Source organism: Lissotriton helveticus, chromosome 6, assembly GCF_964261635.1.
Source record: "Lissotriton helveticus chromosome 6, aLisHel1.1, whole genome shotgun sequence".
Lineage (NCBI taxonomy): Eukaryota > Metazoa > Chordata > Amphibia > Caudata > Salamandridae > Lissotriton > Lissotriton helveticus.
The window spans coordinates 2,058,608,818-2,058,852,610 of record NC_136067.1 but is presented as its reverse complement, the minus strand read 5'-3'; the positions used below and the strand labels follow the sequence as shown (position 1 = coordinate 2,058,852,610).

General features: G+C 44.0%; 1 protein-coding gene across 1 annotated transcript; it reads right to left on the bottom strand.

The window, feature by feature from the left end:
* Window positions 1-534: 534 nt before the first annotated feature.
* Window positions 535-175,714, bottom strand: LOC144762984 (extracellular calcium-sensing receptor-like). The gene is made up of 7 exons (XM_078648297.1): window positions 175,581-175,714; window positions 113,186-113,431; window positions 110,207-110,498; window positions 87,105-87,944; window positions 55,952-56,176; window positions 47,294-47,417; window positions 535-1,953 (listed from the first exon to the last, which is right to left on the bottom strand). Exons 1-7 carry the CDS (start codon window positions 175,712-175,714, stop codon window positions 1,028-1,030), a joined length of 2,787 nt encoding a protein of 928 aa, XP_078504423.1. The 3' UTR covers window positions 535-1,027.
* Window positions 175,715-243,793: the final 68,079 nt, after the last annotated feature.

Sequence of the window (243,793 nt, the reverse complement as noted above, 5' to 3'; positions counted from 1 at the left end):
AATAATTATCAACATCATTTTTTGCAGTGAAATTTATCTTCCGTATAGAATGGTCAAGGCTCTAATAATGTGTCTATGAAGATGTTTACATGTATGCAAAGTTTTTTCATGGAACATTAGCTATACAAGCATGCAAGCAAAAGGTGTATCAAGTGTCAACATTCAAGAAAAGATGTCAAGTTTAAACACAAGCATGTAAAATTAAGACTAAACGACAACATAATTTATAAATTACATACATAAATTACAAATTAATTTGTATTAATTTGCAATAAAACCGCATGAACGTTCTGGACAAGGTTCGTACCCATATGCATGACACAAAGGAAACCATACTTAAAAGCAATGGAACAGCTTGAGGTATCATCTTAGCAATATTTTAATATTCTATTCTAATTGTCAGGTCTTTCAAATAAACATTTTTCTTTTTTTTATGTAGAATTTTCAAATGAAAAATAAAACATCTTATTGAAAATTAACATTTGAGAAATATTTTAATATATTTAGATACTAATGCACATCATACTTGAAGGAAACATCCAGTCATCATGCAGAATGAGTTGCTTTCAGTGTTGATAGCCTTCATTTCAAGATGGCTTCTTTGTTCACCCAATAATACCTGTGAGATGCTGCAAACAGTGGAACTTATTCACTGCTACTGAAACTCTTCTTAGAAAGCTTATTAAGGAAATAGAGGCAATAGCATGGATAGATCCATAGTGTGACTGACACTGCCTCAAAACAATGACTGACCCAAATCCTTTTGTCTATGCAATTATTTTTTTTAAAAAGGCGGTATGAAAGACTTAAAAACTGGACATTGACATTCTGTGGTGGTGTTATATACATATACACCCTTACCACCTGATACAAATTGCATCTGAAGCCTTTATATTTAAAAAACGTTCACCTTTATTATATTTAGTTACACAACCAAAACACTTGTGCAAACCAGTGATTTAGCCCAGCCCATGAAATGTGATTACTGAAAACATTTCAAGACCATAAAGGAAACTCTCAATCATTTTCAAGGTTTTATCATTGTATTGCCATCATTTGCTTTCTCTTTTAAATGTTCTCGAGTGTTGAGCTTGGGTTTTAGCAGGATAATGAAACATTTAGGAAAGAAAATGCAGCCGAGTAGCCCGGCACTGGAGGACTGGATAGTAAACACCTCCACAGCCACCATGTACTTGCCTTTGGTACTGGTGTATGCTGGGATAAAAGACAACCATACACTGACAAACACCAGCATGCTAAAAGTAATTAGCTTTGTCTCATTGAAACTGGCAGGCAAAGTTCTTGCTAGGAAGGCCACAATAAAGCTCACCATGGCAAGAAGTGCCATGTATCCCATCATGTAGTAGAAGAAAAAGGAGTGCCCTTCGTTGCACTGGAAGATGATCCTCCCCGCATTAACTTCTGTGTTCATTTCTGGGAATGGAGGGGACTTCAGTATCCAAACAGTACATATGATGACCTGGAGCACTGAGCAGAGAAAGACGACTCCGTTGGCGGTATTGGGCCCCAGCCACCTTCTCCAAGGGCTGTGGTGGCTGGTAGCCTTGAAGGCCATGACCACCAGAATGGTTTTGGCTAGGACAGATGAGATACTAACAGAGCATACGACCCCAAAGAAGGTTTGTCGGACCAAGCAGCTGAGGCTGGTGGGCTGGCCGATAAAAACCAAGGAGCAGAGGAAGCAGAGCATGAGGGCCAGGAGTAGGAGGTAGCTGAGCCCACGGTTGTTGGCTCTGACGATGGGCGTCTCGCGGTACCAGAGGAAGGTGCACAAAACAGCAGTAGTGAGGAGTGTGAGGAAAGTGGCTGTAATGGCCAACACCAGGCCCAGCGGCTCTTCGTAGGAGAGGAATTCAATTATTCTGGGAACACACATATCCCGCCTCTCATTGGGCCATTGATCGTCCGGGCATCCCTGACACTCAGCTGCATCTAAACAAGCGAAATAAATTATATCATTAGTATCTATGAAATGGTGACTCCTTTAGTGTAGGATGGAAATCTAACACATTGCTAGTACATTGCTCAGAGGCCTGAAATATGTCTCTTCTTCCACATCCCTTGAACTAATTCCTGGTATAAATCTTTACATTCAGATGTAGTACTCTTTGCAGCTTTTTACAAGTGTCCCAAGGAAGCATCACAGGGTTATTAAGATAGTAAATTCTCTAAGCTTCTCTGTTTTGAGGGTGAAATGTGTAATCAACAGGGTGGGTAGATGAAGAAATTGTTTCCCACAAAGGAGGATCTTGTACTTTAGAATGAGACTGCTCCACATAAGGTGTACTTTGAGTTGGTTAACCACGTTGCCTCGGACTGCTAGGGTACGAATGCACCTAGTGCTGTTATTTGAGAGCATGAAGACTCACCTATTTCATGTTTCCTGTTTACATTATAAGCCTCTTTCATGCTACCGGTGGTATCCTTCAAATAAATTGCATACAATAATAATTTCCTACAAGTTTGGAGTTTTGTTGAGCTTTTTTTTCTTCTTCTCAAACTGTTATTGCCACATGCATGTTATACATTATAATCTTCACTGTGGCCAGTTATGCTCTGAATTAATGTTTTCATTCAATGGTTTTATACAGTGCTCTTTCCACAATATTGATATTAAGGAGCATTATAGTGAACAATGGGGGATACCTTTTTAAGTATAAAAATGCAACAGGTCATATGTCACTTTACCAGGAGATATGAGGCAAAAACACATAACAGAATAGTGAAATGACTGGGTGTATAATGAGGGGAAAGGGAGTGCAGTAGGAGAAATATGTGGGAGGGCAGGTGAAAGAGGATGCAGGAAGAAGGTAAAGCATACTGCTATATACCAAAAACATAAGAGGAGCTTGTATATAGTCCTAGATCTCCATATTACTGACTTCTAGAACATTCCCTGGATCACATTAGTGATTATGGGCATCTTCTATAATTGACGGATGGGATATGCCAAGCAATTGGGGGGTGGGGGGGGTCGTGGGGCTTGGACCTTCAAGATAAAATTTAAATAGTTGAGCCTTAAGTCCTTCTCTGAAAGTCAAGATGTCTGCGCTGTTCTCAGGTGAAGATTTGGAGAGTTCCAGAAGCTACAGGTGGAACACAGAACGGATTGCTCAGGGCTCAGAGCAAGAGAGAGTTTGAATTTTGCACATTCCAAGATGAGAGAGCTCTCACTTCTTCATTCTCTTGGACCTCCTGAGACGAGAAAGCTCGTACTCCTTCATTCCCATGGGCCTCCTGAAATGAAAGAGTTTGTACTCCTTTATTCTCCTTGGGCCTCCTGAGATGAGAGATTTATACTCCTTCATTCCCTTGGGCCTCCTGAGTTGAGAGAGCTCTTACTCCTTCATTCTTTGGCACCTCCTGAGAAGAGAGAGATTGACTCCCTCATTCCCTTGGGGCTCCTGAGATGAGAGAGCTTGCTCTCCTTCATTACCTTGCACCTCCTCGTTTAAGAGAGCTCGTACTCCTTCATTCTCTTGGGCCTCCCCGGCCTCCTGAGATAAGTTAGCTCCTACTCCTTCTTTCCCTTGAGCTTCCTGAGATGAGAAAGCTCTTACTCCCTCATTCCCTTGGGCCTCCTTCCTGAGCCTCCTGAGATGGGAGAGCTCGTACTCCCTCATTCCCTTGCACCTCCTGAGATGAGGGAGCCGGTACTCCTTAATTCTCTGAGATGAGAGATCTCATACTCCCTCATTCCCATAGGCCTTCTGAGATGAGAGAGCTCGTACGCCTTCCTTCTCTTGGGCCTCACGGGCCTCTTGAGATGAGAGAGCTCCTACTCCTTCATTCTCTTGTGCATCCTTAGATGAGAGGGCTCATACTCCTTCATTCCTGAGGGCCTCCTGAGATGAGAGAGCTCATACTCCCTTATTCCCTTGAACCACCTGAGATGAGATAGCTTTACTCCTTAATTCCCTTGGATCTCCTGATAAGGGAGAGCTCGTACTCCTTCATTCCCTTGGACCTCCTGAGAAGAGAGAGCTCGTACTCCTTCATTCCCTTGGACCTCCTGAGAAGAGAGAGCTCATACTCCTTCATTCCCTTAGACCTCCTGAAAAGAGAGTGCTTGTACTCCTTTGGTCCCTTAGGCCTCCTAGGAGGGGCAAGGGGTCTACTAGGCAGCCGGGCGTATTATGCTGTAGCGTTTTGTGGGTTACAAAACAGATTTTGAACTGGACTGCTGCTCCTTGTGGGAGCCAATGGAGCTCTTTCGATATTGGAGAGATGTGGCGTACTGTGGAGTGAATAATAGCTTTCAAATGGGGTAGCATGAAGCCGGTAGCCCACGTGGTAAGGGGTTTCAAGAGATTAGCCTGTACAGCAGGAGAGCATGGGCAGCAGTTCTTAGTTATTTGCAGGGGAGGACATGTTTATTTTCTTTAACTGATGTAGGTGGACCTCAGTGGATTACACTAAAGTGTTTACGTGGTGAGACATAGTGAGTGACGGTAGGGATGGTGAATGCTAGGGATTTGTGGCTTGTGTGTGTTGCTGGGACAAATCCAAATTCTACTTGTTTTAAGTTCAGGGAGGGGGCGATAAATATATACTTGGACACTCAAAAACAGCTAGCAGTACACCTAACGGCCTTACCAGCAGCGTGTGGTTGCAGAAATGTCAGGTTTCCAGGTTTTCAAATGTTTGCTTTTCTCAGAACCCTGAATGTATCAAAACAAGCATTGACAACGAATTTCTCAGCTTCTTGTATTTGTGACCAAGTAAGGGATGAATGTGTAAGTGGATGGATGGGTGAGTAATGGTATGGATGAATCAGCAAGTGAGTGCTTGGATGGATGAATGGGTGAGGCTTGGTAAACGTGTGGGTAAATGGGTTAATGGATGATTTGATGGATGGATAGATGCATGGTTGAGTGCATGACTAGGTGACTGACTGAACAGATTGGTGGGTAGATATTTTAATTGATGATTGCATAAACAGATAAGCGAATGAGCAAGTGAGTGTATGAATGGGTGAGTGAGTGCGTGGATTGATGAATCGTTGGATGACTGCATGTTCTTGAGGATCCTTCCCCCTGCTGGAGCCCATAGTGCCACAGGATTCCCGGCTCCCTCAGACTTTCACCCAACATGGCTCCACAGGTAACCATACACTCTTAGACCACCTCTCCCCTCCCAGCACCAGCCTGGCCTAAAGCATCAACAGCGTTCTTTAGCATCTGACCACAGTTCATGGAGGTTGAAGTGCTGTGATCCATGGCCTCTCACTTGTCCTAGCCCCCCACATCTCTCCTGTGCTCCCTGACTAAAAGCCGGTGAAAAACAAGCACCTCCCAACAGTGGCATGATAGCTCACGAGCTGCTGGCAAGACCACTGACTCACTGCCAGTGAAACTACTCTCCCACCCTCGCAGCTCCACCATTAAGTAAGGCCCTCTTGAGCCCCTGCACTCCGGTAGTGTTGGTGTTCGAGGCCCTCCTCTACCTGCAGGTTATACCTGCGCCTCATCCCTGGTGGTCCAGCGGACCTCTGACTCCTTCTCTTGCTCTGCTTTCTGCCCCCTTCATCCTTTCCTTTCTGGTCCGTTTCACCCTTTAGCTTTTTCACCCTTCACTCTTTATATCACTTTTCTTCTGCTTTCTGCTCAGTTTCACACCTTTATTCTTTTCACCCTTTTACTCTCTATATCTTTTTCCTCTTCTTTTTTGCTTCATTTCTCCCATTTTTCCTGCCGCTGCTGACCCGCGGCACCTCCCCCCAGCGTGACCAACCCGAGCCAGTTCCCCTCCCCGCCTCCCAGCTGTCCAGCCCTCCATGACCCCTACTTAATGGCAGCTGCTGTGGGGACAGGCGAGCAAGACCACTGACTCACTGTCAGTGAAACTGCTCTCTCACCCTTGCAGCTCCACCATTAAGTGAGGCCCTCTTGAGCCCCTGCACTCCCGCATTGTTGGTGTTCAAGGACGTCCTCCACCCGCAGGTTATACCTGCGCCTCATCCCTGGGGTCCAGTGGACCTCTGACTCCTTCTCTTGCTCTGCTTTCTGTCCCCTTCATCCTCTCCTTTCTGCTCCATTTCACCCATTAGCTTTTTCACTCTGCACTCCTTATATCACTTTTCTTCTGCTTTCTTCTCAGTTTCACACCTTTATTCTTTTCACCCTTTTACTCTTTATATCTTTTTTCTCTTCTATTTTGTTTCCTTTGCCCAATTTTTTCTGCCGCTGCTGACCCCGTGGCCCCTCCCCCCAACGCGACCAGCCGAGCCAGTTCCCCTCCCAGCTGTCCAGCCCTCCCCGACCCCTACTTAATGGTGGGCACTGTGTTGACATATAATCTGCATCGACGTTTCGACCCAAAGTACTGCACAAAGTGTAATGAGCGTCTGGGTGGGTCTTCTTCAGGACAGGGGAGGGGGTTCTAGGTATACAGCCAAACCGCAGAACGCATACATTTTTCTGCGATGGGCATCTTATTCAGAGCATGGTAGGTGCGCATCAGTCACACTTGGCCTTAATTAATTACTTTTAAAGGACTTGAGACTTCCACCGTTCGGTTGGAGTCTGTTGCCAGTCAAATGATTTACGTGATCAGGCAGCTGCACGGGTCCTTCGACTCTCGTTCAAGGTGATCCCTGTATACCTAGAACCCCTCTCCTGTCCTGAAGCAGACCCACCCAGACGCTCATTACACTATGCGCAGTACTTTGGGTCGAAACGTCGACGCAGATTATATGTCAACACAGTGCCCAGGCTCACAGTGTAACCATTAAATGGACCTTGGGGCATATGTGTAGAAATTGTGAAGACAAACCAAAATTAATTTTTTCCTGTTTACTGCACCTTCAATTTTTGTCATGTACATAGCATTTCTTCGTATAACTTATCATCACATGTCACCACAGTCACTTGCTTTTCACTTTTTGTATAATTGATATGTATACTGCTACAGCCTCTTTTATTTGATTTAACCTTAAATATACAATTTAAATCTAACCCCAGTGTGTGCTACCCTTTTCTTTTTCAAAAATATTTGATATTGTTACAAGCAAATTGTCTCTTGAACTTTGAAAAGAGATCGTATTACTCAACAGAACCGTTTGTTTTGTCAGAAAAAAACACAGCGCAGAAACCGCCCTCCACGCCGCAACAGACGACATCTGCTCCCTCATGGACAGAGGAGGAAATGTAGCCCTTGTCCTCTTCGAACTCTCTGCAGCCTTTGACACAGTCTCTCACCGCACCATAACACACAGACTCCACAATGCAGGGATCCGGGACAAGGCCCTTGACTGGATCCACTCTTTCCTCTCCAGCAGAACACAGTGGGTCAGAATCCCTCCTTTCCTCTTGGATCCTACACCAACCACTTGTGGAGTCCCTAGGGATCCTCTCTCAGTCCCACGCTCTTCAACGTCTACATGGCTCCCCTCGCCCCCATCGTCAGAACCCACAGACTCAACATTGTTTCATATTCAGATGACACCCAACTCATCCTCTCCCTATCCAATGAACCCAACGCAGCCAAACACAACGTTCAAGAAGGCATGGAAGCTGTAGCCGAATGGATGAAAAGCAGCTGCCTACAATGCAACACTGACAAAACAGAAGTACTCATCATGGACCCACACCCCGATTCCTGGAACGAAAGCTGGTGGCCTCCCGCCCTCGGAAGCCCACCCATCCCCATGGAGCACGCACCCAACCTTGGAATCTGGACTTCGAGCTCAAAATGGACCGACAGTTCAACTCTGTTGCATCCTCCTGCTTCCACCTCCTACGTAAGACCTTCAAATGGATCCCCCTCGAGGTCAGACAGATCGTCACTCACGCCCTCGTCAACAGTAGACTTGACTATGGCAATGCACTCGACGCCGGAATAAACAAATACCTCAGTCGCAAGCTACAAAACATCCAGAACTCCGCCGCAAGACTGATCCTCAACCTGCCAAGACACTGCCATATCGCCCAGCACCTGCGCACACTCCATTGGCTCCCCTTCAAGATTCTCACCCAGGTACACAAAACCCTCTTCACCACCAGACCAGTGTACCTGAACAGCCGATTCTAATTCCACGCACCGCAAAGGACCCTACGATCAGCCCAGTTCTCCTATTCAGTGGTCCCCCGTGCCAGAAAGAACAGATCGGGAGGCCCCTCCTTCCTCGCGGCCAGAGCCTGGAATTCCCTACCGCTCCACCTCCGACAGACATCATCACTCCCCATCTTCACGAGAAACCTCAAAACTTGGGTCTTCGATAAACCTCCTACTTGATGGACTGGAACCTGTAGCTCCCCTCTTCCCCAGCGCCTTGAGACACTTACGGGTGAGTAGTCGCGCTTAACAAACACATGATTGATTGATTGACTGGTGGGCCATAGACCAAAAGCACGACAAAGAGAGGCTGCCCCATTACATCCAGTTCCTACCAGACTCATCTCAATAATAATATTAATAATAATAATAATAATAATAATAATACCTATTATTATTATTTTTGTTGTTATCATTATTATCATTATCATCAGTGTTGTTATTATTGTTATTATTATTATCACTAACTGTACCCGGACACGCGTTGCTGTGGCTCAGACTGGTTAAATAGAAGAGAAAGAAAAGAGTAAGTGCACGTTTCTAATATGTTTCATTTCACAATGCTTGTGGGTACACAATATGTTTTTTTTTGCTATTGTCTCTATGCATCTCTTGTAGTTTTTGAACATCAAGCAAATCAATAGGGTCTGTTCGGCCTTTCGATTAAAAACACGCGCATATTGTACACACGCGTATTCGAATCCAACATTGTGTATCTATAAACACGCGCTAATGTTAAAAGTGAACCAACTCCTCCCCCCTCCCTCCACCCACTTCCCGGCCCGCCATCCTGACACCAACTGTTCATGTTAATATATGTAGACTATTGTCTCTATGCGTCCTTTCTTAATGTTGCAAAGTAAACAAACTCCTCCCCCCTCCCTCCACCCACTTCATGGTCTGCCATCCTGACACCTACTGTCCATCCTAATATAAGTAGACTATTTTCTCTATGCGTCCCTTGTAGTTTTTGAGCAGCAAGCAAATCGATCGTGTCTGTTCGGCCTTTCGATTAAAAACACGCGCGTATTGGACGCGTGTATTCAAATCCAATGTTGTTTATATATAAACATGCGCTAATGTTGCAAAGTGAACCAACTCCTCCCCCCTCCCTCCACCCACTTCCCAGTCTGCCATCCTGACACCAACTGTCCATCCTAATATATGTAGACTATTGTCTCTATGCATCCTTTCTTAATGTTGCAAAGTGAACCAACTCCTCCCCCCACTTCCCAGTCTGCCATCCTGAGACCAACTGTCCATCCTAATATATGTAGACTATTTTCAACTATGTAATTATTGCTCAGCAACCAAATTGATAGGGTCTGTTTGGCCTTTTGATTAAAAACATGTGCGTATTGGACACGCGCGTATTTGAATTCAATGTTGTGTATATAAAAACACGCGCGTATTCGAATCCAACATTGTGTGAAAATTTCAAAGTAATCTGTGAAGAACTTTCGGAGATTGAAGATTTTGAACAAACGAACGTTGACATTTTTATGTGTCTGTTCGGGCTTTCGATTAAAAACATGCGAGTATTCGACAAGTGCCTATTGGAATCCAACGTTGTGTATATAAAAACATGCGCGTATTCGAATCCAACGTTGTGTGAAAATTTCAAAGCAATCGGTGAAGTACTTGGGAGATTTAGGATTTTGAACAAACGAACATTCACATTTTTATTTATATAGATTATCATCACTGTTATTATTATTGCTGTTATTGTTATTATTATTATCATTATTATAATCATTAGCATCATTATTGTTATTATTATTATCATTATCATTATCATCATTATTGTTATTATTGTTGTTGTTGTTATGCATATTGATACATCAGTGCAGCCAGTTGCCTATCGCCACAGGTACATAGCGTTTCACCTACGGCCTTTGGTTGAGAAGGAGTTTGCCAAGCTTGAGACCACTGGCATCATTGAGAACGTAACAGGGCGCACCCCTTGGGTCTCTCTGATTGTCGTCACTAGAAACCCCAAACAACCTGGGGAAGTGAGAATATGTGTGGACAACACCTCACACCTACAATTGATGACTTGATTGGAGAATTGAGTGGAGTGTGCTGGTTTTTCAAACTTGATCTGCAATCAGGATATTACCCGTTAGTTTTGGATGAAGAGTCAAGACAACCTTCTCAACCCATGTAGGCCTGCGGTGCTACAAACGGTTAAGCTTCAGCATCTCCAGTACGGCTGAGGTGTTTAAGAACACCATTCAGGAACTATTGGCAGTCATCCCTAGGGTTGTAAATGCCAGCGATGACATCCTTATCCATGCGAAAATCATTCCAGAACACAATGTGATGCCAAAAAGGGTACTCATGAGAATCCAAGAATCCGGTCTGACGCTTCACCGCAGCAAATGCAAATTCCTACACCAGAAATTGTACTTCTTTTGGTACATCTTCTCATCAGCAGAACTAACGCAGACAAGGTTCAAGACATTAAGGAAGCGCCTGCTCATACCATGTAACAGAGGTGAGAAGTTTCTCAAGGATGATCAACTATTGTGGTTGATTTATTAGGGACCTTACCACACTGAAACAGCAGCTACATGAGCTCAACAGAGGGTCAGTTCCATGGTCCTGAACAAGAAGCTGCTTTTCAAGACACCAAAGATGCCCTTTCGTCTAAAACCACATTGGCCTATTCTGACCCCTGAGAGAACACCATGCTCGCAGTGGATGCTGGCCTGAAAGGATTGGGTGCTGTCCCGATGCTGTGAGGCTCTGAGAAGGAGTACTGGGCTCCTGTGGCGTTTGCCAGTCGCTCACTAACGAACACTGAGCACAGACATTCTCAAATCCAGAAGGAAGCAATTGCTATTCACTGGGGATGCTGACATTTCCACCTGTACGTCTATGGTCACTCGTTCACAGTAGCTACTGATCACAAGCAACTTCTTCCTTTCTTCCCGGGCATGGCTGCTCAACCGCCGCTGCGGATAGAGAAGTGGATGCTTCATCTGCAGAAGTACAACTGTCAGGTGGAGTACCATCCAGGATCTCACAACCCAGCTGATTATCTGTCTTGCCATGCTCGAGTGGCTACGCCTGAAGAGGAGGCTGATGCTGATGAGACAGAGGAGGAGTACATTCAATATGTGACTGCCCAATCCTGTCCCATTCCACTGTCCACTGTAGTACTGAGCGAATAGACCAGTTGAGATGAGTGTCTCCAAAGAGCGTTGGAAACTATGAAGAGCAACCAGTGGCAGAAGCTCAAGAAGGAGTGGGGTTTACTTACCCAGGAAGAGAGTCAGATCATGGAGAGCTTGTATCATGTCCACCAAGAACTGAGGGGGACTCTACAAGGTGCCTGTTCAGAGGACATTGCCTTGTCATACTTACTGCCCTCCCGGATTGAGTCATTCAACTAGCCCATGCGGGACATCAAGGCATGGTTAAATCAAGAATCGATTGTGAACCAAGGTGTGGTTCCTTTTAACGGATGAGAAAATGGAGTAAGTAGTCAGGTCTTGTCCCTCGTGCTAAGCAGCTGGTGAGGTAAATCTGCCCTCCCCTATAATAACTGAGACCGGGCCACAATGGATCTGCACCAGTCTTGATTGTGGGAGTCTACCGGATAGAAGACATACGTTCGTACTGATTGATGGTTATTTTAAGTATCCTGAGGTGGAGGTTATACCATCGCTGAGGGCTAGTGTGGTGGTACCCAAATTGGAGAAGGTGATGGCTGAACAAGGTTTGATAAAGGAGCTGAAAACAAACAACGGCCCTCCCTTTTACAAACAGGAGGTAGCGGTCTATCTCTCATCCCTCAGTAACACTCACAAGAAGATTACACCGCTGATGGAGCAGGTGTTTTTGCAAAAGTACATTTCCGTGTAATTAATAAATACATACGTTTCATTCTCCATAGTGAGATGAATGGGCCTGAAAATGCGTTAAGTGGGCATGACAGTTGAGCTGGAGAGAAAGCTTGAAATAATAAAGAAAATAGACAGCAAAGGCTGAGCACAGCAGAAGAGGTGCAAAGGTTAAAGACCGATATGATGAGGAAGACATTGTCTGCCTGCCAAAAGGATGTGACTAGCCATGGGACTCAAGACTTCTTTCGCTGACGTAGCTGAGAGACATGAGAAAAATAATGAAATAGAAACATGTATTAAATGTATGAACGAATCAGAAATTACATTATGTGAACAACGAATAAACAATGGGCTGTATAAAATGTGAATGGGAACCTGGTGGTGTGATGAACCACCTACCGGCTTAACAAATGAAAAGTACAATTTTATAAATGTTTCAACTGATGTGGGACGGGCATGTAGGTTTTAGAGCATAACTGGGGTGCCTTTAGTGGTGTGGTTAGAGCAGTCGTCATCGGGGAGAAAACACGTCGGTAGCAGAGAGAGAAAATAGGGGTGATGCGTTGCTGTCCTTCAGTTTTCAGAGAGGCTTAGTTGTTCCTGTCCCAAACCTGGGTTCTAAAGTCTGTGTTACCTGACTCTATTTCAGGGGACCCCCACTACCGCCCAGGCCAGGTTCTTTGAGTTAGTATTATCCTTCTGACTCATGCATTGCATAATCATTTGCATTTGTATTTTAGTCTCTGAAACATATGTCTCTTCATCTATCCCCTCCATTATATGTATATTGTTTCACATATTTTTGCTGAAACTTATGTCTCTTCATCTATCCCCTCCGTCATATGTAAACTGTTTCACATTATTTTGCTGAAACTGATGTCTCCTAATCTATCCACTCCTTCATGAGCATATCGTAAATTGATGATGAGTATGACACTGTTTGCATATGCTGATGTTTTTCTCTCCCTCTTGTGAGTTTTATTGTTTACATTTGTAACCATATGCAATGAGCATTTATACTGACACATTATTTGAGATAATCTTACCGAGAGTTTGCGATTATTTAGCTGACTAAATAGTTATTTAGATAGTACTATTATTATCATCAACTACTCAACCAATTGGCCCATTGACCAGAGGAAAGAGAGTGGATATACAGGTTTAGTTATATATTTAGAATTGTCAAACGTGAACCTGTGAAAAAACCTAATTATTAACGTCATTAAAACTTGACCCCCAGCGCATCAGGGATTTGAGTGAATGTGTATGGGCCAGCATATGTGATGTTATCGAGTATTGATCCCTGACTAATTGTTAGTGCTGGATCCGTTTTCTGGTGGCAGATGACAGTTTAATTATTGATTAGTTTGGTAATAATTATTGATGATATGTTCTTATCATGAAACGTTAGTGTCCTGTACTGTGTTGTCTAGAAGTACAGGTAGTAGTTACCTGAGGGAACCTGGGGATAGAATTTAGCCTGACGTATGCAGAAGAAGAGTGTGGATAAAGAAATCACACTGCAGGAGTACTTTGTCTGTTGTTATAATACCAAAGCAACAGAGGGCGGTAGGTGTTATAGTTAGGGACAATTTCGTATTTAGGTAGAGTGCCTGAAATAGCAAAGGGTCCACTTCCGAAACTCTAGCCTTATCCCTAGAGGAGCAACAGGTCCTCCCAGAGCTTGTTTGAAAGTTAAAATATCGCTGGTCGTTATTCTCACTTGAAGTAAAAGAATTCTCTTTGAAAAGGTGAAAACTATTTCTTTATTTAGTGGAACAGACAAGGTAGCATTGTTTTGTGTTGTTACTAACAGAAATTTTGATTAAGAAAACCGAGAAAAATATTGCTGTATTATTTTGTAAAGGGAGGGTCAGTAGAATGAGTAATACTGACGTCACAAAAAGGCCGCGCTGGCATTGGTCAGGCAGCGGGCATGTACTGAGCTCTGATTGGTTGATTAGTGTAAGCCGCGCTAATATTGGTTGAGATAACAGATACGTAGAGAGCCGTGATTGAACGGTTGGTGTGAGTCACGCTGGTATAGGACGAGAACTGACAAATAGAATAAGTAGAAATACGGAAAGGTTTCCTTGTTTGTTTGCTGAGATACATTGGCGTAAAAGAGTCAGAAAATGAAGTTGCTTAAGAAAATAAAGAATTTCTTTAACAAGGATAAACCAATTGTGACTAGAAAGGTAATTCCTATTCCGCCTCCAAGAAGGCCTGCTCATCTTACAATGTTGGAGTAAGGATAGCATATGTGTACATGGTTAGAGAATTGGGTGGAATATACAAAGGATGATGGTGATATTGCTTTTCCACCGCATGGTTTTGTTTAATGTAAGGATATTTCAGAATTTGAGAGAGCAAATGAGTTCACTAGAACCAAATCCTTGACATACAATGTATGAAGCATTAGAGGAATGGGAAGTTGAGGCATTCTAGAGAGAGAAATTTAGAGGTAACAGAAGATACAGAAATATGATGTTTGGCTATCCTTTTGAGAGGAGGGAAGATAAGCTGAAAAGATGGAGAAGAGCTGTGAAAACAGGTTTATACCCAGTTTTAGTTCCAGAAGAACAGACAGGAGGCAAATGTAAAGAGAAAACGAACAATATAGGACATTATGACTAAAAGACCTCCACCAGTCTCTGTCTCTGCCGCATGGTCGAGGAAAACAACGGTTGTAGGAAATTCTTCAAAATCATTTTTGTTTTTGTGAAACAAAGGTCTGCGGGTGGTTCGGACCCATAAGGTACTCTGTTACTTCATTTCTTTTGACGTGTGTGACATTTTGAAGTAAAGAAAGGAGTCAGCCACACGCAATGCCCATGCGGCGTTAATTTAACATTTATATATTTTGCGCATATAATGGCATGTGTAAAGAAACTCTAGGAAGTGCGTGATCACTGTGAAGTAACACGGGTGTGTGAGACAAAAAAGAAATCCTGTTAATCACTTTCACAGTTCCACCCTCTCCAGCGGCTGTATTATTAGATGAGAAGGCTGTTTTTACGCTTCTCCTGCAGTTGTCCATACTTACATACCCTCATAATAAAGTGGTGAGGCGGTCGGCATGAGGGGCTGCTGGCTGTCTGCTTTAATTGGCACGTCTCTGCTGGGAAGTTGTTCTGGCATTGCAAGTTGCGTAAGTGAAGCGGTTTCCTGTAACAAACGCTCAGAGAGATTCGTAGACACCGGAGCTCCTTCCTCTTGGGTGGCCTGCAGTGACTGATGATGCATTCGAATCCTGCTGAGGGATTTGGTGATGAACACGCGTCATCATTCTTGTGAACTCCTGTTTAAGTGACGTGCTGGAACTTGATTGGAGGCTGTTCAGCATTGAGTTTGCAAGGCCTCGGGAAAGATTATATGCATGCAATGTTTTATTGACGTTGACAGGAAAACTTTATGTGCTTCTTCTCTGCTGAGGGACATTTCAACTGTTGAACATAGTGCTTCCACCAAATCTGTTCATAAAATTCTCGTAAAGATAGAACTAATTTATAGATAACACCTTTAAGTGTTTTGTGCTATTTTTATTAAGTATAAATAGTAATTTTGTGTTTCATGAAGTGTAAAACATTCATGTGGGGTTTTCTGTTTCATTGAGAAGTATTATCTCCTGTCGAATTACATGTATTTAGCCTATCATTCTTACATTTAAAAAAAAAAGAAGGTCAAGGTGGATTTATCTTAGTACATTTAGCCATATTTCACAAGCATTAACCTAAGGGGATATTTCTTTAAAAATCAGTTTTAGAATAAGTTTTTTTTACATACATTTTTCGTGCTCACACTTTAACATTAATATAGTGAGTTATGCAAAATGTAACTGCGCCACCATTTTTTTTAAGTTCGCCAGGGGAGCCTCCGGTTAAATGGAGCAAATGGAAAAAGATCCTTTCGCACAATGCACATGTTTGTGGAACGAATCTTAGTGCAGTAAGAAGACATTCATTACTTTTACACTGTTTAGGAGGTGAAGGTCAAGAGGTGCTAGAAAAGTTGCCAGATTTATCTGCAGAGTAACAAAGGTGGCTAAATGAATATGAGATATGTATACTTCAGTTGGATAAGCACTATTTGCCCAGGGTCAGCAGCATCATAGAAAAATACCATTTTGGCTTCAGAGAACAAGGAAAGGAAGAAACGGTAGAGGATGTTTTAACTGGTTTAAGGAAGTTAGTTTCAAGTTGCAAGTTTGGGACTGCAAATGAAGAAAGAATTCGGGACCAATTTGTGTTAAAATGTAGGGAAGATAAAATCAGGGAGGAGTTATTGCTCAAGGACGATCCACCTTTAGAGGAAGTAGTTATAATAGAAAAAAGGGTTGAACACATCTTAAAATGTGTTAACGAATTAAAGGGTGAGAAAAATAAATGTCTACCCACTGTGGAAGAAGTATAAGAAAGTGTATGTCTTTTCAAGTATGTAAAATCTGGTACCAAGGAGTTAGCTAAAGAGGAATCTGCGAAAGATACCTTTGAATGTTTTAGTTGCGGAAGGTCTGGTCACAAGGCCAATTCAAAATCCTGCCCTGCTTTGTCTTTCGTATGTCATGGTTGTGGCAAGAAAGGTCATTTTATATAATTTTGTAGATCTAAACAGAGGAAATTTCAAAATAGGGATATAAAATAAATAATTTGCCAAGTTGGTGATAGTGATTGTAACAATCATCCCATTGAATGTGTTAAGGTTGATGGTATCAATCTTGAGATGAAATTTGACTCATGCTCACATCTGACCATAATTTCAAAAGATGTTTTCTACAAATGGTTCCAACACAAAAATAATCTAAGTAAGATAGATGTAAATCCAGGAGGGTATGGTGGTCAACCCATTAGTATGTTGGGGTATTTTAATGCTTGTATAGAAATGGAAAGAAAATTAACTGTAGGGAAAATTTATGTTTTAAAAATAGGAGATAGTTTACTTGGCTGGCCACATCAACGGTTGTTGGGGGTTACTTTGAATCCCAATGCAGAACCGCAAGTTCAGATTCAGAAGATTGAAAGTAAAACAAATCACTATGAGTCTGAATTTCCGTGTTTGTTCAAGGATGAGTTAGGGTGCTTAAAGGGTTATGAGCATCGCATCAAACTAAAGAATGGAGCTGTACCATCAGCAGCCAAGGTGAGAAGGATTCCCATGGCTCTACAGGAAAAGGTGGAACAGGAGTTAGATAAGTTGCTCAAAAAAGGAATCATCTCTCCAGTGGAAGCTTCTGATTGGCTCGCACCAGTCATTGTCGTGACCAAACCTAATGAAGACATAAGACTTTGTGTGGGCTTGAGGTCCCTTAATAAGGACGTGTTCTTTGACAAGTGTCCTTTGCCTAATATAGACAAAATAATGTCCACTTTGAGTGGTGCAAAGCTTTTTACAATGTTGGATCTCACTCAGGCTGATCATCAAATAGAACTGACTCAGGACTCACAGGACTTAACGGCATTCATCACTCCCATGGGTGCTTTTAAATATAACTGAATGCCGTTTGGTCTTCTGTCTGCTGCGTCAGTATTTCAAAGGGCCATGTCCACAATTTTAAAAGGGGCAAAAAATGTTAAATGCTATCAAGATGATCTTTTGGTATTTGGTTCGACTCAGCAGGAGCAAGCATGATATGAAATTGGTTCTCGAAAAACTTGAGAAAGCAGGTCTAACGTTAAGATTTGAGAAATGTAAATTTTCTGTCTAACAGGTTAACTATTTAGGCCATTGCATCACCGCCTCAGGGATTACTCCAAAGAAAGAGTTGGTTGATACCATTTTCAACTTAGCAACTCCAAAATCAAAAGAGGAAGTTGTTTCATTCTTGGGAATTATAGAATATTATGGGGAATTTGTGAACAATTTATCAAGCAAATCAAGTAACATGCGACAGTTGCTTGGAAAAAAAAGAGTTTATTTAGACGAATGACTGTCAAAAGGAATTTTTGGAATTGAAAGATGATTTAAGAAATTCCCCCGGTTTACAAGCATTCATTCCAGGTGAGGAAACTGCTGTGGTGACTGATGAAAGCTCGAAGTGCCATTTTAAAACAAACTAGAGACGGGAAAGAACAGTTAATTGCATGTGCTTCAAGAAGTTTACGTGGTCCAGAATTAAGTTACTCTGTAATTGAAAAAGAGGCATTAGCTATCTTCTGGGCTCTCAATAAGTTTAGAAATTTTGTTTGGGGAATGTATTTTAAAGCATGTTCAGATCACAAACTGTTAAAGGAAGTTTTTACTAAGGAGGGACTCAATTTAATTTCCTCTTGTATAAGACGATGGGTTGTGGGTCTGCAGGACTTTAATTTTTGTGTGGAACATCTCCCTGGTGTGGATAATGTTTCAGCTGATTGTCTGTCTTGTTTGGTTTGTGATGTAGGAGAAGAACAGGTTGTGGATGATTTTTTTGAAGAGGAAGTTAGTGTTTGTGAAATAACCTCAGGTGTTATGAAGGAGAATGAGTGGAAAGAAGAAGTACAAAAAGATAGTGAGTTGTTGAAAGTTATGAGCATGATTCAAAAAAAAGTTTTACATGATGATTCCTTGCCAAAGATTTGGTGAACAGTAGTTGATTAGTTATATGTAGACAAAGAAATTTTGCTGAGAGGGACTAAACTGATTCCTCCTTCCTCTCTAAGGAAAAAAATAATGGAGGAGGCTCATCAGGGTCACTTAGGTCTTGTGAACACAAAGGAAACATTAGGAGCTTGTTTCTGGTGGCCCGCCATGGATTTGGAAATTGAGCGTTGGGTTAGAGAGTGTTTGCAGTGTTAAATCAGTGATATGGTTCTTACCCCTCACACTGCACCCATGGTTTGTCAAAGACTTCCCAATGGTCCTTGGGAAGATATTGCTATTGATATCGTTGGTCCTCTCAATGGTGAACATCGTACACCTTTTTTAATTGTAGTTATTGACCTTTTTTCCAGATGGGTTGATATTTTGTGTGTATCAGATGTCACCTCTAGTTGTGTCATTTCTTTTTTACAAGATGTCTTTAAGAGAGAAGGCTTTCCAAAAACTCTCTTATAAGGCAAAGGCCCTCAGTTCTGCTCTGGACAAATGAATGATTTTCTTTTATCATGTGGCATTATTCATAAAAAATGTTCTGTATATCATCCAGAAGGAAATGGAGCAGTTGCAAGATTCAATAGGGTTATAAAAGAAAACAATCAACTATCCAGAATCAATAGCTTGAATTGGGAGGATGAGTTGCAAAAATGTATTTTGGCCCATCGGTTCACTCCTCACACCTCTACAGGCAAATTGCCTTTTGAGTTATTTAAAGGCTGAACTGCTAACACGAGTCTGTGTCCAGGTTGGATGACTTGGGGTAAAGGTGTGAAAGACAATAGTATTGGTGTTTGGAGGAAAATAGAAGAACATTTACAGCTTAAAAACAAATTTTATTTTGATGAAAGGAAAAAGTGAAACAAGTTCTAGTAAAGGTGGGTTATCTGGTACATGTGAAGGCTTCTGTAGGAGCATTGTCTTGGTCAAAATGTACTGCTCCTATACTAGTAACAAAATGTTTAAGAAATGCTGTTAAGTTGGAAAATGGAAAAATTTAGAACTTAATTCGAGTTGTATTTGTCAAATCCAATCCTGAAATGAATAAGTTATGCATCAATTTGCCCAGTGATTCAGATGAGTTATCGAAGTTCAATTTGAGATGTAGTGGTCGGAAGACTTCAGTACCTGTTTATATGAAAGACTATGTTAAATAGAGGTTATGTTGATCCATGAATTTCCTTTATAATATTTTGCCTGTATCTCATTTTGTAAGTTATTTTAATCTCATTATTGGAGTGGAGGTGTGTGATGTCATCCTTTTCCTTTTCCCTGGTATCTAAGTTCTACAGAACATAGAAACTGGAATGTGGTTCATGTCTCATGTGTCAGTTACTCCTGGGTGGCTGATGGATGAGATTTTAAGAAATAAACCTCTATGCTGACTTTTACCATTGTGTCCCTTGTAATTAAGAACATTACACCATAAATCACTTGATTAATGAATAACACAACATATAAGCACCACAGTTTTTAAATATGAGGATACATTAAGAACAAAGACAAATAATTTTCAAGTAAAATACTTTAACACAACATAATATAGCAATGGACTATTCTTAACAAAGTAACATAATCCAGTTGAATACACACTAAGGGGTTGATTTCAATGTCGTTCAGAAGGGCTCCAAATCGGATTCGGGTTTGCCCAATCGAATCCGGAACCCTTGTTGCTGACTGATTCGTGCACACTTCCCAACGACTGATTACGATGCCTGGAAACCGGTAGGGCTGTCCAAATCTGTTCCAAAAGGCATTTCGAAAAGTTGCGATTTTCGGAGCCGAATCGTATAGCTCCATGCACTCAGTTTCCGAGCGAGCGAATACGATGACCGATTCAGGCAGCTGTTCCAATTTGGTTTCTCAGGAAAGAATCGGCTGCCCGAATCTGTTTTTTGGGACCCATGGCAGGCCCCCCTTCACCCGGTGCCTTCCAAATCAGGCCCGTTGGGGTACCCAAGGGACCCCCCTTTCCAACCATGCACAGTGTGGCGGACACCCCACTGTGGCAGGCACTATGGGGTGTCCGCCACAGGGTGCAAGGTTTTCCCCAGCCACCCCTTTCTTCAATGGGAGCCTGTGTTCGGAACACAGGTTCCCATTAAAGTCAATGGGAGTCCGGCCAAATCGTATCCGGAAGCATCCGGATACATCCTAATCCCTCAGTCCGACTCCCCCGAGCCAAGTCATCCGGAAAGCATTCTGGAACTGATTTGTTAGGAATGCTTTCCGAACGACATTGGAATCGACCGCTATATCTAAAAGTGCAGTTAGTGCCCATGGGTGTTCAGAACATTAATTAGACCAGTAAAGCGGATAAAGACAGAGCAGCAATTAGAAGGACCTTGAACCAAAGTGCCAGAATTAACTAGTTTGCTTGTTCAAGTAAAGATCCCAGCAGAAGAAAAAGGAAGGAGGGAAACAACTCAGTGGTTTAAAGGTTGGGACCATCAGTACTGATGTTTGAAGAAATAGAGATTTCACTGTCTTTGCGCATCTGATGGAGATACAGTGCTTCCAGGAGAACCAACATGATGAAAACGGGCCTACAGGCAATCACTAAGAGGGTGCTCACTGTCTCTTATGCGAGTTGGAATGTAGTGTGATGAGTGCATTCTGTCAGTTATACAAGTTTGATCTGTAGTGTCTAGAGCATGCATGCAACCTCTTATGCAAGTGGGAATGTAGTGTGATGAGGGCCTTGATTATATGATTAAATCACTACTTCCTTTACAACTAATTCCTAAACCACGAATTCTAAACCACAAGCAATGCTAAACCACTACCTTCCTGAACAACGACTTCCTGAACCACGATCATTTTTCAATTAGCTCATTTTCCGATACCAATCACTGCTTTACAAAACGCATTTTTTAAACATCATGAAAATCGAAGAATTCATTATTTTTTCTTTTTTGCAATTCCTTTTTAAGTACAAAGCGACAGTACTAAATAGTTAGAAACAATAAAATAACTGTTATCTTGGGATAAAATAATTCTGAATTTTTCAGCCCTGTTAGAGACTTTGATCATGATGACTACCGTAGGCCCGCAGCAAACCTGTAGGAACTGGCTAAGAGGTCACTTGTGACCCAACTACGGGTCAGTCGGTAGAGAAATCACAGCACTATGTGGTGGAATCTAGCACAAAAAGCCCTCCTTCCAACATTATTAAAACACTCTTTTGTTAGTTATTCAAATGCACGTTCTGTGCACAACTTGTTTATTATTTTTTTTTTAATCTACTCTCTCGTTAAAAACTCACGAGTGAAAAGGCTAATCCCTAGTATAGTAAATGGTTTGCCTTCGGGCACGATTTGTAAATGAAACAAAAGCAGGGGCTCATTGTCTGTCACTTTACCTCGAAATATGCACGCACCGTGGGTAGATGGGCCTTTTTCCTGGTCCCTGGCCTGGAACAGTTTATCTACCAGGCCTGCACCGCACATGTCCGGGACAGGAAGCTTCAATATCGCAGGCTGATCTTCTTCTCTCGCCCCAGTGAACGAGCAAAATTAAATTAAATCAAAACCAGCCACAAGTTTCCCAAAGTTTTGGAAAATTAGCTAAAAGAAAGAAATCCACGGAAAACATATCTGAGCTGATATGAGGTGATACAAGACATCGCAACTTTGAAGCTGTTTGCCCATGCTGCGAACCACTTCCACACTACCAAGATCGTACCTGGTAAGTATTTTAAGTTTATTTTTATTTCGTTGTTCATGAAGTCGTTGTTCATGTAAACCGTAGTTTAATCGAGTCGTTGTTCAGGTAAGGTCGTTGTTAAAATTCGTTGTTTAGTACAGTCGTTGCTAAAGATTCGTAATTAAGGCCGTTTCCCGAGTGCCTTCTGTCAGTTATGCAAAGTGAAACTGTAGTGTTGTGTACATGCATGCAACCTCTTATGTGAGTTAGAATGTAGTCTGATGAGTGCATTCTATCAGTTTTACATGTTTGGAATGCAGTGTCAAGGGTGTGTATGCAACTTCTTATGCAAATTGCAATGTAGTGTGATGAGTGCGTTCTGTCAGTTATACAAGTTTGAACTGCAGTGTCAAGGGTGTGTATGCAACCTCTTATGCGAGTTGGAATGTAGTGTGATGCGTGCATTCTGTCAGTTATACAAGTTTGAACTGTAGTGTCATGGGTGTGTATGCAACCTTTTATGCCAGTTGGAATGTAGTGTGATGCGTGCATTCTGTCAGTTATACAAGTTTGAACTGCAGTGCCAAGGGTGTGCATGCAACTTCTTATGCAAATTGGAATGTAGTGTGATGAGTGCGTTCTGTCAGTTATACAAGTTTGAACTGCAGTGTCATGGGTGTGTATGCAACCTCTTATGAGAGTTGGAATGTAGTGTGATGCGCGCATTCTGTCAGTTATACAAGTTTGAACTGCAGTGTCATGGGTGTGTATGCAACCTCTTATGCGAGTTGGAATGTAGTGTGATGCGTGCCTTCTGTCAGTTATACAAGTTTGAACTGTAGTGCCAAGGGTGTGCATGCAACTTCTTATGCAAATTGGAATGTAGTGTGATGAGTGCGTTCTGTCAGTTATACAAGTTTGAACTGCAGTGTCATGGGTGTGTATGCAACCTCTTATGCGAGTTGGAATGTAGTGTGATGCGTGCATTCTGTCAGTTATACAAGTTTGAACTGTAGTGTCATGGGTGTATATGCAGCCTCTTATGCGAGTTGGACTGTAGTGTGATGAGTGCCTTCTGTCATTTACGCAAAGTGAAACTGTAGTGTTGTGGACATGCATGCAACCTCTTATGCGAGTTAGAATGTAGTCTGGTGAGTGCCTTCTGTCAGTTCTACAAGTTTAAATTGTAGTGGCAAGGGCGTGCATGCGACCTTTTATGCCAGTTGGAATATAGTGTGATATGTGCTTTCTGTCAGGTATGTACGTTTGAACTGTAGTGTCAAGGGTATGTATGCAGCCTCTTATGCAATTTGGAGAGTTTGAAATAAATGTAATAGACCCCAGCTTTCATTAGAGGGGTGAAGATAAGGTCGAAATTGAACACTATGCCCAAGTTTCTTATTTGCTTGGCAGATGGTGGATGGGAGCCCAGTTTGAAAGTCCAGTCGCAAGGTGTCTAAGCCCACCCATCTATGATTAGCACTTCCATCTTTGATCTGTTAAAACATAGGTAAGTTTCCTTCATTCAGTAACAGACAGTGTCTATGCTCTTTCCAATGCTTGTGTGGTCCTCAGCATTGATCTGTAAACAGCTGTGATTCTGAACATCACTGAGGAGCATATTTCATTTGACCTGATGTGGCCAATGGAAGCAGGATATACTGAAGAGGAGGGGAGCACAGAAGATCCACGATGGACTCTGCTGGAGGATAAGGGGGAACCTATATGAATTTGTTGAATCTGGTTGCGGTGAAACGGGTGAATCCAATCAAGGGCTTTGCATGAGACTCCTGCGCACACCTTAAGCCTGCACTGTAGTAACATGTGATCAACCGGGTCATAAACAGCTAAAGGTGGTCAGAGCTGCTTTCTGTCCACCATCAAAGGAGAGGAGACGTTCTTCTGTGATGTTTGTCAACACGATCTCTCTAAAAGGTCTTGTTAGACCTGGCACCATTGGGGTGGGTCTCCCTTCCATTTTTGCTGTTGCCTCATGTATTTTTGCTGGTGTTAGATGCTTTGGGTACTGTGCCACTGCTGTCCAGTGCCACAGTGCAAGTGCTCCCTACTGTAAATTGATGTATTAATCAGGGGTTCCATTTTTGGCTATTTGGTTTACTTGTCAGACCCTAGTCTAGTGCACCAAGTGTGCCCAGGGCATGAAAATCCAAATGCTGCTGGTGGCCTGCAGCACTGGTTGTGCCACCCACAGAAGCAGCCTTGAGAAATGTGTCTCAGGTCTGCCATTGCAGAGCCTGCATGCATTCCGGTACTGTCACGCTGACTGGGCAAGTGCACCCACTTGCCAGTCCCTAAAACTTCCATTTTCTTCATATCAGTCACGCCTATGGTAGGCCCAAGGTCAGAGTGCATTGTAAGTAAAAGGTAGGTCAAGCCCTGATGTGTGTGGCATGTCCTAATAATGAATTACAGCCATTTCCGTTTTTCACTATTGCAAGGCTACCTGTTCTCCATAGGCCAGAATGGGGTGTTAGAAATAATATATTTTATAATCCTAACTGACTCAGAGAACACTGTAGAAATTCGATTTTAGTATGCCTGAACTCAGAATGATAAAATACATCTTTTAGTGAAGTTGTTTTTTTCATTCTGTTTGCAAATACCACTTTTAGAAATTAGGTATTTGCTTGCCTAACCTTTCAAGCCTGCCTCTGCTAGGTTGTGTATTCCTTTGTCTGGAGTTTGTGAGTGACAGGGCTGGGGGTTCCAAGAGACAGGATGAGTTAGCCCAGTGGTAAATAGAGAGATATGCATCTAGATGGGAGGGAGGAGTTGCACCTGAACCTTGAATAGGGCTGTGCCTGCCTTCCACAATGCTGGCTCCACCTCCTGTGGGACGTCTGATGGTTCAGCCCTGCACAGTGAAAGGAAAGAATGAGTCAGGTAAACAGAGTGCTTCAGAACTGGTTTGGACTGGGCACCGGCCCCTCTCCCCTCAGAGAACAAAGGATTTTGGGGTATAAGTATTGGGACCCTGATCCCAGGAATTTAGATCACTTTTGGACTACAAGAAGAAATCTTTACTCAGGAGAGGAAACTGAATAAACTGAGGAGAGACTATTCCCAAGCTGAAGTGCTGCTTGGGGGATTGGCCTGCAGTGGTTGCCTTACTGCCAAAGGAAGGGGAAAGGAACTTTGTGTACTTTGCTTTCAACTTGTGAAGGATCTCCAAAGGCTTGGAAAAGAGCTTGCCTCCTGCTGAAGTCTCAGGGACAACAGACTTCAACCCCTAGCTCCCCAGAGTTCATTTGAAAGTGCCGGCTGCTGTTTTGGGCCTTCTGAGGAACTGCGTGTCGCAAGGAGCTGGAAGCGCGACTCAAAGAGAATGAAGCGTGTCGCCGTCACTGCTGCTGCCGTCGCACTTCTGAACAAGGGTGTCGCCACTGGAGTTGTCGCACTGCACCGCATCGAGAGAAGCGTCTCGCAACGAGGTCGGAGCGTGTCGCCGTCGCTGTGCCTGCCGTCGCACTTCTGAACAAGGGTGTCGCCGCTGGAACTGTTGCATTGCACCACATCGAGGAAAGAGCCTCACATCCCTGAGAAGCACGCCGCCGTCGGAGCTGCTGCCGTCGCATTTCTGAACAAGGATGTCGCCGCTGTAGTTGTTGCATCGTGCGGAAGCTTCACGCATCATGGGAGAAGAGTGTCACAGCTGAAGCTGTTGCCGTCGCACTTCTGAACAAGGGTGTCACTGCTGCAGTCCACCAATTGAACAGAGAACTTCTCGCATCCCCGGAGAAGCGTGCCGCATCTGGAAGATCTTCACGTCTTTTTTTTTTCTTTGCACCTGAACTTTGCCGCATTTCCCTCGTAGCGACATTGCTTGTCGTGGAAGCGCAACGCATCGTAATGTACATTGACGCAAAGTGTTGCATCTTAAGAACTGAACTAAACTAAGCTAAATCTACCATCTTAAAGTAACAGTATTGTGTATTTTTGTCGTTTATGGTCTTGTGGTAAATCTCTATAAAGTATACTTATTTTTTATATAAAACCTTGTGTGGTGTCCATCTGTATGTTGTCACTGGGTTACTGTATGTGGTCACCAAATGCTTTACACACAGCCTCTGAGATAAGCCTGTCTGCTCGTGCCAAGCTACCAAGGGCGTGAGCAGGGGTTATTTAGGAGTGTAATCCCCTTATCCTGACTAGAGGTAAGGTTCCCTATTTGTCACAAGTACCTACCTGTGCCAACTAGAGACCCCCAAATCTAAAAGGTCTGAAACCAGATTGCCGATCATTACAAATGTGGTTCCACATCCTGTTGTAACTGCGCATATGTAAAATGGTAAATATCTTTTGTGTGTGGTTCAGAGGCTTGTTTATATGAATTGTGAGACAGGCTAGATTTACTCACTTTACCACATTGCGATAACCCCTCCTCCGTTGGCAAGTTTTTCAGATTCAGAAAAAGAGATGTACAATTTGGAGTCAAGGTTCTGGCATTTTCATTCCAGCCAAGTTATTGGTGTGCACATCGAAATTTAGTTCAAGTGATAGACTTGCAATCTTTTACACAGGGCTAAATGATATTCTCAAGGGTATGCATGCAATCTCTTATATATGTTGGAAAGCAGTGAGACATGCCAAGGGTATAGGTTCAATTTGCAATGTAAGGTGACTCTTCAGTACTATTAAAATATAATCACAACAGTATGCATGTTGTGGGTGCTCTGTACCCCTAAAATATTACACCTCAAAAGCACAGCCACACAGTGAGTGCATTGGGAATTGTGTTAACCTCAATTTCATGAGACAGTGGTTCCCAAAATAAGGTACAAATCAGCACATAAAAAACAACAGTCAATTAAGGAAGGACTGACTGAATAAGTGAGTTCTAGGATGGAAATAGAAAAACTATCAAGTTTTATTACAAAACTTCTCCAGGGTACAATACAAGAATAATAAAATATAAATGCAGAAAATCTCTTAAAGACACATAGTTTTATTGCCATGAAGGCTCTCTGTGATAGAACAAGGAAAATAATGGGCACATAACTAATAGGCTAAATCTCAAATGTGCAGCAAAATCAGTAAGAAATTGGGCAGCATCCCTAGAGGATCAGGAAAGTCATCAAAAAAGTTCTGTCTCGCCTCCAAATTCAAGGTTTAATATACAGTTTTCTTGCATAGGAAAGTACCATTTCTGCAGTCACTGGGGTATGATTATTGTTCAAAAAATCATTTTACTGCTTATAAGATGTCACATAGCCCAGATTCTAATCCCACAACATGATTATAGATTTGGGAATTCTGACCTAATGTCATCAAAAGGTGTCCGAACAAACCAGTGGAAGAACCTTGGGAATATATTACATTAGTGAGTGCACTCTAGAGACATATTCTTTGAGGACAGTGTTATTCGGAAATAAACAAATGCATTTTGATTGGCTACATGCATTAGAGAAATAGGCAGAGAATAATAATTATTTTATGGAGACCATTTTCAGCAAGATAGTTTCGACGTGTAACTGAAGGCCAGTTAACAGAAGTCATAGAAACGCTCTTTAGAACACCATAACAAGAGGGGGCGTGGCTTAGGTGCCGAGCGCGATGGCCGCCTAGAGTGTTTCCTCTGCTGCACCAGGACGGTTTTTCTACTTCAAATGCGCCCTCCGGCATTATTCCCGACTTCTGCCTCCTGTGCTATGTGTCGAAAAGCCTAGAGCATCTGGTGAGCCCTTTTAATCTCAGTGACCATCTGCCTGCTTGCAGTTCTTCGCTTCGGTTCGTTCCCTTCATGACGAGCGCCGCCGCCGCCATTTCAGACGCGCACTTCAGACGTGCGCATCTGACTCTTCTGATTTATGGACCCTCATTAAGCCATCTTTCATCATGCTAGGTAATCCCAAGGCTGCTGTTTAATCATGATTGTAGCGTTCTAGTTTATGCACGTCACGCAGACGTGACGTGCGGCGGCCATGTTGGCGGTGATGCGCGCGCATTGCATTGCGCGCCGAGAATTGCAACGTGAGCAGCGCCGGCCGGCGCTCCTCGGATGAGTTAGATACACATCTTTATTAAACGAAGTTATACTACAACCACTGGCTCCCTGTGGTCATTGAGCAACTTTACAGTGGCGACGAGGTCGGGAGGCATTTCTGGACGACCACAACACGAAAAAAAAAACGGACCCTCCACGTGGGCAACCTCAAAGGATATTACAAATCCAGACACAGCTATTGGGCTCATCCAGACCCGGGCAAGGTTCCCTGTACAGCCCTGCTGACGAGATTGTTCACCAGGCCACAGCAGGACACGCATGAGGTACGGCAAATCCGAGGAGCGTGGCAGAGCCACAGCTAACCACAGAGGCGGCGAATAGGCCAGAGCGGTGGTGCGAACACCCCACAGCTGCAGAGACACGTTCGACACTCCTGAATAACCACGCCAGGGCGGAACAGCACTGGCTACCAAAGGGGAAGAGGTGGGGACCGACACCAAGAGTCCCCAGGGAGAAACGAGCACAGGGTTCAAGGACAGCACCCCAGGTAGCCCCTTCGGCAAAGACGCCAACACAAAAGCCACCAGGGAGGTGAAAATGAGCGCACCGGGGGGGTATGCAATAGCACCTGTGCAATTTCTACTGAAACCCGGAGAACCACTGATGAAGTGGGAGGACTGGAAAGAATATATTGATAATTTCATAGGGGTCCTGGAGGACGAAAATGAAGAAAAATTCACCCCCCAAAGAAAGAAACGTATCCTGTTATTGAACCTGGGACCGGAGGGACTCAGAATCTACAAGAGTCTGGTGCCCAAAAAGAGAGAGGACACCGATGACGACGTGTATGCCCATGCAGTGGAAGACCTAGATGAACGTTATCGTCCCACTATCTGCGTGTCAGTGGATAGATTTAACTTCCAGCAGAGAAAACAACGGGCTGGGGAAACCATAGGAGAATACGTAGCGGCTTTGAGGAAGTTGGCGGCCCCGTGTAAATATGCACTGTGGGAGGACGAATTCATCAAGGATCAAATCGTGATGCACACTACGAGCACAAATGTTCAAGACAAGTTATGGGCAAGTGGCGACACCACACTCAAAGACGTGATGGTCATCGTAAAGAGGGCGGAACTCGCACGGAGGTGCGCTGACGCAACCAAGAAAGACGTTGCCACCCCAACCATGGTGAACAGGATACAAGAGGGAGACCACCGCAAAGACCAGAGAGGCAAGACTCCAGTGACCAAAGGAACCAACAGATGGCAAGGGAAGCAGACGGGCAATGACGGCAAGAAAACGTGCTACAGATGTGGAAGTTGGTCCCACGAAGCACATGATCGAAGATGTCCGGCGTTTCGAGCCAAGTGCCTACACTGTGGCATCTTAGGCCACTATGAGAAAGTGTGCAGGAAGAAACAACCCAAGGGCATGGTGAGATGTGTCGACCAAGGCAAAGAAGATCAGGAGGAGATTGCAGAGGAAGAGGTGGTCACCGTCTTATGCATATATGACCAGGTATTGAGCGTGGAAGGCAAGAGGTCAACGAAACCCGTCCTGGACATGTCAATGGGCGGGATCACCATCACGGTGGTGGCAGACACCGGATCTCCATTCACCATTGTACAACGGACAGTGTGGGAAGAAGCGTTCAGACCCACGTTGGGCCCAGAGTTGGAGAAACTAGACATTCGGCCGGTCACCTACAATGGCGACCGCATTCCAATGGTAGGGTTCCGACGCATGTTGTTTGAATTTAGGGGCCGATCAGCATGGTGCAAGCTGTACATTGCAGAGAGAGGACCCTCCGTCCTAGGATGGCTAGACCAGGGCGACCTAGGAATAAAGCTGGATCCAGGAGGGAAGGAGCAAATACTACTCCCAGAACAAGAGGAATGGCCGGGCCTGAACAAATGGAAGGAGAACTACCCAAAAGTGTTTGGAGGCACAGTGGGAAAAATGGAGAAATTCCAACACAAGATCGGTGTCAAGGAAGGAGCCATCCCGGTAGCTCACAAAGTGAGGAACGTACCAATTGCGGTAAGAGAGGCAGTCCAGATGGAACTCCAAGAATTGGAAAAGAAGGGTATAATAGAACCGATCACCTGCGCCGAATGGCTGGCGCCCTTAGTGGTTGTAATGAAGCCCAATGGGAAGGTCCGGCACTGTGTGGACCTGAGAGAACTGAATAAAAACATTGTAGTGGAGAAATTTCCCCTCCCCAGAATCGAGGAGATGTTGGCCAAGACCAGAGGAGTAAGGTGGTACTCCACCATCGACTTGACCTCGGCCTACCACCAAATAGCACTTCATCTGGACAGCAAAAGCCTTACATCCTTCATCACTCCGTTTGGGTGCTACCAGTTCTGTCGCATGCCGTTTGGGCTGGCCTCGGCGGCTGCAGTCTTTCAGAAAATGATGCACCAACTGTTCAGAGACTGCAAAGGCGTCCAGTATTTCCAGGACGACATCCTGGTGATGGGGTGTGACAGGCTGGATCACGATCAGAAGCTGGAAAAAGTGCTACAAACATTGGAAAACAAAGGCCTCACAGCGGAGTGGACAAAGTGCCGATTGGGCTTACAATCGGTAACGTACCTAGGCCATGAAATCGGACAACAGGGCGTCACACCTAAGGTGGAAAACGTAAAGGCCATCGCTGAAGCACCGCCCCCCAAGAACAAGGAAGAGGTCAGGTCGTTCTTGGGGATGGCGGAGTACTACAGCAAGTTCGTGGTACACTTTGCTTCAAAGACCCACAACATGAGGCTGCTGACCAGGGAGAGCACTGCGTTCCAGTGGACACCGGAAGCTCAAGCAGAGTTCGAAACCATCAAAAGGGACGTCATAGGAGCCGTACCTCTCAAAGGTTACGATCCACAAGGCTTCACTGTGCTCACGACTGACGCCAGCGACAAGGGCCTGGGCGCTGTGCTCATGCAAGACCGAGGAAGAGGGGAAATGGAGACAATCAGTTTTGCATCCAGAGCATTGACGGATACAGAGAGCAAATACAGCGTGATTGAGAAGGAGATGCTGGCGGTGGTATGGGCCATGACGAGATTCCGGCAATTCCTTTGGGGTACCCGATTTCTACTCAAAACAGATCACAAGCCGTTGGTAAAGGTACTAACATCGAGCGGACACGCCAGTGCCACACCCAGGATATCCAAAATGTCTCTAAAGTTACTCGAGTTCAGGTATGATGTGGAGTACATCCCTGGGAACCGGAACCGAGTAGCGGATTACCTGAGTAGAGCAGCCGCCATGGAGCCTGGAGAGGAAGACCCTGCAGGCAGAGGGGAGCTGGTAGCTCTCATAGAAGACCAGGAGAAGTTAATCAGCCAACAAGAATGGGCTGAGGCATACGAGGAGGACACCGACATGAAGGAAGTGAAGATGCACATCATACAAGGATGGCCAGACAAAAGAAATGTGAGGGTGAGCCTCAGGCCATACTACGAAGTGCGGGAAGAACTGTCGGTAGGAGACAAGGGGGTATTCATTTACAGAGGAGACAAGGTGATCCCCCCAAGGAACCTCACCACAAAACTCTTGGACCTGCTACACGAGGGCCACCTAGGCATAGGGAAACTCAAGGCAAGAGCTAAACTAAACTACTGGTGGCCAGGCATGGACATAAGGGCCGAAAGGCACGTCAGGGAGTGTCCACAATGTCAAGGAGCAGACAAGACCCTAAAACCTTTGAGGCCAGCGCTAGGGAAGTTTGACCCTCCCTTAAATCCGTGGGAAGAACTATCTGTAGACATTTTGGGACCCGTCCTAGATGACCAGGGCACACAGAAATACATGTGTGTACTCATGGATCGATATTCCAAGTGGCCGGAGTTAAAAGTGGACGAGTCCATGGACACAGAGAACATCTTAAAGTTTCTGTCAGAAACCTTCACAAGGGAAGGAATCCCCAAATCCATCCTGAGTGACAATGGCCCCCAGTTCACGTCGGAGAGGTGGAACAAGTTTATGCAAAGAAATGGCATCACTATCAAACATACGGCCATCTACCATCCAGCCGGAAATGGCCTAGTGGAGCGATTTAACAGGGTAGTGATGGGAACCATACAAGCCGCCATATCCAGCGAAAAAAACTGGGAGAAAGCGCTAGAGAACATGGTGTGGGCCTACAGAATAACCCCCACTGGCACGGGGTACAGCCCATTTCAAATATTGAGGGGGCGAGAACCATTCACGCATGACAACAGGATTTGGAAGGAAAAGGTCGTCACCAGCGAATGGTCCCCTGCAGTGGTACGGGCCAATCTGGAAAGAGCACAGACAATCTACACCAACCACTACAACAAACGCAGGAATGTGAAAGGGACAGGCCTGGAAAAGGGAGAGTGGGTGAGAGTAAAGCTAGCCACCCTACAGAAGAAAGGAGACAGCAAGTATAGCAAGCCTATGCAAGTCAAGGAAGTGTATGATCGAGCGGCCCTGCTGAGCGACGGAAACGTGTGGTCCCAGGACCGCATGGCCCGGTGCAACAAGGTATTGAGATGGGAACGACCTGAAATGGAATGGGAAGAAGTGGACGAATTGAATATAGAAAGGGGACAAGAAGGAAGTGAACAATGCGACGGAGCAAGTACAGAGAAGGTGAGAGAAAGTGAAGAGGTGAGCGAGAGTCAAGGAGCTGAGATGGACCGGCCAGGGAGAAGCGTGAACGATGATGGAGCGGTGAGTGAAGAAATGGAAGGAACTGGTATGCAGTACCAAGGGACTCTGGGGAACCCCGTCAGGGTTACCAGGAGCGGAAGGCAGGTGGTGAGGCCTTCCAGATTTCGAGACTTCGAATTGGACAATGATTGTAAGTGACTGCTTAAAGTTCAGTAAAAGGGGGAGATATGTAGCGTTCTAGTTTATGCACGTCACGCAGACGTGACGTGCGGCGGCCATGTTGGCGGTGATGCGCGCGCATTGCATTGCGCGCCGAGAATTGCAACGAGAGCAGCGCCGGCCGGCGCTCCTCGGATGAGTTAGATACACATCTTTATTAAACAAAGTTATACTACAACCACTGGCTCCCTGTGGTCATTGAGCAACTTTACAATGATTTCGGTGATTTACTGCAGAGGAGTTGTCCTTTTTCACCACTGCCCTTCTTGTCTTCACAGAAGAATGATGCAAGTTACCTCACAGTCCCGCCATTTTCGAGGTACTGGTTTTCAGCTTCATAATTAATGGCCTCTACAGACTTGTTCTTCAACTTTATGAGCCTACTTTTTGTGACGACCAATAAGATTGCTGCGCTTTAAATATACATTTTTCTGGATTTCTTTGGAACCATTTCTTACTATCTCATGCAATAGGCTGTATGCTGTTTGGTTCTGGCCTATTTTTTTGTAACAATTACTGGTTCCTACAGTCCTGCTCTCCTATCATATTTGTAATGACCAACATGGATGCTGCGCTTTAAATATACTTTCTTCTGGAGTCTTTTATGGGATCATTTCCTATTATAATATGCAAGAGTCTATATGATGTTATTCAGCGCTTCTTACCTTCACCTTATGTTGCCTTGCCAGGATTGTATTGGTTTGGATGTGCTCTGCTTCTGAACTACATCTTTGCATATTGATTTGTCAAATTTGCTCTGAGTGTCTGCAACTTTGTAATATTACGCTTACATGAGGTAGTTGTTCTTTGCTCTAATTTGCTGCATATCAACGTCTTGGAAGCAATTTCTCTCCTATGGTTGGTTGCGCAAGCCAAAATTAATTTTTGTACCTTCTACAGAGATCCGGGTAACTTCCTCCTCATCTTTACATTCCTCTACTGCTGTAATATCAATGGATGGCGCTGCACCTAATCGCTCTTCTGCTTCCCAAGCTACTTCTAACAAATCTTCTCCTCCTGCTACGACCAAATGACTGAAGCACGATCCTCCTTCTCCTGATAAGTCTTCCTCTCCTATCTCTATGGAGCTCATATTGGAGGAAATACGCGCATTGCGTCGATTTATAGAGGAAACTAACAAAGACATGCAACTTTTGAAAGGAAAATGGTTGTCTATGGATACCCGGATTATCTCTGTGGAGCAGCAGGTGTTGGAGATACAAACCAATTCTCAGCGCATCTCCTCTCTGGAAAAGTCAGTTCTCTCTCTTCAACAGCAGACAGAGGACTTAGAAAATAGAAATATAATAAATAATCTCCGTATTTATGGCCTGCCGGAATCCCTGGAAGGTGATGATCCTGTGACTTTTTTCACATCCTTCCTCCCAAAGCTTTTGCAAATGCCATCTACTACTTCTCTCAGTATTCAAAGAGCCCATAGACTTGGTCCTCGCTCAACCACCTCAACGAAGCCCCGCGGAGTCATCATTCTCTTTTTGAAATTTACAGATTTGCTCTCAGTTCTCTCAGCGGCTAGATCTAAGCGGCAAGTTTCCTGGCTTGGTCAGAGAGTCTTCCTCTCTCAGGATGTTTCAAATGCCACTGCATTAAGAAGAAAAGAATTTCTATCTCTCCGCCCTTCTTTGCGTTACCTTGGAGCTTGCTATAGTTTGTTCCATCCATGCATCTTCAAGGTCACCCACCAAAATCGCACATGGACTTTTCAGGATCCTGGAAAACTTAGGAATTTTATTCACATTCAATCTAATGCTGGCAAGGATACCTCTACTCCTCCTACTGGCTGAATGATTCGCCGTTAATGTTTTGTACTTAAATGTATTCTCTACATTTTCTTATTTGATGTTATGTTTTCTGTGTTTGTTGCATACCTGCTACCATATTCCTCCTGTTTCTTTTATGTTAACATGTGTTCTTTTCCTTCCCTCATATAGATTCATTTTGTTTACCCTCTTTTTGATGTGGCTTCTTCACCGTGGTCTTTGAAGTCCTGGTGTAGTTGGAATTCCACTCTTCGCACGGTCCTTCTCGTTAAGTGCCACCACTACCCCGTTTTTCCTTTTGTATCTTCCCTTCAGGTATGTTTTTTACAGTCGTCCCCTTGGTTATGTACTGTCTCTACTTTTTCCTCTTATTCTATATCCTTGCAATCTTCTTTCTCTCCCCACTCTTTCAACAATATCCTTTTTTTGAAATTGTTATATGCTCTTCTTTTCTTTTCTTACTTTTCTCTTCTCTCGGCAATATGATTTATACATATTGTTTTGCATTTTTTGATATTATCAACCTCACCTTATTTAATGTTTAGAGTTGTTTCTTGGCATGTAAAAGGTTTTATTAATCCTATTAAACGGCAGAGAGTTCTCTCTCATTTAGCTTCTTATGCACCTGATATAGTCCTTCTACAAGAAACTCACCTTAATGAACTTGAATCCCTTAAATTAAAAAGAAGTTGGGTTGGTGCAGTCTTATTTTCCCCTTCTAATAGCAAGAAAAATGGAGTTGCCATTTTATTTCATAAAAAATTGAAACGTAAGGATTTCTCAGAAGAAAAAGATACTGATGGTTGATGGATCCTAGCTAAATTACTAATTAATTCAATACCTTTAACTGTTTTAAATGTCTATGGTCCTACCCAACCTGATTGTTCTTTTTGGCCCTTAATTACAAGCAAATGCATTCAACATAAAGATGATTTATTCCTATTAGGTGGTGATTGTAATCAGATTATGGACCCATTTCTTGACCGCAAATCCACTGTTCGCTTTATTCCTCACAAATCCCACAAACATTTTCTAGATACCATTTTACAATCACATCTTATTGAATCTTGGAGACTCTTACATCCAGCTACTTTAGACTATTCTTTCTTTTCTTCTCCTCATGCTTCTTTCTTTCGACTAGACTATATTTTTCTTTCTCAATCATTATCTCAAAATTTACTATCTTCCTCAATTGAACCTATAGTTATTTCTGACCATGCTCCCGTTGTAACAGACCTTGATCTACTTCCGCCTCATCCCAAACCATCTCATTGGGGTTTCAATTGTTCTCTTCTCTTTGACCCCAACTTTTCTTCCTCTTTTCGCTCCTTTACTAAGGAGCTCTTTCAAGTTAACTCTGATCCTACCATCTCTCCTTAAATCCTCTGGGATTCTTTTAAATCTACTGCAAGGGGATTCATTATTGATTTTGTTTCCCAAAAAAAGAGGCAGCTTCTTCAGAAACGTAAACTTTCTCTTGCACATGTAAAACAATTGGAACATCAATTTTATACATCTTCCGATAAATGTATGTCACCGAAGCTTCTATGAGCAAAAATGTATTTTAATAAACTCACCACTGATAATGCATCTTCAATTCTTCTCCGAAGTACCGCGCGCTACTATGGTGGTTGCAACAAATCTGGTAAACTCTTGGCTAACTATCTTAAATCTCGTAAAGAACGCACCTTTCTAGACTCCATTTATTCTTCTGACGATATCCTTTTGCATAAAGATACTGATATACTAGATCAATTACAATTGTTTTACCAGCAGTTATACACTCCAGAATCTCCTCCTACATCCTCCCTTATTCAGTCTTATTTTTACTACCCAAACATACTACTTCCCATCTCAATTTTCCTGATCTTGAAATTGATCTCTCATTACATGAACTTTCTACAGGTCTTTCTTCCCTTACTAAAGGTAAAACACCTGTTCCTGATGGTTTTCCTGTTGAATTTTAATTACACTTCTCTGACCTCTTATTAACCAAGCTCCTGTCACTTTTTCAATCCTTTCATTCCTCTGGCAAAGCTGAAGGCTCCTTTCAGGATGCTACCATTTGCCTGATTCCTAAAGAAGGCCGTGACCCCAAATTCTGTAAAAACTGCCGTCCAATCTCATTAGTTAATGTAGATTATATAAACTATTTGCTAAATTAATTGCCATACATTTAGATCCCTTTATGCCTCATCTTATTGGTAAGGTGCAGTGCGGTTTTGTTAAGGGTAGACTCACCTCCGATAATTCCCGGCTCTTTCGTAATGTTTTGAATAAGGCCTCTTCTTTCTCCGTTCCTTTAGCTGCTATTTCTGTTGATGCGGAAAAGGCCTTTGATAGAGTGGATTGGTCCTTTTTGTTTGCCTCATTACGATGGCATGGTTTTGGCCCCAAATTTATTTCTCTCATATCTCTGTTATACTCTGCACCCAGAGCTTCGGTTCTTGTGAATGGTCAACTTTCCTCATCTTTTCACCTTCAAAGAGGTGTACGTCTAGGTTGCCCTCTTTCCCCGCTTCTTTTTATTCTAGCTCTTGAACCGCTTCTGTCTTCCATTGTGAATAATAATTCCATCTTTGGTTTTCCCTATGGTGATGATCAATTAAAGCTTTCTGCATATGCGGATAATATCATTTATTTCCAACCCAGAATCGTCTGTCCCCCCGTTACTTTCCGATTTTGAAGCTTTTTCCCGAGTCTCGGGTTATAAGATTAACTCCGATAAGACGGAAATTCTCCCTTTGACCAAAACTTGTCTTTCCCATATGTTCTCCTTGACTGGCTTGGTACAGCACAAAGATCACATTTCTTGGTATTTGGTTTTCCAATTCTATTTCCTCTTCCATCAAACTAACTATGTCCGCAGTTTTATCCCGTATTGATCAATTGTTTTCCTCTTGGAATCCTCTGTTCCTTTCCTGGTGGGGTCGACTTGATTCTATCAAAATGATGGTTGCCCCTATCCCTATTTATATATTTTCCATGTTACCTGTTCATATCCCTGCTCTCTATTTCAAACAAATCGATCCCTCTCTTTCAAAATTCCTTTGGAAAAATAAAAAAGCTAGAATTTCTCTTGTTGCTCTCCGCAAATCCAAATCGAATGGTGGCGTTAATTTTCCAGATTTTCGTCTTTACCATAAATCCTTCTCTCTGCGACAAGCTTCCCGATGGCTTTCTTCAGATCCTTCCCCCTTTTTTCCTCTTTGGCTTAATATTGAACGGACCTTTCTTTTGCGGAAATACTGGGATTCTCTACCAAAACTCCTTATACTTCACTTCCTCTGTTTAAATATACTTCTTCTCTTCTCAAACCTCTGATCTTTTCGCATGTCATCTCGCGAGAATCATTTCTAAATACCCCCATTTGGTATAACTCTCTTATACTTTTTACTAATAGACCCATTTGTTGGACATCTTGGAGATTAGGAGGTATCATGTGGGTCAATCATCTCTTTGACGGTGCTTCACCTCGATCTTTTCCCCAATTTCAACTTCTGTTCCGATGTCCTCACTCTTTTCTACTTAAATTTACTATTTTTATGGAGCTAATTCTTGATCGATATTATTCTCGTCCTTCCTTGAGTTCGCCAACTCCTCAATCCCCTCTTCTTGTTTTTCTTTCTACCCTTCCTAAAGCATCTCTAATGTATAAATTATTTTCCTCTCCTAACCCAGACCATACCAAAACTAAAGTGGAACTTTCTTGGGAAAAGGATTTGGAGTGTACCTGGTCTGTTGCTCTTTGGGACAAACTCTGGTCCAGATCTTTGAAAATCTCTCGTTCTGCATCTCTCACTCAATCTTTATTTTTTCTATATCACAGACTTTATCTTTTCCCTATCCCATTTTACTTCCTCCTCCAATTCTAAATGCTGGACCTGTGGCTCTTTAAATGCTGATCTCCTTCATCTATTCTTCCTTTGTCCTGTTGTATATGTTTTTGGAAAAGAGTTTGGTCTTATCTTTCTCGCATTTTCACACTTTCTATTCCTTTTTCAATCATTCATCTTTTTCTGGGCAGTCTTTCAGAATCTTTAGATCTTCCTCTACACTCACATGGTCTTTATGATCTTATGCTTGCACTTGCGTTCCAACACATTTCTTCGAATTTGAAATCACTTACAAACATTTAAATACAGAATTAGTGGAACTCCTTATGTCATTTTCACAGGCTGGATGTTGCCTTTGCTTCTTCCTGCACGCCAAAACACAATGTGGATCTTTATTGGTTGCCGCTCACCACATACTTAGACCAATTAGCTCGTACAAAACCCACTCATACTACCTTGGAGAACTTTAAACCCCCTTGAAGGACTTATACTCTCTCCTTTTTGTTAATTTTTTGCTAATTTGATGCAACTTTCCTATATAGTAACATTTTCTATATAATGTGTACTCGGGCGGTAAGGGACGACGGTGGCAGCTTCTCCCGACCCCGCTTGGCGCCTACCTCATTGCTAAAGCGGTAACACTGCTGATGCTGAAGAGTGACTGAAATTGATTGAGAATTAAATTGTCACCGCATTTACCCCGCACTCGTTATTTTAAAATTGACTGTTTTAAAATTGATTTCCGAATTTTAAAATACCCTGCACCTACCCTGATGGAATGTTTTTAAGTTGATTTAGTAATTTAGAAACATACGTGGGGAACTTACTGAATTAACAGCGCCTGACAGGGCTACCGCGTCCTGCTCACTATTCAAGTCTGCCCGCCCCGGTCCGACTCGGTAACCTATACCGTTGAGCGGAGGGCGGGGCAGAAAAGAGCAGGACACACCCAGGGAGGTGAGCGGTTAGCGCTCCAGCTCTCCACTTGACAGGGGTATATAGCCCTCGTCGGCCTAGCGCGCAGCGGTTGCGCGCAGTGGGGGCGCCGAAGACCAGCCAAAGACCTGCCCGTCTGCGCCCGTCCGCGACAGGACGTGGCCGGGGGCCGGTAGCTATGACGATTCCTCCAGTCCCCCGATTAAGGTACACACCTCAAGAACTACTGATTATATGTCATCATTCGGCGGGGGAGTGCCCCAATAAGATGGAGGACAATATAGAGGGATCATTTACCTGTCGCCATTGCAAAATGCAATTTGACAAACTCACAGGTCCAATATACACCCCACGTCAGGCTCTCAAAATTACCCACCGGAAAAAACTACACCTGATGTATCTACTGCTGCTATAAATAAGACTAATAGGAAAAGCGTCCTTAACAATATAAACCTGCTTTGCAACATCAGGTCATTATCAAAACATGCCGTTGAAGTATGGGATCTGATTTCTGATAAAGAACCGGACCTATGCTTCCTAACGGAAACCTGGCTTAAACCCCATTTAATTCCCGTTATAACGCTGGGAATTCCAATGGGCTACAAAATCGCCAGGGTGGACCGTCCCTTGAAAATAGGAGGAGGTATAGCGATAGTACATAAGCAGGACATTAATGTCAAAATATTGGACGAAATATGCACCCCTAAGTTGGAACTTATGATCTTCAATCTCCAATTCTCAAATAAAACTAGCAGAAAGGGAGCGCTAATATACCGCCCCCCTGGCCCATGTTCTAACACATCTGTAGTATTGATGGAAGCATTGGCACCTCATATATACGAAAATTCAGATTTTCTCCTATTAGGTGATTTTAACATTCATAGTGAGTTAGATAATAATTCTGAGACGAAGACTTTTATTGCAGACCTTAACTCACTGGGTTTAAGGCAGGTCAATAACGGGCCCACCCACAAGGCAGGACATACGTTAGACCTAATTTTTACAAACTCTCTTCAAATTGAATGCTCTCTCCCTTACCAAGTAGAATGGACAGACCATTATGTTTTAGAATTTCTAACTCCCCCTCCTATCCTGCATGGCCAAAGATATCCCGCTTTACCCAGTAAAAGAAGACCCTGGCATAGACTAACCCAAGAAAATTTTCGCAAAGTATATGCATCACCCAATTTGATTGGGAGCGAGAACATTGATAAAGCCCTACATGACTATGAAGAAACGCTGCTTAACACAATAGATACGATCATTCCTTTAAAAAGTTTTAAACCCAAACCTGCTGCTAAACAAGAGATCTGGTTTTCTGAAAATCTAAGACTCTCTAAACAAGCTACACGGAAGCTTGAAAAGAAATGGAGGGCTTCACGTCTAGACAGAGACAAACTACTATACAAAGAGTCACTGAGAGCATATCATAAGGACATCCGCTTAGCACGGAAAAATCATATAGCATCTCAGCTATTGGAGGCCGGTAACAATTCTAAGACACTATATCAAATCCTACTGACCTTCACTAAACCCATAGCCTGTGAGAGTCAAGAAGTGGCCTCACAACAATTATGTGACGACATCTCCCACTTCTTTACTCAAAAAATCGAAGCCATATATGATAACATTTTACTCTCCAACTCCACATGTAGAAAGGACCATGAACCCACTGTAAACTCTGATATACCACTCTCTCTAGAGTACTCCCTCTCTGCATTTCCCCCCATCCAGATTGAGGAAATAATGGCATTTACGTCCCAAATAAAGAGTGGCTCCCCCGCAGATATCATCCCTGCATGGGTTATGCCTACTCTAGCTACAGAGCTGGGTCCTACCATCCAGAGACTAATAAACATCTCATTAAGCACGGGGCATGTCCCACGTGGATGGAAAAAGGCATTGGTCAAACCGCTCCGGAAAAATACCACCATTTCCTGGAACGAGCTAAGTAATCTTAGACCAATATCCCTACTCCCCTTTCTGGGTAAAATCACAGAAAAACATGTAAATAAATACCTGTCGAGATATATTGAATCCGCAGGAGTGTTGGACCTTTCACAATCCGGCTTCAGGCCCAAACATAGTACGGAAACCACGCTAATGTCAGTCGCAGACGATCTACGTTTGTACTAGGACAGAGGCTTCTCCGTTGTCCTGGTGCTGCTGGATCTGTCTGCGGCGTTTGACACCGTATCCCACTCCATCCTCATGGCCAGGCTAAAGAACATCGGCCTGAAACAGGAAGCCCTTGCATGGTTGCGTAGTTTTCTAACGAACCGGACCCAGCAAGTAACTATGGGGAGTTTTCGGTCAGAGGAAGTTGAGATCTCCAAGGGGGTGCCACAGGGCTCATGCCTGAGCCCAACTCTGTTCAACATATATGTGGCACCCCTGGCTAACATCTTGAGAGCATATGGATTTATTCCAATATCCTATGCGGATGATACTCAACTCCTCTTTCCTTTCAAAACCCTTACTCCCGAGGTTAAGAACTCCTTTTCCCTGGGGATGAAAGCAGTGGCTTGCTGGATGTCTTCCAACTTCTTACAATGTAACGTTGGAAAGACGGAAGTCATGTTGTTTGGGGAGGTAAAACGACTCTGGACTCCGGACTGGTGGCCACAAGATCTTGGCCCAGTACCGGAGCCGAAACTTACTGTTAAAAATCTGGGGGTCCGTCTAGACCAGGAACTCAACCTCAAACAACATGCCAACCAGGTGGTGGGATCCTGCTTCCATATAATTGGCATGTTACGTAAAATCTTCCCCCTCCTACCAGACGGGAGTAAAAGGATGCTAGTACAGGCCTTAGTGATGAGTCGTTTAGATTATTGCAACGGTCTGCTGCTGTCTGCCAATGAGGAAGTCATGACAAGACTACAGGTGGTCCAGAACACGGCTGCCCGTTTGGTCTTGAATGCTCCACCACGCACACCTTCAAAGCCCCTACTGACAAAACTTCATTGGCTACCGGTTAGACAGAGGGCCAAATTCAAGGTATGCTGTACCATACATAAGAGTCTGAATGGTATGGGACCTGCATATCTGGCAAACAAATGTGTCCCTTATAAACCCTCCCGCCAACTTAGGTCGAGCGAACAAGGCCTTCTACAGGTGCCTAGAGCCAAGAAGGCAAGACAGGGTAGTAAAGCCCTCTCAATAGCTGGCCCGTCCCTCTGGAACAGTCTCCCTAACACCCTTAGGCTCTGTAAGGACCATCTTCCTTTTAGGAAAATGTTAAAAACACTCTTATTCAGCTTCTAGACAGCTAGTGTGCTCCTGATCTCAATGGGGTAGAAGCCAAATGCGCGGAGATACTCCTCCGGGAGTCGAGGCCAGCGCGATACAAGCCCGTAAAATAAATAAATTGTATGGCCGATTGTTTCTACTCAGAGCTCTATTTGCCATTGTTCATTATCACATTATTCTGTTATAGCATTACTCTCTTGTCCCTTCCCTCCTCCTCTCCTCTCGCCTTAAAATCCCATAAAATGCTTTTGTTTCTCAGCTATGACATTAGCAATGACATTATTTAGACTTTGTTTTTGAATCTTCTCTCCTTGCTGATGTCTATTGTTGTTTATCATTTTTAATGTTCAATAAAGCTTTCAAACATAAAAAAGAACACCATAACAAGCCGATTTCAATTTAAACAGCCTCTTGTCAGTATACACTTGTGAAATCAAATTTGGATTATTATTCTGCACACTTATAATAAATGCACGTACTTGTTTAGTGCACAGAAGCGCCCACAATGTGATCTTTCATGTAAATCTGAAATGTGGTGTGAAGATTATGCATGCAGACCTTTATACAAGACTGAACTGTAGTGTCAACAGTATGATAGCTATTTTTACTGTAATAGTGACATTTAGGGCCTGTTTATAACAAGGTAAGTGGAGTATTATCCGTCGGCATGGCAGAGCACTTTATGACCGGCTTGCCACCAGTACTCAACCAGTAGTATTTAGATATGTCAGTCTGGCAAGAAGACATATCTGGCATTTCCAGGAACCGGGCTCATGGTGGTTTATAGAAATACATCAAAAGTTTGACAGACAGCTCCATCAACCAGACAGGGCCTTCTGTCAAGCTTTCAAGTTTTTCTTTTTTCAAAAACAACTCTCCAAAGCGGGATTTTGTTTGTGAAATAAAAATAAAAAACAATGCCCCCCTTCATTGTAGTTAACTTTCATAGTCAGGGGGTCATGTTTTCAGCTTTATATACTACCAATTACCACCAGGGTTTGCTAGCAGTTACTGGGAGTAAAAAATGTCTATATGTCTGCCTCAGAACCTGGGTATACAGTTATAAGCTACGAGGAGTTCTGTCAGGTGACACAAGTCTTCACCAAGAATTGTAAAAAAAAAGAAAGTTTTTGTTTTTTGATAATCAGCTGTCTATAACAAATACAATACATACAATAAATCACAAAAACATACATAGTGAAAATGAAATAATCCCATTGTTCACAAACAAAAGACTTGAGACAATGTAAACATATAATGTATGATGTCCAAAGTTTAAAGTTCAGGTTATCCTTATTTCTTCGTTTTGTATCATAGGATAGCTGACATAGGGCATAAAACTATGCCGTTGAACTTTTGACCCTATGATCATGTGTTACTAACTACTCATTATTCCAGGTCTTCCTTAGGCCTAAAATTGCAACAAACCCAGAGACAGCCTTCAAACAATGTAGTCAGGTACACACAGCTTATGCCCTGTTAAGTATCAACATTGATATGAGTTTCATACTACTATGGACCCCAGCCGGGGGTGGCTTAGTGTGTAGGGGGTATGCATCATCCGCTAAATCCTCCTGTATAATTCCCTTTAAATAATAAAACTCCTAAATTGGATTTGTTACTCTCCGTAGAAAGGATTCCTCACAGTGGAACATCTACTGGCTTGCTCGCGTGTGCCTCTAAATTAGGTGGCCGGACATATAGCCAATTCTGGGATGCCCCTTACTCTGTCGAGTCATCTGAGAAGTTTGGCCACCGCAGAGACAGAGTAGTTTTTGCCATGGTCCAAATATATTGCACTGCATTTAAATTTAATTTGTGATGGAGTATCCCTACACCACTCAGAGTTGAGGGTGTGCATGCAATGAATTATGCATGACTGACTGAAATGCAGTGTCAGAAGTATGCCCACAACAACATATGCAAAAATGAAATGTTACTTTAAGACTCTCCATGCAAAGTCTTATAAATAATTACATTGCACTATCACAGATATGCCTGTAGTCTTATACTCAATCAATCAATCAAAGCAAGCTTTATTCGGTTAGTAAACAACCATATAAGCATTCTTTAAAACATCAAGTATAGAAACGTTAAAACATTTATCATAAATCATCACAGTGGGATATAAATAATTTATCACGGTGGGAAATAATAACAATTCATGTAAAGTTCAATTACAAGCTAGGTTATCATTATACATAAAGTGCTAAGTGCATTTTGAGAAGAAGACCATATTTATCTTTGAAGCCAAAAAAAGAAAAAATTTGCATGGGAATTTAAAACACTAATTATGCTAAGAACATTATAATTTCCATAGACTAAAATCATTTCATTTCCCTGCCCGATTCAACTACTACATTTCATATTGTCTCCTAATACCCAGTGCTACTTTAATTAAACTCAGCATTGCAGAATAAACAGAATTTTCCAATAGTTGCAAACACTCATATCCCACTAGGTATGTACATGGAGAGATATGTTTTAGTATTGGTCTCAAAAATCTCCTTCTCGGATCATCATAGAGTGTGCAAAAGAGTGTAAGATGCATAGTGCTCTGGGGAGTACTGTTATCACAGGGACAGAAACAAAGGGTTTCCACCCACCCGGTTTGTCTAGGAAAAGCAAGCAAAAAGTGTGATGTCCAAGGCGAAATCCGGTTAAATAAAAACACATCTGACAATTTGTAGAAAAGGATAGATAATACTGCTGGTGAGACAAAAAGCACATTTCGGGCCAAGCGACTCTTACTGAAAATGTTTCACATGTGCCCAGTCCTGTATTGCTTCTTGATAATTCCTTTGGCATTTACGGGGATATTTGTCAGGTTTTCTTAAAACTCACCTAGCCCAATATCATAAAATCTCTCCTTCACGAACCGAAACCAGGGAATAGTCATCACCTTATCAAGGTGAAGGCAGTCTTCCATTATTTCCCTAGTAAATTGTAGTTCTTCTTTCATCCAAATTTTAGACCATAAAAGCAAAGGTGCAGAGCTAATACGATCCTCCAGGTAATCCAACCCTATCTCTCGATGAGAGAAAGAGGTGGCCGTACTGATTGGGATCATCAATAAGCGTTTCATGAATTTATTTTATCCACTTGTAACAAGCGGCTTTTTTGATAACCCTAAACCCCTGCCCCGTATGATGCCACCGATGCACATTTTGCATTATATGGAGTAACAAGATGTGGCACCGGCCTATGACCTAGCTTACGAGCAAACCTAAAAAGCCCCTACACTACTCTATTAGTTTGTTGGGCCCTCATTGTAATTAAAAAATCTCATTTAAGATCCCTGCTGAACGTATTACCTAAATATGTAAAGTTTTCCACCCTTTCGACCGGTTTGCCCCTGACATTAAAGCTCCTGGATTTTGCATGTTTTGCACCACAGACCATTATATAAGACTTTGAAAAGTTAACCTTTAAGTCTAACGTTGCCATATAATTTGTAAAGGCGTCCAGGGAAATTTATAAGCCGTTCGCTGTCAGTGACATAAGAACCTTGTCGTCTGCGTACGAAAGTAACGCAACCGGTAGTCTTATACTCAATACGCTAGACTGACAAGTAGTACCAAGGGTAAGTTTACTACCACTTATGCTATGGTAGAAACGGTCATGTGAAGGATATAGTGCAATTCCTTGTGCGTGATTGATATATAGTTTCACAGTTTTCCTGCAAACCCTGATGGAAGATGAATTGATCTGCAGTGTCAGTGACATGCAATCAATCCCGTATGCACTGATGCTTCACGGGTAGTCAGCACACCCTATGCACAATTACACTGAAAAAAAAACAATAGTGTACATGCAAATTGTCATACAAGACAGACATTTAGTGCACCTTGTCCACATTAGATCAGTTCTACAAAGTAAACATGCGCAGTTAAATCCATGCAAACTCTAAGGGAACACCAGAATGTGCTGTCAATAGTGCTATGCAATCTCTCATTTATGTCTGAAATGCAGTGTCAAGACTGAAATGTAGTTTAATTGGTGTTCATGCAGTACCTAGTGCTGGGGTGGAATGGAATATGTTTCCAATCTTTTTCATGTGATCTGAATATATTATCAAGAGGAACTATTCACCTCATATTAAGAATATTGAATGTTAGTTGCAAGGGGATGCATAAAAACCACCTCTGTCGAATCAGACTGTAGTGTCATGGTATGCATGCACTCTTTTACACAAGATTAAAATGTGATGCCAATGGTATGTGTGTAATCATTTATAAAGTATCAGATTGTAGTGTGAAGTATGTGCACAGTAAAGGTATACACATTATCCTTTGTGCAGGACTTTGTCTGGACTTATGAAGTCCTGGAGGGTGAAACCCCAGTTACCCAAGAAATGATTTTGTTTGTGTTATTTCATATAAAATGGTCTGGCTTAGAGTTCCCTTTTGTTATCATAGGATGCAGGACACCAATCTTCTCTCTGCCGTGGACATATAAGCCAATCAGAAACAGTAGTTAGGTGAAGCCAAGCTTCCTTCGTGCCATTTGCTTTGTGCCACCCACCGCTCTCATTGGTGAATTCTCCTAAGGAACATGGGAGACAATCATAGCAGCAGACTGGCTGTCCCGCTCGAGGTGCTTTTCGGTACCCAGGCTGGCAGTGCTCATTGCAGATTGCACGCGGGACCTGAATGCAAGGGGGACACAGAAAGCATTGTTAAACAGTATGAAGCCGCTGTAGCGCATGTGAAACAGAACATAATGCTGCTTTATGCATAGAGACCAACATCGTCCATTATTAAACTGTTCTAAAGTGTTTTATTTGTAAAACAAATAAATAAATAATAAGTGCCAGGGTCCTCGTTAGGAGGCCATTACAGCTTGGACCGCCCATTGCCCCCACCAGCGCAGCCAGTGCCAGTAACAACACACCTATTAACCATCACACTCCTATAAGAGTGACTATTCAGGCCCCCAAAGCTATATGATCCGCTTGGGTGGCATGTATTAGTCCTTTTGAATGTATATTAAACTAACTGTTGTGCTAATTTCCAGATTACACAAACAGCGCCACCATGTGGCAGGCTGTCATAAGTGCCAATGTTGACAATAAAGTGGTGGTGCTGAGCACTGGAAACCACCGGCTCATATTAAGCTCTGTAAATACCTGTCTGACGATTACTCCAGGTTGAGGAGACAAGAAGTGAACATCTCATAAGCTGATTGCCCAAACCCAGCCACATGAACTGAATTGTGCAGACATGACTTTTTATTTGCAGTCCTTAATGTCTATCAGTTGTGCAGTGTGCAATATATGGTTAGATATTAACTAATAGCAGGGAAATTATTCAGTAACACAGTTGCCATTTCATCAATAGCTTGTAGCCATCAAGGATGAACGCAAAGTTCAGGTCACTTCTAGCTATGATTTGTTTGTCTTTTCCCACATCATTTTCCACAATTTAGTTTTCACCCTAGCTACCCAGAGGAACAAATCAATGGAGCAGGGTAGAGAAAATGGACATAGATGGAAACAAAGATTTCCAACTGGAGCCTGTTGAGCAGATGTGTCTATAACAAATGCTTCCCCTTCAGTAGTTTGGATATAGAGGACCGCATGAAGCCATACAATGAGAATAAAGCATATAATGTCAGGCAAAGAGGTCTAAGCCCCTCCCATCCTAAAGAAGTCTCAGCAAACTGTGTGTTGAAAGCCACAGAACACTGCCTAGCTATACCTTCAAAGACCCTCCTAAATTATTGTCATGGACCTAATTAAAGACCGGTGGTGAGTGTCTGAAAAGTTTCAGCGCTCCGTCCATCATCTCCTTGTGTTTCCCAATTAAAGACCAACTTTAAACAATACTCTCTCTGGCAAAACACTCTGATAATTCCTTCTTTTTTGATGTATGTTTCGAAAACACATCTCTAATTCGTTCTTCTTTGATTCACATATCCTGAGATGACCTTGATTGCATGCCTTCATTCCACACAGACAGTAAGCCTCCCCTCTGGCCAAAATTTATTTTGCCCTTGACTCCCCTCTAGCTTCCATATCTGTGGGAGAGGTGTGGCGCCGCGGCCAGGGCGACTGACGCTGGAATCTGGGGATCAGGGTTCGATCCCCGGCTCCGGCGGCAGGTTAGCCCAGCACCATGTGACTCTGGGCAATAGCTCGCTTAATCTTCCCGACGGCCCCCAGCGCCTAGAGACCCTTACGGGTGATTGTGCGCTTTACAAATGTGGACTTTTCACACAAAGAGCCCTGTTTCGATTCATTGGGTCATCATACCAGGAACCTGGAGAGAGAAGAAAGATACTCCATCCAAGAAAACATTCACATTGAAAGTTAGACATTGAGAAACACAAATGCTTAAGGCCTTTGGTCAAGTTAACAAATTCAAGGCTTCAGCACGTTATAACTAAATGAATGCTAATACATGAACAGTCACTTTATAAAAGTACAATTCTCAGTGGTAACAGTTAGTATGAGCGCTCAGCACAGTAAAGGTACAAGTGAAATCTAGAATCAAAGTAAATGTGGTGCTCAAAGAATGAGGGGGCTGGTTACCACAACCCCAAAGATAACCACAAGGGTACAAGCTGTAAATTGTCCATCCGAGCACTCGTTCAGTATCACAAAAGTCTTTTACGGTTTTCACCAGTCCATTTAATATCCAATTTCTTCAGTTGTATCACAAATCATAAGTCCCAGTCGTATTCCAAATCATAAATCCAACATATGAAACGATGCAGCCAACACGTGTTTCGTCTGGTCAGTAAGACCATTGACTTCCTCAGGGCTGCAACCCAAAATATCCACAATAAGTAACATTCTCTATATACATTATTTACAATTTAACCAAAGAATTTCCTACTCTCTAATAGATTTCCTAGAGAGAGAGAAAGAGATACATCCACAAACCGTAAGATACTTTATAGTGCGTGCGGAAAGAGAGGACATGTAAACCAAAGTCGTGTTTTCATCAGTAATGCCTTGTGTTCAGACATAAAGTAAAATTAATTTAGACAACTAACGTTTGTCATGATCAAAGTATCCTAAATTAGGGTCCCTGGTGATGCCACAGATGCCAGGTCCACGCCCAATGAGACTGAATGTTACAAATAATAAGTCCTCGCCCTAACTTAGCGCAACAACATGGCAATCCGAACTTCATCTAAAACCATGAATTTGAGGACTCTCACCTCCAAACTTTAGTATCCAGCACCGTATTCCAAACTGTGTTTCCGATATCTATTCACGTAACATCCTGCAAGTATTTCCAAAAATATATATGTATATGTCTCAAATGTACGTGCTGTAATACTCTCACATAACACAATATTATATTTATATGCAAAGTTGATTATGACTTCATTGGTCTCTGTTAGACCACATAACCTTACAGAAACTTTAATTCTTACCTCCTAGTCTCGATTCAATATACTCCTTGTATTCCAATCCTATCTTTAATCACCACACGTGTACGTGTCTGTAAGTGAAATACACCATAATGAGATATATACTCTTCTGTCCTTAATAACGTGAGAGCAACCCCTTCCTTCGGCTTACCGTTTGTATTAGTTCTCTCGCGTGTCAAATGGCGTTCTGCGCCAGCGCCATCTTGTAATGGCTTTTTATACTACGTCGCTCCTCACGTCCTATCTCGCTGTTCACACTTATTATTCCTGTAATTACTATCCGTGTTTATTTAGACCGTATTTGAACACAAATACTAGTAAATTCAGTTCAAAGTGAATCTCAGTAACTGAGCCGTGTTACTATACTCGAAATTCAAAAATCAACTCCGCACTCGTAATTTCAAAATCATACATCTAATGCCTTTAGAGTGTTTGAAGTCCGCATCGTAATACACCCCATTAGTTGGTTATGCCATATTGATTTAGTATTGTATTAATATTCGATTAAACACCAGGTATACAGTTATACTGCTATGTCGCAAACAGACGCCATCTTAGGTCAGGCATAGTATGTCACCTACTATATTAATTCTCGTTCTTATCACAAATGTGTAATATGTACTCGTAGAGAGTCTACATAGAATTATAATGTTCCAATTGTATATTATCCTTATCTCATCTTCCCATAGTAACAAGACGTCAGTGCTCATTGTTCGTGTATCCCGGGCATCCGCAGTACCCTCAGCCCCCCATTTCTTATGCAGTTGTTGAGCAAACAATTTGCACAACGGAGAAAAAGGCTCGGAGAGGTAGTTTAGAGTAGTAATTGATAAAAGCTATATACATCATCATATTTTCACGGTATATAATAAAGCTTTACAAGTAATCAAATGTAAATCATTTCTTAACACGAGCTGTTATTGTAGTGAGACAAGATAGTTAAAGTGTTACTACATCATTCTGTTAATGACTGAGATGATTGCGGTAAGTGTTATAGGTGGGGATCATGGTACTCATACATCAGTATTATCAAAAGTATATACAAATTGATAACTAGTTGTTATTTCAGTCCTGTCTGACATATGCATATACCTACTGTCCCAGATAAAACTCAAATTCATGATCGACATTGAGCCCGCATTCTACAGCTTTCAATTTAATCAGCCATAGAACCTCCCTTCTTCTCAGTGTTAGAAGTCTGTTACCCCCACGGGGATCAGGCTTGATGTGATCAATTCCATGGTATGAGAAGTTGTGTTGATCTCGATTGTCATAATTCTGTACTATGTGTGATGCGATCGGATAACGTGTATCTCCGTTTTTTAGGGCTCTAAAGTGCTCAGCCATTCGATCTCTCAGCCTCCTGATCGTACTCCCCACATATATCTTCCCGCAAGTACAAGTAATAACATAAACCACGAATGTAGTATCACAGTTGATAAACATACCAATCGTGTAATCACCTGAGTCATTATAGTTAAATTTCTGAACTTTCTTTTTTGCCCATCTGCATGAAACACATCTCCCACATTTATAAAAACCTTTGAAGCTGTTTAGCCAATCAGTTTTGTTTGTTTTGTCAGGGTAGCTGGGACTTAACATATTCCTCAGAGTATTTCCCCTCTTAAAGGTCAGGCTTGGTCTTTCATAAATATATGGTCTCAGGTCCTGATCCATAAATAGAAGGTGCCAATGTTTATTAAGAATAGAAAAAAGTCTAGAGCTACCTAGACCATAGTTAGTTATTAGTCTGACCTTCTGATCTTTTGCTCTTGATTCTTTGCTCTGTCTAATTAGTGTGGATCTCCTTTTGACTTTCTTTACTCTGGATACTGCAGTCTTAACTACATCCTGTTTGTACCCACGATTCAAAAATCTATCTGTCATATCTGATAGATTCCTCTCAAAATCCAAATCAAGAGCACAATTTCGTCGAGCCCTGACCAGTTCACCATAAGGTATGGCATTCTTCTGGCTGCTGGGGTGGCAACTCCCAGCATGCAGAATCGCATTACAACTGGTTGGCTTCCTGTACATCCTACTCTTGATCTTGTCTCCTTCTATAAACAGCTCCACATCCAAAAAAGTAATACTATGTCTGTCATGAGCCGTAATAAATCTCAAATTATATGCATTGTCGTTCAAATAATCAAAGAAACCCTTCAGTCTCTCCACTGAGCCTGTCCAAATTAACAGGCAGTCGTCTATAAATCGACCCCAATAGTGGATATACTGTATCCACTGACTCCCATCTTGGAGTATAACAGCTCGTGTTAAGAAATGATTTACATTTGATTACTTGTAAAGCTTTATTATATACCGTGAAAATATGATGATGTATATAGCTTTTATCAATTACTACTCTAAACTACCTCTCCGAGCCTTTTTCTCCGTTGTGCAAATTGTTTGCTCAACAACTGCATAAGAAATGGGGGGCTGAGGGTACTGCGGATGCCCGGGATACACGAACAATGAGCACTGACGTCTTGTTACTATGGGAAGATGAGATAAGGATAATATACAATTGGAACATTATAATTCTATGTAGACTCTCTACGAGTACATATTACACATTTGTGATAAGAACGAGAATTAATATAGTAGGTGACATACTATGCCTGACCTAAGATGGCGTCTGTTTGCGACATAGCAGTATAACTGTATACCTGGTGTTTAATCGAATATTAATACAATACTAAATCAATATGGCATAACCAACTAATGGGGTGTATTACGATGCGGACTTCAAACACTCTAAAGGCATTAGATGTATGATTTTGAAATTACGAGTGCGGAGTTGATTTTTGAATTTCGAGTATAGTAACACGGCTCAGTTACTGAGATTCACTTTGAACTGAATTTACTAGTATTTGTGTTCAAATACGGTCTAAATAAACACGGATAGTAATTACAGGAATAATAAGTGTGAACAGCGAGATAGGACGTGAGGAGCGACGTAGTATAAAAAGCCATTACAAGATGGCGCTGGCGCAGAACGCCATTTGACACGCGAGAGAACTAATACAAACGGTAAGCCGAAGGAAGGGGTTGCTCTCACGTTATTAAGGATAGAAGAGTATATATCTCATTATGGTGTATTTCACTTACAGACACGTACACGTGTGGTGATTAAAGATAGGATTGGAATACAAGGAGTATATTGAATCGAGACTAGGAGGTAAGAATTAAAGTTTCTGTAAGGTTATGTGGTCTAACAGAGACCAATGAAGTCATAATCAACTTTGCATATAAATATAATATTGTGTTATGTGAGAGTATTACAGCACGTACATTTGAGACATATACATATATATTTTTGGAAATACTTGCAGGATGTTACGTGAATAGATATCGGAAACACAGTTTGGAATACGGTGCTGGATACTAAAGTTTGGAGGTGAGAGTCCTCAAATTCATGGTTTTAGATGAAGTTCGGATTGCCATGTTGTTGCGCTAAGTTAGGGCGAGGACTTATTATTTGTAACATTCAGTCTCATTGGGCGTGGACCTGGCATCTGTGGCATCACCAGGGACCCTAATTTAGGATACTTTGATCATGACAAACGTTAGTTGTCTAAATTAATTTTACTTTATGTCTGAACACAAGGCATTACTGATGAAAACACGACTTTGGTTTACATGTCCTCTCTTTCCGCACGCACTATAAAGTATCTTACGGTTTGTGGATGTATCTCTTTCTCTCTCTCTAGGAAATCTATTAGAGAGTAGGAAATTCTTTGGTTAAATTGTAAATAATGTATATAGAGAATGTTACTTATTGTGGATATTTTGGGTTGCAGCCCTGAGGAAGTCAATGGTCTTACTGACCAGACGAAACACGTGTTGGCTGCATCGTTTCATATGTTGGATTTATGATTTGGAATACGACTGGGACTTATGATTTGTGATACAACTGAAGAAATTGGATATTAAATGGACTGGTGAAAACCGTAAAAGACTTTTGTGATACTGAACGAGTGCTCGGATGGACAATTTACAACTTTATAAAAGTAAATGCATTTCTCATGAATACATATTCTATTATATAATGAAAGAAAAACATCTGTGCATAAATGCATAAAACTGCAACTCGTTATAACTGAAAACAAAGCATTAGCAAACACATGCATTTATAAAGCACTGACAATGAAATGGACTGTCTTAACACATGGCAAAGTCCGGAACATTGAGTCAGTCCTCTCAAAACTCAAGGCCAAAATGATTCTGCATCCGCCCACAATTACTAATGGCCTCAATGAAATCAATGAGATAACACAATGCCTTTAAAGATCTATTATGTGAAATAAGTATGTCCGGCTACAACACAGGGTCAGCCAGAATAATATCTGATGAGAACAACATACTAGGGATAAATCACATTTAAATTTTGAATTTAATTATAATTTTAATTACATTTATAAAGCGTTAATCACCAAAGGTCTCTAAGTGCTTCGCATAATAATAATTTTCTGAAGCTAAGGAGTTAGGTCCTAAAACATTGGGGTGGGCTGGACCTTATCAATCAAATACAACAACAGTGCCCACACCAACGCTGGTATGAGGACACTTTCAGTGACCGCATGGCATTAATTCCCATAGATCTCCACAGGCTACGTGTGGAACGGGACCCCGGCCCAGGGATCTTTCACAATCTGAGCCCGTCTCCTTCAATACAAAGGTATGAGTACCCTCGCCACTAAAAATGTCACCTTAACTGGTTTTTCAGTTTAAGTAAGAAAAATCCCTTGCTAAAACTCCCCCTTGTATTACAGGCATCATTGACACAACTAAGGAGCCAGTAAAAGCTAATCCGAGTCCCAAGAAGAGATAATTGGCTCAATCTCTGCAGGTAGATATATAGAACTGCTCTGGTTTCAAAGATGTAGGCTTTGAAGAGAGGCACTTTGCAATCAACTTTAAAAACTCTATTGTTGTTTACACCTATTGCAGATAAGCGACAAAGCCCTGATGAGAATCCAGGAAGTATTGTACTTGGATTCGAAACGCGTCGGCAAAAACTTAAGGAGCAATTAATATCATTAGTTGGATGAACTAGCGGCTGCTAGTTTTAGAAAATTGGTCACCATTTGTTGACTTTGCCTCCTGTTCTTGACTTTGTCTATAATCAATTTTTGAATGCTGATTGTTTGAACATAAATGTATGAATATATATTGTTTGTATTGCACGTAGGATGTATGGATTGTATTAATTTTGTTTATTAAGTAATGTTATGTAGTTGGTATATGTGTTATATATGTGCCCCCCCTGTGTGCATGCACCCCAGTACCTGCACGGCATGGACTGTAACAGTCCATGCCATGCAGGTACGGATTTTGACATTGACTATGAAATAGGCACTGCAGTGGGAATGCCAAAGAACACCCCGCCAGACAGGGGAAAACTCCTAATCTGGCAGGGGGTTCCCCCAGGGGTTTGGCACTGCAGGAGCAGGGCGGTCCTACTCTCGCACTGCCAAACTTGTCATAAGACCCTCTGTCCTTTGCAAAACTATTACTAGTTTACAAAACACTTTACATTTAAAATTTCACTACACGTACATTTATATTAAAGTACCCAGTGACCATGTACTTGGTCCTGAGTCCACTCCCAACACCCTGCATCTGTACTATTGAGGTGTTTCATTTTATTCCATAGATTTGTCTATTATCATCATATTACCTGAAAACCCTTGTACCGGGCTGTGAGTATCTCATCAGCAAGAACATCAAGATGCAGGTAAAGTAACATAAACTAAAATATATAAACTACAATAAAGACATTTAATTTGTGGGCCTGACCTGGGAGTCTCTTGTGTTCCACACAATGGCGCTAGCATTGACGACAATTTTTTGACCTTCTGGAGCCCTATCGTCAAAGCTGCCCACGTTTATGAAGCCAAAGGTGTCTTTCTGCACCTGCACGTTTATAATGCTGTATGCAGCAGGGACATCTCCGTTCTCATTAAATGATACATTGTCACCAGTTTTTGTTGTAAAGTGGACGCTTTTCACATAATGAAGAATCTGTATGTGTGCAGAGACAGAAGGGCAACATGAAACAATTACCATCATGGACAGCAATTCACCAAAATGTCAGTGGTAGGAGAAGTGACATAGCACGCAATTTGACCTTCACTTTGACTCACACACACATGCTTACATAAACACACACATTCACACTTAAACAAACCCTCTCTCATATAAACACACTCTCAACCACAAGCACGAACACAAAATACATTTATACACATTTTTTTTTTACTTACTACAGAATCCAGAGAAGGTCTGTTGAAAAATGGCCCTCTAGGAATGGTCATCCCAAACTATTTGCCTACTTACCTTACATTTTTGTTCATTCTTTTATCTGGCATTTGGACAGTTACCACTGCTGAACAGTTCTAGAGTGCATGTGCTTCTCCCTTAAACATGGTTACATTGGTTTATCCTTAATTGCGATAGTTAATCGAACTGTAAGTAGTAGAGTGCACTTCCTGTGCCCAGGGCCTGTAAATTGAATGCTAATAGTGCGCCTGCAGCACTGATTGTGCCACCCACACAAGTGGCCCTTTAAACATGTCTCAGGACTGCCACGGCAGAGCCGGTGTGTGCAGTTTTACTGCCACATCAACTTGGCATTTAAAAACCCTAGCCAAGCCTTAAAATACACTTTTATTGCACATATGTAACGCATAAAGTAGGCCCTAGGTAGCCCATAGGGCAGGGTGCTGTGTAAGTCAATGTGAAATATCCAGATTCATTTTGAACTACTATGAAGCCCACTCCTCTCATAGGTTAACATTGGGAATTCCTTATTACACTTTTAAGTGGTAATGCCTAGTTGGAAAGGAGCAGCTCTATCAAGTTGTATATCTCTGAATGGTACTGATAAATCCTCTTTACAGGTAAAGTTGGATTTAGCCTTACTATTTTAGAAATGCCACTTTTAGAAAGTGGGCATTTCTCTGCTCTTAAAGCTCTGTTTGATTGCAGCCTGCCTCCAATGCACATCTGGGGTGGATGACTGCCCAACTTTGTGCATTCGCCATAGACAGCCATAAACCAGGGAAAGTTAGGTGTGTGTGAGTGCTCATCTGCATCCTGGTGACTCATCCTGGGCAGGATGGGAGGGAGAAGCTGACACTTATCCCTGAATAGGCAATGTCCTGTCCTCACACAAAGGGTTGATTACCCCCACTATAGTAGGCCTGGAGCCAGGGCCTGGGGGAAAGGACCTCTGTGCAGTCACCCCCTCTTCAAAGGCATAACTGGGTATAAGTGACGGTTCTCTGACACCAACAAATCAGACACTTCCGGAGCTGAAAGAACTTCCGTCAGAAGATCTGCTGTGCTGGGATATATGACGTTAAAACGCATATTTTTACAACGCATACCGTTACAACGGGACTTTTACAACGCAAATACTATTACAACGCATGTATTTACAACGCATTTTTTTACAACGCAGGTACCTTTACAACGCATACCATTACAACGTAAGTATTGGTAAGTATATATAATTTTTTTAATTGTATATTATTTAAAATTATTTTTATTTAATGTAATTGTATTTAATTTAATTTAATTTAATTTAATTTTATTTAATTAATTTAATTTAGATTTATTTTTATTTTATTTTTTTCTTGTACCCCTTTATCTAAAATTCCCAAAACTGACCCTGAACCCTAAAAATACCCCTTTATCCAAAAACCCAAAACTGACCATAAACCCTAAAAATACCCTTTTACCCAAAAACCCAAAACTGACCCTGAACCCAAAAAATACCCCTTTACCCAAAAACTGAAAACTGACCCTAAACCCTAAAAATACCCCTTTACCCAAAAACTGAAAACTGACCCTGAACCCTAAAAATACCCCTTTACCCAAAAACTGAAAACTGACCCTAAACCCTAAAAATACCCCTTTACCCAAAAACTGAAAACTGACCCTGAACCCTAAAAGTACCCTTTACCCAAAAACTGAAAACTGACCCTAAACCCTAAAAATACCCCTTTACCCAAAAACTGAAAACTGACCCTGAACCCTAAAAATACCCCTTTACCCAAAAACTGAAAACTGACCCTAAACCCTAAAAATACCCCTTTACCCAAAAACTGAAAACTGACCCTGAACCCTAAAAGTACCCTTTACCCAAAAACTGAAAACTGACCCTAAACCCTAAAAATACCCCTTTACCCAAAAACTGAAAACTGACCCTGAACCCTAAAAATACCCCTTCACCCAAAAACTGAAAACTGACCCTAAACCCTAAAAATACCCCTTTACCCAAAAACCCAAAACTGACCCTGAACCCTAAAAATACCCCTTTACCCAAAAACCCAAAACTGACCCTGAACCCTAAAAATACCCTTTTACCCAAAAACCCAAAACTGACCCTGAACCCTAAAAATACCCCTTTACCCAAAAACCCAAAACTGACCCTAAACCCTAAAAATACCCCTTTACCCATAAACCCAAAAATAACCCTGAACCCTAAAAATACCCCTTTAAAAAAAACCTAACATATAACATTTTAAATATAATTATATACTTACCTATACTTACGTTGTAATGGTATGCGTTGTAAAAGTACCTGCGTTGTAAAAACATGCGTTGTAAATAAATGCGTTGTAATAGTATTTGCGTTGTAAAAGTTCCGTTGTAATGGTAGTGCGTTGTAAAAAATGCGTTGTAATGTGTGTTTACCGCTGTGCTGCTACAAGGACTGTCACTCTGCTATACTGCTTCTCTGGAAGAACTGTTTTTCTGTTTTGATGCCCTGCTGCCTGCTGCTCTCTGACCCTACTGAGGGAGAACTGGGCTCTGCCTTGACCTAAGGGTGATACCCAAGGTCTTATTGGCTTACCTCCTGTTGCTGAGATTCAGGGATAACAAAGTATATCCACCTGCTCCTGTGCCTGGTCAATTGGAAGTGGACCCAGATACTTGTTCCAGAAAAATAAACGGATCTCCGGTCTGCGTGCAGCAGAACTGGCGCATTGACTGTGGGAGCAGAATCAGCCCATCGCAGTCGGAAGCAGCCAATCGCCTAAAGAACTGACAGATCAGAACCAACGCATCACTGCTGCTGCAGTGTGGGAAAATCAACGCATTGCCTCAACTACGTGGTGAACCAGGCACATCGTTTTCGTAACCAATGCTTCTCAGCTGGTCACATCTTCCACTGTATGAAGAAAATCAATCCATCACCTTGACTGCAGGATTGACTTCAATGCATTGCTCATCTGCACTCTTAGTCTCGCATTTGTGACCAAGAATAATGCACTGTGTTCATCTGGCCTGGTTGTATGCCATTACAATGCACGCTTTTACCCCGCATGCCGTTGCAAAGCAGTTATTTACCCCGACTTGCTGCTGGGGTGCCATGGATGTTGGAATAGTATAATTTACTATTCCAGCTCCAGTCGGTTCAACAGTAGGGAAGGTGTTGGAGTTAAATCCAAAACACCTTCTACTCCCTACAGCAGGCCATTTTTGTTGTAACGGCATGCGGTGTAACTGTTGTTTCCCATCTGCCCCGCACTCCATGGTGGTTGGCCTGAACACTTGACTTTGCCCCGGCCCAGCGTTACCAGCTAAAATTGAAATTGCGATTATCGCTTGTAAGCGCTTCAGACATTCTTATTCTTTAAAAATTGATATCTCGACTTCTAGTTATTAGATTTTTGTCGTTTTGGTCATTTATTTATTTTTCTAACCCAGTCTGGAGTCTTTTTGTGGTGTTTTCATTATGTAACTGTGTGTTGTGTCGCACAAATACTTTACACATTGCCTCCTAAATCAGGCCTGTATGCTCAGTGCCAAGTTAACGGAGGGTGAGCACTGGATAATTTATGGTGTGTGACTGACTTACCCTGAAAAGGATTGTGGTCCCTACTTGGACAGGGTGCACCTCTGCCAACTAGAGACCCAATTTCTAACAAGGTCATGTTCTAGCTAATTAAACTTCATTTGTATTAAAATAGTAGTGTACATAATCAGCCCCAATGCTAATAGACACATGAAATCAGCAGCATAAAGAAGGATAAATGTAAGGTTATCAGATTACTTCAGTGCATTCGTAAACCTTTTTTCCCCCACCTTACCTACATCCAGGTACGTTCCTCTTGTCTCTCTTTGTGTCCCTCTCAACTCCTGTACATTTCTTTTTTCTGTTGGTCATACAAAAGCTATCTTGGATGTAATTGACTCACAAAGTCCCGTTGGGTTCCACACATGCATTTCCTAAATTATCTGAGGGAGGCATTTAATATCTTGAGAAGACACCATATCATTCAACTTACTTTTCATCATGTTCACATATTCACAAATGATTGTAAGTTTCTACCTTGTAACTAACACGTGTTTCATTATTATTTCTAGGTTGTTTCTTCGGGGCTGTAAAATGGCCGCTGGGAGGGAGCTCCTCAACAAAGCTCCCGGGCGCTAGGATCACCAACAAGGTGCAAATCCCTGCTTGCCCCCCCCTGCACACCCCCTGTTGCCGTTCTCCCACCGGACTATGCATAAGGAGGTATGAAGCTGGATTCAACGCTGCCGCCATCCACGACAAAAATCAACAAAGTAGCCGGAAGACCGAAGCTCTGAAACCGAAACTAGAAGTCCCTGGGGCCCGGAAACTAGAATCACCAATACTCGGTTGAAATCCCTGCCTGTCCCACCCCCTACACTCCACGTCTGCAGCTCCCACACCACCGGACTACACAAGAAGGAGGACGGAAGCTACACCTACTTCTGTTGCCACCAGCTAAAAAAGAGACATGGTTACTGGATGGAGAAGCGAAGCCCCGGAACGAAACTGAAAGTTCCTAGGGCTCGCAGGCTACCACCGCCCTGATGATGGGCTGAGGACACCCTGGCAACTCAAGAACACCGGAAGAAAGAAGAAAAAACGGCAGGGGGACCACAAGAGTGCTCCGACCCCCACTGCCCACAGAAGAAGGATCGGAGACCAGCAAAATGGACACAGAATCGTGCTCCGGACCCCTAGTGATGCTCTCCTGGGGAAAAGAAGAAAAATAAAAAGCTCTGATGCACTCACCTGTTGGCAAATCCCTCATTGGCCCCACTTTGAGGCAGGAGCAGCAAAGGAGAGAAGTGGTGCAGAGACTCCTGGACAGCACCGATCTCGGTTGCCTGACACGAAAATGGCCGCCCCGGCCAGACTCCAGAAGCCGGATCCACGACATCGCTGAGCCAGTTAGTGAGAAACAGTACTGTGGCTCTCAGATCCCCTGCAAGACAGCCTTCCTTACGCTCCTAGTGGGGAGCGACCCCCCCCTGCTAATTAAAAATCTGCGCTCTCACCACTCGCCTGTGCCTGTCCCCAATATGGCCGCCATGCCCGAAAATCGGCAGAAAAATGGAAAAAAATGCCCCACTAAGAATTAGGATGTTGCATTAGTTTTCAACATAGACCTGCCCCAATTGCAGAGCGACCCCCCCACAGCCGCAACCTGTGACCTTCCCCTCCTCTACTTCTGAGGTGCCAACCACAAGATAGCCGCCTAAAATCACCTACCCAACCTGACAACCACTAAACCACCCCCACTGAATTGCACTTTTACACCTCAGACAAGAGCTCTACGCCGCTCACTGTTTGATCCTGTTTACTTCTGTCTGACTCTTCCCCCATCTCAACTGGTAAATTATGACCTCCTTTGAGTAAAAATCACCACAGACTTGAGCTCTATGCTGCTCCAAACCCATCATCAACAGGAAGGTAGAGAGACAGAACGTGCCCGTGACTACCATATATTCACGCTTTACTTCCTAAGGGACGCCCAGGTACACTAACTCTCGACTGAGGTGGCCCAGCAATCTACACCGCCAGCATCCCAATCCACCACACCCCTGAGTTTGCCCTCTTCTACTAGCCCTAGTAACCTCCCAAATCTCTCCAAACTTGAATATCTCCTTCTCTCTCCTACTACTTTCTGAAGACCCGCCGGACACTAACCCCCGCCCTCCAGTACGGAGCCTGTCCCCCCGCCCCATCCACATACAATGCCTCCCAACATGATAGCCCACACCGCCCCCTCCTCTACGAACCTCGTAATTCCGCACGGCCCGAACTCCTTCGTGATCAGCTTCCCACCTGACCTCTCACCCAAAGCGAAGAAGAACTTTAAACAGAAACTGATCAGACAGCACCCACTTTTCGCAGACACCTACCACTGCCACTCAAAAGGAAAGGTAAAAACAGACCTTATCTTCCACACTGAGAGACACGAAGCATGGAAATCCATGATCAGATCGCAGCTCGGCATTACAAAAACCAACACCTCACACAGCTGCAAACTAACAATATCACTCCCTTACCGATCAAAGCGTACTGGTAATACCATGGTAATACCATCTATTCCAACAGCACTGTCCTGAAACAAGCCAATAGCGACAATCTAGATTTCTTTGACACCCTCTTCCCCTCCCTCCGGACTGCACCCTCTCACTCCTCCCTTTCCCTCCCGCCCCTACTCACCCCCTGGAGGAACCGGACCAGCCGTCTGAACTCAGTTACCGCGTCGGCACTCGCTAACAACAGCACACACCCCTCACCACGCTGCATCTCCCCCACCACCCCCAGAGAGAACATTTCCCCTCCACTACCCCTGTCCGGCCCTCAACCCCAATTGACACCCACATCTCTGGCACTCCCTAGCTACCCCACATGCCCACCTCCCCTCAACACCCACCGCGCCTCCCCCAAGGTGAACAGGAACCCTCTACCCCCCTTCAGCTCTCACAGCCACCCGCCATCCACCGCTCCGAGATTACCTAGCAACCCCACACGCCCCCGCCACAGGACATCCCTCTCACCACCCCCAGGAATAACAGGACCCCCCTACTTCTCACTCCCACCCGTCACTTGCTGGCTCTCACCCCCAGCCACCGCCCGCCCACCCACCCCAACCCACTGTGAAAAACTTGAGCACCCCCCTCCCCACACCCACAGGCAACAAAGCAACGACACCCCAACAAGACCCCTCACCACATGACATGCCCCTCACCACCCCCATAGAGAACAGGACCCCTTATGCTCTCATCCCCAGCGATCCCCTGGTGGCTCTCACCCCCACCCTCCACGTGCTCTCCACTCGCTCCAACTCACTCTGAACATCCTAAACACCCATCCCGTGTGACGCGGCGGATCTCGCCTCCTTGTACGACAATCCTATTGTTGTCATCCTCCAATCCAAAATTCAAGTGATCACCGGACTAGGAAGAGACCAAGCTCCCCTAAACTCACCTAGGCCACCGACCACCCGCACTAACATCCCCACGGTTCCCCTAACGAGGAAACCCAAAACAGTGATAACCCCCACTAACTGCATGCTCAGAAACTGCAGATCAGCCACCAAACATACCACTGAACTAGCAGAATCCATCCTCACGCACGACATAGACATAGCATTCATCACCGAAACCTGGCTTAATGATTCCTCCCTTCCACTCCTGGACACTCTCGTCCCCCCAGGCTTTACAATCACCAACAAAGGCAGAAAAGACCAAAGAGGAGGAGGCTTAGCAATCATCCACAGAGACAATATTTCCGTGACTGAAACCGACTCCTCCAACTACAGCACCTTTGATTGCCTATCGGTCAACATCAATACTTGCAACACAAAACCACTTACCTGCCACCTCATTTACCACCCCCAGGCAACTCCACCACTTTCACCGAACACCTGTCTGACCTGATAGCCCACTGCTCACTACGAGATGCGAATAACCTTATTCTGGGTGACCTCAACCTACACTGGAACGAAGATAACAACCCGTTAATCCAAAACCTGAGTGAGATACTATGCAACAACAACCTCACGCAACACTGCACAGAAACAACTCACAAAAAAGGTACAACCCTAGATGCCATCATAGCCAACCGTGATGCGGTGACGATAAACCACAACCTTCCCATTGATTGGTCCGACCACCACTTAATCCTCTTCCACCTCACACAACCAGCCACTATACAACCCCCCACCCAAGAACAGCCCAAATGGACCAGAATTCTCACTCAGATCAACATTACTGACCTGGAGGAAAAAGTCAACTCCCTCCTCACTGCCTCCTTGGACGATCTATCCACGACAGAACTCACCGACTACTACAACACATCCCTGACATCTATTCTAGACCAGATAGCCCCTTTGAAACAAAAAAAATCAGGAACATCCCATCCAGATCCTGGTTCAATACGGACATCAACATCGAAAGGAGACAACTTAGAGCGATAGAAAGAGAAACAACCCCTCCGCAAGCCTCCTAGAACAACACAAAGCAGCTCGGAGAAAATACAAAAAACACATCCGTAACTAAAAAAACTACTTCTTCTGCTCTGCCCTGGACAATGCAAAAAACAGGGCAAATTAACTTTTTAAAATCATCAAGCAGCAAACCACCAAGCCCCCGTATCCCCCACCCAGGCCTCCAAGGAACTGTGCGAAAACTTCGCCATCTTCTTGGAAGAAAAAATCTCCAAGATTGAACACTCGCTAGACACCAGCACCAACCCTTCCTGCGAAAGCCTGTCCCCAGCTCTAATAGAAAGCACATGCCTATACCGCACAAATACATGGAAGTCCTTCAATCCCATCACGGAAGCCGAGATTATCAAGCTAATCTCCACCTCCAAACCCGCCTCTCACGTCCTGGACCCTATACCCACTCAACTGACCAAAAAACTCAAACTCTCCATAGCCCTGCTCTGGTGCAGAATCATCAACAGCTCCCTGAGATCCGGCATCATACCTGAATGCCTTAAAGTCGGACAAGTAACGCCACTACTAAAAAAAAACAGGCCTTGACTACATGGACCTGAGCAACTTCAGACCCGTCTCTAATCTCCCCCTCCTATCCAAAATCCTCGAGAAATGTGCCCTTTCACAACTGACTCAACACATGGACAACATCAACCTTCTTGACCCCCACCAATCAGGATTCAGAAAAGGTTACAGCACTGAGACGGCGATCCTCAATATCACAAATGGCGTCCACAAGTCACAGGACTCCGATCCCTGCTGCCTCCTCATTCTCCTCGACCTATCGGCAACTTTTGACACGGTAGATCACCAACTTCTCATCAAGGCCCTACAAGAAAGGGTAGGTGGCGATGAGTAGGTCCTCCACTGGTTCACCACCTTCCTCCAGAATTGCTCGCAAAGGATAAAAATAAAAAACTTCACCTCTGACCTCCACCCCGTCAGCAGAGGTGTGCCCCAAGGCTCAGTGCTCTCACCACAACTGTTCAACATATACATGGAACCCCTCACCACCATACTCAAAAAGGCAAATATCCCCTTCCACCTATACGCCGATGACACCCAGATCTATCGGGAAACTTCCTCCCCAGACGACATCCTCAGACTAAACAACACCCTAAAAGAAATTCAACACTGGCTCACCCTACATCACCTTAAACTCAACCAAGACAAAACGGAGATCCTCCTCATCTCCAACAAAGAAGAGGACCCACAAATCGCAGACTGGCTTGAAGCTATGGATGCTCTAAACGGCAATCTCACCCTGGCTAACGCCATAAAATCCCTAGGAATAACCCTAGACCCTAAACTGGACATGACCGAACACATCAAAAACTCTGCAAAGAGTGCCTTCCTCAACCTAAAGCTTCTCTACAAAATTAAACCATTCATCCCTACTAAAGACCTCAAACAAGCCACCCAATCACTGGTGCTAGCCATACTCGACTATGGCAACGCAACCTTAACTGGCACCACAAAATCCCACCTCGCCCCCCTCAAAACAACCATCAACGCAGCAGCCAGAATGGTCACCGGAATCAGAAAATACGACCACATTTCTCCAGCACTAAAAGAACTAAAATGGCTTCCAGTCGAACAGCGAGCTAACTTCAGAACGGCCTGCCTCACGCACAAAGCCCTTCACACTGGAAAACCGGATTATCTGGCCGCCACTCAAGAAGGCAGGGCAGACAAGAAACCTCAGGAGCTCGAACTCCCTCCTCCTCATCCCTTTGAGAACACGCAAACACAAAACCACCGCAAGGTCATTTGCTGGAAACGCACCAAAAATCTGGAACTCCATCCCAACAGATATCAGATTTATCCCATCCTTCACAAAATTTAAAAAACACCTAAAAGCACTCCTCCTCAACCATTCCCTCCCGATTGCATAGCTGCCGCCGGCACGCTATCCCTGATGCCGATGCTCTCTGACTCTACATCGCTCAGATCCACCTCAGCCCGCTTCTAGGCAAATGTGCAAACAATTAAGCTGCCTCAAGACCTCGGACTACCTCAATAAAGCATTCAATGAAGCTACGTCAGGACTCAATCACTACCTCAAGAAACCTATGCCTCAAGAAGACTCTGCACTTTGGACTGCTTATCTTTATACTTTTAAGACTGCTCTACTATGTAACTTTTATGAAACGATGTTGTAAAGCGCTCTGATACCCCCAGGACGGGTCAGCGCTATATAAAACTCCACAAATAAAAATAAATAAAAAATAACCACCATGTTATTTTTGACATTTTAGAAAGTATTCTTTTTGTAAAGCTTGAATTTAAGAATAATAAATTCATCTGCAATAGATGTGCACAAAATTAATGAAGGGAGTGCTTCTTTAGTTGCAGCTGAACAGGAAATGTATTACTTCTTTCATTGGGGTTTCTTGTACTGCATGCCATACTGTAGTAGGCTCAAATAGTGTTGTTTGGATAAAATATCGATTGAAAAATATCAGGGGACACAAATATTGTAATACAGAAATATCATTGACAAGAATTTCGTTTTTTGAGGTTAGTGATATTGTTGTAAATATTAGCAATATTTCAATATTGTTTTCACTAATAAAGTTAAAAATAGAGTTATTTTCAAACTTATTTAAATGGGTTTGATTTGATATATTAAGTGTTACTATTGTTTATATAAATGTTATTAATTGTTTTTGAAACATACCTTGTATTTTTAAGTAAGTTAAAATATTTATTTTAAATGTTATTAGTAATTTATAGTGTCACTGGGGGGTATTGGGTTTGTAGGGGGATAGGGTGGGAAGTTAATTAGGTAATAAATAATTAATAATTATTAAATACATTTTATTTAATGAAATGTTTGATATTTATTACGTACTTTATGTAATTTTGGTTTATTTTCATTATATGTATTTTGTGGACTGTTAAGTTTTAATTGAGTAATAATTAAATACCAATTAATTATTAATTGTTAGTTAATATTTGATTGATGTTTTATTAAGTAATGTATAGAATACTTATTTATTTTACTCATATTTTAGTTGTGGGCTGCTAGGCATGTAGGGGGTAAAGGTTGGAAATGTATTAAGTAATAATTTATTGTTTTTATTTAGCAATGGCTTTAGGGTGTACAGTTCTAAATTACATAAACTTATATTTACTGTTCGCCTGAGAGTTGTTTGAATCTAGACACACACATAAGAAATGAATGTCTGACATAATATCGACAGACAGAATATCTACATACAAAAATATCGACACAAAAATATCGAAATCAAAAATATCGAAATTATATCTACATAATGGTAAGTACAAAAATATCGAAAAAATAATATCGTAGTGCAAAAATATCGAAATTAAAAATATCGTTTTTTTAAATGTATTAATAATAATGTAAAAATAATTTTAAAATACATATAATTTAACAAATATTAAATAAAAACATTAAAACATAATTAAAAAATTAAAAGTAATACATATACATTTAAAATAAATTAAAAACTTAATAATTTAATGTAATTTTATTTTTTTTAATTTCATTTAATTGATTTAAAATAAATTTAAATTTATTTTATTTTTACCCTGTACGCCTGTACCCCAAAAACCCAAAACTGACCCTGAACCCTAAAAATACCCCTATACCCCAAAAACCCAAAACTGACCCTGAACCCTAAAAATACCCCTTTACCCAAGAACTGAAAACTGACCCTGAACCCTAAAAATACCCCTTTACCCAAAACTGAAAACTGACCCTGAACCCTAAAAATACCCATTTACCCAAAAACTGAAAACTGACCCTGAACCCTAAAAATACCCCTTTACCCAAAAACTGAAAACTGACCCTGAACCCTAAAAATACACCTTTACCCAAAAACTGAAAACTGACCCTGAACCCTAAAAATACCCCTTTACCCAAAAACTGAAAACTGACCCTGAACCCAAAAAATACCCCTTTACCCAAGAACTGAGAACTGAAAATATCGACACATACAAAAATATCGACACGATATTCTGTCTGTCGATATTATGGCACATCGATATACTATACCATCGATATTAAAACATCGATATTATTGTATTTCTATATTTTAATTTCGATATTTTGTCTGCCTACCATAAGAAATAGCTACAAGGGCTTAAAAATAACAGGTGGGCATATTGGCAAGGGAAGGGGTACACAGTGGCTCGGTGTGTTTTTATTGGGGTGGGGGGTTGATTTAACACCAAGAGTATCTTATTATCCATGAGCCATCTGCCTTCGTTGATTGCTGGAGCCCCAGCTTCTGGCCTCTAGTGCAGTGCAGCCAGCTGCCTGCAGAAGGCCTAAGGGGCACCGGGGTTACCAACAAAGGGTAGGACTCTTGTGAGTAGTGGGTAGTATTCAGGCACAGAACAAGAGATTACCCCTGCTTGTAATGTGTAGGACTGGCAAGAGGGTGCAGCTGGTTTAGGGGTAGCAGTAATGAGGATTACTGTAGTGCTGATTTTATGATAATAGTACATGAAAATCTAACTATTATGCGTCAAGACCAAAATAAAGGCAGAATACGCACAATATCATTACATCTAATATCACACATCTAATATCACATACAGTGCAAATAAATTGGCAAACACAGCTACACCTTCAGCCTGCAAACTTGCATTATATTTAGAAAGGATAAGGAACAGACTTAAACCCACTGCTACACCCATTGCACGTTAGGAACATCTATATCGAGTGCTTCTGTGGGTTTGACGTTAACAATGTTAACAATGAACATGTATCCAATCATTTTATATGGGGTAATTGTACATAATAAACAAGTCATGGAGGTTGTAACACAGTTTTTATTCAAAATTTAAAGAAATCTTTAACCTACGGTATTCAGACTCTCATGCAACGATTAGAATAAAATTTGGCCTCATTCAGCCTACTATTTTAAATTATATAAATATAGTTAATTATTTATTTGCCTGTCAAAATGCATCACTGCACCTTTTAAAGGATCTAATCACTAAAGATCTTGAATCATACCCAGTAGACCAATTGATTGCAATGGATATTGAGTAAAATTTCCTACCTGGAAATCACTAGCTTCCGACAAGAAAAACCTTTACAGCGATTCCCAAGATGACCCAGAAAATTCTCATCCAAAAAGAGGATGAAAGCATTAACATCTGAAAGTGATCTACTCGCCGTAAAAAATTTCATTATAAATTGCAACCTAAATTAATAAGAGACAATTTATTTAGGCTCTAATTTAAATATATGAGCAAAAAAAGGCTTTTTACGTTTCAGACTTCTACATGTTCCACTATTGGAGTTCGAGGGATCTTGGAACAAGTCTAAGAACAATATTAGACAATGTCTTTTGTGTAATTTGTTTCCAGAAACAGTAGAAATTATTCTTTGTCCATGCTCTCAGTACTGGAAAACATTTCTGAAACTACTATTTCTTCAAGCGGGCATAAGGACATTCAAAGATGCTATTTAGTGGGAATTCCGGTAAATGTTTTGGGTGTCTAACCAAATTTCTCTGACAGATGGAGCTGTGCCTTAAAGCCTAACTTAAATAAACTGTTGTAGGAGCTGTGTAAATAATGTTATGTCTAGACATTTTGTATGAGTGATCGGTAACATAATTTTACTTCTAGGATTATTTAAGCTGTTGATATTGTATTATTTTTTAATATAAATTATGCAATATAATCTTACTTACCTGCCTGTTTTGCAGTAAGCTGGAAACACCTGGGTTCTTGGATGTTTGGAGACATGCTGGCGGACTTGTTAATCTCATAGACCAGTTCTATTTCCCTGTCACCTCTAACACCCAATCAAACCAAGTCCATGGAGGCCATTGTGGAGCCTCATCAGTTAGATCCCGGAATTCGACCCTGGACTATCAACAACACCAGGCCATATGTTATGCAGCTGTGGTGGAAGGGGAAAGACTGAGGACCATCAGCATTCATTCACCATCTGGACATCCAGAGAGCAACATCAATTAGGTGGACACTCTCTACTTACCCTGAGACATATCTGCCTTCAAGGAGAGCATGTGGAGTGAGTTTCAAGTTGTTGTGGCTCTTACAGTGCTAAGCAAAGATGTGTTGAGTTGGAGTCTAATGGATGTGCCAACATAACTAACCACTCTGGGACTCTTGGTACCTGGCAGGCCGGTGTCCAACATGTCTACCCTGCAACCTCTGAGAAAGGAGGAGGAGGAGTGCAGTATAATGGGGCATGATACCACTGGGCATGTGAGTGCACTATATTGAAAGGCAAGACCTGGCAGACAGAAATATAAAGCAGAATCCTGATGACTATAGGATTGTAAGACCCAATTCACAAAGGTAAACTTAGACCTGAAGTCTAACTTTACTAGTTGTAAAGTTAAACTTTTGGTCCATGTTTAGACCAAAAGTCTAACTTAAGTCTAACTGTACTACTAGTAAAGTTGGACTTTAGGTCTAAACTTAGACTTCAGGTCCGAACTGGTAGCCACTGCCGGCCTGGCGGGGGCAATCCGCCCGCCATCCTAACAAGAATGACCCTCTGCCATATTAGCATGGCTGGGGGATCCGCAGCGGACAGAAAGACCATCCGCCGCTTGCGACCGGGGCGGAAAAGGTTTAATATGGTGGCGGTGTCTTTCAGACACCACCAGCCATATTACAATGTGCTGCAACAGATGCTTTTCCGTAGCGGTGATGTCGCCACGGAAAGGCATTATATACAATAAACAGTATCCCAACTGGTATTATTTGCTAGACAATTATGAAGGATATCTATACAGCATTATCCATCAAGGAACAAAACCAGGAGACTCAATTTGATTTTCATATGTGCTCAAGGCATCATTATATCAACATTTCAAGGAATAAAGGGCAGTAGTAATTACAGTTAGTATCAGCACTGCAATTAATCAATATCAGGTGACAGCCCAAAGTCGTGCAAGGTGCACGAGTGCAAGAGTGAGTGGCACTACGGCGACACAAGTGACAGTGAGAGCAGCGTGAACGGCGCAAGATGTGTTGTGAATAATTATATACAGTGAGTAAACACAGAGTGGTTTTCAAACAGTTCAGTTTTTGTTTTCCATTTTTATGAGAATCACTTCGTGAGGGGCGCCTAGTATCTTGCTGGGAAGTCGACCGCGTTTCGATCCATGTGAGTTAGGATCATCATCAGGACTAAGGGGCTGGATGCAGTGCGCCTAGCTGGTAGATGGCAAGGGAGGCGTTCCATGGGTAGGGAATCAGTAGGGAAGTCTCGGGGTACGTCCCAGTGCAGGGTGATGGTGGTGTCCGAAATCAATTCTTCGGTATCACAATTGCCTGAGAGCAGGGGTTAGGAGTCAAAGCAGGAATAGTCCGGATCCATGTGGTCCGTGGAAAGGCAAGAGCTGATCTCGGCGGGATTAGTAGGGCAGGGCGAATCGATCTTGCCTTGCGGTGTGGGCGAACGAGTGAAGCGCTGTCCGGGGTTGCTAGGAAAAGGCAGACGGTCTTCACTTCGGGGGCCCCTGTGGGCCCCCGGAGTGAAGGCGAGGTGGGGGGTGCACACGGGGGTACCTGTGGTACCCCCCAGCATTTGCATACACAAAGCGGCAGGCACCGCGCGGTGCCTGCCGCTTTGTGCATGCAAATGCATGCATGCATTTTTAGCATTGTGGCGGGCGGTGCTGAGAGCACCGCCCGCCACAATGTTAAAAATGCAGGATGCGCCCACCACTGTGGCGGGCACATCCTAATACCCCCCACAGGCCCCCCGCCCTTATGGCGGGCGGTCCCAAGTACCGTGAGGATGGCGGCCGGGCAAAGTCTGCCCGCCATCCTAATGGCCCCCATAGACGTTTGGTCTAAGTTTACCTTTGTGATACGGGCCCATAGTGAGGATTAAACTGGATGCTTAGCACAAAGGTTATTTGACACCAAGAGCAGGCAGACATCAAGGACTGCCGAGGTAGGGTGACCCCAGGGAATGTGTATCAAGTACTAGGTAGATGATTGCCAGCTGATGGTATTATCATATTCCAAACGGGTCCACATTGTTGACATGAGCTCACAAGACACATGCCTACAGTGCAGATATCCATGATGCACCAATCTCAGTTCTCATGAAGATAAGGAAGGGCAGATTTAAGAAAAAGTAGTGCATACACACCGCAGCAAGCAATGTTGCTGTGATGCCTGAGGGTGAAAAAGCACACATATATACTAAATACTGCCTGCTGCTGCTCACAGGCTGCCTAGCGCAATATTACATTTTTGTACCATTATGCAAAGAAGTGTGTGCTCTGTCTAGCATAGGTTTTATTCGGGAATGTTAATCTTCTAGTGCAAACTATTCTTAGGAATTTTAAACATTTCTTACTTTATATGTAAGCTGTACAGTACAGTACAGCCACAATGTTTGAAATGTTAGAAAAAATGTAAACATTTCTCCACATTTGTGCCAGCCTCTAGGAGGCATTATGTTTCGAAGCAAAGCAGGTTGGACAATCTTTGCAGATCTGGCTTTGTGTCAAAAACCATGGGTGATAGCAATGGAATACCCATGTACCATTCCTGGAAAGTTATCTTGATGCAATGTAGTGTCAAGCAGCACCAATCTCTATTTGTACTACAAAAAAGGGCAACTTTGCAGTGCATTGGAAGTTTTTTTGCTAGACAGGTAATACCATATGTAGATTTTGCCTTCACTTTGCATCACTGTACATTCATTTGCAGCAGTGCAAAGTCTGGATAAATCTTCCCCAACACTCCTGCCTCCCACTTTTTATTTGCTACTTTGGTTTGCTATTGTGTGACAATCTTTAACACTGAATGTTTGCATTCTCATTTCAAATATGAATATTTACTACATTATAATCTAGTTATTACTATTATCAGTGTCAACCAGGTACTGACCCTGCAGTGAACAAAAAACACATAAAAGTTTAAAAATGTCATGTTCTGATTCCCTTTTCTATTTGGGTTCTGTGATGAGCTCTAGGTTTTTTGGGGATTTCAGAGAGGTGATATGAGTGGATAAAACCGACCTATAAAATGTGTTGTGGAGATTATGTGTGGGTTTGTGGAGAGTGAACACACAAAGATAGGCTTTACCCACTCACATAGGATTGCCATGGAACCAGCTGAGTTGAAGGAGGACCCAATTGTGGCAGTGACTAGTGCAGATGCCCCACAAGATAGGGAGTTGCCAAAGGGCTCGGGCCAATGACTCCCAAGCAGTTTACCTGGCAGATTCCACAAGACTGCAGTCAAAACTAGAATTCCCAGGTAAATATAGTTTGAGAGGTCAGTGGGGTGTGGGTCCAATGCTAGGGTAATAATGCATGGGATGTTTCTTGAATATCCACAACTGGATAGATGTGCGGTTAGGAACTGAGGAGGTCATCATAAGACTGCACATACAGGAATGTGTAGTGTGTGACAGGTGTCTGTATGAGTACTTCCTCAGATGGACACTATATAAGAACCACTAACAGCAAACAATGTCTCAGTTGGATTCTATTCTCTTTCTGTATCTATTTCACACTTAGGGCCAGATTACAATGTTGGTCGGAATGCGACACGCCGCAGTGAGATTCCGACCGACTCAACCGCAAGCCTTTCAACTACCATATTATGATGTATACCAGGTAAATTTCCTACTGCGTCAGTCAGAAAGGACTCCGACACAACCGCATTGGTTGGAAATTAGTCAAATCCGACTGCGTCCTTTGGAAAGGCTGTTCTATAGAGATCTGACTCCGCAAATCTATCAGTTGCACTGCTGAACCGATTATGATGCATCCAACACGGTTCCATGGTGGCCACCTTGCAAGTGTAAATCACCAAAACTAATGATAACTAACACAAAAATAACGATAACTAACAGACCAACAACCATAGCATGCCCTCAAAAATTTACACAGCTGATGACAATTCTAGGAGTAGCCACACCTATCAATGCACCTATAAAAGAAAAAAATACCAGACCATGATACTTTGCTATCGCAAATCATCTGAGCCTGACAGAGCACATTGCTGTCCCTACTTACATACACTGCAGCCATCCCTTCAGACATTCACACACCTCAATTGCATCACTCAGTGCACTTTTCACATGTTTTTGGTTCCTTCTTGTGCACACTTCTTCGATTTCACACTCCCACTCACTAACTCATAATGGTCTAAAAGAGGCAGCCACATTTCTCTGATGAGGAGTTGACAGTGCTTGTAGATGAAATCCTCAGAGTAGAGCAGAGCCACGGTTATTTGGGACCCAAGTCCAACAGGCTTCCATCACCCAGAAAATCCTGATGTGGAACAGGATAGTCAACAAAGTAGCCAACACCCCACATACAAAGGAGGGTATCAGGTAGAGGTGGTACAATGTCAAAATGAGGGTCAAGATCATAGTCGCCAGAAACCACTGGGTCACAGAGGAGACTGGTGGTCGCCCTCCCGTGCCACCTGAGCCTTTTACTGCCTGGGAGGAGAAGGTGCATGCCATCATGCCGTCAGAAAGCTTTTTCAGAATACCAGAAGGACTGGAGTATGGTGAGTGACCCCCAAAACAGAAGCCACAAGTCAGCCATGACACCTTACCACACTGAACTGCAATTATCCAAGTCTTGTAATTATGCATTTTTGGAAATGAAGCAGTAATCAAAGTATTGTAGATGTGTACCTAATGCAGACAATCAGAATGCCTGCAATGAACATTCAAATGTACCCAAACAATCACATTTCAAAATGTCTACATGTAGGCAGTCAGTGTATGACCATGTAACTCATCATGGCACCAACAACATCTGTCAATATTTCGCAAAAATCTCCCTCAACTGGAGTAAGTAGTTCCCAGGTATATAATGCAAACTGCTTCATCAAGTAATTAGGTCTCCCTAAAGGGAAGAACTATACCTACCATCAGCCACTCACACTCCACTTAAGAACAAAAGACTCCTGTAAGCAAGCTCTCCTAGCAACTTCCCCTCGCCAGTAGTGAGTAAAAGGCCCAGGTGGGATGGCTGGGCTGGCTGCCTGGGAGGAAGACTCACTGTACCGACCATAGATCCCAGCAGGCCTGTCACTCCAAACTCCATCTGTCAGCCACCTTGCTACTACAAACACCATTACTGGCAGGAAGCAATAGGCCCAGGTGGGCTGGCTTGGAGGAGGGCTCACTGCACTGACCACACATCCCAGCAGGCTCTCCACTCCAAACTCTGTTCCCTCTGTCAGCCATCTTGCTACTACACACACCCATACTATCATGAAGTCATTGGTCAATTGGAGGGAGGAGGGGGGTTAGTCAAGACCACAAATCCCAGCAAGCCTTCTAATACAAGCTCACAGAAACAGTCACCTGTGATGTATCTCTAAAACCTATTTTCTCACATCTCACTATGGAGTGGAATTAAAAATTCAGTGAGTTGTATATACACAATGCTATGCACATACATGGATGCCAACTTAGGCTGAGGTACCACAGTCTTGAGTAGAAAAGAATGAGACCATCACTCACAGCATAACTACATTATATGGGAATATACACAAACTGCTCAGGGTTAGGCTGTTACTTAAATGTGTCTGCTGAGACATCGACCATGCACAGCACACACAAATAACAACTAACATTAACAATAGATGAGTATGCATGTCAGTCAATCCATGTAGATTTTGAGCTTACAAATCCTCATGTGTCATCTACAGAGTGTCAGGTATAAGGCAATGTCAGTAAACATGTTACAATCCAATTTGAGAACATTACCAGCACAGATGTGGAGCAAGACCATTATCCACATCATGGTTCGGTTGCATTGTCACTCAATGAGATGTATGCTGCATATATATTTGATGTGTGCAAAGTGAATCTTCTCGTCAATACACTTGGAGGCATTGTGAGTCTACATACATGATAGTTAGTTTAGCCATACATGTACACAAAGCAATGTGTAAACTGCTAAATGTGACGTAATCGATATGGGCCAATTGCTTTGCCTTCAGTGGATCTTGTTAAGTACTTCCAATTACAAATGTGCCACTTGTGCCAAAAGCCATTAGCCCCAGTTGAGATAGATTCTCAAAGTCCTGTCGACGTGGGAAGTGTGAGAAAAATACAAATCAGACTATGTCCTGGCCATGTTGTCTTCCAGGACTTTCCTTAAATTCAAGATCCGTTGTATGCAGGGTTTCTATGCACTGTGGCCTCCTGTGTAGTGGAATTTGAACGGTTCTAATGTCATTCACATTTTTTGCCTCTTTCATGTGGCTGGTGTGTGTGGGTCCATGACAATGCTTAGTAAGTTAGACAGTGTTTCTGTACTTAGTAGTTCACTACCAATGTAGTTGCCGGAGGAGCTGGCTCATGGTACAGGAATGGTGTCACAGGAGTTGATAGCTAGGTATAATATGGTGTGATTGTTGAGTTGGGCACTGCGTTGCGTGTTCATGTACATCAGCTTCAGGGCTTAATGCACAGATAGAGTACGTGAGTCTGTGCATGTACATTATTAGTAAACTGAACATAGGTCCCATCATGCGGACGTGATGTGCCTTTATATTCTGTCTTGATGCACACATGGCCCCACATTTGAACTTCCACCCAGAGATATCATGCACCATACTTGACCATGGTTACCTGCCTGATACGGGATATATGTGCTATATGAGGGACATGTTTGTTGTTAGGTGTGGGTTTGTATTGTTAAGGAGTGTTTGTGTCTCAAGTGATGTGTGTATATGTCCAGCAATGATGTGTCACGTGCAAACATTGGCACAGCCACAAGCATTAAAACTTCATGGATGTGGTAAAGTATATCATTATAGTGATCTTTGCATTGAGACTCCTTTATCTTGTTTGTCACAACAAGAGTTTGAGTAGCTTCATTTAAGAAGGAAAATGGGGTGGATACTCATAGGGATGTGTATGGTGACTATGTGGCCAGCTTTGACAGCCAAGTGAGCCACATGAGCCACATGATTGTGGTTTTCACATGTTGTTGTACATGTGATATGTCAATACTTCAGGAATATGACAGGATCTAGATAAGTGAATGGACACCTTATATTGCACATAAGATGACTGAGTGTTTGATTGTCAAAGACTGTATTTGTCAATTCAACTTGTTGACAAGAAGGTGACTTCCCTGCTTTGGGATTTGTAGTTGGGTCAGTGTAGACAGTAGGAGAATGTGGTTGTAATGTTACAGATATCTCAGCTAACAGTTGTGGGGAACTGGTAGGTAAGGCAGCTGTAAAGTTGACACTGGGGATACCTGATGCTGACATTCCCTCATTCTTGCTGCACAACATGGTACAGGCTACTTTCAGGTTACTGCACCTTTGCTTTGTGGACACTTTTATGTGTAGGACAGAGGTCTTACAAAATGGGGGGGAGGCCTTAAATAATATCACGGGGGCGCCAGTCTATTGCCAAGAGAGTCATCATGTTTTGTTTTTAGTGTTAGGAGTATGAGCAGCAGTAAGCCAGCCTTGTAGTTGACTGTCACTGACAACTTTTCTAATTTATTTCCTGACTGGGAGCATGTGTGAAAAGGGGTAACACAGCTCAAATAATTAATATGAATCCTCCTGTATTGAATGAAATGATGTGCTCTTTGGCGTGCTAGAAAAACATTAACAGAGACAAAGGAACCCAATGAGTAGCCAAGGACCCTGGGTATCAATTATTTTTTAGAACAATGATCCTTGAGTAAGTTGTTTAAGGGGAAAGATTACATATAGACCTTAATGGGTACTATAGATTTTCTGTGTCCAGCCGGACAGAGAATTTTAATAAGTTAAATATTGAACGATTCATGTACAGATACAAAACAACACATGTAATGGAAAAGGACACAATCCTGCATCCGGCATGGGGGAAAAAAGGTTACAAAGAAAACATAACATATACAAAACATAAAGGGTTTTAGCAGGCAACAAAGGAGCAATGGTTGCTTGGTGTGGTCATGGGGTCAAGGAAGCTAACCAACAACAGTAGCCACAACTTAAATAAAATGCAAACAGAAGTGGTACTGATAAATGTCGACGACATTTTGATCCCAGGCTCCTATGACAGGGGGATCATCATCAGGACTAAGGAAGTACAGTGCCTGGTACTTAACACAATGCCTCTGAGGACAGAATTAGTTCGGAGGATGCGGGAAGTTTGGTGAATGGCGCTGAAGGTCAAAATTCTTTTGACTCGATGTTTTATCCCAATTTGGGGCATCTGGTATCTTCTCCATGGTTAGGAGGAGACTCTGCGAGCGAGTGCGAGGTCCGTCTACCTGCTCGAGGGGGCTTAATCAGTCTTTACGCTGGATCGCGTCTTGTTCACCGAAGATGAACCTGTTGTATGTCAGGTTGATAATCTTAATGGGGATGGACCTGTGGAGAAGGTTCTAATTAACGACTGTCTTGTAGACATGTTATTTGACTCAGGTGCCAAAATCACACTGATACCTAGGACTTTCTTTGAGAAAAACCTATTAAACAGGGTCAAATTACTCAAACCCGACATAATTCTCAGGGGTTATGGTGGTCAGATAATACATCTTTTAGGTTGTTTTATCTGGACTATTGACTTCAAAGCTAGGATCACGGCAGGGAAGATTTATGCTTCGATGAAAGGGGACTCACTGATCAGTTGGGCACATCAACAAGATCCCAATGAAGTACCTCCTGTGCGCCTCAGAGATCTTCCCAAGGTTTCTGTAGTTTCTGAGCATGGTGATTGGGTTAAAAAGTTTCCCAATGTTTTTGACAAAAAACTTGGTTGTCTTAAGAAATACCTGCACCTAATTAAATTGAAGAAGGAGTGATCACCTAAGATAGCTAAAGTTAGAAATGTTTCGCTTTTGGTCAGGGACAAAATGAAAGAAGAGTTAAACAAATTGATTACTAATGGTGTGATAGAAGAGGTTGAAGCCACGGAATGGGTTTCTCCGGTGGTGATGGCCCGTAAGGCCAACGGTGAGGCAAGATTGTGCATCGATATGAGGGAACTAAATAAAGCCGTTGTGGTAGATCATTACCCACTTCCCAACATCACTGAGATGTTATCCTCTTTCGATGGAGCTACACACTTCTCCACATTAGATCTTTCCTCGGCCTATCATTAGGTCAGGCTTCACCCCTCTTGTCAAGACTTTACCACGTTCATCACTCCCTTTGGTACTTATACATTTTTAAGAATGCCTTTCAGTTTGATTTTAGCTGCCTCTGTGTTCCAAAGGGTGATGGAGAACATCTTAGCTGGTCTTCACGGGGTCAAAGTCTATCAGGATGATGTTCTGGTGTATGGTGAGTCTCGCAGTGAACATGATGAAAGAGTGTCTGAGGTGTTGGGTAGGCTACAAGATGCGGGCCTCACTCTTAGGTTGGACAAATGCAAATTCGATGTGGAAGCCATAGAATATCTTGGTCATTTGGTTTCTGGGTCTGGCATTAAGCCCAAGCCGTCTCTGGTGGAAGCAATCAATAACCTCAAATATCCAGAGAATAAAGATGAATTAGTTAAATTTCTTGGCATGGCTGGGTTTTATAATAAGTTTGTTCCAGGGTTTGCACAGAAAACCGAACATATGAGAACATTATTGAAAAAGGGACAAGAATTTGTCTGGGACAAACATTGTAGTGCCGAGTATGATTTGATCAAGAACAGTCTCAATCATGCTCAAAATCTTGCTAGATTTGATCCAACTAGAGACACGTATGTTATGACTGATGCTAGTTGCAAGGGTATTGGTGCGGTTCTTTTACAGAAAGGAGAAAAGGTTGACAAAACCATCTTGTTTATTTCTAGGCCTTTAAGGGGAGCTGAGTGTAATTACTCAGTTGTCGAAAAAGAGGCTCTGGCTGTGTATTGGGCCGCTCGCAAACGTAAAAAGTTTTTATGGGGAAGAAAGTTTGCGGTCATTTCAGACCACAAACCGCTTAAAGAAGTGTTTGAGAAAAAAGGAACTGACTGTGTTTCTCACAGAATAAGGAAGTGGTTAGTTGCTCTACAGGACTTTGAGTTTAGTGTTTCTTATTTGCCTGGTTCTAGCAACATCTTGGCAGATTGTTTGTCCAGGCTTAGTGGTGACTCGATTTCTGAGCATGATGAGGATGATTCTCTTCTTGATGAGGATTCTTCATAGGATTTTAAAGTATGTATTGTTACGGAAGGCGTAATTACAGAGGAAGAATGGATGTCAGAATTGAGGATTGATTCTGATTTGCAGCGTGTGATGGGTTTTGTACGTGATGGTTGGTGTGAAAAGAAGGACTGTGATGAAGGGATTAAAGGATATTGGTGTGTTAGATAACAGTTGTCTTGCCTCAATGGATTATTGGTTAGAGGAAGCAGACTTTTTCCTCCCATGAAGTTGAGATCTAAAATAATTGAAAATGCTCACTCTAGCCACATGGGCATTGCCAAAACAAAAGAAAGGGTCAGAGAGGTATATTGGTGGCCTGCTATGGATACTCAAATTGAGAGATCTGTGCAGGATTGTTCCCAGTGTTCTTTGAGTGATAAGATACTCAAATGTAGGACTCAACCGATGGTCCTCAGGAACCAGTCCACAGGGCCTTGGGTGGATATTTGTTTGGATATCCTAGGACCTGTTAAGGTTAAAAGTCAAGATAGGTATGTGTTGGTGTGTGTTGATATGTTCTCCAGGTGGCCTTTCATCTAGATTGTCAATTGGGTGGACTCCTCTTCTGTAATCTCCTTTCTGGATGACTTATTTGGGAGTGAAGGTTTGCCGAGCTCTGTGCTGACTGATAACGGTGCACAATTCACTTCTGGTATAGTAGAAATGTTTCTGAGTGAAAGAGGCATTGTACACAAGCGTGCATCTTTGTATCATCCAGAGAGCAATGGAGTTGTCGAGAGGTTCATCAGAGTATTAAAAGAGGCCATGCAATTGGCTTTTGTGTCTAGCATTGACTGGGAAGATGCAGTAAATAAAAAGGTCTGCGAGTATGGATTCACTGCACACTCCTCTACTGGAGTAACTCCGTTTAGCTTATTTAAGGGTAGGTCGTCTTGTACCCATCTCAAACCTCCTTGGTTTTCTGCAAAACTATCTGATGTAGCAGGTTTTGGTGATAACACAGCCGGTTGGAGAGAAAGAGAGTTGGAAAAGATGGATAGGAGGAAGAGTGCGTATGATGTGAGGAAAGCTGTAAAAAAAACTGTGGTGAGTGTTGGTGATTTAGTGAGAATAAAATTGCCAGAGAGAAAATTTGGTATTTCTAAATATAGTAAACCAATTAAGGTTATCAAACTTTTAGGTAATGCTGTTAGGACTCAAGATCACAAGGTTTGGAACCTCAATAGAATTGCCAAATGTTGTCCAAATGATGCTGAACTGGATATTTCTCTTCCTTCCACTTCTGCAGATGATTTCTCTGTAAGGATGTCTGACAGAGTAATATCCATTCCTTCTCGCTTTAACCCCTTCCATGCTCATGACGAGCTCAGCTCGTCATGAACAATGGGAATCCAGGTCCTGCAGCACAGAAGAGGAATTGCCTTAGCACTAATGTGGTCAAAGAGTTTGTTTAGTATGTTTTATTTTCCTGTGTTTTTCTTATTTTGTTTTATTGATGATATGAGGGAGGTGTTGTAGTATTCTTATCTTGAGCCAACCTTTTTTGTGATGTTCCATGGCTCATGCTCCTCTCAGTTGTTCCAACATAGAATGTTATTTAGATAGAATGTTTTGCCTCAAACTACAAGTTAGTTGTTTGCTGGACTTTGTAGGATGAGGTCTCTTACTTTGAGGATATAAATAAAACCTCAATCATTGTATTCCTGCCTTTCTGCTATTTATTTCTGCGGCAACACTTCACAGTGGCCCAGCTGTTCAACAAGTCAGAGATAAAAAATAGCGGTCTAATTACACTAAGGTTAAGGCTTTTTGGCTCACATGCAGGATCGCATGCATACGATATATTATAGATCTATTTTTTCTCTAAAAAAAAAAAAAAAGGTAAATTGGACATTATGGTTAAGTTAAAAATGTCAGCTTAAAATTATCATTTTAAACTAACACAACCACTGAAATGTCCCTGTTATATTTATCTCAAGTAGCTTAGTTTAAAATAGTATGTTTTAATTGACATGTTGACCATATTATAGCATCACTTCAAATCTTGTTTTTTTCCAGAGAATTTCTTTGTTTTTTTTTAATGAAAGGCAGTTGCCATGTGCTTGATGGGATTGGGCACCCAACCTTCCTTTAAAAAAAAATATATATATAAAAGTATATATTTATAATAAACTCTCCTTCCTTTCTTGCAGATCCTTCTTCTCAGAAGGAGATGCGGGCAGGTCCACCAATAGTACAGCAGGACAAAATAGCCTTAGCCACTATACAAAAGATGATTGAGAATGCAGTGGAAGCAGCATTTGTTTGCCAGAGAAGGGGTTCTTGCTCCAAAAATGTCCAAAGTATCTACAGACACTAATGTGGATGCTCAAGACCTCAATGACAACGATGAGGTCAAAGAGCGTTATGTTCCGGGACAGGAGCTTTCAGATGTACTTCATCTTCATTGCCAGAAGCCCAGAGTTGTTCAATGTCACTCTCAACGGCGAGATCTAGAATCATTGCGTGCTCATGCAACAATAAGAAAGAGGTTGTCAACACAGTGGAAGGACATTTATCATCAGTCATCTCCCAGATTCTTGGTGCGCAGCTATCCCTTATAGAACTTTGCGGAAGAGTTCTTACCCACAGTAAAAGTGGACTCCCTCATGGCAGGTCTCTTCTCCCAAGGGATTATAATTTGAGAGGAGGTAATACTCCCTTAGATGGTACATAAGAAGCTGGAAGCAGCAATAAAAAAGTCACATGTGGCTTCAAACTTTGTGGTAAGAACAAGCATGTTCACAAGCTAGATGATACAGTCTTTGCTAAAAGTTATTCATGGGTTAGTGAACCAATGAAAAATAGGATTTATTTGTCATCAATACTTTTGCCATCATAGAGCAACAAATAAGCTTTCTCTCAGATGTTTCTTTTGACCTGTTGAGTGCAGCAGCATTATCTTCTGGAGCAGTAATATTCAACAGAAGGTACTTATGGATGTGTGCGGCCACCACCCAGAAAGCATTGTTGAGTCATCTACCCTTTACCAGAATCAGGCTTCTTGGCTCTCAATTTAAGGAACCCATCAGCAGAGATACATAAATTGTTGCAGCCTGTGCGTTCAGCCTTCGTGGCAACTGAATACTTTACAAGAGGGCTTTTAAACCTGCTTTAACATTCAGAGAGATTTAACAGCCCTTTCAAGGAAGGAGTTGCAGCCAAGGGAGCCCTGTCTCAGATAAATATCAGTCCCAGTTGACCCAGCCTGCGTTTCCTTTAGCTTAGCCTGACTATGCCAAGGAAGACCACAGACCAGTTGGGGGTTAGAGCAGCTGGGAACAACACATTTCAGACAAAAGGTCCTTGGAGATTGTCTCTTCACTCTGTAAGATGATCAGCATTATTAAAAGGACTTCACACCCTGTTGAGTAAGGCAGAGAGAATAACAATATCAGAAATCTGAACTGAACTAGTTGTTATTCAATAATCATTCTGGTACAGAAGCTGTCAGGGGGTTTAGACCAGTTGTAGAGTTGGACAATGTGAATACATTTATTTCATCTTAGACATTCTAAATGATAACTTCGACAAGCATCTTTCAATTCCTGAGGAAATCAGAATGTATGGCATCAATAGACCTGCTAGAGGCCTATCTGCATGTGTCAATGCACAAATCATATCAGAAGTTCCTCAGATTCTCAATTCAAGACAGCCATTACCAATTACAGGTCCTTCCATTTGGTTTGGTAACAGCACAAAGAATATTTACAAAACTTTTGGCGTCAGTGTAAGGTAGATTACATTCTTTAGGAATGTCACGCTTCCCTTACCTCAACGATTAGTTGATTGCCTCCTTCTTTTTTCTAAGACATTGGAAGATGTGGCAATACTGATCAAGATCCTGGAGAAACACAGATTTCTGATAAGCAGCCCAAATCACATCTCATCTTGGTACAAAAAAATCCAGTTAATTGGAGCTATATTCAATTCAGAGGTGAGTAGAGTGTCCTTACCAGAGTACAGAAGGATAAAACTTCTTTCCAATCTGCAGGGTCTCCTATCTAGGCAAGGGTTGACAGCCAGTGAACGGTAGCAGTCCAGGGGAATTTGGCTTCCATAGTATTCTTGGTCCTGTGGGCTTGTTTTCATATGTATCCCTTGGTAGGACGCCTGCATGAGCATTAAAACTCCTTATCATAGGCGAGTATCTGGTTCCAGCAACTCATCAAATTTCACCCTCTCTACAGTGGTGGCCCAATGCAGAGAATCTGACTAGAGGTTGTCCCTTTCAGCCTCTTCTCCCCAAGATAGTAACTACGGATGCAAGTGGAACGGGTTAGGAAGCAATCTTAGAGTAATGAGGGGTCCAGGATAAATGGAGCTCATGAGATATCCAGGCCTTCAAACAGGAAATAATTAAGGGCAGTACAATTAGCTCTGACTCATTTCTCACAGATCTTAATGGCGCATATATTCCAGGTCAGAACGGACCATAGGGTAGCCAGATCTTGGATAAATCAACAAGAGACAACAGGATCCCTGGATTGGTACTGCTTGAAACAGGAGCTAGAAAGCTGTACAGAGGGCAATCTGCCTCTTCTCAGCGCAATCTACCTTCCAGGGAAACAGAACTCTTGGACAGATGAGCTCAGCCATTCTGTCTCAAACTCAAATTTCTAGTGTTTTCATCAGAGGTTTTCAATTTGATGACTCAGAAATTTTAAGTACCTTGGTTAGTCCTTTTTGTGCAGGAAGCGTATTCTCTCCTCTCACTATTCTGTTCCCTCCCAATTAAGCTTAGACATTGGATGCTGTATCAGTAGTATGGCCTTGTGGAATGTTGCATGCCTTCTGTCTTATTCTTCACATACCAAGAGTCATTCAGAAGATTCAGGGTGATCTTGTATGGGTGTTGATAGTAACTCCGTGTTGGCCTTGCAGGAATTGGTTCTCTCATCTCGGCAGGCTATTGACACCCCTCCTTGGTTGTTTCAACTTAGTCCTCTACATTGGGAGTTCCATCATTAGATCAAGCAACATTGAAAAGACTCAGCACTCAAGGCATCCATCAATTTTAAAGGTTTGCAACCGGCATTGTATGTCCTTCTTGAAATGGTGCAATCTTAGAGGTCTTCTTCCTGTCTCTTGTGATCCACCAAAAGTGCTAGACATTTTGAGGGATGGCTTCCTCCTGTGTTTAGCGGTGTCCACATTTAGGAGTCAATGGGTGGCAATCTGAGACTTTAGAGGTAGAAAATGGATAGATATGGACAATTTATTAGAAAGTTTACTTAAAAGATATTCATTAAACACACCTGTTTCTCATTCTCCTGTAACCTCTTGGTTTGTCCCCTTAGTTTTAAGAGTTCTTTATTTTCATTCTTTTGAACCCCTAGAACAGAGGATCTTAAGATGGTGTTCAATAAGACATTATTTCTGTGATCTTTCTGTTTGGAGCATAGGATTGGAGAGTTAGGTGCCTTATTACACACTGATCCTTTTTTGAATTTCATTCCAGATAAAATGATTCTAAGACATGATATGTCTTTCGTTTACACCAAATCCTGTCTTTATTTCATGCGTATCAGGATCTAGGGCTCACTTCTTTTATTCCTCCTCTGCAGGAGATAAAAATGTGGACACTGAGTGTACATCACACACTCTCCTTTTAAGTTGAGCAAACAGCTTCATTCATGAAAATTTGCTACCTTCGGGCTGACTGGGCAAGGTTTATAGCATCTACTTATAAGCTGAGTAAATGGTTTAAAGCAACCATTAACTTTGCTTATGAGTCAGAAGTTAAAGATCTGTCAGGAGTGAAACAAGGAAGATCCACTTGTGGAGTTTCTAATTCATGGGGCCTTTGAAATGAAAGATATTTGTGCAGGGTCGGACTTCGACAAAAAATATGCCCGGGCATCAAAATAAAAATGGCCCCCATTAGTGAACCTACAAACCTAAAAAGTGAACCTAAAAAGCTGGCCCATATTTGCAAACCAGGCCAGTTTTAAGCTTTTAAAGACACACTGTATGGTTAATTTTCAATGTACGGGAGGGTGCATGCATTTTGCTGCAGGTAATGTTTGTGGTATAAAATAGGCACACAACCTACCAACAAATGGCTCTCACACTGACAGACAAACCTATCGAGCACTGCCCAATTACCATATAGGTCAGTTCAACCATGCATTTGTATAGTAGCCCCGTTTTTCTACCTCCACACATTTATGACTCACTACAGATTTCTGGTGGAAGGCAATTCCTCCTAAGACTTTGGGGTAAAGGTACTGGAGTTAGTAATCTCAGTGTAACTTCACCTCATATTGAAACAATAAATTCACTAGATTACATTTTTGTGTCTTGGGTGTTTGATTGCTGCTTGGTTATGTGCTCCTCCACGGGACAAGGTAATGACCTGTTTACTTAATCTTCATTACCCTGACTCATTGCCTTCATCTTCACACTCCTCCTTCCCCCACCACCCTCCCTTCCAAGAGCTCTAGGGTTAACATAGTAGCATTGTGTTGGTTTCCTGGAGCCAGAGTAATGGAAATTACTGGTAAGTAACTGAATAATTTCAAAGAGTTTTGTTGAATAACATCATGTTTCAGGAAGCAGTTCCACACTTACCTGCCATGGCTGAATGTCACTGGAGTTGGCACATGTTCCATTCACAAAGGGCCCATTGCCTGGCTTGCATAAAATAAGTTCATTCAGTGCATGTGCATAGACATAAACTGCAAGGTATGCATGCTGAGTATAACTCAGATCATTTAGTTCAAATAGATCTCTAGCCACCTTTTCTAATGCCTCTTTACCGGAGCAAGCTCCTACATTAGGACGTAAATCCCCTGGTGCTGTGTAATTTTCTTGGGACTGCACCCATTTGCAACTAAACGCCTTTTCCCAAAAGAGCTTTAGATATGTTTCTCCTGTAGATGTGGATGGGTGAAGGTGGCTGAGGAAGTCCCAGAAACCTGGCATTTGGCCTGTGATCTGCACCAGGCCTACTGTCCCATTCAACACTTCCCATGCTTGTCTGGTGAACAGTCCTGGAGTGATCCCAAATGAAGCAGAAGCAACAAACACCTTCCCTGTGACGTGTTGTTCGTAAAGAGCATCCATTAAAGCTATGACATGCATCTCCGGACTGTGCAGGATGATTACGTTGACCGAATGCTGCTTGATTACTTCCACCACCTTGAGGACCTTATTCTTGGTGTAACTCAAGTGGATCTTAGCCACAAACGTCACACAACCCCCATTCTTCTCGATTCCTTGCTGTATTGAATGACCACCTTTCTCTCCCACATCATTGTCCACCACCACCATCCCTACCCAGAACCATTCGAAACGCCTGATCAGCTGGGGCAGAGCAATGTCTTGGAAAAAGTTGCTTGGTACTGTGCGTACAAATGAGGGAAACTGAACCTTGTCGCTCAGAGCTGAAAGTGTGGATCCATGACTAATCTATAGAACAGAAGGCAAAATAGGACACTTCTTGAGAAAACATTAATTTTGCCAAGGAAGCCAACAGTGTTAATCATTTTGCAGTTGCGGGTTTGCACATGTTTTCAAACCTTGACAGCCCATAGAGGTCACATGAGCTTCATTATCATCAAAACACACAAGCCATAACTTGAACGTTTGGATAAAACAACCTCCAGCAGAGATAACACTTTTTGAATCCTTTCTTCATTTTTCAATTTATCGAAACCTCTCATTCTAGTACCATTTACCCATTTTCACATTCAATTTTCACCTTTCAATTTTTATATTTTTGTTCAATGTTTAATGTATTTATGTGACAGATACTGAGGATTTGTGGCTATAATTTATATATAAAAATGTTAATCATTTTTAATATGATATGCTATTGGATGCTTTCATCAAGTTTACCAAAGCTGACGATTGTAAAGAAAGTCCTGTGTACACTTTCTTAAGAAATTCCTACATTGTACAAGCTTATGTATTGCTATAAAGAATTTAGCTTTCACTGACATGTGTCTATTCAGATCCCTTGGATGCACTATATCAATAATTTGGAAATACAGCAAATATTTTATGAACCATACATAAAAATAAAAATCAGTTCCACACAGCACAAATATATAATGAACTTGAAAATATACAAAATACTAAAAGGAAAATGAAATAATCAAGTGCTGCAAATGCAAATTGCGAATAAAAATTACAAATCTCAATATTGTTCTAATGCATAGATGATCTGCTTGAGCAGAGGCATGCAGGTTGGCATTTGTCATGCCAAACAATAGTAAAAAAAAAGAGATAGCTAAGAGAAACATAAATCCTTAAGAAAGTTAAAGAAGTAGTAACTGAAGGAAACAATCCTTGGCTCTTCCATCCCCAGTAATCATTATTTTATATTTTATTACTTTGATATTTTAACATAGAATTAATACATGAATCAATACATGAATCAGTAAGTCCATCTAAATTTTGGGAAGATAGCAGACACATTTGTTTAGTTTATGTTGTACCTGTGTCTCTATGTCTTATACAATTGGGAGCTTTCATGTTATTTTTCAGAATGTGGGATGCAAATGTTTGGGATCAGTCTACATTTGGTGGAGCTTCATCTTTTCTACATAAAAGCTTTTTATGGATGCTTGGTATAATATCGTCTTTTGTTATATTTCCGGGTTAGGCCCATGTAGTTAAGTGGCTTATTTGTTACAGTATCCTATTTTTCAGTTGTGAACTTTTGCACATATTTGCATACACAACAATGTTGGATTTGTTTCTCTGAAATTACCTTGTACTAGGCCTCTACGCACTGTGTGCAAATGTCGTCTGATCTTCATCTACCGGGCGACAGAGCGATCTACATATCCATAACATCACTAATCTGTTTCTGTATACTGATTGTCGCAGCACATGTATTCTTTGCAAAAATTACGCTAGCTCAATAAATATATTGAAAAACGTACCACAGTGTATTCTCTGTATATTTCACTGAGAATAAGTAAGCACGAGTGACTGAGCGAAAGGTACTGATCTGTTTCCATGATCCCTCAAGGGTCAGGGTTGTCATGTGCGGTATTTTCCAGAAACCATTAGCTCCAATGTAAGTTATGAGGGGTTTACAGTGGCACTGTGAGCTAGCTGGTCTCTAGGCCAACATATCCTGCAAGGGTGTCCTGAATCAATCTAGGCACCAAGCCCCTAGTTTATGTTGTCCAAACAAATGAGCAAATTCTACGTATTATTAGGAACTACACAACATGGTGCTCCAACGTTGGTTGGGCTCTTATTTATCAGTCATGGCTTTTCAGAGACCCCTACTCACCTCCAAACCGGAGACGTCTGTGGTAGGAAGGGATAGATGCCTCAGCTGAGTATGTATACCCTATGTATTGGCTGCATGTTATTCAAGCTTGTAGGATCGAAATTCTACCACATTGTGCTAACCCTGTCTCCATAAATTAATTTAATTAATTACCTTTTTCTTTAACAATGACCGAAAAAGCTGAGGACATTGAAGAACAAGGAGTTAGACTTTAGTCACCGATTACGATGAGTGTTAGAAAGCCTCAGAAAGTTTCACTTCCGACCGCCTAATTACAATCTGGGCGGTTGAAATTGAAACCAGCTGGTCATTCCGGCTGGCTTCCAACGGGCGACAGTCGGAGACCGGCCCGTAATCCCAATCGACGGCATTTCCGCCGTTAGGATTACACTGCTCGTTTTCCGACAGGCTTTCCATACCAGGCTTTCTGACATGGAAAGCCCGTCGGAAAGCGAGTTTGGGGCCCCATAACAGGGCCTCTTCTCCTTGCGGCCTCTGGTTGGGGGCCGAGGGGGCACCTATGGTGCACCCCTGTTGATCCCTGCACCGTGTGACAGGCACCTTGAGGTGTCTGTCACGCAGTGCAGGGATGAACACAATCTCTCATTTCTCCATGGGAGCTTGTGCTACGGCCTGTTTACTGCTGTAGCACAAGCACCCATAGAGAAATGGGAGTATGTTGCGGTTTAATAGGGCCCTAAATATTACAGGACATTGCAGACATCAGTTACTATGAAATTAGTACATTACGGCCTCCCGGCAACGGGTGGAGATGTTACCCTCGTGGTTGAGACAGACAAAACATTCAGAACAGAGGTATTCTATTCTTGGGTTACATTCCCGCCTGTGGCTGCTCGCACAAAATTGTTTCACACTTACATTGAAGATGAAACACCAGAGAAATTCTTTCCATACGTTGACAAAGAAATTCTGTTAACTAACCAAGAACATATAATTTTGTTTAACTGGTGCCCTCCTCCATCAGAGCAAATGTGAGATTCAACCCGCTCAGTAAAGAAGGAGCAACAAGGCCGGTCTTAGCTGCTTATACACCACATTCTAATCTTGCTAATTTAAATGCAGCAGAAATAGGAATACTATACAAAGATCTAGTAAATAATTTACAGAAACCTCACGCAGTACTTTATGCAAACACTCACAGTTAACCCTGCGCGGACATATCAGGCTGCACAACCACAATTTCCTGAGACGGGTATCAGCCGTTGAATGCCATTATGGAAAAAGTTCCCACCAGTCAAAGGCAAATGCCAATCTGGAAAGCTCAGAAAATTTGGCAGCTTGAAGCAGTTTTTCCCCATAAGGGCCCGCAGGAAAAACTGAGAATATTAACAGTTTGCTTGCCGATGGGGATGGCTCCAGTGGTGGAAGATTGTGCCACTTGGGGTACAGTCTTCACTAACTTTTATACCAGAACACATGGTACCCCTTCAATATCAGTTCTACCTGAAGTACTGAAACAATTACAGAATGAGTACGGGGCAGCACCTTCCCTGGACTTATGGATGAAAATGGTTGGGAACTTCAACACAGTATCCTCTATATTGTCAAGTAACATAAAAGGGGAGGCAGCAGCACTGGCTATACACCAACGCATAAAGGAACACACTCCTGCACTGCAGGAGCAGGAATTACCTAAAATTATTGAAGAAACCTATGCTACGCGGGGTAGTGATAATTTGGGAGCAAGACCTCAGAAGCCAACAGTTAAGGGTAATTCTGAAAAGGATAGCTCCAAGCAGGCAGCCGATTCTTCGAAGAAGAAGTGTAATAATAAACAAAAGAATAAACTAAATAAAACACAATCCCGGGTTGGGTCTCCTCAACTTGAACCCACTGATAAAATATGTAATCTGAGAAACCATGATAATATAAGAAAGCCTAGGTATCAGGATACTAATACACATTCCTCTCATTCATTTCAAGATTCATCCGATACATGTTTGGAGAAAGGCAGACGGTCAGAGCACGGATCTGAAGGGCATGTGAAACCGAAAAGAGAGACCCATCGCAAATCAGACTACATAATACACCTTCATACCAGGTACCTCACCCCCTGCCCCAGTCTCCCCTGCTGCCCTCAGTGTGGGGCCATTGACATCCGGAGGCAGATCTCTATGGGGCAGACAGCAGTGCTGAATGTTCTCCAGGTACATACAAATCACCTCACACAAATTGTATAATTCCTGCAGAGCATACACTTGGACATGTCTTCCCTTCAGAGATCCAATCAGGCCCTAGCCTCCACACTGACAGCAGCATTGTCCCAGATTCAGCTGTCCCACCCACCCTCCTGCCTCTTCCCCATCCACAGTCCCTCCCTGACCCAAGCACACGTAAACATAAACATGCATCCACCTCAACATCCACATGCAGCACACAGACATAAGGGCAAGCAAACACACATGCACACTCACAAGACAGACGCCACAATCACCACAAAATATATGCCAACAGACACCACACCAGCATCCACAGACATGCAGCAGACCACACAACCCTCTGCCTCCACAGCCCCTAACCTTGCCTCTCCTCATACTCACTCTGCCCACAAAGTCCACCTCATTGCCCATGACCTCTTCCCTACTCGAACCTCCCAGCCCCCTCCCAAAAAGAAGAAAATGATCCTGGCGACCCTGCCATTCACTTCAGCCCCCCACCCACCACAATAAAAGTACCCCCACAAATTCACCCAACAGAGAATTCCCCTGGTTCAAAAAGTCCCAACCCCCTCCTGAAACCTCCAAACCCAAGAAATCCCACCCCAAAAAATCACCTGCCCTCCCTATTCCCTTGCAGACCCTTACCCATTACCGGATCCCCGAACTTGTGAAGCCAAGCCCATCCCCCCCTCCATCTAGCCCGCCCACTGCAGTTGAGCAACCCCCTCCATCTGACTCTCCCACTATATTTGACCCATCCCCATCTGACCCTCCCACTGCAGTTGTCCCACACACCTTCCATCTGACCCAACCACTGCAGTTGACCAACCCCCCCTCCTGATTCCATCCCTCTCAAAACCCAACCCAGTTCTCCTTAGTCTTGTCCCTTGGCGTCTGGCCAGCCACTAGATGCCCCTTCCGTGGGAGGTGTCCCTTTGCGTGACTAGTGAAGGCAAGTGATAAAGGGCATGCTTCATGTGGCCCATAAAAAGGATAAGCTGCATTGCACTGGTCATTGGCCTTTTTTGTATTAAGAGAATCATACTACTTTGCTGAATAAAGCATGTTATGATTTTATGTTCAGATTTGTATCTCCAAAATGTATTTGTTGTTAACTCTTATTCATGTGTGAATTGTGATGTATGTGTACAATGATGTTAGTATGACATGGATTGCATATGGTCCATGGAGTACAAGCACTTGGTTAGTATGTATCCTAGATTTTTGTGCCTACTTTGGCTAGATGTCAATGTCAACATTGGTTTTGTCTATGAGTGCGACCTGAAGTCATAAAGCTCTGTTTAGACAAACACACTTCAACATAGTTTATGCTTTCAGATGTCAACATAGTGCAAGTGTGGCAAAGTACAAAGGTTTAGGAGAAGCATGCTGCATATGTTTGTAATGTTCTGAAAGACAACTGTCTCATCAATATACCTGGATACATATGGACTTTGACTACATGGTAGTGACTTTGGGCACACCAATGTAGAAAAAGTAATGGTACAATTGTTGCTTGTGACTTGATAGTGTTGGACCCATGTCTGTGCCTTCTATTGATCCGGTACACTAGTGGCGATGACAACCTTGCCACAGGTGACATGCTAATACCCTTCAAGGTTGTGGACCCATATTATACATTTCCTGTGCCCATGGTGTGTGTAAGGTAGGCATGTTTCTGACATTGTCCTGACCCTGTGGCCTTCCAGGACTCCACTTTCTGCAGATATTCCTGTTAGGCAAGGGGTCTGTGATCTGTATTGTATAGTGCCTTTAAAATAAGATGTCATTATTGACATCCTGATTTTGTTTGGGTACATCATCAGGACATGTCTTTGTAAGTCACAGTGAGTTACTGTCTTTACAGGGACACAGCTGTTGTATGTGTTAGTTGAATGTGTACACAACATATGGTACATGAATGGTTGTCACACAATTAGAAGGCTAGTGATGACAGGCTGTAAATATAGAGTCGTACACTACCTAGCATTGTACTGTACCTCTCATCCTGGCCTTATGCCACAGTTAGAGTGTGAGAGTCTGGCCATTTCCCAATTCTAGGAACTGGACATAGGCCACATCATGTTCATGTGATGTTCCTTTGGATTCTGTATTGGGGCACACATGGCCCTGCATTTGCTCATACACCCAGAACAACATTTAACTGTGCTTGGTCATCCAATGCTCCTTCTAGCCCCCTCATGTGACACCGCTGAAGGTATACCTTTTCAGCATGAAAATGCACAGCAACAATCTCCTTCTTGTCTCAGTTCATGCAAGCAGTCTGAACCTCAGTTGTTGGCAACAGGAGTGGATTTAGTTCAGGGTAAATGCTGTGTGCCAGTCCGGGCTGGCACTGCCTGTGGACAGCTGCCCATGGCCTCACAAATGCTAATGACTACAGAGCCCAGCAACAGAGCAATGCCTTTAGTGAGCTGTCACTGTTACAAGCTACAGGTGGACAGACCCCTCCATTGGGTTTTCAGCCATTGTCCATCAGGGTAATGCACAATCAACACACCTGGGACTCTTAGAAATGAGCTGAGATTTCAATGTGTTTGGCACAAACAGTCCTTCAGTTTATATACTGGAATGAGAATTGCTTAATCTGAGTGTCTTTTCATGCCACACTTGATTTGCTCTCAACCCTCACTCGGCGTACACAATGTATGGTCATCATTACAGCATGTGGTCACATCACTTGAGGGTGCTATGGATGATGTGACCACAACCTACCCCTTCCTGGATGAACATCGAGGAATCATATGGTACGCCCCCACAAATGAAGTCTGACAGCCATAATGGCACTGTAGCACATTGGGCACTGCTCAACAGGGATGAGGGCAGAGTGTGAAAAGTGGAGAATGGATCAGATTTGGGATTTTTGCACACTTTTCCACTGACAATTGTTTTGTCTGTACCGGCTAGGACTATACATTTTTACACACACATCATTTGTAGTTGAGCATATGATATGTGTGTATCTTGTCATTTGTGTATAGATGACAATGAAATACTTTTGAGCTATCCTTGATGCTGGCAAAGATCACACAGAGATTAACTTGGAGTGCTGTTATGTCTAGTGGATTGCCCTGTGCTACATGTGGTAAGCCGAGTGGACTGTGAGTGCACAGAAGTGTTGTGGGCCCATATGCTGTGCAGGGGCTACCGGGGCCTGTGTTACACCCATTCACTAAATTGACAGACAGGGGAGGAGGTGGATGTTGGGATGTGAGGCCTAGCTGAACATGTGGTTTGCAAGGTTGATGTTTTATTGTCTGAGCTAGCTAAACAAGGGTAGAGGTGAGAGAGGCAGGTGTTTCCATTTTAGAAATGGAGTAGAGACTCAGATGTAATAGAGTCAGAGCAATTTAGAATGTTATGAGAGTGGGTGGGAGGAGTTAAGGTTAAAGGCAGTTCTTGGATAGGATACATGAAGTATCCTCATTGTTACAATGTGAATTGTTTTAAATGCTGGGGTGTGGGAATCAGAGAGTGGGATCTTTTAAGACTGGTTGAAGCCTGGGCGCAGTATGATAGGAATAGGTATATCTGATTGAGGTAGAACCAGCTACACAAGGTTAGAGACTGGCAGGACAGGAGAGCTGTAGTCTGTGGCACTCCAGTGAGAGAAGACTATGATAGGGCAGTGTCATTGAGAAAGGTAGTTGTTAATGTGCGGAAGTCAATAGAAGTATGGAGCATGGATGAAATGTGAATTTGAGAGAGCCACCGTGAGACAAGGTTAAAGTTTTCATTTGAAACAAAGTTGATAGGTGTATGTCAAGGGTATACACCAGTTGTTTAACTTAGGGTGCTGGATGGGGAGATGTGAGGTGTTGGCCAGTAGATGTATGTTTTGTTTGAATCTGTGGATGCACTTGTTTGTCAAATGACTATTAGTAGTCGATAAGTAGAGTAGGGTGAGTGAACGGTGAGAGGCGAATGAATGAGGACACATTCATTAAGCAATTTAAGTGTCTAGATTAGAGATGTGTTGAGGTGTTAAGTGTGAATGTCAGGGTTGGATATAATGCTGCACCTTCTGTAAAAAAGTGTGGTCCAAGCCATTAGTGAGGGGCAAAATGGGGATGAGAGGTGTATCTTTGACTTGATACAGTTAATGTCTGCTGAGGAGGTGATGATTACAGTCTATTGTGTACATAGCATGAATGGGAGCAGTGCTATGTACATAGTGATGAAGAGAGGATGCTGGGAATATAGGTGTGGGTCTAAGAGGTGCAGCACAGAATGTGCATGTGAGAGTCTGGGTGGAAGAGTTAGAATACATGGGTGGAGGGCAGAAATGGATTTAAGGATGGCAGCAGCAGAGGGTGATTGTGAAGAGTTTGCGTATGATGGATAGGTTGGGAGACGAGCATGTACTTTGAGGTGGATGTGAGAGAGGTGAGACCAGCACAAGTAGAGATTATGCAGGCCAGGAGGTCATGTTGAAATGTACACATGGAAATGATAGGTGGATATAAGTATGCACAAACAGTTGCCAGATGAAAATTTAGGATGTAGTATGTGTTAGCTGCAGCTTGCGGAATGCCACTGATTGTTCATGACAGATTGCTGACATGGCCGCTAGGATAACACTAGCATATGCTAGGCCGCTAGGAGAACACTAGCATATGCAAAACCTATTGGCATCACAGGACATGTTCCTTCCACCTAGCCTTGCCTTGGCTGAGTTGTGTGTGGGCATAACTGCCAAGTTACCCTTTGTAGGTAGATGTTGTCACTGATTGCTCAGTCTTCCCCTTGGATCCTGCCATGGGATTTGAATACTGTAACTCCAGGTGAGACATTTTGATACCATGTCCTGACTGTACAGGTATGTATCCTAGCTCATACCCCGCAGGCTAGCCTCAGTGAACAGTGGTGAAGGAATGGCACATGTCCACCAGGGGTGTGTAAAACTGGCCTGGCAAAGCATATGGAGCCCCAAGATAGTTGTGTCCCAATGTATTTGAGTGAGGTGTGTGTGCAAGCAGACCTGGGTGCATGCTAGGGATTGTATTTAGGGATCATCTGTCTGAGTCCTGCTCTGCATCTGTGCTGGATCCTTCACATGTTGTTATTCCTGACACATCCAACATCCCATGCTGGTTGTGATTCCCTATGATGACCTGGCTACCTGCCCCGCAGTGAGGCTGAGATAATGGAGAGCGGAGACTTTGGTGGATGCCTGCTCAGACACTGCTGTAAAGATAAGGACACAGGATGTGGGACTAAATGATTGAGTCTATGGGGAAGTGGCAGACCAGGTTGGACTGCATTAGTCAATTTTGTGTTTATAGTCATGTACTGATCTGTCAACAATTGGTGTACCAGGTTAAGTGAGGTGTGTGATTCTAAACAAGCTAGGCCAAGCTTTTCCATTTGATTGGGTGGATGTATTATATTGCATATGCTACTTGGTAGATCAGCCATATATTTTGACATCATTTTCATGTGGGGTTTATACATGGTGTTGGTTAATTTCAAACTATACAGACTAGATAAGGTGCTTCTTGCTATGGTGTTTGAAAAATGGCAATGTGGTTATGGTAAATGATGTCACTTCCTGCAATGTGAAATTCTATGACATGAGATCTTGTGGTATTTATATGCATTTCAGATAGTTAGGGTCTGCCCAGGGAAATGATGAATGTAGGTGCGGTCCTGGTGCCAGTGTATATGTTTCTGTGGACATACTTTTGTGAGTGCATTGATGTTCTGTTGCCCTGTAATGTTTTGTTGTGTGCTGTGGTGTACTCATCCATTCATTTCGGTATACAGACATATATCTAGCTATGGGCATTCTTGTTCAAACATAAAATTTGTGTTTCTCCCAGTAGTATTTGCCGGTCAGACTGTAGATACCTGATGATAACATTCCCTCATTTGCCATAATAAATATGCAACTGAACACTTTCTAATCTATTGACTTTCGCTGGGTAGTTACGTTAATCTGTAATGGTAGATGCCTTACTTACCGCCGGCGACGACTGCATGGGTTCGGGTTGTAATGTTCATCGTAGAGGTATAGTAGAGCAATGACATGAACGATGGACTCCATAGCTGCAAAGCAGAGGTCACAGGAAGCATGTTGTGACGACATTCGCAGTTGAAATACTCCGCTTCCACATGCTCTGATGAGGTGGTTGGTCCGACAGTTTCAGCGTGTAGGAAATACACATTCTTAATTGGGCGGGCGGTTCCGGGGTCGGAGTCACTCAGAACGGCTCTGACCGGCGTTTCCGATGGCTTCGCAGTCGGAATTTCCATTCACAATTGGAGAAACTGAGTCGGCCGGTAAGCAATGGATTTTGGGCATCAGATTGTACAATGGGCCGACCGCCTCCGGCAGGACTGTGGAGGCACTTCCGACCCACATCGTAATCAGCCCCCTAGATATCTCAAACTGATTTTTTTGCCAAAATATAGCACCTAGAAGCGGGTATTTGACAGCATTTTCACAGGCAAATTTTGTTGTTTACCATAGTATTATAAGAATAGCCCCTGGCTGTATTCAGCTACAGTAACAGAGTGACTTCAAAATTTTGATTAGGAGGCATTGTCATATGTAAATGATATTTATCTTAAGGACGATGAGTTAATGGAAGTTGATGAGACAAAATATTGAGTTGTAAATATAGACTTGCACAAATATTGAGTCAAAAATATTCTGACATGGAAATATCATCAGCAAGAATGTCGTTGTCAAGAATGTCGATTTTAAGGTAAGTAAAATCGATTTTTAAAATATCGAGGTTATTAATATCGATTACAATATTATATTTGTTTATAATATCGATTTTAAAGCATTGTTATGTATATTGGCATATATTTTAAATGTATTTGATGTAATGTTTTTATATAATTTTTGTTTATGTTTTTTAATGTATTTGTAAATTATTTAGTAGTTATTAAATTGAATGTAAGTAACTTAATACCATAATTATTGTTTTACAATTTAAATTTAATCTGTGGGTTGTGGGGTTTATAGGGGTTTAGGTTGAAAAGTAATTTAATTTTAATTTATTGATAATTAATATTCATTACTTAATTTATAATTAATTATGTTAATAGTGTCAATTATTTTTTCAAAATATGTTTTCTATGTGGGTTTTGTGGTTTATTGAAGTACAGGTTGGGAAGTAATTTCATTTTAATTAAATAATAAATAATTGCTTCCTAATATTAATTATTTAATTGATAATTAATTGTGTTAATTGTGCAAGTAATTTTGTTTAATTGTAGGTGTGGGTTGTGGGGTTTAAAGGGGTGCAGGGTGGTAAGTAAATGTAAATAATTAATATTTATATATTTTTTAATAATTATTATTTAATTTATAATTAATATGTTAATTTTGTAATGACTTTTTAAATACATTTTACGATTGTGTTGTATATTGTGTGTGGATATGTTGTGGAAAGTTAAATAAATTCATTTAAATAATAATACATTTTTAATTATTGATAATTAGTTTGTTGATAAATATTTATGTTAATAGTGTAAATATTTAGCTTTTTAAAGTTGCATTTTAACTGTTAGTTGTAAGTTTTGTAGGGCTCTATGGTGAGAGGTAACGAAAATAAAATCTATGTTATAAATTCTTTTTTGTTAATAAAATATTTTTAAATAAAACAATTTTTTAATGACAATTATTTTTGGATTTAATTTGTAATAATGTTTGTAATTATGTATGCTGTGTATTTACAATTATAATATGCATCTATTTTAAAAAGGTTTATAATAAAAATATTTTGCTTTTTTATTATTTATATTTTAATTTGTTATTTTGTTTTTGAATTTATTTTATTGCTTTGTAGATAATGTATTTGTTTCTAATGTAGTAATATCTGCAGTAGGAATATTATTTTTTTCCTTAACAATCGAACACTTTACCTACTGTTTCACTGACTGGAGCGGGAATAGTACATTTTGCCTTTCTACAATCCAACACTTTTCCTAACGTTGCATTGACTGGAGTGGGAATATTAATTATTGCCCCTCTACAATTCAACACTTTCCCTCCTGTTGTACTCATCAGGGTGGTAATAGTAAATGGTACCCCTCAGCAATCCAACACTTTCCATACTGTTGCACTCATTGGCATGGGAATAGTAAATTTTACCCCTCCGCAATCCAACACTTTTCCTAATGTTGCACTGACTGGAGTGGGAATATAAAATGTTACCCCTCTGCAATCCAACACTTTCCCTACTGTTGCACTGACTGGAGTGGGAATAGCAAATTGTACTCCTTTGGAGTGGGATTATTACATTTTATTTCTCTGCAGTCAAACTTTTTACTAGTGTTGTAATAATTGCATTGGAAAAAGTAAATTTTTATACTCTGCAATTTAATATTTTATCTGATTTTGTATTTATTGTAGTGTGAGTAGCAGATTTTACTTTTATGTGATGTAACAAGGTTATTACTGTTGTGTTGTGTGAGTGGGGAGTAGTACATTTTATATATTATTAGTATAAGAATGTGTTTACTTTTGTTTCAATTATAGTGGGAAATGTATATGTATTAATTTTAATTGCTTATAATGTATTTTATTTTATTTTAATTTTAATAATTATGCTTTTGTTTATTTAGAAAATTAACCATAATCAAATTTAAAAATAATAGTTAAATGATATTTTTAAATAGAAATATGTTAATATATATGTATAAATGTGTGTGTATAACTTTTTGAAAGTTTATTTGTTATGTTTGTTAAAATGTATATATTAAATGTATTTTTTATTAAATTAGTATTAGTATGTAATATATTTTATTTTTAATATTTTAATCTGTATATACTTAAAAATGAATATTTAATACAACTATATTATTGTAAACAATATTTTTTTCGATATTTTTGAGTATAGGCAGTCGATATGTTTGTAGTCAATATTTCTTGCCATATTTTTGTAGGTCGATGTTTAGCTAGTCAATATTTTGTCATGGCTTGGAACGCAAGAACGGATTTTATACAAATTACAATCTGTGCAAAATGCAGCGGCCAGAATTCTGCTTGGCATCCCTAGCCGCCGCCCCACCTCTCTGGCCATACGTCACCTGCATTGGCTAAGAGTCAAGAGTCGGATAAAATTTAAGGCACTTTGTATTGCCTATAAGGCCATCCATGACTCTGGACTCAGGTTCCTCAAAGAGGCTTTTCGGATCTATGCTCCGCAAAGAGCTCTTTGTTCGGCTGGTACCCACCTCCTTTCTGTCCCACGCACCAGAACCACCAGCTGGGGAGACAGACGTTTTTTAGTAGCCACCCCTAGGCGGTGGAACTCTCTCCCTTTGCCCATCAAAACCAGTCCCACCCTTACCATCTTCCGTAAACTCTTGAAAACCTGGTTATTCAATCAATGAGTCTTCTGGTAGCTATCTGTCCCAGGCAGTCCGATATGCGCCGAGACACCTTCGGGTATTTGTGCGCAATAAAAATCTCAAAAACATAAACATAAACATAAACCTTAATGGAACACTTGGCAAGAGTAAACCACATAATTCTAGGGTTAACTGACCTGGGTTACAAATTTAATTTAAGAAAATAAAAAAATGCCCACCCCAATGTCCTATTTCTGGGATACGTATTGTCAAGTGAAGGCAAAAGCCTGGCAGCCCATCTTTTAGAAAAATGCTCACTACTACTCCAACCTCCAACAACTCTGAAAAGACTTCAAACCATTTTAGGAATCCTTAGCAGGACATACATTGTGGATTATGAAGAGTGAATAAAACTGTTCTACCGCTTAATCAGACCTGCTTTTATCAATCAACCATTAGACATAGAAACGTACAAACATTTTATGTTCCATACAAGCTGACATTATAGCTTCCAAACATTTACACATGGTGACCCGTGTAGTTGCTAGACCAACCGGGTATACCTATATCAGTTTCAATGAGGGTGATACGGTACCTATTGCATACAAATCACATTTGTACACAAACACTGAAATGCGTATTGCACCCACTAAAAAAATGGTCACAGCGGTACAGACTTCTGTAGTGAGAAAGAGAGCACTGGCTCAGGGGAAGTAAATTATTGTATTTACCCCAGTACCAGCCTTAGAGGCCACTACCAAAGCAAGTGTTCCAAACGCTAAAGCCTTGCATCCAAGTTGGATTCAATGAGCTAACTCTCTCACTGCAAAAGATGTGGACTTCCGATACGACTCTACACTTCACACACAAGCATTCCTGCAGTATGAACAAGAATATCCCCTGCCGAATGAAATAATGCCACTAGATTGATAAAAATACATCATTTATATCAATGGCTCTGCTCAACCTGCCGTAGGAACGTGCCAAAAATATTCTGCGGCATGCGCAATCGTAAGGGGGCGCATGCATGACGGTATGTTCTGTCCCAAAAAAACACACACTCAGTCCCTAAGGGACTGTACAGCGCAACTGGCAGAACTAAAAGCCCAGATAATGGCACTACAAAGTATGGATCCCGAATTTGCCACACTCATAGTGTGCGATTCATACTACTGTGTCCTGTCATATAACAAATATCTTCACTACTGGGATCAAAATTGATTTTGAGATTCAAAGGGTTGCACAATCAAGCACAAGATGTTTTGGGAAAAAGTAGCAAAGCTGAAAGAATGCATGCCAAGGGCTCATATTATCCATACATTAAGCCATCAATGTGTTAGCGGTCACGTGGAAGGGAATTCAATGACTGTGGAAAGCCACTAAGGCAACAGTCCGTACTACTGCCGTTGCTGTAATCACTTGTTCAGGTACGAGGTTAGACAGAGACATCATGGTGGCTATAAATACGGCCCGCAAAGACACCCACCTGCCAAAAGGCTTTCCACTCAAGTACTCCTACAAGTTAGATGCACAAAACATACCTTATGGTCAGATTCCAGGAGTGGGGGATAGAGTTATACCAAACACTGATCGCAGGTTCGGACTGATACTAGTTGCACTTGAGGGTCTGGGTTCAGCTCGAGCAGGGATTTCAGCTACAGTATCATTACTGAAGCATCGCTACTCGTGGCCAGGTCTTACCCAACAAACCAAGGTCTCTGCTAATAGATGATATGTTCCACTGTAGCATGTTCAGCGCATATACCTCTATTGATCTCAGACAAGCCTCTGGCTTGTGCTTATTTGGACCACTGTGTCCCCTTACACTCAGATGGGGCTTACAAGTATATCTTGGTGGCAGTGGACTCATGCTCCAGATTCCTGTGGGTTTGGCCGCAGTACTCGGCTTACACCTGGACTGTTAGACACAATTTGCACATCTTTATCGGGACATATGCAATTGGCACACTACATTCTGACCAGAGACCGGCGTTTAGCTCTTGGGCTTACAAAGAAGCAATAGGAAGTTTGGGTGTGGCCTTGTAGTACTCATCTGCCTACCATCCCAAGGGAAATTAGGTAGTTGAGAGGAAAAAACATGACTTAAAGCAGTCCTTTACCAGCAGGGGTATTCGGCTCAGGTGACAGAGGCCAGCATGCAAGGAAAAGCCCTAGACTGGATCCGCTCGTTCCTCATAGGAAGAAGCCAAAGGATCAGACTACCACCCTTCATCGCCCCCACCGACATCACCTGCGGAGTACCATAGGGGTCATCTCTGAGCCCGACCCTCTTCAACATCTACATGGCCCCCCTTGCAGACATCGCCCGACAACACAGCCTCAAAATCATATCCTACGCCGACAACACCCAGCTCATCCTCTCCCTCACCAAATACTCCACCATCGCCAAACTCAACTTCCAGAGAGGAATGCAAGAAGTGGCTGACCAACAGTGCCTAAAACTCAACGCTGAGAAAAAAAAAGTCCTCGTCCTTGGAACCACCCCATCAGCATGGGACAACACCTGGTGGCCCACCGCCCTCGGAAGCCCACCCACCCCCTCAGACCACGCAAGAACCTCGGCATCATACTCAACGCATCACTCTCCATGAACGGACTGGTCAACGCCGTCACCTCCAGCTGGTTCAACACCCTCTTCATCCTCTGAATGACCTTCAAATGGATCCCCCCTGAATCAAGAAAAACAGTCACCCACGAACTGATCACCAGCAAACTCGACTATGGCAATGCACTCTACGCCGGCATCAACAAGTCCCTACTCCGCAAACTGCAAACAATACAGAAAACCGCAGCCAGACTTGTCCTCGACATCCCCCGACGCAAACACATCAGTCAACATCTGCGGCGCCTCCACTTGCTCCTCGTGGAGAAAAGGGTCGCCTTCAAAATCCTCACTCACACCTACAAGTGCTTGCACAACTACGGACCCAAATACCTACACAACAGAGTATACTTCCACATACCCGAAAGAAACCTGAGATGATCCAACCTTGCACTGGTCAATACCCCGCGGATCGACAGAGACAGATCAGGCGGAAGATCGTTCTCCCACATCGCGGCAAAGACCTGGAATGAGCTACCAGCAGACATCAGGCGTGCCTCCTCCATGTACACCTTCAGGAAGACCATCATGACCTGGCTCTTCGACTGAACAGAGCAGCGTTCACCCTCCCTTCCCCCCAGTGCCTTTAGATCCTCACGGGGAAGTAGTGTGCTTTATAAACCCTCTAATTGATTGATTGACTGTGTTAGGTAATATGCTGTTATCATTGATCTTTTGTACAAATCCGCCATTATGATGTATAAGATCATGTCTCTTCGTTAATTAGAAAATTTCAATACAAATTATTTAAAAAGAAAATACCTAAGCGGTTGTGCTCCATACGAAGTCCTGTTTGGGGTAAAATGTGGTTGCCAGACCTTGATAGTGTCTGCGCAGTGGTGGCGGAAACACCATTTGACATCAATGAACGTTCAGCTGTTTTACAGGAGCTCAATGAATTCCGGGCTTTACAAAGCAACGTCCAAGTAAAACGTACCGCCACAGAGGAAGTGAAGCTAGTTCCAGAACTAGCTGGGTCCCGAAGATTTGGGACTTGGTCAGGGAAAAAATTGTGGATAAAAAAAGAATTTGGGCCATCTTACCTGTCCTGGCAGTCGCAAGGTATCAAACTGTACTTCTTCTGCCTCTTGACGGCAGCCGAGACAAAAGGTTTGTCTCCATTGATCTCATCAAATCACACTATGTGGCCAATTTTCAACAGTAGGCTCCTGGGCTCCTGGATAGCCGTCAAACTCCTCTAGCTACCATACAGGAAGTTCAGATGGAAGCTTTAATAACAACAGAAGATTCCAAACTCCAATGAGAAATATTAGACTCCAATGAAGTGCTACTTCTCCCTGTTTAAACAACTACAACAGTACAATCAACAAGTACAGAAATCTAATTTTGAAATATTGACGACGTTTATGTGAATATGCCACAGATCGAGTCATCTCCTGCTTCTACAAAACCTGCTGAGCTGTCAAAAATAGACCGGACGGCATCTGGCTACTTTGTACATTATGACCACTTTTCATCGGATTCCAGTGAACCTGAGCTATCACCACCACACTCCCTATCAAGTTATAAGTGTATGCTCTCTATCTTTGGCTGAAAATTACATACTTTGTTGTTACATTAATACATCTCTGGATTACAATTGTATTACTTTTCTTGATCCTCTGGATTGGTTTGCTAACTGTCTTTTCCCTACTTTTGAACAACCACTACCTCCCAGAACGCTCTCCAATACAATATGTGAACTTGGTTCAATGACTACATGCATCATCACACCGTAAACTAAGGGACTTGTCCCTGGTGAACTTTATAGCAGTTCCAGAAGGTATAATGTGGGACAAGGTATCGTATGATGTGTATGGTCCTACTGAACATTTGCAAATTCCATATTTGTTTAAAATTCTTTAAATGATTTCATCACTTCTGGTACATACTCTGATGATTGGGACATTGAAACTGTGCACAATTTCCTTGCAGACCTAGAGCAATCGGCAACATTTTCTAATGATAAATTGCATGATGGTACATCTAATTTTGGCGACATGTTCTGTTATCATCATTATGGTCACTACTCCTTAAATAAAGCTAGTATCCCTCACGCTGTTTATAATTACACTCAATAGGAAAACTGCCTAACACCGCTGAAAGGTAATTCAAAGACAATTGAATAAAGATTTGCTTATTTTTTTGGTTTTCACACATGAGACCCAGCCTCTTATTTTTATAGGCTTGAACCTACACCTGCAAAGAAAAATATGCTAACAAACATCAAGATGATATACTCTGCCCTTTATTTCCTAACTGTACTGGGTTTCAACTTTTGGAAAGACACCATAGATGCAAAATATGTCTGTGGGATGAAAGATTGGCAGGTTCAGGGAACTGAGGCCTTAATTAGGGCATGCCTCATACCTCATCAAATGTTTTTCCTGAATAAAACAGTGCAACAAACTTCCAGTCATGGGATAGCCAAAATGAAGGATTTGTACACACCTCGTATTCCTGCACTCTCACGCTTCGAGAATTGGCAGCACTTAACACACTTCACTGAGGATATACTAGACAGCATGATGCGTAATGGTTCTTACAATTCATCAGAACCAAATTGGAAGGGATGGTTGGTTTGGCCTGTGATCACTAATGGATGTCAATCTAGAGTCCTGGGCAACACCGAAGGGTTTAAGATCAATAGGCCTGATCAGCGATATGTACAATCAGAACACTCGGGGTGGTAACATTATATAGTGTTGGGAAGTTGTGCTTTGATTGGCTAAAGACCTCAACACTCTCCCAGGAGAAGCAACACTTATCCCTTCTTTCTGATGACATGGATCTCAAGAATTTTATATTAGGTCCCCGGATCCCAAGTCAAAAGCACTTATTGTATGGAATATACAATGAGTTGTGGAAAATTTCTCAACAGGAAGTTACTGAGAGACTGAGCAAGATTGATAAGGCTAATTTAGAACAGGCTTTGGCTTTGGTTGCCAATGGTATGACCACATTATCAGCTAGAATGTATTCACTGGGCAACCAAGTATTGTCTGCAATTGATATAATACAGCAAGATATGTCTATATTACAGCATGGACAGTCACAACTACAGTCCATTGTGATGCTAAGCTGGATGTTGCAAACTCTACGTTTAGGCCACGTCTTCAACTGGTACTAGTCTGTTTTATAAATATGATCTAACAGATAGATAGATAGTAATGGCACAGAGAGATGCAAAATATACCATGTTGCACATTGAGAAATTTGACCAAATACCTTTCATCGTGGCTGAGACACCATCCAAAAACTGGATAATCCATGGTTACATCACCCTACCGGTCTCCAATACCGACAGGTAGGCAGATATGAAGTGCTAGGGGAAGGTTATGTGCATGATTTCTAGGAATTACCATTCGTATTAAGATACAGGAATGGAGACACAGATGTTTTCCTTAGTGGTTCCGGCTGTGAGGATGCTTTAAACGGGTCCTTAATTTACAAAGACATTTCTCTTCATGGAGCATGCAATGTTTCGGTAGCGAACTTGTCCTGTTATCTGTAGGGTTCTCCAGCTGCTGTGATTAATCCAGTTTTCAAGTTGCTTTCGAATTGGAAGTATTTGGTGCTGAATGATCAAGGTTGCTGCATATTGGAACAAAGCGGTACAAAAGGGGATGGTGATGGACGGAGCATCTGAACCAATCAAACACTCACACCCAGTCAACAGATCTGGGTTTAATCCATCACCGTTCTTTAGCCCACTCTGCCACCCCAGTTCAGACATGGCCATATGCAGATCAGTCTGACCCTGTGCCTCATGGGAACAGTCCAGCCTGAACTGCCAAGCCATGCCTTCCCTGGACCGGAAACAAGCTTCCTAGACCGGTTTCTGGCATACAGCCGTCTTGAGCCAGGCTTGAATCCAGTGGCAAAGTGAGCAAGGGACTCACGTCTGAGCATACCCTGCCAACTTATGGTGAACAAAGCGGTACAAAAAGGGGTGGTGATGGACGGAGCATCTGAACCAATCAAACACTCAAACCCAGTCAACAGATCTGGGTTTAATCCATCACTGTTCTTTAGCCCACTCTGCCACCCCAGTTCAGACATGGCCATATGCAAATCAGTCTGACCCTGTGCCTCATGACAACAGTCCAGCCTGAACTGCCAAGCCATGCCTTCCCTGGACCAGAAATAAGCTTCCTAGACCAGTTTCTGGCATTACAGCTGTCTTCAGCCAGCCTTGCTTGAATCCAGTGGCAAAGTGGGCAAAGGACTCACGTCTGAGCATCCCTGCCAACTTATGGCGAACAAAGTGGTACCAAAGGGGGTTGTGACGGACGGAGCATCTGAACCAATCAAACACTCACACCTAGTCAACAGATCTGGGTTTAATCCATCACCGTTCTTTAGCCCGCTCTCCCACCCCAGTTCAGACATGGCCATATGCAAATCAGTCTGAGCCTGTGCCTCATGGGAACAGTCCAGCTCGAACTGCCAAGCCATGCCTTCCCTGGACCGGAAACACGCTTCCTAGACCGGTTTCTGGCATTACAGCCGTCTTCAGCTAGGCTTGCTTGAATCCAGTGGCAAAGTGAGCAAAGGACTCACGTCTGTGCATACCCTGCCAACTTATGGCGAACAAAGCGGTACAAAAGGGGGTGGTGATGAACGGAGCATCTGAACCAATCAAACACTCGCACCCAGTCAACAGATCTGGGTTTAATCCATCACCGTTCTTTAGCCCACTCTCCCACTCCAGTTCAGACATGGCCATATGCAAATCAGTCTGACCCTGTGCCTCATGGGAACAGTCCAGCCCGAACTGCCAAGCCATGCCTTCCCTGGACCGGAAACAAGCTTCCTAGACCGGTTTCTGGCATTACAGCCGTCTTCAGCCAAACTTGCATGAATCCAGTGGCAAAGTGATCAAGGGACTCACGTCTGAGCATACCCTGCCAACTTATGGCGAACAAAGCGGTACAAAAGGGGGTGGTGATGGACGGAGCATCTGAACCAATCAAACACTCACACCCAGTCAACAGATCTAGGTTTAATCCATCACCGTTCTTTAGCTCACTCTGCCACCCCAGTTCAGACATGGCCATATGCAAATCAGTCTGAGCCTGCGCCTCATGGGAACAGTCCAACCAGAACTGCCAAGCCATGCCTTCCCTGGACCGGAAACAAGCTTCCTAGACCGGTTTCTGGCATTACAGCCGTCTTCAGCCAGGCTTGCTTGAATCCAGTGGCAAAGTGAGCAAGGGACTCATGTCTGAACATACCCTGCCAACTTATGGCGAACAAAGCGGTACAGAAACGGGTGGTGATGGACCTAGCATCTGAACCAATCAAACACTCACACCCAGTCAACAGATCTGGGTTTAATCCATCACAGTTCTTTAGCCCACTCTGCCACACCAGTTCAGACATGGCCATATGCAAATCAGTCTGACCCTTTGCCTCATAGGAACAGTCCAGCCCGAACTGCCAAGCCATGCCTTCCCTGGACCGGAAACAAGCTTCCTAGACCGGTTTCTGGCATTACAGCCGTCTTCAGCCAGGCTTGCTTGAATCCAGTGGCAAAGTGAGCAAGGGACTTGCATAATCCCATACAAATTTGGATTACTACTCCACAGACCCAGACAAACCTGAAGCTAATTCTGGTCTTCTAGCTCGCAGGCTTTCTTTACAGTCTTTGCAAGATAAATGTTTGTATTGAATCTATACATTCCTAATGACATCACAAAAGAAGTCAGTTATTTCTCACTAATCTCCACCTGATTATTTTTAAAGGAAAAACAAAATTCATATTAGCCTTCCCCTGACTGGACACAATATCTGTGATGTTTGGGAGAGTATGCCTGTCAGTTTAGAGTTTCTGGCTGAGATATCTCCGGTTTACACACATGCAGAGCATCTCTGCCGTCTTTATGCCTACAAACTCTGGAGGTGGTCAATCCAAGGACTAACAACATCAATAACCCCCTCTGATACCAACCTGTCCAATTCCTATTGAAAGGGTTTCTTCAACAATTGAGCACATCACACCACCTTGTATACCAATTGCCCCACCCGTTTTTAGAGATATTTACACATAAACAATCCAGAACAGTGTTAATTGCAGATATATTTGTAATATATAAAGATAGCCCCTATGTTTTTTAAAGCAAAGCATTCCCAAACTAGGCCCATGCATAAGGTGATCAATGAGAGGGTTAATTCAGAAACTGATGAGGCAGCATTTTGGATGATAAGCATAGTTAAATGAGGGAAACTATTAGTTGGCATTACATGTAATACTGTAAACTAGAGTAAACAAACTGTATACAGTTACCTGAGGTATATGAAAAATTCCGAGCATCCGGGCCATGGGAATAGATAAAGCTGATACCAGATCCCCCATAATCCCAGCCAGTAACTGATGAGGCCAGCAGTCGTAAGCAGGCACTGTGCTTTCCACCCCTGAGAGCAAATCCAATGTTCCCATGATGGCTCTGGCCTCTGACATGCAGGAATCATATACTCTGAAGCCAAGAGTCACATTGGGTAGTATGTTTGGATTCCGATTAATTTCTTCTACTGCAAACATCATGCCTAATACATCCCGGTAGTACCTGATTTGGAACCTGTATAAACAGTGAAATGTGTAAAACATATCATATGGCCATGTGTAACAATGCACTGTAACAATATATACCTCATCTCAATATATCCATCATCTCTAGCCGACTGGACTTTGGCAACACTCTCTACACAGGGTTCGCAGCTCATCTGCTCCGTCGACTGCAGACCATACAGAATGCTGCAGCCAGACTCATCCTGGATCTCCATAGACAAACCTCCACTGGCTCCCTGTTCAGAAAATATTCCAGTTCAAGCTCCTGACCCATGCGTACAAGGCCCTACACACCTGCGGACCCGCCTACCTGAACTACCACCTGACCTTCCAACCGCCCACCAGACACCTCTGCTCTTTGTCCCTTTCTCTAACCCTCACCGCCCACATCTGACGCAGCATATGTGTAGGTCACTCTTTCCCCTATCTAGCAGCGAAGAGGTGGAATAAGCTACTCATTTCATCCACACACCTCCCCATCTCTTCCAGAGTTCCACAAAATCCCTGAAGCCCTGGCTAATCAGCTAATCAACTAGACCTGCCAGTGCCTGGACCATGGGGGACATGTAGTGCTGTACAAACCTACTGATTGATTGATTATGCACAGAAAGCTTCATTCAATGTGAAGACCCTAGACCGTAATTTACATGCCCGTGAGGCACAATAGGCATTAGCGCCCGCTTTGTGGGCTTCGAGTAAAATGTGGTATTACTGAAGGTGCCACAAATGCTTGTGCGGACCCTTCTTTAATACTGATAGCAGTGCCGCACAAAGAAGTGGCACACTGTTAGTACAGCCCCTGAGGGCAGCCATTTGAAGGGACTGCACCGGCCTGCAGACGGGTTCCCAGATCCCTCTTGAAGTGCATGAAGGTTAACACCTGCAAAGTGAAAAACTGCGCAGATTTGAACCAGCCTTTCTGCATTTCGGACAGTTGTGGCTGACCTGAGGGCCATGCATTCATTATAATAAATAACACTGTCCTTGTTTGTGCACAGCATACTTGTTTAAATGTGTGCTACGGTCCAACCAGGGAAAGCGTGCATGTTGCTATGAGAATGGTTGAATAATTGCACATATTACCCTGGAGAATCTTTGAAAGTATTGATTTGAAGGCAAGTAATGTAGGAAGAGGAGGGATGATTTGTATTTAAAAGGAGAAATCAGTACAACTTAATGTCCTTATGTAGGTTTCAAGTACACATGAACAAGCCAGTCCTGGGTGGGTTAAATTCAAGTTTATTGATGAAGCAGCCAAGGGGCTGCTCTCCTGAGGCCAGTCAGATCCAAGTGGCACTCTGGGGAGTTGACTGGGTTAAGGAAATAGAACTTGGAACACGGGAGCACATGGTTCCAGAGCTGCTGCAACTCCCACAGTACAACACCCCAATCTTATGAAGGAGGAATCCTGACAAATTAAGCAATGTAAGTAATGCCCTCCAAAAATTGGGACACATGACAACCCACATTCAGCATGAATCACAAGAGAAAATGCAAGAATAGGGAAACTGTTCCTCTGGAACAACCCTCTGTAGTCCAGGCAGGCTAGAGATTTATTGGAGATTCTAACTGGGATGATCACTTGAAGGGCTTGATGGCAGAAAATGTAGACGGCTCACTCATGGATAGGGGAAGGAGCATGAAACCCTTTCCCAACAACGAGCCCCGCTCTGTTCCGATAAAGACCCTACCACCGCCTCACTACTCAGTAAAAAAAACTTGCTTTGATGACTGTCTTTGTTAGAGCATCAGAGCATACTATATAAGGCGATACATTGCAGGTAGGATCACTGGGTGTGTCACTCAGGGTAAAGTGCTGCAATTAAAATGAAAAGCCTTGGACATATCACAAGGCACTCTAACTCACCCACTGGGAGAATCTTGTGGTGCTTGAGATTTAGTAAACCACGATACTCGGCTAGGTGTAGCCTTGTCAATGAACACTGCTAAATCCCATGGAACAATGTGCATGCCCTCACTCTCAAGCACTGCTGTGTTCTCATTGGCTAAAAATAACAAGGTAATGGATGGAATACTTGAATTAATCTTAGTCTTAGACAATCACTCGGGTGCACATCCCAATCCATTCTTTTTTGCTCACCATGCCACCTCAGTTTTGACCCAGCCATATGCAAATCAGTCTTGACCCTGCTTCTCAAGGGAACAGTCCAACCTGAACTGCCAGGCCAGGTCTACCCTGAACCGAAATACAAACAACCCAGGAGCGTGTTTGCCCTAGTTAGGGCTCTTCAGCTGACCACAGCCTGGTTCGAGTGGTACAGTAACCCCAGGACCCACGTCTGGCTGGCATGGTGGGCAAAAATAGATGGATTAGGATGCGGCCCGAGCATTTGCGAATGGCTGAGATTCATTGAAGCATTCCATCCATCACCTTGTTGTTTTTGCATTTGACACTAAAGTGCACCAGGTATACCCAGATCTGGGTCCCAGGCTCACTTGCTTTTCAACCTCCTCAACAGAAATAACAGTCCAGTGTAAAATGTTAATTGTCACTTTAGATCCACGACATAGATCATAGATTTAATAAATTCTGTCTTACCTTTCTCAGGAGAGCAGTTTTTTCTCTTCCTAAGTCATTTAATAGTGCAGAGAACCTGGCCTCTACATGCTTAGCATTAGACACTAATGGTTTTCTACCCCTGAATACACTTTACAGCATGTAGAACTGTTTCTCACCCCTCACAGGAGATCCTTTCTGGGACATCTTGGAAGGAAGGTTGAAGAAAGCGAAAGTTGGAGTGAACGACAAATGAACCTCCGATAATAATGTTTCCGTCCCTAGAGAGCCCTTCCAAGGTCCTGCTGTGCAGGGCACACCCAGGGTGAAGTGATGCCTCTCTGACCACTGAGATAAGGAGAAGAATGACAGGGCAGGCCAGGCTCATCCTTAGACATGGAATGTCAATCCCTTCTACTGGCCACCTGTGGATGAAAGAGAAGGACATATGGGGGTAGCTTATCAATGTACACAAGTCAACTGCTCACTCTACAGAAGCCAGCTTATCCCTGTTTCAAAGCCAACACGATTGTACAGGGGCCAGACTCTCCCTTTAAAGAAGCCAGCATCTCACTGTTTAGAAGACAGACCTTAACGGTGCAGATGTTGACCTGTCAGTACACCACTGCACAGGAGATATATCTGGATGGGGAGCCTCACCCTGTGAGATGCTGAGTGGAGTAGCCACCCAGCATCTACAACCAAAAGCAGAAATAGGCTAAAGGCCTGATTTAGACGTTGGCGGATCTGGTCCTGCCACCACTTTTTCAGTGGTTTCTCAACCCGCCTACTTGGCGACCCGCCCACTCTATTTAGATCTGAGCGGGTCAATAGACAAAAGACCACATGAGTCCCACCAACACTGCCAGGATTATTCTTCAGCCCTAACAGTTTCAGAGGCAGAAGCAGCTAGAGTCCAGCTAGGATTCCTGCCGACCTAAATATGATGTGCCTTTCTGTCAAGCAAACTGTGGTAAGAAAACCTCCCACTACAAGTCGGCAGAATTGAAGGAACTAAGGTTTTTCCTGTTTCCATTTCCATCTTGAACCCCATCGTCCAGGCCTCTCCTTTGCTGCTTTGGCTCCACCACGAAGCTAAATGATGCCCTTGTCGCTGGGATCTAAGGTAAGTTACTTTTACAAATGTCTTACTATAAATCATGTGTTGACAATTGCTGTAGCCTAAAGTATTTTTACATTGCTCTTACATGCATTTTTTTAATATATAATGCAGTAGTGTTCATATTACAACTTATCAAAGTAAACTTAATTCACCTGGAGGAGTGTGGCTCACTGATTAGAGCGGCAGACCCTGATGCAGAGGTCTGGCCCGGGACCAGGGTTCAATTCCTGACGCGGCAGGGTCCTGAGCCCAAAATGTCCACGGACTCGATAATTCTCGCCTCGGTGCCTATTCTAATCATGGGGTCCCACGCTGCAACTCTGGGCAATAGTTGCTTAATCTCCACTACGGTGGCCCACCCGCTGCGGGATGCCTGGCTTTCACCCTGGGGATACCCAGTAGGAGTTATCTCACAGGGAAAAGCCAGGACGGGTTCCCAAGGCAAGCGCCTTGATGCGTTCGGGTGATACGTGCGCTATATAAGTCGCAATACATTTACATACATTTACCTGTACTGGCACGTAAAAACAAATATTGTTATTGTGGTGCTTGTGAATGTTGTGCTTGTAGTCCCTGTGGGTGTGTATATTATGGTGTGTCTATATTGTTTGTGTAGCGTGCAATATGTATCAAAAAAGGGCATTACACATTACCAACATATGTTTATTGTTGAAAACACGCAATAGAAAATAACTTTCCCATGCAATCTTAAGTATACACAATGTAGGAAATGAGTTCAATAAAAAACAAAAGTTAAAAAACTATACATTTTAATTATTTTTGCGAATACATTTATATTTTAAAATCATCATCATGACTATTTGGATACATATCATTAATTTCTTAGTTAAAAAATACAGGACAATTATGGGTGGTAAAGATGGTGTCTTCGACGCGCGTTTCGGCACTAGGGGGTGCCTTCGTCAGGAATTTACCATCAAATAATTTGTGTTTAAAACTGTAAAGGTGGAGATGGATCATCACATTCAGGTAGATAAAAGCATGAACTGCGCAATAATATTCTTTGGGGCGTTATCGCATCCAATAGCTAGGAGAGCTCGATGAGTGAATGCCACTTGCACGATATGTGGCATGGAGATCTGTCACAGTGAGAACGAGAACGATGTCCGGCTGTGGAGCGTGATTGCCTCCAATTACGGGGTGCGCGCAATAGGTGTTTGTGATTTATTACGACTACACGTTTAGCTTTCTGTACATGTAAATAGCGGCTCGCGGTAGGGCGTGTTTTGATTTAGTAAATCTTGCAATTTTGGTAACACTGCTAGGTAGGAGCGCTCATAGAATCTCCAGGGATCAGTACTATTCTCAAGTATTATTGTTTGGTGCTGCTAGGTGAGAAGAGGGTGGTTACCAAAAAAAACCCTAACAACCTGTTGGACTTGGCCCTTAGGGCAGGTTCACCCCTAATCTTTTTGCTTTTATTTGTGACCCTGTGTTAGTGATTTTTGGGTCTCTGCGCACTTTTTTCCTGTGTCCCAGGGTAAAGTGCGTGCGTGTAGTATGGCTGGCCTGCCCTCCCATAGGAATGCATGGGGAATGTGTGTGTCCATGTTAGTTCCTGATGCGTGGGGAGTGCAGGCTCGAGTTTGGTATGTGTGAACTCGTGAGAATGAATGCTGTGCGATGGTATGTGCGGCTTGTATGTGTCTAGAAGGGAAGTGCTACTTCTGGACATTGATGTATGTGTGCAGTGAGGGTGCTGGAGCGTGATTGGGTGGAGCTGGCTGGCATGCCAGGCTCCAGGAAGTCTGGATGGGTCTGCCCGGTGGTGAGTGTGAGATTAACATGCGTGATGTGTGGGAGGAGTGCACCTGTGTCCTGAATGGGGCTGGGTTTTTCCCAACACAATGCTGGCTCCGCCCCCTGTGGTGTGTCTAACGACCCTAGCCTCCCCAGTGAATGAAAGGGGTGGTTGGGCCATCAAGGGTACTCCCAAGCCAGCTGCAACTGGTTTTCCCCCCACCCTGCACCCTGAAACAAAGGATTTCACAGTATAAGAAGGGGCTGTGTCCCCATGAATGTTGTTCTGCTTTTGGATCCTGCCAGAGGGGCTGTTGCTGTTGCTGGGGCCAGGAGGACCGCCACTTGGACTGTCTCCCTGCCTGGAGACCCAGTGTGCTGGCTCTGGTCCCAGCCTTGCCCCCTGCCTGCCTCCAGACCTTGCTGGAGCTTTACTTTTGCCCCTAGCGCTGAAGAGCGCTTCCTTCGTGCTGCCTAGCGCTGGGAGCGCTTTATCTTTACTGCCTAGCGCTTGGGAGCGCTTATTTGCCTGCTAGCGCTTTGAGCGTTTTTATTCTGAGAGTGCTGCTCTCTTGTCCTTGGCGCTTGAGAGCGCTGCATTTGCCCGTTTTACTTTGCCATTTTAATTGGAAGCCGGAGCCCACCCGGCATTGCCCCGTGGTTTCACCGCCACAGCCCCGGGACCGAGAGAGTGCAGCCGCTGACGTCACCCGGAGAGCCGCGCTGTGATTGGTTACAGCTGCCGAAGGCTCGCCGGGCGACTCGCGCTGTGATTGGCCGCCTGCCTGAGAGGCAGGAAGCACCCGAGGAACCAGCGTCGTCGTTCTCCCCCCCCCCCCCGGGCTCCGAGGAGCGAGAGGAGATCCCCGGAGCAGAGCGAGGAGGTGAGTGGGGCCAGGAGACCGAGTGCAGGGAGGAGGGCGTCGGGGCACATTGCCGGTGCCTAACCCTCCCCTGCAGTCCACGGGCCTGAGAGAGGCCAATAGTGTTCGAGCCCTGAGAGGCTCGTGGGGCCTTCCCTTTTGTTCCGAGTCCCCCGTGAGGGACTCCAACGTTGCGCCCACATCCGTGACGAGCCCCGAGAGGCTCAGGGCATTTCCTTGTGTTTCGAGCCCCGAGGCTCCCGCCCACAGGTAATTTACGAGGCTCGAGGAGGGCATTCCTTTGTTCTTCAGCCCCGAGAGGCTCCACCGCCCAGTGGGGCGGCCGTCCTTCATTCTGCGAGCCCAGAGAGGCTCAGGGTGTCAGTTCGTGCTCAGAGCCCAGAAAGGCTCATCGCCCGCAATTGTTCTAGAGCCCAGAGAGGCTCAGCAGTGCCACAGTGGTGGTTCTTGAGCCCACGAGGCTCCAACGTTGGCAATCTGTATTTACAACTGTCCAGCACTTAGTGGACAGTTGCTACGTTTAGGCTTTGTGTTCTGGCTGCCAGCGCAGCCTTCCCTGACATTGAGACTCAGGGCATTTCAGCCCTTGCGAGGCCAGTTGGCCTGGGGGACAGTTCTAGTGTTGTGCTTCATGCACCCTGCGCAATTTATGATTTACTTACTGATGTGATTTCTGCGCAAATGTTCTACCTGCACCTCTGAATGTGTTTTAATACCTCATGTGCCATGTTCTTTAGGTTTTTATTCCCCTTTGCTAAAAGTGACCTGCTTAGAGGATTGTTTGTTATTACCTTTGCTAAAAGTGACCTGCTTAGGTAATTGTTTATGGTTTATTCCCCTTTGCTAAATGTGACTTGCTTAGGTGATTATTTTAGGTTTCCTTCCCTTTGCTAAATGTGACTTGCTTACGTGATGGTTTTCCTTCCATAGGTCCTGATGATAAGGTCCTAGTTCCCTGCGTGATTTTCTTACAGTGTTTAGGGTGGCGTAGGAGGTATTTACCCTTTACCAGGAAATCCTGGTTGTGTGCTACATGTAACTATTTTGTGTGCTACATTCATATGTTTCTGTGCTAAGTGTTATACCTACAAGTATTATTTCTAAAAAGTGCATACCCCTGACAGTGGTCCAGGTGGCCCTGTCCTGTATATAATCCCTTGTAAATCTTGCCCGTGCCTGTTGGCACATTGTAAAGTGTGTGTCTTATCTAATGTGTTTTTATTATAATACAAAGGCTATTTTTGATATAACCTTGTGTGGAGTTTCCTTTGTGGTGGGCCTAGGGTGTTGTCGCTGGGGTGTGCGCGCAAACGCTTTACACATCGCCTCCGAGATTAGCCTTGCTGCTCGCGTCACGTTACCTAGAGGGTGAGCAGGGGTTATCTTGGTGTGTAACTCCCTTGCCCTGACCTTAGAAATGGCGATCCCTGACTGACCTTGGCGTGAGCCTTGGCCGGCCGGAGGTCCCGTTTCTAACACAACCACACTTAAGTGTGGTATTGAACATAGAAGACAAAGTGATCTCACTGGCGCTCCTAAATATTAAATCAAGTCTGTATCTAGTATCCTAAGTACAACCAACTTTTACCACAAATATTTATAGTACAATTCTAACACAAAGAGTAACCAACGTCCATGGTTACAGAAGTGCACAATTACTATTCCTCAAATCCTGGTCCAAAATATCAACAATCATCCAGAATATAGGAAATTGTCCAAAATTACAGTCCACAAAGTATGCTGATAAGCGTAGAAATCTTCTTTATTCACTGGAAATCTTGAAATGATGTATCAAACTTCATTCAGTCAACAGCCAACACGTGTTTCGTCTGGCTTATCACATTAGCCAATGACTTCATCAGGGCTGTTATATAAACATCAAATGAATAACAATCAATAAACTGTCCTGCTACACTTTATTTACTAAAAGCAGTAAAAAAAAAGAAAGAAAAAAGGTGAAAATAGAAAGCGCTAAGACACCTTTATTATATCCCAGTGATTTTATGAGGAATAAAGCATAAAAGAAAGTTTCTCAACGCCACCGAGGCCATAAGGTCACCTTTATGCACACCCATTTAGTACAATAAAATGTTTATTAGTCATAATCACCTTACTATACAAGTAGGGTCACCTTACTATACAAGTAGGGTTAATCTCCGATTAACCCTACTTGTATAGTAAGGTGATTATGGCCAAGATCTAAATCTGGCCCTAAATTACCATGTGACAAGAGATTTTGGACAGGAGTATCTTTATTAACTTATGGGAGCCACTGGGACCATATTATATAGAGCAAGCTGTCCTACTCTGGGCCTCAGGCATCACCTAATTGGGTGAACTGTATGGAGACGAGAACAGTGCATCCTTATGTTCAAAGCACTGTTCACAGTGCAGACACCCACTTGTGCATGCACTGTGAATAGTGCATTAGAAAAAGATTGCTTAGCTCTCTGTTGCTTATGGTCTGCCTTTTTTTCTTCTGGCAGAGACTCAGCCTTACATTTAAAAGGGGGGCAGCGATCCCCAAGCAGGCGGGTGCAGTGAGTGCCTAGGATTCTCTTTACCACTGACAAATAGGCGCCCTGTGAGGGTCCATAAACTATGCACCATCTCTATATTGTGCGCATCAGTGTGCCTCCTGGTGTATCCTTTGTCCTTTTGCACGTCTCTGTAATGGGGTACATGCACAATGACAGAGAGCTTTTGTAAGAAGGTGCAGTATTAGTTGAGAAGGTGAGAATCAACCTAAAATAATAATCGCAGTCCTTGTTAGAGTGAACCACAAAAGTCATTAAATAAACCTGTGCTTAACCCTCTAGCAGCTTGCCACAAAGCAGTCAGGCTTAACTTAGAGACAATGTGTGAAGTATTTATGCAGCACCCAAACAGTAACAATGTGAAGCCACACATAAGAAAAATCCCAAAACTTATTTAGGAAAATAAAGAATATTTTAATACATAAAATAACACCAAAACAACAATATACCAATCAGTAGAACCTGATATTTTAATTTTTAAAGTTTGAAGTGAAAATTAGTGCCAAAACGAACAGAGCTCCAACCCTGGTTATTTGGTCAAACAGACTGGATGAAAGTCAAAAGTTAAGACCGACCATGATGGAGCACGGGTCAGTTACAGGGATCAGGTGTCACATGGTTCTGGTGTAACTGGAGCTCCTGTGGAAAGGATGGCAGGTGGCTGGTAATCCTTCAGAGAAGGGTCCTCAAGTTCCAGTGGCAGGGAATAATCCATCAGTCAGGATAGGACCTCTGCAATTAGAACACAATCACTTCAGATAAACATACATGAATGTTTTACAACCAGCCTGAGGTGGGAGTCCTTAATGAAACATATCAAACAAGAATTACTATAGGAAATTCCAGTCGATGTGAAAGACCCTTGAGCAAATACCCTTGCACTGAATCCTGAGTGCATATCCTTTAGTCTCAGCTCAGATGATTCCAAAATAATTATCTGTCCTTGTTGCGGTGATACTTCACACTACAAGTCATTTTCCTTCAGCCAAGGTTTTCATAATCATAGGGGTCCTTGACCCCCTTTTTACTTTTTGAATTAAAAAGGGATATCAAATCTAGAAGTGCAGGTTAGTGCATTAACCTGCTATCTGTTTATTGGTCCAGAATAGCTAGAGCGTAAAGCTGCAAAAAGATGGTCACAGTCAAGGCGATGTGGGACCAGCGGCGTGGACTGAGCAACCAGGATCCAGGGTTCAAGATTGTTGGAAGCTGTCTTGAAGGGCTGGAGTTGCAAGAGAGGTTTCAGGCTCCCAGCTTCCAGGCAAAGATTTCCAAGTTACTCTTACCACAAGCAGCCAGGCTCGGAACCTAAGGACAGTGCTGGTGGGAGTCACAGCTCCCACTCAAGAAGGATCAATGTGTTGAAGCCATTTTGTTTTTGGCCTCCATCTGTGACACTTATTTTGAAGGCTGTGCTGAGCTTGCAGTAGCTACAAGGCATTGACAAATGATATAAATCATACAGTATATGTGTCATTCTGCTTCTTGCTACAGTTGCACTATTATAATTGTATGCTCAAATATAGTTTTATGTCTGTAGTCAATTAATGATTGAACCCTCATCACCTTATCTGGAGTGTGCCCCATGATGGCTCCTGAGACTTGTGATACTGCAGGTCATTTACTCACAGAGACTGTCCTTATGTTGCTGTGTTATTATTGAGAATAACCAGGGCACCATAGATAGTGTCCTTGTCCTGCAACTGTCTTCTTTCATGATTCTCCTTAGACCAGCATTCTATTCAGCCCACTCATCAGCATTGTACATTATATTGGGCATAGAACATATTAATAAGTCAAAGGGGAGAGGGAGGACAAGGAGAGGAATATACCATATGAACAGCACATCTTAATCAAGGAAAATTTACAATAGATACAGATTCAATACAGTTTGTATTCTTTTAGCCATATAGGAGATTTACGCTTCCTGTTAAATTTATGTTTGTTATTAGCGATTGGTTCATGGCTATAGATAGGTGGAATTCCTCTTTCCGGAATTGAGGATTCTGGGCATTTTGCAAATCTGTCCATACTCCAGGTGTGGTCACCTTTCACAATGACCACATTTTGTGTCACACTTTTAATCCATCAGGTTCATTGAAGGACTTAAATTTGTTTTGTTTAGAAGCTGGTTTCTTTATGACTATCCACTGTCCAACTTGCAATTTTCACGCTCCCATTCTGCACTTGTTGTCATATCATTGTATGTATGTGTTCTGATGTTGCTACTTTTTTCCAATAACCTCACCTCTATCAACCCATACATGATTACCCTTGTTAAGCCAATTAGGAGTCATCTTGGAACAAGGTTTCTTATCCTTGAGCGAAACAAAGGGGAAGACACCTGAAATCGCATTAAGTATAATATGATATCACCACAACATATAACTTCCAGCTTTGTCTATGGAATTTCAAACATTGTGTACTAGTTGAATAGTATTTTTGATCATTATATTGATCCTCTCTACCAAACCGTTTGCTTTGGGGCTGTACAGGGGGGCATTGATATGACTTATAGATAAATATTTTAGAAGTTGAGTAATTTAATCCGAGACAAATTGAACTCCATTATCAGTGACTATGGGGCTAGGTATTCCTACTCTGAAAAATGTATCTGACAGAAACTCTTATAATTAGAGTTTATGTTATTAAATGACTTTTGGGTGACTCAATGGGAATGGCAATCTACAATAACAAAGATGTATGAATTCAATTCAGTTTATATTGGATGCAACAGCCTAAAAAACACACACCTATATATAATATTTAAATCATAACATGCAAATCACAAATAATTTAGACTCAACTAAAATTTATAAAACCAGCAATTCATCTTATCATTGTCAGATTTAATGGATAAACCGAAAAAATTGTACATGGAAAAAATTCAAAAGTGCTATCAATGTATTAGAAAATATAATCTAGAATATTAGATTTAAAGATTTCAATGATAAATGCTAGCAGGACATTATGCATCATGGAAAATGCTTTACATTACACAATAAAAAAAAATGTTGTATAGCCTAAACAGAGTACAAAAATGTTGCAACACTGGCAGTGATTACATCATTAGTGCTAGTTCTCAAAATTCTCAGCACAGTTTTGTATTGTCTAAACCCTAGAAGGTAGCAAAGACAAAAAGATGATGACGGAGTTTTGAAACTTTTCAGACACTCACCCCATCACAGATCAGGGTTTAATCTATCATTGTTCTTCTGCTCACTAAGCCATCCCAGTTTGGACAAAGCCATATGCAAATCAGTCTTGACCCTGTTTCTCATGGGAACAGACAAGCCAGAACGGTCAGGCCAGGTCCTCCCTGGACCAGAAACAAGCAGCCTGGGACCGGTTTTGGCGTTTCACCCCCCATCATTCAGGCTAGCTTGAATCCAGATGCAAAGTAAGCAAGGAACCGACATCTCAGCATACCCTGTCCACTTAGGGCAAACATAGCAAACAAAAAAATCGATGGACAGAGTGCTGAAACTTTTCAGACACTCATCCCCAGTCACAGATCTGGGTTTAATCCATCATCGTTCTTCTGCTCACTAAGCCACCCCAGTTTGGACCCAACCTATGCGAATCAGTCTTGACCCTGTTCCTCATGGTAACAGTCCAGCCTAAACTGCCAGGCCAGGTCCTCCCTGGATCGGAAATAAGCATCCTGGGACCGGTTTTGGGGTTTCATCCTATATCAGCCAGGCTAGCTATGCCTCTTTTCTAACACGGCTAGTCCGCTTACCCTAGCTACCACATCTTACTCAAGCATAATTTCTTTAATTTAGTCTTATAGATATATAAGCTGAAACCACCTTAGCACCTAAAACACCCCAGCGCGTTTGTGACGAGGAATTAGGTCAAAAGCTGATTTAAGGTCAACAAATTCCACATGCAAGTGGCCCTTCTCTAAAGTAACAGTTTTCCAATGAATTTCGTATAATCGAAATACTTGGTCATTTGAAAACAAATTCCTATGCACACATAATTCAATTCAAACACTGGGTGATACAGTTTTTGGTCAGGTGAGTATAACAATAAGTTATTATCCACTTCTTCTGGTATGAGCAATTTTTTCTTTATTGCTCGAGCTACAACGCGCCAGACACGTGTTTCGTCAGAGTTTAAATCGCTCTGACTCTTCAGGGCTGGAATTGAAACAAAATATATACAGTACTAAGTATTTGGTCCAAAATGTTGAGTGCATCATCCCTCTATACATGGTGGAATGATGCTACACAAAATACACAAATGTAAATTTTTTGCAATTCCAAATCTCTAGGCTAAGAAAATCTCTGCCCCAAACAAAGGCTTGAGGAACACGAGTACCGTCAAAATCTCTCATGAGAAAGATTATACTTTCCATTGTTTTTGTTCTTTAATAAACATACAAAATGCTCTAAGCGTAATGCTGCTAGATACTTCACTTGTGTCTATTGCATGCACATGCATGGGAAAGGTGGCCGTAAAATCTCCTATGCGGTAACGGCGAGCTCTCAAATGTAGCAAATATAATTGAATAAAAACAAAGTCGTTCTCTACACATTTACAGAAAGGAAAAACCTATTTCACTGAGAGTCATTCATGCACAAGGGTAAACCATATTTATGTGTCGAAATATTGTGCCCAACAAAAAGGGGGGTGACGGAAAGCCACTGAGTTCACGAGCTTGTCACGTTGGGGGTTGAGAAAAATCAAGAAAAGACCCTTCACCTGTGTTTCAAGTGTTGGTGAGTGCTTCTATCTTAAAACACAAAGGGGGCATGCTAGCACATACCTATCTTCCGTTCTAGGCGTATGTTGTAGTTCCTATTTAAAATAATGAATTAAAATAATGTCATAATGAAACTGTGGCCCGTAGTGTGATTAGCTATTCAATGCTAAAAAGAAAGGTCAATTTTATTTGCCCACTTACCGCTTGACCGGTGATAATTCCAACCCGGTAAGGGTATCAATAAGTGCCGAGATGCTTGCGATTTGTGCTTGTGTCTTGATTGAAGTGGCACGTAGCCCGAAGGGATATATGCAATAAAAATTATCCACAAAAGGCCCAGTAAGCAGATGTCTATTTACTTGTCTATGGTACATATTAAACGTGCTGCAAACCCTTTATTAAGCTCAAAACCGGAACCCCGACCGGGATTTACCACAACCCAATTATTAAAGGCCTTGTCTCTGAAATATCACTAATAAATAGATACGTTTCCGCCCGAAATCACTTATACGTCTGATGTCTCTCTAGTCGATAACCCCAACTCTGTGTCAAGTTATACCTCCTTGAATTAAACATCAATGTCTCTCATAGTTAGACTCGGTGCACAATACAGTCTTCTGGCTAGTACTATACGTATCCCGCTCCCATAATGTGGTGCCCTATATGTTAAAAAGGCTCACCTGTAGAGAAAATTAAAACATGTGTCTGAGCCGTATAGGTGAGCTCGGCGAAACTTTAGTTTCAATGACTAGTTCCTGGAGAAACGTATAAAAACATTATGTCGTTCCTAACACAACTCCATCAATTTAGTGTTAATGTTAAAAAACCCATTAGGGCTCATGTGCTTACTGTTATGCTTCACACTCTGTTTCGTAAAAGCCGCCTTGTGGAGTGGTGTGGCTCACTGGTTAGAGGCGGCAGACCCGTAAGCAGAGAACGGCCCGGGACCAGGGTTCAATTCCCGATGCGGCAGGGTCGTGGACCAGGGTCAAAACGGACTCGATAATTCTCACCTCGGTGCCTACTCTAACCAGGGAACACACTTGGCAACTCTGGGCATTAAGCTTGCCTCATCTCTACAACGGCCCCCCACAGACGCCGGGGATGCCTGGTTTCACCTTGGAGATACCCAGAAAAGGACCATCTCACAGGGAAAACCAGGACGGGTTCCCCAGCGGTCTTCAGCGCCAGGATACTCCATGGAGTCGCAGTGCGCTTTACAAGTACACCCACACATTTAATCTGAGTGTTCTCGTCAAAATCGTCCGAAAATTCCTGGACCTGAAATAACCCAACATTCGTCTAAGTACCGAATACCTAATTGTTAATCTAGAATCCTGTTTGATCCTTAGTGCAGTAATGTACCGTTTATTCCGCCTGGCCGTGAATCCGGCAACCCCCAGCACTGGTGTTTCTAAATGCGGAAATACGTGTGCCGTGCTTGTAAAAGGGAGACCCCTCCCATATTGACTGATCAACTAGACCGTTTGCAACCACTTCCGCTCTGATAAAAATGGTCAAACGGAAATTAGTCACCCGGGTATCTGATCCCATATTAAAGTACCCGTCGTCCGTGATAAAAAGTTGCAGAGACAATCTCTCAAATGTATGTTCATCGATATAGAGTAATTCCCGATAACACACAAAGGGGGCAAATTCCTGAAACTCCGCCTTTAGGCATATACCTAGCTATTTAGCTCTCCCGATGTCGACCTATTTAAATTACGTGTGTATGTGCCAGTAGTGACTGTTGTATGGATATATGGTGCTTCTTACAATTTACAGATGATTGCAGTCAGTCCTGATCCTCCCTTTGTAATTTACTTCTAGTAACATTAGATGTAGTGTCCTTGTACACTAGTATAGAGATAGACAAGGGGTTGGCAGCTATTACTCGCTTACTAGGCAACAGACCTGCCCCACAGTGGTTGCATAACAAAATGCTTATTGAAATGATGGAGCTAATCCTAAACAATAACTTCTTTCTGTTTGAAAGTAAATAGTACAAACAAAACAGGGGGGTGGCGATGGGATCAAAATTCTCGCCTTCATTTGCCAATCTATACATGGGCTGCCTTGAAACTGAATACATCTGGGGAAGTGAGGGTGCGGGCTGGATCGATCGAATTATATCTTGGGGGCGTTACATTGACGATTGTTTACTCATTTGGTCGGGCTCGACCAACGAATTAAATGAGTTCAAGGAGTATCTTAACAAAAACAGATATGGTATGCAGTTTACAATGGAACAGAGTGCTGAGAAGATAAGTTTCCTAGACATAGAACTGTATGTGGAGAACGACAAACTGAACAGCAGACTGTTTAGGAAAGACACTTCATGTAATTCAATACTGCACGCCTCTAGTAGTCATCCAGGACATCAAATCAGATCCATACCGTATGGCGAGTACTTACGAGCCAGACGGACCTGTAGTAATGACCATGATTTTAAAAATTGCATCAAAGAAATGGAACAGAGATTCAAAAACCGTGGCTATGACAACACCACATTGACAAAAGCAGCTAAAAAAGTAGCAAGAGTAACAAGAACAGAGACTCTACTAGGTAGTGCAGTAAACAAACCCACAAAAACCACGGTACGCATGATCACTGAATACAATGGAATGAATCAAAAACTAAGGAAAACTCTGAATAAACACTGGGGGATCCTGAAGCGAGACAATATTCTGTCACAAGAAATACCAGCACATCCTTTGATTACATTCAGAAAAGGGAGAACTTTACGCACTAGGCTTAGTCCGTCACTTCCTAAAAAACCGCAAATTAACACATGGCTAACTCCACACACTAGGGGTTTCCACAAATGCGGGTTCTGTAATATGTGCAAATGGGCCCAACACAAAGTCAAAGGTTTCAAGGGACCAGACAACCAATGGTATGAAATCAGGCAAAATATAAACTGTACCACTAGATATGTTGTATATTTACTGGTGTGTAAGTGTAACAAGCAGTACGTGGGAAGCACTATCAGACCCTTAAAAGAGCGTATTACAGAACATATAAGAGCCCTGAAAAATGGTGACCCGAGATATCCTGCAGCGATCCATGCTTTACAATGCCCTGCCCAAAACACATTCAAGGAGATCTCTTTCTTCGGCATTCAAATGATTGATCAGAACCCAAGAGGAGGTAATAGGGAACTAAGACTACGTAGAGCAGAGGGCACATGGATAATGCGTCTGGAATCGGTCAAGCAGGGTTTAAATTGTGATTCCGAAATGCAATTTTTCCTGGGATAAATGTGCCAATATGGAGGAGTGAAACCCAGACAATATTACCGCAATGTATGCTTGTCACTAGGAAATGTTCCACGTGATAAATGTAATGACACTGTATTTCCATTAAGGTATCAATATAAATAGAGAGAGAAGCATGCATTTATGTCACTTAAGCTGTCACATGGATTGCACTACGGGTTGACTTGAACATCAAATACAGATATAAGGTGAGACACTATATTCGCAGTACAAATTACTTTGCATATTGTCAGAATGCAATTTTCATTACATAGGGAGCAACAAAATGGAGAGTAGGACTAACTGTATTTTCCTGTAATTGGAAATAAGATAACGCTATGATAGAGAGAGAAGTATGCATTTATGTCACTTAAGCCGTCACAATGACTGCAAAATCGGTTGACATGAACATCAACATACAGAAATAAGGTTAGACACTATTTCACACTACAATTCACCTTACATATTGTCTGAGTGTAACTTTCATTAAAAGGGAATTAACAAAGGGAGGATCAGGACTGACTGCAATCATCTGTAAATTGTAAGAAGCACCATATATCCATACAACAGTCACTACCGGCACATACACACGTAATTTAAATAGGTCGACATCGGGAGAGCTAAATAGCTAGGTATATGCCTAAAGGCGGAGTTTCAGGAATTTGCCCCCTTTGTGTGTCATCGGGAATTACTCTATATCGATGAACATACATTTGAGAGATTGTCTCTACAACTTTCTATCACGGACGACGGGTACTTTAATATGGGATCAGATAACCGGGTGACTAATTTCCGTTTGACCATTTTTATCAGAGCGGAAGTGGTTGCAGACGGTCCAGTTGATCAGTCAATATGGGAGGTGTCTCCCTTTTACAAGCACGGCACACGTATTTACGCATTTAGAAACAGCAGTGCTGGGGGTCGCCGGATTCACGGCCAGGCGGAATAAACAGTACGTTACTGCACTAAGGGTCGAACAGGATTCTAGATTAACAATTAGGTAGTCGGTACTTAGACGAATGTTGGGTTATTTCAGGTCCAGGAATTTTCGGACGATTTTGACGAGAACACAGAGAACAGTCAGATTAAAGGCGGCTTTTACGAAACAGAGTGTGGAGCATAACAGTAAGCACATGAGCCCTAATGGGTTTTTTAACATTAACACTAAATTGATGGAGTTGTGTTAGGAACGACATAATGTTTTTACACGTTTCTCCAGGAACAAGTCATTGAAACTAAAGGGAGTTTCCTGTTCCGCCGAGCTCACCTCTACGGCTCAGACACATGTTTTAATTTTCTCTTACAGGTGAGCCTTTTTAACATATATGGCACCACATTATGGGAGCGGGATACGTATAGTACTAGCCAGAAGACTGTATCGTGCACCGAGTCTAACTATGAGAGACATTGATGTTTAATTCAAGGAGGTCTAACTTGACACAGAGTTGGGGTTATCGACTAGAGAGACATCAGACGTATAAGTGATTTCGGGCGGAAACATATCTATTTAATAGTGATATTTCAGAGACAAGGCCTTTAATAATTGGGTTGTGGTAAATACCGGTCAGGGTTCGGGTTTTGAGCTTAATAAAGGGTTTGCAGCACGTTTAATATGTACCATAGACACGTAAATAGACATCTGCTTACTGGGCCTTTTGTGTATAATTTTTATTGCATATATCCCTTCGGGCTACGTGCCACTTCAATCAAGACACAAGCACAAATCGCAAGCATCTCGGCACTTATTGATACCCTTACCGGGTTGGAATTATCACCGGTCAAGCGGTAAGTGGGCAAATAAAATTGACCTTTCTTTTTAGCATTGAATAGCTAATCACACTACGGCCACAGTTTCATTATGACATTATTTTAATTCATTATTTTAAATAGGAACTACAACATACACCTAGAACGGAAGATAGGTATGTGATAGCATGCCCCCTTCGTGTTTTAAGATAGAAGCACTCACCAACACTTGAAACACAGGTGAAGGGTCTTTTCTTGATTTTTCTCCCCCACAACGTGACAAGCTCGTGAACTCAGTGGCTTTCCGTCACCCCCCTTTTTGTTGGGCACAATATTTCGGCACATAAAGATGGTTTACCCTTGTGCATGAATGACTCTCAGTGAAATAGGTTTTTCCTTTCTATAAATGTGTAGAGAACGACTTTGTTTTTATTTAATTATATTTGCTACATTTGAGAGCTCGCCGATACCGCATAGGAGATTTTACAGCCACCTTTCCCATGCATGTGCATGCAATAGACACGAGTGAGGTATCTAGCAGCATTACGCTTAGAGCATTTTGTATGTTTATTAAACAACAAAAACAATGGAAAGTATAATCTTTCTTATGAGAGATTTTGACGGTACTCGTGTTCCTCAAGCCTTCGTAGGGGTGACTTATAGGTTTTAAGTGCAGTGACCTTAGATATAGGAACATCTATATATTTTGTATGTGGTGCTAGCACCAGCTTACACAGGCTGCAATGGAAGACCTGTAGTCGCAAATTGAACATGTGCCTGTGCCCTGGGTACCTTAGAGGCATATACTAGGGACTGATAGGCTGCACCAGGGTCCAATCTGGGATGTACCTAAGTACTTAGCATACCAATTTAGGGGAGAAAGCACAGAGACTTGGGTCCTGATTAGCAGGATCCCAGTCAGACTAGTCATAAACCGCATAGCACCAGGCAAAAAGTGGGGGTAACCATAAAAGCAGATCCTACTTTCCTACACTGTTGCAAACTCATCAAATTATACAGGGATTAGGATGCATTAGTAACCAAAAATTCACAATGGGATGACAACGGTCCCATTGTTAAAGGGCCATTCCTACTCTATGGCAAAGAAAAAAAGAAATATTGGAAAAAAATCAAATACGACCCAATTTGTCTCATTTCAAGGTGTTTAGTAATACGTTTTACATGCAGAGAATGCAAGTGATAAAAGCACGGAGGCTGTGCAATAAGAAAAACATAGGCCACGGTGATACTGTTTCAAATAAAATCTAGAAAGTAAAAATAATATTATATTCAGTACCATGAATGCAAACCATACCTCAATTGTTGCGTGTGTAAAAATAATTCTGCTGTCACAGTCTGGAGCTTTTTTGAAGAACAGTTGCTGAGACGTATTTCTCAGTGCTGAGGCTCGGTGTAGAGCTGAGGTGTCTGTACCCTAGAGAAAGGATCTGACAGGAGTTCTGGTGAGTGGCAGATTCCCGACTTCAACCAGGGGACCCGCGTATGGATATTTATTTGAAAGGAATCGAGTAATGCTGCTTGCAAACTCGCCAAAATACATTAAACACTATATTTCGATGCAAAATTATCCAACTCCAATATAGCGTGAGTGTTAAGTGCCAAACGAGGGAACGCTTAGAAGCAGGGCCAATGCCAGGCTTAAGTGCTATAAAAAACAGAACTTGTGTATCTTTGATGATCCACCATAGTAGTCACAGTGCTCCAGTAATACAGGTTCGCTTCAGTTGCTATAATAAGCCTCCCGTTTGGCAGTTAACAGTTAATGGTGACTTTGCTAAAGTGAGTTTAACATAACGACACCCAAGGTATGTAATAAAAAACATACTCTATAGGTATTTTGTTTTTTATTATATACTTTCGGGGACCAGACAACATTAAGGGGGTGTTGTTATGTTAAACTTACTTTAGCAAAGTCACTGTTGACTGTTTAGGTTCATTTGTCACAACTAGACTCACAAGGAACAAGCATGCCTTAACTTCGGACCAGTTTATTTTATTTAAGAGTGTCATTATAAATTTTCTTAAAATACACTAGTTTGTCACTAAGGGGCACATGCATCAAAGGAAATTGCATTCGCAAATGGTGTGAATCGCAAAATACGTCCGTTTGCGAATGCAATTCCCATTTTTGGGATGCATTAACATTTTTGTAATTTTCGCAGTTTAAGATATTGCAAAATTGCGATTTTAAATTGCGATTGCAGTTAAGGAGTCTCAAATTGAGATTCCTTAAATGCAATGCATCAAACTCTAAAAATTTGCGAATTCGCAAATAAGGGGAGCAAATTACCATGAAGTTGACCTTCATGGTAATTTGCGAAAACTTTGAAAAATGCACTAAAGTGCATTTTTCAAAGTTCCATTTTACACACACACATGCCCTTGGGGCACGTGAGTGTGCAAAATGAACTTCTAAGCAGATTTCAGGGGTGCAACAGGGTGTCCTTTGGACACCCCTGCACCCTTGAAATTGCATTCTTAATTTGCGAATTTCTAATGGTGAATTGCAAATTAAGAATGTCTTTCCATTCATTCCTATGGGCCTCTAGGCCTATAGGAATGGATGGGGAGGTATTCCTTAATTGCGATTCTCAATTAGAGAATCGCAATTAAGGAGTTTTAAGAAATCGCTATTTTTTTTAGCAATTTCTTGGTGCATTGCAGTTTGCAATTCCTTAATTGCGATTCCTTATTTTTCGCAATTAAGGAATCGCAAAATGCTATATTGATGCATGTGCCAGCTAGCAACTGAGGTGACACATTTAAGACAGCACGGGTTTCCACAGGCTCGAATTGGCAACATGAGCTGATCCTTCAAAGTTAGTCTGTCACATTGGGACACTGACATTGGATGCTATTGTTGCATACTTTCATTCCCAATTCTGTACTATTGTTTGTTTGGTAGCCCTGAAGAAGTCACTGTGCACAACCATAAGCGTGACGAAACGCGTGTTGGCTAAGGCTGTTGTGAATAAACAGAAGTGTATGTTCCATCAAAGACTCAAGCATTTGTCACTCTGTTATTGATATAATTGATATACAGTTAGCGTGTGCAGGGGACTGTTGTTCTGGCTTTGCCATAATGTTTCATAATAAACATATGTAATGAACTGATGAAGCCTTTACCCTTTAAAATTCGATTTACACTTTTCCCACACTTACCATACAAGGGCACATAAACTGGCAATCATCATACAATCAGTTAGAAAACTACAAATGTGTATATAAATGCAGCTTGCGAAACAATATACAACCCCTCACAACAGGGTCTAACAAGAGTCATAACAGTGAGCCTCCCCCCATGGTTTTCCAAGTGGGTGGCCAGCTTCAAAACCCTTGCCTACTATGATAATCTGTGAGTTGCAAAAACATCTATATGAAGGCTTTAATAAAAAGTAATAACAATTCACACCTAAATGTTTTTAAACTTTAACATATGCTTTTCACAATTAATACTTCGGGGCCGTATTACAGAAGTGCCCCCGGGGTGCAACAGGGGTTTGCGCACACTTTGCGCGCCCAAGGCTCTTTGGTATTACAGAACGGGCCACAAACAGTTTTGCGTCACCTTCTGTAATACCAATAGCGCTGGCACACAAAGTACAAGCGATATCATCAAGAGTGTTCCCTCATTTACATTGGGACATGGCCCGATGAAAATGAGGGAATCCCTTTGCCTCTCCGCCCGGGCCCTATTACAGAGGCAGGCACAGAGGTAAAGAAGTGTCAGAAGTGTGCACCTAAAAGGTGGAGCACTGTCAGTGTGCCCCCTGATAGCACCCTCTGGAGAGTGGAAAGGGGTGCCACAGACCCCCCAGACATCCCCTTGCACGTGGGTACAGTCACTCACTGCAACCGCCTGCAAGGGGTTCTTTAAACCCCCTTAAAAGTGCAAGAGGGTTCCAGCCTGCACTGTAAAACACAGAGCGTCTTCAAAACAGCTGCTCTGTTTTTCACATGAACGCGCTGCCCCGAGGGCAGCACAAGTTCGCAACTGCCCCCAGGGCAGCACATTCATCCAAATACAGCACATTTTCCTTGTTTGCGCCAGGTACACCTTTTAAAAGATGCACCTGGTGCAAACAAGGAAAGTGCGCCGTATCTATGGTACAGCCCCTGGTCATAATAACCAGAGCAAGCTTATAGCAATGGTCTTTGGCTTGTCACCATAATCCGTTTAGCCTGCTGCATCGAGTATAAACCTTGCTACAAGCCAAGAAGTGCAACACCTGTTCCTGTTACACTGAGAACCCAAATACTGTCACTCCCACTCTACTGACGCAACTTTAAGGGCTGTAACGAGCACAGTCTGGTTGCTTATAGCCATCCTTGTGATACCAAAACATTGTTGTTAATATCCGACTGATGCTTCTAAACGTTTTATTACAATCCTGCTGCCGGCCTTAAAATACTTTCACCCCTGGGAAGTATTACTATTACCTCACTCACTACACTAATCGAGTCGATAAGTCTTTATTTCGAATAAAAGATTCATAAAAGACAATATACAACCATACACAATGTATAAAAGGATCAATCAATAAAAATAATGTACACAAATTATTCCTTAAAACAATAGGATACAATACACTAGATGTATCTTGGGACAAATAGGACACAAACAACATGCACATGAATTAGTACCACTAATAACCATATTCAGCTACAGAACAATATATACATCTGGGTAAAACGCTCAACGCAAAGGGATGCCCAGTTTCTTGGTTCGAATCAGCCAGGCCCATCCCAAAAATTTAGCAACACAGACCACTACAGTTTCAGATCTAATAACACGGAGTTTGGTAAGTGCATCTCGGTGACCACCACTATTCAGGGATAAGCATATGGGTTTTAGCCACTTACTTCTGGGCGCTCGATAAACGGGACAACCAAAGAAGAAGTGGCCAACACTTTCTTCCCGGTCGGGACACCAGTGGCATTTATTTCCTGTCATCGTGACCCATTTTGCTGTAAAAGAATTGACAGGCAAGGTGCCAGTTCGAAACTGGTGGTATAGTTTACGATCTAACACACTTGTGATCAAATCCCAATACTGCTCTAGAGAGGGAATAACCTTATGCACTAAAAATAGACCAGTTAGGTTTGCGTCCAAGGATTGGGTTACAAGAATAGATTTTTTCCAAGCCCAAAAGAGCGCCTTGAACTCAAGTTTTGATGGGAAAATTTCTCCCCCTGGGTTGGACCAAAGCTCTGGAAGACCCATCATATACAGAACATTTTTAACTTCCCTAAGCCAGGGTATTTTATGCGCACCCCACATAAGTTTTACCTCCTCCAGTTCTCGGATAAACAGACCAAGCTCGGGAGTGGTCCAGAGACGGCGCCAAAATGCCACCAGGCGAAACTGGGCCATCTCGTCGATCGGTCTGCAACCAAGATCTAACAACAGGGGTTTTGTAGGAGCGGACTGCGGAAGACTTACCAGGTTCCGTACACTAATCATTTTATTGCCAGCTCGCCTAATCTTATTTCCAGTACATAGTGGTCACCAATACTACTGTTCACACATGATACCACAGACAATTGTAGTGTATCAGCATTTATGTAATGCTTACCACCCTTGTGATACCACTTTTAGTGTTGTGATAATCCCAACGATAGCGTAATAATTGTAGTACTGACATCTAGAGTAGCTTTAGTGCCATTCTGAGTATACTACTACCAACCCCTCCCTCCATCCCCCCCTCTCTCTCTCCCGCTCCCTCCCTCTCTGTTCACACTTCTCTCCGTCCTGTCTATTCCTCCCTCTCCTGCCTGCCAGCAGTAATACTTTTTAAAGTTCATGTGTTCAGTAACAACATGATTTCGCAAAATGCCCATTAGTGTGCATTGCGGGACCTTAACAAACAAAAGTTTATGCTAAAGCAATATGTTAAATGTGAAAGGGGGGGGGGTTATTAGAAATATGAAAAACTAAACAAGGAAAACACAGTACTTAGCTACAACCAGGCTTTGTGTACAATGCTATTATCACCGTCTCAGTCACTCAGTCTTGAAAGTTGATATTTTGAAAACACCACACATTTTACTAAAACATAAGGATCTCTGTATCATTTTATTCCACACTAACAAGATCTAAAATCGTTGGGTACATCAAACTCCCTTTTTCTACTTTGGCATATCTGTCCGCTTGGCTGCCATAGCTTAAAAACATTGCCAAAGTCAATAGCCCTGCTTAAACACATAAGGTCCCAAAGGCAAAACCTATTGGCTATGCCAATGGTTGTTTAATTTAAGAGAATCCGTTCCCCTACTTTTTAGGTCTCGCCTGGCAAAAGCAGCGCATGCGTTGCTCTCACCATGGAGGCACTTTTTGGAATCAATTGTCCCTGGCTTGCATGCACGCGTCTGCATGGACAAAGATGGCTGCTCTCACCATCTGTCCAATGCAGACAGCATGCGCGTGTCCAAACAGACTGTGGACAGTCAATGCCATCTTGCCTAAATAGCGCGTTCACCACGCTGCCGCGCTCAACCCCCCCGCATGTTCACCACGCTGCCGCGCTAATGCTTGTCTTAAAGGACGATATACTCAAGGAAGTAAGCCAGGAGTCAGGAGAGAGAGCACTGGGCAAAGGGATAGCACCTGTGCGAGTCTGTAGAGACGAGAAACGGGTTCCTCTCCTTACTTCGTATACATGGTGTTGCCCTTTAAGATGTATCTGCCAAGTATCTCCGTGTCCTCCGTGACATTCAGCGCTTCCTGATGCTTAGCCAACCGCCAGTTGCATTTTGGGAGTTGTGGTTTCGCTAATATTGCTGTATTGGCAAAAAAAACACAATGTAAAATGCTGCTGCCTAAAAAGTTGTGACTGCACAACTGTGCCGTGCTTGACTGATCCACGTCAAAGCTGTGTGCCCCTGTTCCGTACCTCCGTCCTAAGAGGAGAGCTGCAGTATTAAGCTTTGCTTTTGTTCTTCAAACTGTGTCCGATATACCAGTGGCGACCCCCACCCGCCCTGCCCAAGGAGCACGTGAGCCTGAATTTTCACCATATCTGACATGCTATGCTGAATCAATATATTTGAAGATGGACATGTCTTCTCCATATGCCATCAAATAAGAATATTTTATTTGGAATCGCACTGCATTCTGTTAGTCGCCAGTTTTAGTAATGGAAACAGTAAAATATAAGTACTACAAATATCTCTCTTCCGACATGGGAGAAAACTGCCCAGAGCCCAAAACTTGTCGCCGTCAGACGGAACTCTCCTTGTAGATTTACCTGGTCATGCATTTGAAACACCCGTACAGCTAATCACACAATGGATGACATGTAAAATGATCACCCTCTTTTAAACTATGTAAGCATAAAATATATATTTTTTTGGTTTAGGACTGACTCTGGGCTAATTGTTTAGCCATTATTTGCTACGACATTTTGTAGTTAAGGACAATGAGGTACAGTGATGTAAGTTTGTTTGCTCAGGATCACACAGTTTAACAATGTGGTGTTACAGCAAACTCTTCATTTGCAGGACACTGCTTTTCTCTTTTCTTTCACAAGACTGTATGGGGGTGAGGGAGCAGGGAATATTTCTAGCTCAAATGGTTCAAAAGTGGCCAAAATGCAGCGATGCGTTTCAGTGGCGTAACGAAACTTGAGGGGGCCCCCCTGCAAAGTACATGGTGGGGGCCCCCACACTCCGGATCCAGACAAGAGCTCTCAGTCCAGGGGCCCGCCACCCGTGCACAGTGCCTAAGGGGTGCTGCGGGTTATATCATTATGCTACTGAGTCTTCTATGACATTGCTTACCCCACTTTGGGAAGATTTCCTTGGATGGGGGTTTGGCTACATTTATTTAGTTTGATTACATATGGCCAAACCATGCTTTGTGGAGTGGTGGCCATTTTAGGCACTGCACACTACAACATCCATGTAGGCAGGTGACTAGAGAGGAAATGCTCGATCCCCTCCTCAAGCTGTGGTGCTCTGTAGTAGTGGGAGGCTTGCACTCCTACTGCCTGTTTAGTTGATTTCTGTTCTGTGAGGTAGGGGAGTTTGCACTGCTCATGTCCACGTAGTACTTGTACTCTGTGTTGTACTGTAGCTATGCATTAATTTGCTCACATTTAGCCACTCATACATGTACCCAGTAACTCATTGATCCTTGCACTCAGCCACTCAACTATTCATCAATCCACGCACTGTCTTATTCGTCCATTTTTCAATGTGGTCTTGAATTCACCTACTCATTCATCCATGCACATACAAAACTGACCTGTGGCATATAGAAACTCCATCTATTGATTTTGCGATTTTCTCCTCTAGAACTAGTAAGCAATGGAGTCTAACGCTGGAATGTATTTACATGTTCATGTGTTGCATAGAGAGAAAAGGAGATTTGCTAGTCTAGACCGGACTCCTAACACCAGAAACGTTTTGGCCACAGTGATTCATACATTTCACTTGGGAATTGCACAGGTTTCATATATTTGCTTGTGCACGTGCTGTAGTGTAGCTCCTATTTTCCCAATAGGCTCTGCGCATTGGAATAGTACCTACAGCAGTAAAGGCCTAGGCCAGACGTTAACTAGGTCTACTACTGTCGATACTAGACTTAATTTTTGGGTTTGCCAGCTAAGCTCAGAGTTCGCTAGAAACTTTCTCGAATGTTCAAGGAAGGATTAACTCCCCTGATTAGACAAGAAGGGATTTAGTTTCTGACAACCATAGAACATGACAACTTTGCTCTCCCCTAATCAAGAGTCAATCTCGAGAGTCGTGTGAGCACAAGGCAATTATTTTACTCAGTCAGTACGTGCATTCTTAGTCTCATCAGAATGTAGAGAAAAGGAAGAGACGGGCGTGTTCAATAAAAGATGTTATTTATTGATCAGTCTCTTTTCTCGTACAAGAGAAATGGATCGATATTATTGCAATACTTATAGTTAAGTAAAGAGCATACATTAAAAGCAATAGTATAAAATAATACTGTAAAAACATTGATATGGTTTCTGAGCCATATGATGTTTTAAAATGATTAAAATATATTTACATACACATATACATTTGACTAAACGTACTCAACTGGTGTTTCTAAATACGCCTACCCCGTGTACCTGACCTAAGTCTAATGCGTGGGCGGGAATAGAAAGTTACAGTTTAAGTTAAGTTTGTTTTTGCCAAGTGAATAACTAAAGAATTCTCTAGGAGGGGTTATTCAGTTCTGTACCTGGAATTTAGGATGAATGAGGAATGGTATCTCTTTCTCTGCTCTCGATATTCCAGGCTGCCTGCGAGGGCTACCCGGAAGCGCCGGTGCTGGGTCTCTCGGCTTGAGATAGCAGCGCGTCTCTCAGCGCGTCAGGAAGGCGGGGCTGCTGCCTGCGGGGTCTGCTTCTGTTCTCGGCTTCGGCAAGTATGGCTGCTCCGTCTTGTCACCACGCGTGTGTTTTGCATAGGGCAAGGTCGGCAATATTTATACCTTAAAGGTGCCGGGATTGACGTAAGGATGGACATAGGTACGTCAATAAAGATGTCATACGACTTGCTCGTTAGCACATTCTTTACTAAAGTTCTCTGTGAAATCAAAACAATGGCCGCACGGATTATCCAGGTTGTCATAGGTTTGATTTGTTATGAGAACGTCGTATGCCTTATCAGGGGCTGGAGGAATGTCGCTTGTCTAATTAGATCTCAAGCGTTATGACCTAATCAGATAACACGTTCCTGTGCCGTTGTGTGACTGCGTCAGATAACGGTATCTGCATCATGGGGGATTTCTTGCCTCATGGGCTGACTGTTAGTTAACTAGCTAGGTAGTTTAACCAGAATAGGGTCAGGAATAGGGGGATCGATTCAGAACCTATAGAAATACACGACACCCACTCCACGCTAACTATGGTCATATCTACTAATCTATGCATAGTATAACATAGTACAACATACTATAGAGTATAGTGTATACCTTACCACCCCAAAATACATAAATGCATTTTGAAATTTTCAAATATACTGAAAAATTGCAGTCATATATATTGTATGCACTTAAGCTATGAATTAAATGCAAAAGTAAACACGCATCGTTATGCATTATTGCTTGTTGGTATATGAGAAATACACATGAAATGGCTCTTAATATGGCTATACAGAAAAAAAGTCGAAACCATTTCATCACATAAAATATATTGTGAACATACCAGCGGGCAGCTAAAGTCTATATAAAGTATCTAAAAATAGAAATCTTAGTTCTCTAGGAATAGTTTCTTACTTTAAGCAGAAGATCAGTGTCCCGGGGAAAAAATATATAGAAAAATATTTTAAGGGCTTGCTGAAAAAGTTGCTGTCCGTGAACTGGATTGTAATTGTTCATGTGACTTTATTTTTAAAGTTGAAGGCCGAATTCAGGGAACGCCGTGTGCGAGTTTACTCAAAAGTCTCTATTTCTGTTCCGGAGAGAACATCATATCATTCAGGCTTTCGAAAAAACTGTCAACAGCTTCATGGGAAAGTTCCACTAAGTCGGAAATAGGGGTAACCATGCATTCATGTGCATGATTGTCTGCATTGACATTCTGATTTGCATTGCTGACAGAAGGTCGTACCTGTTCGATGTTGCTTTCATCTTGAACTTCACTACTCTTCAATCGCAGTGGTGAAGATTCCAGGAATGCCGTCATCAGAATTGGCAGCCTTTGAGGGCAGCACAAAGCGTGAACCTTGGTAGGAACCAGCAGTGTATCTGCATCCACCGGCGCATCCGATTGTAGCGTCAGACAGGTGTCTAACACGCATTCTTCTCCGCATAGCAGACACCTTAGTACAGGTAAAACACACCTTTGCCACATTGGTCGAAATGATAGAAACCAAGTCATGTTTAGGTCTCTAAGCCGGGAGAGTCCCAGGATTTTTGATATCCGGTCCCGGTATCCAATGGCTAGGATCGTATCTTCCATTGTCGTGAGAGTTTGTTCTGTGACATGGGTTGCCATAACGAAAAATAAGGACTAGGAATAGGATTCCTGCAATTAGTCCCAGGATCAAGGGAAGTCCGCCAAAAATCGAATGGACGAAATCTGGAAAAATACCCAGTATGGCTTTGAATGGTGTTAATGCCATCGAAAATACTGTCTTAAATACCTTTGAGACCCCAGTGGTATCAGAAATATTTAAGATTTCGCTCAGGATTTCCGCGAAATGTACGGGGGAATTAGTTGATAATAATGTATGTATCTCTGCAGTCGTCCTTGCGACTTGTAGATCATACGTTTCTTTAGATGACGTGAGCCTTGTAGGCGTCTGAAGAAGCACTGTTTTCATTCTGCTTAAAGTGTCTATTCGAATAGAAGTAATTTTCAAACCGGGCCATGCCCTTGCCTCCCTGTCTGGAAAGGAGCTGGGGAACAAAGAACGTCCACAGCACTTGACCTTCGCCGTCGTAGTGACGAGATAAGGAGTCCCGGGCATAAGACTACAACATCTGCGGTCTATAATAAGAATGTAACTCCCATTATAGAGTCTTTGAAAGAATGGTTCTATTTCAGTTGCAGGTGCGCCTTGCTGGTGACATGAAAGGTTGTATGAATTCCCTTCACAGGCTCCGTGCAAACTAATACCGTTACACAGAAGTGTGCCGCTTAGTGACATAGCACAATTGTTGCCACTAAGAAACACTTTCTGTCCTTTGTTACTGACACATGCATGTGAATAGGGCAGGTTCCAAGTTGTTTTAAGGTACCCCTTTCCCAATTTCTCGTACATGCCAGCCTGTATATATTTTTGGCAGTATTGAAACCTGAAGGTTGAGATTGGAATATTTATGATTCCATGGATTATCCATTCACTGACAGGTCGTTCTGACATTGTCAACGGTAATCTTTCTAGTTTTTCAATGCTCAAGATTGTATAATCAGCACCCTTCTGCGCCATACCGATTTGTCTATCAGTAAGGTTAAAGATTTGGAATAGTGACGTTGTGTTGATTAAACGCCAAGGCACATAGCCAGAACGCAGATTTTGTAACGTCCAGCCAAGCTGTACAATAGAACGCAATTGTGACTGACCATGTTGTAATAACAGTAAGTCTTGCGATAATATATCGATTGCTGAAGACACAATGCTGTCCAATGAAAAAATTCTGGAGGACAGAGTCATTAACCCATTGTCCACTACAGAAAGCGATTTTTCCAAATTAATACGATCAATTTCACGTATTCTCTCTGCTGTTTCAATTTGAGTAACCTTCCAGGCCTCATTGTATGCTGCATATACAGAGGCTGCTATGAAACGCTTTTGACGCTGTTTGCGTGGTCCCATTATGAAATCACGCAAGTCAGCACCATCAGTAAGTAAAGTTAGGTGTTGCTTAATTTCAGGCAGTGTGGAAGACTGTAGCCATTGAAGGCATAATTTGCCCACACTGTAGGTTGTTATTATCCCTGGGTGATGTCTTTGGGGATATCTAGGGTCTGGCCTGGTCATTTTGAAACCCTGTGTTTTATTCAGGAATCTATCTTGACAGTTATTTGTATCTGTGGGCCAGATCAACCATTGTTTCCAATCAGGATGTGTTCTGTTTTGGTTAAGTATATGGTTTATGTCTATTTCTTCATCTGTATCAGAGTTATTGCTAAACATTGTTGGCTTTGGAATAGACGGGTTATTTAAATCTTTGATTTTGGCTAAGCCAAGACAGGTGGTTTGTTGAACAGTGTCATTTAAAAATATCATTTGTTCTGGGATCATGCAGGCTCTAAACAAAGCTTCTATACCCTGTACTTGCCATTCTTTTGTACCCCAAACACTTTTCAAATCAACATTTTTGTCCCAATAATCGAATCCAAAATTATTCATTTTCTCAAAGAATGAATCAGAATAAATCAATTTTGTGTTGGTTATCATGGTTTTGGTCCCTGTCTTGTTTGACAATTTATAATAAAATGTTTCAGCATTACTAGTGTTAAAACCTTGAAAGTATGAATATTTGTCATAAACGGTTCTAGAGCTCCCTTTTGGAGGTGTAGCACAATGTTCCCATTGATTATAATTTAAAACATTTCTAGGTTGTGCAGATTTATGCAAGAAATGGTTACCATAGTGGTTATAGCAATACATACTATCATAATTTGTAGAACCTTGCAAATAATCATGTTTTGTAAATTTAGCAGACATTACTAAGTCAGACATCATATTGTTTATACTTTCAAAGTCCCAATCATCAGCAAATGAGTTTGGTTTTGCAAAGTCACTCAAAGAGATCTTAATTTGGTGTGGATATTTCAGGATCTCGACCGGACCATAAATTTCATAGTCAGTGTTGTCCCAGGCTACCCCACCAGGTATTGGAATTGCTGTGAAGTTGGCTGAAGAAAGTTCTGAAGAAAGTTCTCTTTTCTCGACGTGTGAAGATGTGTGTGGTTTGAGGACCAAGTTGATGTTCTGACTTGCTGTGTCCATTTTAGCATATTTTCCCTCAATGAAGCGTCCCAAAGTAAATACCATGATGAGCCAAAGTATGAGGATAAATGCACCAAAACCCACCCAAAATTCAATCCATGGAGAAATCAGATATGTTTCTTTTAGTTGTTTCAAAAGTTCCTTCTCTTTTTCTTTAAAGGATTTTGATGAAGGCTGTGTCTTTTGTTCGCTGAAACCTTCAGAGGAATCATAGAAGTTGATGAAGTAACCGGATGCAGTTCTGTCAATTGTTCCAATTGGTTCAGGATTTTTGTTTCTTGCATTTTCACTTGGTACTTCAGTATAGATTGGTGTGTCTCTGCTAAATGTCTTTATTTGGGTTTTCAGAGGTCTAAGTTCTATTGCATTGTTGCATAGTCCTTGTTGTTCTTCTGTAGGCGTTTCGAATGTGATGAGCCTCTTTGTTAGGACCTCTGTACTGGTAGCAAACCTTGGTGTTCTGCTACTTATTGGGAGTCCACTTGGCCTACTGTTTGTTATCGGCCACATGTTGTGGTTTTACCAGGTCGATGGATACAACTCGGTTCTCCTTTTTTCCAGCAAGTGGCGGTAGTACAACTGATCTTGTCCCGTTGACAGACAAGACAGGAACTGCTTTTCTGTAAGAAGGCCCAAATTCCTTCTTTACCGCGATCTTCTCCCTGACTAGATCCCTGACTTTTGGAATCCAGACAGGTCTTGCTGGGACAGGTGGTGATTCTTCAGTGGTTGTTGGCTGTTGTTTCAACTGTATGTTGCTCAGGTCTTTTCTTGTTTTGTTTAAGTCCTGCAAAATAGCCAAACGGTCTTTGACATCAAAGCTTTTTTCTATTACCACTGAAGTCTGACTATCAAGGTCAGAGATCAACATCCTAGTTCCGAATAATAATTCGTACGGACTGAATCCCTTCAGAGAATTTCTTGGCAAGTTATTTAGACTACGTTGGACACTTATTAGATGTTTGACCCACCCAGCTCCCGAACCTAATATCCCTTCTATTATAGATTGCTTTCTGTCTTGGTTTTTTCTTTACACCATCCCATACCCTCAGGAAGGAAGTGAGAAGATTCCCGCTGGGCTGTGCTCATTTGGCCATTCTTTCCCCCCCCCCAGGCTGGATTGCCTGAGAAAAAGAAAAAAAAAATGGTCGAACGTAGCATGCTCTTAGCGTATATGCCATTTAGACTCGCAAATCTTGTATAATAGTCCGGACGTCAGCCGAGTGCTGTGGATCTACATTATAAGTGGGAACTAGCCTGTATATGTTAATCGCAAGCCATTCTTTTTGCTGGTAATATTATCTGCCTTGATACGACGAGGTATTAAACTGCTTCTCTCCCCACTGCGATCTCTGTTGCAGTTTGGGCAGTTTTTTACAAAGATGGTAAGATGGAGGCTCATGCCTGGCCACCAGTACCGTGATTGTAATTCTTCCAGAGAATCTTTTAATTTAAGGTGTCTGTGACCCTCGCCCATGTGTGCGTCTGCGATTAACAAGTTTCTCCTGTCCATGTTTGGAATCACTCTATCCCCCACTCCAGGGATTCGAGCAAAAGGGACGGAGTTTGCATCGATTATGTATGTATAATTGAGTGGATAATTGATCGGTAACGCTGAGCAGTCGCCTTTTGATGACGTTTTCACCGCCAGCAATGTTTCGCCGTCAATGTATTTTAATGTACGCTTTTTTCGATCTACGGGAGCCGGTTTACTGGCTGCCGCTGCGGCTGTTTCAGCCAATGAATTCCCTACAACGTGAACGCCATCACGCTGGTGACTCAGTGAGTGTGTCACGTGAGTCTTTGGTAGTTCTTTTTTCAAAAGAGCTACTTGTTCCCAGAGCAGTCTCTGCTTTATTGGTGCATCTGTGTCATCTTTGTAACCGTTCTGAATCCATGTCTGCAAATCCTTGTTATATGCTTTGACGCAGTAATATGAATCTGACACTATAAGTGTCGGGAATTCGCGATCCGCATTATCTAGCGCCATTTTCAAAGCTAATATTTCAGTTTGCAGTTCTGAATTAGTTTCTACTGAGTGTGATTTTGTTAATAGAGGTCTTAGTTTACCTCCGCGCCACACTTCTTTTGTGATCTCACATGTGGGATTGTATGCATGTTCTCCCCAAACGGAGGGTTGAGCATGTCCGTCTGTATAGATTACACAGGCGTAATGTCGTAGAGGCAGAATGTCGATTGGCAGAGGATACGTTTTTTCATATTTTAGATTTTTTAATTCTTCTAGTTCTGGATCAAAGAGGTAGTATACTTTGTCCGTTGTGATTGAATTTACCCATTGTAACCATTCTGGATCCAATGTTGTTGTTGGTAAATTACACGGTGTTGTTAATGCCTCAAAGGCTGATTCAGCTGTTCTGACTGTGATATGTCTACCGTCAGCTATGTCTTTTTCTCTAGCTATTGCGGTTTGAACTGCTTGAACAATTTTTCCTTTGTTGCTGAATCTCTGTTCAGCTTTTGTGTACAAGTGTGATCTGAATGCAATTGGTACCTTTTCTCCCTCATTAGAGGTCAGGTATGTGAATCCGCATCTCCCTGGGATGACTCGGATCACAAGGTTGCGTGTATTATCACGTGTTTCTAATTTTGTCTTAATTAGCATGTCTGTTTGTAAGGATCTCAAAATGTCTGTGTGTGTTTGAGTCCAACTGGATCTTTTAAAATCTGGTTTAATTAGATCGTAAAGGGGTTTGACCCTTTCTGCGTAATTTGCAATGTAAGTTCTTCCGAAATTTAGGAAGCCTAGAATTGACTGTAGGTTTTTTAGTGTTTTAGGAGCTTGGATTACGGCACATTTCTCTAGGAAATTGTCTGCCAGGCTTTTGCCTTCACTTGATAACTCATATCCTAAGAATAGGACCGTCAGATGGGCAATTCTGGACTTTTTGAAGTTGAATTTGTAACCCTCTGCAGCGAAACCAAGTATTATGGTGTTCACTCTTTTCAAGTGAGTCTCCAAGTCATCATCTGTTAAGTAAATGTCATCGACATAAGATAATGCTTCATCATCATATTGTTGTAGTAATTCTGTTACTCTCGCTGAGAATAACCCCGGGCTATTCTTGTACCCCTGGGCTAACCGACAGAATTGTTTTTGAGTGCCATTTACTGAGAAAGCTGTTAAATATCTGCTCTCCGGTGCTATGTTTTGACAAAAGAATCCGCTGGAGATGTCCAAGGTAGTTTTGTATTTTTTGCGCACTATGTTATTCATTAGTGCAGCACTGTGTGAATTTTGCACTGCAAAGGTTTTGCAACATGTGTTAAGGTGTCGGTAATCCAAAACTAGACGGTATGAATTGTCTGGTTTGGAGACCGGAAACAAAGGATTGTTCATTTGTGAGGTGCAAGTTTCAATCACCCCCTGGTATTCTAGCTGATCTAGTATTTCATTTACTTGTTTTTTAGCTTCTTGCTTAACTGGGTACTGCCTTTGTGCAGTAGGTTGTGATTTTAACTGGATTTTGTGAGGAGGAGAATCCTCATCCCATCCTACATGATTTTTGTATAAAGCAGGTGCTAAGGCCACTGCCCACTTTCTAGCAAGTGTGTATTTTTTATGAATCGGTATTTGATTCGAGAAGGCAGGCATAATTACTTCTTCGCCATGAGGGCACTCCCTGACAAACTCTGGTGGCCAGTCTTTTTCAGCTAGAAGGATGTCATAGCCTTTGGAGAGGTTATCCCAAAATAGTCCCCTAATTTTCCTAGTCTTATCTCCCTCTATACGTAATGTTATCTCGTATATTTTGTGGGGCTTGCTAACTCTGGTATCTGCAGTTTCCACTTGAAGGTATTCATTCGTGTCCACTGTCTCCAGATGATTCATAAGGACTTTGCGAGCTATGCTCACCTCTGCTGCGCTGTCTAGCATTGTCTGAGCCCACTCTCCGTTTTTCAGTTGTGTCCTCAGTATTCTCGGCATTGTTAACTACCTTGATACTGGCTACCTTCTTTTTTGGAAATTGTGATTTCTTTTTCAGTTGAGCAGGTTCCTTGTCTTTGGACTTGGCGTGCTCTTCTGATCGTCCTCTTCTTTCCGATTTCTGCGAGGAATTCTGAAAAGATTGAGAGGGACGTGTATCAATGTCTTGATATCTATCAGGTTTTTTAATATTATCCCTATTTCTAAGGTTATATCTATTCCCAGAGGGTTCACTCTGGGGTGACCTTTGTCTCGGGTTTGGAGATTTCTCTCTTCGCCTAGGAGACCTTCCTCTGGACAGGAATTTCTTTTCTTTAGGATTGGATTGTTTGTTCCCATCCCAGTTCTTTTTTGGTGAATTATTATTATTATTAAAAAACATTTTTTCTGGACTTGTAGTCAGTTGCGGTTTTACTGGTATTCCACCTAGACTATCTCTGCCTAGTTCTTCATAGGATTTTTCTATGATTCTGGCAATTTCAGCTGGTTGGTCTGCTATATCTGTCTCTTTTAACCTCTGGCGGATCGCCACGTTTGCTGCTTCACCCTTTATGTTGGCTAGTAATATAGCCGAGACCTGCTTGAGGTCTTTCAGTAATTTCATACCAAGAGTTAAAGCAGGTTCTGGACCGTATTCATCTTGAATTTGTTTTAGCACATCTGGTATTACCGAAATGGATGGAATACCGTGCGTTTTTGTGTAGATGGAAGCAAAGACTGTACCCCAAGTGTCACAGTCCTCAATGTGTGGTGCGATTCCCATTGGGAGACATATAGTCAGAATCCTGTGTTTTTCTAATGGGGTGGTGTCAGGAAACACCGCCTCTATTTGGGTAATTTTCTGTGCCAACCAGAATGGTATTTGTTCCCGTTTTGCTGGGACTTTACCTAGGCAGGATTGGATGTTCTGTGGTGTAATTTTATTTGTGTTCCCCTGGTGAGGGGTCAGCTGTGGAAGTTTAATCGCTGGCTGAATTGTTGAAGTCCGCATTACATACTGAACTAATTGTCTGTGAATTTTTAGTAGTTGTTTTAGCTGTATTAACAGCTCTGCTGCAGGCATTCTTTCGATGTCTGGATGTGGTGTGTATCCGGCTAGGACCGGCCACGTTGCTCCTGGTCTTCCTAAAGGACCGAGCCTTGTAATGTGATTGTTATGTATTAGGGCGCCATCAAATAAGAGCAAATGCTCTTGGAATTTGAGTGGTACTTCCACCTCCTCAAAAGGAGTGTACTCATTAGGAGGTTCCTCTACTTTGTAATAGTGGAAGTACTTTGTTACAGTATTAGCTGCTGGAAAATGTATCCATGTATAGTATACCTCTGTCTGCCGATATTCGTGTGCCTCGATTACGAATATGACTGTGCCACCTCTAGGTGTCAGTCCATTTTCTATAAGTTTTAAGGTTATAGATCTCCTTTTGGCGACCTGGATGAGTATTATATCCGGGTCTGCTGTTTGCATGGTAGCATCAGCATCTGCTATTTCAGTAGCCAATCTAGTAACCTCTCGTTCTTCATCGCTGTCCATTTTGCTGACAGGATGGTATTATGTTTATTTGCAGATCAGGTTTCTTTATGGAAACAGAGATTAGATGCACAATATTTTGGAACTGTTTTATCCTTCAACGTTGACTAGACCAAGAACCATACATAGGAGTTCCCTCCTGCGAGGTTTTGGAGGATATAATAACCTTTCACCCACTCCAGACGTCTTTGGAGTATTTGGGAAAAGGGGTCTGAGTGAGAAAGCACGACTGAGTTACTCTAAATGTCTTACGTTAGTTTTATCGCCCTTTCCAAACACGTTGGGCGCCATGTAGTGTAGCTCCTATTTTCCCAATAGGCTCTGCGCATTGGAATAGTACCTACAGCAGTAAAGGCCTAGGCCAGACGTTAACTAGGTCTACTACTGTCGATACTAGACTTAATTTTTGGGTTTGCCAGCTAAGCTCAGAGTTCGCTAGAAACTTTCTCGAATGTTCAAGGAAGGATTAACTCCCCTGATTAGACAAGAAGGAAATTAAGTTTCTGACAACCATAGAACATGACAACTTTGCTCTCCCCTAATCAAGAGTCAATCTCGAGAGTCGTGTGAGCACAAGGCAATTATTTTACTCAGTCAGTACGTGCATTCTTAGTCTCATCAGAATGTAGAGAAAAGGAAGAGACGGGCGTGTTCAATAAAAGATGTTATTTATTGATCAGTCTCTTTTCTCGTACAAGAGAAATGGATCGATATTATTGCAATACTTATAGTTAAGTAAAGAGCATACATTAAAAGCAATAGTATAAAATAATACTGTAAAAACATTGATATGGTTTCTGAGCCATATGATGTTTTAAAATGATTAAAATATATTTACATACACATATACATTTGACTAAACGTACTCAACTGGTGTTTCTAAATACGCCTACCCCGTGTACCTGACCTAAGTCTAATGCGTGGGCGGGAATAGAAAGTTACAGTTTAAGTTAAGTTTGTTTTTGCCAAGTGAATAACTAAAGAATTCTCTAGGAGGGGTTATTCAGTTCTGTACCTGGAATTTAGGATGAATGAGGAATGGTATCTCTTTCTCTGCTCTCGATATTCCAGGCTGCCTGCGAGGGCTACCCGGAAGCGCCGGTGCTGGGTCTCTCGGCTTGAGATAGCAGCGCGTCTCTCAGCGCGTCAGGAAGGCGGGGCTGCTGCCTGCGGGGTCTGCTTCTGTTCTCGGCTTCGGCAAGTATGGCTGCTCCGTCTTGTCACCACGCGTGTGTTTTGCATAGGGCAAGGTCGGCAATATTTATACCTTAAAGGTGCCGGGATTGACGTAAGGATGGACATAGGTACGTCAATAAAGATGTCATACGACTTGCTCGTTAGCACATTCTTTACTAAAGTTCTCTGTGAAATCAAAACAATGGCCGCACGGATTATCCAGGTTGTCATAGGTTTGATTTGTTATGAGAACGTCGTATGCCTTATCAGGGGCTGGAGGAATGTCGCTTGTCTAATTAGATCTCAAGCGTTATGACCTAATCAGATAACACGTTCCTGTGCCGTAGTGTGACTGCGTCAGATAACGGTATCTGCATCATGGGGGATTTCTTGCCTCATGGGCTGACTGTTAGTTAACTAGCTAGGTAGTTTAACCAGAATAGGGTCAGGAATAGGGGGATCGATTCAGAACCTATAGAAATACACGACAGTGCTAATGAGAGCATGATCCGGAGGTCACTTGCATCGCTGCACCAAGAGCGGTGTGTTTTGGCACCGAGCAGACGTCCCTTCGGGAACACAGATACCTAATTATTAAAGTTCACGTCCACTGTGTCCACTCTCTGGATGCGCTCCACATAGTGAACTTACAGTTCGTGCAGATCAAACCTGAAGGGACAACCGTGCATGTAGGAAAGAAGTCATGAGCTGTGCAGGGCCCTTGCTGAGTTAGGACGCGAGTTCAGACCCAAAGAGCGCGCCTATGCGGCTTTAACTTCTCTGCCCAGCTAATTGAATTTTCCTCCACACCATCTTAAGAAAATGAAGTAACGGATGAACTTAAACTGGTTATTTTCATTGTGCTCAACTCTGGGTGAAGAAATATCAAACTATGATAAGAATATCCACTCCCCGACCCCTGGACCGACAAGTGCTCACCTCGAACCACTCCTGACCTGCCGAAGCCTGTCAATCATCAAGCAGGCTCTGAGGTTCCCAATCCCTAACCCCCCACCCTCAGTCACTCTCGTAACTTTTTCCGGGCCAATGCCGCGCTCTACGGCTTTGAAAAAAAAGAATCAATTAAGCAACAGTTTAATATGGCAAGACACTCAGGGGGGGCCAACGCCCCTACAATGAAACCGCCGCTGCACCATGTAGGCAAAATCTAAAACACAAGTCAAATCGCAAATGTAAAGTACAAATGCTAATTTATGAAAAATTCATCCAATGGAGACATTTAACTTCCAACTCATTCTTATCCCATTTTGTAATAAATATGCATCCAAGCCAGAATCAAGACATATAATATAATGCACTTTTAACTCCAGGCGGACAATAATGTTGCCTCAATCAGACAGACTCACCTGAGAGTCCTGGCCTGCAGCTTCAGAGCAGAGGAATGCAGGCAGGCGCAAGCGGGCAGCCTACCAGCCGAAGACAGGGCGAGGCGTGGCTGGCTAGCCAGGCAGCAGGGGATAGTATTAATAATTAAATTATGGCCGGGGGCCTGCGCCGCACGGTGACAGCCGTCTTCTCAGTAGTCTGGTCCGGGATGCCTAAAATCACGCGCACTTTAAATTAAGCTGTGTAATGCGCATGACTATGGCATTGGTCCGGTCACCAGCCCCACCCATGCCCTGAAGACCGAGGAGACCATGTAATTAATTAAGAGGCCGTGCGCACCAGTATTTCAATTAATAAAGACGGCAGTTGTGGGGGTTAGTTACACCCAGGGCCGGCCTACATTTATTTATTTATTTATTTATAAAGTTTTATATAGCGCGAACAAGATCCCGAAGGATATCAGAGCGCTTTACAAAGGATGGAAGGCAGGACATGAATCTAAAAACTACATCAAGTAAGCATACACCACAAGAATAATAGCATCATTCCCAGACATATGAATCAAGGTGAGCAATACAAAAAACAGGCATAAAGCAGGCTATGAGGGGAGGGACCTAATGAGGAAAAGAAGAGCGTAGATCTAATATCGACATCAAGTAGGAATACACAACAGGAATAATGGCATGATTCCCAGACAAATGAATCCAGGAGAGTAATACAACAAGCTATAGTTATGCAGCACAATATCCTTGGTGCAACAACATTCACTGTTGCACGGTTAAACACGTATAAGGTCCCAAAGGTGAGACCTATTGGCTATGCCAAAGCTTGTTTTTATTGGCACTTAGACATTTGTGTGCAAAGGTTTCCAAAAGTAGGACACACTGTATTTAAACAAATTAGAAATCTAACACAGTTCTAAAACGCGACCTGGTGGAACACAACAATTACAATGCAGTGAACGTAAAACAAATGTATAAAACAATTTAGCAATATGACCATTTCGTAAATAAATAAACACCACCATCCCTAAATAAATTGTAAGACTTTGTTTCTTTGGACGTCGCGCCTGTGAGTTTTAATAACGTCTTGGTTTTTTTATTACCTTATTTGTGAGCTTTGGAGCACGATTAAAGTTATACCTTATTCTTAAATATGTATAAATGTGGTGCAAATTGCTTTACTGGCATCAGAAGGTTGTATGGCTTTCCATTTCATTTATTTATTCAGGACTGACTGTTTCTTTATGTCGAAAATGGACCCTGTAAGGTACATTATAAAGAAGTGTATATACTGCTGACGGGAGCAATGCACAGTGTGGAGAGGACATGTTTAAACCTCGCCGCAGCTCAATGCAGTGTATTGAGATGTGTTCAGACGCGCGCAGGGGGACGGGTGCTCGCTAGCCCTTGTGAAGGGGTTGTGGCTGTTGGTGAACGCACTGTGTAAGTGTAAGCAGGTTGGCTCAAGGAGCGCTTTGAACTCTGGTCCATGACATGTGCATTGCCCGCACCGTATGAGTAGGAGTCCCGCCAAGGCCACCTCAGCTCTTCATCCTTCATAAATTGGGCAATTGGGTAGCATCAAATTAAAAATTGGCGCCACCTCCTAATTACTGCGCCTCGAAACAGTGGTAAGAAAAAACTGTCACCAAAGAGCTGCATATAAACATGAACGGTAGAGTTAGAACTTTGCTTTTTTTGTTTTGTGATATAGTTAGAACTTCCTCAGTCTTTCATTATTCTAATGTTGCCAAAATTAGTATTTTTGGGAAGATATACATTTGTATCAGTAAAGCTGACCCTCATGAAATACTCTTTAAATCCTACGGTTGTCTTTTCCCAGACCAAACCCTCTTAAAATATACTGCCCACCAGTATGGATGATGTGATTCCTGCACCTTGTAATCCTCATTGGCTTATGTGACATTCCCTGCAGACTGATTTACATACCTGCATGATTGATTGTCTCTGTATAATGTGTACTTGATGTAAAGTACTGTGACACCCTACACTGATATGAGTAGCGCTATACAACAAATGAAATGCATTTGAGGGAAGGGCTACGGAGAGATGAGTGGCGCTGGAGGAGGGTGGTAGTGAAGGAGTCTGAGGAGGATGTCATGAGGGGGAGGGGCTACGGAGAGATGAGGGGCTTTGTTGGAGGGTGGCAGTGAGGGAGTTTGAGAAGGTGGTCAATGAGGGGGGCTACGGAGAGATGAAGGGCACTGTGGGAAGGTGGTTGTAAAGGTATTTACGGAGAAAGAGGTAATTGGTGTGGCACCAAAAAAGACTTTTGCATCAGCACTAGAGCCAGCCCTGTCATGGCCTTTCTGTTGTTTATTTATTTAGCAGCCGGGTCATAAGGGCTACTGTGGAACATACTTTAAAGTGCGTACTAATTATATTTACTGCTACATTCAATATTTTAAGTTTGAAGGTGACTTTATTAGTGTTTTTACCCGGAAAAATGAAACTGGAGCCCAATGGTGTCTGATATGGGGCTGGGACCCAAGGTTAGCTGTGAGATAAGCTGCACTGGAGAGGAGTAGTGGATAATCAAACCTGTATGGGAGTGCGCTGCAAAGTCTGGGGTCAGGTCGAGGTAGTAATGAAGAGGGGTTCTCCGTGAAGGCTCGCACAGAGGGAGCCTGCTAAGTGTCACTTGCCTGATTCTCCCACCTCAGAAACCTCCTCTTCCCATCAAAGGAACATTACATGGAAAAAACTTTTTTGAGAGTGATCATATATAGAAAGAGGTTTGGAAAAGAGTGCGTCTTACTGGGCCTTGTAAGACTAAGAAGTGATAAAGGCAGGCTCTGAAGCAGGCCTGCCCAGACATATATGCGACAAATCGAGCCCGCAGTGGCGCACCCAAATGCACCCTTGGCCCACCCAAATAAAAATTCCTGGAGCCGGGCCTGCCTACCTAACGTTTTTCATTTATTCTTGATTTCCCGGCCGGGCCCCACCATGATGATGCCTTCCCTCCCTGATCCAAATTATGTTCCTAACTCACCCACCCACCCACTGAGACTCCTCGCCTCACCACTCCTGGCTCGCAGAGACTCACCTGAGAGGCCTGCAGCTCCTTCAGTGGCAGGCGCGAGGGACAGCAGAAGCGGGCAAGGGCAATGCAGGGGCTAGTAGTAAATTATGGTCGGCGGGCGGGGGGGGTAAGGGGGGGTGGCGGTACCTGCCCCATCCTGAAGACATGGAGACTGAGCGCAGCGCCTGCGCATTTGAATAATAAAGACTAAGAGACTCAGAGGCCCACCCGGGGCACGGCGGAAATGCGCAATTGCACACCATTTATTCATAAAAGGCTTGCTGGCTGATCTGAAGGGGGCCCGACCTGGCTGGGGCACGCCCCCCTCCTAACGCTGCCCGCGCGCACCATTTAATTAATGAGGAGGCAGAGGTCATGTGCACCATTTAATTTATGAACTAGACAACTAAGAGGCTTGCTAATCCATGCTCCACTGAGACCGAGTGAGGGGGGCCCCGACGGGCCCCTGGAGCACGAGGCCCCCCCGCAATGCGGGGGCTGCGGGGGGCTGTGTTAAGCCCTGCCCCCTGGTGCGTTTGCCAAGCAGTGAAAGGCCCTTTGCAAAGATTGATTGGTCACCTTTCTCTTGCTTATTTCTATATTTTGATGTTAAATTGGTACAAATGAGGAGCAACCAAAGCCCAGACAGCGTTAACAAATGTAACAAGCATTTGCAATGCAATAGGTCTCGCTTTTGTGAGTTTAAGCTATTGGCATTGTAAATGACAATGCCTTTTATTTATGTTTTAAAAACCAAAACATAAATAAGCCATTTTCATTTACAATGCCAATAGCTCAAACTCGCGTAAATGTGAGACCTATTGCATTGTAAATGCTTGTTTTATTTTCCAAATGCATCCCAGGAGGAGAAATGGCCTAGGCCTATGAATGAGGCTCAGCCCTTCGTGGTCGTTTGGGGATAGGTGGGGTAAGCAGTGATGGAAAAGAACTCCGTCTTTTATTTCTTACCCAGAGAAGACAAGGACAGTGTTCACTTCTCCTGCAGTGTAGTTAGCAGCTACCCCCTCTCTTTCTTCCTCTTATTTCCTCTCTTTCTGTCTCTGACTTGCTCCTCCTCACCTGCTGACAACCATGACATCAAGAAACGGCTCTTACCCTCTCTTTCCTCTCCTTCGTTTGTTCCCCTGTGAAAAGGATCCACAAAAGAAAGAAGAACTTTTGCTGGAAATGTCAGCTTTTTCTGACATTTTTCAATTACAAAGTGCAAAGTCGGGACGGAGAGAAATAGGAAGGTTCAAAATAAGAAAAATAAATAAATTACCGAATTAAGCAAGCCAGAGTGGTTCGCAAAGTGGCCATATTGGTTTTATGCACACCCAAACTACTTTGCAGAGTTTGCCAGTGAAGCGTTACTTTCATTTTCTCATCTTTCTTTGAACGGCATTGTTTTTCCCGGGTCGGGAAGTGCACCATTCCTGGAAGCACTGCAATACTTGTTTGGTGCGTGGAGTGGAAACTTTTATTCTGATCCTTATCAGTAGTTTTCCTTATTTTAATTTATGAAATGTGTACTGCTGCTCAGTGTTCAGGGATGTGGTCTTTTCAAACAATACTGCTTACATGTTGTAAGGATATAAGCAATGCACATTGAAACTGGTCCCTTCCGGGCCCTGTAGTCATGTCCTTAACTTTTCAGGCAAAACCACTAATTGATTTCCGAATAATGAGTGTAAAAGCATTAAGGTAACCACATTGTTCCTGCTTACATTTCACTTGGTTTACTTGCATTCCCTATGAGTGTTTGCTTTTCCCGAGATGTTGTTACTTTTTTTTAGGCAGCATATTAGTCTTGTCTAGTGCATAATTTGAATTAAGCTACATCCAGGTGTTTATAGCGGGGCATAATTGGGTTGTAGCTAAAAGTAGTGCGAGTTCCTCTCAGTGTGGCTGTATGGTTTTCAGTGGGGCAGAGGATGTGGTGCTATGGCCAGAGCTGCCGAATTTGGAACTGGGTAATCAGGTTCAGCCTTCATGACCAGTCTACCAGACCACTCTCCTGAGGGAGCACGTTGCCATGCTAGACCTTAGAATGCCCCGCAAGACCTTAGAAGCCCTGCCTGGTGTCTGATATACCACAGTTTGGTCGCCACTTTGAAAATTGAAGTCACAAAAGTTCTTTTCATAAGAACCATCCATAAGGTATGAGGCAAGTGCCACAAAAAAGCGATAGAGATTGCTCCAGATAGGTGGGGTCACCAGTATGGACTAGTGTTTATTCATTTTTGTTTAATTTTTTGCCCCAATATGCTCTTAATAAGAAGCCCTGATGAAAGCCCGCAAAGGAATTAAAACGTGGCTTGAAACGCGTCAGCATATTCATTTAATGACACTAATTAATTGAATTGTCAAATCAGACTATTTGCAGTGCATGAATTGGCAATTAGCTGCAGTTTGCTTCTTTATTGAGTTATATAGAGTAGGATTTTCTTTGAATCGAAAAGAGATTTAAATATACGCGCATGAGCTATTCGCGGTGTTTTTAACATATTGTGCAATTTTGATTGTATGCTTGTCATTTAAGTACAATTGAGTTTTTGTCTAATGTCATGTATATTTGTTGTTGTAATTAATGTGGATTTTTTGTATAAATTTTGTGATTTTCTGGAAACGAGAGAGTTTCTCTTATGAAGTCATCCAAAAGAATCATTAAAAAAAGAGGGAAAATAAATAACCCTAACCACAAAAGGCATATAGTGTGGTTCTGTGTAAATCAAAAAGTTGGATTCCAGGTACTTTCCCCTTTTGTATATTGGTGTCTGAGCACCAGCATCTGGACCAGCATCTGGACCCTAGCGGTGGCAAGTGTGGGTTAACCTTAAAGGACTGTCCACCACAATCCATACTGAAGTTCACATCCAGTCATGCCCTAGAGCAACAGTGACTCTCTCACTGAGGTCACAGGACCCTTGAGGCCAGTACTCCTCAACCATTGGTACCTCCTTTGGCCTTGTTTCAGCAGTAGCAGTGCAACTCACCTGGGATCGGCAATGCAGGATTTGCACGCACACCAAACTAATTTGCAAACTTAAAGCTCTCTCTGCTTCATGCACAAGCACTTTAAGTGCTGCCTGCTTTGGGGCCACTGGAATTATGCAGTAATGGAGGACAAAATCATGCTGCAAAGTTGACTAAAATAAATAAATACAGTATTTGTAAAGCACGAACTACTCATCCTTACGGTCTCAAGGTGCTGGGGGCTGTCTTGGAAATTAAGTGAGCTATTGCCCAGAGTCACATGGTGCTGAGCTGCTCTGCCGCCGGAGCCAGGGATCGAACCATGAACCCTGTGCTCCGAAGTCAGCTGCCGTAGCCGCTGCACCACACCTCTCCCCCTAAATAAATAATGCAGCAAAAAAAAGACTGCAGCGTAACGCGGTACATTTTGTGATACTTTCTTATTTCAACATTTTTACACATATTAACAGTCGCTGCAAAGATTTTGTGTCATTAGACCAGTGTAGCATACAAATGCAGCAGTGAGAAAGGTGACCAGACAACCTTCGCAAAGGTCCCTCTACTTCGCTGCAACACAAGTCACATTTTTAGTAACTTTTGATCCGTTGGAGCTACAAACTATTTTTTTGTTAAAATCATTTGATTATGCAGCAGATGATGGATTATGTGGCAGAGCCATAATTATGAGGAAACCATTTGCAAACTAGGATATTTTGCCATTAATGTTTGAACTGCTCTTGTGGAAAAAGGGAGAAGTGCTGATGACAGAAACTGCATGGCTCAGAGACTAATGGCTTGTGATTCTACTTTTAAGCGTATTTGGGACATTCTGTGATTGGAAACCTATTCCACTTTGTGAACCTATTTTAATATCAATAATTCATATTACAACTTAAATAAACATGTGTATCCATTGGTTGAATTAAAGAACGCAATAAGCTGAACTGGTCAATGAAAAGCCAAACAAATACTAAAAATGGTGATGTTTTGCTCTCTCTGGCCACAGTTCCCCTACTTTTTTTCCCCACTTTGACCACTGCAAAGAATACAGTATGGAGGTGAAAAGTGAGAGGTACGAAGTCGAAGAAGTAGGGACATTTGTAGGAAGCAGCGTACCTCTCGTGCCTATATCCCGGAAGTCAGTTTTCCTTTCCTCTTTATCGAGACTCTTCCGCTTGCAGAAGATGTTGCTCGGACGAGCACATAGTTCTACATGCCATGCCAATTAAGGGTGAAGGTGTTTGGTAAAAAAAAAAGTGCCTGTTCTATGTGTGGCCCTGTAAGCCATAACTATGTACAATATATAGGATAGGTGGCAGCGCAGCATGAAAACAACTTGTTTTCTCTTAAATAATGCAATTTTGGTTAAGAATGTTCTGGTTAATTCTGCGCGATTGGCCGGCCATAATTAAATCACACCATCTCTAATTGGTCTCAGTCAATCCCAGACCCGTCACTTCTGATTATTGGCTCTTAACATTTTGACTTCTGTGGACCCCAATATAATCATTGCTGAAATTCGGAGACCCCCACTGAATCATTGTTAGAGTCCGGTGACCCCACTGAGTTATTATTGGAAGGCAGTGACCTGGTTAAGCATTTTCTATGATTTGAACCACAAAACAATGCACAAAAATACAGAAACAAGTACTCAATAAACAAGTACACAAATATTGAAATGTTTTATTTAATTCACAAATATAAAAAAAAAAAAAATGGGAAGGTTGGAGCTTTTCTAAATTCCATTGAGGCCACGCATCATCCATACTGTATTTTGTTCGATGCATTTGCGCTGCTCCCACAAATCAATCTGAGGATACTAACTTCATTGTTACTCTCCAATTTCAAATTCCTTCACATTTAGAGAACGTTATAATGTTTTAGATTTTTGAGTTTGCTTCTTTATTTGTATAAACTGTATTGATCAGTTAATATTCAATTTTCTCAGCAGTTGCATACCCCCTAAGAAGGGTTTGCAGAGCCCCACGGGTTCCTGGACAACGGGTTAGGAACCACTGACCTAGAGCAGTGTCAGCCCCTGCGGTTCGCACATACATCCTTATGGACTACACACTGGACTGTGTGATAACTCTACTGGTTCGTACTAGCGAAGTACTAGCCGGATACGGTGCAAAAACAGCAACAGAGAATGGTATTCTGAAACAGCAACAAAAATCATGTCCCTTTCATAGATAGCCTCGACTGATGCCTACTGAAGGTGGGACACAGATTCAAACACTGTTTGTAGTCCTTTACTACCTGAAGGTTACTTTATGGCAAAGTTTTTCAGTAATTCAGTTCCCTTACACCCCACCACCCTCACCCACCAGCACAAATCTAGACACTAAAGTGGGGGGGTCTAGTCACAGTGCACTCTACCATTCTAACTTTCATGGGGGGTAGCTTAAAATGTTTCCTTCTAACTCCATCCCAGGCCACCCCCTGAAATGAGCAGGAACCACCAATCAAAGAGATCAGTTAACAATGTGGGAATAATATCCTGCAGCATGGAAATACACAGCCTGGCGTTGTGTTACTCAGCGTTGCACAGTCTAACAGAATCCAACTCAACACAGGATGCCACAACATAACATAGGATAGCATAATATAAACCTAACATGACCAGACATACCGTAACAAATTAAATTAAATTTTTCGGTGGAACCTTCTGCTCCCAGCACCATTTATATCTCTTCAGTGGTAGGATGATGCCAGGTGACGCCGTGTCCTGAAAAATTGCGCTACTAAGGTGTAATGACACTATCACGCTTCATTCTGCCCATCTGGCTTGAGTGGGTCCTTGCTTCCTGCTCCAGTACCAGATTGCCAGTGGACACTCCCAGGAAGATCGCTCTGCTTCGCAAACGTCCTTCTTTCGACCCAAAGATACCTTGCCTCTTATAGTGTTCTGCTAGGAGCAGCTGAACTCCTGCCCCTGGGTGGTGGGAAACTTGTGTAATTTCATTCACTATGAAGTTCCCTCTCCAAGTCCCCGGAGGGCCATGATCAGCAGGCGGGTAAGTATAGTCTTGATAATAGGCACCTTTATGGTCACAATAGCAGTGGTGTTCTGCCCCTTGGGGGGTTGGAGGAGTAGGCGTAGGAAGGATGCAAGGAGTGTCTGGTTTGCCATGCACATGGTGTCCTCACAGAACATCCTTTCAAATCCCTAGCAAGTGGTGCAGCCATCTGGACATCAGAAACTGAAGAACGCCCAGCTTCCATGACACGACTGTCCAAATGTCAATCAGTGTCACTGGCTTGCTTTGTTTGAGGAAACTAAAAGTTACTGCAGGTTAACAAGCCCCTCTGTTTAAACTCAAACTCTTACTCCTTTTCACACCGTCAGTATTGTAACATATTTTTAGGAAGAAACACTTTAGTAATTGTTCCTTTTTATAAAGATTTATGTTAGAATAATTGAGAAGTGTTGTTTTAGAAGTTTTGAGGCAACCCCCTGAGTTACCTTTACTATACAAGATATAATACGTGGGATTCTGTAATCCCTCCATATTCACCTTTCTCCAATTTCTTCATATTCCGCGACTTAGGATACACCCTGTCGGTGATTATTATAAAAAAAGAAGTCAGAACTCGACGAGTATAAGTTATTACAGTGGAGTTCTGAGGTCACAATGCCTGCTGCCAGAGCCAGCTACCAAGGTGAAAGGCAGATCACATCAGATCAGGTCAGGTGCCGGAGCATAATTGAAGCAGCTGTTTAGGAACGAAAACTGAACATTGCTTTTCTTTCTTCTGCTCTATTTTTCTAGCTTACAATGAGAAGCAGAGACATGTTTATTTTTGACACTCCTGAGATAGTTAGAGAAAAGTTAGAATCTTTCTCCATTTATCTACACATTCTGAGCTACTGCAGTTATTTTTTTTAAACTGACTTGTTTTGAACAGTTTCTAATATCTGTTTGCAACAAATATATAACAGGTTTTTGAGGTGTTTAATTATTCAATAGAGTTTTTTATTTTCTTCATGTTGGCAAACATGCTCGCTCTTTCATATGAAAGAGCTACGAACCAAGGATTTAAGTGATTTATGGGAAAGGTGATGGTGTGACATGCATTATATGGGCTAAAGTACCCCCTTGTGCACATGGTAAGATATTGAAAGCCACTTCGGAATTCAAAAACCTTATAAAGGAGCCTTATTCCTCTAACGTCCTTATAATGTACGGCTGGGGTACTTTATAATTTATATAATACCAGGCTTCTGCCATATTGCAGCTACAGGAATAGTATTGCCGATGTTCAGGGCAAAACTTTTTTAAATGGCTCCTTTACTTATCAATCTCAATACATAGCTATGGCAGCTGATGGCTTTTGATAGTGGTGGGGTGCAAAGTTGAAATCTGAGTTGAATGCTCAAGCGAAGCTTAAATGAAAGATGTGCTGGTAGGGCGACCAGATGGCTCCTTATCACCAGGACACCACTTTTCTATCCCTAGACATCAATGACAATGCATCCTGGGTGTTGTAGTCTTGGTTCACTGTAATTGAGCCATTTGGACTAATATGCTTGATAACAAAGGTACGCAAAAGCACAGTCCAGGAATGGAAAAGTGTTGTCCTGATTGCACAGAGGTATCTTGTCATCCTAAATGTGGAGAGATTTGTCCTGCAAGAACGTTTTAAAACAAATGGGGTCGAATTGTGAATTCTACAGTGTAAGTTGCAGGAAACCTTATTAAAAACAAGCAACAAGTTTGTCAGCCAAAATACCTAAAGTCTTTTTTGAAAAAGTCCTACAACCCCACCTAATCATGCGTCCACATACACAGGCATCTCTAATTCAAGTACTGCACGTGGAAGAACAGTGGGTCAATGTGAAAGAAAGGAAGAGAGTAGACAAAGAATGGAGAGACAAAATGAGGAAGGCAGAGCAGCTCATACAAGAGACTCTACTCCACTCCACTGTGCGCCAGTCCACTGCATATTATTCTACTGTACGTCACTCCACTCTACGCCACTATTATTACTCTCTGTTTATCTAGATCTATGTTTCTAATATATTAGATAGTGACCTGATCTAATACTCACTCCCTCACAGAACATTTTGGATACTGTAGTGTATGTTTTCCCTGAAAGTAAAATCTGAGGTGCTTTTTTTTTTTTTTTTGGGAGTTTTATATAGCGCAAACTAGAACCGAACCGAATCAGTTATCAGAGCGCTTTACATAGCACCAGTTACGTTACATGAGGACACACTTTTATTTTTAGGCACGGGGAGATTAAGTGATTTGCCCAGAATTACAGGGGGGTTTTGGCGTCGTTACCGAGACTCGAACCCAGATCCCCAGGTCCGAGGTCGAGCGCCCTAGCCGTTAGGCCAACCCCTCTCCCCACGTGCTTTAAAATTGGAAATTTTAGAATTGATTTAGTGCCATCTGCACTACATCTGTGTAGCATTAAGATGACACCTTTGGGGTTGCGACCAACAATCAAAGTTAATAAAACATCTGCCTTACAGTCTGGACATAAATTAATAAAGATGTGAAAAATAATGTATCAAATGGCACTAATTTGCAAACTAGTATGGTTAAATACACAAATCACTCTTTGTGAATGTGAGTTGTGTGGTACATTGATGTTGCATTGAGTAGCTTATGCCAAATAAATTACTTCAGTTCAAATCACTTTATTCGGCCACCAGGGCCTTTAAAGTACAAACATATAAAAGACAATAGAATAAATAAGACATACATAAAAGGTTTCCCCAGAAAGCAGTTATGAGTTAAAAGTACTAGATATAGTATAAAACATATATTGTGTATAAAAATAAAAAAATAAAAAAATAAAAATGTACAGACATCATGACCAAATTAATTGGTTGACTAAGCAATTGTGGCAGTCTACACAGCTACCAAAGGTAAAGATATGTCTTCATATCTGGTGATTGACAAACGATATAATACGTATAACCTAGTAATAGGCCTGAACAAGGTCAGATAGTGAGATGACGAAGGGCCTTACTATGAAGCACCCATATGGCACAGAGAAATGTAAAGATGGAAATGGCTAGTACTGAGTGAGAGTCTGACCTAAGACTACAGAGGGTGGCCGTGTGGTTGTGTACTCCTAGTAGCCTACATGCGGGTGCAAGCCAAGTTCTTCAAGGGGAGGCATAGCATTGGCACACAAGAAAAACATATGAAATACTCTCTTCTGCAGAGTGACAAATTGGGCACCTATTATCGCCCCCACAAGCCCAACCTGAAGTAAACTCCCTGAGGGGTAAGGTGCCTATAGCAAACTGGAAGTATAACTTCCTATGCAGTGGAACAAACACAATGTCCCAAAATGACTCAAAGCTAGTTAGTGGCTTAATATGAATAAAATCACTGCCACATTTAGAGTGAGCTGCTCTCCGAGGTTCCTCAGTTGCTAATGTTGACCAAAATTGCTCTTTTAATAGGGCCTTGGTTGGAAAAACAGTAGAGGTCCTGTGGTCCCACAAAACCTGCATCCCTTAATAAGTGGAAAGCTGTCTTTCTTATTGAGAGCCTGGGAAACTTTGCTGAATTTTCTGGCCCTTATAACATCCTTAAGACTTTCCAGATGATGGACGAGTTCAGGAGTGGTCCATAGTTGTCTCCAATAAAATAAAGGATGTAGGCAGATTTTGCCTGATACTCCCAGATCCTTAAGAAATTGATACAACAGGGTGCTGAGAGGAACAGAAGTAAGATTTCTAGGGAATTTGTTCTCAGTTCTAATACGATCCTGATTTTTTTAAAAGCCCCATAGTTCAGCCCCATCTAGAGCTGAACCCAATGCTTTAGCCTCATAGATCTTAAGTATAGTTCCAGAAATCTGTTTAAGTTTGACAGTGGCTTTGTTGATATGATAATGCCATGACATACTCTCTGCGAATGTTAGCCCAAGTTATGCAAAGGAATTAACCTTCTCAAGAGAAACACCCCTGAGCACGGGGTACCCTTAAAAGATTTGTGCTGCTTAAAAAACATCACTTTAGTTTTGGAGGTGTTGATCTCAAAGCCACATATGGCGCAAAACTTGTAAAATTGGGACAAGAGTTTCTGAAGCCCACGGGGTCATGGAGATCAACAAAGTATCAACCGCAAAGAGGAGAATAGGTATCTTGGTTTGTGCCAGAAATGAAACGTCCACACCAACCTGCGACAGAAAGTGAACAATATCATTGATGAAAAGTGAAAACAAAGTGGGAGCCAAGACACAGCCTTGGCAAACCCCTTTGCGAACGGGTACCCTATCAGTCAACTGCGTCTGGTCCCCCCATCGAATGTGCGTCAAGTTGTCCTCGTGCAGACGAATTAAAAGCAATAAAAGATGTGAAGGCATTGCCATATCAGCAAGAACTCTCCAAAGAGAGGGCCAAGGGATCAAATCGAAATCTGATTTTAGATTGACAAAGGCAACGTAAAGGCCCTTGATGATTAGGACAGCCCTCCAATAAATTAACATAAAACAGAAGACCTGGTCAATCGCTGAAACCCTTTGATGAAAACCTGCTTGGAATGGCCTGAGGACATCACTTTATTCAATCCAATCCTGGATTTTTATGGGAAGACAGCGACAGAGGATTGTTTGAAGGCAGTCTATAAGGCTTATTGGCCTATAATTAGAAGGTGAAGAATGATTGATCACCTTTTTGTGTATAGGTAATACTATAGCACCTTTCCAAGAATCAGGAATGGGTGCTCCAGCAGCAATTAGATTGGCCAGTGCTAAAATATAATGTGACCAGGCAGGGATATATCTGCATGGGTACCATCAGGACCAGTCGTGTGTCTGCGAGTGACAGCATTGAGGGACTGGATAATATCAGCAATGTCAAACAGTGGTGTCCGGGGAACAGTAGCAGCTATTGCCTAGGTAGGAACAAAGGAGTCGTCGGAGTATAGATTATGATAATAGACAGCCCAGGCTGAAGCGGCAACATTGTTTGTAGGCTCCAGTGTAGCAGTGGATTGCCCTCATGCAACCAGCAACCAGAATTTAGAAAGGCCGCTGGCAGTACATGCGTCCAGAAGGGCCTCCCAACTTGGTTCGTCCCAATCCCTTTTGCCATTAGTAATGGCATTTTGTAGTCCTTCCTAATCTATGGAATGCAGGCCATACCTTTTGTTTTGATGGCATTAACTAAAGAGCAATTAAGTTCACAACATCCCTTATTATTCCAAGATCATTGATTACCAGTGCCTTGCCTAATGCATGCATTTGAAATAGTGAAATGAGATAAAATATGCTAGACGCCGCGTTTGGGAGTACTCTCTATTTCAGTCAATATTGGTCTTGTGAGTGTGAGGTCAGTCCACTTACACGAGGAGGTCTTCTGTGAATATGCGTTGCACAGGAGATTGTGGATGTTTTCTGTTACTATGGTTGGATTTTCCCTCTTACTAAGTTTTTATTGACCTTTACCTGATGCTCTGGATAACATACTGTGTTGTGCAGCGTGGTCATTAAGTTATGGTTTATGGAATACATCGTGAGATCTTTGCCCTGAAGAAGTCTGTGGCACACTTCGCTTTAGGACGAAACACGTGTTGGCTAGGATCCAATTGAAAGCTCTTTGAGAAATAAAAGAAGAAGAAAAAGAACACTTGTGGACACATTTATTATGAACTGTACCTAATACTCTATACTGTTATTGCTCAGGATATAACATTTTATGCTAAAAAATGCCCTATGTGTGAGCGGAAATTGATCAAGAAGAGTGGATTGGACATCCTCAATATTAGTGGGGACTACGTTAAGGTCCTCTAGCAGCCCGGATTTGAGGACAGTCTGCAATCAGATGCAACTTCAAGTGTCATTTATCTGCAGTCACAATAATGTCCCTGGTACAAGAAGACGGACAAATGTCCGGAGGTATACTCTCACCCAGGGCCCAAAAAGTAGATGATAGGGAATTGTGGTCACTTTCAGTTCTTTCAAGAATGGTCACATCAATGACTGCTGGTCATAATCTCAGATCAACAAGGACATAATCTATACAACTTGTATGAAAAGACTTGTTAAAAGTATGGGCACTTTAACGTCGGATTTAGTATGCCCGTTGAAGGCCCTCAGGCCATGCTCAACTGTTATTGCCTTTAGATAAGCTTCCGCAGTACGATTCCAGCTCCGAATGGTTGGAACGTCTAAAAGGGGAACTGCCGATGCAGCGTCCACATCCATGGTTAAATATACATCGTCGTTATCCAACGGATCGAATGTTAAATTGAAATTGGCCGCAGGAATAAGAAAATGCTGATGCTGATCAGGAAAGTGCTCAAGCACCTGCAAAGTGTGCAAAACCAACTCATTCCTAGCCCCTCTTACGTAGATGTTAAGAATGAGTATTTTACTGGTACTGCCAATGTCCGACTGGATGCCAAGAATTTCAGGAGAATTAGTTTTAAGTTAGCGAGCATTACAGTTTTGTGAAGCTCGTTACCAAATAACCAAGCCCTCTGAAGCCCTGCCCCTAGAGCTAGGAATAACTGGAATAAGATATCCAGGCCTGTGGATAGGTACCAGGGGAAAGGGCCTGCGTCAATCTTACGACTGCTGTGAGGCAGGCATAAGATATTGATGCATTTTCACCCTAGAAGTGGCGCAGTGAAATCTCGTAGATTTTACTGCATCACTTCTAAGAGGCTTACTTAGTGGGAACGCCCACCCTGCATACATTATACCTGACGCAGGTGTAATGTAGCGCAGGGGTTTACAAAGTGACGCATCTGCTTAGCTGCGTCACTTTGTAAATAGGGAGCAACAGGAGTCATGTTTTACACCGCCGATGCGTCACAAAAAGTGACGCAACGGAAGCGCAAAACTGTCGCAAGAGGCCTCATAAATAAGTCCCCAGGTTTCTTGAAGAAGACAGATGTCACGTTTATTCATAAGGCTGATACCATCTGCAAGGGTTATGTTAGATCTAATACCAGCTATTTTCCAGGAGATAAGAGACAACTAAGTCGGCACAAAAGGAGCACAGCGCTGTGTAAGAGGAAAACACTAAACACTCAAGCAAATCAGGATGGCTCGAAAATCGGTGTAGTACAAACATTGACGATGGGCAAGGCCAAAAGCTCTCCTAAAAGGGCTCACAGGTGACCCTGAGTGTGTTAGATTGCCAGGTCTCCTACCCCGCCATTAGAGGTCTTAGTGAGATGGTATTAGGTGACCACGAAATAGATGAATCGCAAGAAGAAATGGGCACCCCTCAAAGTCAGTCTATGTCACTGAGGTGTGGGATGGATGCAGCAGGCTCCCTGCTGATAGCTCAAGCACTGTATTGGTATAAATGAGGATACTTAAATTGAATATCTGAATGGGCAGAGTAAAGTCCACATTTGTAAAGCGCACAATCACCCGTAAGGGTCTCTAGGCGCTGGGGGCCGTCGGGAAGATTAAGCGAGCTATTGCCCAGAGTCACATGGTGCTGGGCTAACCTGCCGCCGGAGCCGGGGATCGAACTGTGGTCCCCAGATTCCAGCGTCAGTCGCCCTGGCCGCGGCGCCACACCTCTTCCTCAGAGGGACTAGTCCTAGCATCCAAGGCCACTAGGGTGTCAACCAAGAGCTTTGACGGGAGAATCAGTTCTAGCGTGTCATAAGTAGAGTTAGAGGGGGTGGATCTGTTGACACCGATAATATCTTCGTGATTGAAAGAGCGACAGCCCCTGACAAGAACAGTGAACAGTGACCGGTGGGTCACTGTTCTTAAATAAGTCTTCCCCTTTATAACTCTCTCATATAGTCAACCTGAGAACGTTGGTCATCATGATGCTTGGGACTTATCAAGCCGTTTTTAGGTCTCGCATGTGCAGCGCGCATTCACTACTTAGGAAAAAGACCTTTTGGATTCAGTTCGCTTAAACGTGCACGCGTTGCATTGCTTTCAATGGCAATGCGTGCCCTTTGGCGATTCCCTTGCGGGAGCGAGCTTTGGCACCATGTGTTAGCAATTATCGCTCCTGGCACTGCTCGCTCCCGCAAGGGAAACGCTTTCACTTCTGCCAACATTTTTTTTTTTTATGAACGATGGCAAGAGCCTGATCTCTGCAACCAAAAGTAAGTTTAGACGAGTTGGGCTGGAGCGATAGCAGAGGAAAACAGCAGAAAGTGCCTGGCTCCAGAATAAGGCACTTGTTTTCGGAATCGTGAACCACAGCAATTTAGCAAGATTAACGTTGTCATTCAAATGTGTATGCAAACCCCCTGTTTATGCTTATGGCTTGTTCTATTGCAGGCAGCTCAGCTGGGACAGTTACACACTGCTTACCAGCCTCCGCATTTTGCACAAGATTACATAGTTACAGGGAAGATGTGAGTGCCTCTGCACATTGTAAAATATTACATTGTGGATGTTGGGGGAATCTAATATCTTTAGGGTTCTGTGCAAACTAGGAGTGTTTGCAGTTGCACCACTGGGGTAGCCTTCTGTTACGTCACACGTTTCCACTCTGAATGTAAACATGAGGGGCTTGAACTAAAACATCACTTTCGGGGTGTGATTGGGTGAATGTAGGTATCGAATAAGTATGGTATTGCCATTCGCTGTACAACAAAATAAAGCGAATCAGAAAACAGGTGCCGCTACAACTCACATCTGTCATCATAACCATTTGCTAGAATAATTGTGGCTATCTGCATTTTGCCTGTAGTTCTGTTTTACTCTGTGGCGTTTTATGTACATGTTATGACTTCTTACTAGGTTAAACATTTCTGTCCCCCTCTTTCTGTGTGACTTTACATGCATACCTTTACCCGGCAGTAATGAATTGATCAATTTATGAGGAGTTGTTGTTGCTCGAGTACACCCAGTCATGCTGCTTTACGCATACGTTTCCAAGTGAAATTAGTGCATTGTCAGTTTGGACAAAGAGTTCTAAATGGGTTGGGTCAGATTGCGTTGGATTTGCCAATGTCTTAAGACAGAGCCTTTTCTGGTTTTGAAGGCACGCTTTGTTCCTTGAAAAGGAACTACACATTTCCAGCACTAGAGTTAAAATATTCATGGCATATCACTTACTGACACACAGCTCATCCTGTGTCTGTCCGAAGACCGCTCCACCACAAAGCTAACTTCCACAGATGCATGTTGAACTTTGCAGACTCTCTGAAGGCTAACTGTCTTAAACTCAATTCAGAAACAAGCATTTACAATGCAATGGTTTCGCCTTTGGAAAAGTTAGAGCTATTGGCATTGTAAATGACAAAATTTGTATTTATGTGTTGGTTTTGAAAACATAAATAAATGGCATTGTCATTGACATTGCCATTAGCTTAATCTCGGCAGTCACTCTGCACTCCCTAGCACTCCCTAGTCACTCTGCACTCCCTAGTCACTCTGCACTCCCTAGTCACTCTGCACTCCCTAGTCACTCTGCACTCCCTAGTCACTCTGCACACTCCCTACTCAGCACACTCCCTACTCTGCACACTCCCTACTCTGCACACTCCCTACTCTGCACACTCCCTACTCTGCACACTCCCTACTCTGCACACTCCCTACTCTGCACACTCCCTACTCTGAACACGCATCTCCTTGCACAGTGACCTCAGGGCGCTACAGCATTGGGACGGGAGAGGGAAACACTCCTTTCACAATGACCTCAAGGCGCTGGACTAAGGAGACTGCACTAGGACAAAAGCCGCCTCAGGGGATCGCTACTGCTTGACCTTGTGCAATATCCTCGGGGGCGGGAATGGACAGCGGGAGGGGGGGGCGGGAACGGGCACACGGACAGCGGGATGGGGTATCGGGCACACGGACAGCGGGTGGGGGGCGGGGAAGACAGGACAGCAAGCCGTCTTAGAGGATCACTACTGCTTGTCCTGGCAATGCTCAAGGCATTGAAGCATTAGAGGCATTCCTAAGACACAAGCCGCCTCAGAGAATCGCTACTACTTCTCCTTGCACAGTGACCTCAGGGCGCTACAGCATTGGGACGGGAGAGGGAAACACTCTCTTAAGAGGATCGATACTGTTTGTCCTTTCACAATGACCTCAAGGCGCTGGACTAAGGAGACTGCACTAAGACACAAGCCGCCTCAGGGGATCGCTACTGCTTGACCTTGTGCAATATCCTCGGGGGGGGGGCGGGAACGGACAACGGTCGGGGGGCGGGAACGGACAGCGGGGGTATGATTAGGGATGGACAATGCAAGCCCAAGCATAGACATGGCTCACCATACATCCACTGCAATAAGCAAGCTGATTAAGTGCCTAGACACCGCCGGGTATATGTAGCGCTATACAAATTTTCTCTAGCATGGGTCACAGCATCACTTTCTTGCTTCGCCAACCTCTAGACAAAGACAAACAAGAAGAGGCACTAAGACCGTTCTGGATGGTCAGAAACAAATTATCAGTCACCGACGACTGTCTGTTCAGGGGCACGAGGTTGGTTCCACCTGAGATCTTAGGAAACCGCCTAGTCAACCTGGCCCACGAAGGGCACTTGGGGATTACCAAAACTAAGCAAAGGTTGCATGCAGACTACTGGTGGCCCAGTATGGACACTGAGATGGAGAGGTAAGTAAGAGACTGCATACCATGCTCTACCAGTGACAAGATTCTAAAACACCACACACCTCCAATGCAGTGCAGGCCACTCCCTGTAGGTCCATGGGTGGACGTGGTGTTAGACATAGTGGGTTCACTAACTGGTGAACATAGGACACCATACATCGTGGTGCTTGTAGATCTGTACTCAAGGTGGCCGGAAGTAAAATTTGTGTCGGAGGTAACAACTAAGGTGGTAATTGATTTCTTACAAGAAGTGTTCCTCAGGGAAGGGTTGCCTAGTACCTTATTAACTGACAATGGTGTGCAACTCTGCTCTAAAGAAATGCAAGATTTCCTAGAAAGCACTGGGATTGCACACAAGAAGTGTGCGCTATATCACCCTGAGACTGATGGGATGGTCGAACGATTTAATAAAACCATCAAGGAAGTGATCTAGCTAGCAAGGGCTAGTGGGTTGAGTTGGAAAGATGAGGTAGTGAAACGCTTGGAGGCCTACAGACTCACCCCTCACCAAACCACAGGCGTCACCCCTTTTGAACTATGGAGAGCGAGAAGACCAAACTCAAGGCTAGTACCACGGTGGATGGGGTGGCACAAAGGTTGGACGGGTCACTGTAGGGAGTCACAGTGGCGTGACAGGGAATTCAAAGCTGTGAGGGACAGGAAAACCAGGTTTGATAAACTGCACTCAGTTAAAGAGATTAAGTTTAAAGTTGGTGATGTGGTCAAGATTAAAGCACCCACAGGCAGAGCAAATTGGTTCTCTAGACCCACAAAGATTGTGAAAATATTTAATAATGCTGTAAAAACACAAGAAGGAAAGATTTGGAGATGGTGGTGAGGTACACCGCTCCCACAGCACATGACGACAACAGAACAAGGAGCGAGTGTGAATCACACTCTAAGGGAGACCCATCCGTGCCGAGCGGTTCGGGACGGGCCAACCTTACTCGTAGGTCGAGCTGCAGGGAGGTTATCCGCCCTAAGTATTTGGAGCATTATGTCACCAAGTGAAGTACACCTTGTTGTTTATGTTCTGTGTAACTTTATCCGGTCAACAAGTGAGTTACACTTTGTTGGTTATGCTCTGTATATCTTTATTCTCAATTTTGTAGGGAGGGGGATGGGTGGTATCCTCCGCCCTAGGGAGAACCTTTACCCTCTTCCCCACCCCCTGTTAGGCTGGCACTTGGTTGACACCACCGTGACATCATTTAGAATGTCACAGCGGTGAACGTTCGGAGGAGAGCGCACTGTGTGAGAGGAACGATCTTACTGCGGCCAGCTGTGTCTGGAGTCTTCTTCCTGGAAACCTTCACCTTAATAAAAAAGACTCTTGTTGCGCCAACCTGGTCTCCTGTGTCCTGATTGAGGTTGGATTTCTCACTGTGGTTATCCTTTTTTTAAAAAAAAGATTGGAAGCATGATAAACCTCAGCTATTGGAGAATATCAATTATTGAAGTTGTGCATGGAATACTATGAACTTGTGCTAAATTATCATGTATAACATTTAATACCATTTTCAAATGAGTGTCGAACCATTGCAATTATTTATTACAAACCACTTTAAAATGCTTTAGCATGCATGGCACTGAATTAAATATGGCGGGGCACTTTAATGTGGCATGAATGTGCGAAACACTTTTATAATAGCCGAAAAAGAGGTGTGCGCATCGCATCGTAGGTCGATATGCAGTATTTTCTAGTTTTTACAGCATGTAGGCCCCCAATTAAGGACGGCGGCGGCATGTTCTGCATACAACATTGTGACGTGAAGCACAATGTCACAAATCTAGGCTGCGTGTGGGGAGCTCGCATTGAAAGCCATAAATACCTCGCTCAAAAGTTCAGCGCACGAGGAATGCCTCGAACCTTCGTTAGAGAAAAGTGCTTTAATTACAGTACCTTTTTCTGGCATATTTGAACACTGTTGAGAGCCCCAGGGTCTTGGAGGCAATAGATTAACACTGCCTTAGGCACTCTACTAAGAACAGACCTGCAGGGGATTCTCCAACTGGTATTAATAAAACCGGGTACAGGAATCACACATGGATCTCTCACTCATCCTGGTGTGTTAACAACTTGTTGCCAATATGAAGTCGGAGATCACCAGGTAAGAGTTTATTCAAGTTACAGCATATAGCAGGACTTATCAATACATGCTGCAACCACCACATCCCAGTTCAACAGCCTTTATTAAGCTTCTTTATTCCCTTAACATTCCTTAACTATGTTAACACACAACACTCCATAGTGGAGTCCCAACACTCCTCTATTCTTAAGATCTTACCTTATATGGCATTGTCTTCCTTTTGGGAGTACTTGCTCTTACTAACCCGACACTCACACCTCACCAACTGAAACTAAAGAACATTCTGCTTAGCTGTCTCTTACCACAAAATCACTGCCTTAAGGAAAACAGAAGGTACCATAACATTCTCAATGGTTGAACAGTGTGTGCCATTTACATAGGATCGAAACTGCCCAGCTTCATTAAGGCGAATTTTATTCTTTTAACTGATTTGGTCAATCTACGAGGTTATTTGTACAGACGTCAGTCCACACCTAATCTTTATACCCTAACGTAAATGTAAACCACCTTAATCACACCAAAACCTAGATTTTAACCGTAGATCATATTTATCAGAGTCTGACATTTCGTTCCCTATGTGTCATTTTTCCTACAAGTCACAGTTCATACGTTATACATCACTGCTCATAATTATATTCAAAAATACTTAACGTAAAGTACTAAGCACGTAGCAATAAAACAGGAGAACTGGCACTAGTTTTTTAGTCAATGGCGTTCTCATTTGTAAATTGTTTATACTGTTACCATTTTAAAAGCAAAAATATTGTCAATACTAGTAAACAAATAAATAAAACCGTGTCTTTTAAAGCCGCCCAGAGATGTTCCGTAACGTTGCTATCGAAAGTAAAGAAAGAAAGCATAAGATGGGGCCAGATCGTTATTCTCCTATATAGTTTAAGTATTCTCCTGCGAGGTTGAAAATCTGTAAAACTCGAACTCACTGGTAAGCTTAAGGGCGCTGGAATGGACTGCTATGTGTAATTGCATGGCAATTGGCTTAGCGACGTAACAAGTCTTAAAAAAAAAAAAGACATTCATTTCAATCTATCGCAACTGTATGTCAGTCAGAGAGGCCACCTCGTAACAATTGTAAGAATCACACATCATCACAATAACTTTTAGACAGATTTGGGGACTGTGCAGTTTGACCACTTCCTTTAACTTTGTAGTTTAATCCTCACTGATGCATTACATTTCAGACTTATTTTGACTTAGCTAACCTATGGGCCAAAATAATGGAACTACTAGCAACATGTAAAGCAATGAGCGCTGCTGAGTAGCAGAGCACCTCATGCTACAGTGAGCTCGACTAATTTCTCGCTGGATTGCCATACGACTCCAAAGCGTACTAGTAGCGGCGCCGGTAGTAGATACAAGGGACCCAACCCACGTGAAGGGCCTTATGTCGGACCGCAGGCTGAGCAGCGCACTCACCCGGAACTTCTCTGGATGGGTCCTGGAGGAAGACATGGCCTCGGTGCGCCCGGGCTCCCGCGCGCTTTCCCCCCACGCCTGCCCTGGCGTAGATACAAACACTCAGCGCCAGCACGCCGCCAAAATAGACATAGGACAACCGACAGGCAGACTCTTTTACAGTCCCTGTCAGAGAACCAACCACCAGACACTGGAGCGCGCGCAACGCAACTCAAAAGCTGAGTCTACGTGCATCCATGTTAGGAGTAGCAAAGTTATTACGGGGCGATTAAAGGGCGTGGCCAGTCTGCACCTCCTTGTTGTATGTAGTAATTTATTTAGTGCAATTTTATATAGCGTGGACTTTACCCAAAGGTGTCAGAGTTCTTCACAATAGAACCAAGTACGTTACATGAGGAAATGTACATACTTACACCCACGTTACAGATACAAACGAGATAAATGAAAAAGTAAAATAAACAAGTCAGGTCCCGGGCCGCGCTGTGATTGGCTGACGTCACGGGGGTGTCCCGGGCCGGCAGCCAATCACAGCACGGCCCGGGAATGACGTCACGGGGGTGTCCCGGGCCGGCAGCCAATCGCAGCGCGGCCCGGGACAAAGGGGCGGGGCTTAAAAAAAGCACCAGAAACGCCACCGAATCGCGTTTTCTAGAGAAAGCGCGATTGACAGCCTCTGTCTCCCAATGGCTAGCCTCCATTTATGGAGCTAGCCAATGAGAGGCAGAGGCGGTGCCGACATCCCTACTGTAGACAATAGTTTTCGATCTGGGAGGGGCACTGCGTGCCCCTCGCCAGGTCGAAACCTAAAAACATAAGTCTTCATCTTTAGGAGCAACACCTCTCCATGGAATGGCTCATGGTGGCCCGCTGAACTCAGCACCCCTCCCCCCGGCGCAACAGATTACATCCGCAAACTCTGAATCATCCTCAATAACAAGCTATCTATACATAAACAATTCAATGCAATCTCTTCCATCTGCACCGCAAGATCTTCAGAAGGCTCCCGATAAACCTCAGAAGAACTGTCACACAGGCTGTAATCACCAGCAGACTTGGATACAGAAACACGCTCTATGTCGGAATCACGGCATGCCTCCTGAAGATACTCCAAACAATACAGAACTCAGCTGCATGACTCATACTCGACCTCGTCAGAAAGACAGCCATCGCACCCACCTCAAATAACTACATTGGCTCCTGCTCCAGAAAAGATGCTAGATCAAGATGATGACCAACGCCTAAAAAGCCCAGCACAATGACGGACCAGCATACATCAATAACCGCCTTTCCTTTCACTAAACATTCAGGCACCTCTATTTAGCCTCCATATCCATTACAGACACCCCATGGATCAATTGAGCTCACATCGGATGCTCCTTCTCGCACCTGGCAGTCAAGGCCCAGAACAACCTACTCCGGCACCTCAGGACTGCACCGTCACTCCAACAATTCAGAAGAGAACTAAAGACCTGGTTGTTTGAATATACAACCTCCACGCAGCATCAAACAGCTCCGGTGCCTCGAGACCTCACGGGTGATTTGCCATGCTCTATAAATGATTTATTGATTGATGTGTTTGAATGCAGTATATGTTTTTCCCCCTCGGATAACATTAGTGGACCCAAAAATTGCACTGTCAGCTTCTGAAAACTGTAAAAATTCATAACTCGAAAAGTACTTACTTGATTCCAAAGATCTTGGTACCTACATTCATATAAAAGTGAGTGTTATTTTTATAAATTGGTGTTGGATTTTTTTATTGAGTGTGGTCTCACTTATTGCCTTTGTGTGCACTACTCTCTGATATGCCTTACTGACTGCCCACACTACCACAAAAAAGAGAATATGGTGTGGCATTTGTCTTCTGCAATTACCATGGGGTTTGCCTGAACTCTTTACACAGTGTACACAATTTGTGGTCCACTATATAAAGCGCCAGCTTTTTACACTTCACAAGCAGAGCATTTCTGCTTGATATCAGGACAATATTTACTGGATGCTAAATGTAATTCACTATCACAACTATAATATCTATGGGCCTCTTGCCTTTTAACAACTTCTTTCCTTGGTTTGTTGTAGCCTTTACCCTCAATTTGACTTATTACCACCTCCTGTGTATCTTTAGAATCCCTTTTTAGAACTTTAGCACTGTGGCTGGATAATTCTCCTTTTCTTACCATTGCGAATATAACTTTAAGGTTAGCATCCCCACTTATCCATAACTTCTCCTGAATGGCTGGATCACAAGTGCATGACCACTTGATCTCTAAGCAGGTGCTCCTTGAAAATGGTCAAATTTTCAATCACTAGCCAGTTTCCTTAAAACAGAAACATAATTATCCACTGTTTTTGTTTCCTTTAAAAAAACTTAAAATGTACAATTCCAATACACACTTTTGGTGCAAAATGATTATCAAAATCCTTCAATGCCTCCTCAAAAACATTTACATTCCCATGCCCTGACACTTTAGTCATTTGCTTGTAGACTTTTAATCCTTCCAGACCCACAGATTGTAAGACAATTTTTTTTCCGTTCTGATCCCATCTTGCCATCTTCATCAATGGTTTCTTGAAAATTCAAGAAATAAGCTTACCGTTCGCCTCACTTCATGCAGGCCAAAATGGTTTGGGAGGTTGAAGAGAAGAATTTTGCAATGCCATATCTTAATATGTTTTTGAGGTAGAGCACCCTCAAACTAATCTCCAACAGGTCAATGTAGAATAGTACTTCACAAATACAGTGTCCACTAACCATGAGTTTAGAGTCTAGTTTACTGTGACCTGTTATGACAATTTTACAAGTTTCATACAATTCTAGCTTTTCCTTATATTTTAATAAGATAGGTTAGAATTTCTGCAAAATAGTTTAAAAATAACAGTACTCCTAAACTTGTAGAGAGTATTGCTCAGAATAGAAACATGCAAAAAAGTTTAAATATGCTCTGAACCAGTCACCTGTATAAACAGCATAACTTCACTCTGAACTTCTAACTTGTGAATAATATATTCATCAACTCCAAACACTGCATTTGGCAATATCCACACGCTGCATTCATTCCTCCAATTTCCCAAGAACGCTTCTACAATGTATTCCCCAATATGGCGGCACGTTATTAACGTCTTATTAACTTTAACAGCGCAGAGTACGCTGTGTTCCAATCACATTTCATGAAGAAGATCGTCACTAGACCACATCTCCCAGTACTAGTGCATAGTCATGACCTTACAAAAGCAGCATGTGAAAACATTGTGTGTCAACGCAGACTTTCAAAGTTGTACGTTGGCTGGAGACAAGATTTCAATGATGCAAAGGTGTGAGTAGTAGACTCCCGAGGCGAATTGCAGTGTAGAATTCTATGGCAGGACCGGAGGCTCAGATTATGCTTCTCAATCTTTACTACTCATTGTTATGTGTTAGCAGTCTAGTAGCTGGGTGGGAGGAGTTAGGTGGGCAGGGAAAGGAAGAGGCGGAGTAGGGACAGGATGAGGGCAGTTAGAGTAGGGACAGGGTCGATAGAGGTTGTGCTGAATAAAGCTCCAGTAAACTACAACCTGTGTCCATGGTTATTTGTAGCAGGATGCTACAACTGGCGACGAAGGTGGGATGAGGCAAACCCACTAGTCACGATACCCCACAAGAGCGCCCTGTCCCAGGCAGCCTCGAGGCGAAGAAGAGACGCTGTTCGCGCCGAAACGCGACTCACGCGGGAAGCGTGCAAAACTGGTGAGCGCTGCACGAGCAGAAGTCGGAAGCCCACTCCGACTCTGCCAAGCCCCAGAGTGAAGAGAAAAGTGCCTCAGCGTGGAGGACGTCGCCCCACGAAGGTCTGCTGCCAAGCGCTGCTGAGCGTGCTGAAATCGGAGCCCGAGGGAGCCGACATCGGGAAACCTCACGCTTGATGCGTGAGTTTCGGCACGCCGCCGCCGAAGAAGCGCGGGACCCTGCAAAGTAAGGTGGGCGCCCACCCCAGCCTCAGCTGACTGTGGCAGCGACTGAAGGGAGCCAAATCTGGAGGGTGCTGTCCCTGAAAACGACTGCCGGTGAGTCCAAAGGGAAGGAGCTGGGCCGAGTGAGCAGGGAGAAAGTAGTGCCTGCAGACAGCTACGGCGGCCATCTTGAAGTCAGGCAGGCTCAAGGACAGACCCATTAGTCAATGTGGGGCGGCCATCTTAAAGTCAGGCAAAGCAAAAAAAAGGCCAGATAAAGAGCAAACAAAAGCAAATAAAGCACAACAAGCCACAAACAACGCAGTGACAGTGACAGGTGGAGAAGCGTGGCTCAGTGGTTAGAGGCGGCAGACCCGGAAGCGGAGATCGACCGTGGACCAGGGTTCGATTCCCCGCCTCGGCGGGTCTCGGGCTAAAAAATTCCACGGACTCGACAATTTTCGCTCTGGTGCCTACTCAACTCAAAGGGTCACACTATGCGACTCTGGGCAATAGCTTGCTTAATCTCCACTACGGCCCCTCGCGGCGGGATGCCTGGCTTTCACCTTGTGGACACCCTGCCGGGGTTTCTCACAGGGGAATACCAGGACGGGTTCCCTAAGCAAGCGCCGGGACGCTTAAGGGCAGCTGTGCGCTTTACAAGTCCAGCACATTTACATTTACAGTGCAACACAAACAAACAAGCACGAGCCAAGCCAACCAAACAGTGCCAAAGTATCCAGAAATAATCAGAGCAGAATTTTTGCGATACCACGATGTCGACATCACCGCGACGAAATGAGGCCAAGCCCATCATCGCAGGAGGATCACACTTGAGTGCTCCCGAGCCAGTCACCCTCACGACAGGTGGAAGCATGGGCCCCAAGTGGCAGGAATGGCTCGAATACTTCGAAGACTACATCGAGGGATCCAAAGTGACCGTTGATAAGGACAAGCTGATAGCACTCCGGAATCTAGTGGGGCGTGAAATAAGCAAACTGATCAAGGATCTCCCTGCTGCGGATACCGGAACCTATGACAAAGTACGCGACGCACTGAACAGGAGATTCCTCCATAAAAGGAACGTGACTATGAGCGGCATGCTTTTCATCAGGCACGTCAAGGGAAAGACGAGGCAATGAGCACATTCATCACTCGCCTGCGGCGCTTATCGAGACACTGCAAGTTTGACATTTTTTCAACCGACGCTGCCATCAAATCACAGATCATAGAGGGGTGTCACTCAGAATCCCTCAGGAGGCGTCTGCTGAGGAAGCCTCAGGAACTGGACGACATTGAGGAACTGACTCGCGTCTACGATCAGGCCGAGGAGCATGCCGCGACCATTGAATCTGGGCGCAAGGTAAGCCATGAGCAAGCACATCGTGTTCAAGACCAGGGTGGCGGTCGAAGATGCTTAAGAGACAAACAATGGAAATCGCGACCGTCGTCTCGCTCGAGACGCCCGGAACACAGACGGCAGGAAACCGGCCGGAGAGAGAGGAGACCGGAGAGAGCAAGAAGGTGCTACAGGTGCGGATATGACTATCCTCACATGGACGTCTGCCCAGCCATGGGCCAGCGGTGCAGAAAATGTGGTCGAACGAACCATTTCGAGGCAATGTGCGGCGAGTACAACGAAGAGAGGCGACGTGGAACTGGGAGGTCGTCCCGGTCGGACACCAGAAAGCACCACATAAGAGCTGTCCATGACAAAGACACAGGGTCCTCCAGCTCGACACACTCCAGCAGGGAGTCGCACAGATCGCGATGGGAGCGCAGATCTCCGTCCCGGGGCTCCAGATCTTCACCGCGAGACTCCGAATACACGACTCACCATGCATACATGATCGCGGACCCAGATCAACTGAAGAAGTATCCTCGGTTACACATAAAAGTGGGGAATCACGACACTAAATTTGTAATGGACAGCGGAGCGTCGCTGAACTACATCCCCGTCACTGAATATGAAAGGATGCGACCCAAGCCCCCGCTTGCTCATGCACCCGTCCGGGTCTTCACCTGGATGTCCAAGAAGCCGCTGCAATGTCTTGGCAAATTCCCGACTACACTTGCACATGACAACGTCACTATTGATGCAGTCATTCATGTCATCAAGGGCCCCGAAGCTGACTGTTTGCTCAGCCTGCCGACTGCGGACTTTGAAAAGATTCTTTTCAAAGTCTGTGATGACCAGGAGATCGTCAACCGTTTTCCTCGCCTTTTCATCGGGCTGGGGAAGTTTAGAGGAATGAACCTGAAGGATCTTCTGGTCCATACCAGACCTAAAGCAACCGGTGCTATTGAACCCTCCAGAATAGCAGGTGTCAGTGGACACCACCCTTGTGGTACGTGTGTATCTTGTCAATACACGCAAAAGAGCAGGAGTATTACATTTTCTAACAAGTCCACATGGGAACAGCGAGTGTTCACGAATTGCAATAGCCGCAATGTGGTGTACCTAATCACTTGTCCCTGCAACAAGGAGTACGTGGGCATGACCAGCAGACCCGTGAAGATTCGAATGGGTGAACACCGCAGCAATGTGCGCTGCAATAAGACTACTACAAAAATGTCAACACACTTTGCGACTGTGGGACACAGTGCCCGCGACCTGAAATGGACAGTCATCGAGGCTTTCCCCAACGATAGAGACCTTCTATCGAAAGAACAACGCTGGGTATACCGCTTGGGGACACACCGCACAGGCCTGAATGACGACATTCCGTGGGCCCAACTGAATACCTAGGGCCTGTTGTGTGACATTCAACCACCAACACCAGAGCCCTCGCAAGAGTGTCCCTGATAATGTGTGTGTTTGTTGCTAAATTTGCCTTGAAAAAATCCCCCATAGGGTTTATCTCTTCTAGTCTGCCCTACATAGGACGGCATTTTGCAAATTATAACAACTACTAGCAATTAGCACCTCTATTCAACCCCTCTATGATTTTGCCTCTCCTTAGCCTTTAAACCAGGATACAGTGTACATTTTCAAAATAACTATAGCATAGCCATAGCCTAACAAACTGTAATCTGTCCTTAATAATGTGCTTCAGACAATGTACTCGGTTTTTGCTGTCTATTGATGCCCGGAGTTGCGTGCAGTCAAGGAACACTAACACAGCGTTCCTTATGCGCATGCGCATACATTCAGCCGGAGTGTTACTACGATGCGCATGCGCATGGCGGTGGCAGTCCGGCGCATGCGCGGTTCATGCGCGTCGTGCATCACAACGCGGCGCCGAACCTAGTTAAAACCTTCCCCGTCTATCCCAGGTTGGATGCGGCTACGGACTTTAGCATAAAATCAGTGCCCGTGCTCCGCACCTAACTAATCGGAGATCTCAAATGCATAAAAGGGAACCAGGAGGGTGGACCTAGTAACCATTCTATAATGGCCGCCCGCCTTACTGCCCTTTTCAGTCTTTACAAATTCGGCGGGCTTTCCATAGCTAATTGACCAATTATCCAATCAATGGAGTATATAAAAACACGCCGGGCCCGTCCTCCCTCACAACCACGGAAGCAGCAGACGAAGGAGGAAGCACAAGCGTGCTAGGGGCTCAGTAAGTACGGCATAGCCGTTCCCAAGGGAGGAACTTGTGTATCCCAGTGAATACTCTTACCTGGTGACTAATGGGACATTTTTACAGTATACCTCCTCTCTCCTCTCTCTTCCCCACTGCAGTTGGGACCCCACTTTACCCTTCTGTCTAAAGCTGGCTCATGAGGCATTGATTCCTCCATTGAAAAGTATGTATTTTAATTCCCTGGCTATTCACATCCCCCATGGATTACTTACCTTGTGTGTATGACTGAGTGTGACTGAAGATATGCTTCATATCCCTTCACGATTCATGCTAGATCCCTTACTGCATACCGGTATATCTGTGTGTGTGCCTCTTTTTTTCCTTACAGGTGACATAGAGCTAAGCGCACCCTGGGATCGGCGCATTTTTAAACTTTTTTTAATCAGTTTTTCTTATCTTGCAGGCATACTACATTATTAGTGTGGTAGCATAATAGTGTTGTAATTATTAATCGTAGTTACACACATAGCCCTTTTTTCACTTTTTTTGTATATACACATTTTCTACCTCTGTGGAGAAAACACTAGTGAGTGACAGGGGGATCTCCCCCAAGGTCCTGACGAAGAGGCCTTGCGCCTCGAAACATGTTGACCCACACAGGAGAGAGAGCCCATTAATCAGCTCCATCTCTCCGCTTCACTTTTCTTTTAATAATACCAGCCAGTGTTTAATAAAATTTCTTTTTCCACTAGGCCAGGTATTTTTTAACTACTCACCACTATATCACGCCTGACCCCACTGACACTCACTCCCAACACATAGCACTTCCACTTAAAGGTGCTCCGGCGTATCCGCCTGTCGCAGCACTGCCCCGCCCCGCAGCTGGGACGGGAAGACCCCGATGATGAAGCATGACACCAAGGGTCCTTTTGGTGTGTGAGGGGTATTTTAACAAAGAAGGTGTATTCCAAGTACATCCGGATATACACCCACCCATTGCGAGGTGGCCCTTGTTTGATAAACCTGAATCCCTGTTAAGAGGAGGATGTGCCCACCTCGGTGCCCAACGGCACCACCTCTTCACTCCCCCCTTTTTGATTTCCTTGAAGTTTAAGGACCGTCAGATACATCTCCACGTCAACAAACAGATTAGACCCGTCGCTCAGCACCCCCGGTGTGTTCCCTTCCATCTTCAAAAGGCTGTCGAAGATGAGATCAACGACCTCCTGTCTGCCGACATCATTGAACGCACGGACGGTCCGACCCCGTGGGTTTCGCCAGTGGTCGTTGTTCCAAAAAAGGGCACCGCCAGCAAAGTAAGACTGTGTGTTGACATGCAAATACCCAACACTGCGATAGAACGTGAGCGCCATCCAGGGCCCCTTCTATGTGACATGATCTCAGCCTTGAACGGAGCCAAGGTGTTCTCCAAATTGGACTTAAACAAGGGCTATCACCAGCTGGAGCTGGATGCCCAGTCACGCCCCATCACAACTTTTGCAACGCACCTAGGACTCTTTAGATATAAGAGACTGAGTTTCGGTGTATCATCGGCTGCCGAAATTTTCCAAGAGGCCATCCGGCAGATCATCCAGCACATCCCCAACACGCTTAATTACAGCGACGACATCCTTGTATATGGCTCCGACACCCGTGAGCACTACATTGCACTCAACCGTGTTTGCCATGCCCTGCTAGATGCGAACTTGACTCTGAACAAGGACAAGTGCGAATTTCACCAGTCAACGTTAAAATTCTTCGGCCATATCTTCTCGGGGGCGGGAATGAAACCTGATCCGGAAAAAGTGGCAACATTAAACAACGCCAAGTGCCCTTAGGACGTCAGTGATCTAAGATCTTTCTTGGGGATGGGCAGTTATTGTGCCCAGTATATCCGGGATTACGCGACCATCAGCCACCCGCTCCGCACCTTGACCAAGCAAGGAAAACCTTTTGAATGGACTCCCCAGTGTGAGCGAGCATTCACAGAGATCAAGCGGGCCGTGGAGTCCGCCGACAACCTTTCTTACTTCAACCCCAGACGCATGACTGAAGTCACCGTAGATGCTAGCCCCGTAGGGTTGGGGGCCATTCTGGCGCAATATGACAATGACTCTGACCAGAGACGTATAGTTCCTTATGCCAGCCGCAGCCTGTCCGACCCTGAGAAGGCGTACTCACAGCCCGAAAAGGAGAGCCTTGCAGTGGTCTGGGCATGCGAACATTTTCATGTCTTCCTCTACGGCAAGCACTTTACCCTGATCACTGATCACCAGGCGCTAGTCACCATCTACGGCAACCCCCGATCTAAAATGCCCCCTAGAATTGAAAGGTGGGGCCTGAGGCTTCAGGAGTACACATTCACGATTGTACACAAGCCGGAAAAGACTGAAAACCCGGCGGACTACATGTCTCGGCATCCGCCTGCATCTACCAATTCTTGTCCTTCCATTGCAGAGGAATATATCAGAGACGCCACCGTGCAGGACGCCGTCCTGAAAAAGGTACTCCGCAAGATTTAAACCAACAGGTGGAGACATGACCCTCATGATGAAGACAATGATGTGGACACCAAGCAAGAGCTGCAAGCATTCCGGCACGTCCACGAGGAACTGTCAGTGACCTCAGATGGAATCATACTGCGGGGACAGCGGATTGTGATCCCCAGGAACCTACGGCAAGGTGTTATCGATCTCGCCCATGAAGGCCACCGGGGAGTTGTGTCCACGAAGCGAGCACTCAGGGAACGTGTGTGGTTTCCCCTACTCGACCAAATGGTGGAATCCACCCTGAAAGACTGCCACCCGTGTCAACTGACAAGCAAAGGTGATTCCCCGGCCCCATTGCAAATGACCACCTTACCGGCTGGAGTATGGCAAGACATTGCTGTGGACTTCTATGGACCATTACCTTCCGGCAAGTATGTGATAGTCATAATCGATGAGTACTGTCGCTTCCCATTCGCACAGTTGGTGCCTTCCACTAGTGCCTCCAGTACCCTCAAGGTGTTGGATGAACTATTTGCAACCTGGGGTACCCCCAGAGAGGTGAAGACAGACAATGGTCCCCCCTTCAATGGGCATGAGTTTGGTGCATATGCCCGGCATTTGGACTTCCATCACAGGAAGGTCACACCCCTTTGGCCACAAGCAAACGGCACCGTTGAACGCTTCATGGCCACGATCAAGAAAACATTCCAGCAGGCCTGTGCCGAAAAGAAGGACCTACAGATATCTTTCAACGAGGTCCTCAGAGCCTACAGGACAACTCCCCATTCAACCACCGGCAAGTGTCCTGCCACTCTGATGTTGGGTCGTCCCATGAGAAACCGAATACCAACCTGGGATGGAGCGCTGCGAGCTGTATCACCCACCCACAACCATCTAGAGATGGCAGAAACGGACCAGCGCAACAAGGACAAGATGAAGTCATACGCCGACGCCAAGAGAAGAGCGAGGTCACCCTCCTTACATGAAGGAGACTATGTATTGGTGAAACAAGACCAACAGAAGAAAACTGACTGTCGCTTTCGCGATGAACCACTACTGGTCACTCAGCAGAAAGGCACTATGCTGACTGCGGAATCTGATCACCGTAGAATTACGAGGAACGTGTCTCACTTTAAGAAGTGCCCCAGAGACGCAACAGGATCGTTGCATGACTCAGCTGCGTCACTCAGTCCTGAAACTCCTGAACAGGACGCTCCAGAGGACCTGAGCCAGTTGGGTGTATCCCAGACTGATGTGAACACTGAGGAAGTGAGCGCCAGGCCGCGCCGAAACGCCCAGCGACCAAAGAGACTCATTGAAGAGATATGAAGGCACGCGTTGTTTGTTTTGTTAAGAAAGGGGGAGATGTTATGTGTTAGCAGTCTAGTAGCTGGGTGGGAGGAGTTAGGTGGGCAGGGAAAGGAAGAGGCGGAGTAGGGACAGGATGAGGGCAGTTAGAGTAGGGACAGGATCGATAGAGGTTGTGCTGAATAAAGCTCCAGTAAACTACAACCTGTGTCCATGGTTATTTGTAGCAGGATGCTACACTCATAAAAACATCAGCCAATCAAAAAACAGTAAAGCATATACACACTACATTTCCCATGAGGCTTTGAAACGGGCCTCCAATAAACCCACCAATCATCTGGTAACATTCAACACAATCTTCCTGCCTCTTTCTTTGTTGCTCTGCAGTCAAGATAAGTGCCTCTCTATTTTGTGGATTTCATGCTTAATGCTATGACAGTCATATTATTGCATTTTATATGTAGGCCTGTGGCCTCGCCGCTTGTGATCCTCTTGCATAATCCTTATTTGCAGATCCCACTGGCGCTCTGCACCTGCTTGCATGGTAAAACCGCTTCAAGGTCTCTTTTGCATTTCTTTCAGGCACGTGTTCCGCCTTGCAATTAATGTTGGTGTTTTGATTATTTATTTAATATATTTATTTAATATATTTATGTTGGCACATTGAATTTCCCCCTTCCTCCTTTCCTTTTTTTCGCGCTACTCGCGCAGCCGCACTACAAGCTGCAGCTCCTACTGGGATTGGGTTCTCTATGGAAGCCTGCCCAAGCTCTCCACATGCTCAGCAGCTTCCAACCGCATTGCTGAAGCCACCTCTCCCCAGACTGAAATAACAGGGGATCCCTGCAGCTCTGTTACCTGGGCATTCATTCCAAAAACATGAAGAAAGTTTCAGGCGCCTGGAGACTTCCAGGTCCCAGTACAAATCCTGATGAACACGCAGTTGGTAACTTTGAGAGCCTGCAGTCAGCTGATTGCGCCCAGTTGACACCCTGACTTGGGCTGTTTAAATGACTTGTGGTCTTCCACTCCTATTGAAAGTATATATGGGTATATAGATGTGTATACCTGTTTGACCTTTGCTTCCCTCTGGGGATTCTGAGTGGGATGTTGCTTCCCCTTGCGAGGATGTCGGATTATGAGGTCTATAACCAAGGTCTGGCAGCCTATGGCCCTGATAAGGATAAGGACTATTGTTATGACGAGGCCATTATTGACAACTCAGTTCAGAAATCTCTGGATAAGGCCCCCAGCTCTGCACTCTTACCCATTTCACAACGCTTAGATGAGCTGGCAGGGCACTCCTCCATCCCTCCCCCCTCAGGGATCTCTACCCCCTCTTCCTCACTATCTACCCCCTCTTGGCCACCTGTGAAGGTGACTGCTAGAGTGACTGTAGTGACTTTACCCGATTACGCATGCAGTGCAAGCACATCTAACAACTCAACACCCATCACCCCCTCTTTTCCTTCGGCTCCTGTTCTAGTCACTGACATTGACATCAACACTTCTTCCTCTCAGTAATTCCCAGGGTACAAACGCTCAAAAAAGCGCAAAAACTCATTTTCTCCTTCTTTGGTTTCTCCTCTCACTTTCGACCCTTCTGACATTGTACACCGCAGGTCCTCCAATTGGTCCACACTCCTGCAGTGGCCGAATATATGCAGTTAAATCTGCACAAACATTTTGATAAGGAAGTGATGTCCAGTTTACGGTCTGAATGCCCTCGGCCAGATTCACCCCACAAAACTGCCCTTATTCCGGACATCGATACATCCATGCAGACCTTCCTTAAAAAGTACAATAAGGGACCCAAGAAGGGCATTGATCGAGCACTTTGTGCATACCAAGACAAACTCCTTGACGCTTCTGGCCCCTTGGCCAAGATATTAGAATTAGCCCTCCAAGCTCAAGAGACGGGGGCTCCTGTTCACCTGGAGGTGCTTGCGGCTTAGACTCAGAGTATCTGCCTATTGGGCAATGCTAATTGATTGCGCGCTGGCTTCAGAACAACGCAAATCCATACTTCTTAGAATTGATCCTCAGCTAGTGGAACTGGCCACTGCAGAACCGGCTCCCCTGGCAGAAGGCCAGTTGTTTGGGGACCGTGACCGATATAGCCAAGTTCCTCAACACATTCACCTCGCTTGACAAACCCAAACCTCCCTAATACGGGTCTTCAACCCCCTTTCTGGCAGGGCCCGGTCGAGTAGAGGACGCATGACCGGACGCTTCAACCAGCAAGGTCCTCCTTGTGGATTCAGCCTCAGGCATAGAGGTTACACCCAAGATCCGGCCCAGGCAGGGTTCTACCCTACAAGATCAAGAGGTTTCTGGGCCCGATTTAATTGAGGAGTCAACAGAGGTTTCTGAAATTGCGACAACCAACCTACAGGTAATGGTCCCCACGACCTATCCCCATTTTCCTCTGAGTGGCAGAATGAAATACTTAATTCACAATAGGGAAAATATTTCTTCCGACTCTTGGGTTCTAGACACTGTCTAGGGTTATATGACAGAACTGTCTCATCTTCCCTTTCAGGATTCCCTCACCCCCCTTCCCCACCTCTCCTTTTTTCCCTTACAAAACGAGTCTTTTATAGACACAGAACGTCTGGAACTTTTGTCAAAACAGGCAATTGCACTAACTACCCCCCACCCGACGGTTTTTGCAACAATGTGTTTTTAGTATAAAAGAAAGGTGGGGGTCAAAAATTGGTTCTGAATCTCAGAATTGTCAAACCTTTTGTAATTTATCTTCACTTCCAGATGGAGGGCATCCATATATTAAGGGATCTTCTGCAGGAAAGACACCGGATGGTTCGTCTAGATCTCAAAGATGCTTATCGGTCGGTAAGTATTTGCCCCTCTCATCATCGGTTTCTACAGTTCCGCTGGAAAGGCCTTTGGTACCAGTATCAATCACCGATTCGGGCTCTCCTCCGCACCCCGTGTTCACCAAACCAGTGGTGGTTCGTTTAAGAGAAATGGGGGTTCGCATGACCATCAATCTAGGCGACATGCTCCTCTGCCTCAAGATCGCTCCCTTCTGTTGACTCACTTGTCTTGAACTATGTCCCTTCTTCGAAATTTGAGGTTTGTGATGAACACCAAAAAGACCATGATTGTTCCTTCGCAACAGGTTGAGTCCCTGGGCTACCTAATGAATTCCATCATGGCGTAATTATTTCTTCCCCACTTGAAAGTAAAGTCCAAGAAGGACTGGCGATCGACTCTGTTGAAACAGATGGTGTCTCTGAGATTCCTGGCTAGGATTGTGGGGTTGCTAGCATCTTCAATTCTAGCAATTTTTCCGGGTCTGTTGAACTACAGGGCTCTTCAACATTTGAAGAGTCACTACTTGCAGCAGGTTTCAGTTATGTTATGTTATGTTAATAACTTTTATTCGGCGCACAGCTGCCCCAGCGAAGGGGCGTCCTGGCGCCTGATCAAGTACCACAACACAACAGGTCAAGACTGAAAGGAAAGAAGATCAATTAACAGAGGCAAACAGATGGGTTTTAATAGCACGTCTGAAAAGAGTCAGGTTATTAAGGGCGCGAATATGGACAGGAGGAGAATTCCATAGTCCCGCCGCCAAAACACGAAAGGAGCGTCCTCCCATCCTACTCAGTCTGAACCTAGGCTTAATCGCCAGATGGTGGGATTCAGACCTGAGAGACCGCGTAGGGGCATAGGGAGAGATCAGGCCCATAAGGGCAGGAGGAGAGGAAGACTTCAAGATCTTAAATGTCAAACAAAGGGCCTTAAATTTAATTCTCTGTCTGACCGGAAGCCAATGAAGGGAGGTCAAGACAGAAGAGACAGAACACCATCTCGGAAGGCCAACAATGGCCCGTGCAGCCGCATTCTGCACCCTCTGCAGCCTAGTAGCCTCAGCCTGATTAACTCCAAGCAGCAGAGCACTCCCGTAATCCAGCCGGGACAGGATAGAGGCCTGAACCACCAGTTGCCGAGTAGGAGGGTTGAAGAATTTGAGGACGGGTCTCAGTCCTCGCAGAATACCAAAGCAGGTAGCTGCAGTCTTCTTTGTATGGCTGGTAAAAGAGAGGTTTGAATCCAGCCAAACCCCCAAGTTCTTAACTTTGGCATCTGGAATGGGGGACACCCCCAATTCGGGAGGCCACCACTGATCTCCCCAAAGTTCCGCCTGCTTCCCTAAAACCAGGACCTCGGTTTTCTTAGCATTTAGCTGTAAGCAATTGCTGCGCATCCAATTTGCCACAGCTATAAGTCCTGCACGGAATCTGGGCGCAGTGACCAGCTGATCCAGTTAGCGGCTGAAGCCCAAGAAGAACTTCAGTGGTGGCGCCTTTGATCCAGCGGGCTATAGGAAATATGTCATAGGCTACGCTACCTAACTCCACAATATACACTATAAATCACTAATCAATCACAAGGCCCATAAATCTAACATGACATATTTTGACCAACTGGACCATGTGGCCTAATTAACCTATTCACAAATTATATACATTTATATACAACCACGGTAAATGAATTCATCACACTTTACAAACCTTACAAACTAATTAAGCCACTGTGGCGATAAATCTAGCTAATGGTAACCTAAACTTATGAAATGACAAGACCAGCTTGTTTCCAAAGTAAGATTTTTATTAGCTACTCATTTGGAAATAGTATTAGAGATTTTATTAAAGCATTTTTATTTGAATCATTGCAAATGGTTAGGACAGTTTTATTATGAATCAAAATATTATTGCAAAATGGAAATTATCAGTTTGGCATTTTCAAAACCTAAATCCCTAACTAATGCTAACTATAAAGAAGAATTAAAAAATAAAGTCTTTGAGGGTTCTTACGTGTTCCAAGAGAAGTCCAACAGCATAACGCCCTCATCAAAGGTCCAAAAGGAGAAGCATAACTCTTCCACGGGGCAAGAGTTTTTATACCTTTCTACGCTAAGCTAATCTAAGAAAATGTATTTTTCTCTGCTGAAATCGGAGTCCCATTGGTCCAAAAGTGACAGGCGACGTGTCACCACATTTTAGAATTACAGTTCCGTCACGTTCTTAGAGACCATTGTCTCTAGTTTTCAACCAACGCAGCTTCCTCCAGTTCGCAACAATTGCTACAAGGAAAGTTTTTGGCTTCCTTGGATACGTAATTGTTTCAGACCTTTTTGCCGGTTCCTGGCCTTGGCCTTGTTCAACCAAGAGACTGTCAGCTCAGCACGACAAATTTGCATCAGGACAGGAGGAAAACGCTGCCAACATGGACTCACTCTGGCTACGAGCAGATTTTTGCAAGCACGGAAATTCACTAGGCCCAAAGCCTTTTCCATTAACTATCATATAAACAAACACAAAAGAATAATTAATGCGAGTAATATAGTTTGTTCTGTTGCCACCCTCCATTGCTAATGATTAACCCATTTGTCTAAATTACCTAGCTGTAATGCACAAATAAAGCAGCATTTTATATCTACTATTCTTCATTTAATCTAGCAGGGTTCTTTACGCACCTATAGAGAATAGAGTGACACCACATAGACAGGGAAGCAAAATAAGCACATGCCATTTATTCTAAACAGCTGCAATTAATTTTTGACATGACAATAGACACGATTAATTAATTATTTTTCACGAACAAGGAAATGCAACATAATGCACATTTATAAGCACACATATCAGTTTCCCGCGTGTTCTGTGTAGATGCAACTTTAAACTAGGTTGAATTAATACACATACAGCACAATTGTTAGCCTTATTATTTTTTATTTATGGAGGTGTGACTTCACGAGTTGAAATGAAAAACATGTCTAAATCTCGCTCCATCAACTCCCTCATCTGGTGATTCCCAAATCACCACACCACACCCAAAAATTTAGCAAATTTTATCTTAAACGAAAATGGTTCAATTTCACTGTGTTAGTATTTTCTAAAGACTTGTTTCAGCAAAATCCTTGCAACTGTCATATTGAGCTCTGCGTAACTCCTCAAGCTCTACCTCCCTCTCTTGCTCCTTCTTGATTTTGTAAATTCTCTTCTTTTCCCTCATGTGCTTCTTTCTCTTGTGTAACATGCAACTGATCTTTGTCAAAACTATCACAAACAAAGGTGTTAGAATCTTGCCAAGAACTGAACCACCAATTTCTTGAAACCAGGTTTTGATAGCTTGGAATCTTTTTGAAAGACGTTTTGAAAAATCATCCTCTTCTAAAGGGACTATTTCTGAGTGCATCTCTGTGATGTTTCTAATGTACATTTCAATATTCTTACTTTCATCAGGGATGTAAGTACAGCAATGTTGCACATGTAAAATACCACAGACTCCTCCCTCTTTTGCTAGGAGTATGTCCAGGGCAAGGCGATTTTGCATCGCCATCGATCTAACCGCAATGACCTCCACATCCACTAACTGGAAACCACCCGCTGTGTCAGTGGACAATCTGTCAACAATTGTGGACAATTTTCTGATTCTTCCTGCATTCAGGGTTATACCTACTAAAGGTATCACTGCTTCAAAGATGTCTCCCAAAATTTCTGAGAAACTTTCTCTTTTAAACCTGTTTAAATGATTACTGATTTCAAAGGAACCTTCTGTATTTCTGTCAACATGAAAAATCTTTGGAAAAACAAGACCAACAAAACATGTCCCGTACCAATGGTCCGGGAGATTATAATAAGCTTTATCTCCGCAGACAAAATAAATCCCAGGAAAAATTGGATCTTTGCCACCTTTGAATCCCCAACCCCCCATGATTTGGTAAGTGTCCTCACAATTGCTAGCTCCTACAAAGTAATTATCAAATAGAGTATTATCTCTCCTAATGCAAAGCTTGCCACTAATTGGTTTGTCTATGTGAATTGCAACATTATCAAAAGATTTGCCATTTAGCTTTTCATCCTCCTTCTGCCAGTACTTAGATTTGGTCTGTTTGACCATCTTGTTTCTTTTATAAATTGCCCTTCTCTCCTCAACAAGATTCAGGAAAGTCTTTTCCTCAGCTCTCAATTTGCAGGTTAAATTATTTCTGTATGCGTACTCATAAGTAAGCTCATTAGTTACTAAAAAGATTTCCCTCATCTGTTTAGCTTTCTTGTGTTTATTTAAAGCATCCTCAATCTTCAAATTTGCAAAAATTTCGTCGTAATTTGAATAATAGTACTCTAAGCGACCAGTTTGGTAAAATAAGCTAGCTATCACACTGCAGGTTATGCCATAAGTAAGAGGAAGCATATTGTATGTCACTCCCTCAGAGACAGAAGCAGGCAACTTTACACAGATGTAGCAATCTTTGACACTCATGACCTTAACATATTCTCCCAAAAGCCTTGAAAATGTATTGCTTGAAAAATCACCAACAGACCTATCCTGATGAACATCTGGTCTGTGATCAATAACCTTGTTAGCTTTGTGCGTTGCACTATGTTTATCTTGACTAACTGAAGCTTTGCTTGTCATATTGACCTTGTACCTCTCCTTATCGATCCCGAAAGGAAAGATGACAGCTAAAACTAACCAGAGCAGAATCAATATGAGCACACATACCAGAGTCATCTTGCAGCATTTTTTGAAAATGGAACATTTTGAAGTACCACGCGTCAAAACAAAAGGCATTTTTTTTATGAAGCCTTATTTGCAAAAAGAGAAAACAAAAATTTTAAAAATTTCAAAAATACCTAAACACCCCCCTTTTAAATTTTTTCTTTTTTTTAACCCTCTAACAAACTTTTTTCGACCTTGCGTCACAAGTTATTCTCCAACTAAATACAATTTCTTCGACCTTGTGTCACCTAACACAATTTCTTCAGCCTTATGCCAAGAACAAAAACCTAAACTTAATCCTAAATTCTAACAGGTCAGTACTTCAATCGTTGTCACTATTGTCCTCAATCTCTTCCTGACTGCTACTGTTTATCTCAATTACAGGTGGAATTATTATATAAGCCCACTCAGGAGACTTGTATTTTTGATTCGGTTTCAAAACTCTTTTTGTCTTTCTAGAAATCACTTCTATTTTCTTTCCTTTCTCTGCTTTCCTTTCAGGATCCTCCTGACTAGTTATTTCATTCACCTGCTCCTTCGATCTCTTCACTAACCTGACTCTCAACCCTCTGTTTTCAGTTGGCCAGGTCTCTCCTTTTCTCAAGATTTTTCTTTTTGGCTCAGTCACATTAGATTCTGTTTTCCACGATCTTTTCTTCACTCTTTCCCTCTGACGCTCTTCATCACTCTCTCCAGAGTCACTGTCAGAAATTTCGATTCTTGACTCAGGATTTTCTCTAATCGGCAGTCTCACTCCGTTAGGAACAGCACTCTTTCTCCCATCACTGGTACTCGGTAATTCGTCCTCTTCCACTTCTTCAATCACCTTTAACTTCCCAGTTCCGGATTTCTCGTTCCTTCTTTCAGAGCTTGTTTTTCTGCTTTTCGATACTCTCCTGGTCTTGCTTCTGAACTTGATCAGATTTTTCAGATTCTTCTGTTTCTTTTCTTTTATCTTGATCACGTTCTTTTGCCCCTCCCACTTCTTTGTCAGCTTCTTCTGCTGATTCCTTGTTTAACAGATTCTCTTCATCTTCAGAATCTATTTCAATAATTTTCAAGTCTTTCCCAATCAAATTCTCATTCACAGATGGTTTTTCCAGATGTCGACCTCTCTGTCGATCTTCAGAATCTGGATTTCCTTCAGCTTCTTCCTCAGAATCCGAATCATCTGTTGTCTCACTTTCTTCGTCAGAATTTTCAGGTGTAGGTATCGGAATAGTGTGACTGGGATGAATCCACCTTTTCAATCCTCTACACTTCACTGCATTTGTTGTCGCAAGAATCACCTGCCTTGGTTTCTGCCACCTCGGGACCAAGCAGTTTCTTCTTCGATTAAGTTTTGTTCTGACCCAATCTCCAGGTCTCAGATCATGAGTCTGCACTTTGTCTTTAGATTGTACTTCAGTTTCCACCTGATTAGACATAGAAGTTACCACGTCAGACAGCCGTTTGCAATACTCCAAAATCGCACTGTCATTAATGCCTTTTTTTCCTACTGGTACAAAAGCTCGTCTCATGACTCTGCCCATAAGTATCTCATGAGGACTCAGACCTGTCTTTTTATCTGGTGTACTTCTTAAAGTCATCAAAACAAGTGGAAGAGCATTTGTCCACTTTATGCCAGTATCAAGACACATTTTTCCAATTCTGTTTTTTATCGTTCCATTAATCTGCTCTACTACCCCAGATGCCTCTGGTCTGTATGCACAATGTATTTTCTGCTCAATGTGTAATGCTTCACAGATCAATTTCATCAGATTATTATCAAAATGTCCCCCTCCATCACTCTCAATAGTGACAGAGAAACCGTACCTAGGGATTATTTCTCGCAGAAGCAACTTTGCCACTGTAATTGAATCACTGTGACGTGTAGGAAATGCCTCTACCCACCTTGAAAACAGACACACAACCACCAGAACATATTTCAAACAGTTGTGTCTCGGCATTTCAATGAAATCCATCTGAAGTCTAGTGAAAGTGTGGAAATTTAGTTCGTGTACTAAACATTATCTACGCCATCTTGCAGACTCACGTATGAGAATACACGACAGCCATTTTAGGTACCATGGTCTCCCTGTTCACGATCGCCCGTCAGCACATTTCCCTGACCATGCAAGCCTTCCCCGCGCACCCTGGCTGCCCCCGCGCTCACATGCACAAGCCATAAACCCCCCCCCCATGACTCTGTCTCAGGGAATCACACCCCGCGCCTGACCAACACCTCCTTCTCGTCCATGAATACCCCTCTGTGGATAAACCCTTCCACCACGCTCGATTGTCCACACCAGTCCTTTCCGTCCATGAATACCCCTCCTTTGATGACCCTTCCTCTGAGCCTAACGTCAGCACTGACCACTGGTCATCCTTTAGCCCGAGGATACAGTTTATTGCCCACTACTGTATGCACTCGCCTCTCCTGAAAGAGACTACTATTGATCATGACATCCCCACCCCCGGAGATTCGATCAGGCGCCCACATTCCAAAGAGATCGGCGGAACACTCAGCTGCGTGATAGCCCCTCCCAATCATATGAGGGGAAAGGGTCTCTACTGTTGTCATGTGTTGGAATGGGCCGGAATTGGGGGGGTGACAGGGATACCGTTCTGATGTCATTCTCATGCTCTACAATGTCCCTGTTGTAATAAAGGACGTTCACATGTCTTAAACCAGTGTATAAAAGACCAGGTCTCAGAGAGGTTGAGAGAGCACCTCGAGACGATACCTTGTTGTCCGATCTGATGTGTTCCACTCTGTCGGAATAAAACTTGTTTCCTGTCTTCCAGTCTCCAGCGCCTGCCTCTTTATTGAATAACTTCGCATGGTATTAGAGGCGTTTTACGCCGGGCAAATTTAACTTAGGAAACAACTGCTGAAATCGCCTGACCATTTGAAATTGATCTTTATCAATTGGCGTCCCAAACGCGGGGCCCATCAGCGACACGTGGATCCAGTGGGAGAGGTCCCGACGACAGAGTGAACGACTGCAACGATCGGAAGAGCTCCTGTCCGATAGACCCTCGTCTGACAGCCGATCATCTGAACTTCACTGATTCCGAGCAGACCTCTCCCGAGTGATCTACGGTCCTGACTGGGAACCACCAGGAGTGCCGCGATAGCAACAGAGAGTAGAGGACGATCGGGCGCTGGAAGCGGAAGACGAGAAACTGTCCATGCGGTCCGGGTAAGGTCGTGACACACGACAAAATTGCGAAATTGATTGATTGATTGTTTGATAATACTAGTATTACTTATTTGTCTCTGAGAAATTCTCTATTTTGCAAACAAACACAGAATCGCCATACTCTGTTTAGTCTTTGCAGATAGGGGAGAGTAGGCAACGCAAAACTTTAACACGTCGTGCCTATTCTGTTTTTCTCCCCATTGATTGATTGATTGAATCGAGCATTGAATTGTTCGAAGTTGGTTCTCTTAGGAATCTTCTCTGCCTACAAACGGGGAAGAATAGGAATATTCTCTCTCCCTTTGCAGAAAGTGAAGGGTAGGTAACGCAAACCTTTAACACGTCGTACCTATTACGTTCCTCATTGATTGATTGTTTGACCAAACATTGACTGTTTGGAATTGGGTCTTTCGGGAGGTATTCCCTGTTTGCAAATAGTGTAGAATAGAATATTCTGTCCAGTCTTTGCAAATAGTGAAAAGGATAGGTAGTGCAGGCTCTTGCCCCCTATGGTAATTCGTCATGCCTATCTTCTCCCCATTGGTTCATAGTTGGGTCAACCCGGACCGCTTATTAGAGATGAACCATGCCGCTCCACTGGAGGGCACCCCTAATAAGGACATGTTTACTAAGCAAGGACTAGTCGCTATAGCTTATAGTAAGTTATGGCATAAATATACAAAAAAGGATCCTGAAAGCCAGTGGCCTCTGATAGGTTCTTTTGATGAAAATAAAATAAAAACACTAGAAGCAGCTGTAAAAATAAATAAGGTAACGCCCACTATGCTTATTAGTATCGGCATGTGGCGCAAAGAAGCAGAGCATCGCAGGAAAAGAGAGGAAGCAAAAACAGTGAAAGAATTACGGAAAGCAGCCCATCTGGCCGCAAAAGAATTAGATGAAGAAATAAGAAGAAGAGAGGAAGTTAAACAAACGCAAGAATCAGGACTGACAGGTCAATGCCCTGTCAGGACCACCCCTACGCTCTACCCGGAGGTTCCCTCCAAACAGCGGGCAAATGACGAGTTACTGCTCGGTCCTCCAATGATCTACATGCCTCCTCCTTATGCTCCCTGCCAACCTCTAGCACAACACTCACCAGTCCAGAGTGCAGTCGAGGGTAACCCTAGCGCTAGTGCCCCGACTCTTACAGTCTTCGCACCAGCCGCATCGGTAACAACACCAGATGAACTTGAGACTGGCAAACAATTAACAGCCAGACCAAATAGGTTGAGCAAAGATGAGCGGGATGGAATCGACCAAATAGCAAAAACCCTGGTAGAACGGAGGGAGAGTGAAGAATATACGATGAATATGCACAACTCACATGCCGGTAGTCACAGACGGCATTTTATTTTGCGGTTCAGCTACCACACTCTGAACGCATATGAGGATAGGTACCAGACTAAAGGTCCTGCTAAATTGACGGCTCTATATAGAAAGGTTGATGTCGGAGATGGGGCTGAAAGCGATATGACGGATCTCTTCATGCAAATACTTGAGGTCTTCCGCCACCTCGCGGAGCAGAAACCAGAGGTCAAGCTCACAGTCCCGGAGACGATTGAACCCTCACTAGGAGCAGCCAACACTATGATGCCTATCAGAGAAGCCGCTCCCTATTGGGTTCCCCCGAGAGGTCAGGGAACAAACGATGATATCAACCATGCAGACGCCAAAGGGAGGGTTGTGTACAACTGGGTTTACCAACCATGGGATCGGCAAGATATTCTAACTTTTAGACAAACCCTGCCCGATTTAAGAAAAAACCCTACAGCATTCTATACCGAATTAGGCACAGCCTTGGGCTCAACTATAATGACTCTAGCGGACATGGATTTATTTTTCGGGTTGTGTCTGCCGGCTGATGTGTGGAAGCAAATCCGGAGAACTGACCACACGGAGCTGTTCGGACACACCTGGACAAAACTCGATGAACTAGATAGGCAGCGAGAGCCCGGAAAGAAACCTTTAAAAGACATACTGGAACTCCCCGACAAAATAGTGCAGAAGCTAAAAACGTTGGTCCCAGAAAAGAAGGTAGACTGGTCGATAGTCACGGCCTGCCGCCAGAAACCTCAGGAGGACGTATCAGAATACTTCTCACGATTTGAAACAGTGTTCTCCGACTACAGTGGCCAAGACATGACCACCGCAACCGGACAACACCTATTCGTGCAGAACTACGTAAAGGGGCTATTGCAAGAGGTCTCCCAAAAGTTACAGACTAGCGAAAGTAGCTGGGGAGCCTCTAAACCTGCAGCTATCCTTCAGATGGCTCAGTATTACGAACACCAAAAGAATGAGAACGAAAGGGCAACTGAGAAAAAGAAAAAGGACCTAAAGGAACGAGTAATGATTGCACAACTACAGGGAGTGACCACAGGGAGGGAACGGTATAGGGGGAACTACCAGTCGAATGCCCCTAGGAATTCGGCCCCTAGAGACCGCAACCCCACCCCTGGCGCTCCACGAACCAACCTTGATGAAAACCAGTGTGCATTTTGTAAAGAATTTGGACATTGGAAGTCTCAATGTCTAGCCCTTCGGGAACTGATTAAAAATAAAGAGGCAAAGAACATGACAAATGGCCCCAAACCTGGAGGGCAGGGACAAGGACAGACCCACGACACCACCAATGACCGATCTGGTAGATCTAACACATTTGACCGCCCCCGACAGAATCAGTGCCAACAGTCCGATGGCTGCAATAATCACGACTCTGCATAGGACTGCCAGGGGCAAGGGAGGGATCCAGTCGAGCTCTGTGTTGACCAGCAAGGTCCTTATGTCACCGCTAAGGTCCTGGGTACAAAGACTCCATTTTTGGTAGACACCGGAGCGACACGTAGTGTGTTATCAAAACGACTGATTCCAAGGGCACCCTTGTCTGGCTCACACATTACCTCGATAGGTTTCGATGGGACGCCCTCCACTAACCCCCTGTCTGTACCTATCTCCTTTGACCTAGAAAACAATCCCACTGACACGACGTTTCTACTCTCCTCCAACTCCCCTGACGCTATTATGGGTATTGACTTACTGAAACATTTCCGAGCTACTATTAGGTGTTCCCTGGAAGGAGTCTGAGTCATCCTGTACCACAACCCGAACATGTCCGGACCCTACCCCGCACGACACATGTACATTGTGACAGATGCTGACCTATCCTTGCTCGATTCGCTACCCCCGCACCTATGGGCCAGAAACGACTCAGATGTGGGACAAATGATGATCGATCCTGTACACATAACTGTTCGACCAGATGCAATGCTCCCGAAACTCCCACAGTACCGGATATCGCCCGAAGGCGAGAAGGCATTGGTGGCAATTATTCAGTCCTTGGTAGATGCAGGAGTGGTAGAGGAAGTGGTTAGTAATGTCTGCAATAGTCCTATCCTACCCATTGTTAAGAAGCAAGGTGAGGGGGATGAGAAAGCGTACTGCTTCATCATCGACCTACGAGAAGTCAACAAAGTGGTGGTGCCACAGTACCCTGTAGTCTCAGACATTGCCACCATCCTGACTCTCATCCCGTCCACTGCCACCACCTTCACCGTCATTGATCTCAAGAATGCATTTTTCTCTATCCCCATCCATCCAGACAGCCGGTATCTCTTCGGCTTCACTTTAAAAAACCGTTCATACCGATTTTGCAGAGCCCCCCAGGGCTACACTGAAAGTCCCAGCATTTACAGCCAGGCCCTCAAAAGGCAGCTGGACGCCATCCAGCTACCAGATGGAGTGGTGTTGATCCAATATGTCGATGATATCCTTTTGGCGGCCGACACCACTCCACTTGCAATCACAGCCACTATCCAACTCTTGCACTTTCTCGCGGAGAATGGCCACAAAGTCTCCAAAAAGAAACTGCAGTTCTGTCAGTCCCAAGTAACATACCTAGGTCATCTCCTGTCCAAAGAAGGGAGAAAACTTACACCCGACTGAATCCAAACTATCCTAGACACCCCTATTCCAAAAACACAGAAGCAAGTCCGTTCATTAGTAGGCCTTACTTCTTTCTGCCGACAATGGCTACCAAATTTCAGTCTCATTATAAAACCCCTACTTTCCCTGTTGGCCAAAGATGTTCCGTTCCCACTCCCATGGACCCCCGAATGCCAAACATCCTTTAAGGAGTTGCGAGATGCCCTTTGCTCGGCACCCGTTCTAGGAACACCAGATTACTCCAAGCCCTTCTCCCTACACTCACGAAAGGGAGGGATGCGCATTGTCCGTTCTGACTCAGTCCATCGGCGCCAAGCAGCGCCCTTGTGCCTACTTCTCTGCCACTCTTGATCCAGTTGCCAGAGCTCTACCAGCCTGTCTTCGAGCAGTAGCCGCTGCTGCTGTCTCTATCCGACAGAGTGAGGGAATTGTACTTTCGAACCCTCTCACAGTATTAGTACCTCATGCAGTTGACACACTCTTGAACCAGACAAAGACTCAACATCTGACTAGTGCACGACTGACAGGATACAAATTGACTTTGCTTGCGCCCCACATCACTCTGGAGAGATGCACGACATTGAATCCTGCTACACTGTTACCCTTGCCCGAAAATGACCCCGATGTGCCCCCTATACACGACTGTGTGACCCTCACGGACGAACAGACTAGGAGTAGAATTGACCTCCGAGACGTTGCTCTCACAGACCCTGACGGAGAACTATGGGTAGATGGCTCTTGCATCAAACTCCCAGACGGCACCACTTCTGCTGCCTATGCGGTAACGACTGCTCGAACAGTAGTTGAAACAGCTTGCATCATACAACGATCAGCACAGGCAGCAGAACTCATTGCCCTCACACGAGCATGTATCATAGCAGAAGGAACCACGGCGAACATTTACACGGACAGCCAGTACGCCTTCGGAGTGGTTCATCATTTTGGGATCCTGTGGAGGGAAAGGGGATTCCTGACGTCCCATGGTACACCCATCCTTCACGGAGATCTAGTCTCCGCCCTGATTGAAGCAGTTCTCCTCCCCAAACGATTAGCAGTAATTAAATGCCAGGCACACAAAAAGGTGACAGATATAGTGGGACAGGGCAACGCACTAGCCGACATCACTGCCCGAACCACAGCTGAGAATAGGGCCACGACACGCATGTATGTGACCAGGTCACAGGCAGAAAAATGGACCGACGCTAGGGAAACGATCAGGGATATCCAATCGACCAGCACACCACACGAACTGACTGAGTGGGCACGGGTGGGTCTAAGGGACGATGAAGGCTGCTGGCGGACAAAGGACACAAACAAATGGTTGCTGCCTGATGCATACTTGATCCCCATACTGACAATGGCACACTCCCCTGCACACATAGGTTCTGCCCCCATGATCAAACTCATTTCCAAAGTCTGGCACAATGGCAAGATCCCTGACTCAGCCAAACGCCTAGTCCAACAGTGCCTTATCTGCTTACAACACAACCCCGGGAAAGGAACTGTGGTACCCCGGGGAGGGTTTGGGATCCCCGACCACCCCTTTGAGGTCCTCCAGATGGATTATATCCAGCTAGAGAGGTGCCAAGGCTTGAAGTACGTATTAGTCATTGTATGTGCCTTCAGCAAATGGGTGGAAGCCTATCCGACCCGTGATAACACTGCCATGACTACTACCAAAGTACTACTGAAGGAGTTTTTCCCTCGCTACGGCCTTTGTCGAATTTTATGGAGCGACAATGGCCCCCACTTCATAGCTGAAGTTATCCAACTTATCCTGAAGGGGTTGGGGGTCAAACAAAGGTTCCATGCGGTCTTCCACCCCCAATCCGCTGGCCTGGTTGAGCGACACAACGCTACACTGAAACTGAAACTGTCAAAAATAGTGGCCACCACAGGACTTAAGTGGCCAGATGCCCTTCCACTGGCATTACTATCGATGCGCTCCACCCCCACTAAGCATCACTTGACCCCCTACGAAGTTGTGTTTGGGCGGCCTATGAACCTCTGGACTGCCCCCAAACCAACCTCCATTCATGACGTCCCCGACGTCCTGCTGTCAGATTATTTGTACAAGTTAACTAAGACATTGTCTGTCATTCATCAACAGGTGCAGCAGGCCATCCCCGATACTTCCAGGGGTCCCGGTCACGATATCCAACCGGGTGACTATATCTTGATACGGAACTTCCAACGAGCGAAGAGTCTGGAACCCCGGTGGACGGGCCCCTGGCAAGTACTGATCACCACTCGGACGGCTCTTCGAGTGGAGGGGAAGAAGCACTGGCTGCACGCCCATCACTGCAAAAAGATTTCCTCGACCCTGGCCACGACAGACAACGTCAGCACCCAAGAAGAGCTCCTGAACAAAGACCGACCATCACTGAACTGTTATCCTGATACCGAGGCACTTGAACTTTCAAAACACTCTGACCCCACTGTGCCATCTCGAGAAGGGTATTTCCTACGTCGAAAGGAGGGAGCTTCGGCTAAGTAGGCCACTGACTAAGTTAAAAATCTCAGAACGGTGACCCAAAGCAACCAAGGGTTACCTGGAGAGAAGCTAAACGAAGTCTGTGGTTCTGCCCACTACCGAGCACCTTGAAGATGAAGATGATGGAAGCGCCAGATAAGAAGATGATGGAAGCGCCAGATAAGAAGACGTCGAAAGCAATAGGAAATACCCACTACAGGAATCCAAAGACTGACAATTTGCACAAATCAAAGACAATCGCTTTCTTCATTGTCTGTCTGTTCTGCCTCCTCCTCATGACTTCCTTCTGGATTCTGGAGGAAAGCACGCCCGCCCACCAGATGTTGCCGACCACTGTCCAGCCAACCACTGTGAAAGAGCACCACCTGATCACCCTTTCACCTCAGCTTCGAGAAAGGCGTAGGGAATTCTGGAACAATTCCTTTGTACAACTGTTGCACCAGCACAACCTTGCTGCAAACGCCACAAACTGCTGGATCTGTGGGTTGCTCCCACATGCTACCGGACACTCCATCCCCTTTATTCCTTCACCTTTCTCAGTTCACGGCTCTTGCCTTGCCTGGTTGATCCTCATGCAAGAAAGCCACAAGGACAATGCCGTTTCTGGTCAGACAGTGTCGCACTTCTACTATGGGTTCTGGCTGAACAACACAGGAAAACCCTTTTGTCCAGCAATTTCAGGTTCAACCTTCCTTACGAACATCCCTGCCAAGGAAAGGGTCGAAATGCAAGTGCTCCACAATCCAGCCAGATCCACCTTCTCTCACCTGCGGAAAGAGACGACTGCCACCCTGACTGCGGCCCTGTCCGTCATCAATGTCACAGGTCTCGTATGCCTCAAAGGACAAGGAACACAGCTGGTGGGTCACAGTTCTTGCCGCATCACCAAACCATTGGCCTCAGCTGACCCCCCTTCCTTTGTTGCTTCCCCGAATATGTACTTTGTTTGTGGCACCAAAGCATACACGTGGCTTCCGAAAGGCTGGAAGGGTACGTGCTACATCGCCTTCGTACTTCCTCCCACGTATGTGGCCCCAGACAACCACCACCGGCAAAAGCGCGCTGGAGATGTTGAACAAGCCGACTCCACCGGAGCACAGTTCCTGGATGCAGCAAAGGGACTTGTTCCACTGTGGGGACCAATGGCCAATAGCCGCGCAATCCGACATCTAACTCAGGCTTTAGAAACAACCATCAACATCACCGCTGGTGTCCTCGCCAACAACACGGCTGAGCTTCATGCAGTCCGCCTGGTGGCTCTTCAAAACCGTCTTGTTTTAGATGTGATTATGGCCGACCGTGGAGGTGCATGCCGTGTCATCGGCTCCAGCTGTTGCACCTACGTGCCAGATAACTCACCTTCAGTCTATAAAGCAATCGAACACCTCCACAGACTGTCCTCGGAGGTTCACCAGGAACAGGAAGGATGGTCGCTTGGAGGCTGGTTCTGGGACACTTTAAAGAACTGGGGATGGGGAGTGTTAACGTTTTTATTGATACCAATCATGATACTATGTGGGTGTTGTTTAGGTATTCAATGTTTACCACCTTTATGTGCACTTATTTCCAACTGTATGTGCCCGAAGACTTTGAACTTTAAACCTGAGCACATGAGTCCCCTATACGAAATAGAAGTGCGTGGTCTCATGGGGATTGATCCGAACTGACAAGCTGGCGAGACATGTTAAAGGGAGGACTGTGGAAATTTAGTTTGTGTACTAAACATTATCTACGCCATCTTGCAGACTCACGTATGAGAATACACGACAGCCATTTTAGGTACCATGGTCTCCCTGTTCACGATCGCCCGTCAGCACATTTCCCTGACCATGCAAGCCTTCCCCGCGCACCCTGGCTGCCCCCGCGCTCACATGCACAAGCCATAAAACCCCCCCCATGACTCTGTCTCAGGGAATCACACCCCGCGCCTGACCAACACCTCCTTCTCGTCCATGAATACCCCTCTGTGGATAAACCCTTCCACCACGCTCGATTGTCCACACCAGTCCTTTCCGTCCATGAATACCCCTCCTTTGATGACCCTTCCTCTGAGCCTAACGTCAGCACTGACCACTGGTCATCCTTTAGCCCGAGGATACAGTTTATTGCCCACTACTGTATGCACTCGCCTCTCCTGAAAGAGACTACTATTGATCATGACATCCCCACCCCCGGAGATTCGATCAGGCGCCCACATTCCAAAGAGATCGGCGGAACACTCAGCTGCGTGATAGCCCCTCCCAATCATATGAGGGGAAAGGGTCTCTACTGTTGCCATGTGTTGGAATGGTCCGGAATTGGGGGGGTGACAGGGATACCGTTCTGATGTCATTCTCATGCTCTACAATGTCCCTGTTGTAATAAAGGACGTTCACATGTCTTAAACCAGTGTATAAAAGACCAGGTCTCAGAGAGGTTGAGAGAGCACCTCGAGACGATACCTTGTTGTCCGATCTGATGTGTTCCACTCCGTCGGAATAAAACTTGTTTCCTGTCTTCCAGTCTCCAGCGCCTGCCTCTTTATTGAATAACTTCGCATGGTATTAGAGGCGTTTTACGCCGGGCAAATTTAACTTAGGAAACAACTGCTGAAATCGCCTGACCATTTGAAATTGATCTTTATCAATAGGACCACCTTCCCGACCTATGATTCCAGTTCCCACAACTGATTTCCTGTTTGGGTGCATTTGCTGGCAAGTCAAACACCTCTGACAAAGAGACTCTGCAATTGTTCTAAACTTGGTATTGAACCATGTCTCTTTGAAAAGCCTAATCATAGAATCTCTTCCAATATGGCCAGGGCCATGATACATTCTGGCCATGTCAGCAATCATGCAATTTGGTAAAACTACCCTGCCATCTTTGTAAGTCCAAACTCCATCCTCATCTCGCTGTCTACATTCTGCTTTTAACCATGTGTCTTTCTCCTCATCATCAGCTTCATTTTGCAAATCCATGATTTCCTGCCATGTCTCTACAACAGATGTTAGCATCAGCGAACTTGAACCAAAATCTTTGTTTTTCCCCCGATTGAGTGCAAAATTATTCCTTGCGCAATACTTAGCGATCTCATCCGCATAAGCATTGCCTTTGGTGATAAAATCTTCACCTTTTCTGTGTGCTGCACACTTCACTACAGCAATCTCCTTTGGCAACTGTATGCCATCAATTAATCTTTTAATGAACACTGCATTTTCGATTGGTGAACCTGCTGATGTCATGTAGCCTCTCTGAGACCAGAGCTGTCCATAATCATGCACAACTCCGTACCCATACTGGCTATCCGTAATTATGGTGACTCTCAAATCTTTTCCCACTTCACATGCACGAATTAAAGCAATCAATTCAGCCACCTGTGCTGAACGAATTCCTTCAAGACATGATGCTTCTTCAACATCTGCTACTGTGCAAACTGAGTATGCTGCTCTCAAAACACCTCCTTCTGATCTTAGACAGGAACCATCTATAAAGTAGACAAAGTCTGACTCAGGCAATGGTACATCTTTAATGTCCTGCCTTGGCTTGGTACAGTATTCCATGACATCTAAGCACTCATGCTCCACATAATTTTCATCAATATTTTCAGTGTCAGGTAACAGCGTGGAAGGATTTAAATTCACACACCTTGCTATTGACACATTGTCTGATCCCAGAATGATTTTCTCATACTTTGTCAACCTGTTACTTGTAAGGTGTTGCGTTTTACTTCTTGTGAGAAGAATTTCAACTGAATGGGGAACATAGACTTTTACAGGAAATCCCATTATGATTCCCTCACTCTGCTCAAGGCTAACACTTGTTGCTGCAACTGCTTTTAAGAAACCTGGTAAGGTTTTTGCAACTGGATCAAGAACTGCTGAGAAATAAGCAATAGGCTTTCTCATGTTTCCATGTCTCTGAATTAACACAGACAAGGCACATCCCTCTCTTTCACTGCAATACAGTTCAAAACCCTTTTCATAATCTGGCATGCCCAGAGCTGGAGCTTCACACAGGCTTCTTTTTAGTTTTTCAAAAGCTTCCAACTCAAATTCAGTAAGGACAATTGGATCTTTTACATCTGATTTTGTCAATCTTTGCAGTGGTTTCGCAATTACTGAAAATCCACTGATCCATTGACGACAGTAACCAACCATTCCCAGAAACATTCTAACCTGTCTCTGTGTTTTTGGTGGAAGCATTCCCTGAAAAATGTTGATTCTCTCAATTGTCACTTGTCTCATTCCTTTAGCAATTCTATGACCAAGGTATTTTACTTCCTGTTTACAAAACTGCAATTTTGCAGGAGACACTTTATGTCCCTCATCTGCCAGATGATTCAAAAGAGTTATTGTATCTGTTACACAATTCTCTCTTGTTTTTGCTGCAACCAACAGATCGTCAATGTACTGGACTAAAGTCGATCTGCCTGGCAAATTCAAATCTTCCAAAGATCTCGTTAACAATTCATTAAAGATAGAAGGACTCTCTGTATACCCTTGAGGGATTCTACACCATGCGAGGGTCCTACTCTGGAACCGGAAAGCAAAGATTTCCTGGCTCTCTGGATGCAATGGAACAGTAAAGAACGCATTGCAAAGATCAATGACAGTATACCATTCTGCATCATGCGGAATCTGGTAAAGAATGACAGCTGGGTTTGGAACAACTGGGCAACAAGGAACAACAATCTGGTTAATTTTCCTCAAATCTTGAACAATCCTATATGTTCCGTTTGACTTTTTGATCCCCATAATTGGTGAGTTACAAGGGCTGCTCACACCTTGCTTAATGAATTTTTCAATTACAGGAATAACACCCTCAATTGTTTCTGCTTTCATCTTATACTGAGGAATGTTTGGAAATTCTATTCCTTGCTTCACTGTAATTTTTACTGGATCGACATGTTTTATCAGACCCATTTCATTTCCAGTCAAATCCCAAATTTCAGTTTTGACTGTCTTTTTCAGTTCCTCTGGTAAATTTTCTTTGTCAAAGGAAGGAAACAATTTCGCTTCTTCTGCCTCTACCAATAACATAGTCAGTCTGTACAACCCATCTTCCTCCATGGTTTGTAATTCAATTCCATCAGGTGAACAATATATTCTGCAATTTATTTTACACAATATATCTCTCCCTAGCAAATTAACAGGACTGCTGTTGCAAACTACAAATCTGTGTTTGTCTTTAAAACCACCTATTTCCACATTCACAGGCTCAGTAAGGTCCGTTTTCATCTGCTGATTACTTACTCCGACTACTTGGATGGTATCCCCAGAGAGAGGTAGGTTTTCAATTTCCACTGATCTAACAGTAGAACGGGTAGCACCAGTGTCCACAAGAAAAGTGATCTCTACATCGTTCACCTTTCCATTTACAAATGGACCAGTCTGGTCAACCTCAAGAGTGGCTCCAATCACACACTCTTCCCCCTCTCTCGGGCACCGTCAGAAGCAGTCATCAGAATCGCTTCCTTGGTTTCCTGTTAACAAAAATTGTCCTGTTGCCAGTGGCGGTTCTTTTATATGGGCGGAGGGGCTACGCCCTCGTCCTTTTTCTGCCGCCTAATTTGTGCTTTTATTTTAATGTACAATTACAACTCTGACTCTGTACGAATCAAAACAACTTTGTGCCAAAGTGCAGCGTTCGCAAATCAAAACCTGACTTGCGAACGCAGCCTGAAGTCATCAGACAGCCTGACAGTCACAAATCATGCTCTCTGAGCATGCGCCAGCAACACAGATTTGCCGGCTGAGGAGCTCACAGCCCCGAGGGTTGTGACGTCACCAGCTCGGCAAAGCTATTGAAGTCTTTGCTGAAGGACCTCCCCCGCCATTAAAGCTAGCCCTGGGCGCTGTCTGGTTCAGCTCCGCAAAGCCAGGGCTACACATCAATCACAGATGAGGAAGCCTCACTGTAGTGCTAACCCCACCCTGCCCTGACTGTGACCAATCAAATTATGGTGTCTGTCAGTTCCCTCCTACTGCCTGTGGGAGCGCGGGACAGGGCGCATTTGAAGTTATTGCTGCTGGCTGTGCACTGTGAAAGTTATGCTGTGACGGGCTCGCACCTCAAAGTGGCGCCATGCAGATTCCGCGACTGTTATGTACACCAACCACCTAGGCTCACAGGCGGAGGTCTGTGGTTTGAATTACTGCCGCTGCTGAGGAGGACAAAGAAATGCGCCAGAGAGAGATCTACTGTGTCTCTCCTTGCCATGTACTTGTGGGACGTGAGGGGAAGTATTCCTGACACTGTAGCTCCTTTCCGCCGTTAGCATTAGACGCAGTTAGAGCTTCTTTGTGGTGAGTGGGTTTACCCGTTTGCAGTCATGCAGTGAAGAGACGTAAATAAGGGGCGCACTGTAAACGAACGCAGCAGCCCATGACAGGTTTACTGCCATGGCGCTGGGGGGGGGGGCTTCCTGGCCCGGGAGCAACCACCTTACTCGGGCTGGAGAGATTTGTCTTGTGAGCATGGCACCCAATATTAGAAGTGCCGCTACCAGCCAGAAATACAGCACTTCTGAGTAAAGACAGCTGCTGCTTAGCTCCGCCGAGGTCAGTTCAGGCACACTCCTCAACTGAGGCCTGTTGTTGTATCCCGTGCCCCCTTGGCCCCCTCCACAGCCAGCTCAAGAATTCAGCCCCAAGAGAGACGAAACCAAGTTGAAGTGGTGAAGCGCTCAGGCTGGTACATACAGAAGCTGAAGCACTTATTTACCAGCAGCAGTCAGGTGAGTCTACAGGCTCTGCCCTGTCCAGTTCAGTTGATCTCTGCAACATTTGCATGTAAATACGAGGCAGTAAGGCCTAGGACCTCCGGGAAAGTGTTTAGAATGCATGTGCGTGTTTCATCTTTCAGCAAACAATTAAAGTGATTACTAGTGTTTAACTGTGTTAATGCCCTCCTATTAGTTTGTGGCTGGATTGGGATCCCGCCATCCTGCATGGTAGCTCTCTCTGCTCGACCTTAAGGGGTGATAAACAACTGTAGCATTTAGTTGCCAAATTGACAGCTAGTGCAAATCCTTTATTAAAAGCACATGTTTTTGTTAGTAATAGATATGTCATCGGAGGCCAGCGTTTTAAAGCAACTGCTCCAGAGCACATTGTGTGAGTTACATGTGGAAAGCAAGAAATCAGTCTATAAATGCCTTAGCCATTTTAAAACCTTTACAAATATTCCCTTTTTATGTGTGTTCTAGAGTGGGACGTTCCCATTTGTCTGACTTTTATTACAAAGAGAATATTTGTAAAGGTTTGAGTACGATAGTCACATACATGGGCTCTACAGACATAATGTGATGTGTTGCAGAAACACAGTTTGTATTTGAAGGGCCATTTATCTCTTTGAGATGGGGTAGATAACACGTGGCATTACAAATGTTTATTTTTGCCAGCTTTCTGTGCACTTATTTTGGTAGATTTCTTCATTAAGGTTAGTGCTGGCCTTCCCACTTCTGGTTCGGTCTCAGTTAAAGTAAAATCATCCTGAGAGACTTGCAAATCAAAAGTAAAATCGTCCTCCATCATGAAAGGAGTCATCAAAAGATGGGGTGATGGGGCACAGGAGAGGATGGAGGAATACAACCCATGCACATTGTTAGACTGGACCATTTGAATAACACTTTCTATACATGTGCAAAGCATTGAAGCACTTACACGCAGGGATAGTAAACTACACCATGTATACACCACCAGCACCATTGAACACACTTTCCTAGTCTAATGGGCCTCCATTTTTCGATTTTCACCTAAATTGCACTGTGATTTCTTTGTTGATGTTGCTGTCCTGAGCCTCTGCTGCTCACACATGTATTAAAACAGCAAATTCAAATTTACCAATGGACTAGGGCTGTGACTGACTGTTATGTTTGAGCATCAAGGATTTCCTCCTCCAGCACAGTTTAAAGCCTGGCCTGAGAACTGTGTGCTGTGCTTGTTTATGGAATGACAAATGGCTTGCAGCTTACGTAAATTGTTTTGATGAAAGCATAGGGCTTCCAAATGCAAGCAATACAATTCAATCCATTTGTCAAGACATAAAAACCAAATACTGGGCCTGGTAACAGATTAGATGGGCTGAACCCATTGCCTGGGCTGTACTCTGCTCTAGTTTAAACTTTGAAAAAGGCAATCTAAGGAGGACCTACTTCGCTTTGATGCACTGTGCTCTTGTGAACAGGCTAGGGAGTTAGCATAGCAGTTCTCTGGTTATACTGAATAAGAAGCTACCCATGACATTAGCATATAAAATATCTTTATTGATGTCATATCTACAGTTTCATAATTCTTGTACAGTTAAGCTCCGAGCGATAACCTGTATAGATACGTGTAACCAGGGCCGGATCGTCCTTTCTTGGCACTGACCTTTGTGAGAACATGCGCTCGCTGTGTGCTAGTGTGCTGAGGTACATGTTGAGAGAGTTATAATCAAATAAATTGCACAGTTTGCTGAAATATAATTTCTGTTTGCCTGGCAAATACTAAAAAAAATCAAGGATGAACTGCAATCCTTGGATAGATCTCTTTCGCCATCTAATTTTTAAAGTATTTGCCATGTACAGTATTACCAATGGCGTGAGCCTTGACTTCATCAACCAATACAGTAAAGAGGCAGAGATGTGTTACAGGTAGAAAACACTTAGAGGCCCTGTTTCCGTTGGTTGTGTGTGCTTGGCTTGGGGGTCATTTTGCAAGCATACCAGTTAGAGGATGGGGCACATTTTGTCTTTGTTTCTAATGTTTTCTTCACACTAAAATGCTATATTTAGATCCCCTTTTTGCAACAATTTGCTGTAAATATATGGTGTGAAAAGCCACCATTTGAATCAATTTTTTCCCAAATTTTCTTGCGGGGGGAATTCCCCCCGCACCCTCCTATTGCAGGTCGAGCTCGCGCGCTTCGCGCGCTCGCACAGCCATTGTACTACGATACAATTTTCCGCCTCACCACTTGCAAAATCCACCAGCCGCCACTGCCTGTTGCATTTTGCAAATTTTGCCTTTGTGCTCTTATTACCTGATCACCTCCGCTGAATCCAGTATCTGGATTGAATTTCTGACCTCCCCCACAATTAGGAAATGGTGGCAGTGGAATCTGATTCTGCTGTTGTGTTAATTGTTGCTGTAGCTGTCTCTGAAGACTCAGATCATTTAGCTGACGCTGCAGCTGTAGCTGTTGCTGCAGATCAACGTCATTCTGCATCTGTGGGTTTAATGATGTATTTTTAAAATTTCGGGGTGGGTTTTTACACTCGTTCTTCCAATGGCCTATCTCGCCGCAATTAAAACAAGGTAATTTCTGTTTTAACTCTTCAATTTGTGGATTAAACTTTGGCTTAAAATTATTACATTTATTTTGAAATTTTCCTTGACCCTGATTCTGGTTCTATGCGAAATTTCCATTTTTATTGTCAAGGCTTGCAATCTGTTGCTCAGCCACCTTCACCTGTGCCCACATTGCTTTCTCTTTTAGATTCTTTTTCTTGACCTCCAACTCCTCACTGCAGTATTTTGCCTTCCTCAAAATATCATCAACTGAATTTGATTGCCATCCGACAATATTATTCCTGATAATTTTTCCAATTTCTGGTCTAAGACTGTTGGACCTGCGATGGGCAAGCCCAGCACAAAGGGGGTAGCTTGGCTCAAGTGACAAGGCAAGTGAAGGCTGCAGTGTTAAGCCGGCTCTGACCCAATAATAACTCCTTGTTCATCCACACCAAAAAGAAGGACACCACACCACTGCTGTAGAAAAATACGATTCCTTTATATAAAAGTTCTTTGTTGTAAATAGGGTTGACTGGGAAAGCACATATACATTTCTTTTGGTCATACAGTTCTGGTAATAAATAGTATTAATAAATAGAATAACTTCAGGGATGAGTATCACTATAAATATCAGAATAAATATCAGGATAAATATCAGAATAAATGTCAGAATAAATATTGGTTCATTTAAATAAACAACCACGTGTTTCTTCTGGTATCGCTGCCACCAATTAAATACTTTAGAATCATTACAATACGCTTCAAATGGGAAAGATAACTCTTACAGTTTATGCTGTTTTCAAAGACCGGGTATACGGCTTCTCTGAGCACAAAATAAGGTTTGGGACTCTTTAATAATCACTCAGGGCGTATGCGCGTATATCTAAAAGGCAAGGAAACACAGTAAATACATTATTTGCACTCGGCGGTCACCGGGATAGGATCTCTGCTTTGCCGGTGAAGTCTATGCGCGCCTACGGGCTTTAGCACCACTTGAGCACAGGCGGCACCAGTTCAAAGTCTTTAGACTGACGAACGGGCTGCCGGAGAGGTCACACAACCTTCGCGCACAGTCAAATGAATGCCGGTTCACAGTTCCTTCACAATGCTGCATTCACTATGAAGAAACGGGCCCACCTCACATCGGCTGCAATCAAAATACGATTCAGTCGGGCACAGCACTTCTCTCGTTAACGACGGGGCTCTCAGGGGCTTCACGGACCTCCCTCCGACTTCCGCATTCAGGGTGGTTCCCGCCCACAGCTACAGCTCCCGGGTCACTGGGGAGTGGCAGAGACGCTAGTCCCGCCCAACGAAGGCCGGCCTTTTCCAGCCCCGGCGCACCACCTCACCTTCAATCTACGCAGGAAGCGCTCTACGCTGGTGGGGCTCGGAGACGTCCGAGCTCCCCTCTAGAGGCACCTGTCGCGAAGGGGGCACAGCTGACGATCGCGGTCGCGGCGAACTTGCTCTCGCCTCGCGACTCGATAAATCAATCAAAGTTCACCACCGGGGGAGGGGCGGGGAGGCACACAAATCTGGCCACAGTCTTTGGGGGCAATGAGGTACTCGCTGGGCAGGCGCTGTAGGCGCTAGATCACTTCTCACGTAGCTGACTGGAACGCCAGTCAGACACAACGCCAGCAACCCTCTACTGCATGCGTTACCAGCCACCTCAGGGGTCAACAGGGCAGGTGTCAATCTGGTGTCAAGTCTGGAATCTCTTAATCTCCTCTTCTCTAGTCTGAACAATCTTCATCTACATCTCAAATGGCCGCCAGGGACTGGACCTTATATAGCCAAGGCCCTGGGGTACTGGCACGAGCCAGAAGGTTCTAGAACCTTCTCTGGCTGTGACAATGACAAGGCACTCTTGAGGGGTATTTAGGACACTCACAGCCACCGTACTGGGGTTCTAGAGCAGCCATTTTGTGTACCTGAGGAAAATAAAGGAATTCCTGTCAGAAATGCGCGCCAAACAAAGGGCGCCAAAACCTCAGAAGGCCAGGGTTCATGAAGGCTCCAATGGGAGTCACTTCACATGAGGAAAAAGGGTGTCCACCATTTTAGGTTCATTTATACAGGTTGACAACCCCAGTTTGTAATGCCACAGGTTTGGGCCAGGCGCCTTGTAAATAGGTGCCACAAACCTTGGGAGCAACTGGGCATCAAGGAACATCTAACCCCATGAGACAACACATAAACAGTCCTGGTAGACAAATAAAAAGCGACAAATTTTGGGAGGTACAGGGGAACAAAAGAAATCATAGTGGTGAGGGGACTCTCAGAAGCAGACTGGTCTAACACGCATCCCCCCCAGCTGAAAGTGGGGAGAGCTACCCAACCCCTTGGGAGTCCTCAACACTAAGGCGGAAATACCTGGAGAGACCGTCTGCATTGGCGTGGTCAACTCCGGGCCGGTGTTCCACCCGAAAGTCCATTCCCTGTAGGGAGATAGACCACCTCAACAGTTTGGGATTTTCCCCCTTCATTTGCATGAGCCAACGAAGGGGTCGGTGGTCTGTCTGAACAAGGAAGTGTGAACCAAACAAATATGGTTGCAGCTTCTTCAGTGCCCAGACCACCGCAAAGGCTTACCGCTCGATGGTACTCCACCTCTGTTCCCGGGGAAGCAGTCTCCGTGACAGAAAGACCACGAGTTGATCCAGACCCTCTTCATTGAGTTGCGATAGCACCGCCCCAATGCCAATGTCGGATGCATCTGTCTGGACAATGAACTCTTTTGAAAAATCTGGAGCCTTCAGGACTGGAGCTTTACCCAATGCTTGTTTCAGAGTGTCGAAGGCTCGCTGGCAAGCCTCCGTCCAAATGACTCTCCTGGGTTGCTTTTTGGCCGTGAGTTCTGTAAGGGGTGCCACGATAGTGCCATACCCCTTCACGAATCGTCTGTAATAACCTGTGAGGCCCAGGAAGGCTCGGACCACAGTCTGGGTCTTGGGGGGTTTCCAGGCCATGATTGCCTCAATCTTCGCCTGAAGGGGCTGCACCGTTCCCCGGCCCACCAAGTGTCCTAAGTACACTACCGACTCCTGTCCAATCTGACATTTGCTGGCCTTGATCATCAAGCCAGCCCGTTCCAGGGCCTGGAGAACGGCTTGCAAGTGCTGCAAGTGATCCTCCCAGCTGCTACTGAAGACAGCTATGTCATCCAAGTAAGCAGCAGAGAATGACTCCATCCCGGTGAGGATCGTGTTCACCAGCCGCTGAAAAGTGGCAGGAGCGTTCTTGAGCCCAAAGGGCATGACGCAAAACTGGTAGTGTCCATCAGGTGTGGAGAAGGCTGACCTTTCCTTGGCTCCATTAGACATGGGAATCTGCCAGTACCCTGCAGTGAGGTCAATGGTACTGAGATATTGGGCAGCTCCCAACCGGTCAATCAATTCATCCGCCCGAGGGATCGGATGAGCATCTGTTTTGGTTACCGAATTTAGTCCTCGGTAGTCCACACAGAATCTCAATTCTGGTGTGGTGCCAGGCGGGCAGCTTTAGGAACTAACACCACCGGGCTAGACCAAGGGCTACTTGAAGGTTCGATGACTCCTAGCTCCAGCATCTTAGCTACTTCGCTTTGGATACTGGCCTTCACCGTGTCAGACAGCCGGTAAGACTTTGACTTTACAGGTGGGCTGTCCCCTGTGTCCACGTCATGGGTACAAAGGTGGGTCTTACCCGGGACAAGGGAGAACAGAGGAGCGAATGACCCCCAAGACCTGGCGACATTCCTCCTGCTGCTCAGGAGTCAGGGTTGGCGAGAGTTTCACTCCCTCCACTGACCCATCCTTTTCTTGAGACGCAAAAAGGTCGGGGAGAGGCTCCGTGTCCTCTTCCTCCTGGTCCGTCAGTCACCATAACCAACATGACTTCGGGCCTCTCGTAGTGGGGCTTGAGGCGATTGGCATGTAACACCCGATGCGGATGCCGAGGGGTCTTTACGTCCACCAGATAGGTAGACTTGCCCTTCTTCTCCAATACCTCATAGGGGCCTGTCCAATGGTCCTGGAGGGCACTCAGCTCTCCAGGCTCCATCACCCACACCTTCTGGCCAGGCTCCAACTCCACTGGGTGAGCGTTGTGGTCATACCACGCTTTCATGACTGCCTGACTGGCTTCCAAGTTGTCAGAAGCTTGCTTCCACAACTTAGCCATTTGGCTTTGGAAGGCCAGCATGTAGCTCACCACATCCTGGGGAACTTTCCGGGGAGACTTTTCCCAGGAGTCCCTCACCAGGCTGAGAGGTCCACGTACAGGGTGCCCGTACAAAAACTCGAAGGGGCTGAAGCCCACTCCCTTTTGCGGCACTTCCCTGTAGAAAAAGAGCAAACAGGGTAGGAGGACGTCCCATTTCCTCCGCAGGCTTTCGGGTAGACTTCTGATCATACCCTTCAAGGTTTGGTTGAACCTTTCCACAAGACCATTGGTCTGTGGGTGATAAGGAGTGGTGAACCTGTAAGTCACTCCACACTCCTTCCACATGGCCCGCATATATGCTGACAGGAAGTTGGTCCCCCTGTCAGACACAACTTCCTTGGGGAATCCCACTCGGGTAAAGATCCCCATCAGGGCCTTGGCCACTACTGGTGCAGTAATGGTTCTCAGAGGAATTGCCTCTGGATACCTTGTGGCGTGATCCACCAGGACCAGGATAAACCTGTGACTGGATGATGTAGGTGGATCTAGGGGCCCAGCAATGTCGATGCCCACCCTTTCAAAGGGGGTGCCAACGACGGGAAGTGGTTCCAGGGGAGCCTTCAGCTTCGTCCCTGTTTTCCCACTGGCTTGGCATGACACGCACGACCGACAGTATGTGTCGGACGCCACCCTCATTCGAGGCCAATAAAAGTGGGGGAACAAGCCGGGCAAAGTTCTTGTCCTGACCCAAGTGTCCTGCCAAGGGAATCTCATGAGCCAACTCTAATAGGAAGGCTCGGTAACACTGTGGGACTACCAGGGCCCGTGACAATCCGTGCACTGGCGCCCTGGGTTCATTGTAGAGGAGACCATCCTCCCAGTAAACACGATAGTTCCCAGACTCGTTACCTGCTGCCTGGGCTTCAGCCTGTTGCCTCATACCCTCGAGGGTGGGACATTCCCTTTGTCCCTTGCTCAGTTCCTCCCGGGATGGTCCTCCTTCCACTCGCCACTCAGCGGGGATAGGCAAGTCCTCCAACAGAACCATGTCCTCCTCCGCGGACTCCGGGTCCACCTCCACAGGTGGCCTATCCGTCTCACGGGGCATGGACATCGAGGCAGGCTCCTCCTGTCCTCGAAATGTTCCCTCATCAGCAGCTGGGTGGGCCATTGTTCCAGGCTCCAACCCACGCGACTTCTCCTCCCGAGCAGCCGCAGACCTGGTACTCACACAGGCCCAATCAGGTGTACCCAGCATCTCAGTATGAGTCCGGTATTCCACCTCCTTCCAAGCATTGTGCTCCATATCATTGCCCAGCAGACAATCGACTGGCACGGCGGGGCTTACGGCAACTCGAAGTGAACCTGCAACCCCTCCCCACTCAAAGGGAACCTCGGCCACAGGATAGTGGCCCATTCTGCCGTCAGCCATCGCGGCTGGATGAAGTACGCCTGGAATCACCTGCTCTGAGGACACCAGATGACTCCTTACTATAGTCATACTGGCTCCTGTATCTCTCAGAGCTTCCCCTCTATGGCCATTGATGGTGACCCATTGCCCATACTTGGTAGTATTTGAGGGCACCTGGATTTTTGGAACCACCTCCCGATCACCCAGGGACACTAAGGTGACACCCGCCCACTCCCCCCCCCTTAACTAAGGGCATCTCCTCCCCGAGCGCTACACTAGCGATTCCCGGGGCCTTTCCTCCAGTGGGAGGGGGTGGTCTCTTTGGGCATTTCACGTCTCCCTTATAATGTCCAATACCACCGCACTCATAGCAATGGATAACCCTTGGCTGCGGACTCTGGCCAGGATTAGGGTTCTTCTGCGGGTTAGCCTTAGAAGTGGAGAAGAAACTTTTCCCCTTAAAGGTATTTTGGGGGCCTTTGGAGAACTCCTGCTTCTTGTTATCTCCCCCCTCTTTCTTCTGGGGAGCGCCCTGTCCGGACTTCTGAGAATTTCCTCCCGTCCCCTTCGTGGACACTCGGGTACTTGCCCAAATGTCCGCCTCCTCAGCAAGCTTACGGGGGCAAGTAAGTTTGCTGTCTACCAGGTGTTGCCTCAGCTCGGGAAGACATTTCTCGAGTAGATGTTCCTTGAGTATCAGGTCGTACAACCCTCGATAGTCCTCCACCTCATTACCTTGTACCCACCCATCCAGGGCTTTCTTAGCAAAATCCAGGAAGTCAACCCAATTCTGTGAGCTCAGCTTGTGGCTGCCCCTAAACATTTGCCGGTATTTCTCGGGGGTCAACCCAAACTTCCTGATGAGCGCCACCTTCATGGCGGGGTAATTAACCTGTTCCTCCCGGTCTAGGGCCAATAGGGCATCCCTACCTGTCGGAGGCATGTACCGGTATAATCCACCACCCCAATGCTTCTCATGGATCCCATGGGCTCTTAAGGAGACCTCATAGGCTGCCAGCCACTTGGCTATGTCGTCTCCAGCGGTATAACTCTCTTTTCTCTAACAAACACGGCGCCATTGCCGGCGTGCGATTAGGCCACGCCCCCTTGGAGGCCACGCCCCTTCCGAGCAGGTATTTAAGCTGAATCACTAGCGCTGCCTGCCAGAACTTTAGAACCTCCTGTGGCGAAAAGCCGGGAGATAGATGCAAACTATTTTAACCTTTGTGTGTCACTGTATGATACTTTGCTGATTTTAAAGAGCACTCCTCACCTGGCTGCACAGGACTCGCTCCTGTTAATTCACCGCACAGCTGCCCCAGCGCTGCCAGCGGGTTTCTCTAACAAACACGGCGCCATTGCCGACGTGCGATTAGGCCACGCCCCCTTGGAGGCCACGCCCCTTCCGAGCGGGTATTTAAGCTGAATCACTAGCGCTGCCTGCCAGAACTTTAGAACCTCCTGAGGCGAAAAGCCGGGAGATAGATGCAAACTATTTTAACCTTTGTGTGTCACTGTATGATACTTTGCTGATTTTAAAGAGCACTCCTCACCTGGCTGCACAGGACTCGCTCCTGTTAATTCACCGCACAGCTGCCCCAGCGCTGCCAGCGGGTTTCTCTAACAAACACGGCGCCATTGCCGGCGTGTGATTAGGCCATGCCCCCTTGGAGGCCACGCCCCTTCCGAGCAGGTATTTAAGCTGAATCACTAGCGCTGCCTGCCAGAACTTTAGAACCTCCTGAGGCGAAAAGCCGGGAGATAGATGCAAACTATTTTAACCTTTGTGTGTCACTGTATGATACTTTGCGGATTTTAAAGAGCACTCCTCACCTGGCTGCACAGGACTCGCTCCTGTTAATTCACCGCACAGCTGCCCCAGCGCTGCCAGCGGGTTTCTCTAACAAACACGGCGCCATTGCCGGCGTGCGATTAGGCCACGCCCCCTTGGAGGCCACGCCCCTTCTGAGCATAAAAGTATGTGCCACTACCGTCCGTGCAGCGGACGGGCGCAGCGGGCGCGCCTAAGGGAAGCCAGTCTGCGCCCGTCCGCGCCTGGCCCGTGCCTAGGGCCAGTCCCCCTGCCCTTCCGGCTGTCTCTGGTCGCATGTGCTGGACCAAATCCCAGCTTCTCCTCTTAAAACCCACAGCTTGCCCTTCCACTACACGATGTAGTCCTGATCACTTGGAGGATGCCTCTTTTAACTGCCCTCAATGTAATTTCACGCTCCCGCCCCTCTCCCTGCCCTAGCCTGCCTAACCGCCAGTCCCTCCCCCCGACACTGAAAGCAGGTCTGATTAACTGCCGGTCTTTGCCCCGCCATGCCAACGAGATCTGGACGTCAATTAACTCCGACGCCTGGGACATCCTATTCCTTACCGAGTCCTGGCTCACAGATTCCTCCACTCCTGATATCCATCTTGCCACACCGCCTGGCTACACCTTAAAGGGAATCAATCGTGCAGGGGGCAAATCAGGAGGCGGTCTAGCCATCATCCTAAAAACCCACCTTAATTTGTCTATTACCAAATTGACGAACATCGGGATGATTGAAGCTATGTACTTCACTATCTCGGACACCACGGCAGTTATGTTGGCGGGTACATTAGTTTACAACCCTCCTACAGCCTCAACTCTCTCACTAACTGCGCTTACCGACCTGCTGGCGGATCTCTCCCTCAAACACCAATACTTTTTGGCACTAGGAGACTTCAACCTCCACGTGGACAATTCTCTCTGCTCGAAAGCCAACAACCTGTTAGAAACTATGCAGAGTTTGAACTTACTTCAGTTAGTCAAAGGCCCTACACATACAGCTGGGCATACCCTTGATCTAATCTTTGCTAACTTCTCAAACATCACAATCCTCCCTTCCCTCCCTCTCGCCTGGTCTGACCATCACCTTGTACCTTTTAACCTTGCGCTTAGTTCGAAATCCGCCCCCACGGTCCTAAGGAAAGAACTGGGGAGAAAATGGCACAAAGTCACCTCTGCCACCTTTGACCCCTTATTCCACTTTCAACCGGACCCTCTTTCCATTGACATTGATGGAAATGTTTCCAGACTCAATTCTGCTCTGCTCCAGGCCATCGATTCCATCGCCCCCCTCAAATCCATCTCCTCCGCTAGAACCCGCCCCTCTGCCCCTTGGTTTTCTACTACCCTCCGCGAGGAAAAAAGCAGATGCAAAACACTTGAACGCAAGTGGCGGCTGAACTACGACCCTGAAGCCAAAGTTATCTACAAAACTGCACTGAACAAAATTTCTTAAACAAAAAAAAACCACTATGAGAGACTACTTCTCACTACAAATTGCCAACGCTAAAAACTCCTCAAAAAGCCTTTTCAACATTGTCAAAGACTTCATAAATCCCCCCGCTAGGGCCACGCAGAACCCCTCTAGCCAGGCACTATGCGATGGACTCTCGGACTATTTCCTTGAAAAAATTTATAAAATACGTACCTCATTCCCTACTGAGGTATCCCCCCTGATCCCCCATGTAAGGGCCCCGGAATCCGCCTCCCTGCAGTCCTATAACGAGCTGACTCTTGAGACCGCACACAGGCTATTCACCCAATGCAGATCTGGTTCCCCTTCCGACCCTATCCCTGCCAAAATCATGGGTGATCTAGCCCCCTCACTGGCCAACTCCTTTCTCTCCATCTGGAACGCCTCCCTCCATCATGGCATCTTCCCAACTACGTGGAAGGAAGCACTGGTGGTCCCCATTCTGAAAAAATCCGATGCCGATCCTACTAAATTCGCTAATTACCGTCCCATTTCCCTCCTCCCCAAACCCGCAAAAATCCTGGAAAAGGCCGTGCAACTACAACTAACAGAGTATCTGGAGGACAACTCTCTGTTGCACGACTCACAATCCGGATTCAGAGCAGGTTTCAGCACTGAGACGGCTCTTCTGGAAGTGGCTGAGACTATTCGTGAGTGTGTAGATAGGGGCGAGGAGGCCATGCTGGTCCTCCTCGACCTATCCGCCGCTTTTGATACGGTCTCCCACAAAACCCTTCTAAACCGTCTCAAGCAGGTCGGAATCGGTGGCACCGCTCTCACCTGGATTGAATCCTTCCTCACTGGCAGAAGTCAGAGGGTGATGCTTAGGCCTTTTAAATCAGAGGGTAAACCCCTGCTGTGTGGTGTTCCGCAGGGTTCTGCCCTCAGCCCTCTGTTTTTTAACGTTTATCTCGCACCCTTGGCCGAAGTGGTGGAGTCTTGTGGAGTTAGAGTGGTCTCTTACGCTGATGATACTTAGCTGATATTCTCCTTTAGAGACCACTCGGACTCCACGTTTGCCAACTTCCGCCAATGTCTAGACAACATCTGTGACTGGATGACCAATAATCACCTAAGACTGAATGCTGATAAAACAGAAGTCCTGTTTTTTAACCAGAAAAATCCTATCCCCCCTTCCCTATGGTGGCCCACAGCACTTGACCCTGCACCCACCCCTGTCCATTCAGTACGTAACCTGGGCTATCAGTTCGACGACTCACTCTCATGCAAAGCACAAGTCAACAAGGTTACATCTGCCTGCTTCGCGAAGCTGCGCATGATTAAAAAGATCCTTCCCTACCTCCCCTTGGACGCCCGCCGAACAGTCACCCAGGCCCTCATCACTTCTCACCTGGACTACGCCCACAGCTTATACGCCGGCGCTCCTCAATATCTGATCGATCGGCTGCAGATCGTTCAGAATGCGGCGGCTAGACTGATCGGAAATATCCCCTACCGTCAGTCAGTTGCCGCTTATCGCAAAGAGCTCCACTGGCTCCCCATTGCAAGCCGCATCCAGTTTAAGATCCTCATCCTCGCCTTCCGAGCTATCAACGGCCTCGGACCTAGTTACCTGAAAAAGCGAGTGTCAATATCTCAATCCGTTAGATCACTGAGATCTAACAACCTACGCCTTTTGATTTCTCCTCGCTTTCGACGCTCCAGAATGGGCGGCAGAGGGTTCAGCGTAATCACTGCTAAACTGTGGAACTGCCTCCCAACCGACCTCAGGTTCTGCCCGTCGGAACCCATCTTCCGTGCTAGATTAAAAACCTGGCTGTTCTCCGGACTGTGATTCCTGTCTTGTAATAACCCTATTCCTCCCCTTCTCCCTTGAGGCTCTGGTTCTAGCGCCGGGACACCCCTTCGGGGGTAGCTGCGCGCTGTATAAGCTACATAAATAAATAATAAATAACTGGCGACTACGTCCTTGGGTAAATGGGGCCTGGGCTCCCTGGCAAATTCTTTTGACTCGACACCCTTCGGAGTGATGTTAGGGGCCTGGAATTCGAGTTCTCGTAGCTTGAACTCATGTTCCAACCTCCTCCCCTCCCTCCTTTCTTCCAACTCCATTTTTGCTATTTCCCACCTTAACAGTCTTTCCTCTCTCCTGTCAGCTAACTCGGTTTCTGACAACCATCTCGATGACACACTGCTGCCCTCCCGTGAGGTTGCCTTGGGGCTGATTGACATCTCACCCACCCCCGGGGGACATTCCGCAGTCCTATCAATGACAGTACCTCTGTCCGATTCCTCCTCCTCCACCGTTCCCTCCGTGTGTGCTTCCACCCATGCTCGCAGACTAGTACGGAGCTCCTCTCTTTTGGCCCCTCGCCTGACAAACACTCCCCTCTCCTGACAGAAATCCTTGAGCTGTGCCACAGTATAGGTCTCCAGCTCTGACATTTCGAATTCCATCTTGTCAGTGAAAAGTGTGGACAACCACCCCGAAGTAGGTGACCAGGATAAGAACTTTGAGGGTCACTTCCACCCACCTCCAGGAAAGAATTTGGAAAAAACAAAACGTTGAATTGGAGGGCCGCTAGTAGAAAACTCCGGGTGTGTACCTGTGGTGCACACTGAATTATTATGGGGTTCAAAACAAGCACGGCTCGCAATCCCACCCGCTAAGCACCAATTTTATGTTGGACCTGCGATGGGCAAGCCCAGCACAAAGGGGGTAGCTTGCCTCAAGTGACAAGGCAAGTGAAGGCTGTAGTGTTAAGCCGGCTCTGACCCAATAATAACTCCTTGTTCATCCACACCAAAAAGAAGGACACCACACCACTGCTGTAGAAAAATACGATTACTTTATATAAAAGTTCTTTGTTGTAAATAGGGTTGACTGGGAAAGCACATATACATTTCTTTTGGTCATACAGTTCTGGTAATAAATAGTATTAATAAAAAGAATAACTTCAGGGATGAGTATCACAATAAATATCAGAATAAATATCAGGATAAATATCAGAATAAATATCAGAATAAATATTGGTTCATTTAAATAAACAACCACATGTTTCTTCTGGTATCGCTGCCACCAATTAAATACTTTAGAATCATTACAATACGCTTCAAATGGGAAAGATAACTTTTACAGTTTATGCGGTTTTCAATGACCAGGTATACGGCTTCTCTGAGCACAAAATAAGGTTTGGGACTCTAATAATCACTCAGGGCGTATGCGCGTATATCTAAAAGGCAAGGAAACACAGTAAATACATCATTTGCACTCGGCGGTCACCGGGATAGGATCTCTGCTTTGCCGGTGAAGTCTATGCGTGCCTACGGGCTTTAGCACCACTTGAGCACAGGCGGCACCAGTTCAAAGTCTTTAGACTGACGAACGGGCTGCCGGAGAGGTCACACAACCTTCGCGCACAGTCAAATGAATGCCGGTTCACAGTTCCTTCACAACGCTGCATTCACTATGAAGAAACGGGCCCACCTCACATCGGCTGCAATCAAAATACGACTCAGTCGGGCACAGCACTTCTCTCGTTAACGACGGGGCTCTCAGGGGCTCCACGGACCTCCCTCCGACTTCCGCATTCAGGGTGGTTCCCGCCCACAGCTACAGCTCCCGGGTCACTGGGGAGTGGCAGAGACGCTAGTCCCGCCCAACGAAGGCCGGCCTTTCCCCGCCCCGGCGCACCACCTCACCTTCAATCTACGCAGGAAGCGCTCTACGCTGGTGGGGCTCGGAGACGTCCGAGCTCCCCTCTAGAGGCACCTGTCGCGAAGGGGGCACAGCTGACGATCGCGGTCGCGGCGAACTTGCTCTCGCCTCGCGACTCGATAAATCGATCACAGTTCACCACCGGGGGAGGGGCGGGGAGGCACACGAATCTGGCCACAGTCTTTGGGGGCAATGAGGTACTCGCTGGGCAGGCGCTGTAGGCGCTAGATCACTTCTCACGTAGCTGACTGGAACGCCAGTCAGACACAACGCCAGCAACCCTTTGCTGTTCTACTGCCTGCGTTACCAGCCACCTCAGGGGTCAACAGGGCAGGTGTCAATCTGGTGTCAAGTCTGGAATCTCTTAATCTCCTCTTCTCTAGTCTGAACAATCTTCATCTACATCTCAAATGGCCGCCAGGGACTGGGCCTTATATAGCCAGTGCCCTGGGGTACTGGCACGAGCCAGAAGGTTCTAGAACCTTCTCTGGCTGTGACAATGACAAGGCACTCTTGAGGGGTATTTAGGACACTCATAGCCACCGTACTGGGGTTCTAGAGCAGCCATTTTGTGTACCTGAGGAAAATAAAGGAATTCCTGTCAGAAATGCACGCCAAACAAAGGGCGCCAAAACCTCAGAAGGCAAGGGTTCATGAAGGCTCCAATGGGAGTCACTTCACATGAGGAAAAAAGGGTGTCCACCATTTTAGGTTCATTTATACAGGTTGACAACCTCAGTTTGTAATGCCACAGGTTTGGGCCAGGCGCCTTGTAAATAGGTGCCACAAACCTTGTGAGCAACTGGGCATCAAGGAACATCTAACCCCATGAGACAACACATAAACAGTCCTGGTAGACAAATAAAAAGCGACAAATTTTGGGAGGTACAGGGGAACAAAAGAAATCATAGTGGTGAGGGGACTCTCAGAAGCAGACGGGTCTAACAAAGACCATAAACGAACCTGTAAATAAAATGGCTCATGTCCTTTTCATCTAATTTTTCATAACCACTGTATTGTTTAAAGACCAGTAATAACCTTTCATAAAATGAATGAACTGATTCTTTTGGTTCCTGATTTGTTCTGTCTATTTTAACCCAATCAACTTCCTTTGGGGCAATTTTCTGTTTTAACCAGTAAATCACTTTTTCATAAAATTCTATGACCTCCGGTGCTGGAGCACCTGTTTCTTTAATTCGATCTGGTTCAGCTTTTGGCCAACTCACAGCAATTTTGCAATCTGTCCAAAGATCCGATGGGACAACAATGTCGAAAAATCCATCCAGATCAATCCACAGAACCTTTGAAACTTTAATAAACCTGTCTACCTGCCGGTACCATTCCACAGGCTTTTCTCTCAGACGAGGAAAGTCATTAGTAAAGAGCAAAATATCCTGTTTTGTCCATAGGACATGTACGTACCCTCCACCTGCAATTTCCCTCGTTGGAAACTGTTTAGACAGTTGATCCAATTTATCCAACCTTTCATCTTCCCTCTTTTTAGTCCATTTCACTCTCCATTTACTCAAATCACCCAATTTCCTGATGTAAACAATGAATTCTTTTATGTGTGTAATTCCACCTCCTGTATTTAAATTCCCATTGTCTTTCTCTGTAAAGTCTAATCTGTAGTGCTTTCCCAGGTTTTTCTGTTTGCTCAAATCAATTTCTAATTCTGCTGCCAGTTCTTCCAATTGATCGTATTTATTCTTTGTTTTCCATTGAATGCTTTTACTGATGAACAGGAGTTCATCATCTCGATAGACATTTTAAACTGTCAGGACCAATTGTGCCAATTATTAATTCTTCCAAGTCTGCTTTTAATTTTGCAACATCAAGTTTTGGATTCGATTCTCTTTTCTCAGGAGTCTCAGCATCTGACTCTGCACCCATTGGTGTCTGGTTAAAAGAACCTTGATTAAAAGTCAAGTCAGGCATCCTTGATTTTCCACGATTAATTTCAGATAAATCTGAATAAAATTTTTCTGCTACTTTTTGAATTTCTGCATTTAATGGAATTGTTAAACCTGGCTGTTTAATTTCCTTTTGATCAAAAACAGGCAGAACAGGACCAATCGTTACTGGAACTGTCACTGCTTCCATGCTTTTAGTTATCTGCCGAATTAATTCTTCTTTTGATCGCAGGTATTCTGAAGTATTTGCAACTTCCTCATTTCTGTCAGTTCTCATTAAATTTCTAGGGGCTTCCCTTTCCATTGGAAAACTTCTATTTTCAATAAAAGCACTGGAATTCGTTCTTGTCTCAAACTGTTCTGGAGTTCCAAAAGATTCCGAATTATTTGAGTACAATTTTGGAGTGTCATTTAAAAGAGGTGCACTTGGAGTGGTTCCGGTAGAAACCATCGGGGTAGACCACGAACGAGGCTGTCTTAATGGGGCATTCTTATTATTTGTAGTGTAAATTTCTTCTAAGACTGCGTCTTCAGATTCGTTTTCTACAACAGTGTTATTTTTCTTTTCAGTTCTCTTTTCACCTGGAGACCCTAAAACCATTTCTCTAATTACATAGAGACCATCGCACATGTTTCCCTGTCTCCACATTCGCATCCTATTCTCATGCGTTTCTCGTCTATAACTCGGAGTTTTTGGAGGTCTTTTTATCCCACTTGCTTCTCTCTGAAGTTGAAACATCTCATCCTCCCATTCGACTAAAGCTTCAAATTGTGTTGGTCTGGGCTTCGGTACAAGAGCGAACATCTTTTCTCTTAAATTTCTTAAAACCTTTACATTAAATGAACCATCATCCGGCCAAGCCAATACGCCGTCATCTTTAGTATAATACTTCCAAGTATCAAACCATAGAACAGTATGGTAACCATATTCACCTTCCATATACGCTGCGGGTGTCTTGTACTTATGAAGTAATTTACCACCTCACGTTTGTATTTTCTTGTCAGGTGAAATAAAAATTTTAAATTTCTGAAGCATCGAAGTCTTTTTCTCAACATGTTTATAATAATAAGTCATTTTTAAATCAAATCCACTTAATCAGAAATGATCGTAAATATTTCCTGGTCGTTCCGAAACACCAACCAATCTGTGCGCGAAACACACCAACAAGCCAATCAGGTTCGAGCTACGTCACCACCTTGCTCGACTAGTAAAAACAGAGCTTCTCACAAAAGCCAATCAGTGTTCAGCTCGACAAAGTCACGTGAGCCAATCAGAGTACAGTCTGTGACGTACACTACCCAATCACTGCGCGGACCGTGTGACGTACACAGCCGCTGCGGTTTCTCGCGTCTCACTCTCAGCACTCACCGCTCCTTCACAAAAACTTTTCACAGCGCCATTTTAAAGACACTTTTTCAATGAAATTCGATTAACGACAACAAGAAAAACAAATCATTTGTCTGTTTCTCTAAATAAAGTGATAACCTTTACAGACACACAAGAAATTCTTTGCGTGGAATAGACGACGCTACTCTCACAGAATATACATTCGTCGATAAAGTAAACTTTTACTCTACCCTTCAAACAGGTAATAGCGAAAGCGCTTCCCTCTGAATGCACATAAAGTAGCAATTCAAAGTTTGACTCGAACGAAATTACAAAATCATTTACGCACTTTCAATCGGAAAGTATCCCTAACCATACACACATGAAATCTTGGCAGGACTCTAACCCACCATAGATAACATGAATCGTTAGTAAAATAATCGATGTTACTTTACCCTTCACTCAAGCTTGAATATATTCTATTACTTTTCTCACAGTGAGTTTTAGAACGGGCACATTGTCCCTATACTCAAAGCTTCGATTTCATAGACAATCCTCACTATGCATATACTCCATCTAACACACCTATATCCCTAACACGTGCTGCACGACGACAACACTTGTGATACACGACGATACCACGACTCTGAAACAGATCAAATGCACTGTGTGACTTCACACTTGCCACACTACTCTGTACCGGTACAACTAGGATTTTTCACACTGCAGGAAAAATACCTTTCGACTACACATAACGCAATTGAACGAACTCAACAAATGTTAATAATCGATCCTATGCAACTACCATGTAGCATGTCGGTTACCATAGCAACCATTAAGTCTGCTACCAGGAAATTGATCCAGCGGGCTATAGGAAATATGTCATAGGCTACGCTACCTAACTCCACAATATACACTATAAATCACTAATCAATCACAAGGCCCATAAATCTAACATGACATATTTTGACCAACTGGACCATGTGGCCTAATTAACCTATTCACAAATTATATACATTTATATACAACCGCGGTAAATGAATTCATCACACTTTACAAACCTTACAAACTAATTAAGCCACTGTGGCGATAAATCTAGCTAATGGTAACCTAAACTTATGAAATGACAAGACCAGCTTGTTTCCAAAGTAAGATTTTTATTAGCTACTCATTTGGAAATAGTATTAGAGATTTTATTAAAGCATTTTTATTTGAATCATTGCAAATGGTTATGACAGTTTTATTATGAATCAAAATATTATTGCAAAATGGAAATTATCAGTTTGGCATTTTCAAAACCTAAATCCCTAACTAATGCTAACTATAAAGAAGAATTAAAGAATAAAGTCTTTGAGGGTTCTTACGTGTTCCAAGAGAAGTCCAACAGCATAACGCCCTCATCAAAGGTCCAAAAGGAGAAGCATAACTCTTCCACGGGGCAAGAGTTTTTATACCTTTCTACGCTAAGCTAATCTAAGAAAATTTATTTTTCTCTGCTGAAATCGGAGTCCCATTGGTCCAAAAGTGACAGGCGACGTGTCACCACATTTTAGAATTACAGTTCCGTCACGTTCTTAGAGACCATTGTCTCTAGTTTTCGAACAACGCAGCTTCCTCCAGTTCGCAACAATTGCTACAAGGAAAGTTTTTGGCTTCCTCGGATACGTAATTGTTTCAGACCTTTTTGCCGGTTCCTGGCCTTGGCCTTGCTCGACCAAGAGACTGTCAGCTCAGCACGACAAATTTGCATCAGGACAGGAGGAAAACGCTGCCAACATGGACTCACTCTGGCTACGAGCAGATTTTTGCAAGCACGGAAATTCACTAGGCCCAAAGCCTTTTCCATTAACTATCATATAAACAAACACAAAAGAATAATTAATGCTAGTAATATATTTTGTTCTGTTGCCACCCTCCATTGCTAATGATTAACCTATTAGTCTAAATTACCTAGCTGTAATGCACAAATAAAGCAGCATTTTATATCTACCATTCTTCATTTAATCTAGCAGGGTTCTTTACGCACCTATGGAGAATAGAGTGACACCACATAGACAGGGAAGCAAAATAAGCACATGCCATTTATTCTAAACAGCTGCAATTAATTTTTGACATGACAAAAGACACGATTAATTAATTATTTTTCACGAACAAGGAAATGCAACATAATGCACATTTATAAGCACACATATTAGTTTCCCGCGTGTTCTGTGTAGATGCAACTTTAAACTCGGTTGAATTAATACACATACAGCACAATTGTTAGCCTTATTATTTTTTATTTATGGAGGTGTGACTTCACGAGTTGAAATGAAAAATATTTCTAAATCTCGCTCCATCACCTTCACGTGGAGGCGTGGAACAGCCGAGCAATTTTCGGTATCTCCAGACGTAGCCATCAAGTCAGACGCCAGTCGTTGGGCCTGGGGTGCTCGATGTGGAGACTTTTCTACAGGCAGTCGGTGATCAACCAAAGAATGACTTGATATCAATTGCCTGGAACTTCTGGCAATCTTGTTTGCCATTCAATCCCTCCCATCAAAAGCAACTGCTGGATTCTATTGCGGATGGACAATGTCTTTGCAGTCCGTTACAGGAACCGCTTGGGGGGCACCAGTTTGCGTCTGCTGGCCAACATAGCCCAACACTTCTGCCTTTCTCAGAAGATTATGGTCCTCGCAGAGTATCTTCGGGGCAAGGGCAACCTGGTAGAAGATTGGAATTCCAGTTTACTGAAGTACTAAAGCAACAGGAAACTCCATCCTCACATTTTCCAGGAGATTATGTTAGCGCGGAGTCCATGCCAGGTGGACCTGTTTGCTTCTCAGCTCAACACCCAATTTAAACAGTTCTACGTTTGTAGACCGGATCTCATGGCCTTAGGGACGGATGCTTCTTCCAGTCATGGAGAGAGCCGGTAAATTATGCGTTCCCACCCTTTGCCCTGATCCTGAGAGTGACAGCACAAATCTGGCGGCAATCAGTAAATCTGGTTCAAGTTACCCCTCTGTGGAAGACACAGTTATGGTTTCTGATTCTGTTGGAATTATCTGTAGCTCTTTTATACTCCATTTGGTTGTCCTTCAACTGTTCCTGGATCCACTGGGTGCACTTCATCCTCTAATTCTTCAAGACCAACTGACTCTCATGGTCTGGACGGTATCAGGCTACATGAACAGATAGAAGGACGTTCATCTGCCGACTTTATACATGAAGTTTGGGCTACTTCCAACAGCAAACAATATTATTCTTCATGGAAACGATGGATGGGTTGGTGCCTTCAACCAGAAGTGGATTCCGTGGGATTCGAATTGAAAGGCGTCCTGAATTTCCTTTCTGAATGTGCGGAATCAGGATTATGTTACAGGTCAGTAAATCATTTTTGGTCAGCACTGTCGGCTGGACATAATTCTATTGATGGCAAGACCGTCGGTGTCCATCCTATGGTATGCAAACTACTGAAGGGCATTAGGGTTGCTCGAACATGAAGAACACTCAGTAATGAGATGTTATGAATGTTTTGTCTTTATTGGAGTCATGGCCTGATAATATTAATTTAACCTTGAAACAAATTTCTGCCAAATTGACTATGCATTTATGCTTGATTTTGTACCGATGGGTGCTCTGGACCTAGCAGGTAGATTGTTTTCTCATGATGGGGTTTCTTCCATATCTCAAAAAGGACAAAGACCATGTTACGATATATTGATTATCCTTCGTTGCCACACAATGCTATATTATGTATAGTAAAATGTTTAAAGCTTTATGAGGAATGTGCTTTGGCTCATAAAATTGATCACCTTGGTCCCTTGTTAATGGCTATACAAAAGCCATTCTGTCCAGTTACATCCGCGACATTGGCCCAATGGGTTAGTTGGGTCATGTCGGAAGCTGGAATTGATATTTCTGTGTATGGTGCTCATTCAGCGAGCTTCTAAAGCTTTTGCTTTAGGTTCTAGACTGGAAGATATTCTTAAAGCTGCTCAGTGGTCGTCTGATTCCATGGTTAAGATTTTTTATTATAAACCTATTGCGCATGTATCCTCTGTTGCTGGTAGTGAGCTTTGAACCAGCATAATTGGCGCCTCCGGTCCTGCCATAGAATAGAAAAATGTACAGCATTTGCAACAAGAATTTTAGATTTTATTAATGACACAGAGGCAAGGAATATCCCACCCATTGGGACAGGTAAGATTTATGATATCATTGATGTCAAAGTATAATATGTATTATAATCTTTTTCCTCTCCCTTCCTTTTATTCTTATGTTAAGATGGGATTCAAGTTTTTTTTCTCTTTTAGGAACAGATTCGAAAAAAAATGAATGACCAGGGCTTGGCCGATTGCGCTGGTTGATCTTTGCCTCCAACAGGCTCAGTTTGGATTCTTCTTCGGTTTGGAATTCCGTTTGGATGGGGATAGCTCTCCTTTGATAGTTTGTGACCGTGCTTGTTCTTTTTGGACTTTTACTTACCTTTGGACTGCTTGTTCGCAAAGAAAGATACCTCTCTATTTTATATTGGATGTTACCAGACGATTGGTTGGTCTATTAAAGGCGTGGTTCAAAGCCTCATGAGAAATGTAGTATGTATATGCTTTACTAATTTTTGATTGGCAACTGTTTTTTATGAGCAGTAAAGATTGAGAAGCATAATCCTCACCTCCGTGTCTTAAATAGAATCTAAAATTCGTGTTGCAAGTGCTAGAAAAAGGTCTATCCTCATACACAACGGTTAGAACAGAAAATGCAAAAACGACCTCAAACAGCATCTTCTAAACTTACTGATGTTGGTAAGAACTTCCTCCAAATAAAAGCAATGTAGATTTAAAGTTCCCAACCATCCATTTGTTGTAAGCCCAAGCCGTTAAGATACCGTAATCCCGAAATCTGAAAAGTTCTCAATAAAAATATAGTAAGGCAGCATTAAAATTCACAAGAGGATAGCTCAAGATGTATTAATGGTCGAAACACCGATATATAGATTGGAGCATGAAACGACTAGTCTTATCTCCTCCTACAAGCGATTCCACACACACACACACACACACACACACACACACGTAGGAATCTAGAACATTCAAAGGAGCATGCTCTGAGGAAGCTACCACAACTAATACAAAAGAAGGAAACAAATATATATTCAACAAAGATTTATACTTACTTATAAAACATAACAAAACCAGCAGGGCCAGACTGGCCCTAGTGGGCACCAGGCATTTCCCCAGTGGGCTGCCAGGATGGGGGCCGGTTTTGGGCCCCTGGGGGGCCGTTTTTGTTACAGGTCCACTTTTGCAGCAAAGCTGCAATATCGGCGTCTGTAGCAAAATCGTCCGAAACAGTCCCTGGCAAACAGCTCGGCTGCACCCTCAAACCCATGGGGAGCCGGCCGAGCACTTTGCCAGGTCCAGTTTTGGTTCCGAGTCTAGCTCTGCAGACCAGTGGTACCAGTGCATATCTCACAATGGTGTTGCAATATCCAATTAGTGTACATGATATCTACAGAGGAAGAAGGGGCAGCAACGTGTTCCTTGCTTTTGGGGTGCTTGGGCCATTAATGTTGAAAGGACTGAGGAAGGCGCAATAGTACTTGTGCACCACTCTGAGACCAAAGTAGACCAGGACTTCCCACATCCATTGCAGCCTAAATCTGCTGTTGTTGCTGGCCCTCCTTATTACCCTATGCATCCGAAAGGGCATCCTGTGCAATGGCGGTCCAGCCTGCAGGCTCACCACAGCCGCGAGTGCAGCTTCCTTTCTTACATGTTCTACTATGCGGTGCACGACTAGAAGCTGGTGTAGACGATGGAGAAACAGCGAGGTTCTTCTATACTGGGAGGGAAAACCAGCAAGAGCTGCTACTCGCCATCCAAGGCCATGCTCTATGCCATATAGCCGACCACCAGTCTTAAGGGCCGCACCTATACTCGCAAAAACCTGAAGCAGCCCTATGGCTGCCAGGTGAAACGTTCTGTTGCGGCTCATTGTCTGCGTCACCCCTGGGTTTGGGCAAGACGTACAATCAGTGAGACTTCTGTGCCAGGACAGTGGCCTGGGCGGCTTCCACCTGGACAATGGCAGTACACCCAGTTGCATCTCGCCTGTGCACTTAGATCATCCTGGGGTTGTAGGGTATAGGGGTTTGGTGTGCATGAATAAGGGATAGACAGCAATCAGCGTCATACAGGAGCAGCTCCGGGACTCCAGGTTGAATGTGGATGGGCCGGATGTTGCTTGGTGCTGGAATGCACCCTCGGTCACCCTCTGGAGCAGAATACCATAAATATAGATTGCAAGTTTCCTATCATATGTGGGCCAGGGTCTGTGCTTCAGAGCCTCTGCATGAAACCCACAGGCACTACCATATCACACGCAGACAAAGCTGAATGCCATGGATTTGGAGGCTTCTGTCCTGTGTGTGTTTTGACAATAGATTCCACAGCATAGCAATTCACCTCATATCCTGCTCAGGTACCTAGCATAGCACCGACACCAAGCAATGACAAGAACAGGAGCACTGCAATACTTCTTTTTAAATCGATTCATCATTAGCGTGCCTATGTGCGCTTTGAGAGCCAAAATACCAGTAGGAATGTACTACTTTATTTACCTCCTCGCCTACAGAGGCTGTAAAAGACAAAACTGTAAACTTCAGAGAAATGCTGTGGGCTGGACAAAAAACTCACAGGACAAACTGGCAAGCCAATTCCTGGAAGGGGCTCGCCAAAACAAGCTTATTGGTGTAGGAGGCTGACCAAAAGCCCCTTTCTGCATGTGTATGTTCTGGGTTGTGTATGAAGTGGGATGTGTATAGGTAACAAAAGTTCTTTTCAGAAAGCTAAAGCTGTTTTAGTGACACCTAAGAAAAAGAAACAGGGATTTATCTGCCTCTTATCTATGTTTTGTTGTTGTTGTTGTTGCATGATTGTGCAGCCCTTTAGTGTTTTAGCTCATTTTTGGGTCTCACCTAGACATGCATGTTGTTTACTTTTAGTGGGCTTGAGCGCTGCCCAATACTAACCATTGGTGGGATTTAAAGCCACTCTCAATTGCTTGCTTCCTGCTGGTCAGCTCTGCTGTCAGCACTTCCTTCTTCTTGCATGTGACCCTCCCCTGGAGCATGGCCCAAGTACTTGCGTCCTTACACTGCTGGTGATTTTCAGAGCTATTGTTTCTTTTTGTTGATCCTCTCTAGAGAGAGCATGTTTCGTAGCTGACGCTGCCGTCTGCTCCCATCTGTGCCTGCTTCTTTATTTATTTATTTGGCACATTTGTAGAGCGCTCTGTTACCCGGAGGTGTCCTGGCGCTTCTTCCCTGTGTTGCCCCTCCCTTCCCTTCCCATGTTGGTCTCCGACCCAGGACAATAAATGACCTGAGAGGCCAGATCCCTTTGTCCTGTACTGCTCCATGAAAGGTTCAGACTTTTTTTGTTGTTGCTGTTTTTAGATAGCAGAAACTCGACCTAAAGATATTTTTCACTTTACACAACAAGATATTAATTTTGTGTAGGTACAGGAAGAATAAGTGATTTACCTAGAGTCACAGGGCGAGGACCCAGCTTCGAGACTCAACACTGGTTTCCGCAGCGGCAAAGTCGGCGGCTTTTTCAGAGCCTCTTCCTCTCGCTATAGCACCACGGGGTGCAATGAAGATGCTTCACGTTCTAATCCCAGTGTTAACTTTTGGCTAACAATCGAAGTGCAGAGGCGACATGAAGCACTTTATAACACCCTCTTCTAAATAAACAGGCGCTTACGTGTATGTTATCATGGATGGTGAAAACGCAAGCAGTTATATACTTATTTCATGTCTGCTCTTATTTTTTTCTTACATCTTCACTGGCTGTTCTTCAAAATAACCAAAAAGCCCTTCTGTGGATAAAGCATTTTATTTCTTTTTTTATTTTCAGTGCCCGTTGTTAGCTTCTCTGCAGCAAGGACAGCACACTCGCCAGCTCCTATAAGTGGCAGAGGAATGCCTGGAATGTGGAACAGGCCTTGGAAGTGCAGGCCGTGTTTTCCTACAACAAGCCTGGCACTTCCTGTTTACAAGAACCCTTGGGATTTGGCATGTTGCCTTGTTATTACATATGTCACAACAAACATGTTATCATATTGGATGAATGACTGCTAGGTAGTCTTGTTAAACAAATATGGTTTATGACAGGAATGCAGTTATGTTGTTTTGAGGATTTTCTGTTAAACAAGCGCACACTTATTAATTATTCGGCCCTACAATCCACCACCTCCACCCGCCCACCCATTCACCACTCTACTTGATAGCTAAAGTCAATAGCTTGCCTCATAGGTGAGACCTAATGACTTTGCCAATGCTTGTTAATTGGCTCCAGCCTCTGTCTCCATCTTGCCCCTTGTTCAACTTCCCTCAGGCCTGAGCATTCCTCACTGGGCACCGAGGCAGCCACATGACCATGGAACGAAGGACATGGGCTGAAGGCTCAGTACTCACTGAATAGTCCATCCGGGACCTGCAGTGTAACTCATAGCAGCTGACTAATGGAAACTGCTTACACTCTATCTCTGACCCATCTTTCCTCTATCAGACTGTTGAGCACCGAGACCCAAGATGAGATAAGAGTACCACTGAAGTCACACACACACAACACCAAAATGCTTCCAATAAAGACCCTATTGTAAGTGCTACGTCCGGCATCCAAGAGAAGGCACTGAAGTGGATCATCTCGTTTCTAGCTGGAAGAACAGAGAGTCCGCCTCCCCCCGTTTTGTTCAAAGGCCACCGAAGTCATCTGCGGCGTCCCGCAAGGATCATCACTCAGCCCCACCCTCTTCAACGTCTACATGAGACCTCTCGCATCCATCGCACGCCAACACAACCTCAACATCATCTCCTACGCCGACGACACCCAGCTGATCCTCTCCCTCACCAGAGACCCCGACACTGCCAGAACCTGCCTCCACGAAGGGATGAAAGAAGTCGCCGAGTGGATGAAGAACAGCCGCTTGAAACTGAACTCAGACAAGACGGAAGTCCTCATCCTTGGACCATCACCCTCCGCCTGGGACGACTCCTGGTGGCACCCTGCCCTAGGCACCGCCCCCAAGCCGACAGACCACGCACGTAACCTGGGCTTCGTCCTGGACTCCTCCCTCTCCATGACCAGACAAGTCAACGCCGTCTCCTCATCGTGCTTCCACACCCTCCGCATGCTCCGCAAGATCTTCCGATGGATCCCGATCAAAACCAGGAAGACGGTCACCCAGGCCCTCGTCACCAGCCGGCTGGACTACGGAAACACCCTCTACGCCGGAACCACAGCCAAGCTACAGAAAAGACTACAACGCATCCAGAACGCCTCCCCCCGACTCATCCTAGACATCCCTCGACGCAGCCACATCTCCGGCCACCTGAAGAACCTGCACTGGCTCCCCGTCAACAAGAGGATCACGTTCAGGCTCCTCACCCACGCACACAAGTCTCTCCACCACCTGGGCCCCCAAGTACCTCGACGAACGCCTGACCTTCCACACGCCAACCCGCCAGCTACGATCCGCCAGCCTCGCCGCCGTACCACGCATCCGAAGAGCCACCGCCGGAGGCAGATCCTTCTCCTACCTGGCGGCCAAGACATGGAACTCCCTCCCCATCCACCTCCGGCTGACCCAGGACCACCTCGCCTTCAGGAGACAACTCAAGACCTGGCTGTTCGAGCAGTAGAGGCCCCCTTCCCCCAAGCGCCTTGAGACCCTTCCGGGTGAGTAGCGCGCTATAAAAGTGATATGATTGATTGATTGATTGATATGTCCTTTCCAATCAAGCTCTACCCCATACTGTAGCATGCTATCCGTCTGATAATCCACCTCAGCCCTCCTGCTCTGGCACTGAGGTATGAAACTGTATAAATGCAATTACAAAACAATGTAAAACAAGAAGTTTAATCATTACAGGCTTCATCTCAAGTAAATGCACCAAGTCCTATAAAGGGAACAGGGTTTAGACAAGGAAAAGCATTGAACGGTCATGCAATTACTCTGGTTTTTGCCAAATCCACAAGATGTGTTATATGCCTGCTTTGTAGACCTTCATGTCCGACAATAGGCAGCTTCAGGCTTTTTCTAGAGCTCCGCGAAATTATATAATTCTGGTAATTTACTAAACCTAAATGAGTGGTACAAAAATAACCAAAGCTGGCTGGGCTCAGGGCTGCCGCCAGGCTAGGGATAATTGATGCGCAGGAGTCTAGTCCTGGCTCTCACTGGCTCCGGTGGACGGCAGAAGGCTGATGTGCAGGTGGGACAACCATCCTTTTTTGCCAGGTAACAGGTGGAATGGCCCATGTGGCAAAGCTGGGGTTGAAAGACTCGTATGATATTAAGAAAACAGCAAGGGCTTTACATTTGTCTCACGTGAACTTATTGAACAAATCACCGATTTAGCCTTTCGAAGATGACATAGCAACACTCACTAATACATTGGAAGGCATGAGTACTAACTTGAAGATCACTGAAAAATTCAGTAGAACAACAGGCCTGAAGCCATATGTGAAAAAAGACACATGGGTTTCCCATAAGTCACCACAAAGACAAAATTCTGGTGAATAATTACAAACCACAGCAATTTGAAAAACAATAACATACATCCAGAAAAAGCCGTACCTTAGATTAAACTTTGATCCTCACAGGTCATAATAAAAACAGCAAAATAAATGCCGTATTAACAGATTGGACTAAAAACCGGACAGATTACCACTTATGCCCGAAAACAAGGTTGAAATACTAAGTCAATACCTGATTTCTAAGCTTCATTCAAACTGGAAGTGGCAGCCACAGACTCTCATTGAAGTAGACCACACAAAAAGAAATATAACAAGGACAATCTTACAAGTGTGTTGGCCGTTGCACTAAAAAATGTCAAATGGTGGCTTAGGTATACAAAACTGTAAACATCTATACGAATCAACAAAGTGAACAATCCGTTGTATCTCAGAGAAACACATAGCTCATTCTCACTCGTATACAGGAGATAGAATAAATAACAACCTAGATCACATTACAAAACTCACAATTTAAAACTATCAACAGTAGATTCCTAGAATACTCTTCGCAACCATAAGCATGTTATGACTCCTCACCTGGGCTCCAGCAACTCCACTGGCTTAAGGTAAACAAACGTGTGGAGTTTAAGGCCTGATGCTTTATGTTTATCCATATCGGGAAGAGACCACGTTGGAGGCAGAGATACCATTCCGCAAGATTAAGGTTGATGAAGAACCTAAAGCCTGCTGAATAATTGTGTGAAGAAGCATTTTCAGACCCAGAAGAATAAAATCATGGGGATGTGCTAGGCTCAGTCGCTATCCAGACGCGACTTCCAAGCAGACTAAATCTTAGGTCTCTTGTCAAGCACCCACCAGTTTTTATTTTCATAAACACAGTGACATCCAATGAAGGTCTCTTAAACTTGAGTTCATCTCACATTGGTATTTACCTTTGGTGATATTTTAAGAAATTTCTGAAAGTCTATCCACATAAATCTGGTCTACGTGTATCGAAAGTGACAACCGATGGTAGACTTGCTCTTGTGATTTAGAGAGAAAACTGTCCTGAAGAAGGTGAACATCTGTGTGAAATCACCGAAACGCAGCGTCGACTCTGTTTTCTTGAATTATGTACTGTATATGTGATTACTAATGAAATGTTTTAATGTTTGATTTGGTTTTAAAACTTTGTGTAATATATTGCTATAATTGTTTTTATAAATTGCATTTTTTTGGATTTCTTTGAATTTATTGTTGTTCGAGTGACCCTTCAAACGTATATAACTGCACATGTATAATGTAATTTTAAGTATCTATCTCTCGCTTGCCTAGAACTTACGTATATTCGATACAAGCCTCTAGGGACGTTCTTTGTGTCTGCCAGCTTTATGTTTAGGGCCAAACATGGCTTTTGCCCCCTTACATACAAAATCTGGTCAAACGTTATGGGCCCACTCAACAGTTGAGATCAGTGAGCCTTTCACTGTTTGCTGTTCCCAGAGTCCGTCTTGCCGCATGAGAGGATGCTCTTTCGCCTATCTTGGCCCCAGACTGTGGAATTCTCTTCCTCGTGAACTTAGGTCATGTCACTCGCTCCTAGCCTTCCGCAAAAAATTAAAGACCTTCCTTTATAATCAGGTTTAACTTCCCCTCGGTTTTGCTGCAACTTGAGGCTTACGTAGGGTTCCTGTTTTAACACCGGGAAACCCTGTTGGGTGGCTGTGCGCTTTATAAATCCCTATAAATATAAGTATATGACTGGTGAAAAGAAGAATTTGAGAAATGGGAAAAAATCTCCCCTTACAAAGAGATGATATAAAGTACTTGGAAATAATCCAACCTCAAACTCTTAGATTGCAAAGTGCATGAAACTAAAAGAAAATCAATACACAGCGGCGCTTATGCTGACAGCAAATGCCACGAACACTAGAGAAACAATATCCAGAGGAAAAAATGCATTATTCCATATTTGTAGATAACGCAAAGATGTATTTGAAAGAATTGGGATGTGCCAGATGCCTGTCCTGAAACAAAGGACATAAGAATTAGAAGACATAGGATTCAGGAGCTACTCCTTCATCAAGCTAGAACATGTAGTTGGCTAACATCTAGGGAACCTCATCAAAACATTAGTCAAGGTGAACTAAGAAAACAGGATGTCGTTTTCACAAAAGATGGTACTGATGTGGTGATTAATGTTTCAATCCGTTGGAAAAACGAACAGAATTCCCTTGAACAAGCGTATGAAAGTAAAGTCAATTTTTACAGTGAACTAGCGCAAGAAATCAAACTTTTCACAAACTGCTCCACTGTGAAATTTCATGCTTTTAGTCATAATAATATTGATACTGCAGCAGAAAGCTACACTAGGTGTATTGACTCTGCAGTGCCAATTTTAGTTTGGTAGAAAACTATAATTAGCCATAGGCAGAGTCTGTCTGCCCCCTGGTATTCGCAGTATTTAAAAGAACCGAAACCGAAATGCAGACTTCAAGAGAGTAGGTGGATGAAAGAATATCTCCCCGAACAGAATACCAAGTAATAATTGATTCTCAAATAGAAAAAAATGGGTATCATCGAATTAAATGTAAGTACTTCACTGAAAAAAATCAGCTCATCCAACTTATCTACCAGAGAGTTATTTAAAAGTTAACTCATAGCCTAAATTGAGTAATGGCAGTACTTTTACCCAGATCAATCTTTTTGTACTAAATTGGCGGAGCTTTTTCAAGAGAAGGTAAACTTCATTTTTCAGGAGTTCACCTCTAATCAGCACTCATTTGACACTGATGGTCATAGCTTCTCTCCCACTGGGACTGTCATTCAGGAGATTAATACTGTCAGTGATGTCAATGAGATTAAAATGTTACTCTTCTCTCCATGGAAACAGTAGCTAAGCTCATTATATCTACTAAGTCTGATGCTCCTTCGGACACCTGCCCCCCTCTTGTTCTACATGAGGTTTCTGGGACACTGTCCATTTATTTAACTGATCTACTCAATACAATTCTAATGGCAGGACAGTTTCCAGCCTGTTGAAAAAAGCCTCAACACTTCCCTTGGTTAAGAAACCTACATTAGGTTTCAAGGATGTGAAAAACTGTAAGCCTGGAGGCGCTAGGTGGCGCCAAACCAAGATGGCAGCACTGGAGTGAGGCTCCCGCCCGACCTGGCACTATTCACTATCCTACAGAATCCTGATCGGTACTACTGGACCGAAACCCTCTAAACTGGCTCCGTTGCAGTTTCCTGCATACAACGGTGTAAAATTCGCACGATTTGAGCGGCGGCTTGCCTGGAGAGACGCCGGAGATCTGAGAGCGGGAGGAGGCGACTCTACGTGGGAGACTGTCGGCCGGGTCTGCTGACTGGGACAGACCGGGGATCTACGGCCTCTCCGGCGGTGCCGGTGGACATTGATCTGCAGTCCGGGCCCGGGTCCCCCCCTCTCCTACCCCCCAGTGACCAACCTTGCACAACACTGCGGAGGCGACCCTGGTGTGAAACGCCGGCGGAGGGCACATCCAACGGCTTTCCTTGCGGCCGGGAGCTGCGCTGTCCGTTTCAAGCACCTGAGAGCAGCGGAGCAGACAGACGGTGAGCGGGTGCGGGCTGACGCGCTTCGGGCTGCTTCCATCACGGAGGGCGGACCGGACCTTTGGGGCGAGAGGTGCTGCAGCGGACCGTATGACATAGAGAGAGGTCGCACTTCATGCTGCATTACCTCCCGGTGGGCGGCCCGGCCTGGGGCATCTCGTGTCCACACCCTACTAGAACGCCGCCACACCCCCATTGACTCTGCGGGACCTGCAACGGCTTGGCCGGTACTGTGGAAGAGACTTGCTCACTGCACTTAGCCCCGCGTCCCCCAGGCACACGCTCCTGCGCTAGGCCTGGTCCCGCTCTGCACAACCATTAAAGGCGCGAAAATTTCAGGCCTAGCCGGCGCCCCCACAGGCCCTCGTGTCACCGCTAACTGTGTACTGGCCTTGTGCCCCTGGGGTGACGGAGGTAATTCCAACACGCTGAGCCAGTTCCCTGCCTGGGAAGCGACGGACCCCCCTCTCCAGGGAGGTCCGGTGGACACTGACCGAAGGGTCCTACCGCCTTCTGACCCTATACTGGGGGATTTCCTCTGGACGACAACATAGACGGGAGAGAGGCTTCATAGTGCGCTGGTCACCCATGTAGCAGGCCCCGGCGGACTGCTGCTGGCGAGTGCCTGCCTGCACCTAACACATACCCGTCTCCTCTACCTGGAATACTGGCGGCCTCTTCACTGGCGGCGGCCCGGACTCCGAGACGCGACATGGGGCGCAACGATGCCAGGCAATCCAAGATTCCGTTTGAGTCTAAAAAACCTGCAAAAGGGATACCGGATGCGGAGGGGAGCCCCGCCGCGCCGACCCCCCAAGACGACGATTGGAAGACGATCCTACTTGGCATGAAGCAGAGCCTATCGAACATTGACGCCAAGATTGACACCATTAACACCCGTATGGATAGTGTCGTGACGAAACTGGAACAGCATGATACCCGCATCAAAGAGGCAGAGGACAGGATCTCTACGTTGGAGGACGGAGCGTCGTCGACCACCAGGCAAGTTTCGCAAATGGATAAACTGCTCAAGGTAATTGCGGATAAAAATGAGGATTTAGAAGCGCGGTCCAGGCGCAACAACATCCGCGTCCTGGGCCTTGCAGAAACGACGAACACTGGCAAACTGGAGATCTTCATGGAAAAACTGGTGGTGGAACTGTTCGGGAAAGACTCCTTCTCCCCACACCTGATAGTGGAACGGGCACATCGTTCACTTGCTGCGCCTCCTCCTCTTGGGCTGCCCCCGCGCCCTATCATCGCCCGCTTCCTGAATTACAGGGACAGGGATGCAGTTCTTCGGCGCGCGAGGGAGCTGGGCACAGTAACATATGGCAACGCATCGCTGTCCTTCTTTCCTGATTTTACACCCTCAGTACAAGATGCAAGACGCAAATTCGCCGCAGTTAAAAAGAAACTACAAGCCCAGGAAATCCCGTATGCCATGCTTTATCCGGCGAAGCTAAAGATCACGCACCGTGGCACTCACCACTTCTTTATCAACCCACAACAGGTGGAAGACTTTCTCAAGCAGCAAAGGAAGGAAAGACTCCGAGAGGAGAGGGAGGAGCGTCGGTCCAGGTCACAATCTCCGCTATCCCAACAAGACTAATCGAGACAGTCCAGTACTCATCGTGGTACCACTGCCGGTAGCAGCCATCTGCTGGACTAGATGCAACACTCTCTGGTGTGGTACCACTGCGGATTATATCTGTCACCGATCTTCAACATTGAAAAGTGCCGGATCACCCACCTCCGTCCCACGGCCGAAGTCTGGGCCTTGTCCCGGATGCCAGTGGGTGCAAGTAAGGAGGTGGTGGGCAGGTCTGGCGCCTCTTAGACTACGCCTCCGATGGGCGATCCCCATAACACCTTTCCCCCTTCTGGGGTCAGGGTTACTGTAGTTCTGATGTTGCTTTTGGCTCTATTTGGAATGAGGGAGGGGGGTGGGTTTCTGAATGCCCGGCAAGTTGGGGAAGCCGGAGTGGGAGGGTGTACCGTCGGCACTGCCTCATCGATTACCAGTCCACTTGATACTCTGTTGGGAGGCGGACATTTCAGTGCTGCGGGGTGGATGTTGATCCGGTCAGTTGGGGTTACCGGAGGGAGGATAGGTTTGGGAGGTCGGCTAGTTCCTAACACTGTTTTTGGCCTATTGAAGGTGAGTCCCGGGAGGGGGAGGCCCCGGGGCGGGAGGCTGGGTGATGTCCTAAGTTGTCATTCTGCAATTGCTTGTTTGATGCTTGTTGCTACACCTACTGGCTCAGTTTATGTGTCAATGCGGGGATGGGGGACGTAACGGATCCGCCACCCGGGCTACAGCTCCGGGTATTGTCATGGAATGTGCGAGGGCTTAATAACCCTAGAAAGAGAAGGCAAATTTTAGGGTACCTGGACAGGCATGGAGTGGATATAGCTCTCCTACAGGAGTCTCACCTAATGCCGAATGGGACCCCTCTGTTCGCATCCAAATGGGCCTCGCGCAGAGTCTTTTCGTCTTTCTCCAGTTATGCAAGAGGGGTCACGATACTTGTGCGTAGAGGGGTAGGCTTTACCCCAGCGGGCACGGACATGGACGGTGGGGGGAGATACTGCATGGTCTGGGGGAAATTGTACTCTCACACAGTGATTATTGCATGCTATTACGGCCCAAACACAGATGACCCGTCTGCACTGCTCACGATGTGGGGCAAAATTCAAACTCTGGGCATAGC

Excerpts from the sequence above, each read along its gene's own strand:
- LOC144762984 (XM_078648297.1), bottom strand. The coding sequence starts at position 175,714 with ATGGTAAGAAAAGGAGAATTATCCAGCCACAGTGCTAAAGTTCTAAAA. Across the intron at positions 87,945-110,206 it reads GAATTTTTCATATACCTCAG|ATTAGTCATGGATCCACACT; the intron begins GTAACTGTATAC and ends TCTGTTCTATAG. Across the intron at positions 47,418-55,951 it reads GGAACACAAGAGACTCCCAG|GTCCCGCGTGCAATCTGCAA; the intron begins GTCAGGCCCACA and ends CCTTGCATTCAG.